Source organism: Accipiter gentilis, chromosome 26 (genome assembly GCF_929443795.1).
Source record: "Accipiter gentilis chromosome 26, bAccGen1.1, whole genome shotgun sequence".
Taxonomy (NCBI): Eukaryota; Metazoa; Chordata; class Aves; order Accipitriformes; family Accipitridae; genus Astur; species Astur gentilis.
Genome location: NC_064905.1, coordinates 23128938 through 23417295, shown reverse-complemented (window position 1 = coordinate 23417295; position 288358 = coordinate 23128938). Strand labels below are relative to the sequence as shown.

At 44.3% G+C, this 288358-nt stretch overlaps 6 protein-coding genes and 3 long non-coding RNA genes across 28 annotated transcripts; 2 read left to right on the top strand and 7 right to left on the bottom strand.

Annotated features, from left to right (window-relative positions):
- The first annotated feature begins 42328 nt into the window (after positions 1–42328).
- On the top strand, positions 42329–49649 carry LOC126050858 (uncharacterized). Of its 3 annotated transcripts, XR_007509674.1 has the most exons (3): positions 42329–42379; positions 43006–43104; positions 48029–48203. It is a non-coding gene; the product is annotated as an uncharacterized LOC126050858 (long non-coding RNA). The 3 variants fall into 3 exon arrangements; XR_007509672.1 differs by lacking the exon at positions 42329–42379 and having other exon boundaries at positions 42801–43104; positions 48029–49649; XR_007509673.1 differs by lacking the exons at positions 42329–42379; positions 43006–43104 and adding an exon at positions 46445–47163.
- LOC126050859 (uncharacterized) lies at positions 42724–47119 on the bottom strand. The gene is made up of 3 exons (XR_007509675.1): positions 47040–47119; positions 44084–44311; positions 42724–42801 (listed from the first exon to the last, which is right to left on the bottom strand). It is a non-coding gene; the product is annotated as an uncharacterized LOC126050859 (long non-coding RNA).
- A 4770-nt stretch (positions 49650–54419) lies between the features above and the next one.
- Positions 54420–60737, bottom strand: LOC126050857 (uncharacterized). Of its 4 annotated transcripts, none has more exons than XM_049829297.1 (4): positions 60136–60737; positions 59748–59806; positions 57122–57220; positions 54420–56454 (listed from the first exon to the last, which is right to left on the bottom strand). In XM_049829297.1, the coding sequence occupies exons 1-4, from the start codon at positions 60507–60509 to the stop codon at positions 56435–56437; spliced, it is 552 nt and encodes a 183-aa protein (XP_049685254.1). In that variant the 5' UTR covers positions 60510–60737; the 3' UTR covers positions 54420–56434. The 4 variants fall into 4 exon arrangements, 3 of the variants coding, with proteins under 3 accessions (XP_049685254.1, XP_049685253.1, XP_049685255.1); XM_049829296.1 differs by having other exon boundaries at positions 54420–55678; XM_049829298.1 differs by having other exon boundaries at positions 54420–54835.
- Positions 60738–66130: 5393 nt separating this feature from the next.
- LOC126050838 (uncharacterized) lies at positions 66131–85085 on the bottom strand. The gene is made up of 3 exons (XR_007509664.1): positions 84376–85085; positions 80351–81899; positions 66131–66220 (listed from the first exon to the last, which is right to left on the bottom strand). It is a non-coding gene; the product is annotated as an uncharacterized LOC126050838 (long non-coding RNA).
- Positions 85086–101479: 16394 nt separating this feature from the next.
- Positions 101480–126286, bottom strand: EGR1 (early growth response 1). 8 transcript variants are annotated; one of them, XM_049829782.1, is made up of 6 exons: positions 125721–126286; positions 117568–117781; positions 115671–115776; positions 114371–114477; positions 112401–112499; positions 101480–103778 (listed from the first exon to the last, which is right to left on the bottom strand). In XM_049829782.1, exons 5-6 carry the CDS (start codon positions 112408–112410, stop codon positions 102481–102483), a joined length of 1308 nt encoding a protein of 435 aa, XP_049685739.1. In that variant the 5' UTR covers positions 112411–112499; positions 114371–114477; positions 115671–115776; positions 117568–117781; positions 125721–126286; the 3' UTR covers positions 101480–102480. The 8 variants fall into 8 exon arrangements, with proteins under 8 accessions (XP_049685739.1, XP_049685736.1, XP_049685742.1 ...); XM_049829779.1 differs by lacking the exon at positions 125721–126286 and adding an exon at positions 122916–123021; XM_049829785.1 differs by lacking the exon at positions 125721–126286 and adding an exon at positions 122916–123021 and having other exon boundaries at positions 114386–114477.
- Positions 126287–145430: 19144 nt separating this feature from the next.
- Positions 145431–163928, bottom strand: REEP2 (receptor accessory protein 2). Of its 4 annotated transcripts, XM_049829792.1 has the most exons (9): positions 160684–160707; positions 160208–160280; positions 156728–156785; positions 154755–154831; positions 153215–153335; positions 152544–152657; positions 152025–152172; positions 151586–151743; positions 145431–149597 (listed from the first exon to the last, which is right to left on the bottom strand). In XM_049829792.1, exons 3-9 carry the CDS (start codon positions 156776–156778, stop codon positions 149523–149525), a joined length of 744 nt encoding a protein of 247 aa, XP_049685749.1. In that variant the 5' UTR covers positions 156779–156785; positions 160208–160280; positions 160684–160707; the 3' UTR covers positions 145431–149522. The 4 variants fall into 4 exon arrangements, with proteins under 4 accessions (XP_049685749.1, XP_049685748.1, XP_049685751.1 ...); XM_049829791.1 differs by lacking the exon at positions 156728–156785 and having other exon boundaries at positions 160684–160766; XM_049829794.1 differs by lacking the exons at positions 156728–156785; positions 160208–160280; positions 160684–160707 and adding an exon at positions 163868–163928.
- Positions 163929–167252: 3324 nt separating this feature from the next.
- On the bottom strand, positions 167253–239054 carry KDM3B (lysine demethylase 3B). 4 transcript variants are annotated; one of them, XM_049829776.1, is made up of 25 exons: positions 238768–238878; positions 222488–222622; positions 215655–215822; positions 213114–213227; positions 212569–212674; positions 210927–211051; positions 209402–209470; positions 207918–208496; positions 204142–205387; positions 203592–203793; positions 202050–202264; positions 200830–200982; positions 198152–198259; positions 194658–194785; positions 193824–194103; positions 192567–192823; positions 189247–189513; positions 181122–181293; positions 177910–178000; positions 177692–177822; positions 172485–172604; positions 171837–171976; positions 171321–171497; positions 170614–170748; positions 167253–168606 (listed from the first exon to the last, which is right to left on the bottom strand). In XM_049829776.1, exons 3-25 carry the CDS (start codon positions 215697–215699, stop codon positions 168526–168528), a joined length of 4941 nt encoding a protein of 1646 aa, XP_049685733.1. In that variant the 5' UTR covers positions 215700–215822; positions 222488–222622; positions 238768–238878; the 3' UTR covers positions 167253–168525. The 4 variants fall into 4 exon arrangements, 3 of the variants coding, with proteins under 3 accessions (XP_049685733.1, XP_049685732.1, XP_049685734.1); XM_049829775.1 differs by lacking the exon at positions 222488–222622 and having other exon boundaries at positions 238768–239054; XM_049829777.1 differs by lacking the exons at positions 213114–213227; positions 215655–215822; positions 222488–222622; positions 238768–238878 and adding an exon at positions 211577–211677 and having other exon boundaries at positions 212569–212666.
- A 2242-nt stretch (positions 239055–241296) lies between these two features.
- On the bottom strand, positions 241297–252916 carry LOC126051067 (C-terminal-binding protein 2). Of its 2 annotated transcripts, XM_049829788.1 has the most exons (10): positions 252657–252916; positions 252378–252452; positions 251550–251704; positions 251313–251457; positions 248606–248812; positions 247775–247989; positions 246870–247000; positions 246564–246691; positions 245886–246006; positions 241297–244816 (listed from the first exon to the last, which is right to left on the bottom strand). In XM_049829788.1, the coding sequence occupies exons 2-10, from the start codon at positions 252424–252426 to the stop codon at positions 244645–244647; spliced, it is 1323 nt and encodes a 440-aa protein (XP_049685745.1). In that variant the 5' UTR covers positions 252427–252452; positions 252657–252916; the 3' UTR covers positions 241297–244644. The 2 variants fall into 2 exon arrangements, with proteins under 2 accessions (XP_049685745.1, XP_049685744.1); XM_049829787.1 differs by having other exon boundaries at positions 252378–252916.
- A 16007-nt stretch (positions 252917–268923) lies between these two features.
- On the top strand, positions 268924–278323 carry GFRA3 (GDNF family receptor alpha 3). The gene is made up of 8 exons (XM_049829789.1): positions 268924–269064; positions 272528–272803; positions 273539–273631; positions 274058–274403; positions 274482–274591; positions 275691–275825; positions 276782–276912; positions 277217–278323. Exons 1-8 carry the CDS (start codon positions 269022–269024, stop codon positions 277349–277351), a joined length of 1269 nt encoding a protein of 422 aa, XP_049685746.1. The 5' UTR covers positions 268924–269021; the 3' UTR covers positions 277352–278323.
- The last annotated feature ends 10035 nt before the right edge of the window (positions 278324–288358 follow it).

Sequence of the window (288358 nt, the reverse complement as noted above, 5' to 3'; positions counted from 1 at the left end):
ATCACAGATTTTGGCTTATCAAGCTTTTCTTACCGTACCAGACAATATGTACAGCCATGCTTTTACCCAGGTGAAACAGGAGAATACAATTTACGACCACCCTGACATGAACGAGGGCATAAAAGAAAACATGTTCAAAATATTCAGCTTTTGAAAATGCTGCTGAAAAGACACGCAAAGCATTGTGTAATTTGCCGAAAAATGCAGACGTCGTTGATATGATAGAATACGTGGATCGATCAGTGGACTCACAGAAAGTAGCCTACGCTGCCACAGCTCTCCAAGGAGCTACAAAGAAACACGAGGCCAGTAAGACACCCTTGGTCAAGTGTTCTAACTGTGGCAAACGTGGACACATTAGGAGCAAATGTACAGGTACTGTTAACAGTAAGTGCTGCAACAAGTGTAAGAAAGATAACCATACCACCAAGAATAGAGGAAGAAGGGAAACTTTACACCGACCGCGGAGACCCCTCGCGCGACGACACGAATGCAAGGGGCTTGAGCTGCCAGCCCTCAGGCAGCCTCGCAACCACCAGATCCGCCACCACAGGAAGCTCCGGAGTGGATGTGGAAACCGCAGTCAACATAAAGGGACCATTGGGGTTTGGACTTAGTGCATTTTTAATGGGGCAATCTTCAACAGTTCTAGAAGGAATTCTGGTGCTCCCAGGGCTTATGGATGCAGATTATTGTGGGACTGTGAAAATTATGATTCATGTTGTAATCCCTCCTGTTTCTATTCCTAAAGGTACCAGAATAGCACAATTAGTTCCATTCAGGTCGTGCGTTCCGAACCCAGGTGAAGTACAACGTGGAGATGGTGGATTCGGCTCCACAGGGAAACCGCAGGTATACTTTGCCATGGACACAACAAGAGGTAAACCAGAAAAGGTAGTGCAATTGGAAGGGCCCGATGGAGTTGTCGTCAAGAAACCGATGACAATCAATACAGGAGCTGATGTTACGATTATTTCACGATGCATTTGGCCTCCATCATGGCCATCGATCAATCCAAATTTTGGTATTGCTGGGATAGGGGGCACACAAGCCACCTTAGTAAGTCAGCTACTGATTACATTTGTGTTCCCCAATGGTGAACACATTACGACGTGTCCGTATGTCATGACTACCCCAACTGAATTGTTTGGCCTCGTAGGCCGTGATTTATTGAGCCAAATGAAGGCAATGTTAGTGACGCATCCTTTTTAGGAGTGGTCACTGAGGGGTAGCCAATCCTGAAAATTAGCTGGAAAACAGATGAGCCTGTTTGGATTGATCAGTAGCCGCTAAATTCTGAAAGGCTGCTAAAAATACAAGGGTTAGTTGAGGACCAATTGAGAGCGGGACATGTTGTTCCTTCTACTAGTCCATGGAATACATCAATATTTACCATTCCCAAGAAAAGTGGGAAATGGAGACTGTTACATGATCTCAGAGCTGTGAATGCGGTGATGGACAGTATGGGAGCCCTGCAGCCAGGTTTGCCTTCTCCAGTTATGCTTCCAGAAGAATGGGATTTGTTAATTAAAAATCTAAAAGATTGCACCCAGATGGCGCTGAACGGTTCGCCTTTTCGGTACCATTGATTAACAAGGCAGAACCCTATAAGAGATACCACTGGGTCGTGTTACTGCAATGAATGCGCAATTCCCCCCACGATGTGTCAGGTGTATGTGGCCTGGGCATCAGAGCCTGTAATAAAGCAGTTTCCTCAGCAACTTGCACAGGATGAAATTTTAACTCAATTGCAGGACATCTTAAGCCATCGCGGAGTAATAATCACTCCTGAAAAGGTGCAAAAGGCAGCACCTTGGAAGTATTTGGGGTGGCACATAGATGCTAGCAATGTTAAACCTCAGAAGGTTCAAATAACATGAGAAATTTCAACGTTACATGATGTCCAGAAGCTTGTGGGAGATATCCAGTGGGTGCGGAATCTTTGCGGTATCACTAATGGCAATATGACCCCTCTGGTAGAACTCTTGGGTATGAGAACACTGTGCAGATGAGAAACGGGAAATGACAGAGCTGACCAATTGGTTGCAGCGCCATGGGAGCCTCCTCCAGGGAATCGTTTTCAACAAAGCACAGCAATCATATGCGTTCTTGCACCAATCCGCTAGGATGTTAGCAAAGCAATTTGACTTACCGCTTACTGATGCCCAAGGTATCTTTAAAGCATGCTCTGATTGTCAAAAGGAGGGGCTCGGCTTGGGCTGTGGGGTTAACCGACAAGGTCTTTTGCCATTGCAGTTGTGGCAAATGGATTTCACCCATGTCACGTGGTTTGGTGCAAAGCGTTCTGTGCATGTGTGTATTGATACCTATCCTGCTGCCATGTGGGCCACAGCCCGAACTGGAGAAAAGGCCTTACATATTGAATGACATCTTCACGCTTCTTTTGCAGTACTGGGTGTGCCTCAAGAAATTAAGACGGACAACGGCCCAGCCTATGGTTCTACACGATTTGCTCAATTTTGTAATTTGTGGGGAATTCACCATGGTACCGGTATTCCACATCTTCCCACAGGACAGGCTATTGTCGAATGGGCCAACCAAACCCTAAAAGAACATGCTGCAAAAACAAAAGGGGGAAACCCAGGGCTTACTCCCAGAGGAACGATTGGCCAAAGCCTTATTTGTGCTAAATTATCTTAGATTGACAGGTGATCACAAAGACCCACCAATGGTAGTGCATCATGTTCTTTTACAGGCAGAAAGGACATGACAAAGTACAGGAATCGTGGTAACGTATAAGGACCCAGAATCCGGGAAATGGTGCGGATCAGCAGAAGTAAAACTTACCGGGAGATCCCGGCTAAGTGGGTCAAGCCATGGCTTCGCATTGACGCTGGACCCGGAATTGTCCCAATGGCAACTGGCACGGCACTGGCAGGTGCTGAAGCCACTGATCCGACAGATTCTAACTAATAGAGTATTACTAGCGGACACTGAGTCCTTCAGACAGGTTTTTAGAACAGCGTGCCTTATTGTATATAGAACTTGCTTTAGGTAAAAAGTGTGTAAAGCATAATTTGATTAAACATAGTGTGATTACGGGAAGACAGTGTGGGGTAAATGTAAAAGTTAGTTAAAGCCAAAATTAGGGGTAAGGTCTATTTCCATTAATAACCTGGGAACGAGGTTGATTGTGTTTCCACAGATACAGGCCCACGACGGACTCCTGTTCGATTTGCACGACCATCATCATCTGGAGCATCATAGATGATGTGGCAATATGAATACTACCTCAGCCGAAAACTAATGTATAGGTCACCTTGGCTAACATAACAGGTCAAGATTCTCTGTGCATTGCAACTGTATCATAAAGCCCACGAACCAATAGACAAGATGGCTATGACTCGTGCAGCGCGCCTGGCCAGCGAGCGCATGTGTCATAGATTGCAACAGAGGCGGACTTTTGGCACTCGCTGGCCACGTGTGCTAAAACCCGTTCCTCTGCAAATGTATAAATACCAGGATTTTCCGAAGAGCATCGGGCTGGTGTACGGTGAGGCCATCGTTGCCTCTGTGGGGATGCCCACGGAAAGCTGGCACCTACTGATTGCTGGCTGAGTTCGTGGAGCAAGATGGCACAAGAATGTATGGATGGTTCATTTTCCTCATAGTCCTCATGGTTTGGGTCATTAGGGGTAACAGGTTGGCTCAAAGAATTATGGGCATTATTGTAGTTACTGTGATTTTAGCTATTGTAATAGTTTTACCTTGTTCAGCTTAAGGAAAATGGCATCCCAAGTTATTAAGCAAGCCTGGATTGCTCAAAAACAAAAAGAGGGAGAAAGATTTAAATGGAGACCTACAGTGGATTCGACCTTGTTGTGGTATTACAAATACAGACTTACAGCCGCTGCTGTTGGAGCGGCGGAGGAATGCACATAAGTCAACTCAATATGAGTGATAGAAGTGATTCAACTTTATTTGCACGGATAGCTCATATTTATACAGTTTGCGATAATTATGCCTACTAGTCCTAATATGATTGGTACATTGCTAATGTTTATTCATTACTAAAACACACCCACTTGTGATTTGCAGCTATGCGTGTTCCGTAACTTTCTCATGGGAACTTCTTCAAAAGTTACTTATGAAGTTATGCCAAGGTCACACCGTCCCTGTCTTTCTCCTGATAACAGCGAGACCAGCTGTTGTTTTTCTCCTGATATCAGCAAAGCCAGCTATTTTCAGCCAAGGCCTAGTCTTGCTGCTCAAACTGACATTCTTTCACACAGAACTCTGCTCGCACAACTTTTCTGTAGACCCATGTCCTTCTTCATCAAGCCAATTCCCAACAGCTTAGTACCATCAAGATACTCTCTGTCATATTTAAACAAGTATTTCGATCCCAAGCCTGCCCCTTGCACAAGGGCCAACTCGGGAACGTAACAATCAACGTCTCACCAATTTGAGCTTCAAAGGTCCTTTTTCTTGTGAAGTCCATTGTCCTTTGGGTGCCTTCTTCACCCTAGCGTGATGGATCCAGGCGTTCCGTTCCTTGATCTTAATCGTGGTGAAGGAGGCAAGTAGTACTTGAAATGGTCCTTCCCACGGCAGCTCCAGAGTTTTTTCTGTAAGAGACTTTATATACACATAATCTCCTGGTTGTATATTATGCACAGGCCCATCCAAACCTCTCCCTCGAGACCCTACCGCATGCTTCCTGATTTTATTAAGTTGCTTACCTAACGCCACCATGTAAGTCATAATTTCATCCCCCGCTTGTACAGACACCCCTCTCTGTATCCCATAGGGTTGTCCATACAGAATTTCAAAGGGGCTCAGTCCTCCTTTCGCCCTTGGTCTCATTCGTATACGCAGAAGGGCTTAAAGGGAGAGACTGAGGCCATGTCAAATTTGCTTCTTGTCCTAATTTCACAATTTGCGGTTTGATTAAGGGGTTCATTTTTTCCACTTGACCGCTCGACTGGGGGTGATATGGAGTATGAAGCTGCCAACCTATACCCAAGTGGCGGCTAATTTGTTGTACTATTTTTGAGACAAAATGTGGTCCTCTGTCAGAGGATACGGTTGCTGGAACCCCAAAACGTGGTATTATCTCTTGTACCGGTATTTTAGTTACCTCCCGAGCTTTAGCCGTTCTTGTTGGGAATGCTTCTGGCCAACCTGAAAAGGTATCAGTTAATACCAATAGATATCGATACCCCCCCTTTTCTTGGAAGGTCTGTAAAATCAATTTGCCATTGTTGTCCAGGCCCATTGCCTTTTTTAATCTGGTCCATTTCCAGCTTGGGGGTGCTCTTAGGATTAGTCTGGAGGCAAAGATCACACTGTCGTGTGATCACGCTGTCTCACCGTGGTGTATAAATTCCTAGCCACAATTTCTCCTATCAAGTGATTATACAGAGCTTCTGTTCCCCAATGTCTTTTCCTATGTTCCTCCCGTATCAAATGCCATACTAAGCAAGAGGGAACGATTAGCTTTCCCTATGGGGTATGAGCCCACCCCTCTTCATTATATGACCCTTCTAAACCTGTAATGAGCTTTTGATCTTCCTTAGTGTATTCTGGCTTACCTTCTAGGGAAATCCGCCTATCAGGAATTAAGGCCCCTTCTGTTTTTACCTGTGTTTTGGCCACTTGTTTTGCCTCTCTGTCCGCCAGCTCATTCCCTTTTTCCAAATCTGAGCTCGCTTTCTGGTGTGCCTTAATATGGAAAATTGCCACTTTCTTAGGGAGCTGGACAGCTTCCAGTAACTTCAGAATTTCTTCTGCGTGTTTGATATTTTTCCCTTGACAACTCACTAGTCCTCTCTCCTTCCAAATTGCTCCATGTGCGTGTACAACTCCAAAGGCATATTTTGAGTCTGTATAAATGTTCACAACTTTGCCCTGGGCCAATTCCAGGGCGCGGGTTAGAGCAATTATTTCTGCCTTCTGTGCGGAGGTGTTCGTGGGCAAAGCCCCCGATTCTATTACCTCTTGGCTGGCGGTGACGGCGTATCCCGCGTGTCGATTACCGTTTAGGACGTAACTGCTTCCGTCTGTGAAGCGAGTTTCCCCGTTTTCCATGGGGCCGTCTTTCAGGTCTGGGTGACTGGCGTATGTTGCTTCGATGGATTCCAAACGGTCACGATGTACCGGCTCTCCTGGGTTCCCGCTGAGAAAAGAAGCTGGGTTGACAATGTTAGCGACTACAATCTCCACGTCATCCTGCTCTACCAATATAGCTTGATATCTCAGGAATCTCTGTGGAGAGAGCCAGTGTCTGCCTTTTGCTTCCGGTACTGCTGATACTGCGTGAGACACCAGAACAGTCATCTTCTGGCCCAGAGTAAACTTTCGGGCTTCCTTTGTATTTAGTATCACAGCCGCAACCGCCTGCAGGCATCCAGGCCAACCTTTTGCAGTCGTGTCTAACTGCTTAGAGAGATAGGCAACTGCCCGTCGAGACGGGCCCAGGTTTTGTGCTAATATTCCCAGGGCAATGCCCTGCTTCTCATGGGAGTAAAGAAGAAACGGCTTACTCGCATCTCAGAGTCCTAAGGCCGGGGCCAACATCAAAGCCTTTTTCAGTAGCTCAAAGGCTCGTTCGGTCTCCTTATTCCACTCAACGTGTTTCTGCTCAGTGGCTGTCAACGCATACAGTGGTTTAACAAGCAATCCATAATTATCGATCCACGATCGGCACCACCCTGTCATTCCCAGAAAAGTCCATAACTCTTCTACTGTCTGAGGTCTCCCAGTTTGACATATTGCCTCTTTACGGGCCTGTCCCGAAGTTCTTTGTCCCACACTAATTTCATAGCCCAAATAATTCACTTTGCCTTGCATTACCTGTGCCTTTTTCTTGGATACCCGGTACCCCTGAAGTCCCAGGAAATTCAACAGACTTGCCACCCACGTCATACAATCTTTCTCTGTTTTGGTGGTGATCGGGATATCATCCACATACTGCAACAGCTTCCCCTCCTCAGACGGGGCTTCCCAGGATTCCAAGTCTTTCGCAAACCAATTGCCAAAAACGGTAGGCCTATTCTTAAATCCTTGTGGCAAGGCCGTCCAAGTGAGCTGGGTCTTTCGACCGCTCTTGGGGTTTTCCCATTCAAATGCAAGTAAGTTTTGCCTGGCTTCATGGAGAGGGAGGCAAACGAAAGCATCCTTCAAATCTAAAACACTAAACCAAGTCAATTCAGGTGTTAGTACGCTTAACAGGGTATATGGGTTGGCCGCTACTGGGTAAAGATATTCAGTTATCTTATTCACCGCCCGTAAGTCTTGGGCCACCCGATATGACCCATCGGGCTTCCGAACAGGTAATATAGGGGGATTGAATTCAGACTCACACTCTTTTAATAGTCTCAACTACAAAAAATTTTCTATCACCGGCCGGATTCCTTCTCTGTCTTCCTTCTTTAGGAGATATTGTTTAATTCTTACCGGCTTTTGGCCTTCCTTGATCCTAACTTCAACAGGTGGAGCACTTTTTGCTCTTCCAGGTGCATCGGTAGGCCATACCCCCAGGTACACTTGCTTTAAGATGTCCTCATTAATGCTTTCTTCTAGGGGGAGACTGGTTAAGGTTAGGCTCAATATTTGAATATTTTGCTGATCTTTTACCTCCAGAGTAATTTCTCCCTTCTTGAACACAATTTTTGCTCCCAATGGTTCCAACAAGTCCCTTCCCAAAAGTGCCTTTGGGGAGTTGGGCATATATAAAAATTTATGAATGCCCCACTGTTTTCCTAATTTATATTCTAAAGGTTTACAAAATTATGCCTTTTCACTTTGGCCAGTCGCTCCTTTCGCCGTGACATAATCATTTCCCAGGGGCATCAAAGCCTGATTCAAAACCGAGTATGTTGCTCCTGTATCTACCAAAAATTCTACCTCTTGGTGTGTTTTCCCTAGCTTAATTATAACCAGTGGATCCGCTAGGGTAGATTCCCCAGGTTCTCGTCAGTCTCCCTTCACAGAGGCTACCGTTCTTCCTGTTTGAGCCCTCTGATGCTCCTTGTTCCTTGGGCATTCCCTTTTCCAATGACTGAATTTCTTACACAAAGCGCATTGATCCTTGCCCAGTCGGGGCAAGTCTCATCTAGGCCCTCTTCCTCTTTCTTCCCGAATAACAGCCATTAATTTCCTTTGCCCTTGCCTATATCCTTCTTCTCTGTTACTAAACACCCTCTGCGCTTTTGTGGTACAGAAGAGAGATGTAGCAAGAAAGGAAAAAAAGGAAGGGAGGGAGAACAAAGGGAGAGAGACACAAAGACTGGAAGAAGAACAAAGGGATGACAGAGGAAAAAAAATAATGATAGGCTACAGGACAGAGATGGAGGAGTTCAACGAAGACACAGGGAGCATGACAGAACGAGAGTGAGAAACAAGGGACGGAACAGGACAGCACTGGAGGAAAAAACAACTGTGATTGACAGGCTGTGAGAGAGATATGGAGGAAGAGAGAAAAGAGAAGGGACAGCTAGCTGGAGAGGGGGATACAGTTAGAAAGGATGGAAGAGGGAAGGGAACAGAGAGAAATACAGAAAAGATGGCAAGAGGAAGCAGGGCAGAGGGACAGCAATAGAAGAAAAGAGGGACAGGGATCTGGACAGATGGAGAAAAAAGCAAGAGGAACAGATACAACATGATACGATGGGACAGGAAATAACACAGAGCAACAGATGATAATAATGACAAGAGATAGAGAGAGACTATGGAAAACACAGGAGGATGGGCAGGGGGGAGAGAGAGATTAGGACCCCTGCAGAGAGAGAGAAGGCATGAATGAAAAGAGTAGGGAGCACCACAAAGGGTCAGAGAAAGAGAAGAACAGGAAGGACAATGGGGACAGTGAGATACCGAATAAACCCCACACACACATATTATAAACATCTTATCCAGTAATCAAGCCCATTTCAGAGTTATACAGTACCTCAGCCACTTTGAGAAAAGTAACACATTGACCGAGCCCTATTCGGCAGCACACAGAACCCGAGCAAATTTCAAACTTACACGATGCCCAAGCCCATTTCGGCGCCACACCGCACCCAAGCCCCTATCACAGTTATGGATCTACAGAACCAATTTCAAAGTTGTGCAATCACTAGAGCCAGGAATGCACCCCCTTTCCATTAACTCATCAGCAACTACATTTACCTCAAGGTATCTACAACTCGCCCTTAGATGCCTAATTCCAACAGACACTTTCACTTACTTCAACAGCTAAGTTTACCTATGGACACATGCTTTGCTCTGCACTTGCCTTTCTGATTGCCATTAGTACTGTGATTCTCACAGCGAGACCTAACCATTTTTGTTCTTAGTGCTTCATTTGGTCCATTACTCATTCCACATACTTTCAGCTATGTCAGTATTTAAAGTCCAATTCTACAACCTTCTTTTTCTACAATATATAGAAAAGACTTTACGGCCTCACTTGTCAAATATTTGACACTATTAGTTCTAGTCCTCTTTTAATCATTATTTTTACAAATACATTTAAACTCCAAAAAATCTAGCATTACCTGAAGAAGAAATGCCGCTATTTAGTACCTGCAGTGCTCTACGGAGTGGTCTTTTCCACATTCCTCGCTCCCATTACATCCGTCGCTGCACATCCAGAAGCTTTACTCCCTGAGGTGACATTACCTGCACGATCCCCGCTCCCGGGCAGCAAACGAGTGAGCTCCGCTCATCTTGACAGACTGTCCACTTCCACACCTCGACACAAAACCAGAAATTCAAAACATATCATTACATCACAAACTACAAACAGCACCCAAATATTTTTTTTTAAAAACCCACCACAGACAAATAGAGTTACACTCACGCACTTCACAACCCTGGCCTACTCCATGCTGGCCATCTAGTCCAACTCCCCCCACCCTTCGCCCACAAAATCCTCAACTGTCTTCCAAAGACCATCCACTGAACAACATATTTCCCTGCGCTGACTGGCAATTACCAGGTTCCAGGGGAGCGCTCCATGGGAACGGCACTCCCAGGAGCCTTGGAAAAAAAAAAAAAATCGCCCTGCCTCTGAAAACCCGAGCCCGAGGCAGACCCCAGTCCAAACATTGGCGATCAACATTGCCTCATGGAGCAGCTGGGACCAGGGAAAAGAAAAAAATTGGGGCAGGGGAGGACACACCAAAAACCAACCCAGATCCCAGCTGGGTTTTTTTATTCTATGTTTTTGGGGTTTTTTCCTAATTCCCTGAAAAAACCATCTCAACTCTACATCCAACCTGAAAGGGAAAAAAAAAAACCCCAAAAAGTCTAAACCACATAACCCTAAACAAGGTTAGACACATTCACAACACACCACTCATTCAGACGACATGCACGCCAGCCCTCACTCTCACCTCATCTATCCTACCGCCCACAGGCCTGGAGAGGCCGTCACCCCGTGCCTGCGGCAGCGGGGGGCCTCAAAAATCGCCCTACCTGCAAAAACCCGGGCCCCAGCCCAACCTCCTTCCAACCAGACTCCCCACAAACTGCCCTTCCGTTACACCAACGTTTCAATACGCACCATCATCTCCACCATCTGTGCATGTTCAACCCGATACTGAGCTTTCACAGCGCCACGTGTCACAGCCCAACCTCCGTAGCAGCCATGTCACCTAAATGCAAGGTTCCTTCAAGCACCTCTCGTGCCCTGTCATCACCTGCAAAAACAACACACAAAGCTTGTCAACAGACACTTCATCCTTGAGAGGAAAGTCAAGTCCTCCACCGCTCCCCTACCCTGCTTCCCACCTATTCCAAAAATAACACATCCTCACAGCCAGTGTCCTCCATGGCACTTGAGAAAAAACAGAGCATCACAAACACAGAGCTCTCCCAAAGTTACCGATCGCTCCAAGACCCGACACGCTGCTACTCAGACCTCAAGGCCTTGACCAGTTCTAGAGACCTGCCACAAAGCATCCGCATAAACAAGATGAACACCATTGCCCAGTTCCTGCCTTACTCAATGCTAGTTCACAGTCCAATTGCGATCCCTTCAACTCTTTGCATGCAAAGAGCCCAAAGACATTAAGCCTTCTATGCTGCCTCTACAATGCCATACAAGACACACACGAACGTAGAGCCATGTAATTCACGTGCAAATATAATGCCATACAAGGCAGTACTCTTACCTCGGTCAAGGCAAAACAACTCAGAGCACTGCCATACCAGACAAAACGGAACAGGGCCAACGCAAGAGACTCTCACGTGACAGTCAATACAAGTACAGACCAAAACAATACAAAACCAATACAGAACCATAGAAGGCAAGGCAGTCTCAGGTGGCAATCCATACGAGTACAGAGCACTGCAATACAAAACACAATGCAGGGCCAGGCAATGCGAGACAGTCTCACATGACAGTCAATACAAATACACAACAAAACACCACAGGGCAAAGGCAAATACAGACCAATACAATGCAAGAAAACTGCAAAACACAGCAAAGCAAAGCAGTCTCATAGAGCCACCGGACGCATCTTCCTTCAGAGTCCACTCACGGACCCACCTCCTTACAGCGCTCTGCTGCCTTTCCCCATCGCTCTGTGGGACGCATCCTGTCCCTCCACATCTGGAAAAAAAAAACACCCCACAAACATATTGAACGAGTCACCTGGATGCAGAGCAAGAGCTTCACAACTCCAGAGGTCTTGATTCCATCTACAAAGTCCATCTGGAGTCCAGCTACAGCCTGTCATTTAAAAAAAAAAAAACAAAACAAAACAAAGAAACAAAAACAACAACAAAAAACCACTCCCCCCCCACGCCCCCACTGTAGGGTTCAATTATATGGAACTTAGTTACTGGACCTGAAAGTAGCTCATGGTTGCAAGAGCGTTCCAGACACCTTTGGAAGGCCCTGAACAGAACAAACAAGAAGACAGAAGAAGAAAGATCCCAATTAGAAAAACACAGGTGCACATTCCACGATAAAGGGAACTTGGCACAACTGACCTCAATTCAGGGGCATATCTCGACCGATTGGACTAAGACAAGTTTTGCATGCTCTAACATCGCCAATTATATCCTGTGTGTATGTGCGTGTACAGAGCGAGTATAACTAACTGTATCTTAGGTTTATACGTGTGGACAGTATCGATGTAACCAATCACCGCTTACGCTTGTGCGCGTGGACACCACATGCTTGCGTGCAGCAGCCAATCAAAGCTTTTAAACAACTTAGAGAATTGTATAAGAATGATCAGCTAAGCTCAATAAAGGGGCGACTTTAATCATCATACGGGTGTTCTATCGTCCGGGCCCCGCATGGAGTAACCCTAAACCCTACACCCCACCAACCAGAAAAAAAAAAAAACAGGGCCAAACTTGGAGCCCATCACGTGCAAGTCTTAACACCTTGGAGAGTCAAATCCGCTTCACTGCCCCTCAACAGCCCCTGCCACACGGCTCCAATCGTCTCCGTGAAACACTATCGGCACGGCTGTCCACGCAGCCCGCTGATGGCTACTCGAGCCCAGATGACTGTACAACCCTCGCCTAAACGGTCTAGGCACATCAACGTTTCACCCGTAGACTCTTATCGCTGTTCCACCTACCCCTGACTCTACATCCCCGGGCAGAGCAGCTCCAAGCCAAGCACACCGTGTGCAGAACGTTACCACGCGGAACGCTACCAACGAGGTGATTCAAAGAGAGAGAAAACTCTCGGCAAGAAGAATGACCCCCAGACGGGAGGTGCCGTCGGGCAAGATGACCTACGGGGCCGCAACCGCGAGGCCAGGAGGCTCCACGGCAGACCCAGAGAAGTCAAACGGAACGGCCCGTTACAAGACAGCACTGTCAAAACCCAGACGACAGATGCGCCAGAAGCCTGGCGTCGAGACCTAAGGATGTCAGGATGCGGGGAAGAAGTCCCAGTCCGAGAAAACGGACGGCTAGAGAGCAGAGCTGCCGATGCAGCCCGAAACAATGCTGCCGTAGAGCACCGACCGGAACCCGCCGAGACCCATCCATGCTTTAGAGCTCCGAGTACAAGAAAAGAAGCACCCGATTGGCACCGGGCCGATGAGCAAGAGCATTCGAAACCCTAGGGACAGCACCCGAAGCGCATGCCTCGCTCCTCCGGCGCAAAGCGCGACAAGGACATCGAGACCCGAGGAAGGTCTAAGCGCACAAGACAGACTACACAAACTACACGCCACCACGGACACGGGCTGGAACTGCCCGGTCCGGCACACACGGGTCTCGTGCTGAAAAGCAACCCGCCCCCTTCGCCTGCGCAAAGGCGACTGCTTTGGGACAGCCCTCTCTCCTGCGCTAACTTTAAAACTCCTCCCTGCAAGTCCCAGCTTTGTCCCTTCCTCCCAGCCTGGTCCCTCAACTTAGCTTTCAGAGGGCCGAGGGTCCAAATCCATCCTCCACAAAACCACACGGGCTAACTGGGATGTGCCTCAAGGGGACACATTGCTCTTCAACATCTGCAATGAAAAAAACACAAACAAATCAGAAAAGGGAGTAAGCATCCCGCTGGCCAACGCCAACTACTTCCCCAACTCCCCCCTCCTCACGAGTGCCACTGTGTTCGCTTCCCCGCCCATTCCAGACTCAGACCCTGCAGCCGTCGTCACTCGTGGTACCTAAGGTACCGAGAGAAACCACGTTAGCGTGGCACTCATGAGAAGCCATCGGTCCCACGCTCCTCCTCGCTAATCCACAGCTCACCTCAAACGCTCATCCAATTCAAAGACAGCCCACACAGCACCTCCACAACAGAAGGTAAACGCTGAACCGAGCAGCCCCATAATACTTTGCTATTCAACACCGACCCGGCCGACGACCGCCTCACCTTCTCGGACCGCTCACCGGCATGCAGCTTTTCGGGAGACCTTATAGCGGACTTCACGGTACGTAAAGGGTGCCTACAAGAAACCTGCAGAGGGACTTTTTACAAGGGTGTACAGCCATAGGACAAGGCGGTAACGGCTTTAGTCCTAAAGAGGGTACATTTCGTTTAGGCGTTAGGAAGACATTTCTCACTAGGGGTGGCGAGGCACTGGAACGCGTTGCCCAGAGAACCTGCGGATGCTCCCTCCCTGGAAGCATTCAAGGCCAAGTCAAATGGGGCTTTCAGCAACCTGGTCTCGCAGAAGGTGTCTCTGGGGGACTTGGAACTAGAGGATCTTTATGGTGCCTTCCAACCCAAACCGTTCTACGACTCTATGACATTCAAATCCAACTGCAAAACTCCTCTGAGAAGGGCTGGTGAACCCTCCTCCCTTTCTCCAGCAGTCCCAAAACTTAAGAAACCCCTTTTCTCCTCCTCAACTGTCAGGAAAGGAACCCCACTGCTTCCTGACACCTCCTGCCCTCAATTTGCAACCCTGAACCCCCTTCAGTGGCTACTCCTCAGGAGCCGCTATTCTGAGCCACATCCCAAATTCTGGGGGCACCTCCTAACCTACAGCTCCCCGGAGACTCCGAGCTCTGCTCCATGCCCACAAAATAAAGTCAAGTCCCAAGGCTTGTAATCTACGAGGGGCCTGCCACCAGCTGCAAAGATTCTTGGGACAACGTGGCATTCCGTGGGCAATGAGGAAAGGCAACGAGGCATCCCAGAACCTGAAGGGCACTGTGCCTCACCGACCCTTCTGCTTTCTTCAGAAATACTAAAACTCCATATACTAATACATACAAGACACTCACCCTAACCCCTGCTAAACAATGTCACCATCAGTCCTGTTAAGAGAGATATCATCAACTTATACAGCACACAGCAGAACTGGTGAAAAAAAACAAGGTTCCATTTTCAAAAAAGTTGGGAATTCCAGGAAAACACAACGCATGAAGAATTAAAAACAAACCAAAACAAACAATGCGTACTATTAAACCATCTTTCTACCCCTGAACACTCAAAACAAAACTCCTGACCTGAAAAAAAAGAAAGGAAAAAAAAAGCAGCTTTATACAAAGGTTACTTTCTACCACGCATGCTGCAGAACTTTGACTGGTCCTGAAGCTCTTACCTCAGGCAGACACCTCTTCCCCAAAGGGCTGAGCCAGCTCAAAAGCTGCAAAGCACTCAAGGAAGAGCTGAGCACCAACACCAGAGAAACCCAGGAGCACAATGAGCTCCCCCAGCAGAGGCTGTGGCTCAAATTCCCCCGAGCCTCCGCCCACCACCCTTAGCACAATCCCCTGGGAAAGGGCAAACCACCAGCAGTTATAAAGTCAGCTGGAGGGGCAGCAGCACTGTTCTCACCTGCCTTAAATTTACAGCAAATGAGACCCTGAACAGAGAAAGTAACCCCCCCAGGAAATGACACTAATTGCGCCTGTGCTACAGCTACAACTATTGCATCGGCAACGTGACCAGCTAAAGAGTTAATCTTAATTTTTCTGAGGTGTAGACAGAAAAAGACACGTGTATCTCTAAACTAGGTAGGAAATTAGCTCATTAAATGCAATAACAATGTAGTTATTAAAATCACATCGGTCAACGGCGAGGCCAGCAGACGCAATGGTAAGTTGGTGGCTAAGCGCTAGATTGAGGCGGACCGGGAGGTTCCCGAGGCCCAGGAGCCCCGGGGAAGAGCAGAGGAACCGTGCAGAGCCGGCAGCTCTCGCAAGAGAGGCTGACGCGGAGTGGGCATTGCCAGGGGCAACCGTGGGAGAGTTAAATGGCCCCGAGGAGCGCCAGCAACCGGGAGCGTAGCAAGCAGGGCACGGTGCATCAGAAAGGTGTGCCGTGGTGCGGCGGTTTGCGTGGCAGTTTGTGCGGGCAGGGCGCAGCCCCCCCCCAATCCCAGCTCAAGCAAGCTACTGAAGCGGTGGGCATCGTCCTCAGGAGGAGACCCCGGTATCACTACCACTGAGGTGAAAGCCATCGCTAGGAAAAACGTGGTGACGCGGGCTGAGCTCCCATGTAAACGTGCAGCTCTCCGGGTATCTGGCTGCGGGGAGTGCCTGAATCTATCACTGATGCCGGAGGCCAGCGGGGACACCTCTTGTGTGAGATGTGACCAGGTAGAGGATCTGCTCAGCCTGGTGGCAGAGCTGAAGGAGGAAGTGGAAAGGTTGAGGAGTATCAGGGAGTGTGAGAGGGAGATAGATTGGTGGACCCACACCCTACCATCCCTGGGGCAGAAGCAGCAGATGGAGGCTCCGCGAGAAGCGGAGGTTCCCCTGCCCCCTCGCCACCAGACAGGAGGGGACCTAAGAGATGCAGGGGAATAGATACAGGTCCCTGCTCGGGGAGGCAGGCGAGTCCCCTCCCGGTCTCCCTCACCTTCCCAGTTGCCCATACGCAACAGGAGCGTGGCTCTGGAACTTGAGGGTCTTCTGGAACAATGAAGATCAGGGTGTAGGCGAAGCCCTATCCAGGGAGGCGCCTAGGCTCAGTCGGGCAGCCCCACGCGTTCCCAAAGCCCCCGAAAAAAAGAAAAAGGAGGGTAATTGTCATAGGCGAGTCCCTTCTGAGGGGGACAGAGGGCCCAATATGCAGTCCTGACCCATCCCACAGGATGAGGAGGAGAGGGAAGGCCGATAAGGCAGATATTGTGCTGAGAGTCTGTAACAGACCGCCTGACCAGGTTGAAGAGACGGATGAATCATTCTGCAAGCAGCTGGCAGGGTACTGGGGCGATTAGTGGAAGGAGCACAGGTAGTGTTTTCCTCAATCCCTTAGTGGCAGGGAAATATACTGAAAGGAACAGGAAACCACACCTGGTGATTACGTGGCTCAGAGGCTGGTGCCATCAGTGGCGTTTGGGGTTTTTTGATCACGGGGAGGTTTACACAGCACCGGGCTTGCTAGCAACAGATGATATCCAGCTATCTCAAAGGGGTAAAAGAATCCTCGCTCGTGAGATGGCGGGGCTCATAGAGAGGGCTTTAAACTAGGGTTGAAGGGGGTAAGGGATAAGACTAGGTGCACCAGAGGTGAGCCTGGGGGCAGCATGTGCCGATGTTAGGGGTGGATTCGATAGCCCAGCTCGAATGCATCTATGCCAACGCACGCAGCACGGGCGATACACGGGAGGAGCTGGAAGCCATCACGCTGCAGGATACATATGACTTACTCCCCATCACGGAAACACAGCGGGATGCCTCCCGTGAGCGGAGTGCTGCAACGGATGGCTACGAGCTCTTCAGAAGGGATCGGCAAGGTAGAAGAGGTGGCGGGGTGGCTGTCTATGTTAGGCAGGGTTTGGACTGTACAGAGCTACCCGAGTGTGATGACAAGGCGGAGTGCTTATGGGTGAGGATGAGAGGGAAGGCCGATAAGGCAGATATTGTGCTGGGAGTCTGTTATAGACTGCCCGACCGGGTCAAAGTGACGGATGAATCGTTCTACAAGCGGCTGGCAGTAGTCTTAGAATCGCGTGCCCTTGTTCTCGTGGGGGACTTCAAGTGTCCAGACGTCTGCTGGAAATATGCCACAGCAGAGAGTAAACAGTCTAGGAGGTTCCTGGAGCATGTGGAAGATAACTTCCCGACACAGGCGGTAGGTGAGCCGACCAGGGGAGGAGCCTTGCTAGATCTATTGTTTACGAACAGGGAAGGACTGGTGGGAGGTGTGATGGTCACAGGCCATCTTGGGCTTAGCGACCGTGAAATGACAGAATTCTCAATTCTTGGTGAGGCAAGGAAGGGGGTTAGCAAAACCAGTGCTCTGGACTTCTAGAGGGCAAACTTTGGCCTCGTTGAGGCACTGGTTGAGAGAGTCCCTTGGGAGACGGTCCTGAAGGGCAAAGGGATCCAGGAAGGACAGATGTTCTTTAAGAAGGAAATCTTAACAGCTCAGGACCAGGCTATTCCCCCGTGCCACAATGTCGAATCGCTAAGGAAAACGACAGGCCTGGCTGAACAGGAGGCTTTTGCTAGGAGTCAGGAAACAAAAGGCGAATCTATCATCTCTGGAAGAAAGGGCGGGCAACCTGGGAGGAGTGCAGGCATCTTGTTAGGTCATAGAGAAAGGAAATTAGAAAGACAAAAGCTCAGCTAGAAGGAAATCTGTCCGCTGTCATAAGAGATGACAAAAAATATTTTTACAAACACATTAATGGTCAAAAGAATCCCAAGGAACATATCTATCCTTTCAGGGATACAGAAGGGAACGTTGCCACCAGAGATGAGGAAAAGGCTGAGATAGTTAGTGCCTTCTTTGCCTTAGTCTTTAAGAGGGAGACCAGTTGTCCTCAGGGTACTCTTGCCTCCTGAGCTGGAAGGTAAAGATGAAGAGCAGAATGTATGCACACACACACACACGCACCCCTTAATCCATTAATCTGGAAGGAAATAGTTAGTGACCTACTACGCTATCCGGATGCTCACAAATCCATGGGACCAGATGGAATCCATCCAAGAGGGCAGAGGGAACTGGCAGAGGTGCTTCGTAAGCTGCTCTCCATCATCTATTGTTGATTCTGGTCAACGGGGGAGGTCCCAGAGGACTGGAGGCTTGCCAGTGTGATGCCCATTTACGAGAAGGGTCGGAAGGAGGATCCGGAGAACTACGGGCCTGTCAGCCTGACCTCAGTACCGGGGAAGATTATGGAACAGTTTGCCTTGAGAGTGCTCACGTGGCAAGTCTGGGACAAGCAGGGGATTGGGCCTGGTCAGCGTGGGTTTATGAAAGACAGGTTCTGCTTGACCAACCCGATCTCCTTCTATGACCAGGTGACCCACCTAGTGGATGAGGGAAAGGCTGTGATTGTTACCTACCTTGACTGCAGCAAGGCCTTTGATACCGTCTCTCATGGCATACTCCTCGAGAAGCTGTCATCTCCTGGCTTAGACAAGCGTAACCTTTGCTGGGTGAAAAACTGGCTGGATTTGATTCCATTGTAGGGAGCAGAACAAAGATGTAGCAAGAAAGGAAAAAAAGGAAGGGAGGGAGAACAAAGGGAGAGAGACACAAAGACTGGAAGAAGGACAAAGGGATGACAGAGGAAAAAAATAGCGATAGGCTGCAGGAGAGAGATGGAGGAGTTCAAAAAAGACACAGGGAGCATGACAGAACGAGAGTGAGAAACAAGGGCCACAGCAGGACAGCGCTGGAGGAAAAAACAACTATGATTGATAGGCTGTCAGAGAGATATGGAGGAAAAGAGAAGGGACAGCTAGCTCGAGAGGGGGATGCAGTTAGAAAGGATAGAAGAGGGAAGGAAACAGAGAAATACAGAAAAGATCACAAGAGGAAGCAGGGCAGAGGGACAGCAATAGAAGAAAAAAGGGAGAGGGATCTGGACAGATGGACAAAAAAGCAGGAGGAATAGATACGACGTGATACGATGGGACAGGAAGTAAGATAGCGTGACAGACGATAATCATGACAAGAGATAGAGAGAGACTATGAAAAGCACAGGAGATTGGAGACAGAAAGAGAAGACATGAATAAAAAGAGTAGGGAGCACCACAAAGGGTCAAGGAAAGAAAAGAACAGGAAGGACAACAGGGACAGTGAAATACAGAATAAAAAAAAACCCCTCACATATTACAGGCATCTTATCCGCTCATCAAGCCCATTTCAGAGTTACACAGTACCTCAGCCCCTTTAAGAAAAGTAACACCGCGCCCGAGCCCATTTCGGCAGCGCACCGCGCCCGAGCCCATTTCGGCGGCGCACCGCGCCCGAGCCCATTTCGGCGGCGCACCGCGCCCGAGCCCATTTCGGCGGCGCACCGCGCCCGAGCCCATTTCGGCGGCGCACCGCGCCCGAGCCCATTTCGGCGGCGCACCGCGCCCGAGCCCATTTCGGCGGCGCACCGCGCCCGAGCCCATTTCGGCGGCGCACCGCGCCCGAGCCCATTTCGGCGCCGCACCGCGCCCGAGCCCATTTCGGCGCCGCACCGCGCCCGAGCCCATTTCGGCGCCGCACCGCGCCCGAGCCCATTTCGGCGCCGCACCGCGCCCGAGCCCATTTCGGCGCCGCACCGCGCCCGAGCCCATTTCGGCGCCGCACCGCGCCCGAGCCCATTTCGGCGCCGCACCGCGCCCGAGCCCATTTCGGCGCCGCACCGCGCCCGAGCCCATTTCGGCGCCGCACCGCGCCCGAGCCCATTTCGGCGCCGCACCGCGCCCGAGCCCATTTCGGCGCCGCACCGCGCCCGAGCCCATTTCACATTTAGGGAGCTACAGCTCCAATTTCAAAGTTGTGCAATCACTAGAGCCAGGAATGCACCCCCTTTCCATTAACCCAGCAGCAGCTACATTTATCTCAAGGTATCTACAACTCGCCCTTGAATGCCTAATTCCAACAGACACTTTCACTCACTTCAACAGCTAAGTTTACCTATGGGCACATGCTTCGCTCTGCACTTGCCTTTGTGATTGCCATTAGTAGGGCGATTCCCACAAGGACACCTAATTACCTGTCTTTCTTTCGTTTTGTTCTTAGTGCTTCATTTGGTCCATTACTCATTCCACATACTTTCAGCTATGTCAGTATTTAAAGTCCAATTCTACAACCTTCTTTTTCTACAATATATAGAAAAGACTTTACGGCCTCACTTGTCAAATATTTGACACTATTAGTTCTAGTCCTCTTTTAATCATTATTTTTACAAATACATTTAAACTCCAAAAAATCTAGCATTACCTGAAGAAGAAATGCCGCTATTTAGTACCTGCAGTGCTCTACGGAGTGGTCTTTTCCACATTCCTCGCTCCCATTACATCCGTCGCTGCACATCCAGAAGCTTTACTCCCTGAGGTGACATTACCTGCACGATCCCCGCTCCCGGGCAGCAAACGAGTGAGCTCCGCTCATCTTGACAGACTGTCCACTTCCACACCTCGACACAAAACCAGAAATTCAAAACATATCATTACATCACAAACTACAAACAGCACCCAAATATTTTTTTTTAAAAACCCACCACAGACAAATAGAGTTACACTCACGCACTTCACAACCCTGGCCTACTCCATGCTGGCCATCTAGTCCAACTCCCCCCACCCTTCGCCCACAAAATCCTCAACTGTCTTCCAAAGACCATCCACTGAACAACATATTTCCCTGCGCTGACTGGCAATTACCAGGTTCCAGGGGAGCGCTCCATGGGAACGGCACTCCCAGGAGCCTTGGAAAAAAAAAAAAAATCGCCCTGCCTCTGAAAACCCGAGCCCGAGGCAGACCCCAGTCCAAACATTGGCGATCAACATTGCCTCATGGAGCAGCTGGGACCAGGGAAAAGAAAAAAATTGGGGCAGGGGAGGACACACCAAAAACCAACCCAGATCCCAGCTGGGTTTTTTTATTCTATGTTTTTGGGGTTTTTTCCTAATTCCCTGAAAAAACCATCTCAACTCTACATCCAACCTGAAAGGGAAAAAAAAAAACCCCAAAAAGTCTAAACCACATAACCCTAAACAAGGTTAGACACATTCACAACACACCACTCATTCAGACGACATGCACGCCAGCCCTCACTCTCACCTCATCTATCCTACCGCCCACAGGCCTGGAGAGGCCGTCACCCCGTGCCTGCGGCAGCGGGGGGCCTCAAAAATCGCCCTACCTGCAAAAACCCGGGCCCCAGCCCAACCTCCTTCCAACCAGACTCCCCACAAACTGCCCTTCCGTTACACCAACGTTTCAATACGCACCATCATCTCCACCATCTGTGCATGTTCAACCCGATACTGAGCTTTCACAGCGCCACGTGTCACAGCCCAACCTCCGTAGCAGCCATGTCACCTAAATGCAAGGTTCCTTCAAGCACCTCTCGTGCCCTGTCATCACCTGCAAAAACAACACACAAAGCTTGTCAACAGACACTTCATCCTTGAGAGGAAAGTCAAGTCCTCCACCGCTCCCCTACCCTGCTTCCCACCTATTCCAAAAATAACACATCCTCACAGCCAGTGTCCTCCATGGCACTTGAGAAAAAACAGAGCATCACAAACACAGAGCTCTCCCAAAGTTACCGATCGCTCCAAGACCCGACACGCTGCTACTCAGACCTCAAGGCCTTGACCAGTTCTAGAGACCTGCCACAAAGCATCCGCATAAACAAGATGAACACCATTGCCCAGTTCCTGCCTTACTCAATGCTAGTTCACAGTCCAATTGCGATCCCTTCAACTCTTTGCATGCAAAGAGCCCAAAGACATTAAGCCTTCTATGCTGCCTCTACAATGCCATACAAGACACACACGAACGTAGAGCCATGTAATTCACGTGCAAATATAATGCCATACAAGGCAGTACTCTTACCTCGGTCAAGGCAAAACAACTCAGAGCACTGCCATACCAGACAAAACGGAACAGGGCCAACGCAAGAGACTCTCACGTGACAGTCAATACAAGTACAGACCAAAACAATACAAAACCAATACAGAACCATAGAAGGCAAGGCAGTCTCAGGTGGCAATCCATACGAGTACAGAGCACTGCAATACAAAACACAATGCAGGGCCAGGCAATGCGAGACAGTCTCACATGACAGTCAATACAAATACACAACAAAACACCACAGGGCAAAGGCAAATACAGACCAATACAATGCAAGAAAACTGCAAAACACAGCAAAGCAAAGCAGTCTCATAGAGCCACCGGACGCATCTTCCTTCAGAGTCCACTCACGGACCCACCTCCTTACAGCGCTCTGCTGCCTTTCCCCATCGCTCTGTGGGACGCATCCTGTCCCTCCACATCTGGAAAAAAAAAACACCCCACAAACATATTGAACGAGTCACCTGGATGCAGAGCAAGAGCTTCACAACTCCAGAGGTCTTGATTCCATCTACAAAGTCCATCTGGAGTCCAGCTACAGCCTGTCATTTAAAAAAAAAAAACAAAACAAAACAAAGAAACAAAAACAACAACAAAAAACCACTCCCCCCCCACGCCCCCACTGTAGGGTTCAATTATATGGAACTTAGTTACTGGACCTGAAAGTAGCTCATGGTTGCAAGAGCGTTCCAGACACCTTTGGAAGGCCCTGAACAGAACAAACAAGAAGACAGAAGAAGAAAGATCCCAATTAGAAAAACACAGGTGCACATTCCACGATAAAGGGAACTTGGCACAACTGACCTCAATTCAGGGGCATATCTCGACCGATTGGACTAAGACAAGTTTTGCATGCTCTAACATCGCCAATTATATCCTGTGTGTATGTGCGTGTACAGAGCGAGTATAACTAACTGTATCTTAGGTTTATACGTGTGGACAGTATCGATGTAACCAATCACCGCTTACGCTTGTGCGCGTGGACACCACATGCTTGCGTGCAGCAGCCAATCAAAGCTTTTAAACAACTTAGAGAATTGTATAAGAATGATCAGCTAAGCTCAATAAAGGGGCGACTTTAATCATCATACGGGTGTTCTATCGTCCGGGCCCCGCATGGAGTAACCCTAAACCCTACACCCCACCAACCAGAAAAAAAAAAAAACAGGGCCAAACTTGGAGCCCATCACGTGCAAGTCTTAACACCTTGGAGAGTCAAATCCGCTTCACTGCCCCTCAACAGCCCCTGCCACACGGCTCCAATCGTCTCCGTGAAACACTATCGGCACGGCTGTCCACGCAGCCCGCTGATGGCTACTCGAGCCCAGATGACTGTACAACCCTCGCCTAAACGGTCTAGGCACATCAACGTTTCACCCGTAGACTCTTATCGCTGTTCCACCTACCCCTGACTCTACATCCCCGGGCAGAGCAGCTCCAAGCCAAGCACACCGTGTGCAGAACGTTACCACGCGGAACGCTACCAACGAGGTGATTCAAAGAGAGAGAAAACTCTCGGCAAGAAGAATGACCCCCAGACGGGAGGTGCCGTCGGGCAAGATGACCTACGGGGCCGCAACCGCGAGGCCAGGAGGCTCCACGGCAGACCCAGAGAAGTCAAACGGAACGGCCCGTTACAAGACAGCACTGTCAAAACCCAGACGACAGATGCGCCAGAAGCCTGGCGTCGAGACCTAAGGATGTCAGGATGCGGGGAAGAAGTCCCAGTCCGAGAAAATGGACGGCTAGAGAGCAGAGCTGCCGATGCAGCCCGAAACAATGCTGCCGTAGAGCACCGACCGGAACCCGCCGAGACCCATCCATGCTTTAGAGCTCCGAGTACAAGAAAAGAAGCACCCGATTGGCACCGGGCCGATGAGCAAGAGCATTCGAAACCCTAGGGACAGCACCCGAAGCGCATGCCTCGCTCCTCCGGCGCAAAGCGCGACAAGGACATCGAGACCCGAGGAAGGTCTAAGCGCACAAGACAGACTACACAAACTACACGCCACCACGGACACGGGCTGGAACTGCCCGGTCCGGCACACACGGGTCTCGTGCTGAAAAGCAACCCGCCCCCTTCGCCTGCGCAAAGGCGACTGCTTTGGGACAGCCCTCTCTCCTGCGCTAACTTTAAAACTCCTCCCTGCAAGTCCCAGCTTTGTCCCTTCCTCCCAGCCTGGTCCCTCAACTTAGCTTTCAGAGGGCCGAGGGTCCAAATCCATCCTCCACAAAACCACACGGGCTAACTGGGATGTGCCTCAAGGGGACACATTGCTCTTCAACATCTGCAAGGAAAAAACACAAACAAATCAGAAAAGGGAGTAAGCATCCCGCTGGCCAACGCCAACTACTTCCCCAACTCCCCCCTCCTCACGAGTGCCACTGTGTTCGCTTCCCCGCCCATTCCAGACTCAGACCCTGCAGCCGTCGTCACTCGTGGTACCTAAGGTACCGAGAGAAACCACGTTAGCGTGGCACTCATGAGAAGCCATCGGTCCCACGCTCCTCCTCGCTAATCCACAGCTCACCTCAAACGCTCATCCAATTCAAAGACAGCCCACACAGCACCTCCACAACAGAAGGTAAACGCTGAACCGAGCAGCCCCATAATACTTTGCTATTCAACACCGACCCGGCCGACGACCGCCTCACCTTCTCGGACCGCTCACCGGCACGCAGCTTTTCGGGAGACCTTATAGCGGACTTCACGGTACGTAAAGGGTGCCTACAAGAAACCTGCAGAGGGACTTTTTACAAGGGTGTACAGCCATAGGACAAGGCGGTAACGGCTTTAGTCCTAAAGAGGGTACATTTCGTTTAGGCGTTAGGAAGACGTTTCTCACTAGGGGTGGCGAGGCACTGGAACGCGTTGCCCAGAGAACCTGCGGATGCTCCCTCCCTGGAAGCATTCAAGGCCAAGTCAAATGGGGCTTTCAGCAACCTGGTCTCGCAGAAGGTGTCTCTGGGGGACTTGGAACTAGAGGATCTTTATGGTGCCTTCCAACCCAAACCGTTCTACGACTCTATGACATTCAAATCCAACTGCAAAACTCCTCTGAGAAGGGCTGGTGAACCCTCCTCCCTTTCTCCAGCAGTCCCAAAACTTAAGAAACCCCTTTTCTCCTCCTCAACTGTCAGGAAAGGAACCCCACTGCTTCCTGACACCTCCTGCCCTCAATTTGCAACCCTGAACCCCCTTCAGTGGCTACTCCTCAGGAGCCACTCTTCTGAGCCACATCCCAAATTCTAGGGGCACCTCCTAAACTACAGCTCCCCAGAGACTCCGAGCTCTGCTCCATGCCCACAAAATAAAGTCAAGTCCCAAGGCTTGTAATCTACGAGGGGCCTGCCACCAGCTGCAAAGATTCTAGGGACAACGTGGCATTCCGTGGGCAATGAGGAAAGGCATCCCAAACCCTGAAGGGCACTGTGCCTCACGGCCCTTCTGCTTTCTTCAGAAATACCAAAACTCCATATACAAATACATACAAGATGCTCACCCTAACCCCTGCTAAACAATATCACCATCGGTCTCGTTAAGAGAGATATCAACAACTTCGCAGAATTGGTGAAAAAAACAACGTTCCTTCTTCAATAAAGTTGGGAATTTGAGGAAAACACAATGAATGAAGAATAAAAAAAAAAAAAAAAAACAAAAACACCACACCAAAAAAAACCCCCAAAAAACAAATCCAATGCATACTATTAAACCATCTTTCTCCCCCTGAACTGATGCAGAGACTGACACTAGGCCTAGTAGATGTAGAAATAGAACGTATGTTTAGACTCAGTGTGTTGCTAAATAAAAGACTCAGGAATTTGTTAGAAGGTTAACAACTGCCTCCGTAAGTTGATTTACGTAGACAAGCCAAGGACATAAAGCACAGGATTCCCGTGTCTGTAATATAAGACAAAATAACATGCCCTCTTTGAAGAGGTATTCTGTTTGATAAGAAAATATGTTGTCTCTTGTGATGACTGAGCCAAAAGCTAGGTGATAAGCAGAGAAGTTGTTTGTGGGGCCCAGAAGGGGATCGTACTGCGCAAACTCATACAACAAAGTCCAAACAGCGGACAAGTGAGGAAGACTATGGAAGACCACCAGAGGACTCCAGAAGACCACCGAAGACCTTCAACACGCATGCGTAAAGGACATTTACATATGCTAATGACTTCTCCGAAAAATCAATGAATATGTATATTATTTCTCAATAATTTTATGAATATGTAAGACATGTATTTAACCTATAGAATTAGTCCCAGCCAGGAAGCACGTTTGGAGGAGCGATGCCCCGTGCTTCCAGCGCTACAATAAAGAATACTTAACTCCATCGCCGAATCCTCATTTCGAGAAACAGAACACTCAAAACAAAATTACTGACCTGAAAAAAAGAAAGTTGGGGGGGGAAAGGCTGCATACAAGTGTGTCGTGGTTTCAGCCCAGCCAGTAACAAAGGACCACGCAGCCGCTCGCTCACTCCTCCTGCCCCCCTCCGGTGGGATAGGGAGGAGACAGAGGGGAGAAAAGGGAAAAAAAAAAATGGAGCCTTGAGGGTTGAGATAAAGGCAGTTTACTGGGACAACACAAAACAAAATTGCAGCAACAACAACAACAACGACGGTACTAACGAAAGACTAAACAAAAAGAGTGATGCACAGTGCAACTGCTCACCACCCGGAACCCGACGCTCCGCCACTTCCCCCACCGAAAGTCGAGCGCTCCACCCGGCCCGCTCCCCATTTCTATACTGAGCATGATGTCACATGGCATGGAATAGCTCCTTGGCTAGTTCAGGTCAGCTGCCCCAGCTATGCCCCCCACATCCCAGGTTCCTGTAAAAATTAACTCTATCCCAGCTGAACCCAGGACAAAGTGTTACTTTCTACCACACATGCTGCTGAACCTTGACTGGTCCTGAAGCTCTTACCTCAGGCAGACACCTCTTCCCAAAGGGCTGAGCCAGCTCAAAAGCTGCAAAGCACTCAAGGAAGAGCTGAGCACCAACACCAGAGAAACCCAGGAGCACAATGAGCTCCCTCAGCAGAGGCTGTGGCTCAATTAGCCCGAGCCTCCGCCCACCACCCTTAGCACAATCCCCTGGGAAAGGGGAAGGGCAAACCACCAGCAGTTATAAAGTCAGCTGGAGGAGCAGCAGCACTGTCCTCACCTGCTTTAAATTTACAGCAAATAAGACCCTGAACAGAGAAAGTAACCCACCCACCCCCCCCAGAAATGACACTACTTGCTCCTGTGCTACAGCTACACCTATTGCATCAGCAATGGGACCAGGTAGGGAATTCAACTTAATTTGTCTGGGGTGTATACAGAAAATGATATATGCCCTTCCAAACTAGGTAGAAAACTAGCTCATTAAATGCAATGACATTGTTGTTATCAAAAATGATGGGCTTCTGTTTCCTATAAAAAAGCCAAAACGCTCTGGGGTTATGCTTCACTTCTAGCAAGGCTGTGCATACCACCTTACTTCTACCAGAACTACCTTCTGGATAGGAATGAATCAAAGAGCAGAATTCGATCCCTTAAGAATTCCATCTCCAAAATATCTCTGGCTGCAAAACAAGTTATTTACTGTGAATAGCCAATGATGCAGAGTCCCCTTGAGTGTGTCTCCAGCTGACTCCCTTAAGAGAGGTACAAGAGCCCCAAATCACAAAAGACACCACAAAAACCCATGTAAATACATGGTGGGGGGACCAGGCAGCAGCCATGCCCCACAAGGACAGGGCAGGGCAGGGGGGCAATGACAGCCCCTGCAGTCATGCAGGAAAGGGTCAGCAGAAGCCACACCCCCACGGTTTGGGGGCGTGGGGGCTGCAGCCACAAATGACACCAAGAAAACATGGAACTTCGGGGATACACAGCCGGTGGGGGGAAGGGGGTGATGCTCTCACCAATCGGCATGGGAGAAAACTCACAGGGATGGTGGGTTAGATGGATAGTTTGCGGTGGTAAGATATGTGCGCAAGAACATGCACAGGCTGGGGGGGTCATGCATGAGGTTTACCTTCACCAGGGGCTCCACCCAGGGAATCCACAGTAGGTAACCGCATCTGGGATAATCTGCAACAGCGGTTCCACTCTGGGTTCTTGGCCCAACACCAGATAATCCACACTGCCTGCCCCATGGAGGGGGTGCTTCCCACAGGATGGGGCATCTGCTGAGCATCACCACACCCTTACGACAACACATCTAAAAAATTAAAATCACAAACTGTATTTCAACATATTAAGAAAATAACACCAAATGAATAGAGGAATTCCAGCAAAGGGAGAGGCTAGCAGGTGCCCTAATTAGGACTCGAGCTAAACAGGCCAGCTCACAATACAACACATCCTTTAGAATGTAGACTGATGAAAACTGGTTTGCTGTTAGATAACTGTTTAAGTGAGATTTGATAAATGATCATATATTAACATTATGGTTGAAACAGTAGACAAAGGGTATCTGGGGACATAATTACAAAACTGTAGTCAAGTGACTAGTAATTATTAATTAATTAATAATTATTAATTATTAATTAATAATTAATAATTAATAATTATTAATTAATTAATTAACTAGTAATTAATTAAACTAGTAATTATTCATAAGTTTTGCAGTTCGTTGCTCTTATGACTAGACGTTCCTGTACACTAAATGAGAACAATGCTGAAATTGACCACATGTGATTGAAACTGCGTTAAGCTTCAAGATCAAAGAACAAGGACAAGAATAAAGACTTCGAGGACAGCCAGCAAGAACTTCAAATGGGTCGGTGGTCGCAAAAGCACCCTTTCGTCTCAAATGGATCCTTCATTGCGTGTGATCGGATGTAGGCAGTGCTATGATAATCGGTTGCCGTCGTTTTTATGTATATATATACTAATCTGATTAATAATCAATTAGTTATTCTATAGAACCTGTTTGTGCTAAAGCTGTGGCACGCACGCCATGTGGAACTATCCCCCGTGCATCCAGCACTGCAATGAAGAATGCCCACTTTCTAAAACTCCAAAACGAGTCTTAGGGAGTTTCTTCGACCAGCTTTTCAGTATCAGAGGTACAAGGGAGGAAAGAAAAAAAAAAAAGGCAGGGGTGTGGGAAAGAGAGGGGACCAGGGGAGGGAGGGGCAGGGAGGGACCAGAACGCTGAAGAGGGGAGACAGGGCCCCGAGGGCCCGGGGCTCACCACAGCTCTTGTTCTTGGCGCTGCCAGGAGAATTTGCCAGTTCAGACACTTCTTTCTGCTCCTCTCCCGCTCCCCTCCTCTGCTGTAACTCCGGTGGCATGGCCGTCCTCCCCCTAGGAGAACACGCGTCTCGTAGGTCTTGCAAGACAAAGCTTCCTATGCACGGAGCCTCGCTCGCTCGCACGCTACGAGGCCGTGCTGCATACGGACCCTGCGGTGCACCTCGGCAAGCCCCAGGGTCTGCTGTAGCCGTCTGCATGTGGCATCAGGGTTGCAGGAGTGACAGCAGCCAGTCAACAGTTGCTGGCAAGAGATTTACAACAAAAAATAACGCCTGGTTCAGGTGACAGCCTGAAGGCAGGCCACAAGAGATCCAAAGCTGCTTCGTGCCAGAGGGGCAGCTCTGTTCGGCAGGAAACACCGCGGCCCAGCGCACCAGATGCGAGCGGCCCACCTGCAAGCGAGCGATACCCCGGCGACCCTGGGGCTCAGTCAGGGTGGGCACCTCCGTGCTATCAGAACGCTGCTCTCCTAATCCTGCACGCACACAAGGCTTCTTGTGCGGGGCTTGTCTCTTATCGAAGAGACGCTGCACGGTGTTACTTAACCATCCTGCCCTCCGGTGTGCAACGTAATTAGACGTTGAGGCAGGGAAAGCAAAGAGGCCTGCTGGGATATTAGATGTCCTCAGCAGAGGACCATAGAGCCCTCGAGGTTCCATCTTTGCTCCCCACAGGAGCGTGGCTCCGCACTCCTTGCCACTCCTGCCAGCAAGCGTCACAATTGCCCTTTGCTGCCTGCAACACGCAGTACCTGCACGGCCCCAGTACTGCCACTTACACAGCGAGAGGTGCTCGCTATAAAGCGGCGATGAAGAACAAGGACGGCCTGGCGAGATGGCAGGAGGAACGTAGAGAGCCTCCAGCATTAGCCAGGCAGGGCTTGCAACTCACCTCGCGTCGTGGTTTAACGCCAGCCAGCAACGAAGGCCCACGCGACCGCTCACTCGCTCCCCTGCCCCCAGCGGGACGGGGGGACAATCGGAAGGGTGAAAGTGAGAAAACTCGTGGCTTGAAACGACAACAGTTTAATCATCATTAAAAAGAAACAACAACAACTTGTACGGAAAAGAAGGAAAAAAAATGACAGAGAACAGGGTGCAGGCAGCACACCAGGGGTCTGGAGCCTGATGGATGATGGGGGGTGGTGGTGTGGAATATGGAGGAGGGAAAGCAGGGAGGCAGGGCAGGAGATAGGAGAGCAGGGGGTGCAGGGGGAAACAACTCGCATGGGTTAAAAACTCATGTGGGTGAAGGGGGTGGGCTGGAGCAGGAGATGGGGGTGTGCATGGGGGAGACACGGACATAGTGGGGAGGGTAGGTGAGGGTACAAAGGTGCATGGGGGGGGGTACTAAAACCAGATGTGCTGCTTCACAGAAATACGGTCCCACCTGAATTCAGTAGGGTTTCTTCTGCTTTTAAACACTAATCAGGCACTTAAAGGCTTCAGTAGACTTGTAAGTCCAAACCTCCGAAAATTTACATAGTCTTATCATTTCTGATATCCATGATATGTGAAAATAAATCTTTCAGTTTAATAGTTGTCACTGAGAAAGATACGTGTTAATCTAAACCACACAAGGGGAACAATATGTTCGCCATGTAGACTTTACTAAGAGGTTGAAATTAACTTCTCAGGATCTTTTAAGCTTCTAAGCATAAAATAAATAGTGTAGCTTACAGATGTGGAAGAGAAATATTTTGGTATCATAACCAAAGTAGTCTTCTCCTCTGTGAACTGCAACACAATCTGTAATATTGCATCAACACTTCAAAACCCACTCTGTTTCTCTTCTATTCTCATCCAATGTTTTGTTTATTTCAAGAAATTCTTTCATTATCTATCCCATAATATGAGCAATAGATTATTATGGAAGAGCTCCTAAGATAAAAAGTTAATGCATTAGACTAGCTGTGATATAAAAATTATTTGAGATACATTTATGTGTGATGTTCTGATGAATTATCTCGTTGTATACAATTGCTAGGACTTCTCTCAGTAGTAAATCACAGGCAACGTGCATGAACACAAGAAACTATTCATGAGGCACATTCATCCTTTATGCAGTTAAATGAAGTTTTTAAATCACAAAAAGATTTGGCTGTTACACGTCTGTGTAAATTACATGATAGTAACCCAAACCACAAGACCATGTTTCTCCTACTTTCCTCTGCTTCAGAAGAATCTCAGCTTGCAAAGCACATCAGTTTTCCGTAACACAGATAACCAGGGTTCACACAGTCAGACTCTTCATTTAGAAGGACACAGAAAGAATCATAAAGAGACCAAGTATCTTTTCCTTAAACATCCTGTTTACAGACAGCTATGTTACCTCCAAGTGCTATGAAAGTTACTTTCTCTAAAACTATCTTCCTTTTAGTTTTCCTTTTTTTTTTTTTTTTTCTCCTGAAAACAATCTTATAGCTTAATCCTTATAGGATTTTTTTCAAGTTTTGTTTTTTTCTAATGAGTATCAACACATGAAAACTCTAAATAGTTTCAGAAAGGTCAGTATTTGCTACAGTTGCACTTGATCCAACATCCCACTTTTTTTTCCAACAAGCAAACGAGTTCAACCAAGTTCCTTTCGAGAGCCATACAGGAGAAAGTACAGGTTCTGCTCTGTCTGCTAACAAGCAGGCGAAGGAGCTGCTACCAATCTGAAAACTATACAGGCTCTGCCGTGCCCATTTTGAACTGGGGAAGAAAAATAGCCCTTCCTGTTTCAATATTTAGGTCCACTTTTTCTCATTTGCAAAGCAGATCCACTGCCTCGGGAGACTGACCAGAATTACCTGGAACAAACATTATTTCTGCCTAGGATCTGTTTGTTAGTTGAGAAAACAGTCACTATGTCTCTGTGATAATATGACACGATTTCATCACTACATTTCTGTCTCAAGGGGCCCAGTTGTATTTTATTTTCTAGTAACACAGTATCTATCCAATTCCTGTCTCTGACTGAAGAAATGAGCAACATGCAATTTCTTCAATGTCTACTTATCACATGAGGAAGTCAACAAACCTCTTTTCACAGTTACAAGCACTTTTCAAAGACGTGACAGTTCGCTCCGGTCATCTGACCCTGAACAAGTTGGAAAATATAAAAGGATCAATAAATGTGAGAAAGACCTTTGATATGAGGGAACCCAGACAAACCGGTGCAGCAGCTTTCTTCCCTATTGATTCGAAGAGAATGCTGTTTGGCTGCTGCTTATAGGGATAATCCACAAATTATTTGCTCCTCTTCTTAGCCAAAGGGCTAAGGCAGCACCATCAGCAACTTCATAATATACCCTGAAACAAGAAGCAGATATTACAGCTCCAAGTCTGAGGAAACAGCATCAATGATTAAGACAGCTCTAACATGGAAGGCCTGGTAAGTGGCAGTGGTATAAGGCACTAGCAATTTATCAGGGCTCTCTTTCAAATACTGGCATTTTCTGTGACTTGGATTTTGCCTATTATTAGGAGATCATTACATCACCTATCACACAAGTGTAGCTTTGTTAACTTTGAAAGAAAAGCTGCTAGACAATATACAACACAAAGTTAGACAAGCTAGGGAAGTACCCCGTGATTTCACAGGCAATCTGGAATTGGGCACCCGACTTGAATTCCTGGCTTTGAAAACCTCTCTCCAAATGAATTACCATCTTTCACTAAGATCCAGCAGCAGTTCTCTCCTGTGCCTCATGCTCTTCTGTAGTCAGCCAAAGCCCACGGAGCTGCACTATAAGCTTGAAGACCAGGATGCCAGCTTCGTGTCCTATTTCTGTCACCTAGTTCTTATGTAACGTTTCTTGCTAATCAAAAGGCCCAGTGACTCCTCGTCACGCATCACACTTGAGGTAGTACATCCAAGCATTATTTCTGCAGCGCTACATTTGCACGGATTAGCTGCTGAACCCTCCAGATGATGTACTGCTTTTCAAGAAGGGTGTAGTATAACTGGTGAGGGTCTAGAGTAAGTCCAAGAGGGTGTTCAACGATGTACAGAAGTCTGACTTCAAAGCATAAATTGAAAAACAGCCACTTAACCTGGAAAGGGCAATACTGAAGAGAAATAACAATGTTTAAACTCTAAAAGGTAGCTATAAGGAAGAACTTTTGTGTGCATCCACTGCACACAGTTACAGAATCATGGGGCTTAAATTACAACCTGAAAAACTTAGGGTATGTGGCAATCTTTGCAACAGTAGTAGTAATTACAGGAAATGTTTAAGAATAAATTAGGCAAGCATTTGTCAAGAATGGTACAGAAAGTTGATCATTCACCTCTAGAATGAGAGCAACGCTAGACTATCTTCAAAGGTTCTTCTTTCCCCACTGCTGTCCCTCTCCGTATTTCTACCCTCAAACACAAGCATCATCCCCAGCTGTGCACTTACAATTATATCTGCATATGCACATGTCTAGAGATGCACATTTATTTCTTCGTTACACACAGCTGAAGGAGAGTACTCATAGGTAAGCCAATTTACATAAACAGCTTTTGAAAGTTAAACACCTCAGCTTCTTGCAAAACGTTAGCCCAACAGAACACCAGGAGCGGTATGTAAATCCTTATTCCAAAACTGCGTTCTCTTAAATCTTATGAAAACCATCTCTAATATAAAGCCTGACTTGTCTATTTTCTGACACTCCCCTTCTCTGTCATCAGGTACTTATTAGATAGTAAAACAACTGACGGGGCAAACACCATAACTAGCACAATAGCTGACTTCCGTAGCAGTTGCATATCATGTCTGAATAAATGTGAGTTTAGTAGGTAGATACACATTCATAAATGCACAAGAACTGAAAGGAGTAATCTGTAACTGGTAGACTAAGAACACTGCAATAGCATGCAATGTAAATCAACATGCACCTACCTATAGGGAAGGGAAGTACAGAAACATTCTTCTGGATTAAAAAAAAATATACACAGCAATGGTAGGAAAAGGTACTTGGAACGTGCCACTTTCAATCCACTGAAACAATGTCTGCAACAGCAGTAAGAACACTGGCAAACTACCTTCTCTCTTCCACAGGGCCTTGAAACCCATACGCATTGTCTGTTGCCAGTTGCCCTTCGGAAACAAAGGCACTGCGATCAGTAGAAGCGCGTAGAACACCAAAAATGAAACTTTTGAATATGTCACATGCAAGATCCTCATTCTCCGTGCAGTCTACAAGGTTACACAATTGTAAAATACTTTGTAAGAATGAGAATCCTGAAGTTTGCCTTGGATTAAAAAAGTTTTAAATTTCACTTTGTTTTGAGGGTTTTTTTCGAAGGGTTTTAGAAATAAAAGCATCTTGGTAAAGTGATTTTCACACACTGCACAGACACAAGCAGTGTTTCTCCCACTGCGAGAAGAGTATAAAAATACTCGTATCTAATATGTTAGACAAGAGTGACCAAGGTCACAGGAGAATCTGTACTTTCCCACTGATTACAAGGAACGGGCCAGCTGCTTTGTGCCCCCTATGCAGCTGGAGCATGGAGTTGCGTGGTAAGTTGTTCTGAGCTATTGCATCTTAATCACATATACATGGAGGAATACCAAGCTGACCGCTTAGGTTTATCAGCCAAAACAGTTTACAGCAACACAATAGTTTAGAGCAATTCAGGAAGTTTAACACTGAATTTAGGTATGTGCTTATATGGTTTGATGAACAGAACTTTTATAAATGAAAGGGAAACAACGGAAGTTATTTATATGTGATTTCAGAGCATACAAAAGGTATAGTCTACAAACCAGGTATCAATTACTAGCAATATTTACCTGTTCAAAGGGCATCATGTAATGTCTTAGACTCAACAAGCATAAACTGACAGACTGTTATGATTTGAAAATTTTAAAAAGTTCTAATAGTGTGCCCAAAACGGAGGTGTCTCAGTGTTCAGGCTAGACTCATTGTCTCCAGTAAATACACGTCTTAATTCTAACACAGGATAAAAACTGATTTATAAATTTCCTCTTTGTCGTGTTTTCAGCCCAGCCGGTAACAAAGGACCACGCAGCCGCTCGCTCACTCCTCCGCCCCCCTCCGGTGGGATGGGGAGGAGACGGAGGAGACAAAAGAAAAAGAAACTGGAACCTCGAGGGTTGAGATAAAGGCAGCTTACTGGGACAAACACAAAGAAATTGCAACAACCACAGCGGCACTAATGAAAAAGTATACAACAAAGAGTGATGAACAGTGCAACTGCTCACCACCCGGGACCCGACACTTCCCCCACCGAAAACATAGAGCACCCCCCGGCCCGCTCCCCATTTCTATACTGAGCATGATGGGACACGGTATGGAATAGCTCCTTGGCTAGTTCAGGTCAGCTGCCCCGGCTATGCCCCCACCTCCCAGGTTCCTGTAAAAATTAACTCTATCCCAGCTGAACCCAGGACACTTGTAAAAACGAAACTGTTCCAATTACCCTGCTCACTCCTATTTAAGATATTAAATAGGGCAAATAAGAAGTAACTTGAACCAATCCCTCCCACCCAGCTATAAACCAGGACCATATACAGCCCTTGCAGACTACACAAGATCCTGTCTTATTCCAGCCATATCATTAGCATAAGCTGTGCAAACCCATGTAAATCAACAGGTTTTTCAGGCATAAAAGCAGACTCCAACAGCAGTTAAGCCACTTCTTACAACTGACAATGTCATACTTCCATCACTGATCATAGCACAAGAACAAAAGAGAATGGGTCTTTATTGTCCTTCATGAACTTGAGGGGCTGCAAGAAACCAGTGAAGTCACAAGCCTGGATTCTGCAACGTCACTATCAGCATAATTTCCAGATCAAAGATCCGGCCTTCTGTTAAGATCATCAAATATAATTTTGAGTTCAGAGGACAAGTCATCACAACACTATGTTAGGTAGAGTATAAAACCTTATCATCAGATTCTCAGCTAGTTTAAGTTAATGTATTCTGTGTGTTCCGCTGAAGTCAATGAAACTAAACACCATCATAGGAAAGAGATATTTCAGCACGCCTCAGACCTGGAAAACTATCTTGACAAATGCCCATATCTTTTAACACAAATTCTCTGCACTGCCCACGATCTCTCAACAGTGAGCAGTAGTAAGACCCTAACATTTACTTGCAACAGATTTCTTGCATAGCATTCATTTTTATTTTAATTTTAAAAGGGGCAACTAATAAATAAGACTTTTGCAGCTACTCACAAAAATAAATAAGCAAAGACATTTGTTCCAAGATTTAAATTACTTGTACAATTTAAAAAACCATCAAAGCTCTGTAAAGTAAAATAGATACATTTCCCTACTAATGTAGGAAACTACAGACAAACTTCAGGAAATGACCAAAGGTGCAGAGGAGAGGCTAATAGGCTAAGGCAGAAAAACAACAACAACAAAAACCCCAGGAGTTCTACAGAAAAATGAGTGAGCAGCCCACAGCACTGGCAGACAACAGATTTTTTTTATCCCCACTTCCTCCACCCCTTCTTCTTCTCCCCCCCAACCCCCCTTTTTTTAAAGGAAATAATTTTTCTATTGTGAAACATACTGTCAGTGATGCAGTTGAAGCCAAAAGTTTAAATGAGTTCAGGAGAGGATTAACCGAATTCTAAGACACGTGCCAACACAACTGCTATAGAAAGCATCTGCATCATGGTGAAATGCAAACAGCTACTCTGAGAACAACACATTATTATTCACTAAATTTGCCTTTGCCTTTTACCCTGTCGTATAGTTACTAATGTTGAAAAGAGTCACTGCTGTGCAAGAAACTAAAACTTACAGCACTTTATGCTCGGAGAGAACTGTGGCCCGTCAGCTCGTGGCTGTGAAGTCTTACAACTTAACACATTGCAGTTGCACACCAAAAAGTTCTGAGGTGGACTGCTGACTGTATTCAATAGTCACAGCTTATGTAGGAGGGTATGATAAACTTTACTTATTTGCCTTTAACCGATGCTCCAAATATGTTAAAGTCATTCTTAAAGTGGGTTACTGGTTTGATTACCCTTCATACAAAATCCTCCTTCAAATGGAGGTTTCTCTTCTGTTCAGATTTAAGGCATGCACAGAAATCACACCTGCATCATCACTGAAATCAGTGCCTATTTTTCAATAAACTTTAGCAGCATCAGAATTCGTCCTCAAGTACCGTTCATAAAGCAAATGCTTCATTCTTCAAAACTTTTTTAAGCAAATGTTAGTAATGCTGTGCCACAGACTCTCACGCCCAGTCACACATGTTCTTCCCGAGACTGTTACGCAGCTTCGTATTTTAAAAATCACCATCCTAACGGCGTACCTGATACCGGTTCTCCCCTTTTTAAAGTCCGATGTTAAGGAAAAGCTGCAAGTCCTACAAAACCAGGCAGACTTGCTTGTTCTTGCCAAAGAGAAAAAGGTTAAGCATTATTAAAAAATAAGACTATTGCCTACCTTTAAGTATCCATAAAGCTATCAACATGAACCGTATGGTGGCTTGTTAGCATCAATATTTGAACACGGGCATGCAAAATGTCCTTCAGTTAAATTCCAAACTCTATGAATTAATTGGTGGGCAATTCCCCAAGGATAAAACATCTATCAAAAGCCAACAGTAAGCCAGAAATCTCTTTCCATTTCATAGGGTAAAAAAAAAAAAAAATACAGTGAATCCTGAAAAAAGAAATCGATATTAGACAGGAAACGCCTATATAGTCATAGGGCAAGTAATAAAACATTTAGTGTTTTGATTTTTTTTTTTATTATTTATGTCATCACAATAGTTAGACAAACATGGAAACATTTGCAACAGCAATACTTGGGTCACTTTAAAATCTTGGTAACACTGAAATACAGGTCAGCAAAAACTAATGATGTGGGGAGGGGACTTTAGGTCTTATTATTTTCATACACATTCTCACACACACACACACACACATCTATATACACACGCACACTCCACAACTCCAAAGAGCTATCTTAACTATGTCTGCAAGTAAACGGAAATAGTAGGCAGAAAGGAACCATATCCATACTAAGAGTTAGCTGTGTCGTAAAACTGAAGATCACTGCAACCAGTGCCATCTTAAAGAAGAAAAAAAACCAAACAAACAAAAAAAAACAACCAAAAAAAATGAAAGGAACCATCACTGCATGTCAAAAGCATGAAGTTATTTTAACCTGGTGACTACTCTGCTCTATACTTTAAGCATCATTAAGTTTTTATGTATTTTTAAGGTCTAAGGTTATTATTTTAAATGACCTACTTGTAGTGGCAGCCCAAGTAGCATTCTGGAGAACACCACAGTGTCCACAACTTCTACAGGTCAGTGCAGTATGATTAAGCACTACATTTCTAGGGGAGGAAAACAAAAAACCACTACCACTCATTTATTCAATTGAAAAGCTTATTAACTGCACTTCCAAAGCAACAGGCTACAGGAACACTGAATGCAAAGTAAACCAGACCCATCTGGAATACTCTGACCTCACAGCTCCAAGTTACACATCTTTCATTTCGTATTTTAACGGATTAACAGCATTTGGATGCACAGAAACTGTCTTTACAGTGATGTCTGCAGACCTCCGAGTCATAAGTTAAAGAAGTCTTCCTAAATTATAACAGTATTAGCACTTCCTCTGAAAGGAGTGAGAAAAACCACAACCAGGGAAGGAGGAAGTGACACAACACCAAGGTTTTTTTTCCCAGAGATAACAAAATCCTGAGAGAACAAGATGCTTGTGCTATCAGAATAAAAATCCCCAAAGAAACAAAAGAGTTTACCTTTCCCTTGGAAAAGTTACCTTTGAGTCAAGATCTGCTCTTTTTCTCTCCCAAGCATGAAATCTCTCTTCAGCTTAAGACTGTCTTCTACTGCAGTAGAAATTTAGTGCACACGCTGGAACCTGTATAGAAACTTATTTAAAAAAAACAAACAATACAATAGTACTACAGTGGCTAGAAATCTTTCACATATTCTGATGAAAAGACTCAACTTATTTCTAGGAAATAAAGTGTCTGGGGCCAAAGCCAACACATAATGTTCATGTAAGGTTAAATTTTTATTATTAGTAGTTTTTTAAATTGATATATTGAAAAAAACTGGAGAAGGAAGCGGGGACAGAAATGAAAAACCACTCAGGGCATCAGTGGTATAGATTGTCACCATGCAATCTAAATATTGTAATTGCAGATCACATAGTCAGAATAAGCCAGTCAAAAGTAGCACACTCCCTGGGAGAGGGGCAGGAGTCTCTTCCCCCTTGTATTTCAAGCCAAGACCCAGCTAGCAGAAGGCAGCTTTTCTGTCAGATAAAGCAAGGCAAAAGGATCATGTACAGCAACTTCCTTGCAGCCTCTTGCTCCTGAGCACCCTTCTTCACCTCTTTCTTTCTTTCTTTCTTCTGGTGATGGGAAGGCAAAGCATGTTCTGTTCCTGTGAGCCCATACTGCTTGCCCCTATAGTCACAGCAGGCACCCGTGATTCCTCTCCGAAGACATTTACGCATAGAAATCAGTTGAGTGGTGTGTTACGGAAACATAAGCTGCAGTGGACGTGATTCTGAATCAGTTATTTTCTTGCCCATCAAGACAAAATAAAACCAGCATTTTCTTACTTTATAGAAATCCTCCTAAAGTAGTAGTTGCCCCCAACAGCTGTCAAGTTTTTGTATCACAGGAGAACAAATACAGCCAAAAGAACATTTTCTCTAAAATGACCACTCCGAACTGCACAAGCAGGCAGGCACAGGCAGCTCCCAATTTAATTAAGCGTATGTATGCAGCACCACTTAGTGGTGCAAGCGGAGTCACCGCTGACAGGAATGAGAAGTCTGAACACCAACCTTCCTGCCCCGGCCCCCTGGACACTGCAGCCTGATCTTGATAAACTGACCTCCTGGATAAAGAAAGCTATCTGGCAACTAAAAAGATCCATTGTACTTTTCTGCTCAGTACACCTAAAGATACAGATTCACCCTCTAAATCTCGGCAATTTCTTGAATACCACCAATACTCACAACAGGTTTCAAATAGCAACGTGGCAGGACAAAGTAATAAATACTTATCCTTAAGTCTGCTAACTTTCTAAACCTTTGCCTAGACCTTAAGGAAATGCAAAAACAAACAAACTACTGGAAAGTTCAACACGCAGTCCACGCAAAGTTAAGGCTATCAAGTAGGAACCTGATTACAAGTATAAATCATGCAACAGCTACTCTATGACATGGATGTCCTGAACAGATCCTCCTCTACAGTTTAAGTCCAAGGTACAAACCCATCAGCACCTCCTTCCCTCTCTGTATCGCTGTGGTTACCTGCTCCGTGCCCAGAGCCAAAAAGAATCCCGACCTTGGAGTTACTGTTCCTTTTATGCCCAGCCCCATACTTCTTTCCCGACGGAGAGGTGATGCACCTGATTTGAGGTGGAGTGCAGACAACCTTCTCATCTAGTGCTGGGCAGTTTATTTGTCCCATAAACAAACACCAGGAAAGAGAATGCACGGTTGGACGGGTGCACTTGAGGTTTTGACCACGCGGTAGCACCGTTAACTACTGAAAGAGCAGGACTCTCTGCCACCCTGTGTCCACGTCACGACTGCCCTCACGTCCCCAGTCTGCACCCAGCTCCTCCAGAGTGTGCAGAGGGGCTTCCAGCCCTGGCTCAGCAGGCGTTCACATAAGATCCCCTAGCCAAGAGGGGGGTGTATGCTCACCTGCCACATCAATACCGTGGGTACATTAAAAGCCACCCCACAACCCTTTCCCCAGAAGTGACTGGGGGAGGCTTTTCAGTCATCTGGCTGTAAACCCCCTCCCCCTCAGGGAGGCCAACATCCAGGCATGCCTTGCTCTAACTCCCCAAATCCACTGCCCTCCGAGGAATAAAAGGTGCCTGGGCCACTACCGCGGCTCTAATCTGCAGATATGCCCAGCTTCCTAGAAGTAGGCTGAGAAAGCCAGCATTAAGGCAGTCCTTCCCACTCCCAGATCCACAAAATCCTCAGAGAAAAGAAGAAAAATAGCCACTTCACCGCAGCAGGAAGTAAATGAACTTGGGGGACACAGGAGGCCAGTTCTCCTGAGGTCAATGGAAAGGAGGGGTAGATGCAACATATCTGAGGATTTTCCATGTGCACAGCTGAAACAGCCATGGCTCAAGCAGGGATGCATCCCATTTATGGCAGTTCCTCCCCACTTCTCATCCCCAAAAGACAAACTCAGGCCTCTGCCTTCTCCGTGGGTAGCTCCCCACTCCCTTCAGCATGGACCTGCGAGGCTCTGGGTTTGTGGAGAACCACAGGTGGGAAACCGAGGCTACTAATGGTGACCACAGAGAACAGACCAGCTCGGAGGGGGCGCGGAGGGCTGATGCACAATTTCTACGTTTGAATTTGTTGGGAACTTGGTGGGAGTCACAGGCTTGCAAACCACAACCCCAGCTATCCAGGAGACGGGTTTATCTAGACCACAAACCTCCGGGGACGGCGCCTGCGCCGGCGAGCGAACGCCAGGCTGCCCCACCCGAAGCACGGCGCATGTGCCCGGGAAGCGCGTCCGCACGGCTGGTCGGGGAGCGGGCGCAGCGGGAAGCCCGCGGAAAACCCGCGAAACCGGCAACGCTCCCGCGTCTGACCTGGTCGGACTCCGGGGGCCACGGGGGCCGCTAGGACTACGCCGCGCCCGAGAGCCACACTGCTGCCCGGCCGCCGACTCCGCAAAAACTACAGCTCCCGGCATGCCCCGGGAGGCAGCCTGCCCTGCTGCCTGACCCCGAGGGGACGCCGCTTCCGTTCCCCCCCACCTCCCCACGCCGGCGCAGCGGCAGTCCCCGCCGAGCCCCCAGCGCCGCTCCGGGTAGCTCCGGCACGGCGCGGCCCCGCTGCCGCTCCGTGCGTCCGACACGGACCCCGCCGTCCTCCTCGGGGCTTTCCCCGGGACCCGCCGGCCGACTGCGCAGCCCCGCCACGGGGCCCGGTGAGCCCCCCCGCGCGCACGTTCTCTCAGCCGCCCTGTCAGCGCCCCCCCACCCCCGCGCGCACGTTCTCTCAGCCGCCCTCTGAGCGCCCCCCCCACCCCCATGCGCACGTTCTCTCAGCTGCCCTGTGAGCACCCAGAGCACCCCCCAGCCTCCACAGAGGCGGCCCCCACCTCCCCCGGGCCACCCCTGCCTCCGACGTTCGCGGTCCGAGGGGCGCCCGGCCCCGCTCACCTTCTCCCTCGGGGCAGCCGCAGCCCGGTCACCGCTCAGCTCCGCTCTGCTCCGCTCCTGCCTGGGCTTCCGGCGGCCCCTCCCCCGGCGGCCCCTCCTCCCCCGGCGGCCCCCTCCTTGCCAGGGAGGGGGCGTCGCCATCAGCCTCACTGCCCGCACCTGCGGCTCCTCCAGCCCCGGCCCGCAGCTGTGGTACCGAAACCCGGAACAAAACCCCTCAAAACCAAGGTGAGGTGAAGCAGCAGGCACTGCCTTGATTGAGTGAAAGATGTCAAGAGTCATCTGATGTGGAAGAGGTGTTAACTGGGGTCAAAATACAGATTTTAATACCCATCTTATTTTAGTTCTAAGACTTGGCGATTGCCAGGTATCATCTTTTCGATTTCCCCAGGTCCACCCGCGAGCGAGGCCACAAGGGAGATTTCTTCCAGAGAGACGATAGAGTTATTAAGTCTAAAGACCACGATTTGCTTTTCTCCTTCATGAAAAGGTGAGTGGATCATATAGCATCACTAGTCACCCAAGCAGTTAACCCTGAACTTTTCACCTGTCCTTTAATGCCGTCAACTCCAAGCTAAATTTTTCCCGTTATTAAGAGGGGACCAAAGATCATGTGAAGTAATATTATCCTTTCTACAAATACACCCCCATCTTAGAGCTTTAGCTACTAGAGAAAGTCTTGGGAGTTTGGGGTCAGAGGAGCTGCAAGTATAAACTTTCATACAGCTCTGTTTAGGACGTGTGATGTTTCTCTGGTTGTCTAAACCAGTCTAAATTTCCACAGATGGTCCCGACTCTGGGTGGCTCTAACAAGGATCCTGGAACTCCAGTAAGTTCTAAACATCGTTTTATATTTTAAACGTGATCCCAAGTTCCTTTTTGCACTTGTCTCTACGGGTTTGGCAGCTGACAGCCCCAAGGGGTGCTTGTACAAGTTTCTCCCGAAGGGCGAGTAAATTAATTCTTTTGTCCGTGAGGTGGATGGTTTGGTAACGTTATAATTCACAACGCTATAATTCCTTCTTTCAAATTAAAAAAAAATAATTGCCTTTTAAATCCATCCAATTTACTCTGCTAAAATGATTCTCGTTGTTCTACCTCTTTTCTCAAGTTTTGGTTAAATTCAATGTTAGTATTCTCCACGGAACTAGATTTTCATCTGACTTTGGAATCAGAAAGGCAGGCTGTTACCGAGGTTAAATTTTGTGTCTTTACAAAACTTTGAATCGGTTACAAAACTAGATTATTTTTTTTTTAATCCAAATTACAAAAACGGTTAGTATCAAGATGAATAGCTCAAACAATAATTGTTTCATTTTGTTTATCTTATGTTTAGAACCCCTCAAAAAAAATACATACACCCTCTAAACACACAAAAAGATTATTGCCCTCGACGATATTCCTAATAGCAACCCCAACATTATAAACTTTACACAACTGTTTTCCCAAATAGATAACGTGAAACTTACTTATAGATTTTCCGTTTTAAAGGGCCAGTTTCTTTAGACTTCCGGTTTCTCGTTGGGTGCTTTCTTTATTCTCGAATAATGAAGCCAAGGTTCTTCTCCCAGACCTTTACTGCTACAAGTGTTGTTAAAATGACTCAACACGGTCCTTTCCACTTCTCGGTGGTTTTATATATATTCAGTCTCCTGGTCGGAAGGGATGCGCTGCTACGTCCAATTCTAAGGGTCCAGCTGTGGAGACATACTGACAAAGTTCTCGAAAAGAATTGCTTAAAGAAATCATAACACCTTTTAAAAACGTATCTCCAAAGGCACTCAAGATACTCAGAACATAGGACTCTTGATACGGTCTTTCATACAACATTTCCTAAAGACTTGACTTTTCTTTCTCTTCTGGCTATACTCTGATTCTTAATAGAGCCATGGGTAACGCTTTAACCCATGTGAGGAGTGAGGTTTCCTGACAAATTTTACTCGACTGTTGCTTAAGGATACAGTTCATTCTCTCTCTCTCTCCCCACACACTTGCTTGTGGTCTATGTGGGGTGTGATAGTCTCAATCCATAGATAATACTTTGCTCAACTTGTCTCATAATCTTTGCTATAAAATGAGGGCCATTGTCAGATGGCATTCTTACAGGCACCCCATATTTTGGTATTATCTCTTTGAGCAAGTCTTTGACTACTTCCCTTGCTTTGTTGGTGCGACAAGGGAGAGCCTTGGGCCACCCAGTAAAGATATCAACTAAAACTAGGATATATCCTTATTTTCAAGGCAATTCTATAAAATCAATTTGCTAATATTCTTCTAAAAAATTTCCTTATTTAATAGTCCCAAAGATAATCTTATTACTGATTCGGGGATAATTTTACATGTACATTTCACGTCCGCTTATAATTGTTTAAACAATCTTTGTCATATTTCACTTTCTGCTTCCCAATATACTTTGTGATGTTCAATGGGGCAATTTCTCTTATTATTGTGGGTGGGACTATTATTCGACCTGTCAGTGTTACAGCCTATCCTGTTTCATTTTGTTAGCCTGCAATCTAATAAATAATTCTTCATCTTTTTCATTATAATTTGGAGTTTCTTTAGGCAATTTTATACCTTTCTCTGGAACTAGTGCTAGGATGCCTTTTTCTGCAGCCTCTTTAGCAGCTTTATCAGCCAGTCGGTTACCTGTGTTAGGACCGGTCTTACCTAACTGGTGTGCTTTACCATGCATTATCGTGACTGCTGTTGGTTTTTTGAATGGTTTCTAACAAATTCAGTATTTGTTCTGCGTGCTGAACGGTGGTTCCTTGTGCAGATAACAGTCCTCTTTCTTCCCGTATCGCTCCATGCGCACGTACTACTCCAAAAGCATACTTTGAGTCTGTCCAAGTGTTGACTCGCTTTCCTTCACTTAGTTCCAGAGCTCGAGTAAGAGCTATCAATTCAGCCTCTTGGGCAGAGATCATCGAAGGCAAAGTTGGCAACGCAATTACCTCCTCAGTAGTTATTGTCTATCTCGAGAAACGTTTTCCTTCACAGATGGAACCGCTTCCGCCGGCATATAGTTCCCAATCTGTTTCTTCTAGTGGCACATCTCAGAGATCCAGTCAGCTGGAGTAAACTCTTTCGACTGCCTGCAAGCAGTCACGTTCCAGTTCTCCTTTAACTCGGTCAGTTGTTGAAAACGCAACAGGGTTAACGGCGGTAGTAGTTTTTAGGTAAACATCATCTTGTTCCAGCAACAACACCACTTGGTATTTCAGCATTCTGCTAGGGGATAACCAGTGCCCCCCTTTCCGTTTTAGCACAACAGTTATCGTATGGGAAACGTACAGTAATCCTTTGTCCTCAGGTGAACTTACGAGCTTCCTGGATCAGTAGCACAGTTGCAGCGACGGCTCTCGGACGACCAAAGCATCCCAGATTCACATTATCTAATCGCTTCGAGAAGTAGGCCACAGCTCGCCCACTTGGCCCTAAATATTGGGCCAGGATACCCAGAGCTCTACCTCTTCTTTCACGAGCAAAAAGTTTCAAGTGTCTTTTGTGAGATCTGGCAGACGCTAGGGCTGGCACCCCTATTACAGCCTGTTTCAATTCTTGGAAAGTAGCTTTCTCGGCATCGGTCCAATCCATTGTTTGAGGTTTTGAGCTGCTCCTATAAAGGTCAGGCCAGCAAGCCACAATTTATAATCTACAGGTGACACCACTCAACCATTCCCAGAAATGCTCGTCATTACTTTTTTTAGTCTTAGGTTCGGGGAGACACGTTGCCTCTTTTCTCTCAGTTCCCAATTGTCTCTGTCCTTTTAGGATTTTAAAATTCAAATAAGTTTCTTCTTTCTGGGTTATTTGGGGTTTTTTGTTTTGACACTCGATATCTACTGATTCCCCAAAAGTTCAAAAAGTTAACAGTTAACTTTGTGCATTGTTCTTCCGTCTCAGCTACAATTAACAGATCATCCATACATTTCAGCAAGATTTCTTGATTATTTTCTTTCTTCCAAATCTCTAATTCTCGTGCCAGTTGATTTCCAAAATTGGTAAGACTATTCTTAAAGCCTTGAGGCAAGACTGTCCACGTATGTTGTGTTTTTCTCCCAGTCTCAGGATTTTCCCATTCCAAAGCAAAAACCTCTTGACTATTGGGATCCAAGGGAATACAGAAAAAGGCATCTTTTCAGTCTAACACTGTGAACCATTCTCGTTTCTCCGTTAGGGTTGTTAACAAAGTATAAGGATTTGCCACTACCGGATGAATATCTTGTACTATTTGATTTATTGCTCTGAGGAGGTCTTGAACTAATCTGTCATCTTTTTCATCAGCCTTTTAACAGGCAAGATCGGGGTGTTATATCTGGATTCACATTCTGTTAACAATTTGTATCTTAAAAATTTTTGTATTACCATTACTAACTCTTTCCGACTTTCTGGTTTTGGGGGGTTTTGTTTCATTCTTACCGGATTCGATCCTGGCTTTAATCAACTCTCACAGGTTCTGCTTTTTGGATTTACCAGGAACTTCCCAGTCCAGACGATTGGAATGACAGCATTATACTTGGACTGGTATAATCTTCTGCTTTCGGTAAACATCCTGTTAACAAGAAAGCCACTGCTTCGATACGTTTAGTTTCTGGAATTAAAATTTTAATCTCTCCATTTTTAAATTTAATTTCTGCCTCTAAGTTCTCAAATAGATCTCTCCTTAACAGGAGTTTAGGAGAATTTGGCACATACAAAAACTGCCGAGTGACCCATTGCTTTCCTAATTTCATTGTTAAAGATTTAAGGAAGGGTCTAGTTTCTCGTTCGCTTGTTGCACCACCACCACCAATTTCTTCAAAACTTAACTCTCCCTCTAAGGTATTTAAAACTGAAAAGGTGACTCTAGTGTCAACTCAAATTCATTTTTCTGTTCTCCCAGTTTAGCTGTAACCAGAGGTTCTGCTGGGAGACTCCCCTCCGGTCCCCGTCAGATACGTTCACTTAAAAAGAACAAATCTATATATGACACTTTATTCCATTTACTCTCTCTCCTACAAAACAACAGTAATTGCAATATAGTATTGTAACTCAAAGTTCTGTTTGTTTACCATTTTTCCTGCAATTCACCCCAATGTGCCAATAAACACCCCAACGGTGATGTTTCTGGTAACTTTTCATCAGCAGTTCTATTTCCTGCACTCTTATTCTTAAACAATTTTGCTAATGCCATTACACTTATATACATTCAAATACTAAATACCAAACAAATGCAAACGACAGCTGTCCCAAATAATACACAAAGTCCAACCCAGCAATAGCTTCCGCTTATGACTTACGGGCAGACGCCTAGGCTTCCACTGCAGACGGGTACCCTCCAAGCCCCAACCCTGGGAAGCTTTCGCCGCGCTTCACGGGCAGGCTTTCCAAACAAATTCCAAAGAAGCAGCGCCTTACCTTTTTTCCAGGGAACGCTGCGAGGAGCTTTGCGTGTCGAGGGTGACGGTTCTCCCCGACAATACCTCGGTGCCGGCCGGAGTTCAATCGACACTCGATCTCGTTCAGTCTCACTCGCAAGGTCCCATCTGGGTCGCCAAAACCATTACCGAAATCCAGAATAAAACTCCTTAACACCAACGTGAAGTTAAGAAGCAGGCACTTTGTTTTTCGCAGCGCTGGGGACACGGGGGATCACTCCTCCAAAGGCGTGTCCCACTTAGTATCAAAATCCGTCAGTTTTTACAGGCTTTTCCCATCAGGTCATTGTTACCTAAGCTCCTTCCGTAAAAACGCATACTATGCTCGTTCTTAAATTTAACCTTTGTAATGATCGGTCCTGTGATTATATAACCTTATCAATATTCTTAGTTAAAACCAATCATTGGTCAGTGACACTTGGCTCTGCTGACTGGCATCTTCGATACTCAAATCAAGATGGGAAGGGTAAGGGGGTTTCCAGGCAGCAAACTGGTGTCCGCGACGGTTTCCTTAGTTTCCTGAAACAGAACGTAGGAAAACCAGTAACTTCCTGGTGAGGTTTCTAGGGTTAGCTGTTTCAAACTTTAACAATATTACGGTTCCTAGCGTCACGCATAACACAGCTCCTAAAGTTTCTATGGCTACGTTTCAAACTTAACAATCCTATACGTTATGCTTCACAATTTTACTTCTTAATCAAACCTAACTCTTCTATGTGATTAAATGTTGATTTCTTTACCAGAATATTTGCAACAGCCGGAGCCCAGCAGGAACAGGGGGGGCACGGCCCGCCCCCCCCCAGCGCCTCACCTCCTCCTCCCCTGGGCTCCCTCACAGCCCCTCGCCCCGTGCAGAGGGAGCGCAAACGCAGCCCGGAGGGCAAAGGGGACGGCCGACCAGCGTCTATTCAGTCAGTCGCACGCCTATCGAGTCCTGCCAGCGAGTCTGCTCCGGGGCTCGGGGCGCCCCCCGGCGCTCCCCCTGCCCCTCGGACACTTCTGATAGCATATTTCCATTACATTCTGTATGGCACGTCTAAATATTTGGATGGTTTTAATACTTTGTACCAGCTGTGGTTTGCTGCTAGGTGACTGTAAAAGTGAGATTTGGTAAATAATTATTAGAAATCTTATACTAACGCTACGACTGAAACAATAGACAAAAGTATAGCCAAGCAATTAACTAGCAGAGGTAGGTACTCCTAAGTTTTGCAGTTCGTTGCTCTTATGACTAGATGTTCCCCTGTAAGCTCAATGGGAACAATGCTGAAACTGACCACGTGATTGAAACTGCGTTAAGCTTCAAGATCAAAGAACAAGGACAAGAATAAAGACTTCGAGGACAGCCAGCAAGAACTTCAAATGGGTCGGTGGTCGCAAAAGCACCCCTTCGTCTCAAATGGATCCTTCATTGCGCGTGATCGGATGTAGGCAGTGCTATGATAATCGGTTGCCGTCGTTTTTATGTATATGTATACTAATCTGATTAATAAGCAATTAGTTATTCTATATAACCTGTTTGTGCTAAAGCTGTGGCACGCACACTAGGTGGAACTATCCCCCGTGCATCCAGCGCTGCAATGAAGAATGCCCGCTTTCTAAAACTCCAAAACGAGTCTTAGGGAGTTTCTTCGACAGGCTTTTCAGTATCAGAGGTACAAGGGAGGAAAGAAAAAAAAAAAAAAAAAAGGCAGGGGTGTGGGAAAGAGAGGGGACCAGGGGAGGGAGGGGCAGGGAGGGACCAGAACGCTGAAGAGGGGAGACAGGGCCCCGAGGGCCCGGGGCTCACCACAGCTCTTGTTCTTGGCGCTGCCAGGAGACTTTGCCAATTCAGCCACTTCTTTCTCCTTCTCTCCTCCCTTCCTCTTCTGTAACTCCAGTCGCTTGGCTGTCCTCCGCATAGTGGAACATGCGAGCCCCTCGCAGCTCTTACAAGATGAGGCCTCCTAGACACGTAGCCTCGCTCCCTCGCTCACTACGTGGCCGTACCGCGCTGCTGGTCACGCATACAGACCCTGGCGGTCTGACCTGCTGTGGACTACGAGGAGGGCTTCTCCCACACCCACAGAGGCAGGGTCTCTCTGGCCTGCAGCGGGAGGCAGCTGCCAGCCAGATGGCTTTCCGTTTCTTCTTCTTTACCTTTCTGTGGCCTCTCCAGCTTCAGCAGCTCCCGTCCACAGCCAGTAAGAGCTCCGCCTGTCCCTCCGTGCTCCCGTGCCGTGAGGAGAGGGAGACCGGGCAGAGACAGCCCACACGAGCCTGAGGCTGCTGCAGTCAACCGCTTCCCCAGGGACGAACGGACAACCGAGCTCACAGCGTGGCCTCTGGCAGAGGGAAAGAGGCAGCAGCGACCGTTATTACCACAGCTCCGCCCTGGCCGGAGCCCCTCCGTCCGCAGGGGCTTCCGCGGACAGACGCCGCTCCTTCCCCGTGCCGCTGCTAACGGCACCCGCGTTAAGGGAGATTCGAGAACACCGGAGGGCCAGCTTGCCGCCCTCACGACAGGGCTCGGAGGCTGCCTGCGGCTGCAGCACAGGCTTCAGGGGAGGGGCTGCAGCTGGGGGCAGCCGCACGGGCCGAGCGGGGCCGGGGGAAGGCGCCGGGGGAAGGCGCCGGGGGAGCTCCGGCGACTCGGGGAGGCGCCCGCTGGCCGCGCCTGGGGGGTGCCCGCCTCCGTCCCCTCTTCCCTTCTGTCGGCTCTCAGGGACCTGCCCGGCGCTGCCCTGGCCCGGCTCGCCTCCGGCGGACCGGGAGCCTGCCGCGGCGGCCGCTTCGCAGCTTCCCGTCCCGCCAGCCCTGGGCCGCCAGCGGGCAGGAGGCACCCGCCGCCGCCGCCCCCGCCGGAGGGGATCGCTCGCCTCACCCGCGGTCCCGGCGCTCGCCCGCTGCCGCCGACACCCGCGCCCTGCGCGCCGCCATGCTGCTCCCGGGGACCGCGCATGCGCGCCGGCCGTACGACGGCGCGCCGGAGGGCTCAGAGCCGGCGCGCGAACGCCGGGCTGCAGTACCGCACTTTGCCCACAAGGCGGCACCAGCGGCGGCGGCGGCGCTGCTGTGCACCTGTGCGGTGCCGGCGCTGCTGTTCCGCGCTTTGCGCGCGGAGCGCCCGCCGACACCGCGCCCGCGGGGCGGCAGCGGCGTTTCCTTACCGGGAGGAAGGAAGCAACGAACGCGGCGGTACTTTCCCCCGGGGACGCACTGCCGGTACCGTCGGACGGCACGTGCAGGACCGGGGCAGCCCCGCGCACTCGCAGCCTCCGAGCTGCAGTACCGAACATTGGCCGCGGGGTGGCAGCGGCCAGGGCATGGCAGAACGCTCATGCGCGACACCCCAGCTGCAGTATCGGACTTTGGTCGTTAGGTGGCGAACGAGAGCGCTGGCTCATGGGGCCGCGACCGCGCATGCGCGGCTCCCGAGCTGCTGCACCGTGGTTTGGTAGCCAGGCAACAGCAGGACTGCCGTAAACCGCGACGCCGCTCATGCGCGGTTTCCGAGGCGCCGTGTCGCGCTTTGGTTGCCAGGCAACAGTGGCTTTCGCCGTACAAGGCGCTGCGCGCATGCGCGGATGCCCAGCTGCCGTAACGCGCTTTGGTTGCCAGGCAACAGCGGGGAGTGTCGTACAAGGCGCAGCGCGCATGCGCGGTTGCCGAGCTGACGTAACTCGTTCTCGTTGCTAGGCGTCAACAGGAGCGCCGTAAACCGCGACGCCGCGCATGCGCAGTTTTCGAGGCGTCGTGTCGCGGTTTGGTTGCCAGGCAACAGCGGCGATCGCCGTACAAGGCGCAGCGAGCATGCGCGGATTCCGAGCTGCCGTAACGCGTTCTGGTTGCCAGACAACAGCGGCGAGCACTGTTCAAAGCGCAGCGCGCATGCGGGGATGCAGAAGTGCCGTAACTCGTTCTGGTTGCTAGGCAACAGCAGCGAGAGCCGTACAAGGCGCAGCGGGCATGCGCGGTTGCCGAGGTGACGTAACTCGTTCTGGTTGCTAGACGACAACAGCAGCGCTGTAAACCGCGACGCCGCGCATGCGCGTTTATCGAGGCGTCGTGTCGCGCTTTGGTTGCCAGGCAACAGCGGCGATCGCCCTACAAGGCGCAGCGCGCATGCGCGAAGTCCGATCTGCCGTAACGCGTTCTGGTTGCTCGGCAACAGCGGCGAGCGCCGTACATGGCGCAGCGCGCATGCGGAGATGCAGAGCTGCCGTAACGCGTTCTGGTTGCTAGGCAACATCAGCGAGAGCCGTACAAGGCGCAGGGCGCATGCGCAGCTTCCGAGCTGACGTTACTCATTCTGGTTGCTAGGCGACAACAGGAGAGCCGTAAACCGCGACGTCGCGCATGCGCGGTTACCAAGGCATCGCGTCGAGCTTTGGTTGCCAGGCAACAGCGGCGTGCAACGTACAAGGGGCAGCGCGCATGCGCGGATGCCGAGTTGCCATAATGTGCTTTAGTTGCCAGGCAACAGCGGCGAGCGCCGTACATGCGCCACTGAGCATGCGTTCCTGTCGCGATGCGTTACCGCATCTTGGTGACCCGTCAACAGCAGGAACCGACCAACACACGCCACCGCGCATGCGCGCCTCCCCAACGCCAGTTCCCACCTTCGGCCACGGGGCAGCAGAATCCGCACCCCCGCAACTATCCTCTTCTGAGCGTCAGCTGCGTGAGGGATGACTGACAGCTCAGCCCAGTAGAGACCAGCTGCAGGCGGCAACTCCTTACTGGGGGCACAGGGCTGATGTCACCCTGCCCTTTCCCCACTCGCAGCCCGGGCAGGCCTCTTCATCGCCTCCCTTCCAAAAAGCACCCGAGGGGCTGGAGCGTTTGCAGCAGTCAAGTGCAAGGAACAGACAATTCAGACGGCCGCTTCTGTCCCTGCCCCCCCCCCCCATTATCTAGAGAGGAGAAGCAGCACAGGGAACCTGCAAATGGGGGGGGGGGGGGGGGGGGGGGGGAAGGGGGGTGTCCCCTGGAGCAAGCCCCAGGGACTGCTGTATCCCTCTGCATGTGGCATCAGGGTTGCGGGAGCAACAGCAGCCAGTCAGCAGACGCTGGCGAGAGATTTACAACAAAAAATAACGCCTGGTTCAGGTGGCAGCCTGAAGGCAGGCCACAAGAGACCCAAAGCTGCTTCGTGCCAGAGGGGCAGCTCTGTTCGGCAGGAAAGGCCGCGGCCCAGCGCACCAGATGCGAGCGGCCCACCTGCAAGCGAGCGATACCCCGGCGACTCTGGGGCTCACTTGGGGTGGGCACACCTCCATGCCATCAGAACGCTGCTGTCGTGGTTTAACCCCAGACAGCAACCAAGCACCATGCAGCCACTCACTCACTCCCCCCCATCCAGTGGGATGGGGGAGGAAATCGGGGGAAAAAAAGTAAAATTCCTGGGTTGAGATAAGAACGGTTTAATAGAACAGAAGAGAAGAAACTAATAATGATAATGATAACACACACTAATAAAATGACAACAGTAGTAATAAAAGGATTGGAATGTACAAATGATGCGCAGGGAAATTGCTCACCACCCGCCGACCGACACCCCGCCAGTTCCCGAGAGGCGATTCCCTTCCCCCCCCACTTCCCAGTTCCTAAACTAGACGGGACATCACATGGTATGGAATACACCGTTGGCCAGTTTGGGTCAGGTGCCCTGGCTGTGTCCTGTGCCAACTTCTTGTGCCCTGGCTGGCCATGAGAAGGTGAAAAATCCTTTACTATAGTCTAAACAATACTGAGCAACAACTGAAAACATCAGTATTATCAACATTCTTCGCATGCTGAACTCAAAACATAGCACTGTACCAGCTACTAGGAAGACAGTTAACTCTATCCCAGCTGAAACCAGGACAGCTTCTCTCCTAATCCTGCACGCACGCAAGGGTCCTTGCGCGGGGCTTGTCTCTTATCGAAGAGACGCTGCACGGTGTTACTTACCGCCCTGCCCTCCGGCGTGCAAAGTAATCAGATGTGAAGCAGGGAAAGCAAAGAGGCCTGTCGGGATATTAGATGTCCTCAGCAGAGGACCAGAGAGCCCTCAAGGTTCCATCTTTGCTCCCTACAGGAGCGTGGCTCCGCACTCCTTGCCGCTCCTGCCAGCAAGCGTCACAATTGCCCTTTGCCGCCTGCAACACGGCCCCAGTACTGCCGCTTACAGAGCGAGAGGCGCTCGCTATAAAGCGGCGATGAAGAACAAGGACGGCCTGGCGAGATGGCAGGAGGAACACAGAGAGCCTCCAGCATTAGCCAGGCAGGGCTTGCAACTCACCTCGTGTCGTGGTTTAACGCCAGCCGGCAACGAAGGCCCACGCGACCGCCCACTCGCTCCCCTGCCCCAGCGGGACAGGGAGACAATCGGAAGGGCAAAAGTGAGAAAACTCGTGGCTTGAAACGAAAACAGTTTAATCATCATTAAAAAGAAACAACAACAACAACAACTTGTAAGGAAAAGAAAAAAAATGACCGAGAACAGGGTGCAGGCAGCACACCAGGGGTCTGGAGCCTGATGGATGATGGGGGCGCAGAGGGGGTGGTGTGGAATATGGAGGAGGGAAAGGAAGCGGGGGGGGGGAGCAGGAGATAGGAGAGCAGGGGGCGCAGGGGGAAACAACTCCCGTGGGTTAGAAACTCGCATGGGTGAAGGGGGCGGGCTGGAGCAGCAGGGGGCATATGGAGGAGAAACACACGCCGGGGAGAGGGTAGGTGAGGGTACAAAGGTGCATGGTGGGACACGGGTGGGGATGACCTACCCCAGGGAGTCCACCCAGGATGATCCACAGCAGGTAACTCACCTGGGATAACCTGCAACAGAGCATCCACACCAGATCATCCACGCTGGGAGGACCCCCAGCAAGGCCCCTCAAACTGCCTGTGCTTCACCCCCAGTCTTCCCCAAACTGGGGAGTTTTTTGCTCTTTCAAAATACTCAGTTTGGGGTGTGTTTCAGTGCTTTTCCACAACATAAAAAGGGGTGATCTTTTGGTTGTCGTTTGTGCATGCAAATGGGGCGGGGGTTTCGCTTTCCAGCTGTGCAAATCCAGGCGGATTTGGCTTTCCCAGGAGTCCCAAATTTGTTTGGTATTTTTCCTTTGCAGACCCAGAATCAGGGGGCTTGGGGTTGTCCTGGTTTCGGCTGGAATAAAGTTAATTTTCTTCTGAGTAGCTGGTACAGGGCCATTTTGGATTTAGGATGAGAATAATGTTGACAACACACTGATGCTGTAGTTGTTGCTAAGCAGTGTTTATACTAAGTCAAGGACCTTCCAGCTTCTCACACCGCCCTGCCAGCAAAGGCTGGGGGTGCACAAGAAGAGTTGCTGAGCTAAAGGAGGATTCCAGGTAAAAAAGGTCAGCTCAAAATACACCACCTCCTCTAAAAGTTAAGAGCGATTTGAACACTTAAAATCAGCATTTAGGCTAATCGATACCATTTTGAACACCTTCTTAGCATACAAGTAAACACTCTTGCCGGTGTTGGAAAACTGTCTCCTCCCTTCCTTACAGCACTGCTGCAGGGAGATAACCCTGGGAGGCTGCGGGACGAGGTCGTACGCAATCAGAATCTACACTTACGGATCCACCACAACAGCTACAGCCCTTGCGCTGCTGCTGCTGCTTTGCATCTTGCTTGTTTGGTGAATAAAGCTGAAAGTGAAGTGGAAAACTTCAAAGAGCAAAATGAAAACTAAAGAATAAATCTCAGTAATTCACTTTACACTAAAAAGGTGTGCCTATGTTTATATACATCCAATGAAAATACTTATACTGTAAAAGTATTTGATTTCCATTTCCCATTACCTGAACTTGCACAGCTCTGAATTCGTACCGTTAAATTATCCCTCTCCAAAGTACACAGTTATAATGGGACTAGGGGGTTTTGTGTGTGTTGCGTAACGCGGAGGGACACCTGGCCAGCTGAGCTGCCCAAGAGAGGCGCTACTGAACTGCCAGGGAAATGCACCATTGAAAGGCAGCCAGCCAGAAAGTACTTCAGAGCACTCTGTCAAAACATCAGGAAAAAAACCCCATAACATTCAGTTGCCTCTCTTTTTAAACATTTAGAAAAATACCTAACTGCTTACATACACCTAACACATCATATACTACAGCTATTTGGCAGTTACAGTTTAAACAGTGCAAGTCAGTTTGTAAAATCCCCAGTGCTGCAATACCTCAGACTACCTAAAAGCATGATTTCCTAATGCTTTTGGCAGTACTGAAGCATGCAGAGCAACACGTTTTCATGTTATCTCGACTGTTACAACTGAGAAACCAAAGACCAGTGATGCCATCAACTTTAGGAAGATGGGCTGTGCTTGGGTCTTTGGACTTCTTTTTTTTTTCTTTTTTTTTAAAGAGAGTGAAAAGTCTTGTTACTGATGACTTCTACTGTCCAGTCAATCACCTCTGAAGGGAAGTTCCTAAAACAAAATTTCTTTGAGTGAGAAAGACTTCCATTTTGGAAAATCTGTTTCCAACTGAAGTCAAAATTACACACTGTAGGTTAAAGGAAAAAATACATTCCTGAAGCAGTAACTCATCAAAAACACCTCAGGGCTCACTGTCACTAGTTACAAGGCTGCTAATGCTTCCTGGGAAAGCCTGGGAAACACACAGACGCGACGCCCATTTGTCCTGTTTTGTCCACGTCTCTTCTTTGACCTTGATTGCTTTTAGTACAGATGCTAATTATCTCCATAACATTTTTGAGTACTACTATAAGATATTTTAAAAAACTCACTGACTGTAAAAGCATAAAGCTTTTATCATGAAAACAAAGTCTGTTTCTTCTGAACACCTGAACTCTTATGAACAGTTTCTTCCCTCTTTTAGTACAAAATTATTTTCACAGTATCATTTACTAGCAAGCACACAGAAACAGAAGATTATGCTTTCAGGAAGAGAAAATAAACTGAGGGAAGTAAGCTTTGTATAGGTGTAACATGCTCCAGAACAGAACTTATTTTTAGTATTTCTGTTAAAATATTTCACGTTAAAAAAAGTAGAAGGAGAGTTGGCACACTCTCAATGTTAAAGTCCATACCGCAAGTACCTTTGCAAAAATGCAGACACACATCATAGGCGTACCTTGTACTTGCAGGCCACTACGGAATCTTTCCCTCTGTCTCGTACCATCACGGCAGAAGAAAGGGCAACCACGGCGAAACAGTGCCAGCTGACATCCAGCTGAGAGAAGAAAAAAAAACAAAAACACATTAGCACAAAGCTGGGTAGGAAGCCAAAGCTGCCTTTTTTTTGTGAAGGTTTGTGAAGACAGTACGACTGAGCGGAGGAAAAAGTATTTTTGCGTCATCTTCGGTACAGTTGTTGACACAGGCCACTAGAGCTTTTGCATCTTTCAGACAACCGTGCCTTTTTTTTTTTTTCTCCTTTCTTTTTTGACTCATTGGCAACTTTACTTTCACTAGAACTCACTTTCCTAGATACACACAGGTGACACACCCAGAGACCTACATACATTTTCTCAAGCTTTAGTACAGCCAAGGCTCCATCAAACCTATACGTCCCAAGTTGAGTATTTTTGCTAAAGAGCACAGCAACACATCTGTCCTTGTGAACTGCCTCGTTGCGAAAAAGGAATCATTTTTTCCAGTCCGTTGCTCCAAACGGGCAAGATCTTTTAAAACCGCAGTTGTGCCACCAAACCCGCTCAGGGTGCCTCCTAGCTTTTGACCGCCCTGAGATTTAACAGGCACACGCTCCATTCCACCTTCCAACAGCAAAAATACGTTAACGCTCTCGGACCCAGAGTGCAACCCTACGGATGTCCACGCGCAGAGCCCGCCATTTTGATGAGGAGCCACCGAGCATCCCTGCGAGCACAGCTGCACGCGCCAGATCAGTTTCACCTGCGCCGCGAGTTACCGGTTTCAGTGAACGTAGTTTCTGACGCTTTACACCGAAAACTGTATCTTGACGCTTCGCCACAGCAGAAACGACCCATCGCTAGGACGCTACAAAAACACAGTAACACCAATTGCAAACCCACAGTAGCAACAGCTCCAGAAATATTTAGACCAGGAACAAGGGAGAAAAATAAAACAGCTTCATCTCACGCACAGGGGAGCGGCAGGCAGAGAAAAGGGTCGGCATTCTGAGCCCTTACAGAAAACGGGCATTCTCCTTCCATTCCTCAGCCCGTCCGTTAAGGTCTAAATGCTGCAACACTACTAAGGCAACGTCGAGAGTAGGGAACAGCAGCCCTGCCACTGGACTTGCCATCAACCCACGCTATTTACGTAGCAGGACGCGGATGCAGAGGGACACGTTTTGCCACACACAACCCTGAACTTCCTGAAAATTTACGTTTACCAAAAAAAGCCATTTGGAACGTATTGCCAAACAACATTTGGCAATAAAGCTTTGATGCGTTTGACACACGCAAATTTTTGGTCACTTGCTATTTGCTTCCTGTTGCTGCTGCTGTTCTTCCTTCAGAAATTCTACCTGTAGCCAAGTTATTCACTACTGGTTCAAGCATTTGACTTCCTGGTATTACCAGCACATTCACAGAGGCAAGTAACTTAACTGCTCTTCTACAATTATCCAAATGACAATTACAGCCATGAAAGAGGAGGAGAGGTCAGGCAGCAGAAGAGCTCTGCAGGGTGGCACCAAGTCAATATTGCACTCTCTAAAAACAAACAACAACACAACAAAACCGTGACCCTGTATCCTCCTTTTTTTTTTTTTCCTTTCAGAGCTCATCCCTGCCTCAGCATTTTGTCTTGTCAGAGCATGAAGCGCAGGTGATCCGTACCCTGATGACCTCTGCGTGTGATGAACGCCTGTTCAGAAATAGTACAGATCTGCAAGACTGGCGTCATTTTTATGGTTTTAATCATCATAACTCAAATTTTATTTCCTCACGCATTTGTGAGGAAACTAATTAACTTTTAGACACTGCCTCTCCTTTTTTTGGGGGGTGGGGGTGGAAATGTGTTAGAGACTGAAAAACGTTACGATTCAGAGCTCCCAACCACGAGGGAGTGGTGGAGAAATCAATGAAAGCAAAGACCAACAGCAGCAACTTCAACTGAAAGTTGGCTTTAATTCCGATCACGTACTTAAGCGACTCTCCAAGTCTATGCCTCGGTCCTAGGAATGACTAGGCCCCTTTTTGGAAGGACAAACTTTTTCACTTAAAAGTCCTAGACTGAAGACTCCGCTGAATGGAATGGGGATTGTGCCACGGGACAACATGCCATCAACACTCTTAATGGGGAAGGGAAAAAAAAAAAAAAAAAACAACAAATAAAAATCAAGTTTAAGTACCAGTTCCCATCATGTTTCACTCATTACATTTCTACTGGCATCTAGGTGCTCAAAAATGAACTACAGGGACACCACATATTCCTAAAAATTCAGTTATACATAAAAAAGTAAAAGGCTATTTCCAACTTGCCCATAAAATCAGCATGAACAGAGAGAAGAGAAACACTCGACCCTGAAGAAGCTAACAGGCAGCTCTGAATTTACCAGACAGGAAATTTCATTCTTTCACCTGAAACAAAAACACATCAAGGGACCAGTTCAGGAACAGGGCACGATCTGTTAACAGCAATTTTTCCATCAGCTTTTCTGCACTAGCAGCAAATTTGCCTTTTCTGTGGGTTTAACGTGGAGCATCTGTAGTGCCCTCGAACTCGCAAGCGTTTCTCTCCGCTCCCCCAGCCCAATACGTGCAATTAACCTGAGCAGCAAGTGGAATTGACCACGCAGGATTTTCTTCGTGTGACACGGAAGGTGACACTGGGAGAAGAGGAGACAAAGAAACGAACCTGCTCGTCACACCCAGCCAACGGTGAAAAGACAGGGGAGATTCTGCCGGAAGGGCTCTGCACCCCAGGAGCTCCTGCTGGCCAGTTTCTCTCCCCTTTGCCCGGTACCGAGGGGACGACGACACCTCGCCCACGCCCCCTTGCAGGGGGGGCTGCCCCAGGAGGGCCAGGGGACCCCCACCTTGCTTCTGCCCACGGGAACGGACCGGGCAAGACTCTCCACGCAGAGAGAGGAGCGTGGCATGGATTGCATCCCCGAGGGAAGAGGCGGGGCTCCCCGCTGGCAGAAGGACAACTCACCTCCCCGCTGCTCGGAGCTGCTTGCTGCGGACAGCCCTGCCTGCGCCCAGCCGCTCTTCGGCCGTGCTGGGAGCGCAGTCCAGCCGACGGACGCTCCAGCGAAAAGATGCTCCAGCTAATCGTGCCTCCTGCTCGTTACAGCCGCAGGTACTTTTGCCTCTGGCTAATGCACGCTCCAGACAGCGGACACCCCACCTCGTTCCAGCTCCTGCTTGCTGTAGTTCTGGCTCGCTGAAGCCCCAGCTCCGCACTGAAGCTCTGGTTGATTTCAGCTTCTTCTCCTTCCAAGCTCCAGCTACGTGCAACAGCCTGGGCTTCCGATAAGGTTGTAAATCAATTGCTGTCAAAACTTGAGCATTAGGATTAAAGATCATAGTTATACGCTGTATAAATATTTATTAGTTTGTGCGATTAATTACTTATTCTAAGCAGCGTAGAAAGAAAAGCTGGCCTCAAAGAGGGCACGTGGGGTCTGAAAAGCGCCTTTCCCCCCACAGACCATTGCAGAATGTTGAGTTCGGCCCGCTGCATGCCGGCCTCCCAAACTTTGGGGTCCGACACCACCAGACCCCCATCTCCGGGGAGGGTCCACGCACCCTGCCCGCCCCCCGCTTCCCCCCGCAGCCCCCAACACCCTCCCACTCGCCTACAAAACCAGCCAAGCCAGCTCCTGCTTTTGGCCCCCACACCAGCTGACTCGGGGCCCATTTGGGAGCCAAAAAACCCGGCTGCTGAGCCTGTTCTCAAGGCCCAAACACGCAGGGCTGGACCTCTGTTTCTGGGCCCAAAGCCGGGCAGCTCGGTCTGTTTCCGAGCCCCCACATCAGCCACGCGGGCCTGTCCTCAAGGCCCAGGAACAGAAAACTTGTTCTCCATTTCCGACCCTGCAGCGCCCACGGGCGACGCCGAGCGTTGCCACCCCACGGCCCTGCACCCCCGGGGCCCCACATGTAGTTTCGGGGAGCGCTCGGGACCTGCGGAGGGCCCGGCCCCACACCTCTGCGGGGCAGCCCCAGCACAGGCAGGGCGCCGCTTCTCGATTGCCGTTTCAGGCTTTACTTCCCCGCCATCAGCAGCACGGCCAGGCCCCCCCACCCCAAACCCCCCAGCCGAAGCGCCCCCGCGGGTAGCCAGGCCCAGCCACCCGGAAAACAAGAAAACCAAAGAGGGAACAAGAGAGAACCGCCCTCACGGCGTGGCCTCTGGCAGAGGGAAAGAGGCAGCAGCGACCGTTATTACCGCAGCAGCCCCTCCGTCCGCAGGGGCTTCCGCGGACGGACGCCGCTCCTTCCCCGCGCCGCTGCTAACGACACCCGCGTTAAGGGAGATTCGAGAACACCGGAGGGCCAGCTTGCCGCCCTCACGACAGGGCTCGGAGGCTGCCTGCGGCTGCAGCACAGGCTTCAGGGGAGGGGCTGCAGCTGGGGGCAGCCGCACGGGCCGAGCGGGGCCGGGGGAAGGCGCCGGGGGAGCTCCGGCGACTCAGGGAGGCGCCCGCTGGCCGCGCCTAGGGGGTGCCCGCCTCCGTCCCCTCTTCCCTTCTGTCGGCTCTCGGGGACCTGCCCGGCGCTGCCCTGGTCCGGCTCGCCTCCGGCGGACCGGGAGCCTGCCGCGGCGGCCGCTTCGCAGCTTCCCGTCCCGCCAGCCCCGGGCGGCCAGCGGGCAGGAGGCACCCGCCGCCCCCGCCGGAGGGGATCGCTCGCCTCACCCGCGGTCCCGGCGCTCGCCCGCTGCCGCCGACACCCGTGCCCTGCGCGCCGCCATGCTGCTCCCGGGGACCGCGCATGCGCGCCGGCCGTACGACGGCGCGCCGGAGGGCTCAGAGCCGGCGCGCGAACGCCGGGCTGCAGTACCGCACTTTGCCCACAAGGCGGCACCAGCGGCGGCGGCGCTGCTGCTGCTGCGCACCTGTGCGGTACCGGCGCTGCTGTTCCGCGCTTTGCGCGCGGAGCGCCCGCCGACACCGCGCCCGCGGGGCGGCAGCGGCGTTTCCTTACCGGGAGGGTGGAAGCAACGAGCGCGGCGGCCCCACCCCGCAAGCACAGCGGCATCGCATTGCCGCTACCGGCGGACGGCAGCGTGGACCGCAGCGGCACCTCCAGTACGCAATTTTGGTCGCCGGGCGGCAGCATCATCCTAACGATCCTCTTCTGAGCGTCAGCTGCATGAGGGATGACTGACAGCTCAGCCCAGTAGAGACCAGCCAAAGACAGTGACGGCTTACTGAGGGTACGATGGACTGTCCAAGAGAGAGGCTGATGGACTGCCAGGGAAACGCGCCATTGGAAGCGACACAGAAATCAAGTATTTCAGAGCACTCCGTCAAAATATTAGGGAAAAACCCCCATACATTCAGTTGCTTCTCTTTTTAACATTTAGAAAAATACATAACTGCTTATGTACACCTAATAAATTAGAGGCTACAGCTATGTGGCAGTTACAGTTTAAACAATGCAAGTCAATTTGTAAATGATGCAATTTTAATTTTTTTTTTTTTTAAGTTCAATTATGATAGAAAAATCAGTGAGAATAGAGATCCCTTATATGGTTTTACTTTGGGGGAAAAAAAAACCCTAGGGCTGCAATACCTCAGACTACCAAAAAGGACCAGCAGATTTGCTTATGCTTTCAACTGTACTGAAGCATGCAGAGGAACACATCTTCATGGTATCTCAACTGTTACAACTGAGAACCCAAAGACCAGTGATGCCATCAACTTCAGGAAGATGGGCTGTGCTTGGGCCTTGGAAAGAAATTGACCTTTTTTTTTTTTCCCTAAAGAAAGTGAAAAATCTTGTTGCTGATGACTTCTACTGTCAAGTTGATCATCTAGGAAGATCCACTCTGATGGAAAGTTCATAAAATGCAACTTCTTCAAATGAGAAAGATTTACATTTTGGAAAGTGTCTTTCCAACTGAAGTCAAAATTATACACTGTAGGGCAGTGGTCCCTGATACCTCAACTTAGCTTCCAGAGGGCTGGCGGCCTGAATCCATCCTCAACAAAAACCACATCTGCTAACCAGGATATTCCTGCAGTTGCCAGGTTCCTCTTCATCACAAACAAAAAAACAGTGCCAGAAATAAGCATCATGTTGGTCAACACAGACCTCTTCCAGAACACTTTCCTCCTCAAAAGGAACATGGCTTTCCATGCACCTGCTCCGTACTGATTCCTGTGTCAGATGCTGCAGCTGTCATTACTTGTGGCACCTAAGATACCAAAAGACAGAAAGCAAGCATTGCACTTGCAAGAAATCACCAGCCCCATGCTCGTCCTTGATACTACCTAGCTCACCTCATCCAATTCCAAAGCTGGCCTGCATGGCACCTGCAAAACCAAAGAGAAACATTTAACTGAGTTGCCACTGATTCTCTGCTCTTAGATGCCACCCAGGCTGACAACCACCTCTCCTGAGACTGCTCACTGGCGTGCAACTTTGCCCCTCTGAGCTTGCTTGCAGTACCTGAAAAAAACAAAGCAAAGACATATGCTGAGATACTGCCCAAAACTGCAACCTGCATGCACCAATTCCCATCTCCCATTCCTTTACCTTGGCCACTCGCCCATCCAGCCTCTGCCGTTCACAGGTTGCCACATTGAGGGTTGGGTACCACATGTAAAACAACGAGGGATACTTCTAACTTCACCAACAATACGACACCTGAAAAATAACTGCTGCTTCAGCCCACTCGTCATTGCTCACCTTGCCCAAGTCACCTCCAGTGCCGATATCCTGCTTCACTCATTGCTTCACACCTTCAAAATAAAAACCCCAAAACGTATGTTAGTCATACAGCCACCAGTAGCACCTTCCCCCCAACATGACGTGCCAACCCACCTTCTTACAGCGCTCCACTCACCTCTGCTCCGTTGCCCTTTGGCACACAGCTTGTCCCTCTGCATCTGCAAAAGCAATATCAAACAAGTAACCCATATGCAGAGCAATAGCTTAACAAAGCCAGAGGCTTTGTTTCCATTTAGGAATGACATCTAGATTCCCTGCCCAGCACACACTTGCATTTTGCATAAAGGACTGCAGACCCTCTCTCTGCCCAAACATGTCCTATCCTGAGCTGCCCTCTCCACTATGTTGAATTTAAAACCCCTCCCTGCAACCCAACACAAAGATAGCATCAGCCCCTCAAGGTAGCTTTCAGAGGGCTGGGGGTCAGAATCTATCCTTGACAAGGACCACCTAGGCTAACTAGGATGTCGCTGTGATCCAGCCCGGTTCCTCATCATCTGCAAACAGAGTGCCATCGGGCAGTTTCATGCCAGTCAATGCTGATCTCTTCTGCAATGATAATCTTCTCAAAAGCACCGTGGTGTTCCACTCACTTGTTCCCAGTCTAATACTGGAAGATGTAGCCAGCATCACCTGTAGTACCTAGAAAACCAGACAGACAGTGACCATTGTGCCTGGAAGCAGTTTGGTGTCACACCTTGCCTAACACACTCAGGGACAGACACCCTGCTATGCATATGATTTCATGGGTTGTTTTGCACCTTTAAAACACAGTGTTAACAGGTCACATAGGCACCAAGAGCAGAACTGTTCCCTCTATTATCGCATGCTGAGTGCTCCGTCTTGCTCCCTGCTGTGCATCTGCAGCAACAAAATAAAATCAAAGTGAACCAGATGCTGACAAATACCCTAACAAACAGTAAACCATCCCCATTCTGACTGCTTCATTCCACTAACCTTGCCCATCTCTGCTTCGTGCTCCAATCTGCCATGCTGAGTCAGTTATGTCAGCAAGTTCAAGAAAAACAGTACTACCCTCAAGAAGTATATGCCCATTCCTCTTCTTTCCCCCACCCCAATAGCCACATCCCAGACTCATCCTTTCCCCCAGCAGGCTAACACAGCTCTGCTCTCCTCCCGCGCTGCATCTCCAGGGTCAGTAGCTGCATCAGGTGCCCACTTGTGTAGTTGGTCCATCTGATGTCTCAGGAACTGTAACCGTCAATGCCAGGCCTGTCTCAGAAAATGCAGAGGCACACAGATGTTATATACTACTTTCCAAAAAAGAGAGCCCACCATGCAAAACAGACTAACAAATCCTTTTGACTGACTTACATACTTAGGCAACACAGTGACCCCAAAAGCACAAAATGCAAGCAATCAGCCTCACCCCCCCATCACAGCCTGCAACACTATCTGTTCATCTTCGCTGTTGTGCCTTGCTTAACTGTCCTGCTTAGCCTAGACCTATTACCTGAACTGCAAGAATGAGTCAAACCACTCACTGACACACAAATATTACAGTTACTGCCAGATGACTCAAATAGAGACTGATAGAGCTCAAAAACTCAGCCCCACAAATGTCAAAAGAGGTACAGGTAGCGAACGACCATAGCTGTTGTAACAACAGACTTTTCCTTTACGGATAAATAACTCTTAAATGACTATGTGACCTGCAGCATGGAGAACCCCTCAGTAGACAGCATGCTCGAATGAGAGCACTGACATAAACAGGGCTTGACACTGGGCTGCTGGAATCCACTCACATACAGAATGCTACTATTAGATAGTGCTATGTTGAAAGTCTTAAGCCAAAACTGGGTAGTAGTTACAGGAGACCTGACTGCAGACAGATGCTAAATATGACTTGATGGTACCAAAATCTAATGGAGATGCCTCAGATACAAATGCTTCATGAGAGCTGCTTCTTACCAAAATATAAGCTCAATGAGGAAAAGCCAAAGGTGATGCAGACAGAGCTATTAAAATCTCAGTACAGAAGTATGCATTACTTGACATGGCAGGATGGTTCTACCAGGTTGTTCCAACCCAAGCACCAGGTTCTAATGCCTGTCCAGTGGTGTCCGCAATATCCTTCACAGCCTCAAATGTAATAGACAGCTCCCCCCATCTGGGACCATGTTTTGCACATCTGAGCCGTGCCCTCCCACACACCTGCTGTGACCATGCCCCCCTGTGATAAAAATCAAATAGAACAATTAAGGACTCTGCTTCATCAACTTGGCCTCCAAAAGAAGCTTTCTTCCTCTGCTGACAGTCAACGCTGATATCCTCATGCTGTTCCTTGAATGTGGACTTGCCCTTAGGTGCCTGTACTGCCAAAGGAAGAGAAAATGATTATGCTCTGATAACCTGCTCCATCCTCCTGTTGTTCTTCAAGAAATCTAAAACAAAGCTACCATCCTGACCGCTACGTAACAGAAGAAGCTTGTGCAGGAGATGACTGAGCCCATCCCTGTAAATGGAAAACCTGCTACGGCCCTGCTTTGCCTTTCAGCGAAGGCACCCACCGTCAGGGTGCCCTGAACCCCTTCATGAGTTGCTAGAAAAGTCAGATACACTTAGTTCAAAACATCTGGCAAATAAGATATGACCTGAAATCGTGTGTACCCCACCTTATCCCAGAAACAGACAGCTAGCTTCCTCCCACACAAAACTCACCTCTGACAAATACACAAAACAGAACAACATTACACCAACCAGAGCAAAATCCTTAACCTCTGACACACTCTGAAAGGGATTAGTGCACCCACATAATATATATTCACACAATCAACCCATGTACCAGACTTCCTCAGGGTAAGCCCTGCAAAGACGAAAGGAAGCCTGACAGTACCTCCCTGGATGCCCCAGCACTCCAAGCACACCGCTCCCCTCTCTGCCGCTCCCATCAGGGGAAAACACTGGTGAGGATATTTGGCAAAAAAGGAGGAAAGAGAGCCATGGGGACCTGGATGTCAAAAGACGACCTGACTTTACCTGCAGGAATAAACAAAAGAAACCCTCCAAAAAAAAAAAAATTCTAACCAAAAACCAGAAAATATGAAAAACCCAGAAAGCTGAAAAAGACAGGATACTGTACCATGCAGCAACCGACACTGCTCGATGAATGAAGCTGCGAGAATGAGAGGTCTGCTGCAAAAGCAGTATGAGAACCTCAAGCTCACTTACCTACGAAGCCCCTTAGGGAATTACAGTGGCAGTTGGCCAATGGAAAAAACATGGCGGCACGACATGGTGACTCAAAGATTTAAAATGGACACCTTACGACTACAAAAACTGGTGCTTAAAACACAATAGATAAACAAGAAAAAGAGAACATAACTGCCATGACTCACACTAAAGCAAATCTCATCAGACACTTAAGGAAAAAGGCAAAACTGGAATAATAGAGAAAGCTTGCATGCACAGGACTGCAGTAAAAGACAGACCCCTGGCTGGAGATTGTTACGAGCATAAACAATACACATCCTCTTCTCCGAGAAATTCCAGGGAAGTCAGTAACACAAACCTGTGCAGGAAATAAGTGCCTAGTCAATGCCTGTAAGTAACAATGACTCTGACATCTGGATGGACAGTGAAGGGATAGACGGAAAAATTGCCAATTAATTCATTCCCTGATGTGAAAGGCATGGATGAGTGGAGACCTGAGTTCTGGAGGGTATATTTTAATGTACCTTAATGTACCTAATGCTTTCCAAGATGAGACTCATCTGACATTCAGCCCTGCATACTGAGATGAAGAGGCTCAGATGGTTTATGCTGCATCTCTTGCAACTTTGTCACACGTCCTGTCAGCTGCAGAGAGACTAAAACAGAACACACCTCATCGACACCCAAATCCAACTGCAAAACCACCTGAGAAAGACTGATGAAACCTCCTACCTTTCCCAACAATCCCCTGGTCCCTAAACCATAGAAAGCCCTTCTCTTCTCCTGAACTATTAGGGAAGGAACCCCATTCCCTCCTGACAGCTCCTTCCCTATATTTGCACCCCTGAACCCCCTGCATCAGCTGCTCCTCAGAAGCTCTCTTCTGAGCCATGCCCTAATCCTGTGGCACCTCCTATCTTCTGTCTTCCCACATGTCCCAGTTTCAGCTGGGATAGAGTTAATTGTCTTCCTAGTAGCTGGTATAGTGCTATGTTTTTGAGTTAGGTATGAGAAGAACATTGATAACACACTGATGTTTTCAGTTGTTGCTAAGTAATGTTTAGTCTAAAGTGAAGGATTTTTCAGCTTCTGATGCCCAGCCAACAAGAAGGCTGGAAGGGCACAAGAAGTTGGAAGGGGACACAGCCAGGACAGCTGACCCAAACTGGCCAGAGGGGTATTCCTTACCGTGTGACATCACGCCCAGTATATAAACTGGGGGGAGCTGGCCTGGGGGCGGGGATTGCTGCTTGGGAACTAACTGGGCATTGGTCAGTGAGCAATTGCATTGTGCATCACTTGTATATTCCAATCCTTTTATTGTTACTATTGTCATTTTATTAGTGTTATCATTATTAGTTTCTTCTTTTGTGTTCTATTAAACCGTTCTTATCTCAACCCACAAGTTTTACTTCTTTTCCTGATTCTCTCCCCATCCCACTAGGGGGGAGGGGGGGTAAGAAGTGAGTGAGCTGCTGCATGGTGCTTAGTTGCTGGCTAGGGTTAAACCACAACACCACAGACTCCAGGCTCTGCTACATGCCCACAAAAGAAGTGAAGTCCTGACACTTATAACCTGAGGGGCCTGCCACAAGCTGCAAAGTTTCTAGGGACAACATGGCACTCTGCAGGCAACTGGGAAAGGTGATGAGCCATCCCATACCCTGAAAGACACTATGCATTATGTCCCTGCTGCTTTCTTGAGAAATGCTAAAACTCCATATACAGATGCATACAAGATGCTCAGCTTAACCTCTGCTATATAATAATCTCACCATCAGTCCTATTAAGAGAAATTATATCAGCAATTTACACAGTACACCGCCAAACTGGTGGGGGAAAAAAAAAGTTCCATCTTCAAAAAAGTCAGGAATTCCAGGAAAATGGAATGCACCTAGAATAAAACAAAACAAAACAAACAAACAAACAAAAACCCAAACCACACTACCACACTATTAAACCATCTTGCCAACCCTGAACACTCAAAAAAAAATTACTGACCTGGGGGGGGAAGGAAAAAAAAAAAAAAAAAAAAAACACACACAAAAAACTGCATACAAGCATACTTTCTACTGTGCATGCTGCTGAACCTTGACTGGTCCTGAAGCTCTTATCTCAGGCAGACACCTCTGCTTTCCTAAATGTCAAAACACTTCTGCCCAAACAGCTGAGCCAACTCAGAAGCTGCAAAGGCATGAAGGAATAGAGGAGCACTGACATGTCAGAAGCCCAGCAGCACCATGAGCTCCCTGAGGAGAGGCTGTGGCTCATATACCCACTGGGCCCCTGCCCACTACCCTTCCCACAATCACCTGGAAAAGGGGAGCAGCAAACCACCACAAGGGATAACAGCAGACACAGGAGCAGCCGTGAGTTTTCTCACCTGCCTCCAATTTACAGCAAGCAAAGCCCTGAACAGAGAAAGCGACCCTTACTGGAAATAACAATACCTGCTCTTGTACCACAGCTATATCTATTGCATCAGCAATGTGACCGGGTAGGGAATTAAACTCAATTGTTCTGGGGTGCCGATCAAAAAAAGATATATATCCTACTAAGCTAAGTAAGAAAGTAGTTCATGAAATGCAGTAACAATACTATTATCAAAAATCATGTGCATTACTTTCCTATACAAAAACCAAAATGCTCTGGGGTTATGCTTCATTTCTAGCAAGCCCGTGCATACCACCTAACTCCTACCAGAACTACCTTCTAGATAGGACTGAATCACAATGCAAAATTAGATCCCTTAAGAATTCCATCTCCAAAATATCTCTGGTCGCAAAATAAATTATTTACTGTGAATCGCCAATGAGTCAGAGTCACCCTGACTATGTCTCCAACTGACTCTCTTAACAGAACTAGATGAGTCCCGAAGGACAGAGAAGACCAAAAAAACATGGAAAAACAAGAAGTGTATCAGAAACTGTATGAAGCAGCCTGATTAACACCTAAGCAGCTAGAGCAAAAATAAATTGCAAAACACAACATAAACCACCACAGGAGATGTGTCGATAAAAACAGATGAAGGCTATCACCTCCTCTGAAAACCCAAGAGGAGACCTAAGCTGACAATAGACATCTCTGGGGTACCAGATAACAAATAGAAACATAACGTAAGATAAAAAATAAAAAGACTGCTCTGGAGCACAAAGATGGCTTCGGAAAAGGTTCTGACAGAACAAGAGGCATTGTCACAGGGATTAGAGAGGTCCTGAAGGGGCCAGAGAGACCAAAGAAGTTGTGGGGGTGCAAGGAGCTCACAAAGGGAATTGAACAAAGTACAGATGCTCTCAGGGGACCAGTGACCAAATGGAGGTGCACCAAACAGATGAGAGGACAGAAAGACCAATATATGTGGACTCAGTTTCTGAGGGGAAGAGAGAGGCGCAAAGTGCCCTCCTGAGCTAAAACAGGACTCTAGGGCATAGGGGATGTCTTGCGAGAGCTCGGCAAAGAGAGCAGAGGAGTCCTGTGGGGGCCTGAGAGACCAAAGCAGCCTCAGAGGTAACAGTGAGGAGCTCTGAAGAGGATTTCAACAAAGTACAGATGTTGTTGTACAGAGGGCTGGGAGCTGGATGAAAGCATTCTAAACGGCAAAGAGTAAGATAAGAAAGAGCACTCTGAGGAACACAAGAAAAAAAAATTTACAGGGAGCTAAAGTGCTACAAGAGTGCTGTGGAGTACAAGAAAGGACTCAGAAGACATTGTTATAGAGAGTAGAGGAATTAAGAGGTGCCAGGGTAAGAAAAGAACTCTTGGAAACACAGTGAGGGCCTTGGAGTCTCAGGAGGGCATCTAGGCAAACTACAGGTGATTGAGTGAGAGAGGAACCGAACAGAGACACCCTCAATGGCAGAGAGAAAGATAAAGCTGTGCAACAAATTAAAATGGAGGGTCTGATGGAACAAGAGAGATAGAAAGGGAGATAAAGTGCCACAAGATGCTGTGCAGATCGAGGAAGGTCTCAGGAGGCATCATGACCATGAGGAGAGGGGTGTTGAGCAGGGCTGATGGACAACAGAAGGCTTGGAGACAACAAGGAGGAACTCGGGTGATGGTCTGAGCAGAGTATACAGATGGTCTTGGGTGGCTGGGGTCTGAACATGGGAATCCTAGGTAGTGCAGAGGAACAAACGAGTTCTGTGGCTTAAAGACAGCCCCACCTAAAGTGCTACAAGACGGACGCTGAGCACAAAAAAGGTCTCGGGAAGCATCGTGACTGGGAGAAGAAATGTCCTGAGGGAGTCAGAGAGATAGAAAAAGGATTGGGGACACAACAATTAAATCCAGAGGGGATCTGAACCAAGTAAACATGTCATCAGAGGGCCAGGGAATGAACAGAGTTATGGCTAGAGGGAAGAGAGGACAGAATGACTGGGCTGGGTCACAGATATGGACTCAGGAAAGTCCTCTGAGGGAACAAGAGGGATGCGAGGTCCTCTACAAAACTAAAAGTGTGCTAAGGGCAACCTTGAAGACATCAATAGGCATTGTGACACCGTTAGAGGGATCCTGATTGGGCCAAAGACACCAAAGAAGGCTCAGGGACACAAGGAGAAAATCTGGAGGGGATTTGAACAGAGTACAGATGTCCTCAGGAGGCCAGGGACCAAACAGAGGCACCCTAGATGGCAGAGAGGACTTTAAGAGCACTCTGAGGCACAAACCAACCCAAGGATGTGTTTCTGAGGAAATGAGAGAGGATCAAAGTCTGCTACAGAGCTAAACCAGGGCTGTGGCACATAAAGAAGGTCTCAGGATGCATGGGAACTGGGAGCAGGGGAGACATGAATGCCTTGGAGGGATAAGAGAGATTGAAAGGGAGGTAAAGTGCTACCAAAATGCTGTGGAGCACAAGGAAGGTCTTGGGAGGTACCCTAGATGGCATAGAGAAGAAAAAAAAATGCTCATTTTTTGGGAAGGGAGATCTTAGGAAAGGTGTGATTGCAACAAAATGAGCCGAAAGGGGGCTTACAGAGCTAAAAGTGTGCTGCAGGGAAAAATCTAAGACCTCGGGAGACATTGTGACAGTAGCAAAGGGCTTCTGAGAGGGACAGACAAAAGAAGGCTTGAGGGCATGATGAAGAAGTCCAGAAGGGATTTGATGTCCTCAGGAGACCAGGGACTGAATAGAGGTATCCTAGCTAGCATAGAGGACAACATGAGCGTTCTGGAGATGAAAGATGGTATTAGGAAAGGTTCTCGGAGGGAGAAGGGTGCAAAGTGTGCTGCAGAGCCAAAAGAAGGCTGTGGGGCATGAGGATGGCAGGAGAAGGGTGCTGAGAGTGAAAGAGAAACAGAAGGCAGCTCTGGGACACAATGCAAAACTCAGGAAGGTGCCCCAGAAATGTACAGATGTCCTCAGGGGATGAGCGACTGAATGGAGACATCCTAGACAGCAGTGAATAAGGTAAGAGTGCTCTGAGGTGGAGAAAGCCCAAGGAAGGGTTATCTGAATAAGGGAGACACAAAGAGGGCTGCAGAGCTCAAAGGGTGCCACCGGGCACCATGCCAGTCTTCTTCGGCAGTGTTGTGACAGGAATGAGAGGGCTCCGGGCATGGGGGACGTGGATATAGAGACAAACAGGGTTGCTGACACAACGAGGTACTCTGGAACGGATCTGAACAGAGTACAATGTCCTCAGGAGACCGAACAGAGGCATCTTACATGGCAGAGGGGAAGGTAAGAGTGCTCTGGGGCACGATCAAAGCCTGAGGAAGGGTTGTCTTTGAATAAGAAAGGTACAGTGCCTGGTGCAGAACTAAAGGATGGCCATGGAACACAAGGACGCTCGCAGAAAGCACGGTGACAGACATAGAAGGGTGCTGAGGTGGCCAGAGAGACAGAAGAAGGCTCGAGGGCACAAAGGTACTCGGGAGAGGATTTGAACAGAGTACAGATGTCATGAGGGAGACACTGACCCACTGGAGGCAAGCGAGACAGAGGAGAGGACAAAAAGACTGCTCCGAGGAAGAGGAGATGTTCTGACAAACTGAGAGGGGTGCAAAAGACCCTCCAGAGATAAAAGCATGCTGAGGAGACCCTCTAAAGCCTTGGGATGAGCTGAGAGAAAAGGAAAAAAATTCAGACACAAAGAAAATGTAAAAAGCAACAGGGTATGTGACAAACAAGAAAGAATTAAAAAACAGGATAGAGAGCTTGATAAAAGTAGACATAGAAAGAAATTTAAAAAGCAAAAGGGTACAAGGCACAGGAGAAGAATTAAATAGGGGCAGAAAACTAGATAAAAGTAAACAGACAAAAATTTAAAAATTAAGGCATTAATGAGGAAAAAATTAAAAAACAGGGACAACAAAAACTGAGACATAAATAAAATTTCAAAATTTGGAGTACCCAACATACAAGAAAAAAATTAAGAAATAGGGACAGGAACTAGTTAAAAGCAGATGTAGGAAAAAAAATAAAAAGCAACAAGATTAAGGAAATACAGGAAAAAAAAATTAAAAAACAGGAACAGCAAACTAAAACAAAGACATAGAAACAAAGTTTAAGAAGTGACAGGGTACAGCACAGACCAGAATGAAATAAGAAATAAAGACAGTGAACTGGAGAAAACTAGATATAGGAAAAAAATTTCAAAGCAACATGGCACAGGACAGACAGGAATTAATAAAAAATAGGGTTAGACATATTGATAAAAGTAGACATAAAAAGATAAAAGCAATGCAGACTAAAGAAATAAAGGAAAAATTAAAGAATATTGACAGCAAATTAAAACAGAAACAGAAAATAATTAAAAAGCAATGGCACAAAGACAAGAAAAAAATTTTAAAAAGGATACAGTGAATGGGCTAAAAGTAGAAAAGTTTAATAGCAACAGCAATTGATGAAATAAGGACAAAAAATTAAGAAATAGCAATGGCAAACTAAAATGGAGACCTAGAAAGAAAATTTAATAAGTGATGGCACTAAGGAAAGACAAGATATAATTTAGAAAAAACAGCAGAGGGAATAAAACTAGGCATAAAGAGAACATTTTAAAAGCCATAGGCATTAGGGAAATAAAGGGAAAGATTCTAAAACAGGGACAGCAAGCCAAAACAGAGATGTGGAAAGAAAATTTTAAAAGTGACAGAACCAAGGAAAAACAAGAAATAATTAAAGGAAAGCAAAATAATAACAGTGAATGGGATAAAAGTATACAGAATTTTAAAAGCGATGGAGATTAAGGAAATAAGGAAAAGAAAATAGCAACAGCAAGCTAAAACAGCTAAACATAGAAAAAATTAAAAAGCAATGGCACTAAGGAAAAACAATGAAAAAAATTAAAAATAATAAAAGCAAACGAGATAAAAGTAGAAAATTTTAAAAGCCAAGGGATTAAGAGAGGAAAGAACTAAAAAATAGCAACAGTAAAATAAAAAGAAGACGTAGAAAGAAAATTTAAAAGCAATGGCACTAAGGAAAAACAAGAAATCATTTTTAAAAGCCAGTGAAAGCACTAAAAGTAGCATAGAAAGAACAACTCAAATGCAATAGGCATTAGGGAAATAAGGGCGGGGGGGGGATAGCAACAGCAAACTAAAACTGAGACGTAGAAAGAAAATTTTAAAAGCGTCAGCACTAAGGAAAGACAAGATATAATTTAAAAAAAAAACAGCAAACAAGATAAAAGTAGGCATAGAAAGAACATTTAACAAGTGATGGGGATTAGGGAAATACATGAAGAAAAAAAAATTAAAAATAGGCACAGCAAACTAAACAGACACAGACTTAGGAAACTTAAAAAGAGAAAGGGTACCAGACAGAAAATAAAAGATTAAAAAATAGGGAGAGCAAACTAGATAAAAGTAGACATAAAAGCAAAGTTTTAAAAGCCACGGGATTAAGAGGAAAGAACTAAAAAATACCAACAGCAAACTAAAACGCAGGCATAGACAGAAAATGTAAAAAGCAATGGCACTCAGGAAAGACAAGAAATAATTTTAAAAAGACATCGAAGGGAAATAAGTAGGCATGGAAACAACATTTTAAAAGTGATTGGCATTAAGGAAATAAGGGGAAAAATAAAAAATAGGGACAGTGAACTCAGAGATGCAGAAAAAAATTTAAGAGCAACAGCACTAAGGAATGACAATAATAAAGAGAAAAGAGCAAAATAACAACAGCAAATGGGATAAAAGTAGACAGAAACTTTTAAAAGCAGTGGGGATTAATGAAATAAGGAAAATATTAAAAAATAGTAACAGTGAACTATACCATAGAAAGAAAGTTTTAAAAAGCAACATTGCTAAGGAAGGACAAGAAATAATTTTTAAAAGACAGCAGAGGGAATAAAAGTAGGCATAGAAAGAACATTTTAGAAGCAACGGGGATTAGGGAAGTAAAGGAAAAAAAATTAAAAATAGAGACAGTGAACTAAAACAGTGGCATAGGAAGTAAATTTTTAAAGCTACATGGTACATGACAGGAAATAATTAAAAATGAGGGATAGGGAGCTTGATAAAAGTAGACATAGAAGGAAAATTTAAAACGTGACAAGGTACAGGATAGACAGGAAAGAAAAATAGGGACAGCAAACTAGATAAAAGAAGACATAGAAACAAAATTTGAAAAGCCAAGGGATTAAGAGAGGAAAGAATTAAAAAATAGTGACAGCAAACCATACATATGAAAACATAGACAGAAAATATAAAGGCAACAGCACTAAAGGAAGACAAGAAGTCAATAAAAAATAAAGACAGTGTACTGGATAAGAGTAGACATAGCAAGAACATTTCAAAAGTGACAGGGATTAAGAGAGGTATGGTGGTTTGACCCTGGCTGGATGCCAGGTGCCCACCAAGCCACTCTATCACTTTCCCTCCTCAGCTGGACAGGGGAGAGAAAAACATAACGAAAGGCTCGTAGTTCAAGGTAAGCACAGAGAGATTCCTCAGCAATTACCATCATGGGCAAAAGCAGGCTTGACTCAGGGAAATTAATTTCTTGCCAATCAAAAGTCAGAGCAGGGTAATAAGAAATAAAACCAAATCTCAAAACACCTTCCCCTCACCCTTCCCTTCTTCCTGGGCTCAATTCCACTACTGATTTTCTCTACCTCCTCCCCTCTGAGCAGCACAGGGAGGCAGAGAATGGGGGTTGTGGTCATTTCATCACACATTGTCTCTGCTGCTCCTTTCTCCTCACCCTCTTCCCCTGCTCCAGCATGGGGTCCCTCCCACAGGAGACAGTCCTCCACAAACTACTCCAGTGTGGGTCCCTTTCAGGGGCTGCAGTCCTTCAGGCACAGACTGCTCCAGTGTGGGTCCCCCCCACGGGGTCACAAGTCCTGCCAGCAAACCCACTCCGGCATGGGTTCCTCTCTCCAGGGGTCCACAGGTCCTGCCAGGAGCCTGCTCCAGCACAGGCTTCCCACAAGGTCACAGCCTTCTTCAGGCATCCACCTGCTCTGGTGTGGGGTCCTCCCCGGGCTGCAGGTGGATATCTGCTCCACCATGGACCTCCATGGGCTGCAGGGGGACAGCCTGCCTCGCCATGGTCTTCCCCACGGGTGCAAGGGAATCTCTGCTCCAACGCCTGGAGCACCTCCTCCTCCTCCTTCTTCTTCACGGACCTTGGTGTCTGCAGGGCTGTTTCTCTTACATGGTCTCACTCCTCTCTCTCCAGCTACAGATTCTGTGCCCCAGCAACTTTTTTTCCTTCTTAAATATGTTATCTCAGAGGCGCTACCACCGTCGCTGATGGGCTCAGCCTTGTCCAGCGGTGGGTCCATCTTGGAGCCATCTGGCACTGGCTCTATCAGGCTGGACATAGGGGAAGCTTCTGGCATCTTCTCACAGAAGTCACTCCTGTAGACCCCTGCTACCAAAACCTTGCCACACAAACCCAATACACTGGCATGGACTGAATGCACAAGGGATATGATTCACTCTGTAGCTTGATTTGTGAAGCCTATCTTCCTACCTCTCTGGCCTGTGAGGCCTCTCCAAGCTATCATTCCCACAATATTTCTGATACTTGGAACGAAACCACCATACTTCCCTACTAAATTAACCTCAGACCACCCTCTCCCCTCCATTCCCATTTAACTGTGAATCAGTTAAATCACCCATCACCCGCTTCAGCCTGATCAACGAAACTTGCAGCCTCCCATCTAAATGTTTTCTAAGAGGCGAGATGCAGCCTGTGTTCAGCTGGGGATGGGGGAACTGTGACATTGACAGCTAGGTGTGTTATGCTGTATTTCTTAAGACTTCATTGTCCCTCTCTTCAGCTGCAGTATGACAAGAACCAAAGGCGTCTCATTGTGACCCAGACTGGAGGGCAAAACAAACCTAAATATAACTGATGAACCCATCTCCATTTCCCAGCTATCCCACAGTACCAAGAAGTAGGAAACCCCTTGACTTTTCATGGGCTGTCAGAGATGGATTCACACTCCTTCCCAACAGTTCCTGTTGTTTAGCTGCTCCCTCTCCTCCCACAACCTGCTCTTTAGGAGCTGCTCTTCTGCGCCATACCCCTGTACCCTGTCTCTCACAGACACACACCATCTTCTCTCATCACACCCCCCCCAGGTTCTGCTACATGATGACATAGTAGATTAATTCTACACAGTTGTAATCTAAAAGCAGCCCTCTATAGCTCCCCAAGGCTCTAGGGACAACAAAGTACCCTGCAAGCAACCCAGAAACATGCTGAGCCATTCTGCACCCTGAAAAAGGCAACTCCTCATGCACCAGCCATTTGCTTGGGATGAGAAGGAACTTCGGGTGCAGAAGTAGGGATCACGCTCATCCTGACCCCTACTATGTCCCCTTACTATCAGTCCTACAACATGCACTGGGTTTGGCTGGGGCAGAGTTAATTTTCTTCATAGTAGCTAGTATGGGGCTGTGTTTTGGATTTGTGCTGAAAACAGTGTTGATAATACAGAGATGTTTTCGTTACTGCTGAGCAGTGCTTACAGAGAGTCAAGGCCTTTTCTGCTCCTCATACCACCCCACCAGTGAGCAGGCTGGGGGTGCACAAGAAGCTGGGAGGGGACAGAGCTGGGACAGCTGACCCCAGCTGACCAAAGGGCTATTCCAGACCATACAACATGATGCTCAGCATGTAAAGGTGGGGGAAGAAGGAGGAAGGGGGGGAAGGTTAGGAGTGATGGCATTTGTCTTCCCAAGTCACCATTACATGTGATGGAGCCCTGCTTTCCTGGAGATGGCTGAACACCTGCCTGCCGATGGGAAGTGGTGACTGAATTCCTTGTTTTGCTTTGCTTGTGCGTGCAGCTTTTGCTTTACCTATTAAACTGTCTTTATCTCAACCCAAGAGCTTTCTCACTTTTACTTTTCTGATTCTCTTCCCCATCCTACCAGGGGGAGCAAGTGAGTGGTTGTGGTGCTTAGTTGCTGGCTGGGGTTAAACCATGACACAACAGAAGGTGATGTCTCCAGCTTTCATCATTTCTGACAGAGAAGGTGAGGAAGCAAGGTTCCTTCCACATCATACTTTATAGTCCCATGTAACCTGAACTACGTTTAACAAAACTGGAGCTACAGACTTAAAAGCCATCTCCCACACAAGAATACCCCATTTAGAGTTACTAACCTGAGTTAGGACTGCATGCTATAGTCAAGCTTTCTGCAATGCATGTTGCTCAGCTTCAACTCATCCTGTGGCTTTTATCTCAAATGGTGAACGTTGCTTCTCTGAGCTTAGAAGCACATCTTCCCAGACATCTGGCTAATTTGAGAACTGCTCTTCACCAAAGCAAATCCAGGCTACTAATCCCAAAGGAGACCACAAACAGAGTGAGCTCCATAGGTAGAGTGCTGCAGTTGATACATGCCCTAAGGCCTGCCCCCCACTCTACCCACAATCCCCTGAGAAAGGGGACGGGTAAGCCAGCAGAAGGCATAAAAAGAGCCAGCTGGGGAGAAGCAAGTCTGTAACTTTGGCTTAGGTTTGCAGAGCACAGAAAAGAGAAAGGGATTGTTACTACAGAAGATCATATAATGGTTTGGTTTGGAAGGGACCTTTATAGGTCATCTAGTCCAACCCCCCTGCACTGAGCAGGGACATCTTCAACTAGATCAGGTTGCTCAGAGCCCCATCCAACCCGACCTGGAATGTTTCCAGGGAGAGGACATCTACCACCTCTTTGGGCAACCTGTTCCAGTGTTTCACCCCCCTCATAGCAAAAAAATTTCTTCCTTACATCCAGTCTGAACCTACCTTCTTTTACTTTAAAACCATTACCCCTTGTCCTATCACTATAGGCCCTATTAAAAAGTCTGTCCCCATCTTTCTTATAAGCCCCCTTTAAATATTGAAATGCCACAATAAGTTAGCCCTCTGCTCTGTTATTACAACAGAGGCAATCTGAGCAGGTAGGTAATTAAGCTACTTTTAACTCTAACAAGCAGAAACCTTTGTTTTAAGCTGTAGAAATTACTTGAGGTCACTGTAAGTTAGATGCAGAGCAGCTGATGAAAGTCTGAAATGGTATCAGCAGGAGAAGTATGATGCTTTCATTTTCTTTCTAACTTGTTAGAAAGAGAATGCTATGCTATTGCCCTTCATTTCTAACTAGCCCTCGCAGGTTACCAAAATTCTATGGCTTTTACTCAGGTTAGCAGCCTGTTGCAAGCAGGGTCCCCCAGGAATTGATACTGGGTCCCACGCTGTTCAGTATCTTCATAAATGTCACAGCTTCAGCCCAGCCAGTAACAAAGCACCACAAAGCCGCTCACTTGCTCGCTCCTCCCCGCCAGCCACGGTGGGATGAGGAGAAAATATAAAGAAAGGCTCATGGGTCAAGACAAGGACAGGGAGGGATCACTCCCCACTTATGGTCACGGGCTAAAGACAGGCTCAACTTGGGGAAGAAACAAAATCAATTTAATTTACTGCAAATCAAACCAAAACAAGGATAATGAGAAGTAAAACCAAACCTGAGAACACCTTCGCCCCAGCCCTCCCTCCTTCCCGCCTCAAATCCACTCCCGGTTCTCTCCACCTTCTCCCCCCGGCGGCACAGGGGAGGTATTCTGAGCAGACTACAGATGACCTAGCAGAGGTGAGAGGGCCAACAGAGGGGTCCCACAGGGGGTTGTCACGGGTGAATTATTAAGAGAAGTCATTGTTGTGGGGGTAACAAAAAGGTTTTATTAAAGTGTGATTAAGCAATGATTAAATGCTAATCAAATGGTGATTAATCAATAATTAAGCAGTGGTCAAACACTCTACTACTTACTACACTCCTAACAATTAAGCTATAGCTTGTATACAGTGTGCTTTAGATCTAATATAAAATGTCACTTACCTCACTGTAGATAACAGATGCCAGGTAAGGGATCTCATGACCTCGAGGAGTAACCTTGAAAGGCATCCCTACTCAAAGGGCGATCACCACTGTGCAGCCTCCTGCCGTACAGGAGAGCTCAACGGGCCCTGGGGGCCTGCAGATATTTATAGTGTAAAGTAATTAAATTGTAGTCAAATTTCCTTTTGGCATACATGCAGGTCTGCAGCCATAGCAGTTTTAGTTTCATCAAGTCCTAACTCAGGATGGTACTGTTTGCTACCAGTAAGAAATCCCTTAAGTTCCTGAGAAGATGTGGCTTAGCACAATTTCTCAAGGTTTGCACAGCGGGGCAGTCAGGCTTATTTGCCAGTGATGCCTGAACTGAAGTACTGGTAACTCAGTCAGAGTGGGTGGTTTTGCTTTGTTGTTGTCCTTTTTGTGATAAGGCTTGTAAGGCTTCATTTTCAGTAGCTTGTGAAGCAGCATCAAGTTCATTCTGATGGAGGAAGGCAGAAGGTCAGCGCATAATTCTCTTTTAACAATGCATATGAGGTCACTGGGCCTGTAGAATTAAAGTCACATCCAGTAGTGTTTACAAAGTTACAAACACATACATTTGATTGATTGGATACATTATTGGTAAAATTTCCATCAATAATTAAGTTTTCACAAAGTGTTCTTACACAGACACATCCCTTCCCTATATAAACTACCACAGAGTCAGTTGCTTCTTCAGGGTAGATTTCAAAATGACGGATACTTTGTTCGGAATCTAAGCAAATATCTTGGGCCTTTATAGCATTAGCTGAGACATGGACAGTCCTACCCTTTTTAGGGACCATGACAGGTTAAATATGACTTGTTGCTGTACTGTACATTTAATAGCATAAGGTCCAGTCATGAAAATTTGTGGAGATAGCCACATAACAGTTTTACTGGGGGTTTCAGAGGCAGTGAAATGCATTGTGGCAGCTAAGGTAGTATGGGGATAGGTATTAGGATAAATGTCAAGGCTAGTCTCCGTTTACCACTACTGGTCCACCACAGACACACTACCTCTCTCAGCAATTTGTCAGGGGTAAAGTCCATTACACGTATTGGGTGCTGCCAACAGCATAGTTCTAATTTTTGTTTCTGGCTGATTCATCATTTTAACAGTCAGAAGGGTGTTTCTGTTTGTGTAATTTAACACATCACATCTAATAGAGAAGTCTCTACCTTGTGGAATAATAAAGTGCCATCTTCCTTTACCCCCTTTCAATTTTTTGCTCCCTACTGTATTGTTTGCTAGCGATTGTTACTGTTAAATTTTGTGTCTAGTTTCCTGCTATTCCTGTACTTCCATTGGTTTTAAACATGCATGATGCAGAAAGTACTACAGTTACCATACTGATTAGCACAAATAAAAGCAGTGAGGGCCTCCACCCCATGCATCAGGCTTGTCTAGGTGTAAACTAGATCTGGTTCATGCTGGCGATGAATACTCCCCTCAAGAAGAACGAACATTCCTCCGATGATCAATCTGATCTCCAAGGGAGGCATTCTGGTGTTGTCCTAGGTGTTGTTCCTGAAAGAAAAGATAATACAGGTCCAGTGGGGAGGTTTCCAGACTGGTTACCTCTTCCAGTTAGTAGCTAGGATATATCCACCTAGCGCTAATGTGATGTTTATCTTCACTGAGCTATAGGGGGTGAATGGTTATAGCTCTGAGGAAGCCTATTAAAAGTAAATTGTATCCCATCCCAGGTAAAAGCAAATTTTCTTTTATCTTCCTCCTACAGTGGCACCATAAAGAACATATCTTTTATATCTAGTACCGCCATCGAGGGGTGAGCGGCAGCCTGGAGGGTGGTGGTTAATGTCGCAATGTTCTGGATGGCGGCTCTAAGAGGGGTGGTGTTTGCATTTCACTTCTATAGTCTTCTATCATTAGGCTCCACCTCCCATCTCGTTGTTTTAACTGGCCACACCAGGGAATTATATGGGGAGTACATTCAGGAGATAATGTGGCTTTTTCGTAGGTCAGCTATGACCTCTGCAATACCCATCCAGGCAGCAGCTGAGATAGGATACTGAGGAACCTTAGTTATTTTTAAGTCAGGCAGGGTGGGTGCAGCTCACAGTAAGCGAACTATGCCAGTTAACTGACGCCTATGGGTAGCTGCTAATTTTGGCTCAGCTAACCAAGGACGCTTCAGGCGGACAAAAGACCAAACACTACTGTCCAGCAATTTCCAGACTTGTCCTTGTAATATATCAAAGCCTAACCCTTTCTTTCCCTGAAACTACTGCTAATTGGTGTCTTGATATCCTTTCCTCCCCTAGCAATAACAAATTTACTTCAGCTACTACAGGGCACATTTTACTTTTGCAGGTAAATCCAGTTGTTTTAATCCTTCTTTGACTGGGCTTACCTTAAGTTCTTTGGGCATCCAAACTTAAGATTATTGAAATTTGAGCTCCTGTGTCAATTAAACATTTTACTGTCTTTGGGGGCTGACATAAATGACGGACATAAATGTGAAGGCCGTCTGTGTTATCCCATCGATAAGCTTCAACCCTCTGGACAGGCAGCTCAAGTTGCCATGTGGGACTCACTCGTTTTCTGGCTTCAAGAATTGCAGTTCCTCCCCAAGGAGTCTAAAGGAGTTATTTGCAGGGTCTTTGGGGGCAGATGGTTGTTTGGTTTGTTCCAGATTCCCCATGACCCGTTGTTTTTGAAAAGCCTGCATCAGACTTAGCCCCAGCCAGTTGGCCTTGTACAGCTACCAGAGGCATGCCTAGCACTAAGGCTTTCCGCCACAGTTCATTACACCTTTTTGGGGGGTCTGCTGCCTCACCAGGGGGTTTAGGAGATTAGCGAAAACCTTGGAGGTTCTGGGCAACCTGTTTTACTTGCCGGATCTGTCTGCTTCAGCTCGGGATTGCCCTGCAGGCGTCGGTTTGTCCCACCCCATCTCTCAACCATGACTGACAGTGCCGCACATCAACCTCTACCCAGGTCAGGATGCACCGAAGGTGGGGTTGGCCATCCTGACCCTCCTGAGCATTATGTTCTACATTTGGTCTTATTTTGTCCCTTTTTGCAATAAGGTGCGGTTTTAAAACAGCACGGGCTCCAGCTCCCCTTAGAAGTGAGATAAGACATCCGGCAAAACAACACGTCCGCTCGGAAGCGGAGTGCCCGAAGACTACGGTTTCCAGCATGCATGGCAAACCAACATGGCCACCCGGCAGCCCAGTGACGGAAAACCTCAACCCCCGGCAAGCCCAGCGAAACAAGAGGGCCTTACGGAAACTCGGTGCCGGAAGACTACAGGTCCCGGCACACCCCGCGGAGGAAGACGGTCGTCCGGGACCTCCGTACCAGCAAACTATAGCTCCCAGAACGCCCCGTGGATACCTCCGCCCGGAAGCCGAGAGCCAGACGGCTTCACCTCCCAGCAAGCTGTGGGCCGCAGCCTTCTTTGAGCACTAACCCTATGGGGACGCCGTCCTCCACCCGCGCCCAAACGAGACCTGCAAGTCTCCGCCGAGCCCTGACCTCAGCCCCGGGAACCCCAGCGCTGGCCCAGGGATCCCCCGCAATTGGCCCCCGTCCGGCTCCGACACTGCCGCAGCCGGCGGACACGCTCACCCGCTACGCGTCCGGCACCGCCCTCCGCTCTGGCACAGTCCCAGCCTAAGGCAGTCCCCACCGCACACGCTCCGGAAACTGCTTAGGGCTGCCTTTTCCTAGGGATCCCCCCTCCCCGCGGTATGTCCACGACTTGACCCGGGTTGCTCCGCAGCACTGCTACGGCCCCTCGGCAACCTCCACCCACACCCAGACCCACTCCGGCCGCTCCCGACACCCGGGAAGCCCCGGACGCCTGGGAGCAGCCTCCGCGCTGCCCCTGCGCACCATCTTCCCCCCCCCAGGGCCCCAAGCCACCCTCCAAGCAGGCGCTGCTCCCCTCTCCTCAAGCACCATCCCGGTGGGATGCCCCTGCATGTGCAGGGCCTGCAGCCCTGAGCCCACACCTCCACCAGCCCCTGCTCACCTTCTCCGTGGTTCCAGGCAGAGTCTCAATCCTGGCTAGTGATGCTCAGAAGAGGAGGAGGCTCCATTGTCCCAGACTTCCTGCAGCACAGGCCCAGCCAGCAGCCACTCTGTGAGCAGCTTAGCCTTCCAGCCTCAGCCACAACCCCTCCCACCTGCCCCAACACCCACAGCTGTAGCCCATGGGGATTACAGGCTGTCCTGGTTTCAGCTGGGATAGAGTTAACTGTCTTCCTAGTAGCTGGTACGGTGCTATGTTTTGAGTTCAGTATGCGAAGAATGTTGATAACATTGATGTTTTCAGTTGTTGCTAAGTAGTGTTTAGACTAAAGTCAAGGATTTTTCAGCTTCTCATGCCCAGCCAGTGAGAAAGCTGGAGGGGCACAAGAAGTTGGCACAGGACACAGCCAGGGCAGCTGACACAAACTGGCCAAAGGGGTATTCCATACCATGCAACGTCCCATCTAGTATAGGAACTGGGGGTGGGGGCAGGGAATCGTCACTTGGGGTCTAGCTGGGTGTCAATCGGTGGATTGCACTGCACATCATTTGTACATTCCAATTCTTTTATTATTGCTGTTGTAATTTTATTAGTGTTACATTATTAGTTTCTTCTTTTCTGTTCTATTAAACCGTTCTTATCTCAACCCAAGGGTTTTGCTGCTTTTCCTGATTTTCTCCCCCATCCCACGGGGGGGGGGGGGGGGGGGGGGGGGGGGGCGGGTGGAGTGAGTGAGCAGCTGCGTGGTGCTTAGTTGCTGGCTGGGGTTAAACCACAACACAGGGCCACTGCCGTCAGCCCCACTGGGGACAGCTGGGGCTACCTAGGTAACAGAGGTGTGCTCCAGCTCCTGAGAGCAACTCGCTGAACACAAAAAGGAAAGTCCTTGGATGCACACAAAGGAGAAAGAGATAGTATTAAAAGTGACAAGAGAACAAATGGAGAGGTCTGCTGAGCAACAAAAGGGAAAAAAAGAAAAACACTAGGGGATGACAGGGAAACAGAGGACTCTGGGGGCACAGAAAGGTAAAGGGGGTGGCCTGGGGCACACCAAAAGGAAAACAGTGACCCTGGAGCACACCAAAAAGCACCTAGAAAACTCCTGGGACAGGGGAGAAAGCTAACCAGAAAACTTTGTGGCATACTGCAAGACAAAAGCCACGACCCAGGGGCATGCAGAAAGGCAGGGAGAGGCCTTGGAAGCAACCCAAAATGCAAATTGAGAGCTTCAGAGGGCACATCCAGTGAGGACTCTGGGGAACACCAAAAAGGCCATAAGGCATGCTTCAGGGATCAATGTGGCTGATGGGAAGCTGAGTGCAGGCACACTATGTCCCTGTGAAAACCCTATGTCTCAGCCCCACCAATGTAGGCCTCAGCCCCAGGCACATTAAGGACATCTCCGGTTGCCACAGGCAAACTCCAGAGCAGCCTGCAGACCTCACACAGGCCTGGTGGGGTCCTGGCTACCCAATGGGAAATGCTACCAAGAGCCGAGTGTTCATGGCAATGCAAAGGAAACCCCCCACAACTGCATGAATGGCACTGGGGTTCTCTGGGAACCCCCAGGGACCTCAAAAGGGTCTAAGAGACCTAGGCACCATCCCCCACCGTTTCAGACCCAGTGGGTAACCTCTTTCTCTCAGGAACTGTCTTCTGGCACTTTCAAGTCTGAAGGGACTGCAGGAACCACAACCAAGAGTGCAAAGAATAAAGCAATTGTTTAGTATTTAATGCACATAAAAAAACACCTGGGAGTAAGTCTACCGTGAGACTCAGTGCCAATACATCCCCCTCTTCTCTTGCAACACCTTAAGAGTCATTACCAGACCAGCATTCATTAGCCCAGTGGGCAAGGGTCCAACTCCTGCTGCTGCCCTTGAAGCAGCACGTCACTAAGCAGCTGCCAGCCTCCCTCTGCTTTTTCCTTCAGGGATAGGATTCAGATCTTTTGAGAGGAAAAATCTTGCTCTTGCATGTCTGTGCTTCTGCCCCACCCCTAAGGCTAGAGCCCTGCAAGAAACACAGATCTTAAGTCACCCGCCACCTCAGCAGTCTAACTGAAAAGGTCGCACTTCCACTGTATCAGACAGACCTCAGATCTGAACACACAGGTGAATGCTCAGTGTCAAAGGGAGAGGTTACTGCAGTGATCCTAACCAGGGGACTACTGTATACTGAGGAATCAGTGGTCCATAGAACAATTAATGTGAGAAGACACAGGCCTGACACTGTGCAATGCTGCAAATAGAGCTTAGTCTTCAAAAGCCTCTGTTGTGCTGCATATATCCCTTGTTCACAGGATAACCTCACCCAGCTAATCGTAACAAAGGAGCCTGTAGACATCTCCTGCTACTGGCAATTACATATCCTTGTCTCCATCATAAAGTGAAGGAACAGGTTCTCAAGTGAACATCCTTTTGTTTGACAGCAGAAATGAAGAATGGTATTATTTTGTTCTAAGAAAAATGCTGTAAGAGCTCAAAAGACCAAGTTGTCAGTGGAACCTCTCCACAGGTGGGAATTGCACTACATGCTGTGCCCTAATCGGAGGTCCCTGTGACCTCACAACTTGGGGTTCCCAGCATCTGAAGGACGTAAGATTATCTATACAAGCTTCTTCTTCCTTCTGGTGTTAGCTTCAATAAATGGAATTTTAATCAATACATTACATGGGTTTCTTTGTGATTCCTGTAAGAAAGGCACTCAGACTATGTCCAGTGCACTACAGTTTCAAACCCCGAAGAAGGGTTTCCAGTGTACTGTTTAGAGCTTAGAGTTTATTATCTAAGGATTTAGACCTTTCCATTTAACAGTAAGTCATCAACCCTGAACCCCAGAGTGGTAAACTGTAAACCTTGGAACCCAAGTGGTCATTGGGGATTTGAAGTCTACAGATGAGGTTAGATTTTAAATCCTGTGCCCTGATCAGTAAATGAAGAAACTGCAAACCCTGACTGGTAAATAAGTCCAATAAAATAAAGTCATAAACCACAGCTCCTGAGTGAGAAACCCTCAAGAACAAACTCCAAACAATAAACCATAAGTGAAAAATACTGAACCTTCAGTTTTTAACACAGTTGAAAGCACAATAAGTAGAACCCATTTATGGATCCAAAGCTACATCATTAGTGCCAGTACTAAGGCACAGTCAAAACCCACTGCAAGGTCCTGGGCTAGCTTTCCCACCAGATCTATCTGCATTCCTCATCCTTAACCGCACAGGGGTCTTATTCTCACCCTTGATCCTCTGGGGGCCTCTGGAGTACCCAGCGCTCCACTCCCTTACCTTGACCCACCTCCAGCACATACCCCCACATACATCTTGGTGTTCTGATTTTGGACAGTACTCAAGCTTACCAACTTCCTGGCACCCTCTCTCTCTCTCAAAGTCATTGATCCCACCGCTGGTCCCCTGCCCTGGTAAGCAAGGTCAGATGTTTTTCTTCCACTCAGAAATGACTGTCCAGTGTTACGTGGCCAACCCATCTGTGAGAACACACACATGCAAGGCACACCCTAAGACATCCTGCTGTACAAAAGGGACTGCTGAAATGTTGCACCTCACTAAGAATGTCACCGAAACTTTTCTAACGAGGCAATGGTTTTATAGAGATACTACATATAACACATTAAACAAGAGAGACAGCCATCCCGACAGAGCACTTGAAACAAAAAGTGTCCTCCTCATGCCAAACTGTGTCAACATTAGAAACTTACTGCCCCACCTTTCTCTGTACTCCTATAGCAGCATTAGGTGGCTCAGTAGAGGTTATTTTTGTACACGCATGTCAGGACATTCAAAACTGCTGTATTTGTCAGGGTACCATTAACTTACAAGCACTGTTGTGTGCACATATGCTGGATCGCTAAGCATACAGAGAAAACTCCCAGGTGCTCTGAATGCAGGAAGGTAGGGACAGACCTGCCACCAGGCACCATACATTCACTCCATGTTTTATTTGTTTGAAAAAGGCACTCACAAGTGTTAACTCATTGTTTAGAACCACTTCCTAAGAGGAAAGAAATTATTAAAAATTTGTATGCTAATTATGCTTTGAAGAATGAAACTGATGGAGAAATATGCATAGAAGAATTCAACTTGGGAAGAATTAATACTTAGTCAAGACAAATATCATTACAAAATGAACATCAGAAAATAATTTTTAAGCGTTCATTTCCTTTTCTCCTCCCTGGATTCAAAGCTTCTCATTACAACCACAAGGTTTAATACTCCTGAGTCTGTTTGGGAATGTATTCCTAGAAGGTCCATAACTGGCTGGGGGGCAGCATCAAGGTAAAAGAAAAGTTCATGTTAAAATGTATATACTTCTTTGAATTTTGAAGCAGTGGCATTTATATGTTAGTTTATCAAATTGACACAACACATGATGACAAAAACTGGAATTAAAAAAAGCTTACTTCCCTTTTGATTAAGGCAGAAGACAGAAAATGACCTTCAGTTTAAGGCAGTAATCAAGCTTTCTTTTAAAAAAAATAAAAATACTAGCTGTTACTTCCTTTATCCCTAGCCTTAGCCCCTAGCCTTTATGACTCTCACCTATTACTGTCAATAGGTGTTTGGCTCTCCTAACTGCAATAATACAAGTATTTGTAATTAGAAAAATATATATATATATTTCTTTCTAAAATCTTGCCTACAGAAACTCTTCATAATGAAACAAAGAACCCCCAGTATATGAAGGGATTGAAAGCAGCCCTGCAGAGAAGGACTTGGGGGTACCAGTGGATGAAAAACTGGACATGAGCTGGCAACGGGCACTTGCAGCCCTGAAAGCCAACCGTATCCTGGGCTGCATCAAAAGCAGCATGGCCAGCAGGTTGAGGGAGGGGATTCTGCCCCTCTACTCCACTTTGGTGAGACCCCACCTCCAGTACTGCACCCAGCTCTGGAATCCTCAGCACAGGAAAGACCTTGACCTGTGTCCTGGTTTCGGCTGGGAGAGTTAATTGTCTTCCTAATAGCTGGTACAGTGCTATGTTTTGGGTTCAGTATGAGAAGAATGTTGATAACACTGATGTTTTCAGTTGCTGCTAAGTAGTGTTTAGAGCAAGTCAAGGATTTTCCAGCTTCTAATGCCCAGCCAGCAAGAAGGCTGGAGGGGCACAAGAAGTTGGGAGGGGACACAGCCATGGCAGCTGACCCAAACTGGCCAAAGGGGTATTCCATACCATGTGACATCGTGCCCAGTATATAAACTGGGGGGAGTGGGACTGGGGGGAATCACTGCTTGGGAACTAACTGGGCATCAGTCAGCAAGTTGTAAGCAATTGCATTGTGCATCACTTGTATATTCCTATCCTTCTGTTATTATTTTTGTCATTTTATTGTTATCATTATCGTTATTAGTTTCTTCCTTTCTGTTCTATTCAACTGTTCTTATCTCAACCCACAAGTTTTACTTTTTTTTTTTTTCTTTTTCTCATTTTCTCCACCATCCCACTGGGTGGGCCGGGAGTAAGTGAGCGGCTGCATGGTGCTTAGTTGCTGGCTGGGGTTAAAACACAACAACCTGTTGGAGTGGGTCCAGAGGAGGGCCACAAAAAGCCTTCAGAGGGAGGAGCACCTCTCCTGTGAGGAAAGGCCGAGAGAGTTGGGGTTGTTCAGCCTGGAGAAGAGAAGGCTCTGGGGAGACCTTATTGCAGCCTTTCAGTACTTAAAAGGGGCTTAAAAGAAAGATGGGGACAAACTCTTTAATAGGGCCTGTTGTGATGGGACAAGGGTAATGGTCTTACAGTAAAAGAGGGCAGATTCAGTCTAGATGTAAGGAAGAATTTTTTTACGATGAGGGTGGTAAAACACTGGACCAGGCTGCCCAGAGAGGTGGTAGATGCCCCATCCCTTGAAATATTCAAGGTCAGGTTGGACGGAGCTCTGAGCAACCTGATCTAGTTGAAGATGTCCCTGCTCATTGCAGGGGGGTTGGACTACATGACCTGTAAAGGCCCCTTCCAACCCAAACTATTCTATGATTGTTGACAGCAGACCAAACAGTCAAGAGCCACCAAATGATGCTGATATGTTTTCAAGAGGCATCACCCGAGTTCTTCAGCATTTGAAAAACAGAAATTGTTTTCGTCCTTCCCCAGCCATGCTGGGGATTTGTCAGTGAAAATAGTGGGATGAAAATTTACTGCCTGTACCTAAATTTTTTTTTTTTTAAATAGTGTTTCCATACAATACCTTGCACAGTGATGTTCTGTGTCACAGTTAGGATTTCCATATACCATAGCACTACCAATGCTTCTAAGCACAATCAGGACTCTATACAGAGCTGTTATCTCTTCAAGAGGTGTCCCCTTCATAGACTACCATCTGCAAAATTACAGTAAAACAGTTTGTTTTGAAGCCTTCTCCCCACTCCCCGCCTTCCTCTTTAACTATGCTGCACTCCTACTGCAGGAGGACTTGTAGCACCACTGTGAGCAATATTAGCTCCTCCATTTGGAAGTCTTACAAGGCCCTAAAGCACCATAGCTGGCTTGAAGAAGAAAAATGGAAATACAAAACTTTGAGTTACTACATCAATTTACTATAAATTAGTGAAAACACAAACTTTAAAAACACAAATATCATCTATGAATGTGAAACAATGCAGAACTTCAAATAAAAATCTGATTTACAAAAAAAAAAATCCTGGTCTTTTTACTAATTTTCACCTGGTAGAAAATCTTTCATCATTCTATGCCAAGCTATGGTTATGTATATATGCAGTTCAACATGGAGAAAAGCTTCTGTGAATGCTCTCATGTTTTCTCCACTGCATGGTAAGCACACACTTAACACACAGGCTACTAGATCTCAGTGCAAGACAAAAAAAATTAAAGAAAAATCTGAAGTTTTAATTCCTTTCTTTTCCATTTTCTAGGATTAAAATTCATAGCTTTCAGCTAGAAATCAAGACCCTCAATACAATTTTTCTCCACAAAAACCGGACTTAAAATTATTTAGCCTCGCCCATGCATAGTAAGTACAGGCTTATATTGTTCACCACACAGCAATTCTGCCTGAAACAGACCTAGTTATTAGTTTACCCATCGCGAATGTTTTAAACATCTAGCAGAAGGAATTCAGAGAAATCCAAGGTAAATTCTTAAGTGCCATGGATGTAATTCATACCCTAAAATGACAGCAGCACTATTTTCACTTTCTAACAGGTTAGGTGGTATACAAGCCTTATGCAGGCTTCTCCTCCTCTACGCCAGAATGGATTCCATCCTTCAGGATAAGCTTTCATTACAGGACAGCTAGAACATCTGGAAACACACCACAGAAAGTTGTAGCAAATGTGGTATGATCATACAGTGTTTCATGTCTGGAGTAATTTAAAAGCAGGGTGGATGGGGGGATGACACCATCTGCAATCATAGTTTTGTTTAACTCGCACACTCTTTTTTCCAGTTTTGTCCTTCAAACGGCACTTAGAAACCTAGCTAAGGCTTAGATTCTCACCCTTCAGAAACTGTGTGGGAATTCAGCAGCCAATTTTCCATTCTGCTTCCAAATACACAGAGATAGCCAGGTCTGTTCACGTATCCTCACTGCTGCCAGAAGGCAGACTCTGCAGCTTGGCTAGTACTCCTTAAAACAAGAAGCTCAAAGTGTGGAGTTTACACGGTGCCTCGCAGAGTATTCTTGGCTCTTCTGGCTGTTGCCAACTGACAGCAGGAATGAACCATAAAAAGCAGAGTCAGAAAATAAAAGTTATAAACTTCTAGGTATAAGTCATGCTCTTTATGTTATGCTCCAAAGATATGCATTCCAGCATTTTGTCTCCAGGCACCCTGAACTAGAAAACAAAACAGCTTTGTACTCCTTGCCATCTCAGGGAGGAATTGGGAAGGAGGAAGAAAAACACACACACAGATGGAGGTAGGGGGGAACCTACACCCAAACCAACCCAAAAAACAACCAAGAACCTTAGTCTCAGATTGCTAAAGGAAAGCAAAGGAACCCAAACTGCATAACTAGACATGATTTTTTTCATACTCAAGACTAGACCTACTGTTACAAGGTCACTTAAGCTTTATTAACAGACATATTTCCAAGTAAGAACATCCAAGCTGGTTTTGTTTCTAAAGGTGGCAGCATACAGACAGGAGCATCTCAAGCTTATTAGCTCTGCTATCTCTGAGAAAGCCAAACAGCTCGGTTACACAAGTATGACACAAGCTGCTCTCTCTAAACTTGAAAAATGATCAGAACTCTCTAAAGCCTGCACAAAAGAACCTTGAGCATAATTCTTTCATGTCCTACCCCTTGGCTATGCCAGTCCTCAAAAGCAATTGTAAACTACAATTTTAAGCCTCTACTCGAGGAAATAATAAGCATAATAGCTGTAGTGTGGTACCAGGGGACTGGACAGTACCATACAGAACATGAATTTTTATAAAGGTTTCAGGAAGCTTCAGGTTTATAAATCCTATATCCATTCCAGGCATGCTAGTAATAGACTCCTAGTAGAAGCTAGCTAGAAGAATTAGTGGATACATGAATAAGTACTAATGTAGATAAAACATCAGCACGGTTTTCGTAAAGGAAACTCATGACTGACAAATCCTTTAGAATTATTTGGGACGATCCATGAGCACATGAACACGAGACATTCACCCGATGGCAAACGGTATTTGGATTCTCAGCAACTGTTCCGGACAGACCCTCGCCAAAGGCTCTCCAGCGGTGTTGCGTGGGACAACAGGAACAGTTCTCCTGCTGCCACGACCCGGGCTGGACAGACCAGGGAGGAGTGGTGTCGAGTTCGCAATTCCCTCGGGCTAGATTAAGGTGAAGCGACACCAAATGATCAGTTCAACCCTTTATTGATGGCAGAAGCGGCCCGAATGGGGGAGGTGTCACGGCAGCTGGCAGGGTCTCTCACAACAGGAATGGAATGGGCACGGAACTGCCTCAGTGACCCGCGGTAACCATCCACATCGGCTCAGGCAAGACAGCGAGGGGAGCCCTCCCGCTGGGTCAGGGGGTTCAGAGCGGGCCCCCTTGCCTCGTACGCTCCCTCTCCGAGAGGAGCCCGGGGGCGGCTGGATCCCCTCCTACTCCCAGACTTGGTCAGCGGTTGGTGTCTAAAGGGAGGAGGCGTGGGAATTACGGAAAAGGAGAGAGAAAGAGGAAAAGAGAAGAGAAAGGTTTCACCGCTCCTGGCTCCAGCGTTGCTCCGGCCGGCCCAAAGGCCCGCTTCCGGCGGGCGCGCGCGCCTGAGGCTTCCGTTCGCGCTCTTTTATCACATCCCGGCCACGCCTTCGGACGGGTGCTCGCACTCATGAGGCTGATGAGGTGCCACGCGCGGTTTGTGCTTTCGGAACCCTCGGGAAATGGGTCGGTGGGCCTGGGGTCATTAGGAGAGCCGCTCCTCCCGGCCTGCAGGCGTGACCCTTGTTTGTCCTCCGGCCGCAGAGGCGGAGCCGCCCCGCGCCGCCCTTCGGAGCGCTGAGCCCCGCGGCGCGGCCCGGCCGCTTCTTGCCGGTGTCCCGGGCTGGCCGGTGCCGATCCGCTTCTCGCCTGTGTTTCGTCGGTACGCAGACCTTGCCCCGCCTCAGCGTTTGAGACGTTAACTCTTTCGGTCCCTCACGCCCCGCAGAGAAGTAACTCGTTAAAAGGCTGAAAGAACAGCAATAAACGGCCACGTCATGGTCGGGCAAAAACTGCCAGCAGGCTCGTGTGGAGATCTCCGCCTAGCCCTGGGAAACCATCCTTACAAAGGATTGGAAAAAGTCAGGCGAACAGCGAGGCGACAGGGGTTTCTAACAATGTCCTTCTTCCGTGTAGGTAAAAAAACCAAATGTCCCTGTAGAGTTGCTGTAGGGGCTAATAACTTTGTGGCAACAGACAGTAAAGCTGCAGATGAGTTTCAGTGTGGATAATGCAAAAAAAACCCAAACGGGCACAGGGGATGGGGGTTCCAAGTTTGAACATTATACACTGTATGATGGTCTCCAAGAGAACTGTTATGATCCAGAAAAGATCTTGATAATTAATAGGTTTAAAAGCTCATTGCTCAAAAGCCAGATAGAAGGTTTGGAAATATGGAAATACTTGGAAAAGAAGAGAAAATGTAGGCGGGGAAAAAAAAAAATTTACATCACTATTAATCCACGTTGTTCCTCCATCTTGAATAGGGTGTATGGTGCAGGCGTCTACCTCTCAGAAACAAGAAAGCGGTATGACAAAAGGTAAGTAAAAGGATGAGATGAGATACAGATCACCTGCTGTACAAAACAGACTCTGCTTCCTCAACCAGAAAGACAACAAACTGGGAAAGGAGCAACAGAGTTCTGCAGCTATCATGGAAGTGATATTATTCACCATCTTCTTTAACAGAAGTCTTAAGAGGCATCAAATGAAGTTGTGAAGTAGCAAGTTTAAACACACACACACACCCCCCTTAATGCAGCACCTGGGTATGCTAAAATTCACTTTTCCATCAGATGTTGTGGATCCTAAAACTTTGTATAGCTTAATAAATCACTTCGACAAAGTTAGATTAAATGTGCAAAGACACGGGCTATAACTCATGAAGGTTGTCACCCACAGGTCACAATCACCAGAAGAATATTCCAGGGGTACCTCAGACAATGGGCCAGAGACTGAACTTCTTCTCCTTGAGTATGACAGTTGCTTTAACAGAGGTCATCAATGTTTCTTTGCTTATTAACCATTGTATTATAATATAGGCATGCTTCTTAAAAAAAGATCATCTTGTGTTCACTTAATGACCCCAGAGATCTCTGGCATATTACAACCACAGTTACAAACACCTCACGTGGCCTGGTTTTGTCCACAAAAGGCCCTCCTTGTCTTTGAGGAAAAATGAGAGATGTATGGACATCTTCCGCCATTAAATTCAATGCCTCACAGCTGCTTTCCAGTTCATTTGAATGCACCTGGAGTTTCTTATAACTCCCAAGGTTATTTACACAAATGTTAAGATGTTAAGAATCATGGTTGAGACGTTTAATCACAAGTATCTTGAGATCAGAACGCTGCTGCTGTACATTTCCTTCACCTTCGTGTCAGATTTGCAACTATGTGTAAAGATATTTTGAAGTCCAGTTCTCCAGCTAATTAGGCAGAAACCTCTTAGTGTTCTAAGAACCACTGTTGACATTTTGTTCTGGGAAATTTGTAATAAGATTTCCTCATTGAGTCTGTCCATTTCCTTATGCTCCAGTGTTGAGTATTCCAAAACATAGTCAAAATTGTTAAAAGTGGTAAAACTAAACTCATTCACTCCAGAGCATTCATTTTCCAGGACTTTATCACACTTCTTTGACTGATGATTAGGTTTTACTAAGGTGTGTCTACATCATTTTGAGGGTTCCCCAAGGCTGCTGTGACTAGAATTGCTATATATGCAGACAAACCTGGAAGCATAGCTCCAGTTCACACTCTCAGCCCACAGAATGCCACATGTCAGAAGGCACCAGGCAGCTCAGGGACTTAGCACACAGCTGGACACATTCAGGTGCCAGATAACCTGAGGGCTCCCGGCAGCTGTGCAGTCAAAGGACTGCAGCAATTGGGATAAACACATGTGAGATGTTCATTATGTAACATTTCAAAAGCTTCTCAAGCCATCCCCAACTTAACTTGTCAGATTGAAGAGGAGCCACAGCCAGATAACAAGTAATGCTCAGTCCGATTAAAAGTTTTAACTGCACCTTCAGAAGAGGCTGAATGCATTCACCACCTTTTAAAGATCAAGTCCAACTACTGTCTCCCTGTCGCTCCAACTCTGATGGTCACAAGTCTATTTGTGATCAACAGTTTTATTGTTACAGGGGAAGCCCACTACCACAGTAATCGGGACAAGAGAATTCAGGTCATATGACTCAGGTCAAGCTTACAGAGCACACTGGACAGCAGAACTTTGAACTATCGATATTTTTACTGGTAGTGTCAATGTGTATCATCATTTGTGTTTGGAGATACAAAAAAGTAGCATGAAAAGCTCACAAAACAAAAAGATAAGCCTACATGCTTATTGAAGAAAAAAAAAGTTCCAGAAGCACACTTTAATAATGCTTTTTGTAGTTAAGGAAGTGAAACGTGCATGTTGAAAATACTTCTGCCTAACCACCCATCATTTTATTTTCATTATGGCAGTGCCAAAGAATGATCAGAAATTAAAGCCCCAGATTGCTAGATACTACATATAAGCATCAGCCTCTGTTAAGAGGAGAGAGTTTCATTAATCAAGTCAAGACCATAAATCATTAATAAAGTCTATCAGTGAAGGCTGGATTTTTGAAAAGAAAGTCACTTTGATTATAGCAGAACAACTTAACTATTTAAAAAGTTCTTCTTCTTTAGCTATAGCTCATATTTCATCCTAGAGTCTAGATGCACTTTAAAACATGTAACCTTCCTTCTAGGTCTAACTAGTACTTATTAGGGCTACATTCAGATAATGTACACAGGTAAAAACATAGAATGTTTAGCTCAAGAATCACACAGCCAAGCCCTCTTCATAAGTCTATTATCTCCACTCATAACTCTTGAGAATTCTATAGTCTACTGGGCCACAAATAGAGAAATTTGGAAGGGAACAGCCACTTACACCAAAAAGTCAACAAATCACCTAGCCCTAGTTAACAGTTTGCTTTAGAAGGGGCCGAAGATATTCTCCATGAGCCAGTCTTCAACTACACCGCCCAGCTTTAGTCAAGCTTGACAGTGGTCAAGGTGTGCTTGTGGGCAGCTCCTCTAAGGGCATCTACTGCAGCTCAGATCACCTTCAGTCCCCAGCTACCAGTTTAGAGTCTACAACATTATTTTTCTTGGGGTTACTTGAGGTCTTGCTCAGGTGCACAAAATCAGTCCCTGCAGTCCAGACTTGTACCAGTGAAAGCCCCAGACAAAAGAAAGACCCAAGATCACACAGCTCTTCACTCCACAGTCTCTGCCTACAGCTCTCAATTCTTCTTGTTAAGTCTCATCTCTTCAGTCAGCCAGGGCCCATGACCTACTTGGCAAGAGCAATTCACAGTCGCAGCAGAAATGGCTTTAACAGTTGCATTTTGTTTTATATGGATTCGCCAGTAGCATTTCCAGAACACAGAAGGACACAATGCAACAGGCCACACACATACCACAGGGGATACTGGGCTCTTCAAGCACAGCCAAGCTAGTTTTTATCTCCTTATTTCTAAGGGGGAAGAAAAATGAAGAATCAGTTTGTCTAGTGGAGTTAAAGCACAACACAGCCCCCTAGGCGAGGGCTATCCACACCTCCCCACGTGAGCAGCAGCTTATGGAAAGGCTCTACAGAGGAAAAGCCTGGCTGGACAAGGCCGCTAGCCTTTTCCGTGCTCCTCAGCTTAAACCGCATCTGACCTATTTCGGAGCCCTGCAGACAGAGCGACTCGGTCCCCGGGAACGAAACGGCAACAGCGGCCAGCAGCGAGGAATCCCGACGGCCCTCCGGCGCCCCCGGGAAGGAGCCCAGGCACCCCGACGGCAGCGCCCAGGCCGGGGGCGGGGGGGGGGGGGGGCTGCCCGGGGCCGCACCGCCAGCGGCCGACCGAAAGGCCCCGGGCTCGCCGCTCGGCCCTAGGCAGAGCGGAGGCTGCGCTCACCCGCAGCCGCCAGCCGGGCGGCCGGCTGCCCCGGGGCCCGCGCCCGGCCCCAGCCAGAGGCCCCCGCCGAGGACCTCCGGGGGGGGGGGGCGGCTCCGCGGCGCAGCCCCGCGACCGCGCGAGCAGGAAACGCCTTTTTTGGGCCTCGGAAGTGCCATAAAAGGCGCGGAGGAAACGCCAAATATGGTCGGCGTGGTTCCGGCCACCGCGGGAGCGGCGTTTCCGCTCGGCCTTGGCCGCCCCGTGGCCGCGTGACGAGGCCCCGCCCGCCGGCGCGCTCCCGGCGCTGGCGCGGTGCCGCGCGGCCCCGCGGGCGCGGCGCGCGCGGGCGCGGCGTGTCCCCGCCGTGCCCCCGCCGCGTCCCCGCCGCGTCCCCCGAGAGCCGCTGGGCTCCCGCCAACGGTGACGCGCGAGCCTGTCCTGCCGCTGGCGGTCGGGGCCGAACTCGGCTGCACAGCGCGGACAGCTGAGGTCCGGCTCGGGCAAATGGGCTTCTGCCGCGGACTGGAAAAGCGGGAGGCCTCCGCTTCCTCCGCCCCCGCTGCGCTTCCTGCGCGGCTGCGGGACTGTATTACGCGGAAGGCGAGGGGTTTCTCCGGACGGTGGCAACACCTGCGGTTTCCCTGGGAACGGCCTCCTGGGGACCAACTTATCCTCCCGACTGGGCTAGGAGCAAACTTTTCAAGAATCTGAAACCCCTTCTTCTTCAGACCAACAGCAAATGAAAAGGTCTCACAGAAAACGTATGGTCAATGCTTTCTCAGCCCTGAAGGCTGCTTTCATTTTGTGGGACGAAGGCCGTGAAGAGAGCGGGAGCAAGAGACCCCATGCATTTTCTCTCCTTTATGTTATAAACAGGGACGGCGAATGCAAAGCACAAGTCACTGCAACCGAGACCAAATGCCAAAGCTTAAATTAGGAGCGCTTCCTAGGAAGTTACGCCAAAGAGTATCTGCATGAAAGTGGCCCTGGCTGGCATATGTCAATAGTTTTTACAAGTTTGGGGTTTGTTTTTTTCCTAAACCAGAGGCTCCATGGTACTGTGGAGCTTCCTGCAATGAGATGCAATTCAGACAAGTGACACCCCACCCCACCCCCACCCCCAGCTGGAAGTGTCATTTGCCATCTTGTAGGCTGTTACTGGCAAGCTGCAGTGCACAGGTACTGAGTCCTTCCCTCAGAACTCTGCTGACTTGCGCTACTCAGCTATACTCTCAGGGTATTACCAAAACGCTATTTTGAGTCAGGGTTAACATGGGGCCAACAGTCACCCTACATACCTGGTTCAGTGCCTCTGAACATCCCTGCAGTTGGACGCTGCTACCTGTGGAGTGCCTGCGACAGATGCCCACAGCTGTGGGAGGCCAGAATTCTTCCATTTAAAAGGAGGCTGCAGCACCCTCATAAGAAGACCTAAGGAGGTCACCAGGGAGCGGGGGTAGAGGGTTAGGGTGGGTTTCTGGAGGCCTCCACAAGTTGAAAGGACCTACCGTCACAAAGTGGAAAAAGCATGGGGCAAGTAGGAGCAGCGTTTCTTTGAGCTAGAGGGGCCTTGCAGATCCCATTGTCTCCCTTGCACTGCTGCCTCCGCACCCACAGGCCAGTCTTGTGTGCGGAGGTGGCTAGCCAGATATCAGAGACATGCCCTACTGCTAGAAAGGGTGCTCTGGCTTTCATTGCTGTATAGCCCTGCAACACTGCCTAACTCGGTCCTCTTTGCACGCGATTCACCGGAGCACTTATCTTCTTTGCTGCTTCTCTAGGCGTGGCAGTTAAGATCCCTGCTCATTTCCGAACAAAGTGCTCTGGAGAACCTGGGGCACCCTCAGGCTCATCAAGCCTCGCTTGAGAGCCCACTTGGTCAGTTTTTAGCACAATCACAATTCCAGAAGGCTAGATCAGGAGTTAGCAGAGATGCCCCATGCCTGTTAGTGTTTGAGGCATTTGGACAGTGCTCTTAATAACACACTTAAACTTTTGGTCAGCCCTGAAGTGGTCAGGCAGTTGGACTAGATGATAGTCATAGGCCCTAGGTCCCTTCCAGCTGAACTATTCTAACTGTCTGAACAGAGCAATGCCTACAGATCAGAAGGGGCTTGGGCTGACTCCAGCTGTTTATTTTGCTGTTGACTTTGGGAACTGGAGGTGGGAAAAAAATGTTGTGGTTAGCTTTACATAATGTTATTTGCTTCCTTCTTTGAAGCATCACATTTGAAGGCCCTTCCTCGTTGTCTCATCTCCCATAAGTGGATTTCTGTGGCTTCTGACATGGGTTACATGCTCAGACAGTGTGAAGCCACATATTCAGCTTGCCTACTCAATCTGCCTTGGCTGGAGGCCGGAGCCCCTTGGGTTGAAAAGAGCTAGTGATTTTCTCTGAAAAGGCCCAGCTGCAAAGTCCCTGTTAGCAGCTTGCAGACCGCACCCAGCACTGCAGGCAGAAACCAGCACAGAGACAAAGCAGCACAGGCCGTTCCCCCCGCAGCTTGTCCCAACCCGCTGAGGACAGTCCCGCCTGAGAGAGGACAGACTGGGATTTACCAATTGCTCAGCTCTTAAGTATCTTCCAGAATTGCTGCCGTTTGCTGGGGTGGGCTGCATCCACAAGAAGACGGACTAGTCCGGGGCATCAGCATGTTGCCCTGCCTAGTCAGTAGGGTCGCTTTTGGCAAGCAGTAGGATGTGCTGTGTCAGACACAGACTGCTTGCCAGTTTACACTCTGCCGGGTGCATTCATCAAGGCCTATATCTGCATCCCAGCTCCTCACAACCCTAAACGTTAGTGAGTTGTAGAGAGCCCACCTGAAAGGACTGACACCAGAACCCTCCTCTGTACCTGCACCACCAGTTCTCATGGATGCAAACTCCTCTGAATTTGCTCTGCAGAGACTTCACATATCCCCTGAAATGTGTGTCAAACCACGATGTAAGGAAGTGCTTTCCTCCCATAAATGCTGAAACGTGTACTAAAAGCTATCAGGCCCACACACTTACTTATATGCCCTTTGTTGTGCCAAGGAGGAACTTAAGTCAGCCCTCAGCTGAGCAGGGCTACCTTCTGTCAACCAGCCATTTGGACTGAGCTTATTCTATTTCCAGCCTAGAAACTGCTCTATTATCTTGCCATCCAGTAAGATTTCTGACTACCTATAAACACACAGTTGAGATTCTAATTTTCAAACCTCATTTTCAGCCCTGGAGAATTGTTTTTCTTTCTAAGACTAGCTCGCATGCTTCTGGAGAAGCCAGAAAATGGGAATCATGGTGACTTCAAAAGAGCAGGTGGTGCACCTAATGCAAGGATGTGCGTGCTCCATCCATGCCTTTGTGAGCAGCTGGACTTAAGAGTGATTGGTTTCCCCTCCTTTCTTTAAGCAGGTAGTTCTCCAGGAGACAAGCAGTACTTTTTAATTCCCAGCCTCTCAAGGAGTCAGGGTTGCTGCAGCACAGTCTTCCTATGTAGCAACTTAAAGGAAAATGTGGAAGTCCGCACAATTTGATATTTTATTTATTTTTTTCTGAAGGGTATTGTACACCAAATATCCCATTGGCAGGAAAGCGCATTCGATGTGTTTAGAAGCCAAACAGTCACTTTCATTTTAACAAACACAATTACAAAGTAAAAATAAACCACAAAATAATGAACCGCATGTTCATAACATACAAAAATTGCTGCCTACTCAGTAGGTAACTACAACATTCCAACTCCTGAATATATATATATATATATAAATTTACATTTTTGTAACAAAAATAGATTTTGAGAGGTGTGGGGTTTTCTTTTTTTTTTTTTTTGCTTACATTCCATCCCCCAGCGCTTTCTCGTGCTCCCCTCCCCACCCATTCCCTGCTCTCCCTTACATTCTTTGAGTAACATCCCTTTCACTTTAAGGCAAGATGCAAAGCATCCATTCACACAAATGCATGACGTCAGCAAGGCTTCACAAAAAGGCACCAAGACTTGTAACTTTAAAAACAAAACTTCTGCCACATGAGTGTCTCATCAGGTGATATTTACATAGCATCACTCTAACATGCTCAAATACAGTAAGTGCTTCCCAAAGAAGTTTGAAACTCATTACAGCATTGTCACTGAAGTAGAATTAACATTTACAAAATATGGCCCTGCAAACTCCAAATAATACAATGTGGATATGCAAAGATTTTTCACATCAATAGTACCTAAAGGAAAGCAAAACCATGGCACATGTACAATTTACATCAGCTACATACTTAATCAAAAGTCCTTTCTTCCTAATAAAAGACTATTGTTTACGGGGAAAATTATACTGAACTTATATCCACAGTCCATGCAAATTAAGTCAGTCATTCAACAGAGGTGGAAAACTTAAACGGCAGTTGTTTCAGGCAGCTGAAGTTTAAAGAAAAGTTAAATAGCCTTGCAACGTGTGGTGTTGGGGGAGTAAGTGGAGACTCCATGTCTGATAATACCAGTGGAAAAGGTGAATTCTCCTGTTCCAGACGGTAATCTCAGCAAATCTCAATTGTCCTTGGAGAAAAGGCTGACGTCATGTCTGAAAGTGCTGAGGTCACCTGTGAGCTGAAATTGTTGGTGACCCCTGGAGATGAGAAGGAGGTGGCCACTTGGGTCTGAAAAGTGGCAGTGCCAGAGGAGTAAGTGGTTGCTATAGAAGGAGATGGGAATGTGGTGTGTGCAGGGGAGGGATAGGAAGAGGGAGCAGGGGAGGAATACACTGTGCGCACTGGTGAGGGGTAAGTGGTGGCAATGGAGGAAGGATAGGATGTAGTCACAGAGGATGAGTAGGCAGGAACTGGGGAAGCCGTTGAGACCGGAGCTGCCTTTTCCACTTTCTTGTCCTTCTGCCTAAGGTGGATTTTAGTGTGTCTCTTCCTCTCATCACTTCTAGCAAACTTTCTGCCACAAATGTCACAGGCAAATGGCTTCTCTCCTGTGTGTGTGCGGATGTGCGTAGTCAAGTGGTCGCTCCTGCTGAAGTTCCGCATGCAAATGCGGCACTGGAATGGTTTCTGTCCCGTGTGGATGCGGATGTGCCGCGTTAGCTCATCAGACCGTGAAAACCTCCGGTCACAGGACTCCACCGGGCAGGCATAGGGCCGCTCATGAGGAGGGGTCTTGCTGGGACGGTTTGGGTATTTCCTCATCCTGCTGGGCTTGATCAGCTGGGACTGATAGTTAGTGTTGAGGGTCTTCAACTCTTGGGAGCCAGTCTGAGTAGCAAATGCCTTAATAGTGGACAGCGGCGTGAGGGAAGGCTGCTGTGCTCTAGTCTCAAGGGTTGGGAAGGGCTTCTGATCAGCTGGAACGAGACTGAGCTCACCCTGTTGCTGAGGGAACAGGTAATCCGGGATCATTGGCACCTGAAAGTTGGTTTTAGCAGCCGGATAAGCTGGAGGTGGATACTGGATGGGGGGTCCAGAAGGGTTGGGAAAGGACTGGGTCTGCGGTTCAGGGAAAATGTCAGAGCTGGAATTGGGAAAAGTTGGTGCAGCCGAATAGATTGGGCTGTTCTCGCTGGCTTGGACAGAACAGCTCAGAGGGGGGCTCTGCGAGGAGGACGATGGTGACGATGAAGAAGGCGTAGAGGTGGGAGGTGCATTAGCCATGCCCACCAGCCCGCTGACGAGGCTGAAGAGGGGCTCTGGCCATAAGGTGTTGCTACTGTTGGGGGCCGGCTCGAGGGAGAAGCGCCCCGTGTAGGTTATCGGTGGCAGTCGCGTCGTTTGGTTGGGATAGCTGGTTTCTGGCAGGGTTTTCTCGTTGTTCAGGGAGATCTCGGGGAAAGTGTCTGAAAAGAGAGGAATCGCAATTACTTCCAGCAGCCGCCGCAGCTGCTGCCCGTGCTTCGCGAGCCATCCCCACAGAGCGCAGCCCCAGATCCTCGCTTCTGGTTAATTAATAATTGAGCGTAACATATTGCAGCGCCGCTGGCAGGTCTCCAGCAGCAGCGAGCCCGGAGCCGCTGACGCACACAGGAGAATCCCCCCGCGCAGCCGCCGGGACGGGGCCGCCGCCGCCGCAGCGCGGAGCCCCCGCAGGCGCCGCTGCCCCCGCGGCGGACCGGGACTCCCCGCCCCCCCGGGCGAGGCCGGCGCGCTTACCTGCCGCGAGGTGCTCGAAGTGCTGCTCCCCGGGCTCCCCGGCGGCGCCGAAGCCCGCGCTCTCGGGCGCCCCGGGGGGGGCGAGGAACTGCGGGCCCCCGCCGCCCAGCAGCATCATCTCCTCCAGCTTGGGGTAGTGAGTGTCCATGGCGGGGGGCGAGTGCGGGAAGGCGCCGAAGGGGTCGGACATCTGCAGCGGGGGCAGGAGCTGCATCTCCGCCTTGGCCGCGGCCATGAGGGCGCCGGGCTCGGGCTCTGACGGCTGGTGGCGCTGCCGCCGCGGGCCCGGCGGACGGCCCGGCTGCGGCGAGGCGGCCGTCGCCTGCTGCGTGCCCTGCGCCGCGGTCGCCCCGGCGCTGCCCGCTGGAAGTGCTCGGCTCCCCCGCCCGCCCGCCCGGGGCTCCCCCCGGCTCTGCCCGCTGGAAGCACTCGGCTCCCCGCCCGCCCCGGAGCCGCCTCTATATATCGGGTCCCACCGGCCGCAGCCCGCCCCGGCCCTGACGTACATGGCCATATATGGCAAGCAGGAAGCCCTAATATGGATGCGGGCCGGAGGACCCCGCCTGGCGTCAGCGCCTGGCACCGGGGAAAGCCGGGCCGTGGGGGCCCCCGCCCGCCCCGGGCTGGGAGCCCCGCGCCCGTTGCGGGCCTGTCCCCCTGCCGTGGGCAGCGCCGCCGCAGCGCCGCCGCAGCGCCGCCAGCCCCGGGGCGCGGGGTCCCTGGCCCCCCCCCGCCCCGGCCAGCCCGCCGGAAGCCCGCGCCGCACATTCCATATTAGGGAACAACCTTATAAGTCGCGGTTCCGGCGGAGGCTTCCCGCTCCTTATATGGCGATTCCGGCCCCGGGTGGGGGGGGCGCGGGGAGCCCGGGCGCGAGAGCCAGGTTGCCGCCGGGCCGCGCGCCCGCCCCCGGGCCGCGGGAGCGCGCGGAGGCCCCGGGAGCGCGGGGCTGCTGCCCGGGCCGGCGGCACGGGGGTTCTCGGGGAAGCGCCCGGCAGACCCCGGCACCGCCGCCGCCGCCGCGGTCTCGCGGGCAGAGCGCCCACCCCCGCGCCCCCGCCCCTATTTGCTCGGCTCCACTACTCGCCTCCCCCCGTCTCCGCGGAGGGGCCGCGCGCCGGCGGCTCACGGTCAGCGGCGCCGCGCGCTCGGCAGCCGCGCTGCGGAGGAGTTTCCCGGGCGCTGGCAGCGCGCCCCGGGCGGGGGCTGCCTGCTCCCGGAAAAGGGGAATCTCGGGGACTCCGGAGGGCTGCCCTGCTCCGCCCGCTCCCGCCGAGAGCGGAGGAGCCCTGCCCGCAGCGGCAGACCGGGGCAGACCCGGCTCCGCGCGCCTCCCCCACGCAGCGGAGAACGGGGGCGCTGCTAAAACCAGAGCCCCGGGTACCGCACAGCCGCAGCCGCCGTCGCCTTGGGCGCGACCGACAGCGACGGCGCTCGGGACGCGGCTCTCGCAGCCTCGGGGCTGTCCCTTGGCGCAGCCGCAAGCTGCTCCCAGCACCGGCCCCGCACGGAGGGGCCGGGAGCCCCGGCGCCCCGCCCGAGGCGGCACGCACGGTGCGGAGCCGCGGGAGAGCGCTCCCCGGGCCAGGGGGAGCCTCCCGCGCTATAAATAGGCGCTCGACGCGGCCGCCGCCCCGCCCGCCCGGGCGGCCCCGCTGCCGGCGCGCCGCGGCGCGGGGCTCCCCTGGCTGCGGGCCAGACGGCACCGGCGACGCAGTGCGGCCGCAGTGCGCGTGCGCGGCCGCCGCGGCGAGGGCTTCCCCGCAGTGCGCGGGGCTCCGTGGGCGGCGCCGGGAGCAGCAGTTGCGGGCTGCGCCGCGCCGGCGGGGGCTCCGGCGGGGGCCCTGCGGCCCCGACCCGCCTGAGCCGGGCCTGCAGCCCCGCGGGGCCACGGCCATCCCTGCTCGGCTGCGGCGCGGAGCTTGCCGGGGTGCCGACTCGCCGGCGGCGGCTGCCTGCTCCGCCGCGGACGGCGCTCCCTTCGCCGCCGAGATGGAGGGGGAGGGCAGGCGCCTTTGCCGCCAGCGACGGCGCGGCCTCCTGCCGGCCCCGCTCGCTCGGGGCATCGCCCGGGCCGGGGCGCGCCGCCCCGTCTGCAGCCTCCGCGGCCGGCCGCGGGGCTAGCCTTTCCCCACGGAAGTCCCGGCCGCACACGCCGGGTGGGTGCCAGGCAGTTCTCTTCTGCCGTGGGAAGGCGGTTGTATACATCACGGGGCCGGTCCCTGCCGCCCTTGTGGTTTATATCCAAGTCGCGAGCAACGGCAGGGCGCTGTCTGCCCACTTTGACGGACGATTCAAAGCTGTCGGGTCCTGCTTTAACTGAGGTGCTGCGATATTTAGGGCCGTGTCTTGTCAGTAACGCCGTGCACTGCCTCCCGCACCGATGCATTTCCACCCTCAAATCAGTTATGGCTTGCAGCCACACAATGCCTCCAGCAAAAACGTAGAAAGCTTCCACTTGTCTGCAGCCTGTATTACCCAATGGCAGCTAATACGTGTCTGCTCTTTGGTACTTACTCTTTATGGAGAGCAATCATACTGGTTTTCAAATGTCAGTGCGCTAGGCCACAGCTCTGTTTTGAAAATGTGATTCGGTGCTTTTCCTTCTTAAACAAATTTAAGTAACTGGTGCAGGTTTTGAGAAGTCCCATACATACTGATTACAACTAGTCTCTGATTTCCACCAGCCTGTCACTGTTTAGAGCCCTGTTAGAAAGGGCAGAGTAGCAGAACATGACTTTTTCTACAAACACTGTAGTTTGATTTGGTTCCAGGGCATCTCACTGACATTGCAGAAGCCATTGCATCCTCTTTTCCCTCTTTTCTTTTTCCCCTTCTCTTTCAAGACCAGGAGAAACTTTATTTCAACTACTGCCTGATTACCAGGCAGTACCTGATTACACCCTGCATATGTTAGGCCCGATATTCCTTTTTAACTGAAGTACATAATTCAGAAAATCTTCCCCCCCCAGATCTTAGATCACGAAGAGGTGGAAAATCTATTGCTTGCTTTCTTTTCAGTTACCTTAATTTTTAACAATGTAATTCTAATATAACAATTCATATAAGAGAAAGCAAAGAGACCTGCTTCAGAGTTGCAGACAGAGCAGTGTAACTGGCTTGAGCTGCACATAAATTATAGTAATAAAGACTGTTTTGCACCATGTCCTCCACCATTTTGGTGAGGCATCCTGGCTTCACTGAAGTACTGGAGAGGCAGTGGCTGACTTACAACCTGGATGCTGAGCTAGGAAATTTCCTGTTGTCATTCATGCACTGGGCCAATGTCTGCTAGTTTTCCAAACTCATGTTCTGTGTTCCACTTTCTCTTTCTGAACAGAATATTAGGTCTACAGGAACTACATTAGAAGGGTTAGACTTTTACAACTGAAAACCAAAATCTGTTTAGTTCGTCCAGCCAGATATTTGTTAGACTGAGGGATGTTGTGGTCAGACTGGAAGTTGTGAATGAAAGCTTTTGTAGTAAGTGGAGCTTCTAGCTATTAGAATAAGATAATATCTGCATTTTGTTTTCTAGGTAGCATAATTTGAATGTCCAAAGAATTTGCTACTATAGATCAGTATTTTTTAAAAAGCATATTTCAAAATGGCAGTATTTTAATAAATTTATTTGAAAGTTTAATAATATTGGTTGTGATTGTCTAATGAATAAAGACACGGGATACTCTGGGTCTCCTTGACAGTCCATCATCATCAAATGTACTTGTCTCAATAAATTTCAGTGAAAGGAATGCTATTCTAAGGAGACACAGAGTGAAGAATGCTGTGGGGTAAGGGAAAGAGAGAATGAGGTATTAAGCTCCATGAATAAACCACCCATCTCCAGTTACCAGCAAATGCCAGTCTCTACTTCGAGTTTACAGAACATTACAAAAAATCTACACTAGTAGATTTCTTTTTTTTTTTTTTAATTTGATGTTGTAATACTAGTGTTCTTTTCTATTTTCTGATGCACAGGTTATTTTGTTCAGCAGCATTGTTCTGCACTTAAACAAGAAGTTATTGATAATATAGTTACATGAATACTGCTGTGCAGTGGCATCAGCAAATTTGAGATTAAAATTCCCCAGTTAAAATTTATTGAAAGGCTCGATTTTTTTTCTACATATTTGTTCAAACACTTCTTTCTTTTCCTCTAGAATGTATCAAATCAGTATATACATTAGCCAATTGTTTTAAGATTCTTGCATACAAGTTACTTGTGAGAGTTTGATTAAAAATACCTATAATAGATGTGTTCTGGCACCTCTCCTGCCTCCTAATAGCCTAGAAACCACTATATCATGCTTTGAGAAACAACTTCAACCTGCTTATTTGCAAATTCACAGCAAACATACTTGCTTTTATGCCTTTTCTGCATTGTATTAATAATTTATTAGCTTCAGCTAGTGATGGACCCATACCATGATTAGGATGTCTTTTGCATTGGTGTATTTAAATGTGTCTTCCTAAATCGCCCTCCAGCCACAGAGTTTTTTTGTCTAGTTGTAATTTTTTTTCTTTGAACAGAAATGTGTTGGTAGGATTTTACTCCCCCCCCCCCCCCTTCTTTTCTTTTTTTATTGTTATTCTTAATAGTTATTTCATTTAATTTCTTAAGTGGGATGAGCTTTTAGCCACAGTAGTCCTTTCATATAATTGAATAGTTTTTTGCTGTCTGGTAGCCATTTTTGAAACAACTTTTCATTTTCATTCACTTTTCTTTGTCTAAAATTTGACTTCCCCTTAAATTTTACAAACTATTTTCTTCAGTGCCAGGAAATCATTCCTATTTTTTGAGGCTACAGTTATGTTGCTGAATAGATCTGATTTCTGCTTGCTCATAGCAACTGTAATCAGATCATGATCCCTTAAGTAACCACAGAAGTCCAGCTCCTGCAGGTAAATTATTGTCTCCCCTTGGCACAGCAAGGCCATTCACCTATGGAGCACATTGATTGTCTTTTATCTTAAAAAAAAAAAAAAACAAAAAGAAAAACAAAACAAAACAAAAAACAACAACAAAAAACCAACCAACTCAAACCCAGTTACACCTTTAAATTTTAGTAGTTTTAAGTACTGGCAGCATGAGACTTCCTGAATTGGGCTCAATGATAATACCAGATGGGGATTTAACAGAGAGACCAAACGAGCTGTGACCTTTCTGTCTACAAGTGCTACCTCAAGCAAAATGCCCATTGCAATATCATGCATAGCACCTACATGGCTGCACAGTCCCATGTTCAGATCTGAGCTGTACCTGTCCATGATTACACAAATTTCCATTTGCTACAGGCATGAGATTAAAGAACAATTTATTCCTTTTTTTTTTATTTGATATAGTTTCCTGTAGTAGATCTTGCATACTGTTGTTAAGTTGCCCTAGTCTTTGCTGTGTACCACACTAATCCATAAGCATTCAAGATCATTCACATCAGTTACCAGTCATGCTACAGCAAGTAATCGGTAGCACTTATTTTCTTTGATAGGCTGAACATTTTGGGATCCAGCTCTTGTATCTACATTGCTCTTCCTGAATGAGTGATACCTGTGAGCTTAGCCTTCCTAAGACATGGGAAGAATATTTCCATTAAAAGTGGTATACAGAACTGAAATTAGGAAGAAAATTACAGTTCAGTAGATAGGTGTGCTTAGCGAGTTCTGTTATTAAGAATTTTCAACATTGGTTCATCTTGTGCCTGACTGAGGGGAAAAAAGAAAAACAAAAAAAAGCTTGTTTGTTTATTCTACTCTAAGGTGAACAGGAAGTGCACGGAGGGGGAGTCACATGATCTGGGTTTATCTGGCTGAAAATTAAGACATCTTGAGTAAGTCAGTATTTGAGGTTTTCACTGTTGTCAATGGAGCAAGGCAGGACCTGCAGAAGCCAATTCATCCTACCTCATTGTCCTGGTTTTGGCTGGGATAATTTTCTTCCTAGTAGCTGGTATGTTTTGGGTTCAGTATAGGAAGAATGTTGATAACAGACTGTTTTCAGTTGTTGCTAAGTAATGTTTAGACTAAGTCAAGGATTTTCCAGCTTCTCATGCCCAGCCAGCAAGATGGCTGGAGGGGGCAAAAGAAGTTGGGAGGGGACACAGCTGGGAAAGCTGACCCAAACAGGCCAATGTGTTATTCCATACCATGTGATGTCATGCCCAGTATATAAACTGGGGGGAGTTGCCTGGGGAGACAGCTCAGGAACTAACTGGCCACCAGTTGGCGGGTGGTGAGCAATTGCATTGTGCACCACTTGTTTAGTATATTCCAATCCTTTTATTATTATTATTATTGTCACTTTATTGTTGTTATTATCATTATTATTTTCTTCCTTTCTATCTTATTAAACTGTTCTTACCTCAACCCATGAGTTTAACCTTTCTTTTTTTTCTTCCTCATTCTCTCCGCCATCCCACTGGGTGGGGGGGAGTGAGTGACTGGCTGTGTGGTGCTTAGTTACCAGCTGGGGTTAAACCATGACACTCATTTATATACCTGCCCTGAATGAGCTGGATCCCTCCCTGTAAACATGTCTCACAGAAGACTACAGAAAGATTCTGCATAATTTTTTCTGCAGCCATAGGTAATCTTTTTGACAGTAGAAAATTAGCCGGGATGAATCCTGGGTTTTGATTTGCTTTCTTGCTTGCTTAGCAGAAGCTGATACGAACTATTTTATATTCATCTCCAGTGTAACTTCCAATATTTAAATTTTTTAACTGTTTTTTTTTTCATTAAAACTGATTTGTTGTGTTATTGTGCTAATAAAAGCATCGTGGTGCCTTTACAACATAGGTTTCCACACAATTACAGCTTTGTCTCTCAGTTATTTTTCATTAAGTGCTGCTTTCATGAGTGCAGCTTACTTCCAGGTCTTGCCAACCTGTACTGTGACTAAAAGTAAAGTGGCCACTGTTACTATTGGCACTGGGTATAACCGAGTCCAACTGTGAATGCAAGGAAAGTTAACCAGCTTTCCTATCTTTGTTATTTGTCTAGTGTTCTAATATAAATTTTGTTTTGATTAGATGCACTTTTGACTTTATCCACAAACATAGTTTCCTTGTGTCTGGAATGCCCATTGACTTTTGGCAAAATTCAGTCATTTTCTTTCAAAGACGTTGGTTTTGCCTGAATGTGTAATAATAACAGCAGCAATCACCATTTCTCTAGGTCTCTCACTAGTTGTTCAAATACATGTCTTTTTGATTGTCTTTATCGCAAACCTCCGGTTACCTCATTCTGTTCCCTCCTCTATTTCCCCTGGATACTGTTTTTAATACTCCAGACTGTAAAGCAAGTTTACATAGATGTCCCTTTACAAAGTTTTATTATTCTCGAATTTCGCCGTTCTCTATTTATTATGTTCTATTATTCTATAAGCCTGAAGAGTTAGAAACAAGAGGGGATATTCCAGCTTTTTGAAGAAATGCTGTACAGTTGCTTCTTCCCTCTCACCCACCAGAACCAAGCCATCTGTTTTAAAAAGCTGTGATATTTTTATGTATCATTCTGCAGGACATTCTGCAGCTATTTTAAACTTATTTATCATTAATTTTGCTTCCTGTGCATTTACATTCATTACAATAGAAGTCTATGACTTTTAGATGGGGGTACAGAGGGAATGGATACAGACGCGCTCATAATTTAAAGTGAACAAGCACTTAAATTTAAGCAGCCTTTTCAGTCCCATGAGGAGCGAGAAACAGATTCTTATCAGCACTGTCCGAGTGTGCAGCTTTGCTCTAACGGCTGAGATAGACGTCCCCGCGTCTGCTGCAAAACTCTGGCCCCGTTCCGGGACACGACCCACCGCCCTGTGCCTCCCCCGCCCCGCTCCAGCTGGATCCCGCCCGCCGTTTGCAGCGGTGCGCTCTGACCGCCAGAGGGAACTCTTCCCGGGACCGCGGCGGGAGGAGCGGGGCACGGCCTGCCGAAACGGGCCGGGCTGTGCAGGAGTCGGGTTGCTTGTTTGTGGTTTTTCGTGATCTCGGGCATTAGAGATGAGCAGAAAGGTGACGTCACCGATTTGCCTCAGAAATCTAAGGCAGCTGAGGGTTTTCCCCTCAGGCTTTCATGCTCTGATTTAAGCAAATCCTTCAAAAACAGTTCATTTGGGATGCATGACTTAATAGACTTCAAAAGCCTGTAAAGGTTGTGTCATTGCAAAAAAAAAAAAAAAAAAAAGTTGCTATAGCTACTCAGAGTATTCCAACATTTCTCCTAGTGCCTAAGAGTACCTCTGCTCTGGTGACCTCCCATCTCCAGTTTAGATAATTTGGCTGCGGTTGCTAAGAGACAATGCTTACCTTGGTTCATGTTAGTCCTGTGACAAATCGTATTAGGTATCCTGTGGTATCAGGATGAGTAAGCCGATTAACCATATACAAGGCTGTCCTCTGCTGTCCCTGCAGAATTATTATATGAGAAATATTAGAAAGGTAGAGGTAAGTAGTAGAAGAAAGGCAAAGCAGATGACAATTGTAAGCATTCAACAGGTGTTATCAATGAACAAAGACAACAGATGCCTCTACAGTGCTGGGATGTCACTGCTACTGTGACACAAGCACTCATTTTCCTCCTTCAGTAGTAATAATTTCACATGTTCACATTCTTCCTCTACACAAAAATTGCTGATGCTGTCTACTGTATGTGTATGCACCTTTAGAAATGAAGGGTTGTTTAAGATGCCAGGCAGACTCAGTGTACTAAAGCTAAGGAAGGCTTCTGACATTAGATGAATATTTAATTGGGGGGGGGGAGGGGATGTAAATTATAAGCAGATACTGTCTTGCCAAAGAAGACCGAGGCCTGGCAAGACCGTCAACATCTGTACCATAGCACCCTAGATGAACATATATGTGGAATTACTATTCACATGAAAGAAAAGACCAGAGGGATTTTATTACTCAGTAGGATTATAAACAACTTCCATTCAGAGATATTACAGTTACTTTCTGAACAAATCCTGGCTCTGTAGTTTGACTTAGTGGGAAAAAAAAAAAAAAGGGCAAAAATTAAAAAAACCAAAAAACCAACATTGATTTCAAAGCCAGATTGGATAGACTGTTATGATTCAGTAATCAGATGCTCTGCATACCAGTGGCCAGAGATCTTTATCCAGGACTTACATAAGAAATAGAGGAATATGAGCTGCACTATAAAGATTAACTGAATGCAATGTAAGTGATGTAAAAAAACACTGGACTTATTCTGTGGAAGCAAGGGAACAAGAAAACAAGAAAAAGCATTGGTGCCTTTTCTTGAGATTTGTTGTCTGCATCAGGATATCAGCTAGTATAGTTAATATCAAGGCATGTGAACCTTAAATCCCTCATAGCTTTAATGGCAGAGGAGACTAATTTTCAGGAAGACCAATAGAGAAGTCGTCCTACTTTGAATCTGAGCTATTCTAGATTAGCTCAGTTAAATGGATTGTCTAGGTTAATGTACCCCAGCACTTTGTCATTAACTACTACTGCCCAGATGAAACTGTAGCATCTGATATAGGCCTTGTATTGTGTAGGGGAAGCTGGGCTGGTGTTAGTGACAGAAATAAAAATGTTGTGAAAGAGCAATTTCCTTGTATGTTCATAGCACAGTACTAGAACAGTCCATGAAACTAGATAGAACTGACCTTGCGTCACACACAACACAAAATTTTATTGTCTATTATGCCCACAATCTTTTTTGGCAGAAACATATTCAGCATTGTGGAGCTGCCACATACCCCTTTAGACATCCTGTTCCTGTGACCAAAAGACTATCTCCAAGCTATCAAGACAGCAGATACCTGCACGGCCATATCCCACCTTCTTTCCACCCAGGTGCTTAACATCACACAGCCCACTACTTCATTGGCAATGAATCTTTCATATGGTGCCTGTGTACTTAGAAGAGCGGCCTGATGTGGATGGCAGAGCTCACACTGAGCTCGGTTAACTCAAATCTGATGCAGCATCTCTGTCCATACATGTCTTGTTTGCTTGTACATGCCCCAATAACCCCTTCTGACTTCAGCAGTGCAACTCTATCTTGCTACTCTGGCTCAGGTGTTTTGGCAGGAGATATTGATTGACTCTTCAGAGGTCCTCCCCATGCTCCTGAAAGATATGCCATCCTGGCACATGCTTGTAGGCAGGGGCCCAAACTATCCATAGGCCCTATAAACCCTTGGAGAATGGTAATTCTCCCTTTCCAGAATAACTTGGATACACTGTGCCACACTCCTGTGTTTACATAGGAGGTTGTCTTGTCTCTTTCTAAGTTTCAAACTTACTCATAGCATCTTCACCTTGCTGAAGGCTGGCAGCCAGCAGTACCGATCAAGGCACAAGTGTTGGGAACAGCCAGGATATAGGACTCTCCCTCAGATGATGCTGTAGACTCCAAAAATAAAAATCCTAAGCAATTTAAGATCTGGTAGTGTTTCAACACATGTAACAGAACAAACTATTGGACAGACTCAGCCTGCTAAGACATCTGGATCCTTAACAGCACATTTCACACTTTTATGTAGATACATAGTCTAGATTAATTGCTTTGTAGAGCGTTTCCTGCAAACGAACTGTCTATGGATTGTAAAATCACAGAGCAGAGTTTAACCAGTGATTTAAATGCATACTCCCAACAGACAAAGGAATGAGGGATGTGGGTGGAATGTGGTATCCCTGTGACTTAGCAAATCAGTGACTTTAGCAAAAGGGATAGAATCAAGGGATACAAGACAGGGGAGAACCAAGTATGGGTTGGGACAGCAAGTGGGAAGTATCTTGTCATGGAAGAAAAAACAATAGTGATGATGCCTAATATGTTTCTAGGGCTCCACAAAATGTTTGCCTTCCAAATATAAACACTGTACCATTTTGAAAGTGCTCCCATTGCATATGGTCTGTCTAGTGGGGCAGGAGGTATGGACTGTGTAATAAGCCATCTACAAATGCCTGGGAAATTGGTGATTCTTAGAAACCATATGCATGCTCCTGTGCTATGATCAGGTGGCTGCTGTTCCACCTAAACTGCCTCACCTAATTTTCCATGGAGTAGAGCAAGATAGGCTGTAAATACATTAAGAAAGAAAATGAGCCCCAGATAAAGCCATTCTGCATGCCTTATGTACTTTGACAATGATCTGGAAGTCCTCTGCCCATCTGTGTCAGTTCTTGGTGGCTTCCCACTGCTTCTGGCAACACGTGTGTGTGAGTGAAAAATAAGGGAAGAATGCTTAGCAGCCTTCCAGAGGCATTTTCTATAAGAAAAGGGTGAACACCTGTGCAGTGAAGCAAGGGGCAATAGGCCTACCAAGATTCTTCTGGAGGACAAAGAGAGCCAAGTGTTTCTGGCAGCAGCGTAACCTCATTCACACTGATGTTGGCCACAATCACTGGCACAAGGAACCTCTCTTACAATTTACTTTTTTTTAAAACCAGGTTTTGTTTATGAAAAAACTAATCTGAATAGGAGACTACTCACTCTGAGCTATTTATTGGAACCTTGAGACCAGAGGGAAAGTCTGGAACAAGGAAGAGTTACCTGTGGAGGAAGAGGACCAGGTTAGAGAACACTTAAACTGGACATACCTATAGCCTGATGGGCTGCACCTGTGAGTACTGAGGGAGCTGGCTGATGTCACTGTGAGGCCACTCTTGATTATCTTTCAAAGGTCACGGCAATCAGGAGAGGTTTCTGAAAAATGGAAGAGAGCAAACATCACTTCTATTTTCAAGAAGGGCAAGAAGAAAGAGCTGGGAAGCTACAGGCAAGTCAGCTTCACCTCAGTCCCTGAAAAAGCGATGGTGACAATCTTCTTGGAAAGCATTTTCAATCACATGAAGGAACAGAAGGTAATTGGGAGTTGTCTGTGTGGATTTATGAAGGGGAAATGATGCTGAACCAACCTGCTAGCCTTTTCATAATGAGGTAACTAGCTTGATGGCTGAGGGGAGAGCAGTTGATGTTGTTTACCTTGACTTCAGTAAGGTAACCTCTTCATTAATAACCTAGACTGCACCCTCAGCAAGTTTACAGATGATACAAAACTAGGAGAAAGGGCTGATACACCAGATGGTTGTGCTGCTATTCAGATGGACCTGGACAGGCTGGAGAATGCACCAAGAAGAATCTCGTGATGTTCAGCAAGGGAAAATGTAAAGTCCTGCACCTCAGGAGGAGTAACAGCCTACAGCAGTACATGCTGGGGGGCGACTGGCTGGAAAGTGGCTTTGCCTGGAAGTCACCCTGGGGTCCCAGTGGACAAGGAGGTGAGCCAAGAATGCATCCTCATGACAAAGAAGGACAGTGGCATCCTGGGCGGCATTAGGAAGAGCACTGTCAGCAGGTCAAGGGAAGTGATCCTTCCCCTCTACTTGGCATTGGTAGAGACCACATCTGGAGTACTGCGTCCAGTTCTGGGTTCCCCGGTACAAGAAAGGTGTGGACTTACTAGAGCAAGTCCAGTGAAGGGCCACAAAGATGATTAAGGGACTGGAACATGTTTTGTGTGAAGAGAGGCTGAGGGTGCTGGGACTGTTCATCCTAGAGAAGAGAAAGCTTGGGAGAGTGTGGGGAGGAAATCTTATTAATGGTGTAAATACCTGTTGAAATGCAATGAGGAAGAGGGAGCCAGACTCTTCTCAGCAGTGCCCACTGACAGGACAAGACACAATGGGCACAAATTAAAACCCATGAAGTTCAATGTGAACACAAGAAAACACTTGTTTTTAGTATGAGGGTGGTCAACCATGAATTGGTTGCCCAGAGAGTTTGTGGAGTTCCCCCATAGTCCAGCTGGACATGGTCCTGGGCAACATGCTGTGGCTGATCCTGCTTGAGCAGGGCAGGGGATCTGGACTAGATGATCTCAGGAGGTCCCTTCCAACCTAAGCAATGTGTGATTCTGTAAATATTGACTGTTCTTACAATGAAACTTGCCACAGAACCAGTAGGTATGATGCTTGTATGATTAAAATAGAATCTGTGCCCAGTGATACCGGATCTGAATGTGCTCCTACTTGTCCAGAGTCAACAATGTATATCACAGTGGTTCTCTGCCTCTCTACAGGTTCAGAATAAGTACATAAATCTCCCTAAGATTACTTCTGAACATCTGCTTCTGCTTGCTACTAGTGCTGCTTTTATAGGCTAAGCAAGCAAGGCACCTATATGTACAAAAGAAAACCTGTTCAGCTATATATGTAAATGCAGTTGAGATTATTGCAATTTTTTTCTTACAAAATTTGCTCTTTGCAACAATTCCCCCCCCCCCCCCCCCCCCGATTTTGTCACTACCAAAAATAAATATTGTGGTTCCTCATTGTATCTCAGCCAGTATGGCACAGGAAAAATTTATGTCACATTTTTTTGTAAGTTAGAAGGACATAAGGTTCTGCATGCTCAGCCCAACAGACAGAACATAAGATGAAAAGCATCACAATAGATCCCTATAGAAACAAGGCTTTTGTTAGCCTTTTTTCTTACTTGTGCTCTTGTTTGGTCCTCTTACAAGTCATTTCAAGCCTTGTTTCCAGCAGAAATCTAATAGTTCTTTCCTTCTCAAGGTGCCGTATATGAAGTCAGGTACAGAGGCACTGGGAACAGAAGGGCTGCAAGCACTTTCTTGGATGGCTGTGACCCTGGAGTTCCCAAACATGATATTCCTGACAACTCTTTGGTAGCATCCAGGCCCCAAATGCTGCTTGGAAATAAACAATTATTGAAGTGTAGAAACACCTTCTGGGGAGTTGGCAAGAGATGAAGTGAAGAACTCTAAGCTGAAAGAAAAGCTTTGTGTAGGGATAAGGGGATGTGAGGGGATGTGTCAACAAAAGGAGTAGAGGAGATGCCTGCCGAGACACCCAATATAGCTGACCAGAGCAGGAGGCAGCCATCGAAGGACAAGTGCTCTTCAAAGTATGCAAGAGTGAGGAGCTAGCTGTGGTATCTCAGCCTTCAGCAGCACCAAAACACACAACACACACCCTGGTATGTACAGGAGATAGCCAGAAACTCACTGACAGCCTATTTTGCTATGCCACTAAACTATACTGTGGCATTGCAATGACAGTACTGAAAGTCTGTTTTTCCCTCCTTCACTTACTAATCAATGGGGTTGTGCTCACTAATGTACACAGCAGTCCCTGAAAGTGTGTGACTGAACAGATATAGGTTTGCAAAGTTACAGTGTCACAGACAGAGAGACACATGCTATCCAGTTCAGCAATGAACACACATCCTCAGCATGCCCTCAAGTGACATACTAGTACCGAGAGCTGCTGCAACACTTACTGTTGGAGCAGTGCCTGCTAACTCTGCTGCACTGTATCCTGAATGTTTCCCAGTCTATAAATTGTAGCCAGGGCAGTTACAGTTGCTTCTCCTGTTAAGTTACCTGTTTTAGGATCTTCTTTTTGCACGTTTATTTATCTTTTTTTTTTTCTCTTTCCTTTTTTGGGCAAGTGATATTTGAACAAAATCCACCTCATACTAGGCAATTATAAGCAAACATGCATGTTTAGGGAGATATTTTACTAACCTTCAATGATGAATTGGTTTATGGCCCGGTGTAGAAGTTGGAGTGGTTTTCCAGATTAGAGGAGGGAGAAAAAAAATAAAAATTAATCTCCTGATACTCATAGCTACTAATAGTTGCTTTAAAAATATTTAGAAAAGAGTGGGAAGCCCCAGAGAAAACATTAGTTTCATCTCGCTTCTTATCTGGCTGAGTCAGAGCATCTTAAATGATAAAGAAGTAAGCTCAATCGTGTACAGTTAAATTCTAGGCCATGCTCCTGAGCTAAAGGTCAGAAGGTTCACTCTATGGTCACCTTGTCTTACACTACTCAACCCTCCCCTTTCTGCTCATAATAACGAAAGGCAAAGAATATCACTCAGCAAGGTCAGCTGTGAAGCCCACAAAGGCCATTCAGACAACAGCATACATTTCAGAAGAATAGCATTTCCCAAGTTCAAGACTTCTAATGCTGGAGAGTACATCTCTTCTCTAAACAAACAGTCTCAATATTTAAAAATTTTCAGTGCTTCAGTAGCCTAAACTGTTCTAGAGTCAGCTTTCAACTAATCAGTATAATTTCATCTTTTGCTGGAGTAATAAACCATCTGCTTCTAAAGTCCTCTTTCCTTTAGAAGTGCCTTGGAGATGGTTTTCAAACCAACCCTTAGCTGTAACTACATAAGCATCTTACAATATAAAAGGTTATCTTGTCTTTGAATCAATCTTGCAGCTTTTCTCCATGTCCTTTCCAACTTTTTCACACCCATTTTGAAGATTGGAGCTTAAAAATCAACACACAATCCCACAGCAAGCTCATTAATTCTATATACAGAATTAATTCCACCTCCTTGTTTATTTTTTTTCTAGTCCCCTGCTTAAAGAACTAAGTAATACATTTGTTTCCATAATGACAGCATTGGCTAGTCAACTGATGCCTATTTTAAACATGTCCTTCCCCAGTAGTGCAGCTGCCACTAATACCAAACAGGGTAAGGTTTAGACAATTTTTCCTAAGCAAGTTATTTTGAAAATGCCACGAGGCATTTCGTTCAGTTGGGTGATTTATTCAGCCTCAATTTGCTGCTTTGACAGGTCAGCACTGCATTATTAAGTTAAACTGCACTTTTTATTTGTAAACTGAAATATTTTTAAACTTGGGAAACTCACTCTTTAGTTAATTTACTTAAACCATACTAAGTTCCAAATCCATAAAATATTAGTTTATGAAAAATCTTATTTTGCACTGGTCATGGTGGAGGAACTTAAAGATTTTACAGTTAAACAAGTAGAACTGGTATTATGATTTGAATAAATGAAACACAACTATATGAGCTTTTATGAAACTTCAGGCACAAAGAACTCCTCTTAAGACATTTTAAGTTACTGAAAGTAAGCTACTCTTAACTTCCTCTTAAAATGTTTTAAGTTACTGAAAATAAAATCTAGGATATTTTCTCTGCAGGCCTCTTAGTAGTATCATTAATACAATGACTCAATGGTCACTAGACACTGTTGGTAATTTCTTAGTTGCATGTTTCTCAGAGCAGAAACTATCTTTCAGCCACTGCAGACAACCTCATGGTTACATAGTTGCTGTTACTGTTATACTGATGAACAACAATAAAATAAAGTGCTGGGTAGTAACAGTTTCTGATAAATATGTAGGAATCTGGTCATCCCAAGAATGACCTTTATCACTTCCCTCTCAACGCAGTTCCTTCACATTAACAGTTCCATTCAATAGCTGAATATCTTGTTTTAAGATATGAAGAAACTCTTTTGTGTTCAAAGGCTTCTAGATACTAGTCTAGTACAAATAAATGAGATAACGAGGATGATTTTTAAAATTCCTTCTGAATAGTCAGCTTTTGGAGCAAGTGGGGTAGACCACAGCAGAATGTTTGAAGTGCTAATAAGTATTTTACATTTGCAACTTTGCCTCATGACGACTGCATTTCTCTCCCTGCCCCTCCTGCCCTTTGAGATACCTAGTCAATGCAACTTAAAGGTCCTTTCCAGGAGTTACTTGCAAAAGGTGTTGCTTTCATCTGACTTAACATGAAGCTAACAAGCTCAATAAAGACCCTGAAATGACTAGAAGCAAGCAGTAAGCTAAGGCCACTCTCCAAAAAGAGCTACGGTCAAACAGCTTTATAGATCTCTCTACTAGGTAGATGGGAAAAATGGTGATCCTTCAGATTAAGACTGTGATCAAAACATAATAGTCTAATCACCTATTAAAAATGGGTTGCTGTGGAAAAAAACCAGGCACAAATATTTCACAAAATGATTAGACAAACAAGAAAATGTGGCCTTACTTATTCATAAATTCAACTGTTAGCAGCAAAGGTGAAGATAATTGTTTTGTCTGCTGGTTATGACTGAAATTTTAACAACTTTATGAATAGTGGAGTACGAAACAGTTTCATGTGCTGCTAGGTGCGGGTGCTGCCTCTTGTGAGTGGGCTGAATTGTCCCCAGTGAAACCTATCTGTCATTGTGAGCAAGGCCCTGATGAACTGTTCAGATTATACACCTAGATTGCATCTGTCCAAAGGTAGATGAGCTTAATCCTATCCTATTTACATTGTTATGTAGCCAAGCACTGTTATAAGCCTACCTAATTAAATATTCTTTTCAAAAATCCTGCCTTGTGTTGCCACATTTGGAAAGTGGGATCTCAATACAGCAGTATCCTTGGATGCGAGTGATTTTAGGTATAAGATTACTCATACTGGGTTTTTTTGCATTCTGTCATCTTCAGGACACAGGGTAATAATGTATCAATTCACATGCTCAAACTGAAGTATATACTTGAGCACTTTTCTAAATTACAGCCGGTATGAGGCAAGTTTGCAGCATTTATTTTTAAATAACATAACAAAAAGGCAAAGGGGAGTTGCACGAGGACAATTACTGTCTGTCATGCAAATGCTGAAGTACTGTAACTCAGCCAAGACACAAAGCTGTAAAACAGAAGGCCTCACTACTTATATTGCTTAAGAAAGACTTAAGACCCTACTTTACTTGGTGGTTTTAACTAAGTGCTCTCTGTGAACTGTTTCTCTTTTGCACAAGTGTCTCTGGGAAATAGCAGCACATGGGCAATAGGAATCTTTACCCTGAAGTGAAAGGGACAACAAAAGAAGAGCATGCCTAATCTTATTCTTCCACGGGCTTCAGGAGTCCAGTCGGCAATTTTAGTGATTTGACAATGCAGTTTTAAATGACATTTCCTACTTCCTGTAGCACAAACACTGCTACAAGTTGTGTTTATTTAAAAGATATCACAAGAACACAGAAGCAAACCAGCCTGACAGCAAAAAAGCTTGGGAGTTAGACAGCAAAACAGTAGGAATTCATAATGGAAATATCTATGAGCTCTTAACTATAATGCTTTCTGCTTAACCTGCAAGCAGAAAAGCATTATAATTAAGAGCTCATTCAATGCAGAATACTACCCCTCTTCCTATGATAGTTCACTAATAGAACAAAGACAATCCGCTGCTATGTACTCAGGATGTTATAGCAAGGATGGCAGCTTATTGTTCTGATGATTTGTTTGCAATTCTCAAAGCCCATGGTTGTTTTTTTTCCCCCACTCTCACTGCAGTGCCGGATAGGAAGTAGCTTGAAAAAATGATTGTGTTATTACAGCAGTCTATCTCATATTCTCTCCAGCCTGTAACAAGAATTCAGGAGGTGGGAGTTTCTTCTTGGGTGACACTGGCTGATAACCAAATCATAGTATTGAATGGAGATGCTACCTTCTTCTGCAGATGCAATTAATTGCCTTCTACCTCACAACAGCAACAGCCCCAGCCACAGACAGTACCCTCCCATGTGCACTTGTGTTTGAAAATGGTCTCTTGCTTGTACTTGTGCACAGGTATCTTTTCTTTTTCATTAGTCAGCTTCCTATCTCATGCTAGCCCATGCTCAAGCGATGTCAGTGTAATCATGCACATACGTACATACACCACAGTATATCACTATATATATATATTTTAATTAACTAAACATTGCCAAAACACATGAACAATTCAAAGGCAGATGTCTAACCTACTCAGTCTGCAGTGGCAAAGGGCAGCAGAAAACTGCAGGACACCGTGCAGTGACCGCAATAGCCACAGTCAATAGCCACTCTGGCAAATAAAGCGGGCCAAGGGCCCTCTTCACTCTGGAGAGCAAATGGCATGGCACTTGGTATGCATAAATGCTCCTTCCACCTCCACCCTCTGTTCTCCAGCTAAAGGAAAACAAGATGGATTTGTCCAGACTGTTACAGAGACCAGTCCCTGGTTGCTTGACTCACCTGAACGGTGCCTGGGCCCACAGGAACACTCTGAGGAGCAAGCTAACAACTCTGAAGTGTGGACAGCCACAGAGCTGTGCCAAGTGCATGACCCAGCTAATAATTGTCTTAACCATACTGGAGTACTATGTCTTTTTTGTAATATCTAAAAAGTGACAAAAAAGAATAAACTTTAATCCATTTAAAGTTCCTAGATGCATTTCCTAAGAGATTAAGTCTGCCACTCAGAGAACAGTCACTTTCAATTCCTAAAAATAACTTTTTTCTTCATTTTTGGCTCTTCCCCAAATAAATATGGTTTTTACTTTGCTGTGTTTGCCTATGGAGCTGGTCAGGATGTATAAATACCATTTTAAATAAGTCAGTATGAGACATTAATGGGAGTTTAAATTAAGATCAATAAGAATATATGTTTTATGGATTTCTTGAGTAGGAGCAACAGGTCACAAATCAAGTATTGAAGACTGTATTGTTCAGAAACGTTCCCACTTATACTGCCTTTCTTTGTGGATGTTCTCAGTGTTCGTTGTGTATTTGATGGACTGGTACATGGAGTAAATAAGGTGGTGCGTTTTCCCAAACTTGTCTTCTACACGATTTAAAAATACAGTGCTAGATACTATTTTGAATCAAAAGGGATATAAAAATGCACATAATCACCAAATATCTTTCTTCCTCTTACTTATCTTGCATGTTTTTAATGAAAGTCCACCACCTATCACTATGTCTGGCAGTTAACTTGAGTAAGAACTATAGTTTGGCTTTTTTTCATTATATTTTTAATTGGCAGATGTAACACTTTTTTCTCCATTTTGCTTTCATGAGTGCTAATATACACGTTGCTGCAATCACCTGGATGAACAACAGCTATGTTGAAACCACCCTGCACTAGAATAGGTACTCTGCTCCTACTATGTCCTTGGTTATAAATCTGTCCTTCCAGAGGCCTTGCTGTCATCCTCAGTGATTGTCAGAAGCTCAACAGCCTTTTTCCTCCCCTGGTTTTAATATACTTTGTTTTATTCCAAATTGTAGCTTAAAACTGTGTAAATCCCTTGCATTTCTTGTATACAATTTTCTACGTAAGTGGATAGTATTCTTTTTTCTCCACCCAGTCCTCAAATGTCCATCTGCCTCCTTTCCTTTAAAAACACAAGATTAGAGAGTGCTGGGGGAGCAGGAGCAGGGAGAGATAGAAAGAGAGAACCCTCCTTAGGAAGCAAGCTGCAGTGAAACTAAGCTTGCATTTCCTGTGAGTGTCAGTGCTGCTTCTGGCTCAGTATCCATGGAAACCTGATTTCCCATCCTGCTGCAGGAATTCATTGAAGATCCCAACCCACTTGCTCGGGAAATCACTACGATATTAATTCACATCAGGCTATCAGGCTCACTTTACTACCTCAGATACTCTTTTCGTTACTTTTTATCAGAACAAAAGATTGAATTAGCTTTCACCAACTTGACAAAAAAAGGCCACGTAAATCTTTGCCTCCTCATAACTAGGGCACAGCACATAGAGGCTACATCTTGGAAAACAGTGATTTCAAATGGAGCTTGGCCAAAACGTCAATAACAGGAGACAGCACACAGTTGGGAGTGCTCTATGCAAATCTCCTTTCCTGTGTCATATACTCAGTCCTGTTTTTCACCAATGCCACCAGCTGCATTATCTTGGGGGCTGGAAATCACTGTCCACCTGTCAGTATCAGAACATACCTTCTTCTTCCACAGTTCATTCTGTCCTAGGATATAGCATGCAAAGCTTCACAGAGAATAAGCCAAAAGGGACTTTTGCTAGGGAATATTGTTTCCAGACTTCTCTTTGAAGGCTTTTCATTAATTACAAACATAAGCATGTCAAGTTCCCACAGGGTCTGCTCCTGGATCACCCATCTCTGGGTACCTACCTTTGAACTTTCTTTCCTCTTGCTTTTATTTCCTGCTTAATTGCCTACTTGCTGTCCCCATTCACTTTATTTCTCCCTGACCTCCAAATCATCTTATCTATTCTGCACCTTTTCTGCTTGGATATTAATTTTCTCCATTTTCATCTTTCTGATACTTTGTATTTAGCAGCTGGTCCTTTTGTAACCATGACAACTAGATCATGATGTCAGCAAAGGGTTTCACTACTATCTGAGGAGGTGGATGTCATTAAATGCCAGGGATGCTGCTTGAGCTGATGTTTAGTGTCCTGTACCCAAGGCAGGAGTTTTGTTCGGAGTCTTCTATATTTTGTCTGTGAGCCAGGAAAGGCCATTTTCTTATGTTAGCTGGTATCCTTCAGACAACTGTCCTTCTCCACCTCTAGTTTGTGCTATTGAGATATAGTTCCTCCCACAGAAGTGGACTGTTCAAGGAGCATTATTGCAGGAAAGATGGCAGGGATGTTATCATAGACTGATCATACAGTCCTTAGGTTAGGTCCAAGAAGTTATGCTGTGTTGCTCTGTTACATCTCAAACACCAACACTTTATGAGAAGAAACTGATTGGTCTCAAGATGCAATCCCAGGTGCTGCAAAAGCTGCATATACTTGCTACAGAACAGTTTTTGATTCATGGAAAAAGCTAAGCAGCACTGTTTTCTCTGACTGGTAAATACAGGAAGGGGAAAAGTGAAAGTAACATTTTGAACTGACTTAGTGGCAACTCAATACACATTAGACAAATATGTAGGAGGATGAAGAAATACCATAGACCAGTAAAAGACTGTACTGGAGTAAAAGGACACCAGTATTCTTAAGGAAAATAATTTTAACTTCTAGCTGGATTTACAAATTACACATGTCATGTTGTTACTCACCACCAAGACCGAGAATCCCATCTGTGATTAATCACTCCTCAGTCTCAGGCTGCAATTTCCCAGCATCAGACTCTTTAGGCATCTAGGTGTTCAAATGCTATCAGAGATAAGAATTAGCCAAATGTAGACTTTCAGGGAGAAAAGAAATTAGTAGGCAAGCACCTACTTCCCACCAATAGCAAAGCTAGACCTCCTCTGTGTCCCTCTTCTCCCACTGTAAAAACACCAACTCACTTGTACTTCCTTCCTCTTTCTCATCACATCAATAAAGGCCATCAGGTGCTATGAATCTAAAGTCCTGGGATAAAGGAACACCTCAGTGAAAACACCTGCTTTATGTTCAGCTGCAGGAAGAATACCAGTTATTTTACTCTAAGTGCAGACAGAAACCATAACAAAAATAATACAAATTCATTATACAATCTCGTCTGTCTTTCTTCACTCAGTTCAGGCTACTTAGACTTCAAAAAGGAGCTTAAAAAAAGAAGGTGAAGCTAGTAAATACAATTTGATGTGAGCTTAGAATGAAAGGGCAAACACAATGAAGCAACAAGGCAGCAAGTCCAGAACAAATAAGCAAAAGTACTGTGTAGTAATACACAATGGAACTCAACGCTGGATGATGCTGTATGGGCCATAAATATGAACAATTACAAATAGACTACATAAACTAATGAAGGACAGATCTGTTGGTGGCTATTAAACATAATGTCAAGAAGCAGCCACTGGCTCAGGAATCACCTAATGGTATATTGGACAGTGGGGGGCAGGAGAAAAAAAACATAAAAAAAATCACTCTGTGCTTGCTTTGTTTGTTATATATTATCAGCACCCACTATTGGAAACACACAGCCGATAATTAGATGTGTTAAGGAGACCTGATCTGTCAGTTTTTCTAAAGGCAAAGCTCAATAAAGTACAGAAAAATTCTCAAGAACTTCAAAACTCTTGCTTCTACAAAAGGAGCGATTAAGATTCAACACAACTATTCAAAAAAAGGGGGGGAGGGGCTAAATATATAATTTCTCAGAATATAAGAGTAGGAACACCACACAACAAAAAGGAAATACATTTTTGCACAGTACCTAACCCATGGAACTGTCTTGAAATACCATGGAGACATACATTCAGCAAATGCAGAAAACACTGGGCACTATGTCTGGTTAACGTTTCAACCTGGATTTATTCTAAAGAGAGACTCTTCCCTCTCCCACCAGCACTGCTCCCTCATAGCATAATCCAAGTTAAATCTTGGCAACTAGTAAAGAGAAACACCATTAACCAAGTCAAGGCAGTTAACGTTCCTTGCAATCATCTACTTCTGAATCACTCAGTACCATCAGAGATATGAACCTGGGTTGACTAGACCACATATCTGATGTAATTCAGGAGTTGTCCCCTGCATTTTTTGAGGGAAGGGTTTAAAGTTTGCCGTAGGAACAACAGGAAGTGTAAATTCTGTGTATTTCAGATCAAAGGGTCACTTAATCACTCATTTTTATATGAGGGCCTAGAGAAGAAGGAAAAATGACAATCCTGTTCCATTATGACAGAGATTTCAAACCAATATCTTCAAATCTGAAATGCAAATGAGAAACTCTCATTGCTACTACATACTACACATAGCATTCTGTTTGGCTTGTTTCCCACAAGCAGTTACAGTTCCTGTACATAAATTAGGTATTGCCAACCCCCCTCATTTCTACATTCATTTGCCTTTCTTTGCTGTCCTTCAGAAAACAAAATTTAGTGTTTCTCAAAAAGGTATGCGCTAGTTCAATTTCAGGTGCTCTATTTACCTGTATTTATCTAGTAGGTCAGATAATGTTATCAGTGAAGTTCCTTCTGGCCTTCAGATCTTTTATAAACAGTCTTTATGCTTCAACCTGCCTCCTCCTGGTTTGCCTCTTTAGGCTTTCATTGTTTGATTCTCTACAACCTTTTAGCAGCTTCCACCACTAGCCAGACATAGTGGTCAATAATTTGCTTTTGCTTGGAAGTGTTTTGGTGTAGCAAGGTGTAATGTAGCAGTTCTATGAAAGCTATTTAAGGTTTTCTCTGTATCACTGCAGACAGCTTCCCCCACCCCAACTTGTTTTTCTCTATATTTACAATGTTGTAGGTGAAAATGGCATTTGCTATACCAAAGGGAGCAATGTCTGAAAAGGGACAGGAGAACCAATGATTCCTCAGCCACTAATCTAGCAGCTAAAACCTAAGTCTCAATGTTATTAAATCTCATTTTTTTCCCCTCACTTTAGCAAATGAAATGTTATTTTGGCAGGCATTTCTTCATCTCATATTCATCCTCCTTTTCTGAAGGATCAAACACCTACTCTTTTCAGTATTTTGCATGGGTTTCAAAAAGACTCTTTGGGAAAGAATCTTGGAACCCAAGATGATTCAGAATCTCCCAAAAGCAGCAAGAAGAGTGCTACCAATTTTATTCTTCTGGTAAACAGGTTTTCTCCACTACAGAAGTGCACAAAAGTCACTGATGTGACAAAAATCACATTTTTCCAGTCTATGAAGCACAATATCTCTGTTTCTGCTTTTATGGCTTTCAAGGGAAATCAGAGTTTAATGCATTGGAGAGGGGGAAGGAGAGAAGAACATGGGGAATTATTTTCTGGGAATAGAAGTTTCTGCTAACGCAGGGAATGGTGCAACCCTTTAGACAAGGAAATCCAGAACATGTCAGCTCTAGTTTCTTGTAATAGTTTTGTTAGGGATAATACCAGTAATCCAATTAAGCTTGTCAAATTTGGAATAGGTCCTCAGATTTCCTTTATAAATAAGGCTAAGATACGATGAGTGTTTCAGAATGTATGTTCTAGTATTTTCCTTCATTAAACTGAAACGTTTACTCCAATACACCCTTTCACAAAATGAACGGTGATTGTAAAAAAAAAAAAAACAACAAACCAACCCCCACCCCCACCCCGAAAATCAGCAGCTTCCATTTCAGCTTTCTGGTGGAGAAAAATATTTAAACTACAGGGTTTAGAAGATATAGAGGTGCATCAATACTCATCAACTAAAACTGTGGAAATACAGCACATTTCTCCCCCCTACTACAGTGAAGCAGCCAGGCCCCTGCCTTGCCCTTTCAGTTCCTTCTATACTGCTGTTATTTTTAGTTTGGCAAAGTTTTGCCTAGTGAAGATTCAGTTGTTCTATATAAAAGAGAACAATGGAGTAGAAGAATACAATTAACAAAAACAATGCCACAAGTTCATGGGCAACAGAAACATTTTCCTGTCTTCCAGGAATATTTAAAAATACCTTTAGCAATGGTTTCATACATTTAATTACATGAGACATTTAACTGACATTTATTTTCCATTTTTTTCTTGCACATCTTTAAAATATACCTGTCCTTGCATATTTGCACTTGGCAATGTAAACACTTGGTCAGTTAGCTCTAGCTCACTTCTCAGATCCAAAAAACAGGTAACTACTTTCAAGCACAGCTGCTTTGAGTTAGATTTGAACCTGCAGCAGTACTAAATGTTATTGCTAGTTTCCAGAGGCAATCAGTACCTTCTGATTCTAGCATAGTCTAAATTCTCCAGATATTTTACTTTATAAAAAATTAACTTACTAAATATTCCCAAAAGCTGTTTCTTGCTAATCAGGTATGCTTCACTTTACATTCAGTATAGCTGAATGAAATTATTTCTAAGGGATTAGCATATAAGCTTTCATATAAGCTTTCTTGTCTCTTCAGAAAGCAACATATTACTCTTGGATAGCACATGACTTTTAAATTCATCTGTTAACTGCTTTGGGTAACCTTCAGAGAAGAACAGATGCAACATCTGTCTCCAATATATAATAATGTGACTATTGTTGCCTACTGCTAAGTTTATAAGATGTACAGAAAAAGTTCATATCCATACTTCTCAGTAACTTAGAGAATTTCTTATATTACCCAGTGCTTTATTAGATTGATATGATCTTGCAGTTAAAAAATGGACATATTCTCTATTTCACATTATATACACAAATCACAGTATGGACAAATGGATTGATTATATTTGCCCTGGGAATTCCAAATTAATTTTGTTGTTGACACACACTCAAAACACCAAATAAACAGACTTATTTTCTTAGTAGAAAGAGATTATTGTATTTGTTTATATTCAAAGAGCTAGAGCCTACACTTAGAGTCACTGTAAAAAGAAAATTAGATTTGAACACTTTTATGCTGTAAGAAAAATATAAATTAAACCTAATTACTAACAAAAAAGGGCCATTTTCCCAGTATGCAGGAAAAGAGATGGGGAAAAGAAATTCTTCTTTCTCTTACCTTTGGGTCTTGTTCAAGCTTACATTTGACATCAGAGTTTCCCAGGTTTCCAGTAAGCCACACATAAATATAAACAGAGCAGGTTTGCACTTTTTTCAAGTCCTACATGGCAAGTTACCTGGAAAAAAAGGTAACTAGAAGGTCTCTTGTATCAATGTATATTCTTCCTTTGACTCAGCTTCAGTTCTTCCACAATTAAAGGACCAAGCCAAAACCAGACAATCCAGAGACCCAGACATCAAAGCAACAATGAAATTCTAGCTATGCAGCTTGGAAGTTTAATTTCTGACTGAAGCTAGATTTGGGGTTTTTTTGTAAATAAGCCCCAGGTAATCTTGTCCTTGTCCATGGCAACTGCAAAGCTGGTGAAAGGAAGATTCAAGGCACTTTGCCATTATGGAATAGTCTGCTACAGTAGTCTTTCTCATGCTTTTGATAAGCAAGTTGGTGTCATCTGAGGCGAGAATAATTCATAGCATATTACACTGTAGCTGTATCTACACCATATCAAAACTATCTTGAATACTTGCCCTGAGATTTCCCATTCACCTTAGTTAACACTGTGCTCTTTCTGGTTCCTGGGTGGCCATGGGATAGAAAACATTATTCTGCTCTCTCCAATAAACAGTCTTCAGGAAACAGCCATTCTGCTCTTACTGGTGGTGACCTCACAATTTTACTGCACTTGCTCTTGCTTGATACCTTTGACACCGTCCCCCAGAATATTCTTGCAGCTAAATTGGAGAGATATGGTTTTGATGGATGGACTATTCAATGGATAAAGAACTGGCTAGATGGCCTCGTCCAAAGAGTTACAGTCAACAGCTCTATGCCCAAATGGACATCGTTAATAACCAGTGCCCCTTGGGGTCCATACTGGGACAGGTACTCTTCAGTTTCTTTATTAATAATATAGACAGTGGAATCAAGTGCACCCTCAGCAGGTTTGCAGATGACACCAAGCTGAGTTGTGTCTAGCAGTTGATATGCTGGAGGGAAGGGATGCCATCTAGCAGGACCTCAACACGCCTAAGGAGTGGGCCCACATGAACCTCATGATGTTCAACAAGGCCAAGTGCAAGGTCCCACACCTGGGTTGGGACAACCCTTAATATCAATACAGGCCAGGGAGAGAATGGACTGAAAGCAGTCCTGCGGAAAAGGACTTGGGAATACTGGTAGATGAAAAGTTAGATATGAACCAGCAATGTGCACCTGCAGCCCAGAAAGCCATATCGTATCCTGGGCTGCATAAAAAGAAGCGTGGCCAACAGGTCGAGAGAGGCGATTCTTCCCCTCTGCTCTACCCCACCTGGCATCCTGCATCCAGCTCCGGGGTGCCCAGAACAAGACAGACATGGACCTGTTGGAACAGGTCCAGAGGAGGGCCATGAAAATGATGAGAGGCCTCTCTCCTATGGCACCTCTCCTACAAAGAAAGGCTAAGACAGTTGGGGTTGTTCAGCCTGGAGAAGAGAAGGCTCTGGGGAGACCTTATTGTGGCCTTTCAATATAAAAAGGGGGATCATAAGAAAGACTTTTTACCAGGGCCTGTAGTGACAGGAAAAGGGGCAGCGGTTTTAAACTGAAAGAGGGTAGGTTTAGACTAGACATAAGGAAGAAATTTTTTACGATGAAGGTGGTGAGACACTGGAACAGGTTGCCCAGAGGAGTTGTGGATGCCCCCTTGCTGGAAGTGTTCAAGGTCAGGTTGGATGGGGCTTTGAGCAACGTGGTCTGGTGAAAGATGTCCCTGCCCATGGCAGAGGGGTTGGACTAGGTGATTGTCGTGGTTTAAACCCAGCTGGTAACAAAGCACCACGCAGCTTTTTGCTTGCTCACTGCCCCCCCCCCCCCCCCCCCCCGCCATGGTAGAATGAGGAGAAAATATAAAGAAACGCTCATGGGTCAAGACAAGGACAGGGAGGGATCACTCCCCACTTATGGTCACGGGCAGAAGACAGGCTCAACTTGGGGAAGAAACAAAATCAATTTAATTCGCAACCAATCAAACCAAACCAAGGCTGTGAGGAAGTAACCCCCGACCCGAGAGCAGCTTCCCCCCAGCCCTCCCGCCTCAGCCCCGCTCCCGCTTCTCTCCACCTCCTCCCCGCGGTGGCGCAGGGGGACAGGGAATGGCGGTTGGGGTCAGCTCACCACACGTTGTCTCTGCCGCTTCTTCCTCCTCAGGGGGAGGACTCCTCACTCGTCCCCTGCTCCGCCGAGGGGTCCGTCCCTCCCGCGGGAGGCAGCCCTTCCCCAACTTCTCCAGCGCGGGTCCTTTCTGCGGGCCGATCTTCAGTCACAGACTGCTCCAGCGCGGGCTTTCCCGGGGAGGCCCGGCCATCGTGGGGGGCCTCCCGGGCATCTTGGGGGGCCTCCCCTCCTCCGGCGCACCTCCTCCCCTCCTTCTTCACCAGCCTCGGTATCGGCACGGGGGTTTCACATTCCCATCTCCTCCCACACTGCAGGTTTCCCCTTAAATCTGTTCTCCCGCAGGTGTTACCACTGTCGCTGAGGGGCTTGGCCTGGGCCAGAGGAGGGTCCGACTTGGAGCTGGGGAAGCTTCCAGCAGCTTCTCACAGGAGCCAACCCCGGCAGCCCTGTCCCCCACCACCAAAAAAAAACAGTGCCACACAAACCCATAACAATGATCTTTAAATGCCCCTTCCAACCTAAATCCCTCTATGAGAAGTGCTTTGGGGCAAATGTTGGGTTATGCATTTGTAGAGTACAAATATGCAGTTATGCATCTGTAGAGTACTAAATGCGCATTGCACCTGGTCTATGGCCTTGTCAGGGCAACGCTGGTTCTAGAATTCTTGCAATTTGCAGGTGGGTGGGGAAGGAAAGTAAGACCACTCGTTGTTTCCTGGGATTTTTTTGCTTTATCATTTACCATAATCCTTTAACTTTGAAATATCATGTATGTTATTAAAAAAAAAAAAATCAAGTATTTTAATTGAAATCTGATAAACCCTTTAATTTTAGATGTGTTGCAGCAATGAATTCCACAAGTTAGCAATTATAACGTTAAAAACTCCCATGTATTAGAGACAAACCTTAGGTTGTTGCAATGAAAGGAGCTAAATTCACTTTTTCTTATTCCCAGAGTATGCCCAGGGAATTAATTTTCATATTATATAAGGGTTTAACAATACCACCTCTTGTACTTTTTAAGTAGTAGAACAGGAGAAAATACAATGTGGCTGTATTGCACTCACTCTGTTAACCTTCCTATTTGCATTTCCTGACTTTTCTTTTTAGATATTCAACTTCAATGGTACCTGAACAGGAGATTTTTGCATTGGATTAAAACAAATTTTAAATACTTTGAAAAATAAATGTTACAGACATTTTAGCTAGCTAATCTTCTGCCCTACCTCTCAGCAGGTTATTGTTCCTGAATGTGTATTATTTACCTTTTGTTTATTTCTCAAAGTTCATCTGTGCCAAAAATTCCAAAATAAAGCACAAGTCTTGTTTCAAAGAAAATCTGACGGCAAAAAAGGACGTTAGAATATTAAAAGATAAACCAATGCTTTAGTATACAGTAAGTTAAAAATCACCATCTCCTGAGAAGAAAAGTCTTATAGTAGTTAGAATTGTGGTAGACTCACAGGGTTTACTAAGTCCAGCTTGTAAAAGCTGAGGAAGGAAGTGTGATTGTAATAAAACTAAACCACAATACAAACACGTCACTAGAGGCAAGGTTCCCCTTCACCTCATGACTGAAACAGCCCAAGTCTGTACTGTATCGTTATCTTGATCTTGGGTTTGCTTAAACTGTTCTATTACTGAATGCTAGGAGTTTTTATCCCAAGTTGAGCAAGAACTCTAAAACCAACCTGACTGAAAGCTCATTGCTGCTTCCTCATTAATATGCCAGAAGGTCTGTATGACATTTCTATGGAATGTCTCCATGCTCTTGGGACTGATGATTCAGTGCAGAGCTGCTTGGAATATCTGCAAAACTTCAACCCTCCTCACTTCTCAAATGGCTTCCTTTTACCAGCCTGTCAAGCTAAAATAAAAATAATTGCTTTGTGTGCAATAACAAGGGGAAGGATGGGAATTTCACAGCACAATGTCTTAGGCAGCTCACTAGAAAGAGGAAGCTGCATTTTCAAGAGCAGCATGAAATGTAATCTCCCATGTTTAATTCTTTTTTCTGCAGTTAGAAAAAGAAATAATGCCAAATTTTAAGGTGCATAGTGAGTAACACTCAAGCTCAAGGAGTATACAGTTAAGATGTCTGTAAGGTCAATTTGATGAGTTTTGTTCCTTGCTTGTCATAGTTCCATGAAAGAGATCAAGGAGAAAGCTGTGCTTAGAACAGGGCTAGTAACTGGCAAAACAGACACGTGAAAGAACTGGAAGTCTCAAAACAAGTATAAAACCACAGACTGATTTTGGTTTTCACAACGCTGCAGAGTTTAGAGACTAACCTCACCACAAATTAAACGGTATTCAATGGAAAAGACCCCTTTCAAGAAAATTAATGCTTCATCATACCTCTCAAAATCCAGCAACTGTCCCCACAGGCCTACAGACAGGAAGGTACCAATCTGTGTCCTGTGTTTGATTCTGCTACAAGTCATTCTTTTATTCACAGTAAAATAGAACAGGGACAAAACCAAAAGAAATCATGGGATCCACTGGTAAGTAGCAGTCAAGGACCTTACAAACATTCTTCCCATATGAGATATTTCTTTGTAAAAATACTTTCATAAATATGTTTATATGTTTAAAATAACTAGAGTGGGGGGATTCAAAGCCCTCTGCATTCAATACAGGCAAATAAGAACAAATTGACAGAATTTACTGCATGAGAGAGGCCAGTAGTACACTCAAAGACACCGAGGAAGACATGGTATTGACTTTTAAGCTTTAGTCACATAATAAGCACCAACTACATGAAAGAATTATTTCTGGGAATGCTGGGATAAATGCATTGTATGCATATTATATATGACATGAAATTATATACTTTAAGCTCCCTCACAGGCAATTTCAGAAGGAAAGGAACAGAACAATTTCATTAAGAACTTTTACCACATTTAATTATATATCCAGATTTTTAATTTTCTGAGATAACAATTATGTTGAGAAAGACCTACAAAAGTAACAGAAATGTGGAAAAGGAACTGAGCAGAATACTTTAAAACCTGATATGCTTCAGAGTCATTAGCAAATATTACATTAAATCCACAACTAATGCAAGTTAGGATGTATTGTAAAAGCTGTTGAACATAGATATAAAAACCAAAGGAATCTACAATATCTACCAGTTAAATTCCTTTTGATTGCAGGGGTACAGGATGGCATCATCAGAAGGTTTAAAGAAAAATCATGGCAATAAAAGGATAAAAAAAAAAAAAGGGAAAATGGAAAAAATGCAACCTGAAAGGACTGTCTTCCAAGAAGAAATAAGGTCTTTAATCACCTGGAAAGAACTCTAGAAAACAAGATGTATTGAGCAGTAAGAAATCATTGGATCAATATTTGATATATATTGTGGCAGCAAGAAAAGATCACTGTATGTGATTTTCATTTGCATAACCTCACATGCGGGGAGAAGGTTATTCTACTTTTAAGGAGTCTACGTTCATTACCAAACGCTTCTGCACAAAAAAGGATTCAGGCAAAATGCACAAAATTCAAATCAGAGTGTATTTTGTATGACAACATTTAAAGGTTTAGGTTTGTAAAGTTTAGTAAAATACCATCGTCTATGTCCACAAACCTATCTGAGATGCATGCACTATAGGAATGACAATGTCAAATTAGGATTAAAGGGATAACTTAACTGAACAATGTATTCAATTACTTCTTTCTTCTATTTTGAGTAGTACTAAAGAGGCCAGGATTTTCCAGACTTCATAGTTCTAATTGTTTATGTTTAACACCTTCCTTCGAGCAACTTTTTCAGCTGGGTGTTTTCTTCTACCACAAATCTGTACATCTGTGTAGTGACTTCATTCAACCAATGAATGTTCCTTTTGGTCAGTGGCTTTGTTGTACCTACATGCTGATTGGTAAGGTCTTCTTTCCCTGCTTCTGTCTTTTGCTTTCTTGTTGCATGGAAATTTACCATAAATCCTGGCACATGAGTTAGCTCACTTTCTGAAAAGAATCCAAATTACTTTGGTGGGACTGTTTCTCCAATTTTGCTGCTAGAACATATAATTAATGAATTCTGTAAAAATCAGTTAAGGTTATGACTGCTTTTTTTCCAAGCTGAGTATGTCAGCATTTGCAGTGTCTTTTACTATGATGATGGCAGAAGCTCCATAGCAACAGCATGTTTGCATTCCTACTGGAACCACATTACTCCTGTATTGTCTATCAAGAAAACTGTTTTGGTATGTATAATCACAGTTATTTAGCTTGCGTGCTGAATAATTTATTCTGATTAAGAGAATAAAGTTTTAACTAAAAAGCCGTGTTTATTTGTCCAAAGTTAGCACAGGTTTTACTGCTCCAGCTTTCTTGGAGTTTAGAGTGACAATATTTCTTTGGTGCTAAGGAACTGGAAGCATTGGCTTCCTTCACCTGCAAATCACTAATATACAAACACATGCAAAAGCTGTTGGAGGGTTTAAACAGACATTCCCCGAAATAATTCTTCATTTCTCTTGTAGAATCTCTGATCCTTTTTTGTTACACATACCCATTTCAAAAGGGTCTTCACCCACTTAACACTGTCTGAGAAAAGCTTTTCATAAAGTGCACACAAGCAAATCAAAACAGATTAGATAAAAAGCAGCCAAATGGCTGGGCACAGTTATATGAAATTAAAAAAATTAATAAACATTTTTAAGGCTAAAACCAGAACACCATGGATATACCATTGCACCCCTGATACTACCACTTATAGCCAGTAGACTAAGAGGCTCTAAAATGAAACTCATGTGTTTCACTGATCATCACTGTAGCATGGTCCATCAGGAAGAACGTGAGGCCTGGTTAACCATGTCAAACCAAAAGCAGAAGCACAAATAAATTATACTCAAGACACTTCATTGCTTTGTATCCTTGTTTTCATTTTGATCCCTGTCTTATGTAGACAAGTGACATGTATGATTTAGAAAAAATTCTAATGGTTTCTATATGCTAGGAAGAACACAAACAGTTTCCCCTCCAACCAGTAGGAAAAAAGTGTGCCAGCTCAGGACAGGTAATTGTACTCTCATTCCATAGGAAGTCAGCCTGATGAGAATTGCACAGATCTACTGAATGCACAGAATGGTTCCAAAGCCTCACAGTTATCCACATTACTAAATAATGACAGCTCTAGTGAGTCAACATCCTAAACCAGGATGAATGTTCCTGACCAGATAATAATGAATTAATAATAGTGACTTCAGCAAGGCCTTTGACACTGTCTCTCATGGCATACTCCTTGAGAAACTGGCGTCTTGTGGCCTGGATAAGTGTACTCTTCACTGGGTGAAAAACTGGCTGGATGGCCAAGCCCAGAGAGTTGTGGTGAATGGGGTGAAACCCAGTTGGCGGCGGGTCACAAGTGGTGTTCCCCAGGGCTCGGTGTTGGGCCCGGTTCTGTTTAATATCTTTATCGATGATTTGGATGAGGGGATTGAGTGCAGCCTCAGCAAGTTTGCAGATGACACCAAGTTGGGAGGCAGGGTCGATCTGCTTGAGGGTAGGGAGGCTCTACAAAGAGATCTGGACAGGCTGGATCAATGGGCTGAGGCCAACTATGTGAAGTTCAACAAGGCCAAGTGCCATGCAGCACTACAGGCTTGGGGAAGAGTGGCTGGAAAGCTGCACGGCAGAGAAGAACCTGCGGGTGCTGGTTGACAGCTGGCTGAATATGATCCAGCAGTGTGCCCAGGTGGCCAAGAAGGCCAACGGCATCCTGGCTTGTATCAGAAATAGTGTGGCCAGCAGGAGCAGGGAGGTGGTTGTTCCCCTGTACTCGGCACTGGTGAGGCAGCACGAGTACTGTGTTCAGTTTTGGGCCCCTCACAAGAAAGACATTGAGTTGCTGGAGCATGTTCAGAGGAGGGCAACCACGTTGATGAGGGGCCTGGAGCACAAGTCTTATGAGGAGCGGCTGAGGGAACTGGGGCTGTTTAGTCTAGAAAAGAGGAGGCTGGGGGGAGACCTTATAGCTCTCTACAACTACCTGAAAGGGGGTTGTAGTGAGGTGGGTGTTGGTCTCTTCTGTCAGGTGGCTGGAGATAGGACAAGAGGAAATGACCTCAAGTTGAGGCAAGGGAGATTTAGATTAGCTATTAGGAAAAAAATTTTTACTGAGAGGGTTGTCAAACATTGGAATGGGCGCCCAGGGAAGTGGTTGAGCCACCATCCCTGGAGGTATTAAAAAAGCGAGTGGATGGGATACTTCAGTACATGGTTTAGTGGGCGTGGTTGATGGTTGGACTCGATCTTGAAGGTCTTTTCCAACCTAAATGGTTCTATGATTCTATAATCTCTAGGATCCAAAAGGATTATCTCCATCGCTGTGCTAGCAGACTAAGCTGCTTGCCAATCATCTCTAACCTATTACCCACAACTCACAAATTCAGCGGTACTTCACACTCAAGCTTGCTAGCCCAGGAGGAGAAGAGGTTGAAATTCCAGAGTTGCTAGTGTTCTAACAAACAAGCAAACTCAAAGTCCAAACCTGTGCAACTTATTAACTGCTCCTGTAATCATTCTGCATAGGTCAAGTGCTGTTGTACCATATTTGAGTGTACAGCGAATACATGAATATACACTTGTCCTCTCGGAAAAGTGGGGTTATGAAATGTCACAGACATATACAGAGAGCAAAATAACCACACAATATTTTTTGCATATGCGTAGAAATACAGACAAACACCTTCTATTTACTACATAAACATTTCAGCTTCTGATTGCTGGGGTTGGGAATGTCAACTCTGAGCTAGCTGAAACAGAAGCAGCAGCAAATCTGCCTCCTTCATGAGGACATCCATGGAGGCGGAAGGCTGGCAGGTTTGACATTCATAGCATTGGTAGAAAAAACTGACAGCAAGGGTGGGGGGTGAAGAGAAAGGCTCCACCTACACAACAGTCCCATAGGAAAACTATACTGTGGGGGGGGGGGGGGGGGGGGGGGCAAAGTTAGGCTGAATTTCCAAGTCAGAAAGGATTACAACACATTCAAAAACAGAGACTAAGTCCATTACCGCTGTTAAGTTCCAGATGGAGACCACAGTCCATCAGCTTGAGACCTCAGTACTATCCAAAACACCAAGTAGAAAGATGCCAGTAGAACCCTGCTAGCTGAATTCCTCTCATCTCAGTCACTACAACTGCTAGCACTGCTACCCACCTTACTCACTAGCAGGGCCTGTGAAGGACCAATTGTTGACGATAGCCACAGGGAATTCTTCTCACAGCACATTTTTTTCTCGTAATTTCACACACCCTCTGTGCCTGTTGTCTGCACCACAGGCTTTTCAGTAAGTGAGTTCTTGCTACCTGTCCTGCAAGACTGCAATTATTTCCTCACCAATCTAATATTTCATGCCTTGGTATAGTAGCTATGTATTGACTAAACATTCACGCTTCTGCACGTGTACCCAGAAACAGATATTCACAATTCTCTACCTTTGCACATATAAATTCTTTCCACCCTCTGTCCTCCCCAGAAGTTATTTGCAGTTGCCATTTAAGTGGGTCTCCTAGATGCATAACAGGAATAGAATTTGATTCTACAGTGATCTGTACCTGCAGGAGTGAAAAGGCCACTTAATACACTAGTGATATGAATGCAAGTTCTCAGTTAACAGCTGAGAAGTGGACACAATCTAATTGAGAGGCAACATCTACGCGAGGAAACAAAGTCAGGACAAACCCAATTCTCAAAACTTGCCTTGATTTTTACATGGCAGAAATAGCAGGACTCTGTATGAATTTTCATATCTTTATTCAACAATGGAGAGGTGGGAAAGGCAGAAGACTAAACGCTTAAGAAAGACATGGAGGTAAATTAAAACTATTTAGGAGCACAGCTTGAGAAGATAACAAAACAGCAGACTTGTAAAGAAAAGCATTCATAGGCATCCATAATAAGAAACTGGTGTGAGGAAACTTATGTAAACTCAATATCAAAGAACAAAAAGCCATACCTGCAACTCATAAACCTATTCTAATGACACATGGAGATTTCAATTCAAATTATTCAAGACATTTATCTGTCAAAATAAACTGGAAGTAAAAAGTGAATAAAGAACTTCCAGAACGTCTCTTCCCTACCCACATCAATAACTAAGCCTCTATCAAAGCAACTTTTGTCTAGAGGTGCCACCATATACTTATGCTCAGTTATGCTTGGGGCACCACTTACAAGAGAGACCTACATAAAACAGTAGCAATATGTAATATTAAAAATTTAGTCCTTGGATGATGCTTTTTTGTCTTGGCAGCTACTACGATCTTCAGCAAGTTGATACAGCCTGAACAGACACAGCATAATAAGCTTTTCCAAACACTCTTTAACCCCAAAAGAAGAGCTGTATTTACAAGTTCATGACCCTTACGCCTCAGAGAGGAACTTGGCCAGGAAAGCTGCTTCTAGCAGAAATGTCAAAATAACCGAGAAGGGAAATAAGGATTAGCTGCCACACTGTGGAATGCAAGCACATCTGCATCGATAAAGCCTTCTGTACCGTATTCTGGGGAGAAATGGAAGAAAAACAATGGGTCCTAACAAGAACAAAAGAGCAAGATATCAAAGAGATAATACACGATTTTCTTTAATGGTCTTCACAAAAAAGAATGTAAAGGGATACCTAGAAAAAGTCTGGCTAACAAAGCAAGCATAACACAAGATTAGGATGCCTTAGGGTTTCCTACATTTAAGTCATTATACTGCAGCAAGTGACCATACTTTTAATGACTCTACAAAAAAGTAGTGAAAAAATTCAAACTCCCTTTCCCCTGCAAAACCCCCAGTAACCCAGTCATTTAACATCACCGTGCTTCAGAGCATGGGTAAAAAGGTGACAGTGTCAGGAACAGGCTTTTCCAATGTGTGTGTTAATTCCAGACTGCTCACCGGTCCTCCGATAAGACTTAGCAGTATCAGAGACAAGGAGACTGGACTAGCTGAACCAATTCAGTTTGAGCTGGCTGTTGCTCTGTTTTCCCTTTTCTGAGGTAACAGCCTTTGAGCACCACAGTGGCTCCACTGATCAGTTACTATATTCCTGTGGCAAATACAGAATGGTCACAACAGCTGGCTTTTACAAAAACTAGCTTTTAAATGCAGTTTAGATTACATTTAATTCAAGATATTCATTGCCCCAAATTAGCAAATGATAGCAGCAATGCTGTAATTTCCATTAAGTTGCTAGATTCCCCAGTAGGGCCTAGGAAAAAGAGAAAGCTTGGAAAACTCTGTGATTTGGCTTTGGCTAAACTTACATTCAGCACATTTCCTTATAAAACTGACACTGAGTGTTGCTAGTAGAACGCCTTTACATTAGCTCTACGCTGGCAGAGATAGCCATTCACTAAATACAAGGCTTAGTCATGAGAGCTATTCCTACCACCCTCTATTATGTATTAATTTCTTATAAATGTAACTCTTTAAATCATTATTGTTTCCTATAATGCAATAAAAGTTCTTGGGGTCTCAACTATGCCAGGGAAATCCACAACTTACAGCTGAAATTTAGCACCTGCCTGAAAGCACTATGTTGTTTATTTAACTCTGATCATATGATGGAAAAATAAAACAGAAACATACAATTTTTTTTTATTTTTAAATTTTTTTTTAAGAAGTCTGACAATAAAGAATCCCTAGCCCTATTCTAAATTCTATTTCTCTTTCCTACAGTGACCTCCTGGTATGTCCTGGACCTTTCTTCAGTCTGTAAGTCTCCATCTATGATGTTGCAGATAAAAGACCTCCTCTTTCTCAACGTCAGAAAGAATCTCAGACTGTCTCATTATGTTCCTATTAGGATTTCCATATACGTTGAGATGCAAGGTTAGATAGTCTATATACATACCTCTTGCTGCTTCCTGCACAGCCTTCTGGTATATCAGGCACTCCTCCCAGTTTTGTTATCAGCAAACTTGCTGAGGGTATACTCTCTGCCCCATCACCCAGATCATTAATGAAGATGTCAAACAGGAATAGACCCAGTATTGAGCCCTGGGGTATGCTGCTAGCTGCTGGCCTCCAGTCAAAACTCCTGGGACTGATCACCACTCTCTGGGCCTGGCTGTTCAGCCAGTTTTTTTATCCACCTCACTGTCTGCTCATCCAGCCCATACTTCATCAGCTTTTCTATAAAAATCTTATGTGAGACAATGTCAAAATCCCTTGTACCCATATGATCTTGTATAGTTAAGAAATAAAAAAGTCAGTATTTTTTCCTGAAATGCCTGCACCATTAAAAAAGAACAAACCTGTCTGTTCTTCAGAATGCTAACTCTCTGTTGCCATGGTCACAAATTACCATAGTAACCATTAGATACATCTGTATTTTTAGATTAAAGTTGCTTCTATTTTCACAGAATATAGATCCAATTGAAAGAAACTACTCATTCTTACCAGGAAATACTACAAAATTCAGAGTATAAATTAGGGCAACACTACTGAATACACAAACACACAGAAAACTAGTTAATTGCAAAAGGGGGAGGGAATAAATCACAAACATTGCCATTTACAGAGCCGCTTCCTGCAGCTAGAAAATGGTTTGAATGGACAACAAAAAGATCTGAGGACAGTTATTCTCTAACACTATTGTCTCAGCAAGCCTCACGGCAAAGTGGCTCAATTAGAAAGCCTGGCAAGCTTAAATAGCCTTCCTAGTCAGGGGTTAACTGCAGTATTACTTCATATTTTTCCATTAGAGCCCCAGTTTGTTCCCCTCCTCCGTCCCTCCCCCCCTTCCTAAACAGGACCTTCACTCTGATACATAGGAAATATCGACGTTCAACCTGTCATAATTCAACTGTTATCAGCAAGTCTCTGCACTCTCATTTTCAGTGATAGTACGTTATGCTTATACCCTCTGGTGGACAAAAAGCAATTCACAACCCTCCCCGTGCCTTACTGCCTTTAGATCAGCACCGTGCTAACAGGAACTTTGTCATGAAAACGCTGAATCAAAACCAAGCATCGCTACATAGTCTCTAATTTCTGCACTTCAAGGAAGGTCCTTCAGTCATCCTTACCTGGCTAGATCTGTCTCAGCTTCTCCATTTTCTTACTGGGCTTTCATTCAACCAACACTGTCTCATACATAGCTCAGCATGCCTGAATTTAGACATGAATGCATGGTCACATTTGAGAAATAATCTAACAGAAGAGTCAAAAGTGAGGAGTCCATCAACTCAGTGCTTTCACAAAAAGGCAGCAGCATGAATACAAAAGGTTTGTATTCAACACTAGGTTTGATGATCAGAATAATTTACCTCCTGATTTTATAGTCACCAAAAATTTTCAACTTGCTTTCTTCTTCACAAGTTGCTAAGCATTACTTATGATAAAAAAAAATTAGTTCCCTTATAAGTAAAAATTTTATATGTTTGCGACCCAGCCTGACCCTCCTCCCTAAACTGACTGAAACAAAGAACATGACTGAATTCCCCATCTTTGGTAAGTCAGCGTAGCAATGCATTTCTACTGCTGCCACAAATCTTTTAGACAGTCTCAGACAGTTATATATTACAGAAGACTTAAACTCTTCCCCCTTTAGAGTTCACCCACTTTTGCAGCCTTCCCACAAATGTTACTTCTAATGTTATTTGGCTAAATGCAGAGAGAATGCTCTTGTCCAAAGGGTCTGCAGTAAGCATATTTCAGCCAGAAGCCAGTACAAGAAAAGGGAAATACATCAAACTATGCTACCGGCAATAGATGCTCAGATTCCACCTGGGAATCCAGCCTTGGGCCTTGTTGTACAAGTCACTGTATGATTCTAGGTCATAGGATTAAATAATGGAAAAAGGCTAAATTTCAGCTCTAAAAGACAGTATTTTTCATATCTCCGGAGTCAGCAAAATGGAAGTAGTCCCTTGCTTAATAAGATAAAACATAAGAAACATAACCAGGTCACGAAGACACAGGAGCTAAGAAACAGAGCAAGGAAGCAACGCTTTCCTTGCAAGGTGTTTACAGGAAGGTTTTAGGCAAAGCAGCAGCACAGACCTAAACTCACCTGCAAAATTGCAGAAAAAACTGGCTAATTTGCCACTGTTTCTTTTCACTTCATATTATTTTGATTCCAGCTCTCATCAGAAATAGAGGACTGGCAATTCTGACATTGAATTTTGGGATTCTACAGATAGCTGTTCATATGAGCAGAGCAAAGTCCAGCATTTGGTTCATCCCACCATGTAGGCTTTGTGAGGGGGTGGTAATTTCCCAGATGAATGTATCCTCTGGAGCTCCCTGATGGTGCTTGCTCAGCATAACACATCTACTAGAAAGTGATGCAAGATACTTGATATTTTTCTGGCCCTCCCTGCAGATCAGCTACCTGCTGAGGTAAAATTCAAACTTGATTGTTCTGAAGTGATGAAAGGTTCAAGAATCTCAATGCATGTAGCTCAAGCTCAGATTAGGAAGGTAGCACACAGAGGGAGAGGTGCTGTAAGAGAGAAATCAAGCTCTAATCTGTTTAGAGTTTAAGTATTGCGTGAGGATCAGAAAGCCGGCAGTATTTCCTGGACAACTCTGTACTGTACACAGGCCATTTTCCACTCTACTTCTATCTCACAAGACAGGTTCTTAGCTGCTATGCAGGTTTATTGTCTTCATTTACTGTTCAAAGCAACTGTTCTCACAAGTTACTCTGCACACCTCTTAAGATCTCTTCTGAAGGCTCTAGGCTTCTTAACAATACCTTTAAGTAACATAAGACTGAGTTATGTTTATAGTGTCTTGTAATAGTGCCAAATTCCAGATGAAAGGTGACCAGGAATCTTTTCTCCTCAGTAACGCTAAAGTACATCCCCATATGTCATATGCATTTCTGCACATACCAGCTCTTAAATGTTAAATTCAGTAGCCCCCAGCCCACAAACAGTATACAGGAACTCCTGGGCAACTGGCTCCAGGTGGCCCTGCTTGAGCAGGGAGCTTGAACTAGATGACCTCCAAAGGTCCCTTCCAACTCCAATGACTCTGATTCTATGAGCTCACATAGCTTCAGAATACTTTGTTGGTTTTCCATGTTATCTGACTTTATAGGGCAACTCAGAAAGCAGCACCACAAGATGCTTCAGCCAGCCGGCACATTACAAATTCTTAGTGGGTAAGAAAAGCTATAGTACTGACCAGTTACACAGAAAGATGTGATTCAGCATCTCCCCAGCAAGTAGCAGAGTAATGTGATAATACATTGTCCCTGTCAGAAAGAAGGGTATTCCCCCTGCCCCCCCCCCCCCCCCCCCCCAGATTTCTCTCTTCGGCAGTAAGCCACACTTTCCAGCATTATATGCAAATTTGGAAGACACGATAGGAAAACTCAGCTCAATTCAACAGCTGCTCTCAAGCATATAATGACACTTCACAGTTAACATGCAAGCCTCCTTGATACAATGCTATGTGCAGATCAGAGAACCAGCAGAGTATTCCATAGTTATCCCACTTTCCTCCTAAGGCACTGTATTTCCTGCTGATTAAGATGGTAAAGGATAAATAACAATTTCTGGAAAGTTTGGGTTCTCTAGAAATCTTGCTTTTCAAGGCAGAAATGACTTGGCCTTATATTGTGAGAGAGTCATACTTCCAAGGAGAATGTATAAAAGAGAAAGCCCAGCACTGCAGACAGACAATAAATAAAACTCAATTCACTAAAATGGGGGAACGTGTAGCTTCCCCAGAACAAGATTTGCAATTTTAAGAACACCAGCATCCCTCTCTCTAATACACTCTCTACCTACCAAGGAAGTTAATCTAGTCTAAAAGAAATCAGTCCCCCATACTCAGAAATGTAAGGCTGGAGAACCAGAAACTCAATTAAGAACAGTAAGAAATTAAGATGTTTAGTTGAAGTCTAAGGTTTAAAACCTGATAGTAGTCTCCCCTATATTCTCCTATTTCTTACCCACCATGGAAGGTAAGACAAGCAAGAAAATGTTTTTCCCTTTTATGCACCAAATCATGAAGTTTTTCAGAAGGGAAACCACATTTCACTATTTTCTTTTCCAACAGCAGAACACTGACCCATAGCATTATAAAGCGTGGAGGTACAGTATTTCTTTCCAAAAGGCAGTCATGGCTTCACTTTGTATCTCATGGTACAGCTATTTTAGGATAACATTTAGGCACACAAAGTTTGACACACACGTACCACTCCCCACCCAACTTCAGGTATCATTTTTTCTTACTGCTCTTCCCTCTGTGCCCAGGCATATTAGGAAAGGGGTATAAACTCTTATTGAACACAATGGGTTCTACTGCTAGGTGAAGATTTAACCATTTGCTTAATTGCACAATGAAGCCCAGGGATGATACTGAAGAGAAACTACATTCCAGAATTTCCTGGTGAAAACACTGAACAACAGCTGATAAAAGCATTTTATCAAAACAGCACATTCAGCGTTCTCATTAACAAGAGAATTTCTATGCAAGACCATGCCATCCAATGCAGTATAACTAGAAACTCACTAAGAGGTCACGTGGGTGGTGGCAGATCTGCAGAGGTTTTTGATCAAGCAGAGCACAACCTAGCAGTCACATTTGTACTGGAAGAAGAAAATAGTGTCCATGCTAAGACATTGTTCTTGCTCTGGGTAAGTTCTGCTGCTTGACATCATCAGCTTCATATCACACACTAGATAATAGTCCCCAACTCTACTCCAGACTCTCTCCTACAATCAGAAGTCATTTCACTCCCCTGTACAACAAAACTCAGAGTAAGACTGACCCGTACTTACCCAACAGGCTAATGACATCAAGCATCAATGCTAAGTAAAAGATACTTAGCACAGGACCTAGCTCAGGAAGACAAAGGTAAATCCAAATGCCAAAACTGAGTCTTCAGAAATTCTTCCTGTGCTTCAAAGCAGGAAGAGTTACTACAAATGACCTGATTCTAGAAAACATTCTGGAAACACTGTATGAAAACCGAGTAATCCAAGACTATCAATGCATGCACAAGGAAAGGGCATGATGATCAGCATTAAGGGGAGACTAACCAATCCTTGGCTTCCAAATCAAGTCCCCTCACAATGATTTACATAAATAATTTGCTATGGAAATTTTTAGTTAAAAAAAAAAAGTCAAGAACTGTGGTCATAGAGATACTTGGTATATAGTGAATAATGGTTCTGTCTTGTTCAATACAGTAAAAACTAGGACAGCAATTCCTCACAACTGATCTTCCACATAATCAGTAAAGATTTTTATCCCTCATATGGAGAGAGGAATTTCCTTTGGAAACAGAAAGAATTCCTGCTTCAGGACATGCCTTTGCATGTACTAGTGAGACATGTATACAGTGTTTGCTAACAAACTAAAAAGAACAAAATACTTGGGTTTTTTTCTGAAACTCAAAGACAAATCAAGGATTTTCTACTGGCTTCTGGATAAGGCCTTGTGGATAATTTAGGACAAGTATTTCAGACAAGACACAAGTTTTTGACATTGTCTGTCAAGACTTCAGTTTTTAAAAGCTACAAATAAAAGTAAAACCAACTTAATTGGTTTCCTAAAATAACTAGTCAGTTCATAACAATTTGCCACCAACACAATGGGAAAGAGAAAAATTCAGTCCTAAACTTCAACTTTACAAACATTTGAAGGGATAGTCTTTAGGACAGAAATACTTGTGGAATGTTACTTGCAGAAGTGCTTCCATACATTGTCAACAGCAAAATACTGGGCTCTGTGAAGAATCCACCTGCAATTTCAGAAATGTGACAGCAAAAGACGTGGGCAAACATAAATGCCTCCACCTTGAGCTAAGAATGGTCTTCAGTAAGGAAGGAGGAGCCAGGTTCCTTTGATAACTAGTTTCAGTAAAGATTAAGACCATCAAGCATTCATTCAGACAACCATGTCTATAATGGTGCTCCCCCCATTGTAGGTCTCAGCAACAGGAACCCTACTCATCTCAAATTCCCATTGACTCTGTTGGTATGTGTACGGGGGATCTCCCCCAACAATGTTCAACAGATGAGAATCCAGTATGGCTTGGCATGATGCAAATTTTCTCTGCAGCACTGCAATTCCACTCCCACAATACATATTCTACATTCAATATAGTTCTGTCTCAAATGTGTTACATATTGCTCAAGTCTGACACTGATAAACATGGCACATGGCCAGACAGAAAATTTGTGCAAGGGCTCCAGTAGGATAAAGCAAGAGGACTGATTAATCACAGTATTGTGCCCTAGTCCCTGCTTTTTATCCCCCACAAATGGAATCCTGGAATTAGCAAAATTCATACTTCAGCTATGTATCAGTTCTCATGCCCTGCGGATTGGATATCCTAAAGCTGAGAGATAAGGGCTTCTGAAATTCTCAAGTATGCCCACAGACTACTGAGCCAGATTCTCCCCAGTCACCTGCTAGAATGAAAGAATTTGTCCATAATAACAAGCACCAGGATGACATAGAATTCAACCACTAAATAGCAAACCAACAGCCTCCCTGCCAAGCTTTCCCACTGCATGGGACTTGCCTCACTCTGATACTCTCACAGGAATCAAAGTTAACAACAGAACCCAAAACAAAATTCAAGCAGCTTCAAAAAGAGGCAAAATCTTATGGATGCTCAACTTTCCTTCTCAATAGTTAACTTTTACAGATACCTGTGTCTACTCCATCACATGAGCATATAACAGCACATTTTCTTCACTACTCAGTTTTTCAATTATCTCCCTTCACCTTCCAGAAAAAAATAAAATAAAACCCCAATCTCTTCATCTTCCAGTACTAGTAATGGGAATCTAGCATACTCCTCCTCCCATAAGCTAGTCCTCTATGTTCAAAAGCACTCAGCATACATCATTTCAGTCACGTTCTCAAAGGGAACGGACATGACAGGTATGGTACATTCTTAAGGAAGATGAATCATGGTGGGCACTTCTTAACAACACACAGCTGCAGAAGAATACCCAGAGCAAGATAAGACTTTTTAGGGAGCCACCCACCCCCGTGGAACTCCAGTGTCTAATATTTTTCCAGCTTCAGTGCAATGGATGTCTCTAACCCTAGTTAGTTTTTCCAGCAAAGATTCTCCCCAACTAGGGTTATACAGTGGGAATTCCAAAGCAACAGGCTATGTACAGACAAATCAGCATTCCCTCCAACAGAGAAATGAAAGGGAGAAAATTCCTGAGGATGTGTATCCTCTACGCCGTTTTCTGAATCCCAGCCTCCCCCTTGCCTTGGAATGAGCTCTACAAAGCAGTATCTGTTATGTACATGAATCTCAACTCCCTTCCTTTGGGGAGTTTCCCCTCAAAAGGGACAGGTAAATCCCAGGACAGAGACAGGTGCTGGGGAGGGGGAGGTCTCCTTAGGATGACTCGCCAGAAGCAAGAGAGCCTGCAGCTTTCTTCTTAGGGCGTGCTTTCACACTTCTTACTGGAAGCTGAGAAAGAAAGAGAGGAATCTTAGATTAGTTTACTTTAACACCTAAATGTCTAACAGAAAGATACAAAAATGCAGAGTGAAAATAGGACAAAACAACTACAACACAATGACCCTATTCAAGTCATCTGTTGTTTCAAAAAGGCTATTTAACCATTCCATTTGGTTTTGGTTAGTAAACAAATCACTCTGAGCATATCCATCAAATAGTAACCAGGAGAAGACATTCTAAAACAGGACAAGTGTGATAATAAAATCGAAGTCAGCTGTCTCGACAAAAGATTAGACATAGCGGTATTTCAAAGTGGTAACATTCACATAACACTTCACTGCTAGAACTTTTCTGCTTCTTGACTGCCATCCCAAATGCTGTTCTCTGAAAGATGTAGAAACATCTTGAACTAGTTTGCACACTTTACTCCAGTGTCCTTCCTTCTAGATATTGGCAAGAAGAGTACATTTATGATCTACGATGCATTCAGGCCTTCTGGGCAATCTCGGGGATCTCAGTCAAAGACCTCCTACAGTTTCTACATCTGAACGAAAGATCCAAACAGACTGAGCATAAAAACCAATATGCCTGCAAAGGGTTTTATCAGAATTTCTGTATTTACAATAAACAGTATAGAAGAGTCATTACTGTCTTTTCACAGGTTCACTTTAAAAATTCTTCACTAGGAAGATTAGAATCAAATTTTGTTCCTCTTGTTTCCCTGCTCCTGTCTAATATACTAGAGAAGAAAGCAGAGGTATCAACTCAGAAGTAAGCCTTGGGAATTTAAAATAGATCCAGGCTGATTTAAAATGCATCTTTAGACATACATGTCCATCCTTGGAGGTATTCAAAAGCAATCTGGACATGGGCTTGGGAAACTGGCTCTAGTTGGCCTTGCTTGAGCAGTGGGGTTGGACCAGATGCTCTCCAGAGGTCCCCTCCAACCTCAACTATTCCGTGATTCTGTTACAAAGAGTACTTAGTCACATGCAAAGGTGTCCTGCACACTGTAAAATCAGGTTAACAGTAGGACTTAAAATTAAGCAATTACTTTCCATCAAATTATTTAATATTTAGCCTGAAAAGCTCGACAATGTGAGCCACTCATATAGCACTCTATCTTAAATAAAAATAAAAAATAAAATTAGGAGTCTGAGTTGAATCAAGCAAATAGGACCTCAACTTCACAAAAAGAGAGAAGCATTTTATCACATATAAATCAAGCCACAAGAAACATTCAAGTAAGAGTCAAAACCTGGAAAGTGGCATCTCAAAGCGCACATTCTACAAAACACATCAATGGCTGAAAACAAGATTGTTAAGCTAAAATGGCTTTTGGACACAACTCCATTTATTTTCGTGTATGGTTTGTTTTAATAATAAGAATACAGGCAACTCATGTCCCATCTGAATGGCTGTAAATATCCTAGATCATCACATGGACATATGGAGAGGACAGCTCAACAATGACTAGTTACCCAAACTTTGAGACAAAACCCTGGGGTGGGGGAGTGCAGGGGGGATGGGGAGTCGTGTGTGTGTAATTATGTTTTCGCCATATCTAATATGCAGAAGTCCAGGAAAGCCTACAAAGGTACAGAACTGTTGCATTTTAGATGAGGAGAAAGTGGCTGTCCTAGGGATAAACGTCACAGTAGTATTATATATTCAGACTGTAACAGACAGGAGAGAGGATACAGTCAACAAAACACATTAAAAATATCTAATGCCCCACCCTTCAACAGAAAACCTGAATGAAAGCAAAGCTGGGTCCTGGCTTATGACAAAGGCTTACAGGCATGATAAAAATCCAAAAGCTAGACACTAGTATAGCAAGTAGACAGCAAGTCCTCTGATGTAGGACTCAACTAGCAAAGACTTAGTCCAACAACGTTTATAGAAACAGCTTTTAAATGCACCAAGACTATGAAGCCAGAGCCTTCCAACAAAGCTTACAAATCAATGTGCTGGAAATAATTTACACACCAGCTCACCTCAGCTTTCATCATCTTCTTAGGAGTTTTGAGACTTTGGGTACGTTTAGGAAGTTTGTCTCCTGCATCTTCATCTGATGGGTCTGTTCTAGTCTCCGACGGGGTTCCGTTAGACCTTTGTGCCACACTGCTTTCCTCTCCTGAGGAGTAACAGGAAGCTAAGGAGTAAGAGAAAAAGTTTTAGCAAATACTTTTGAAAAATCACGAAGTCTAAAATGGCCCATCCTGAAGGACCACAGGAAAGGGAGATGTCAACAATCCTTCAGAAGAATAATCCAAAAAGTACAGAGATGTATTAGTAGATGGGAAGGGACTATGGAAGACAACGCAACTTCTCCCAGATGATTTGAAATCTTGTAGTCCTTCTGAGACCCAATGCATGAAAAGTCCAGGGAACCCCTCCTCCCTCACACAACAGCCCAGCGGCAGTGTTCTATACCCGAATCCTCGATGGTTTCAAGAAGACTTCCACCAGAGGGGTGCAGCTGTGGCTCCTGGCTTCGCATATGCACGGTATCTTCATCCCGGATCAGAGTGAGATCCTGCATGCTGAAACTTCGCAGCTTCTCAGACAAAACTCCCTGGCCCTAAGAGGACATAAAAATTAGGGTCAAGGGCACTTAGCCTTCACCAAGATCATCTCACATGGGATCATTCAGAAGAAGAGGAAAGGTGCCCTATTCCCCACTAGGGTACTCTGAAGAAAAACAGAGAAGGGAAAAAGAGAAGTATGCTCCCAAGACCAACAGGGAAGAGGTTAAAGCAAAACCCATTCCACTCTCCCTCCACTTTTCATAAAACAAAGGATGGGATTAACTGCAAGGCAAACTGGAGGAAAGGAAAAGTAGATTGGTGCCCACAACTACCAGCATCCCTAACAGACCCACAGCACTAATTGCTGGCACACAAAACTAAACTGCTAGGGAATTCCTGAATGTTACAGAAGGTGTTGCATTACCTTTGCAGCTGCAGTAACTGCTGCATTGGCAGCAAGGTTTAACCCTCTCTTGCCAACTCGCATCATGGTTTCATAGCTCTTGTCACGAGCCTGAGTAATGTATTCATCAATTTCCTAGGAAGGCAATGTGGAACATGGCATTTAGCTCCTCATTACAAACATGATCAAAGTCTCCCCACCATCACCCCTAAAACCCCAAAGCTCATCTGGATGCTTTTTTTTCAGGCTTCCAGAGTCAGCTGTCATTGATCATGTAACTGCAGTTTCTCTGCTACTTACAGAAAGCTTGCAAATGCAACCTTTACTTGAAGTATGCTATTACAAGTTGTAACAACTGAAACAAAGCTGTTGCTTATACTGACAATGTGAAAAAACAGCATAGCTACAGAACATGCTGCTCCTATCATGATTCAAAGAGCTTAACTACTGACAGTGACTATAAGGGCTCATGACACTGGGTTAGCCAAACATGCTTTCTAAGCATTAGGCAAACTACTGGCTACATTACAATCTTCTGTAAGCTGCCATCGTTGTCAGAGACAGAATCATTCTACATCCACTAATGTCAGCACAAGCATGATTCACACGTTTCAGTTTTTATTGTGGCATAACTGAATCAGAAGTCAGTCAGCTCCCAGATAGATCAGTATCTTCTAACAACAAGTAAGTACCTTCTCCTTATTGGAGAGCGTTGGGTGCACAAACTTCCTGTAGAGGACACTGGAGCCCTTGGTGTAAGGGGAGAGCAGCCAAATCACAAATGCGATTTTCAGCTCGAAATAAAAGGGAAACCTGAGAGAAAGAGGGAAGAAAAAAAAAGAGAGAGAGAGAGAAAGATGGAGAACTGGAATCAAGATCAGCACAGAGACAGATGGAGATAACTGGTAGAGAGCAGCATAGGCAGAAGGAGCAAAGGCAAGATAAAGGCTCAGAAACAAAAGAATCAATATATCAGGTCAGAATAGTAGAACCCTCTTTGGAATCCTAGGACATACCTTCTTCGAGTCTCATTTAGTCTTTCATCCATAGCCGTGAAAACTCCATAAACAGGGCATCTCTCAGCCCTGCAAACACACCAAATTACAATCTGATAGCTACTCTCATCATTCTGAAGTTTGTTTAGAGAGTATCCACTGGATGTTAATATTGTATTAGTTTCCCTCTCATTTTCCAAAGTTTTCAACTACGTATCTGAATAGATCTCAAGTTCCTGCTAAGGCTGATGGCTCAGTTTCTGAAACTTCCAGTAGGTACTCCTCAGATAAGACACAAAAGGAGGATCAGTGTAAATGAAAAAGAGCAGGCAGCATGTAAGTCTTTCACCTCTAACCCTTACCCAGTAAAGTCTCTGGGAAGATACAGTAGCAGAGATTGAAACAAGTGAATGCAAACTTCTACTGTGTCTATTAGTAGTAAGAGAGTTCTGTTTTCAGTGGTCCATTTCAAGTATGTGAACAAGTGAAAGCTCTTATACTTTTTAGATCTTTGTCTGCTTTTCAAAGTTTCTGCAGGAAGAAGCAAAACTGCTGAGTACTTTTGTAAGGCACGTGTGGCCGTTTCATGTTTCTTTAAAAGATGCAACTCTTGACTAGTATTCTTTCAGAGATGTATGCAAAGCTCAAACACTAAACCAATGAGGAAACTGAAGATACACTGTTCCAAAGGTTCAGCTGAAGACACATAACAATGATTTGTCCTTTTTGGAGGCCTCCATGTTGCCAAGCACGACACACAGCACTGAAAGGATTAAGAGCCTGCTTCCCTGACTCCACTCCACCCCACCCCACTAGTGGAAGAATTTAATCATGCAAAACACCACTCGGAGCACAGACATGCATCTGATCTGCTCCTCCACACAACAGGTTCGCAAAGCAAAACAGGTCCCTTCCTTCTACAATTTTTTTTTAAAGTGTCTTTTAGACCACCATTTCTCAAACTTGACCAGTTCACATCAACAGCTTCTCGAAAATATTTTGTTATGAATTAATGAAGATCCTCTTACAGATACTGCGTATTTATCGTAACTGTTCGCAAGTATAGAAGATGAAACAGTTAAGACAACAGCTACTACCCGCAATATCTACAAACCTGCGGACTCTTCATAGGGATTGAAAACTCCTAAAGGAGAGACAGTTTATTCTTAGCATCCTAACACTACACCTTTAAAAAACAAACAACCAACAAAAAACCCCATGCCACCAAAGAACTCACCAAGAAAGAACAATGTCTGTGAGAGTTTCTGCAGTGGTGAAGAAGGCAAACACAATCCAGTACATCATCCACTTCACCTGAAAAAGAGCAGTGACTCAATAAACATCCATCAGAACCCAGAAAAAAGCCAAATGTCTTCTCAGTAAAAATGACTCATCATCTCCACACATCAAGATCAATTCAACAAGAAGGCATATATAATCAGTAATGGAGAGAGTCACATACCAAATGGTACATTATAGTTTGGGAAAACACGTAGGATTAATGTGCTCTAAATAGATAAATGCATACAGATACACTGATGAACACACGCCCTGTAGCAATATCATGATGCAACAGTGTTAAAGTCCCAAATAAGCTATCTAAAAAGAGTAAGCAGTTCACTTTGAGAAGTTATAGTCTTTCATATATCATAATTATTGTAATACATACATATATACACACATATGCAAAAGTTCAGTTTCAACTGTAGCCCTATATTTTCTTGATTTAAAGGTTTTGGGGGGGAAGAAAAAACCCCACCAAACCAACAGATATAGTATTTTGCTTTAACTCACTAATAAGCATTCTTTCCCTTAATCATTACTCCCAGAAATTACATGAGCATTTCTCTTTTATTTTTAAATAAAGGCCCAGTAAGAGATGTAAGAAAGCAAAGAATATGATGCATCAACCTTATCTTCTTGTTTAAGGCCTTGAGTATAGTTTACAAAGTGTACTTTGCACTATTATGGCACATCTGTATGCCTATCGTCTACCTCCCTGCTTCCTCACAACTTTTTCTGGAGCAGTAGGTATTTCTTTCAAGGCAAACATAAAAAAATTTCCCCCTAACCACACACACAGTCACACTCTGCTGTTTTAGTAACAAGTCTCTCAGCTAGAGGCCAATTATTCCTAAAGAAGAATCAGCTGAATTATAAAAACTGCTACCCAAAAGTTTCCAATAGCAGAAGAGTCAATATCTTGTAAGGGAAATTACCAGTTTTCTATGCTTTTAAGAAGTAAAAATAAATGTAAGTAGCAGATAAATAGAAAGAAGAGGTCACCTTTGCTAAAAGCAACTTAACACTGTTAGTGTCATCAAGAATGGGAAAGAACTAAACTGAATCAAGGAAATTCCACATATTAAATCCACACATTAATCCACGTATTAAAATTACACGAACAGTTTAGTGACAGTCTTTGTTACAGCAAATGAAGTTATAAAAGCATATATTTCCCCAAACTTGCATGCTTTGGAAAATTTGGTGATCTCTTCTTGAAAGACCCTCCAAAACTTTCTAAAAACCCAATAAAATTATGCTGCCTCTAAGACAGTGGATGGTTTTGAAGATAGGGGTTAGTAGCCCAAATTACTTCCACTCTATTGTGCAATTTTTTCACAACAGAAATTAGGAAAGGTTGTATTTTATAGCGCTCTCCTGCCTTTTTTTTTTTTTTTTTTTTCTTCCCCTTGTATCACCAGTTTGGACAGGACCAGGAGTCATTCACTCGACTTGTAAAGCAACTCTATGAAATGAATGGTTAACTCTTCAATGCAGTGACATAAATCAGCTCTTGTATGAAAAAGTGTGTGAATAATGACAGATCAAAGGTGGGAAACAGAAATCCCAATGAGTGAGAGATTTCAGAGAAGCTACGTACCAGTAAATCTTACTTCAGTATTAGGCAAAATGAAGGCAATAATAATAAAAGCAATTAGCAGATACACAGATATATATATAACGTAATGAGGAATATGCTTTTTGCAGAAAAAAATTCATCTCACAAATGTAGCAGAATTCTTAGGTTTCCATAAGGTCAGGGTGTATGGAGTTTCAACAAAGTTTTCAACAAGCCTAAATAAACACTCAAAGAAACAAAACTGTCAAGGATAAAAAGGAAGGGACTTTTGAGGATTAACAATTGGTTAAGAGAGAGGAAACAAAGGATAAAAATAAATGGCCATTTTTCACAATGAGGAAAGTTACCAGTGGAATCCCACAGGAATCAGTGTTGAGATCTGTGCTGCTCATCTTCATGAAAGATCTGGAAAAGGTTGCGAATAACAAGATGACAAAATGTGCAGAAGATACTTTTCTATTCAGGGGATTATATATGAGTTCATTAAAGAATTCAGGAAGGGATCTATACTGATTGATCTCCGGTCGACATTTTGTCGCTACCTGTCATTAAATACGAAGTAATGAACTTACAGTATCTGCTTTTTCTTAGTGAAAACTAAGCGGTTACATAAATTAGCTCATGCCACTCAGGAGTGCTCGCTGTAGACAGCCTGATGAAACCATAAGCTCAGTGCTCATTAGAATTTTTCATTCTGCTAACAGAATGCTCAGGAGTATTAGAAAAGGAAGTGAGAAGAACAGAAAACATTGCTTTGTTACTGTTTAAATGAACTGCGTGTTCACATCTTTCCTACTGGACATAGGTCTCTTGCCCTCTGTTTCTTCCTGCCACCCTTCACCCTACGCTCCACAGCTAAAGACAAAAAGAAATACAGCTCTTAAATAAACTAGAAGGATCTAACTTCTAGCTCTAGAAGTCCCTGAAGTGCAGATGACCAGAAACTGGAAGAGCAGAAAGCAGAGGGGAAGAATCACTGATTTTTTTTTCTTATGATGTTTGTAATCCACAGATTACAAGCATATATTTCCCCAAACTTGCATGCTTTGGAAAATTTGGTGATCTCTTCTTGAAAGACCCTCCAAAACTTTCTAAAAACCCAATAAAATTATGCTGCCTCTAAGACAGTGGATAGTCAACACTGATTCCTGTTTGTAATCCACAGATTACAAACACCTTCAAAAACTGAGGGTCAAACCAGGCTGGTTTTTTTTTTCCCAATTCATTCAAAAGGAGTCAGGTCTCTGCTGCTCAGGCTGATGACCACCAGCTTCAGCTAACTGTACATATGTAGTCTCCCCAAGTCGCACCAAGAACCTAAGTAAATTCAGTAAATGCAAAAGCATAGTCGGAATGTAGATTTGATCAAAGCTGAAGATGACACATAAAAGGAACTAAATTACTTTTAAAACAGTCTGAGCTACTAGAAGCAGTTTGTCACAGCTGCTCAAGGACTTACCATAAGTTTATATCATGGTAGGGTACAAGAGCAAGTTTGCACTGTACTCTGATGCAATGGATGGGCTGCTTGGGGTAGCTTGGTCTGTGTCAACTCAATCTTCAATACACCACACTCTCTAGCACAGATACACCTACAAGATCTGTCTCCCCCACCCATGCTGGTTCTTAAGCGCTATGAGCAACCAGTAGTACATAGACACAGCAGGCTTTGAAGATGTGCAGCACAGCATTCAAGTTTCCCACTGACTTTTCACAGGAAGAACAGTTTGAACAGATATTGGTCCCCTTTCCTGTGTTTAACAAAATTTTCCCTGTCTTTCCACTTATGCTGAGAAGGAAAAAGCCCTGCAAAGATCAGTGAATTAGGCAGATGGCAGCCCAACACCTAAATGCTTATTTCTGATGTAGTCCTCTCAAGGAGAAATAATTTATATATAAGATGAGTTTTAACAGTTCAAATACATTTTCTTGAACCAACTCCAGTATTTTCACTGAAAATAACAACAAGAGAAAATTTTCTGCTGCAGCAATCTAGAACTACCTACTTCAAGAAAACTGTATCAATGAAGCATTAAACAAAACCCAAAAATGAATGCCGTACTTTTCCACATCAGCCCTAGTGGGGCTTACAACCAGGTGATTAGTTGATACTATTGCTAAGACAACTTTATGATAGTCAAACACTGTATCTCATTTCTTTTTCACCATCAGATTAGGGAAGTCTTACAGCAATTTAGGTAACACCTACCAAAAGAAAATCAGATCAATACAACATTCAAATGCCATGTTTCCTTGCAGAATGTATGTACCTCAACAGTTACCCTACCCACAGAAATAAGCAGGTTTTTACTGTAAAGAATGCCTGCAAATTCAAAGGCTCCATATTCACCGGGTCTTTTGAGCTCCAGAACAAGCATGGTACAGGCTGTTTTAAAAAAAGGAGTTTGGTTCCGCACCCCCCCCCCCCCCCCCCCAACTTCTCAACAAAACAATTTAAAACTCTGAAATCTGAGTCTATCTTAAAGTTAACACAGATTCTGTAACTGGAACAATCATTCCGTGACAGACACTCATGAGCCAGAATAAAATTCTGGGTAAAAAAAAATATACACATTTCGTGCAACAAATGAAGGTCACAGGCAACTGGAAGGAAAGAGGAGAGGAAGACCAGACAAGACAATAGTGATACAATACTACTTCACACATAACTTCAAAGATAACTATGAAGTCACAGGATCATGCAATTATTCAGATAGTTTCTTTCATGCTTTCTTTTCAGTTTCTAATGTCATTACTGATAAATGTCAAAATTTAGTAAGCCTCATTGTATTTCTGACTACATCTCTAATACTCAGTCAAAACACTGTATCATTTATCAATGCCTCCTGAACATTCACATTTTGACTTCTTTGCTGAGACCAGTATTAAAAAAACCAACCAAAACACCTCAGCCAGGTATTGTGGTCTGTAAAGCTGTCCACTACGAGTGAGACTCTCACCTCAGCTAGCACTTCCTTCAAAAACCAGTGGGCTGAATTTTAAGCCAACATGTAGGAAAGGTCTAGGCAATTCTAGAGAACTGAGGCAGCATGAGACAAAAAAGGGCTATATCCTGCAATATTTATTGTTGACGTGTCATTTTGTAAGGAACAAACGGAGCCAGCTAGATGAAGAGTCTCAGACTGCACCACAAAGCAATATTGACAAATTATACCTCTTCACCCGTATTACCTTTCTCCATCAGGTTATTCCTTGCACTAGATAAATGGAAACTCATCCCCCCACCCAAGCCAAACAGCTCTTGTCTCCACTGAGCAACTTGGAACAGCCCTTCTGCAAGATGACCACACGTCACATCACTAAAAAGCATTCTGTATTTTAAATACAGTAACTGTAAGGGTGGCATAGACAGAGAAGGGGAAACGATTCCAGAAAGAAAGGAGGATGAAGCCTTGACCAAACTGATGGCAAACAAGGTTGACAGGAAGCCACAAACCAAGCAAGATTACTCAGCTTTTTGGAAGAAAACAAAAGTAGTACTGAAAAAGCAGTAAAAGGACACAGAGTAAGGATAAAGTTAGAGGAAAGAACTTGTCCTGCACTTTCAGATGCTTCCAGGCTGCAGTATCTCCCCCACTCAGCATCTCCTGAGAAAAAACAGCCCACGTTTACGGCTTGAAACCTCCCACTTTAATCAGCGCCTTTCCTCGGCAACTTCTCCAGGGACCGCCGGGGCTGCTGCTGCTCAGCCGGCCGGGCCGACCCGACGCCCCCGCCGAGCCGGAGAGCCCTCGCCTCGGGGACGACCTGGGGGCTTGCGAGGGACAGGGGCGGGGGCTGCGCCGGCGCGGCGAACCCGAACTCACATATTCCTTCACGTTTTTCGTCTTCACGGCCTTGTAGGAGGAGTACGCGGGGTAGAGCGTGCCAAAGATCAGCCTGCGAGAAGAACATACCCCTCAGCGCTTCGCGCCGTCCCGCACCGCCAGCTCCCTCAGCCCGCCGCCGCGGGGAGCGCCCCGGAGGCTCCCGGCGGGACGCCGGTCGCCCGCGACGGCCCCACAGGCGGGGCTCGGCCGCCCCCCACCCGCGGCACCGCCCTTGGGCCGCGGCAGCCTGCGCGGGCCCGCCGGTCCGCGGCCACCGCCGCCTGCGCGACAGCCCTCCCCCCCCCCCCCCCCCCCTCCGTTCACGGGGCGCTGGGTCCCGCGGGGCACGACCGGCGGCACCACTGCAGCCCCGCTCCGGGCGGCGGCCGCCACTTCCCCCCGGGCGCTCCTGCCGGGGCCGGGCCCTGCGCGGCGGCCTGCGCATCCCTCCGCCCCGGCCGCCCCACACTCACACCACGAGGCGGGAGATGATCCAGGAGACCATGGCGGCGCCGGGCGGGCTCGGGCGGCGGCCGGGGAGTCGGCAGCGGCGGGAGGCGGCTCTTAAAGGGCAGGTTCCTGCAGCAAGCGCAGCCCCGCCCCGGGTGCTTGAAGGGGAGGAGCCGACGCGTCGGAGGCAGAGGGCCGCAGCGCGCCCCCAGCATCCCGCCCCGCGCCGCTGCGGAGCCCCCGGCGGTTCGCGCCGCCGCGGAGCCCCCGGCGGTTCGCGCCGCCCGTCCCACAGAGTGCAAGCGCCCGGCGGCGGCGGCGGGGCGGGCCCCGCCAGAGCCCGCAGCGAGGCGGGGCTCCCGCCAGCGGCCGAGGGGAGCGGTGCGCCCCGGGGAGGGGGCCCTGCCGCCCCCCCCCCCCCCCGCCCCGGGGAGAGGAGGGAGAGGCGACTTACTGGGGAGCAACGTGCGCAATGCAAGAAGGTGACAGAAGAGCAAGTGCGCGGCGGAGAGCACGGGTACCTCGGAAGACGGCGTGAGAGAGGGCGCGGAAGCAGCCATCTTCCGTGAAGTTGCCTCCTCGAGGGAGATCGCGACAACAGCGGTTAAATGCTGCGGACAGACAGATTCGTTAAGGTTAAAAGCGTTTCGAAGTCCCACGGCTCCCCGTTGCACCCCAAAGCGGATGTAAAACAACACTAACTCGCTGATGCCGAGGTCGGGGTTATCAAGCCAAAGGGATAAAGGCTGGTGGTTGTAGTTTCCAGGATAATTCAGGGTTGCCCAGTGCTCTTGTTGTTCCAGAGTTCAGGGGAGAGGCCGAGGACTGCTTAACTACACCGAGAAGGCTGAACGGGGGGGGGGGGGGGGGGAAACAACATCATCATCCTTGTTGTAGGGTGGGAATGTGTATGCTTTAAGCATACCAGAGTACCAGAAATTGTTGTTTTAACAAGGCACCGAGGAACAGTGTTAAAAGAATCCTCTTCCTCGGTCAATGGCAGAGTTAATTAGTGGGCCCCTTTTGCCACCCCACCCCCGCCCCCCCCCCCCCAGCCTGTATGTACATTACAGTCAGGATTGATCAGGCCCAGTACACAGATCCCTGAATCACACTAAGATGACCATTACATAACCCATTTTTTAATTAAAAAAAAAATTGCTAGAAAACTATTGTTGTTCTTCAGCTAACAAAAAAAAAAACCAAACAAAAAACAAACCCTGAAGGAAGACACTATGGCAAAGTCTCATTACTTGCCAAACAGCCTTTATGAAAAGGAAAAGAGACCAAAGAAAGAGCAAAAACAAAGAGCTGCTGGGGAAGAATTTTCTCATGAATGCATGAACTTTAGTATAATGAGCAGTGATGAAAAATACAAACCATTAGCAACTTTCCATCACACGTAAGAGTTGAAGACACAAACATCTCTACAGACAGTGACAAAGAACATTTTGTCATAGCCTGCTTTTGGATATGAATGGCCACAAAATAATTGCATAAGGGACTGCACAGTTTACACCATTGATGGCATAACTGACCTACAAACAGGGTAAAAGGAATCTGCTCTGACACATCCAAGTAACACCAACACACACAACCTTCACCCAAACAATTCTATTTCTAACCACACCAGTTTCATACCAGAGACCAGCATGACAACAGCTCTGGTACCTGAATAATGTGCTCACACTCAGGTGAGTGAAAGATGCAAACAGAAGAGAGAAAATTCAGAGACCCGAGTGCTAAGTAACTGCAGCATGGGTAAGTGGCACCTAAATAAAATGTGCCTTAGTGTTTTAAACTGTTTAATGTGCCAAGGGGCAGTATGAAGATTTACAGAGCATCAGAAATAGTGGTAAGAACAGAATATGAACATCAACATTAGTAGAGCTGGTGGTCTTGTGAATGTCTTAAGTGGCAGCTCAGTGTTAAGTAGCACATTGCGCTTTAGAGCAACTTCAGGAAAGGTATTTTAAGCCAGCAATTTACAGTCAGGAATAAGGAGCTCATTTCTTTCCATATCATAAAGAAGAATGATAAATTAATTCATTAACTTACCTTCCCACAAGGAGTAACTACTGATACCGAAGGGCTATTTTTGGAACAAAAGTCAGCTGCAGGTCACATTAAGATAAAAGGATTTATTAGTAGTATTCTTTTTATTAAGTTATTAGTAATATTGTATAGTGCTGTGTAATTAAGATCTTAAGACCTACACAGGAAAGCAATTTATTGATTATTTTCAAATTAAGGTTGTATATTTTTCTAGCAGATATGCTACTGCTGAAATAACTCATGACAAAGTTGAGTTCTACAAGTGGTTAAAAAATAGGTGACCAAGTATCTATCAATCTATTACAGCCTAAACAATAAGACATAGGAATCAAACCAACTGTTCCTTCAGTAGAGCTGCTTAAGTAAAGCTACATTTAGAACAATGCCAGGTCAGATCCAGAGATCCCGCTGAAGCTGAGGTTCAGGCAGGAGCTGCTGTAATGAAGAGGAACAGCAATTAGTCAGGGCTCAAGAACACAAGAGTGCCTCTGGAAAAGTTTAGCAGAACAAATAAGGGTCTTAGGAAGAAAGATTAACTGGAAGAACGCAATGGGAACCCTTTCTCTGAAGCTTGAAGGTGCAGATTGTAATGGAAGAACATCAAACACTGAAAGAGATAAGGAAAACACAGAAGAAGTGCAAGCTGACAGTATAAACTGACATTGTGGGAGGTAAAGCCCTAGAATTGGAAATTATTCTGGGAACGTTTCCCTTCATTACCTGTTTTGCCCTGTGACTGAAAGCTGTTTAGTTAGAAGAGACCTTCCTAGGGGAAGCAGCTGTGTTTTGTTATATCTAGCTCTTGAAATTCACTTTATCATTTTTGTATTAGCTTATATATAGGCAGAGAGATAAAATAAAAAGCTCTTGTAAGGCAGGGGGATGAGGGAGATAAGAGAGAAAAGTAAGATGAGTTCTGCCTGGTTATTTTTCAAATGCCTGGTAGGATCATGCAGCTCTTTTTCAAAAGGTTGAGAATAGGGATCTTAAAGACACTGCCCATTTAAGAGGAAAGGAAGCTGTGAGCCGATTTCAGATTCTGAGATGCCTTGGGAGAGAGTGACCCCCCCAAGCAGGTTTATGCATCCTGGATAAACAGCGGTTAAGTTTGGGAAAACACTGAAGTTGAAATCAGAAGATAAGATTACTTACCAGTAACCAGAGCCTGTAAGATACATTGTCCACAGATACTTCCATGCTACACTTCACTCATGCTGTGTAGTTTCACACTCCTTTTCCACCAAAGCAATGCTTTTAAGATATGCTTGCTGCATGAATAAGCCACTACAATGGGTCATACAGCTCAACCAATGCCTCTTAACTGCAGAAGCTCACAGAGCTATTAAAGGGCTATCAGAAATGAGGAAGGAGAAGGAAGTACATAGGAGCAATAATTTTAAAGAATATCCATGCCTGGTAACTTCTTTCATCTTGTTTGTATTTCAGGTAAATTCAAGTTACTGCTTGACATCTAACTCCTCTGGCTCCAATTCTGATTCCACATCCTCAGGTTCTACAAGAGGTCATCTCAGAATCTTTCAGAGGAACAACAAATGGATTACAACATTTGATGTATTATGTACTTAATTTTTCCCATATTTATGTTGCCTGGTACAGTTCCCTCAGAGTACAGTTTATAAACAGAGAAAAGATTTAAGTGTTGTAAAATTAACCCTTGCAGACTGTTACATTTTTAATCAATATCAAGAAAAGGAAGGAGTTGTTGGGTTGAAAAGAAGTGAATTCTTCCTCTTCATCTGAGATTGAGATAAAAGGATGAATGTGTCCTGTGTATCAATTTGAAGGCTCTGTGAAACTGCTGAATGACAGTACTGAGTATGGCCTTGCATGGTTGAGCACACACCAAGCTTCAGTATTGTGAATGCAATCCAAATTCACTTGGGCAGGCCAACAGCCATGTAATTCTGAATTCCTACTTCCACTTGTCTATAGGTCCACAGGACATTGGCTAAAAGACAGTCAGAGCTTAAAGCCAATTAAAAAACGGTGCCTGCCCACTATCTTGTGCAGCTCCATTTAGTAATTGCAAGATAGCATTCAGTAGAACAAATATCATGACTGCAACAAACTAAATTTTAAGACACGCAACTCAAGCTTTTATTTTCCCTCTGCTCAAAAATTTCTGATTTATGTCCCCTTTAATCTGCTTACATTCCAGGTAACATATCAGTTGTCCCCTAAAATTTGTAACCAGAAAATACTGTGATAAAAAACTACTGATAGTACATCTTAAAACAATTTTATCACCACTTTGGCTGGCTACTTTTGCTATAAGCTCTATATGAAGCGTGATAGAACTACTGGTGGGTACTGGAGGGTGAGTGCTTATATTGACCCTTCACACAAACCCTGTTAAGGGAGAATTCTAATACATGCCCTTGAAAGCACCCTAACCATACATGTATAAATATATGTGACAGGCCCCAGATTAGCTGTCACTACTCAGGAAAGATAGTACAGTCATTACTACTGGAAATCTCAATGCTCAGCACTAGTAAGAAATGTGGCAACAAGAATGTTTCAGAAATTAATAATGAACACCATTATCTCACCACAGAAATGCACAGTGAACAAACTTTAAAACCCTGCACGTAGCTTGAATCATCTTCCCTCCAAAATGGGGTAGTTGAACAAAAAGGAGGCACAAGAAAGTCAACAAGAACAATCGGAGGCACTGAGCAGGTTCTATGCAAAGATTCTACATTCCAAAACTGTTCATCTTGGAAGACAGACGCATCAGGGGAGTGAAATAGCATATAAGAGAACTATGAAGCTATGAAAAGGTCAAAGGGGTAAACAGAGGACAGACAGTTCTTGGGAAAACAGGCTCTGCAGCCCAGTTAAATTACTAAGCTAACAAAAGTACATACTTTCAAACAAAGCATAATTAAATCTTGCAACTCTGTCAAAGGATGAAGTAGAAGTTCTAAATAGTTACTTTGGCATCAACATAATAGACTTGCAGTGAGCTTCACAGTCTAATTACAAGTACCATAAAATATCCCTGACCATCTAAGGCTATAGAAGAGAGCAGAAGCTAAGCATGCTTGAAAGTAAACAAGCCCAAAACAAATACCTGCAGTTGTCTGGGTTTTATATATATACATATATAAACTGTAATATATATAATGTATAATATATACATCCATAAATATATGACTGTTATATATAATCTACATATATTTCTATATCTGAGTAGTATTACTAAGAACCTATGTTTGCAGATACACGAAAATTCTATTTCAGAAGTTCTGAACTTGCTGTACAGTAACAGCTAAGTTTTAATTAGTTGAACAGAAGTCTGAGAGCTGACAATTAATCAATTAATTAATTGAGCTTTTAATCAACTGAAGACCTTCTCCTGGTGAAAAACAAGCAAAAATTGGTAAGTGGATTCTGAATCTACATAAATGCAAATTCGTGCCCCATATAAAAAAAAAAAATTACCTTCTTGGAAAAACTTGCCAAAAGAAGTGGTAGTCTCCATCTCCTGACACATATAATCCAGACAAAGGATAAAAGTTTTCAAATGAAAGTTACTGGAACTTATTTGCCAGATCAATTGACAAATTCTTCCTGTCCTCATCTGGTCTAAAATATGGATTGCTACATATTTCTTAATTTTAATCTGTAATTTTTGTGCTAATAATTCCTCTAATTTTGGCTGAATATTACCTTAGGTTGATTGTACTCTGTGGTTAATAAAAGAGGAAATTCAAGAGACAGAAACAATGTTTGATAGACTCAAACCAAACAAAGGTTCAGCATGAGATGCAGAACTCTTAGCCAAAGCTACTGAATTACACATAGCCAAGTCTTTGTCTTTTTGATCTTTATCTAATTGCCGATACAAACACACACACAAATGAGGGAAACATCTCAGCTATAATTAACCAGTCAGAATGGGTTGTACAAACAGAGTACAACAGAAGCACACAAGAAATTCTGCACAATAGGAATGTGGTGATGTTGAATGGTTCATGGGTCTGGGATAATCCTTTTCATCTGTAGCGGACTGAATTAGCCCATATTCACAGGATAGCTGCAAGGGTATGAAGGCAGCAAAAGCCCAGGAGTGAACTACTTGCACCCAGTAACCAACCTCAGAAGCTGCCAGCATGCTGCATATCAGTGAACAGAACTGCTGCTGCCATGCCATCACAACCTCCAAGGTCAGAAACCAGGGAACCTTTACCACCCCATCCATATCTCCAGTGGAGAAGGCAGCTCTGAACCCCAACCTGTTAGGAAGATAGTGAGAGTAGGGAGCACAGCACAAGATATTGTTTATGACAAAATAGATCCTCTACCCAAACTATGTCCGAGAATCAAGAATCTGCAGGTAGCTTGGTATGCTCCCAGCACATACTTAGGATGCCAGGCGTAAAACCCCCAAGCCTTCCGGTCAGACACAGGGCAAGAAATTAACAGGTAGCCTACACTACCAGAGGCAGAAGCTGAGACAAACTCAAAGCAGAAGATCAGTGTACAAGTCTGAAAGAAACTGCCCAGGCTGTTACAGTAAATGACTTTTATTTTTTAAAAAATGAAATAACCGTGAACATATTAACAGGCCTGCAGGTGGCACTACAGTACAGCTGGATATAAGGTAGATACATTTCCCCATGTACCCGGACAATGAAATCCATTGCATCAATGCTGACATTAGTAAATTCTGAATACAGTTCTATCAAGCAGGAACATTTTACTTAAAATAGTTCTGGACAAAGTTGACACTGAAAGTTAACTTTTCCTTCACGTTGGAAAGGATAGATGTTTTCAGTTAGCACTGGTATTGGGTGAACTATTGCCTGCAGTCACCAGTGCAGGGAGAGATGTACAACATCTCCACATGAGAACAGAGTTTATACTCCTTTTTACTTCTCATTCTGAGGAAGCAGGGTGGCATAGGGAGAGGGAGGGGAAGATGGGTGAGGAATATGGGCAAGGGAGGTGGGGTGTCAATTTCTATTCACTCTCCTTTGGCTGTTTTTGTGCTATTTTGGACTGCTTTCTAAAAATCACTTCTTGATTTTATTGAAAGGAAGACTAAATGTAATGCGCCTTTCCTTGAAAATCCAGGAACAGTTGTGGTACTTCAAAAATACTAAAAATATCTACTTTCATGAAATATTAACTGTGTCACTACAAACCTAGTTTTTCACTAAATACACAATTCTCCTATTTCTGGAGTCTCCTGGGGGGAAAAAAAAGTGGGTTCTCCCTTTATTTCTGCAACTCTACAGTGTATAGAGAAACGGCTACAAGAAGGGGAGTGCAGAGAATAGCTTTATTCTTTTCCTTGGCCTGTATCTCTCATGGGAAGTTTGCTTAAATTTCTGCAGTTGGGCTACTGTTGGTCACACGCCTTCAGCAGCTATCAACTAAGTCTGCAGTAGGACAACCCACCTCCTGCACATTCCTTCTAACTTCGTGGAGACTAACTAGGCATGAGGAAAAAAAAAACATCCACACTCTTTATACCATTTCTAATCATAATATGCAGGAACACCAAGTGGTTTCCATGTTCTTCCAATTTGCAAAAGGCCACAGGAAAGGGACATGGCACCTTCCGTTAGAATCTGGAATTCTGCCTGTAACAGTACGACCTTCCATTAGACCTTCAGTGTTGAGGCAGCGTAGGAAACAGTGGCTGAAGAGTGTGTGTAATACTGACCACACCAGCTCTTAGTGAGAAGCCTCTGCTCCTGCAGAGGCAGTCATGTGCAGTCCCTGTATATACTGTGAGCAAAAGGCTTACTTCACAGGGCATTTGGAATTAGCAATTCCTATGATCTAGCTAGTTTGGATTCATGAGCTTTCAGTGTGCCAACAGCATCTTTCACTGCATGGTAGATAATGTTCTTCACCTGTAACAGGAAAAAAATAATTAAATTCTACAGACTAACAAGCAGAGTCTTACATACCTATGCAATCAACTTTGACAGCTGAATTTGTAATAGTCAGCAAGTATACACAAAGTATATACTATCACTGCTTCAGGATATCAACAGCACAAATTTTAATTGTCACGATTAGACAACAAATATTTAGACACCTGCACTGATACATTAACTCATTTTCTGGTCATCCAGCAGCATATATTTATTCATGTTATTTTAAGATAAAGTCTCTCTTTTGTGAGAGCTAGGAGGAAGTATACTATGAAGTCACACACATGAGTTTATTTTGAAAAAGTCCTTGTGAGCCAAGTCACTTACAGATTCACATGAATCAAACGCAAGAGGAGCAAGAAAATCATATGGTTTAACCCTATGTAAATTAAGATGATACAACAAACCATCCTGTTGTCTTTGTATGGAGACTAGAAATTCTTCTAACTTGCGCATCTTCCAGAAAGGCAACCAAGATCAGAAATGAAAAATCCACTAGTACTCACAGCAATCTGTTCCACACTTAGCTATTTAATAAAAGCTCTATCTTGTTTCTGATTTTTCTGATCTAAGTTTATTTGAATTCAGTTTCTAGGTACTGAACGGAACAGTTTCACCTCTAAGTGAGCAGCTTAATTGCACTTGTTCGACTAACTGCCAAGCATCACAGTTTTTCCCTGATGCACGTATGGTCTCAGTCTTCTGTATCATTTATGCGGCAGTTACTGTCTCTGTGTATGTTTTTAAATACAAATATATATAAATAGACGATGTTTATATAAAAATACACCTGAAAAATGACACAGAAAAATGCTCAAATTTGGCTGTGAGGCACAAATACAACCAGTATTCCTTTTCACAGGAGTCTTGAGTTCCACTTTGCCAGCAGTTACTTTTTTTTTTAAATAATAAGCATTATTCATTTGCAACCTATTCATTTGCAGAAACACCTCCATATCTGTATCACTACAGCTGAAGAGGTACAGTGTTAGAAGCTGGATCCCCACAATGAGAGTTGATCCTACTTCTGCTTTCCTTTAAAATCCTGTACAAATCCATATAGAAATTGATAGCAATTTTTCATGGCATTGTTACAGAGAATTAACATGATAAGTTCTGACATTGTTGGGTGACATACTGGAGAATGGCTCTATATTGAGTACTCACTTTTGCAAGAACAGCCATTCTGCAGATCTCCGCCCTCCTTCATTTTACATGCATGAGATTACTAATACACAAAAAATGCTGACAACAAAATTTGCAAACTAAACAGATACTAACTCTTCAGAAGCATCCATAGGTGAAATCAAAAAAGGTCTCCTACAGTCTTCTTGCTGTAGAACTTACTGTCTTATACACCATGTACTACTTCAGCGCATAATATGTTCTGTGCATTAGTTATTAGTTTAAGCAGTCACACTTCAAAGCAAGCAACATTTAATTTAGTCCTGTTTGGGACTAATTTAGAAACATAGAATCATTTAGGTTGGAAAAGACCTTTAAGATTGAGTCCACTGTAAACCTAATATTGCCAAGTCCACCACTAAACCATATCCCTGATTTAAATAAGCAAGCCTTCACTTTCAGAGCAATTTTCCTTTAGCCAATGAAGAAACAAATATAAGTGTCCTTGGTCAAATAAACATATCTTTTCAGAACAAAGCACTGCTTTTAATAGTTGGGGTTTTTTTCTGCTACACTTCACCGTCATTCAGGATTCAGCTATTTAAAAACTTACTAATACTGACACATGTACTAGTGGGAAAGTTCTCTGGAAACCCAAAAGTTCATTACTAGTTTTTATTTACGTAATACTGTAGACATAGGTGCATTAATTATTATTAAAATACTTGTAAAATTAGAACCTCCAAAGATGTGGAAAGTTGTTACTTTTTCTTAAATCACTAGCCACACGTTTCTAGTACTCAACAAAGCTGGCAAAACACAGGATATATTTAGTGACTACTGTCATAAAATGGTTACCTGCAGTTTATCCTCATGGTTTGTATGAGTATTAGACAGGTGCCTGAACTCCTGGGTCAGTCGGAAGCAGTGCTTCACATGTTCTGGAGATACAAAATCTTCTGCCACTTTAATGCAGCTGTACAAATTATGGACCTAAAAAAACCCCGTATCAAGTGATAGATACATGGAGATTGAATGAACAATACACCCCACCCCCCCCCCACCCCCCCCCCAAACCCCACCAGCATATATGTTAGGTTCTTCCACATTTACTTCTCAGAAACAGGAACTGAAGCCTATTTGATCTCACGCAGAATTGTGTCTAATAGTAAAACCAGAACAAAATACATGACATCTCACATGTTCCCTGTTCTCCCACAGACACTGGTGTTCCCCAAAGCAAGTTCTCTACTGTTCTCCACACTTTTTTGGAATAATGTTCCCTTGGCTGAAGTTTCACTACACAGACATGTTTTTCCAGCATTCATCCTTTTTTTTTCCCCCTCTTAATTCCATCACAGCACTGTACACATCGTTCAGGTATTTATATCATTTTTACTAACATAATGACTAAGATCCAATTCAAATAGTTCCTTAAGAACTGCATATGTAGAAAAAGGAACATAAGTCAGCAATATTAACTAACAGTTATTTTGAAGTCGCAGTTCTGTTGTGCCTCAAATTCAATTTTATTTGTCAATACAGCCTGGAGTTGGCAAACTTACCTGATGGGGAGCACCTGCAGGAATGAAGACAGCATCTCCAAGGAACTGCACTATTGCCCAGCCTTGTACACCGTACTCATCATAGAGTCGCTTACGTAAGGTCTGGTCCAAGTACCAACTTTGGTCATGAATGGGGTCATGATCTGGGGGATTTTCTTGGCCTTGTTCTTCTCCAACCTAGGGCCAAGATATGGGGTAGGGGTGAACCATGACACAGCACCTTGATATTGCTGACTCACAAAAAGCTCTGTACCAAAAAACATAACAAACAAACTATTTCAAGGTAGGACATTACTTTCATTAAGCTCATTTAGGTCTTACCAAGTGACACGTGCATTAGTACGAAGATTCTAGACCAGGCTGAAAACCTGGGAACACAATAACTATTAACATCCTCAAAGACAGCATCAGAATACCTATACGATTGATGTTGATAGCAATTTGTATCATTCAGCTGCTGTAAGTAAGCTAGTCAAGGAATCCTGTAGGCTCAAGCCTCCTTTGTAACCAACATACCTTCCGGAGAAGTTCCCGTATCTTTTCAGCATCCTTAGCAGCATAGATGTGCCACAATGCTCCAGGTTTCTCTCTTCCCTCATGGATTCGCTGCTTTGTTACATCATCAGCATCTCCCTCATCAATTGTTTTCAGAACCTCTGAAAGGGGAATCCACATAAAAGTGATATGATTTCAAAGCTTCTGATTTTTGACATATAGAAGAGGAAGGAGCATTTTGAACTGCTAAATTCAGTCACACTGCTACCGCAACGGCTACATCATATAGTGCCCTTTCTAAGCACATCAAGCTTCATCTTAACAAAATTCAGGAAATGTGTCAATTGACAGCTAATCCCAAATCTCAGTCATGAATTCAAACTGAATTAACTACAATTATTTAAATACAATGAGAAGAAAGAATAATTTATCACCTCTTCTCCTCCTTTCTTCAGGGAGATACCTAATTTCTAGCAAAACTCTGCTGCTTCCACAACTGGGAACCAATGAAGCATTATTGCACTTATTAAATATGTGCTGCAGACATAGCAAACTGCCTGGGTTTTATCTCATAGATACGACAAGCTTAAACAACAGAAGGTACAGTCTTTTTTCTCGCACACACAATTGATTTTTAATGGACAGAAAACAGCTTTCCTCAAACATTACCATCATCATGGGTCCCTTCCCCAATGGGAATCCCAACATACACCATGACATTAACAGCGTCCGACACATCCAAGTGCAGGTTTGTGGTACCAACTCGTCTGTCTTCTGCAGTAATTAAGCCTATAATGGAGTGTAAAATCAAAACAAGTTCTTTTTAAGCTCTTATAAAAATAACCTGCCTGAAAGATCTTTCTAGAATGCTAACTTTACACAGCAATGAGAGCAGAAACCAATGTCAAGGGACAACTGAAGTAGTTATTTTCATGTCATGTATGGCCTAAGTAAAAAGTTTCCTGGTAACTAGTATTTTTATTTTACAAGAAATAGAAGCAGCGAATATAGTTCACCCAAGTCATGAGAAAACAAGCATTTTAAAAACAAAGCCTGAACTTGTACGTTACAGAGGGTCATTTATAGTCTGTAGTAGGGAACTTGGCTTTCGTAACACAAAGTTAGTAGGCATTCTTCAGCACTGTTTTCCTTTGCTTGGAGGTACAAGAGATTAGATGTAAGGAAGTTCTTTACTGTGAGGGTGGTGAGACACTGGAACAGGTTGCCCGGAGAGGTTGTGGATGCCCCATCCCTGGAAGTGTTCAAGGCCAGGTTGGATGGGACTTTAAGCAACCTGGTCTGGTGAAAGATGTCCCTGCCTATGGCAGGGGGGTTGGAACTACATAATCTTTAAGGTCCCTTCTAACCCAAACCATTCTATGATTCTAAGAGTAACACCAACTGCTGTAAGTGGCATTAGCATCACACTGTGTGCAGCAAGTCATTGGACTGTTACAAGTATAAGCCTCCAACAGTTTGTTATTTTCTCAGCTGTAAAATTAGTATGATCAGCTGAATTCACAGCAGTTGTAGTCCAACTCATCACTAACAATTCAGATTAAAGTTCAGTAAGGAAGAACACCTGCAGACTCTCAAGTGCTTATACCTTTATATATTGGATGATCTTATACCTCTCAAGTGGCTATGAGTAACAGATTTCAAATGTTTGTTGCTTAATGCCTTCACCTTCTCGTATAAGACATTCTTCTCTCTTCCTCTGACCCTTCAATAGCACTCTCTCTCTCTCTCTCTCTCTCTCTCTACTTTTGCTTTACCATCTCCTCTAGCAGGTAACATGGAGAAAAAATTTAAAAAATTAAAAAAAATATCTTTGTATCAGCAAACACTAATGTCAGTATGACCAGAGACTACTAGTTATATTTTAGGATCACCATTGTATTTATCCCTTTTCTATTTAAAATATGAGCTTCTGGGGACATGAACTCAACTCACTGTACAGTACGTATCATAACAGACCAGAAACAGCAGTTAATTTAGACAGTTTGTAACTTTAAAATGCTAAGCACATGAAAGACTTTACTTCACTATTGAGAACTTTTTTCCCCCCACAGACGCGGAAAAAAGTGCCATATATTTACAACAAAAATACATTTAATGCACTAGAAACATTACTCTTTTTCACTATTGTCCTGGTTTCGGCTGGGATAGAGTTAATTTTCTTTCTAGTAGCTGGTATGGTACAGTGTTATGTTTTCGATTCAGTATGAAAAGAATGTTGATGACACACTGATGTTTTCAATTGTTGCTAAGTAGTGTTTAGTCTAAAGTGAAGGATTTTTCAGCTTTTCATGCCCAGCCAGCAAGAAGGCTGGAGGAACACAAGAAGCTGGGAGGGGACACAGCCAGGCCCACTGACCCAAACTGCCCAAAAGGGTATTCCTTACCATATTACATCATGCCCAGTATATTAAACAGGGGGAATTGGCCTGGACAGGACATTGCTGCTCAGGAACTAACTGGGCATCAGTCAGCAGGTGGTGAGCATCACTTGTTTTGTATAGTCCAACCCTTTTGTTATTATTATTGTAATTTTATTGTTATTATCATCATTATTAGTTTCTTCCGTTCTGTCTTTTTAAACTGTTCTTATCTCAACCAACGAGTTTTACCTTTTTCCTTCCGGTTTTCTCCCCCATCCCACTGGGGTGGGGGGGGTGGGGGGGCAAGTTAGCGGCTGCGTGGTGCTTAGTTGCTGGCTGGGGTTAAACCACAACAACAATAGACAGAACTACTGTTTTTATATCTAGGTCCACCCTTTGTCTGTAAAGCAGCTAAAAGCAAAAAGATACAAAACTGTTTTTGAAGACGGACCTAGCTAATTTTTTTCTTTTAACTTGAAAGTAAACAAAGTGTAACACCTTCTCTCTTTGGACCGAGACCTATAAATCTAAGAAGGATCAAATAGTAGAGGGTTACATTCTACACCAAAAAAATACTGTCAACTCTCCCTCCACAAACTCTGATACAAAAGAAAAGAAAAAAATTTGACATTTAAGATAAATTCAACAAAATGAATCCATTCCTTCCAATACTAGCAACTAGCAATACACAAAGACAAATTAGCCATGACTGATTACCTTGCTACTTGCTGCACTCATATATATATATTGCTTGATTACATTATAAGCTCTTTGGTATACACAGCCTTCTTAACTTACATGTCAAGTAATATGCAAACCAAAACACTGAACACCATTAAATACTGAATAAGCTGAATTTTCCTAAGTTCACAAACCCCTCTTTTTTTTAACTCTTACTTGTGATGTCACACTGCTAAAAACAAAACAAAACAAAAAAACCCCCGAATAACTTCACAAACACTTTCTCAGAACCGCAATATGTTGGGTTTACAGCTTAAGTCTAATCCACACTTGGTTACTGAGCTAAAACATTTTTTTAAAAAAAGATGAAACAATGAAAAATCTTTCATGTCCTCGTGTGAGCTTTTACTACAGGTATATCAATAATTGGAATGCAAACCCCTAAAAAACCCTGCACCCCTGTCTCATCAACGTTCAAAGAGAACTACAGAAGTTGCATTAAGTTAAGTTTGCTTCAACATACTTGCTTTGCAAGATGACTCCAACTTTTTCCTTATCAGTATCACCTAACATTTTTCAGTATATACAAAGCACAACTACTTTAAATGTTATTTATCTTACTCTAAAGCTGCAAAAGTACATACTTCCAAATCAATCAGTTATTTAAAAGTATCCTGGAACTTTAACAATCATTTGCTTTAATTTAGAAGTCTCCAAAACACGCTTTTGGCTGCAACCTCATGTGGTGGTGCATTCCGCCCCCCCCACTCTGGGCCGATCTACAAACTCCGGAGGTCTCACTAGGCCTTAGTGTAAGTGTAATGAGTTGGGCAGTTAAGCATCCCTTGACCATACCGGGAACTCTTGCATGGCTAAGACAGGGAGCTGCACTGACTGTACCAAGGACTCTTGTTGCCTGGCAGAGGTGGGGGACAGGAATACAGATAGTCATTTCCTGACAACCTTGGGACACATCTCAGTTCTCTCCTGACAACCTTGGAGCATCCCATATGTGATCCTAAGTCATTCTCTTACAGTCTTGGAACATCCGTAGCTTGAGTGAAATGGTACCAGTGCTACTGGAATCCCAGTAATTTGCTGATGACTAAAGCCAATCATCTCACAAACCTATGAACAGTGGTACCAAGTGAGACCCTTTGAGCTCTCCTGGGCTGCAGCAAGCTGCGACCAGCATCTCCCTCTGAATGGGACGCCTCTCAGAGCTCGCAAACTCTTCAGTTTGTGAAGATTGAAGGTCTGTCGCTGAAAGCCGACAAGACTTGGGCTGATACTCCCTGCTCCTTGAGGCTCAACCCTTTGCCCATTAAGAAAGATGCTGAAGCATTTGATGTGAATATTTTCACTGACCTCGAGGGGAATTTTGAACAGGTATACCTCTGACTTGTGTACCTGTATATCTCTTAGTGTCTTCATGCATGTGTGTGTGTACTAAGCTGAATGTTCTATAGCAAGTATATTACAAATATTGCTTTTCAAATCTATATGTAAATCACTGTTGTAAACTTTATTCAAACTGAATGAATCTCAGGCTGCTATTATACTCATAATCCCTTTAGACATAAACTGTTGCACAACTCTGGGACTAGGAGCTGATCCAGCCGCACCTATGCTCCATCAGTAGTTTAGAAAGCAAGGGGTTCTTCTCTGAACCTTCTGACTCAACGGGAAGGTTTCCTTACCCTTTTGTATCCCTTTTATTAGACATAAACCACCGCCCATGTCTGGGACCAGGAGTGGATCCAGTTGCACCTAAGCTCCATGAGGAATTTAGAAAGCAAAGAGGTCTTCTCTGAACCTTATAACTCAACAGGAGGGTCTCCCCTACCTTTTTACATTCCTGATCTCTGTACCAATAATGATAAATCAATTCTAACCTGATTTTCCTTTGTATGTTTTTCAATCTTTTGTGTCATCGGTCTCTGTATACATAACTTTAGTTTGATTCTAACTTGATTTTCCTGTGTACGTTTCATCCATGTATTAAGTCATAGAGTGAACCTTGCCATTGAATTTTGTGAAGTCACACTTTGATAAATTCCTATTAAATCATTTTTGCTAATAAGCTTGAAGATGATTAAGTGGTCCAATCCACTTCATTTCATGACACCTCAAAGTCAGTACATTACAGAACTGAAATAATTCAAGTTGATACGACATGCATTAATTGTTCATATATCCTCCACACTCTGCTATATTGATAATCATTTGAAAGTTTAATGCTTCACAGCCCCATGCAGGGTACATGTTCAGACAAAGGCTTCCTCCATTTGTATGCTGTTTACCTACTATGTAATTACAGTCTTAAGAGGACAAAACTATCCAATTCGGGTAGCTGACATGGTTACAAGTTTTCTCTTGCATGTTGTCAGTTGTCTGTGTTGATAGACACGGGTTAAGAAAATGACAACCCTTGTTGGAAACATGAATGCACAGATCAAAGTACCCAGAAGTTGGCTAATTTTCCTCTCAAATGCTCTCAAAAAGATATTAATTTCTCCTTGAACCCTGTATTGGTGTTGTGCTTATTATGTGTGTTAAATAATAATTATTTGCAAGCTTGACTTACCATATGTACATCTCTTGGAAACCACAATGCAAAAAAGGGCACACCTGACAGAAAGGACTAGCACAGAAATAGATCACAGGACCCATTAAAAAAAATATTACAGTGTGCTCTAGGATAAGCTCTGAGTTTTGATTAATGCTACACCCTTGCATACGCCCTAAGTATAATTAAAGATTATAATAAAGAGTCAAAAAAAAGTCAACATCTGCAGAACTATTCTCACATACCATAGGCATTGTACATTTTGGGACCCAAGTCAGGACGGACAAAGTAGCTTGGCAGCCTAGAAGCCAAATTCAGTCTGCCATCCCTCTTGGTATATTCAGGAAGAGGGAGATTTTCCATTAAGTCCTCAAACCTAGAAATCAAAAAGAGAACAAAGGCATGTTTTCCTCCTGCAGTGCCTACAGGACTGCTGTAGGCATTGTTACTAAGGTTTACTTACCGCGTAGGCATCATATCTCTAAAGTCCTCCCCTGGAGGCCAATCCTTTAACTTTAGTACCATTGGCTGACCATCATCTGACCTGAGCCGTTCTGCAAGAAACAAATGAAGATTTCTTCATGCAGTATCTTTTTACCACAGCTCATTACCTTGTTTAAGCTCTAAGTCTTTTGTACCAAGACATCTTACATTGCACAGCAGAACTGATCCTGATTTTTCTTTGGACTTCCAAGCATTATCATAGTTTGACCAAACAACAGTTTAACAATTAGATATATAGCATTACCTACAGAAGTTTGACAGATCTTGCACAGCTGCTAAGTTTTAGAATAGCTTTTATTCAATTTCAAAAACAAGCCTTTCCAAAGCATTCCCTTACTACTGTTACCAAAGTCTAAAGGAGTTTTATCTTTCAAGAGGAGTGGTGCTTCTATAAAATTAAAGGTATTGGATCATGCTCTGAAATCAACCCTAACCTCAGTATAAAGCAAGAAACCACAGTACAGCACACTCAAAAAAGCTAAATGGCAGGTGGTTACTGAGGAAGACAGCCTTTAGTTTTTTAAATTCTTATTTGCTGGAGTCACAAATTAGCGGGGTGCCCGATTCAAACATTTGTTTTTCACTTCAAGCGTTGTATGTGAATCCTGACTGGTAACAGAGAAAGCTGGTAGCACAGAAAGATGACATTACGTACGCAATAGTGGGTGTACGATACAACAGCACTAACCACATCAACTGCTGGTTTGCATCAAGATGTTACAATGGCTAAAAGAGTATATCTGGAAGTGGTACGTGGAACAGCTTAGAAGACTCAGCATAACATTTAGAGAGAAACAAAGTTCACTGTTCTGCCAGATTCTTCACAACTCTTCATGAAGCCATCAGTTGGAAAACAGGGTGTACTGCAGTCTGACACCTTCATATCCCCTTTTCCCCAGAAAGTAACATCCTTAACCACTTCCTACTTTACCAAGGATTGTCAGCCAAACATAAAGCAACTGATCTTACCCAGACCTAGCAGAACTGCTGACAGCATCAAAAGAGAAAGCATACCTAAGAAACTAGGACTTGGAGACCTGTGAATCACATCTGTCTTATATGTCAACAGGCTACAGAAGACATATAAAAAAAATATTTTATTGAAATTAAAAGGAATTAAGAACTGCAGATATGTAAACCAAAGTAACCGATTTAAAGAAAAAAAATTTTGATGAGCTACAGATTTTAGAGAGGCAAGTGAACTGAAAAGCTCAAGGACTTGAATTTAAAGACCTTTCAAAACTTCCCGTATACAAGATTTTGAACTCATCAAGGATCTTTGTTCCAAACAAGAAGAAACTTGTAGGAAGGCTATTCAGAAAGGACAGAATGAAGAACTACCTGGAGGAAAACATATGGATCTGACAAATTACACAAAACTGGACAAAACCCAGAAAACATCTGATCAGCAAAGAAAAGCAGGTTTAAGAAGTATCAAACCAGAAAGTTAGACCTGCCAAAAGTCCACTCAGAACTCAAAGATATTAAAAGTGAACAGCACAAGATTAAAATTAACTAAAGTATCATCTAGATTAATTAAGGTATTATCTCAATACCACCTTCAAATTCAGTGGCTGTTCTACATCTCTTAAATAACTTAATGCAAGTGGCAGGGACCAGCCACACATTTGAGAAATATAGAATTCATGTAATGCAGAGAAGTCAGAGTCATTATATAAGTCACAATTTTCATATGAGTTAGTGTGTGAAATCCTGGACTACTAGCAAATAATACTCTTCTAAATTGGGGACTGCACATGGCTGAAAAAAACCACTATATAAAATGTATTTAAAAGAAACTAGCAAAACCGATTGTATTTTCCAACCTAGATCACTAACATTTCTCATATAAAGTGTGGTGAAGGCATTGTCTAAAAGAAAGGCAGCAGCTTATTTTGCTGAAAGGAATGTATCTGCCTGGAGACAAACTACAAATAACATTTCTCAAAGATACCTTGACCCATACAAATTTACTATTTTCATGAATGACGCTAGCACAAAGTGAAGAGTTTGTGAGGTTTCCCAATTAACATTAACACACAGAAAGACCACACCATTATATCCTTCTAGGCCATTTATTTCTGAGTAATAACAGAAATAGTATGAAATTTAACAGTACAAAATACAAAACTCTGTATTTTGAACCATATAAAAACCAAGTCAAAAGTTGGGAGCTCTGATTGGAAAATGACTAGGGAAGGGAATATTCTTGGTCTATAAATCTCTCATTTAGTTCACTGTTGAACAAATATTCCATTACATCATCCAATAGTTCACCATTTCTGCTATGTGCACATAGCAATAAATACAGAAAGCGTTTTATACACAACGCTAAAATCAGCAACATTGCAATGAACCGTTACAAATCTTAACACCTGTAAATATAAGACCATGCTGGTCTAGGTATATACAATCTAAAATAGAGCACTCTGCTTTTCAGAAGCTCCTTAATCTGACCAGTTATATCCCCAGGAATTTTAACTGGTTAGCTTCCACATCCACACTTGACGGAAAGTTTTCTCAAAGAACTCAAGCATTAAGTAATGTGTTATCACATGAGGTACGCATACAGCGTTGCTATTCATAATACGTATGAACTTGCATTTGTACTTGCAGATGATCTACTATAAAAATAATTTGCAATGTCAAGTTTACTTAGTTGATGTATTCTACCAAGTCTGAGTTTTAGCATCAAAAGCCTCAGTCTAGTTTAGCTCTGCAGGTTCCCTTTAGTTTTACAATAAAACTTGAGGTTGGAAGGAGAATAAGGGTAGTCATATTACTTACTGTCTTAATAACAGCGACTGATGATTAATTTCACTGAGGAAAACTAAAAAAAAAAAACCAAACCAAAAAAAACCACTAAAAAAAAGAAAAGCAGTTTCCCATGAAATGGATCATCTTTTGATACATCAAAGTAACACACACCAACATATTGTTGTATAAATGAAGTTTTCTTGGGCAGCCCTACCCTGATCTTCACCAATAAAGTATTTTCTAGGGTGCACTACATCTAAGGAGCAATGGCTTCTTTGGATAAGACTGATAGCTATTGGGATTTTTTTTTTAATTATTATTTTTATTTTTTTGAGAAAATAGGTGGAAAAGGAGGAGTTGAAGGTAGCAAGACAGACTGCTCAGTTAAACTAGTCAGCCATAGATATTACTTACTAGATATTATCTCAAAGCCATCCCAGAAGTCACGCACTTTCACGTCTGAAATTATGGCACAGTTCCTGCAGTTCACCAAATCTACATCTTGATCTCCAAATTCCAGGCTGAAAGCTTCTGGTTTCCAAAGCTCTGACTTCAACTTCTTATGGACACCAGATACCAGCACGGGCTGAGAATACAAAGATGAATGCTTACTCCACCATAACCAAATTTCTTACACATGCAGCCAAACTTTCTTAAGAGCTGAGACTCCTGGCTACCATCGTACAAAAGACACCATAAATCTATTTTCATCCATGTCTGGTTTTTGTGCATCAAACAAATAACCAGAGTCAAAGCAAACTTCAGTTCCAGGCCATGTGCAGTTGCCTTAGCAGTGGTATTGTATTAGACTTACTAAGGCAAGTATTTTAGGTCTACACAGCAAGGTGTTGGCAGCAGGGGCGGGCTCTGTGAGATGAGGCTGGGAGCCACCCCATGCTGGACACAGATGGTTCCACCTGGCTCCAACAGACCCATCATTGGCCAAAGCTGAGCCCATAAATGATGCTGGTGGCACCTCTGTCATAAAAAAAGGGTAAAAAAATGCTCCGCAGCTGCTGGGGGAGGGGAGGAAGTGAGAGAAGTAACTCTGCAGACACCAAGGTCAGTGAAGGAGGAAGGGGTGAAGTTGCTCCAGAGATTCCCCTGCAGCCCTTGGAAGAGACCATGGTGAGGCAGGTTGCCCCCTTGCAGCCTGTGGAGGACTACAGTGGAACAGATATCCACATTGCAGCCCATGGAGGACCCCACACTGCAGCAGAGGGAGATGTCCTGAAGGAAGCTACAGCCCATGGAGACCCCATGCTGGAGCAGGCTCCTGGCAGGAGCTGTGGCCCTTGGAGAGAAGCCCATGCAGGAGCAAGTTTTCTGGCAGAAACTGTGGCCCATTGGGGACCCACACTGGAGTAGTCCATTCCTGAAGGACTGCAGCCCATGGAGAGGGCCCATGCTGGAGCAGTTTGTGAAGGATGGTATCCTGTAGGAGGGACTCCACACTGGAGCAGGGTAAAAGTATAAGGAAGAAGGAGCAGCAGAGATGAAGTGTTATGAACTGACCGCAACCCCCATTATTCTCCATCCCCACTGTGCTGCTCTGAGGGGTGAGAAGGTAGAAGAGTCAGGGATAAAGGAGTAAAGTTCAGCCTTTGGGATGAAGGAGTGGGTGGCGGTAAAGTGTTTTTAGCTTTGTTCCCCACCATCCTACTCTATTTTTAATTGGCAATGAATTAAATTACTTTTTCACAACTTGCATCTGTTTTGCCTCTGACAGCAATTGCTAAGTGATTTCCCTGTCTTTAACTTGACCCACAAAATTTTTCACCTTACTTTCTCCCCCTGTCCCATTGAGAAGGGGGAGTGAGAGAGCAGCTGGGCGGGGTCTGGCAGTCAGCCAAGGTCAATCCACCTGTGGAAGTACAGTGGGTGTTGAGTCCCACCACCTCTCCTTTTTTTTTAAGCACAAATGCAACTATCACTAGAAACAGCACTTGTAGTAAAGCCTTCTCATATGAAATGTTCATATTTTGATATGGATTTTTTAACTATTTAACTCATTCTTTATGTATAATCATGGATCATCAGTAATTCCCTAGTATAAAACCAAGTAGCAGAAAAGTAGCTGTTCACTTGCAAAAGGGGTTTTAAGATGTATAGGCTAACCAAGTATATACATTCCACACTGAGATTTGAGAGGCCTCTCCCCATAAACGTTCAAGGCATTTGCTAAACTAACAATACTAGGAAAGGGTATACCAGACAATCCTTCTAACACTGGCCAAGACCTCCTCATTTCCTCTCACCCTGCAATCTCTCTAGAGAGAGTTATAAGACTTGTGAGAAAAGGAAGAGTATGAAGTGAACTTGCATGGGGACTACCCCACTTGAAGAACTCTAGGTTTAGTAACTGCTACCTATGTTCAAATGACAGTTCACATGTCTATGCAAGTTTGAATCAATTCCAAGCTGTGTCCTATACATTCACTATGATCTGAAGGTAGATCTTGGGTTTGTTCACGTGAAGAGCTCAGTTCAACCCTGAGGAGCACAGATGCCCCTAGATGTTCTCCTACTATCAGCGTGTAAGGAAAAGATACCTACAGAGCTATAGACAAACAACTCCAAAGTTATGTTGCTTAAAAACACTCCAGTAACAAACCACCGCTTCACCTGGATTGCCCAATAGCCTCTAACAGGACCAGTATCCATTTTAGCCCCTAAGTGAGGACAACTATTCATTCAGAAATGAATGAAGGAATAAATAAATTAAAAAAACACAACAGAAAACCCCAACTTTGGGGATAACAGAAATGGCTTTGGTTTTCAAATATAACACAGGATAGCCCTTAAGTTCTAGAACGCAGCAATGAAACCTCAACTCCAGAAGACTGAAGTTTAAGAAAACAAAAAGGGGTTGTTACTTTACTCCTGTCAACTTCACAGAAAAAAAAAAAAGGGCAAAAAAACCCCACAAAACCACAGAAACATTTAGGTTGGAAGGGATCACCCTCACACTAAAAAGAGTGTTTTCTTGTGTTCACATTGAACTTCATGGGTTTTAATTTGTGTCCATTGTGTCTTGTTCTGTCAGCGGGCACTGCTGAGAAGAGTCTGGCTCCTTCTTCCTCATTGCATTTCAACAGGTATTTACACCATTAATAAGATTTCCTCCCCACACTCTCTCCCAAGCCTTCTCTTCTCTAGGATGAACAGTCCCAGCACCCTCAGCCTCTCTTCACACAAAACATGTTCCAGTCCCTTAATCATCTTTGTGGCCCTTCACTGGACTTGCTCTAGTAAGTCCACACCTTTCTTGTACCGGGGAACCCAGAACTGGATGCAGTACTCCAGGTGTGGCCTCTACCAATGCCAAGTAGAGGGGAAGGATCACTTCCCTTGACCTGCTGACAGTGCTCTTCCTAATGCCGCCCAGGATGCCACTGTCCTTCTTTGTCATGAGGATGCATTCTTGGCTCACCTCCTTGTCCACCGGGACCCCAGGGTGACTTCCAGGCAAAGCCACTTTCCAGCCAGTTGCCCCCCAGCATGTACTGCTGTAGGCTGTTACTCCTCCTGAGGTGCAGGACTTTACATTTTCCCTTGCTGAACATCACGAGATTCTTCTTGGTGCATTCTCCAGCCTGTCCAGGTCCCTCTGAAGAGCAGCACAACCATCTGGTGTATCAGCCCTTTCTCCTAGTTTTGTATCATCTGTAAACTTGCTGAGGGTCTATGAACTCTGTCCCATCTAGGTCATTAATGAGGATGTTAGATAGTACTCAACCCAATACTGACCCCTAAGGTACAACACTAGTCACTGCAATCACAACCCTCTGAACATGGCGTTTCAGTCAGTTTTAAATCCACAACACTGTCCACTTATCTAGTCTGTACTTCAACAGTTTGTCTGATGACATTATGATAGTGTCAGAAGCCTTATTAAAGTTAAGATAAAAAACATCAAGCGCTCTCCCCTCACCCACCAAGCCAGTTGTCTCATCGCAGAAGGCTACGAGGCAGGTTAAGCATGATTCAACCAGCATTCCTGAGCCCCTCTTCAGGACCATATCCCATGGGATTCTTCCAAGCAGATATCTGAAAAGGTGGAAGTCTGCTCTCCTGAAGCCCAAGCTTGTGGCCTTGCTTTTTGGCTTTGCTTCCTCCTCTCAGGATCCTGAAGCAAACCCCACCATCTGATAGTCCCTGCAGCCAAAGCTGCCCCTTACCTACACATCAACAACCAGTTCTTCTTTGTAGGTAAGCATGAGGTTCAGCAGAGCACCCTTCCCTAGTTGGCTCCTTGATCAACTGTGTCAGGATGTTGTCATCAACACACTCCAGAAAACTTGAGGAGTGCTTGTGACCTGTTGTATTGTTCCCCCAGCAGATAATCAGGGTGGCCCCATAAGGCCCAGGAAATGTTAACATAGGGCTTCCTCCAGTTTTCTGAAGACGACCTTATCACTTTTTCTTGATTAGGTGGTCTGTAGCAGATACTAGCCACAAAGTTGCCCATGTTAGTTTGCTCACTAATCCTGGCCCATAAAACTCTCAAACAACTCATCATCCGTTACTCTGCAGCTTCATGCATGCCAGCTGCTCCCTCACATAAACAGCAATGCTCCCTCCTCACCTTCCTGGCCTGTCATTCCTGAACAGCCTGCACCTAACCCTAGCCATACTACAGTTGCATGAGCTATCTCACCACTTCTCTGTCATACTAATGAGATTGTGGCCATGTAACTGCACACTAATTACTCCTGTTTGTTCCTCGTGCTGTATGCGTTAGTATACAGGTACTTCAGAAAGACACCTAGTCACGCTGATTTCCCAGAAACACTCTGAGCGCTTTCCTCACAATACTGTGATGTACACAGTTCCTTACTTTTGTGCATATGCTTGATGTGGACATCTTTCATCCCTGTTTTCTTGAGTATGAGATTTCTCCTGTTCATGTCACCCCATGTTGCTTGCTTGCCAACCCAAATCAACTAACTCCTTTCTTGATCACTGCTCATACTCTCTGAACCTTGTCATTCCTGGCTTACAGCTCTCCTAATCGGGTTGGCCAGCCTGTTGGCAAAGGTGCTTTTGCCCCACTTAAATGGATCCCATCTCTTCCAAGCAGTCCTCAATCCTCGAAGAGGTTCCCGTAACCATAAAACCCAGAACCCTGCTGTCAAAACCAGCTGAGCAAAAAATGGTTGACATGCAGGATCAGTCCAACCCTGTACCCCTCACCGGCAGGATTAAGAAAACCACCTGGGCTCCATGACCTTGACCATTAGTCGCAGAGCCATACAGTCATTCTTGATACTGTCCAGGTCTCCACAGTAGTTTTGTTTGTGCCAATACAGAACAGCAGCAGAGAGTAAACGTCTGAGGGACAGAGAAGTTTTAGCAGTCTTTCCACTATGTCCCAGTGTGAGGCCTTGACAAGCAGCAAACCTCCCTAAGATAACAGAGTAGATACACTGATCCTAAGTTTAAATATATTCCCTGTTCCCAGGAGGAATTGTAACATTAAGGCAATGGAATGGTTTTAATCATATTCTAAAAAAACCTAGGGATAATGGATGAGGAGTAAAATAACAGTACCTTTAACAGGATGGGCAGAAACTGCTGCCAGGTAGACTTTAAGCTGATGGATAAAGTAGTCATCTTCAGTCCAGGAAAATAATGACAAATTTTGATCCCTGCTGTATACTCACTTGACCACTTGAACATAGCAATTAAAAAAAAAATCTACTTAAACTAGTAGAACCCTTCCAGTTATTAAGCAGAGAATTTCTCATGGAAGAAAGAAAATATTCTCTCTAGTGAAGAACACAGCTAGATAAAAGGATAGAGGACTTGGTTGGCATGCATCTCCTGCAGATCTGCTCTCAGACTACAGGGAGAAAAACAAATAAAACCTTTCAACTCTGCCCCAAATCTTTAGTATCTCGAGAACACCTAGCATGAAAATTCAGAAAAGAACAGGTTGCTATAGGACGAGAATCCTGACAGTATCCCCAGAAGAGCAATGACCATGTTCAAGAGAGCAAAATACCCTTGAACAGCTTAAGAAAGAAATAATCCTATGCCCTCTCAGCGACTTCTGGGATAAGACAGAGTTTAACTTATTTCTGACAATTTCTAAGACAAAGTTGAAAAATGTTGCTCTTTCTGCACAACACAGAGTGCCATTCATTATCCAGCCATTAAGGGAAAAGAATTTTCTCTTTTAATGATTTGGGATGCTACCATGGCTAAGATAGTCATGTGGCTCAAATCTAGTGTCTAGCGTGCATTTATTGTCCTAGGGAGGGTAACTAAGAGGTTTTTTCCAACTAACCTTTTCCAGCCCACAAAATTGGAAGGGGAAGATAATTTGGGGAATGGTGGTGGAAGTAATGTTCTTTGACTTCACTTTTAAAGGTGCAGCTGGGATGTACAGGAGGATGTCAGCCAAGGGAGAACTGTGACAGAACAGTTTGTGGAGAGAATCTCTGCTTGAAGAACTTCTGTTTAGAATAGCCTTGTCAAGACAGCAATGCCTGCCTGGGTCACCTGCTCTCTCTTGTGCAGGAATGAGAGGTTCAGTTAGATCACTTTCCACATTTTAGCAGGGAACTTAAGCGAGTGCAAGACCGCTGGAGAATCCTCGAATACGCAAGGGACTTGCCTAATCTGTTACTATACAAGGGGTCCTCTGAATGATAAAGTCATCCAAAAGCATCCATAGCACATCTTGGGGCAAAGCCTAAAATAGAGAGTCACAAATAGAACATGAGCATGACAGTTGTAGCCAAAGCCTCAGAATGTCACCAACTTGGAAGGCAATGCACACTGCAAGCTACGCATCTGACAGAAGATTGGTAATCACATCTCTAGACTCCATAAGGAGCCTCTCAGGATTCATTAAGAGTCAAGAACGCCACAGCCACGTGCAACATCTTGCACCTGGTGATTAACCAGTCTCATTTGCAAAGAAACTGACAAGCGCATCTTTTATAAGCATTCCCAAAGTATTTAGGATCCTCCTCAGAGAGACAGTATTATTTGCTGACAGAGAGGGTTAAGAAAATTATCAGAGTATACCGACCAGAAACTAAGGAGCTCTTTGCCAAATGAGGCAGATGACTGACACCACAGGACTGCAAAATAATGATCTGAAATCCTTCATAAATCAGAAAGATGCAACAGGTTCAAAAGAGAGATGAGACCCCTGGGCACTCCAAAAAAATAATCAGGACAAGAAGATAACTGCAATTAGAGGGAAAGCTAGCAATACCAGCAGCAAGCTAAGTTTCTAGTCAGAGAAGCGAGGGTGTGCTGCACAGTAGACTCTTGCACCTATTAGGAGCTGGCTAGGGGAGTCAGAAACAGGAAGTGGTAACTCTGTGGTTGGTGGTGCCACAGTCATCTCTGCAGTTCTCATGACTACATGCTAGTTATGCTTCTGCCCAAGGGACCCAGAAAACGTGCAGTCCCATGGGATACGCTAAACTTAATTGAGAAGTACTCTACTTCCAGCAGGAATGGAGTCTGAGTGCCAAAAGAAGAACATGCAGCCTGATCTGTTCCTCCATCAGCACTCAGCAGTCCAAACATCTTGTGAGCAACCACAAATAAGTATGCAATGTAAGTGCCAAGAGCATTAGACCATTAACAATGGAACAGCTGACAACAAGAACTTCTCCAGAAAAGACGATGAGGGACATAACTGTCTCAGCATTCAATTCCGAGTAGTCAGGGAAGGTAACTGTGTCAGAGGTAGCTGCAGAACCAAGTGCCAAGAACGCAGTTTGAACACTGATGAACATCGTATGTTGTTAAGAGCTATGAGTGCACCTTCTCTGCAGCACAGCTACTCATCCATTTTTTAAGATTCAACTTGTCTGACCAGGCCAATCTTAATGACTTCCTGGAGAAGTCTAAGCTGTAGCACTACGGATTGAGATCTGAAGAAGTGGCTATGCTGGCAGCAGGTCTAAGGTCCAGTCTCTTGATGGAAGGTCTAATTGGTTGATGACCCCTCAGACAATCCAGGAGAATGCTCAATACACGAGATGCTGAGTTAAAAACAATACTTCTGTTCACACAGGCTGTAGGCTCAGGGCAAGACACTGCATCAAGGACACCCAAAATTTCAGCAGAAATTACTGTGTGCAGCACTTCTATTTTTGTAAATGCTGCAGCTGGAAGGAATGGACCTTTCCCTGAGGCTATAAAGCACCGGGTATGGGGTAGATGCTAGGATGCATGCAGGAAATCATAATGGATTCACTACTGGGCTGTAGTAGAGCAGGTTTGGCACAAACCACACCACAACTAAAAAGGGTGTCACCGCAAACACTCTCATACTAGTAAGCTGAGAAAAACTCATTGTGCAAGAGCACAGGTGCTCAAGTCAGTGCAGCATGGAGTGGACAGGGCTGCTGTGTCCCCTGTTTATAGCACTACAGCTGAAATCTTCATTCATCATATTCACTCAGGAGCAACTGGCCAATGTTTGAATGGACTTGTCATTAACCAAGGTACAGGTTAAAATTCTAGGAAACTTATAAGCAGTAAGGGTTGGCTATTTGTCATCACCCACCTGGCCTTGTTTCCAGCACTCCCTGAAGATTTTCCAGTTGTTTTTGTTGCTAGGATCATGAAGGCAAAGGAGTCTACCATCACACAGCCAAGAGTGGGAAGTGTGTGGATCCAGCACATTTAAGCCCATTACCATTTCCTTCACCTCTCTCTGTGTGTCAGCTAAATTACTAGCTCGTTTTGCAGCGTCAGACGTCTTCTTATTTTCCACCACAGAAGCAATGATATGGTCTAAGAAGTTAGGCAGGCTGGCTTTACCTTTGGCCCCCTAGAAGATGTAAATCCAGAGGTCAGTTTAGTCTTGCAACAGCATACATATTAATCCATGTCTGCTCTCATTCAGATCTTAGCCACAGACATCTTGCTATCAGAAAAACATGCAACAGTAAACAAATCAGCTCAGAGACAGGCATGTATCCAGTAAGAACAGCTATGGCCCTGTTTTCTAATAATAAAGCTTAAAATAACCTGCTACAGGCTATCTAGAAAAATATTACAGCAAACAATCATGGAATAGAAAATTTAAGTGATCTAAACTCTGCTACTTTAATGGTAAAAGTGGTACATATTTTTCCTAACTTCATTAATATCTCAACTGTATTTCCCCATTTTCCTCATTCCATTACTAAGAAAGTGAATTCAATCCTGGCACAGGTAAGCTGACAAATACAGGAACATTAAATAAACACTGACAGAGAGGAGAAAGTGCTTCCTGTATGTATAATGTTAATAGAACCATTAGTAGACAGCCTCTCTGGCTGTAGCATCCATGCTCCTCAAGGGATGTTTAAAACTCCTCAAGGGATGTTTAAAATTCAGAAGATATTAATGACACAATCTTAAATTGTGTTCTTAACTTAAAAAAAAAATAAATCCTGCCTATAGGCCTTACCTATAGCAAGATACTTCAGAAACTAAATGTATTTCATATATTCAACAGAAGATAAACACTAACTGGATCGTTATTCACAAGACATCTATGGGAGGGAGCAGGGGTGTGACAGATTTCTGGCAGCAAAGAGCTTCTTGTTCTAACCAAAAAAACCCAACCAACCCCACCCCCCCAAGAAAACTACCTCAAAACCAGGGACTGGAAGCTGAGTGAACAGTAACAGCTAAAAAATATTACTGGAACAATTTTGCCATCTTCTTTAAAACTAAAGTTCGATAGACAGAAAATTTACCATATGCAGAGGTATCAATGTAAAACATAACACTACTCATAACTGAAGATGTTCACTCAGTAAAAAATATCCATGGAATTATAGAAGAGTCTAGGTCAAAAAGAAGACATAGAGATCATTTGATATAACTTTCTGTTGAAATCAGGTTAAGTTACCCTGGGCTGGGTCAAGCTAAATCTTAACTTCTCAGGGAAGGAGATTACATCACTCCTCTGGGCAGCCTATTCCACCGCTTGAACGTAAAGTGAGAATTTTTTCTCATATCCAGATAGAATTTCTCCTGAAGCAACTTGTGTCCATTGCCTCTTACCATGCATCCTTGTGAATGGAGTACCTCCATATTCTCTATGACTACCTTTTAGATACGGTAATATTGATCAGATCCCCAAAGCATTCTCCTCTCTAGGATGAAGAGAACCAGTTTCTTCAACCTTTCTTCATGTGTCAAGCTCTCCAATGTTTTAATCATTCTTCATGGCCCTTCACTGGACCTCCAATTCTTCAGTGTTATTCTTCAACTGGGGAGACCAAAACTGGAAACAGTGTTCCAGGTGTGGCCTAGTAAGTGCTGAGTAGAATAATCAAATTCCTTGGTGTTCTCCAGCTGTATATGCTTCCTGATGCAGCTCAGGACAGTTTGCATTCACAGCTGCAAGGGCACAATGCTGACTCATGTTCAGCATGCCCTAGGGCCCTGGGCTCCTTTCAGAAGGGTTACACCCCTGCTAGTCAGACCCCAGCCTGTACACTGCTGCTTGGGATTATATTAGTTTTCTACAGCCTGTCTTATGCAAGTAAGACCAGATCATAACATCATCCACTTATGATGGTCTTAAAAATGTACCTTTACGCTGACTCTCTAGAGGCCATGAAACAGATAATATGCAGTTTAACTACTACAGTCAATGCTAACTACTCTTCACAATGGAATGGCAACGTTCCAGAAACACCAAGATGATTGTCTTCATAAGCAGCAGTCTATTATTCCTAGCAATTTGACTGGCACAACTGCTGTTTCTCAGGTACATTTTGTTCATATACATTCTATATGAAGCATCCAGGCATTCAAGTGGAGGATTGGACCAGAGTTCCCCACAAGTCCTTTCAAATCTAAATTACTCCGTGAAGACCAGAAGCCAAGAAAGTGAAAAAAGACATTACACAATAGATCTTATTCAATGTTGTCAGAGAATGCAGTGTTGCAGCAACAAGGATACAAGTTGAGACAGGCCCTCTGAAGTCTTGAAGGAATAACTTGCTTTAAAACAAGTGATCACAATTTCTTTGCCTGTACTCAGTGATGAGAGGAGATGGGGGGGTGGAAGCATTATTGGATTCACATTCCTGTAGCAGTGACATATTTTCCCATATAGCCATACAGTTCCCTCTACCAAAACCAAACAACGTGAACTGTTATTCCATCCTTCCAGCCTGATATGGAGGAAAAAAAAAATTCTGCTATGAGACATGCCATTTCATCATCTTCCTCATTCTATCTGCCTAAGCTTTTAGAGAAAGTATTCTCCAAGAAGAGCTAAGCCTTGATAAATTCCACAGAATCTATCCTTCTCTTAAACTAAATGCTTTTAACATTTAATTCAAATACTATTGATTTGTTCAGGTTTTTTTAAGGTTATTTCCTCCAAAACAGATTAAAGAGAAACAAAGTATGCTTATTGCAGAATAAGCATCCAGAAATAGCAACTACACCCTAAATTCATATTCTATCCTAAATGCGTTTCAAGTACACCTAAGTTGTTTTAAGAAACTGGTTTGCTCATAGGTTTTTGTCTTTGTCTGTGGTATGCTCTTGCAATAATTTGAGATGAAGAATTTAAAGTGAGCTTTTGTAGCGGTGCTGATAATCAATTAAACAGTTTAAAGGCTATATTTAACTCACTCTCTCGGTCTCTTGCAAGCAATAGCTTCTCCACAACAGTAGTAAATCAAACGACAAACTACCAATTAGCATCAAAATTCTCTAAAACTTTGTGGGGTGGTGAGTTTTGGTGAGATATTGCATTTGTTTCAACATTTAAGCATAAGATACTATATCAAAATTTAGATGAAAACTGTTAGATCATCGTGAAGTTCTTCCCTAGAACAGATATCACTGAAGGAATAAAAAATTATTTACCGTAGAAGCTGCAGAAAAGACCGGAGGAAAGGGGATTCCTGTGTCTAATGGGACCTGAGGAAGTTTTCCTGGCCCTGTGTGCAGCAGATCTCTGAGGCTGGAGCCTTCAGCCTTGTTGCTAGATGTCACTGGGCCCAACAAGAGGCTATTAAACAGCTTCGGGGTTAGTGGGGAAACCTTTGTACTGGTGTTGAAGGAATCCAATCCAAAGGGTGAATGGGATTCTTTATTAAGCACTGACCTCAGTGATCCTGATTCTGCAAGATAAATATCAACATTGGGTAAAAAAAAAAGGGAAAAAAGAAAAGAGAAAAGGCAAAGTTTAAATGATCACAAAGTTCTCTGAAATTATTTGCTCTTGCATTAAATAGGATATTGACAAAATCTTGTGGTAAAGGTAAATTATCACTGCAACAGTGAATGAGGCACCTCAAAGATAATCAAAGACACCATATACTTCAGATAGGCTTTACCCTTTGTACGCCAGTCTAAGGTTTTGAACAGCAGAGTAGATCTGATCTGAAAGTGCTTGTAATACGCCCAATTAAGAAACATTTCCTTGACTTTCCAAATTAATTATATTTCCAAATAACGAAATATTTCAAATTTTAATTGTAGTCGAAATATTACAGTCACTAAACCCTGTAAAAGTAGCGAAAGAGTCATCAACATTTAACATTGTCATATAAAGTGGTTCTTGCTAGATATATGGACAGGAATAAATCCTCTGTTAGTCATGCTACACCTGACAACTGGGACATGCATTCTGTAAACAGTTATTTCATATTGAGAATCACACTCAAACTACTGAGTATTAAAGAAGTTCTAAGCTTTCATCTGACCCTCCAAGTGGACTCTCCTCTCTCAAATCCTTGGAAGTGCACTATTCACATAGCACACAAAACAGCTTTATTTACTTCAATAGTTATAAAGTGACAAAGCTGCATCTGAAATTAATTACTACCATTTTACATCAGGATACCAGCTGCTTATTACTTAGAAAATAAATAAATGAACTGGCACTGAAATAAACTGGGAGTGACAAGACAGTATTTTTATCTTCAGCTGTATCATCATCTTTCCAGCTTTAAGTATTCCTAAGCCTGTAAAAGAAAACTGGTTCTAAGAGGCAAAGGAAGAAAAATTACCACGTTCTTTTCTATTTAGGGCTAGGCACTCTCACAAAGAATAGCAACCAAGCACTAGGTTATCATTTATCTTTTAATTCCAACCCCAGAGGGCATGTCTTCTGCTTACCTTTCGTTTCTTCTTTTGCTTTTTGCGTTGCTAAATCTGCAAGCCAGTGTAAGGCTGACGATGGAGCTGTTTCTGGACAAAGTGGTCTGTTAGTCTTTATTTCACTGGTGTTATTGGTTGGTAACATCTCTGTTTTTGCAGATTCTTCTATCCTACTATCAGTTGCTTCAGATTTTGGAACAGTGTCCATTTCTAGTTGCCCCATTCCTGCTGTCCCTGCTCCAGTGGAAAAGGTGCTCTCGTTTCCAGAGACTGATGCACTAGGATTTACAGTCGGAAGCTAAAACAAAAATGTAAACAACTGCTAAATGTTGAATAAAGAGAAGAGTTCAACTTGGGAGACATTTTAGTTATCCAATGCATTGGGTTTTGTTTGGTTTTGTTTGTTCATTTGCTTTAAGCGCACAGTACAGTTCCTTTACGCTTAACACAAACCCAAACTTTTCTACTTCTTTTTTTACAGGAGGCCTTTTTGTGTGAACAGTAACAGAACTGCTCTACAGTCAGCGTAACATTCAGGAACCTTAACAAAATAAATACACATGTTGCAAGCTACTCATAGTGGTTTGTTTTAAGATACAGCATCAACATGAATGGCTTCCTACCCAGCTTCTACATAAAAGTATTAGCCCAAATATCCACTTGGTAAATAACAGTTGCAGCACACATCCTTGAAAATGTCCCAGAAGATTTTTGCTAAGCTAAAACACTCAGAATACATATAGAGAAAATAAAGTTTGTGTTTCACAATAGATTAGTCTAAAGGATCTAATGTTTTAATAGATCTTAAAAATGTAATGTCAAACAAGGTAATTTCAGCCTCAGATTACATACCTGTGATATTCCATTAGTGACAGCTGGTCTCAACACTGATTTGTTCTGCCGGTTAATACATGGACAATTGGCTTTAATACCCCATTTGCCTCGTGCTGCATGAACCATATCTCCAATATTGTAAAGCGCTTGAAATAAAGTTAAAATCTTTTAATATCACATGTAAAGAAATCTAAAAACAAGGCCTTAACTATAATATATATTCAGAGGGGGTGGGGTTTTTTTTAGTATTACTGCTAAGTATCTTTAGGATCACATGCTATAATAAGACACTCGTCTCTTAATAGTGTGGAGAACTGTGTTAACACTAGGCTCACGATGTCACTGAGAGGCTGTCAAGCCTGGCAAATCCTACAGGTTATCATCTGCTCCTCCTATTCCATGTAGGATCCAATGATACTGCAATGAGACAACTTCAAACCATCAAGAGAGACTATATAACCCTTGGAGCAATGTTAAAAGGATCTGGAGCACAGGTAGCGTTCTCCTCTATCCTCTCAGTAGAGGAAGAAGGTAATGAATTGAACAGGTGAATGCCTGGCTCCATGGCCAGTGCCATACTCAAGATTTTGGCTTCTATGATCACAGATCTACCCTTGAGAAGACAGGTCTCTTGGGAGCTGATGGGATTCACCTGCCCAAGCAGGGCCAGAGAGTCTTTGCCAACAAGTCAGCCAGACTTACATGGAGAGATTTAAACTAGATTTAGTGGGGAAAGGGGATGGAGATTTGAGCAACAGAGAAAAGCCAGGGGCTGCTGATGTATTAGGAACCAACAGGGAAACACCTATGAAATGCCTTAAAGGAATTTGGGCACATTCCTCTCAAGAGGTTACAAGGTTGATAGGCCAGCTGAAGTGCCTCTATGTACCAATGCATTCAGCATGGGTAACTATAGCAGGAGCAGCTGGAAGTCATTGTGCAAGTAAAAAGCTACAATTGGATGAAACGCACAACTGGAGCACTGTGGGGGGTTGCTCTCTGCGTAAAAGAATGGGTTGACTGCACAGAGCTGTCCTTGAAATAACAGTGATGAACAGGTTGAGAGCTTATGGGTAAAAACTAGGGGCCAAGTCAACAAAAGAAACCTCACTGGTGGTGTTTACTACAGGCCACCCAACCAAGGGAAGCCTGTTGACAAAGTGTTCTTACTTCAGCTACAGGAAGCATCATGCTCACAGGCTCTGAACTTGATGGGGAAATTCAATCACCTTGACACCTGCTGGATAAGCAGCAGAGCAAGCTGTAAACAGTCAAGGAGACTTTTGGAGTGTGTTGAGGATAATTTCTTAATCCAGGAGACAGATAGCCTGACCAGAGATGCATTACTGGACATGTTGCTCACCAACACAGAACTAATCTGAGATGTCAAGATCGGTGGCAGGCTGGGCTGCAGTGGTTGTGCCCTGTACAAATTCACAATCTTGAGGGATATGAGCCAGGTGAAGAGTAGAGTTCAGGACACTGAATTTTAGGAGAGCAAACTTTCAGTTGCTTAAGGAATTAGTCTACGGCCCCCCTGCCCCAGGAAACTGCCCTCAAGGACAAAAGGAGCCAGAGAGAGCTTGCAGGTCTTTAAGAACATTTTTCTAAGAGTGCAAGAGCTCTTAATTCCCACATGTAAAGAGTCAAGCAAGGAAGGCAGGAGAACAGCATGGGTCAGTAAGGACCTCCTGGTCAAATTAAAATGTGCAGTCAGGTACAGTCCCCAGTAACTGGAAAAAGGGAAACATCACACCCAGTTTCAAAAAGGGTAAAAAAGGAGGACCCTGGGAACTACTGACCAGTCAGCCTCACCACAGTGCCCAGTAACATCATGGAGCAGATTCTCCTGGAAGACACATTGAAACATACGGAAGACAGGGAGGTGATTAGAGACAGCCAACACAGCTTCACCAAGGGCAAATTATGCCTGACTAATCTAGTGGCCTTCTTCAGTGGAGAGACTACATCACTGGACACAGGAAGAACCACAGATGTCATCTACCTAGACTTCTGTAAGGCCTTCAATACAGTCCCCCAGAACATTCTTGTAGCTAAATTGGAGAGATATGGTTTTGATGGATGGACTATTCAATGGATAAAGAACTGGCTAGATGGCCTCGTCCAAAGAGTTACAGTCAACAGCTCTATGCCCAAATGGACATCGTTAATAACCAGTGCCCCTTGGGGTCCATACTGGGACAGGTACTCTTCAGTTTCTTTATTAATAACATAGACAGTGGAATCAAGTGCACCCTCAGCAGGTTTGCAGATGACACCAAGCTGAGTTGTGTCTAGCAGTTGATATGCTGGAGGGAAGGGATGCCATCTAGCAGGACCTCAACACGCCTAAGGAGTGGGCCCACATGAACCTCATGATGTTCAACAAGGCCAAGTGCAAGGTCCCACACCTGGGTTGGGACAACCCTTAATATCAATACAGGCCAGGGAGAGAATGGACTGAAAGCAGTCCTGCGGAAAAGGACTTGGGAATACTGGTAGATGAAAAGTTAGATATGAACCAGCAATGTGCACCTGCAGCCCAGAAAGCCATATCGTATCCTGGGCTGCATAAAAAGAAGCGTGGCCAACAGGTCGAGAGAGGCGATTCTTCCCCTCTGCTCTACCCCACCTGGCATCCTGCATCCAGCTCCGGGGTGCCCAGAACAAGACAGACATGGACCTGTTGGAACAGGTCCAGAGAAGGGCCATGAAAATGATGAGAGGCCTCTCTCCTATGGCACCTCTCCTACAAAGAAAGGCTAAGACAGTTGGGGTTGTTCAGCCTGGAGAAGAGAAGGCTCTGGGGAGACCTTATTGTGGCCTTTCAATATAAAAAGGGGGATCATAAGAAAGACTTTTTACCAGGGCCTGTAGTGACAGGAAAAGGGGCAGCGGTTTTAAACTGAAAAAGGGTAGGTTTAGACTGGACATAAGGAAGAAATTTTTTACGATGAAGGTGGTGAGACACTGGAACAGGTTGCCCAGAGGAGTTGTGGATGCCCCCTTGCTGGAAGAGTTCAAGGTCAGGTTGGATGGGGCTTTGAGCAACGTGGTCTGGTGAAAGATGTCCCTGCCCATGGCAGGGGGGTTCAGCTAGATGATCTTTAAAGGTCCCTTCCAACCCAAACCTTTCTATGATTCTATAATTTTTAGGACTAGTTATGTAAACAGTCAAGTAAATTGTCAGTACTATTTACTTTCCCTCCCCCCAACAGAAAAGATGATGATCTTTCTTGCAAGTTCACCAAATTTACCGATACAACTAAAAACAGCTGAGCACAAGAAGTCACAGCTAGTATTAGGAGGCTGTTCACTTCAAACCCACAGCTTGATCTTCCCTGGATTACCTTCCCTTCAAACTTTCCGCTACAGCAAGTGAAAGGCTCCTCTAAATCCACGCTAGAAAAGGTACCAGCTAGAACACTGACCATCTTAGTATTTTCTTCCACTTGCTTGCCCAGAATTGAGACAAAACTTGGAATTTTTTCCTTTCCGGTTTCAAGCATTACCTGTACCAGGAATGATCTGTGTCGGCATAAGATTCTCTGGTTCATGAGATTGACCCTTTGCACACTTCAGCCACGAGAAGACTTCCTCATCACCAATCTCCTCTGTCTCTGGAATAAAGACAAAAAAAGTAAAGTTTTGTACAAAAGTCACTACAACTTTAGAATACAGAATATTGCTGCATCAACATTGTTTCTTTACAGCGCAGGAGGCTAACCTGCAGATGATCTCAGAAATAAACTATAAATACAGACCATCAGAACAGGATCTACAGCAACTTTTTTGCTTCTTTGGATTATAAAACTACCACAGTCATTTTCCCTTCATCTCTAGCAGCTTGTTATTTTCAGTCACCTAAAAATCTTGGCTTCTAGACTCAATTTTTCTTCAATTTTTAATTATCATACTCTTGTCCTCATTATGCTTTCTTAAGTTACAGGGCAATTCTAGCTTCTCTTGTCATCATCTCCCAAGCTTTTTCAGCAAAAAGTGTCTGCAGATCAGTTCCAGGAAGAGGAAACTAAGCTCTCCTGTCAGCATATCTACTTAAAAAGCTAGCAAGTAGCAGACTAATAGTTTGAAAAGTAGTCTGACAAATTTATAATTCTTTAGATTTTAAGCCAAGTTGGGCCTACAAATACGTAGCCGCATAAACTGCATGCCATTCTCTTCCTTTAAAAAGGTTGGGGGGGGGGAGTTGAGTGGGGTAGAATACAAGAAGGATCATATAAAACTTCATTTCAGAGTCATTTAGACCTGGTATAGGTTGTTTTTACGGCACAAAGTTCAGAAGCCTCTTGAGGCAAGTAATTGTATTTAAGTAATACCTTGGTTCTACACTTTGGTCCATTCCAAAGTTTCAGACTTGATTAATAAATCAGAATTACAATACTGTTTTCAGGAAGGCATCATTGACAGACAACACACGTGTGCACACGCACACACACCCCCCCCGCTATCATTAGACATTGTAAAATATCAATCTTTTCATTGTTGACCTCCCTCTGTACACCACTGAGTAAAAAAATTCTCCTATGCCCAGGACACCTCTTCATTTTCACCTGGCATGGGTAAGGTTATCATATTTATTTCCTTGATGTGAGAAGAAAAGGGGTTAAGCAACTATTGCCCTTAAATCGTGGACATCTTTATAGCACATTCTGTCAGTGATATATTCAGTCCCAAATGCTTTTTCCAAGCATGTACAGTGCCAGATACGAGAAACTCTATTCTACTTACTTTCAACTATTTCTGCTGTACCCTGGTTAACCACACCTTAAAGATTGTTATGCTCCCTTCTGGTGTCTTCTGGCAGTAATTTCATATGCTTCATTATTATACTGGGTCTGGCTGGGATGGAGTTACTTTTATTCATAGCAGCCTGTGTGGTGCTGTGTTTTAGACTTGTGACCAAAACAAAGCTGATAACACACTAGTATTTTAGTTGTTGCTGAACAGTTTTTGCACAGTGTCCAGGTCTTCTCTGTTTCTCACTCTACCCACCCCCCTTCCCAAGTGAATAGAATTGGGGGTGCACAAGAGGTTGGGACAGAACACCACCAGGCAGACAAACCAAACTAAGCACAGGGATGTTCATGCCATACAATGTTACACTCAGCAATAAAAAAAGAGATGAGGGAGTTAAGGGGGTTAGCCATGCTTTTGCTTGGGAAACTGCTGGGCAACAAACGGTCTGCCTTTGGGAGGTGGTGAGTGATTGCCTTTGCATCACTTCCTTTGTTCTCTTTTCTTTTTCTATTTCTTCTTTGTTTATTAAGCTATTTTTATTGTGACCCACAGGTTTTTCTTCTTTTACTCTTCCTCTTTCCTCAGTCCCAGTGCCATGGGGGAGTGAGCAAGTGGCTGCTTGGTGCTTAGCTGCCTACTGCGGCTAACCCACAACAACGATATAAAAATAGGGGACTTCACATTTTAAAAAACCCATTGCTTTTATAATCCATTCAGTGTTCTCTGGCACCTTTACCCATAATGAACAGACAGCAGTACTCACAGTTATTACCATACAGCATTTTGTACATCTGCTCCATATAATAACGTAACTGTCACTAATAGCCTTACACTTATTAAGATTGTCCATTGTCAGCACTCACGCTACCAAAGTGGTCTCAATAGAGTAAAATACACAAAAAAGCAACCAGGTATTCACTTTTGTAAACACAGTGTGCCTCTATTTGTTAGAAGCTGGACTTACTGAACTTCTTCCTGAATTACAAACCTTAGTGCATCAAGGAATCAAAAAAGGAAGAAAAGTTTCCAATCTAACTCCTTGTTACAGAAAGGAGTTCTCTGCAACATCTGCTTACTAGTTCATCTTGTGATAGTTCCAAACTGTTAAAGTATTACTTAATTTTTCTTTTATACTCTAAGGAAAAGATGGAACTATACAGTAGTCTGTCTCAGTACACAGCCTATGCCTGCTGATTTTGTAATTTTAATAACCAAATTCTAACCAAACAGATAAAACACAGGTATCTAAGGAAACGAAGAATGGAACAGCAGCATGCAAGACAGTAGTGCCAAAGTTCTAAACCTCCAGCCTCCCAAGCTGATACTCATTAACTCTCCCACAAAACCTTCAGCAACTTCCCAGAAACTATCAGCACTGAAAGCCAACCAGTTTGAAGATTACAGTGGAGGAAAAAAAAAATCCAGTACTCACCGCTACGTGGACGATTCTTCCTCAGCCGGTAACAGTCCAGACAGACCCCAAAACCACACTTGCGACAAACCCAATGAATATTGAAGAGTGTTGTCTCACATACATCACACATTTCCCTCACGCCACGTACTGCTCGCTTCCATGCCACTTTCTCTATAGGGAGAAGGAACATTGGGAATTACTGCTTTGACATTTTGCATTACTCCCACCTAACTGCAGAGTATCACAGTAACATTGATAAAGAAACAATTCACGGAAACATGACTTGAGGGCAGAGCATAGAAACACATACTGTTTACATCTACAGACACATTCTTTGAGTTGCTAGTCTTGTGACACTATTAAAATCCCCACTTCTAAGAGCGGGTAAGGTCAAGTCCCAAAATGCACACACTACAAGGAAATGGAGCACCTTACAGAGTTCTATAGTACCTGAATTGCAAGGAGCACTTCTAGAACTTACAGCAAAATTACAAAATTTCTGTGAGTTTTATGAACAAATAACATGAACTTATAAAACTATAAAGAACGCGTATTTAGTTTTACTAATTGGAGGCCAGTCAACTCTTCAGATTATAAACCAACACTGGCTGAGGAAAGGGAAGTCCTCTCCAAATGGCTGCCCTTGTACATTCCAGAAGCTAAAGAGAAAAAAATCAGATAGAGCTATCCATGTGATAGGCTGAACTGGATACCTTTAGATAATTTTTTCTAGACGCACTCCCCTTCTAGGGGCAATGCTGGCAACTAGTTGCTCAGCTGAGTCCTTGCAGGCTGAACGCAGGTACTACTCCCTCCCTAGAAAACCCTGAGCTTTTATGTGATGCCCCTAGAGTATAACAGGATAGGAACATGTAAGAAAAGCTGCTCATTAAAGCATAGCTGGTAAGCATGATAAGTGTTCTGGACTTATTTCTATACTCTTAGGAGCACAAGTCAGGTGATTTCTGCATATATTTATTGAAAAATAATTTAACAATGTCTGGGAAAGTTATCATTAGCTTTCTTGGTAGTAATGTTGCACGGATCCAAAAGAAAAATCCCAAATGCTGGTCCCACAATTACACACCCCCCAAAGAAGTGAATATAGCCTTCTCTTTGGAAAAAAAGGAGAAGCATTTTAACAAGAAATTATATTACACTTTCAACTCTATTCCACTGCATTGTACACACATTACACAGAGAAGATGGACAAAAAACACGTCAAAAGCCCAGCTTACGATGTGGCTCCACCATCATCATTGCCTCCTTCTCTGACATAACAAGCTGGCAGAATTGGTCCCCCACATTGGCAAGGATATATTTGGAAGTTTCCAGATCGATCCCCTCTGCAGGGGCGGAGGAAGGAATCCATAGGCTCATGGCATCAGGGTCACTCTGTTGTGGGTTCAAGAAACCCTCTACTCGTAGAATACCTTTCCGGGTAAATATCAGCCTGCCGAAAACAGGATGGAGTAATTGAGAAGCTGTTCAACCACCTTTAACTTATAATGCCATACACTATGTCAGAATATAAACCCAGAAAGGGGAAAAATAGGCTTGAGCTGGAGTGCTATATTCTACAGCCAGTACAATTATTATGCAAATCCAGATAACACAGAGAATAAGATACACAAGGGCAATGGCCACAAAACCCACTGGAATGAATCCCCAGGTCCCACAAACATTGGTAGGAAATTCCACATACAGGAAATTGCTACAGCTTGTTAAGTCATATTTCTCTATACCATTAATAGAAAGAGGTGACAAAATTTGGGCTGCTGCATGATGCTGCTTGTAAAAATTCTGCACGTTTCTCATTCTCTACTTGAATTCAGGAGGAAGTTATTTCCCAACTTTTGCAAAACCAATATTTCATTTCTGGCTAGGGCCACTAGCACTTGGCAACTGTTCTAACAGTTCATATTTCAAGACATACAAAAATCCTTATCATACCTACTATGCTTGCCACTGCTCTCCACAGAGATAAGTCACTACTGTTTTATCAGTAGCTGTTGACCCTCCTAGTCTTTGTGTGGTAAAAGGAGTAACAACGTAAGTTACAGAACCCTGAATGTCTCCTGCCAATATTAAAGGTAACTTCATTTTCAAGCAAAAACAATCTTGTCTTTAACCTCAAAGCTAAATTAATTTTTAACAAGTTCAGGAAAAGAAGCAGCTATAATCCTTACTGGATGGGTGGCACATACTAAAAATTCACTTCATCCTTTATATGCCAGAAAGTGAACAAACGTCTTTTTGGAAAAAGATGCACAGCACTTGCTCAAACAGGCAGTTAAGGAAGATGAAGACAAGTATGACAGGTCAAGGAACAGTAAAATGTGTATGCAACAGAAAGAAAACACAGGCAGTGTTCTACTCCTAAAAATCAGTTCTGTACTCAACAAAACCTAGTCAAACATTAGCCTCATGCTGGCACTGTTTAGTTACTTGTTGACCAAATTAAATTTTTTTTCTCTGTTCTGAACTCCTTATGAATGAGGGAGAGAACAGCAGTAAAATTCTACCCAATAAAGCAAACTCGATCTCCTGAGGTGGGACCTGGAGGCTCACTTAGTATCATATAGCTGTATCTTCCAACAGCAGCTCTTCCTACCCCAGTGAGGGAAATCCAATCAGGTGATGCAGGGAAATGCAAGACGACAATCAAAATCTTCATTATTGTACCCAGGCACATTAAATAAGTAAAACATAATTACTTTTTGCTTGGACATGGTCCAACCACTGCACATAGACTACATATGAAGGAAGAATTTGAGCACCTTCGGAAATGGAAGAAGCGACATGCCACAGTTGAGTCATCCTGCTCTTGCTCCTTAAATTTGCGGTACCGCTCCAGACGGCACTCCCGGCACTTGTGCAGATGTGGAGCTACATTGATGCAAGAGCCATCCTGGAGAAAAGGCTCACCTGACTGCTTCAACTTCCTCACCTTACTCATATCTTTCAGCACAGACTGGCCAACTGGGTGAGGCAAAGTAGAAGTGAAAATCCATTAGCTAACAGCAACAGCAAAACATATTTTCAGAGATCTGTATGGTCATACCCATGCAAAACCAGTAAGACTGTTCCAAGTCTGCAGCATATCACACTTTTCTCCTGACAAATATATGCTTAAACATTTCTCAAAGTGAACATCTTAATTCACATACAAGAATCATTAAGGTTGAGCCTTGTAAATATCCTGTGTGCTGCCTGCTGAGCATAAATGAGGTTTACACCTGTGGTTAGTTCACATAGTTCATCACACAGGAGATATCCCAGTATCCCACCTCCTTGTGCTTCCAAGACAACATGCATTCAAGTCATCACCTTTTAGGGGAGCTGTGCGAGGCCGGCCCTTTGGGGCTTGCTTCCCTTTTCCTTTCCCCAGCAGCAATTCAGCATTGCGCTCTGCATTGGGACCTAGCTTTGCCATCAAGTGGTCTGGGATTCCCTTCATACAAGCCTTGGCCTGCAACTGGTCTTCAGAGTCACTCAAATCTGACAGGTCACTATTGGTGCTGGAGTCTGAGTCTTGTTTGGAAGTCAAGCTCCGCTCATCTAGAGAGAACCTTTTCACAGCTTCAAAAGGGGCTTTGTTCTCCTGTGGAAACTCTGCCTGTGAAGAGAAAAAGCTAGGTGGATGTCTGCCAAACACATTAGAGAAAGTTTTCAGAAGAGGATTGTCCTGCTGCCCAGGCCCAACAGCTGGTTTTTCTTCTGTTGGGCTGGAGGAAAGCGTGGGCATCTCAATAGGCTGTGTCAGGTTGCTGGTTGGCGAGCTGGAACGGCCATTCCCTACAGTGGAAGGGCTCTGAACACCAGCAGCAACTGTTGAACCAGGAGCACTGGAGATCATCTTTGAGGAGTCAGTTGTTATAAACAAGGTTTTCTTCTTAGCTAGAGAAGAGTCTGTAGAGGTGAGCGATTCTGGCCAGCCAGAAGAGGCCTTATGACCCACAGGTGTAGAGGGAGTAGAAACCCCTGTCTGAGATGAAGATGCAAAGCCACTAAAAGGACTAAGTTCTGCTTTCTCAGCAAATGCCAGGAAAGGGTTTGAGGGTTCCTCTCTTGATAGCTTTGGGGGCTGTAAAAATAGGTTTTCATGACTATCTGGGGGACGAGTATTCAACAGACTTCGTGAAAAGGCTGGCGTAAGGGTAGGCATAGATTCCACAGGCAGCTTCCGCTCCACAGAACTGCCAGACTGGGGTCCTGGTTTAGTGTCCGCTGAAAGAATTTTACCTTTACAGATCCCAGTACCCACACTCTCTGTACACTGCTTGAATGAGTCCCGACTAGAGGCATCTTCAGTCAAGCTCTCTGAAATGACCGTGAAGTAGTTACTGGAAGGTAGATTTTGGGACATGCATTGAAAAAACAAGTTCTTGGACAGATCAGAATCTTTCTGAGCCTCTTGCCCAGTACTACAGCCAAAAGAAAATCCAGAAGGCTTGCTTTCTGGAGTCACCACTCCATTTGATTGGCTCCTTCCACCCCCAAATATCAAGGACTGGGAAGCACTTGGGATAGAGACTCCAAATCCAGAAGAAGACAAAAGTGAATTTCGGGAACTCTGAAACAAAATTAAAAGCATTAGCCTATTAAAGCATTCTTGTTTGATTCAGCAATACCTTGGTTCATCTAATTGCACAATTAGCAATCTACTATTAGAAACTTCCAGAAGAATTATTTACAATGAAGAAGTTTCTTTAAAGATTCTGCTAGACTAATTTTTCCTACCTACAAGCTATTGAAACTAATGAGCTAATGGTGCCCATTACATACTAAAGACACATGGAGAAAATGAACACTTAATGTCTTATCATGCTTTAGAACAAAAGTGAGACACAAGACAAAGTGAACTGATTCAAAGAAAAGCAACTTATTTAAACTGCTGATTGTTTTAATTCAAGTCAGCAAGAAGGGAACCTTAATTGAAACTGCTTTTCAATAAGCTCCCATCTTTCACCCTCCCCCAAGATCACCCTGATAAGCTTCTCCTACTTAACCAGCACCCTTGAAATAATTAACTTAGTTTGCAAAGTTAATTAAACAAAGAAAGCCCTCTAGCAGTTAGCGAACAAACTGTTCCTGGTCACAGCAAGCCACATCTGCTGACAGGTAGATAGATGCCTGTGATGTAGTGCCTTGCAGGGGATTACTCAGCAAATGTTAAGCACAAAGGGCTTAATTTTTATGATCTTCAAATACTGGAAAGCCTTCTGACTTGCAGATTTCTACTAGACCCGTAACTGTGACATGGAATATTCACTTGCTCTCTTCTCAAATCACACTTATTCCAATTTTCCAATTCTCACAGTCCTACTGTAACTGATTATATTCTACGACTAATTCATCAGTTCTATTCCTTTTCTTTGACTTTCCACTTAGAAATCTTCTCATGAGGAATACTCATGATTAGTAAAATTTTATTCCAAGGCCATGTTAAATACAACCACAGCTTCTATGCAACACATCCTACTGGTCATTAGTGTCACACATTAGTGTCAACCTCCAGCTGTAATAACTTTAACAACATATTAATGTCCCCCATGACAGTTCTTCCAGATATTAGAATTTCAGGTATTTCTTTTTAGAGCCAAAATAATTTTCACAAACCAAGTTCTAACAGTTTTTAAAAGTATATTAATATGAATGCAAACCAAGCTCATTAAGTAATCTCAAGGACCAAATCACACTATGATAAATGGATAGTCCAAAGCAACAACAAGTGAACTATCTCCAACACTCTTAGTGATTTATGTCAGGTTCCCTCCCTCAAGGAAAATATAATTTGAAATGGACTAGTGGTTTGCCTGCAAATTCTGAACCCAGATTATTAATGATTTAAAACAAGTGATTTGGAGTTGGGGAGAGGGAGGGAAGTAGAGGCGGTACCAAAATTTCTCAGTACAATTAAAGTTCTTCCCTAATATCATTGATGAAAGATACAATTTCTACCATTCACCTACACAATTTGTAGCTGCTCCCAATTCTGAACTTTTTTCTTTTTTTTTTTTTTTTCCTTTTTTTGGGGGGTTGGGAGGGGCAGGGGTGTGCGGGGCAGGGTGGTGGAGTGGAAGAGAGAGCAGGTTATATTATAACAATTTAATTACATAACACTCCTGTCTTCTAAAATTCTATTTCTCTTTTACATGTTACCATCTAGGAATCCTTATCCCAAGGCAAACAACTCACCTTTCCCCCATTTCATTAGCTAATATAAAAGACAGGGATGAAAGCAATCCATCTAACCTCCTGGCAATCACCTTGGACTTTCTAATGTGTCTCCCATTTTCTTCACTTTTTTATACAGTAGACTATGAGTTTCTTAATTTTTGCTGTACTTACTGAAGTGGGGTTTTATTTTTATAAGCCTTCATCTGATTACTTAAAAAGTCCTTTATTTTGTTTTTAACAGGGTTTCCCTTCTACTTTTTCACTTTTCCCCTTGAAAACAAAGGCATAACTAAAAGGTCTTCAAGCTGCTTCCAGACTGAGCTCTTCACTAAAATTTCCTCTAAGGGTACCCAGCTCAAATGTTTTAATTATTTATTTGTTTTCAGCCCTAGATAGTACGTGATGCAACTGGCTCATTTTTCTACTATGGAGATATCATAGCTGTAACAGACAAGTTGGGCATCTATAAAAGGTCCTCTAAACGCAGCCTCATTGTTTTTCAGGGTTTTTTTTGTTTGTTTGTTTGTTTTTTTATTTTCTCCCTCAAGTAACTTAAGTGTTCAACTCAGTGCACATTTGTTCATATAAAGGTAAGAGATATTAAGTAGGTTATCTTCCATATGACACAACAAAATCATATTAAGTGCAGTGCTTAAAGTGACTTTAAGGCTGCATTTCTGAGATTAAGGATCAATAAAGGCAAGAGTGCTAAAAAGTTGTCTCTTACAAATCCTCCACCAAATATCTTAATTTTCTTTTGAGTTCTTAGATCAGATAACAGAAAGGTTTCCTTTGGGAAGGGAGGGATTCATCAGAGAAGAAGTTTTCTCAATTCCACGGACACACTTTGTAACAGGAATATGTTGCAGAACATCTGTTGCAAATATGTGTGTCTTGAATATGCTGGATCATGAGCTACTCACCTCTCCCTGGGCTTGTGATCGGCCTGCTTTCAGTTTCTCCTGTCCAGTAACAGCTGGCAAACTGGTATCAGAAATTCTCACAGTTGTTGGCGTCAAAGCAGTTGTAGTAACTGCAGTTGCAGAAGTCACCGTGCCTTGGCCAACCTGTTCCAGTGATTTTCCTGCCTCTTTACATCCAGATCCAACTAGTAATGCTTGTCCAGCCACAGAGGGAAATGGAGCAAAGGGCAATGGTGTGTCACCACCAACTGGCTCATCTTGGACAACTAGTGTTCGGCCATTCTCTTTGGTGTAAGTGGCAAAGCGAATATTGCGATTAATCTGAGGAACGAATGAAGGCAACTGTTTGGCCCTTGGATCCAGTCCAGTTTCGCTATTGGAGCCTCCTTTCCAAGAACCTCTGCTTGCCTCGCCTCCATCACTACCATTGCTATCCACCTCGCCCCTCTCCTTTAGCTTCTTTGTTGCAGGATCACACCCAGAATCTGAAGCATTTTTCCTTCTCCGTCCATCCTTCCCCTCCAAACTTTCTTTCTTCTTTTTCCCTTTAGATGATTTAGCTGCTTTTGGGCCCCCTCCCTATAATAGACAAAACCAGCAATCACTAAACAGATCAGGATACCTGTTAACATTCTTCTGTTAGAACAGAATACATTACACTGTTCTTAAGCTTAGGAACATTTAATCACAAACTGAGACATCTAAGGAAAGATACTATGTGAACACAGAACACAAGCATAAGTGCAGCCTTGTATTTTTTGTACTAGAATAGGATCTTCACAATAAGATTTTTAGCTGAGCTACTTTGCTGTAGCACATACCACATCATGGCAGATTTTAGGAAACATGCAACATGACCATACTCTGACATAGTTCTTGCTAACGTATGAAAACTATCTGCACACTCCTTTTTGCTGCAAGTCTAATCCCCACAGTTCTTTTGAAGGGCACACTTTTTGTCTGCTTCTCAAAGCCTACAACATTTAACTACAGGAGATACCTTGCCCTTTAGCCTAGGGTAAAAAAAACAAGTTCAAATGTTATCAAGAAACCTCTCAACTGAAGCAATGCAATGCCACAAGCATGCAAGCCTGCTTCAGAGAAGCCAGATGGTAATTTTTAGAAATGCCTAAAAAGGTCCGTGAAGAAGCACAAAGTGATCCCGTTAGAAAAAGGCAGTGAGCAGAGAGACATTCTTTATCAGAGCACTACCCCTTAAAATGGAGCACAACCACCATGATTATTGACCACCACCCCCCAAGATCCACAATGAACTTAGTAAAAGAGGCCCGAATGAAGAGATTGTTTAAAGAAACCTATGACTATCTCTCAAAGTGGTAAAGCAAATTTTCCTCTTCCAATTACATTATCAAAAGCCCACAGTGAACACAGCATCAGTTCTCAGTTGTCTCCATATTTTAGATAATTTGCATGTAAATATGAAGTTTCACACTGTATATACAAGACCTTAACTGTTGTAGTACCTCACTTGGAGAAGTGTTATCCATCACCACATGAATTAGTCGAGGATCCACCGACTTTATTTCACCACTCTAATTTTTATGCACATTGATATCGAGGACATAGGAGGAAGAAAAGAGGAGATTAGTTTTTTAATTCAGATTATATAGTATCAACATAAGAGACCTTAAACACAGGGTTACTCTATGGCCCCTCTCCCATTTGCCTCTTCTTTCTGTCCCACTTCCTTAGTAATACTATATACAGCCTTCTACTTCTACTACTTTACCTTCTATCCTTTTGCTCCCTCTCTATTTCAAAAACTTACAGATTTGATTCCTACCACTCTTTCCTTGTATATTTGCTCTACTGAGCATCTCTAGAGGCATTCATTGCCTTAAACACAGCTCTTCTTAAATTTGATTTAGTTCTAGCCTTCTGCACATTCACTCTGCTAGATGTAGAAAAGACTACTGGAAAGAAGCACATCAGTTGATGCTGACTACCCTCATCAGCGCCTCCCCAAAAGGACCAATGAATACCCAATCTCTGTAACTGTGCTTAGAGGTTACCTTTTTATTTCACAGTAGATACACAGTAAGTTGAGTGCTTCCTGGCATGTATCTGCTGAAAGCATATACTCCACAATTTCAATGTCTCTCTAAAGTACTATACTTATTTACTATATACAGCATACTTTTTTCTGTGCACCAGCAATAGATTTAGTAGTCAGAGCACAGGATTACTGCATGTGTACATAGGACTTACTGGGCACGTTCAGTGCATTCATTCTGCACATGTATTTTACTGCACATCAAAAATACCACAGGGGCGGAGGGGCGTGGGACACGGCATGGGACCCGAAAACATGACAAAAGTGCTACTGCTACAGTAATTTACACACAGCACCACAGACCTGTTCCTAGTTGCTCCTGAAGGAGGAAGCCATTAGGAACAGGCTGCTGTTAAGACCGAATTACCTGTCGGACTGCACAGAAACATATAATACAAACCAGGTAAGTCTAGCAGTGCACAGATTTTCTGTACTGCTTACACCACTTACTAGGTTTACTGATAGGAACAGGGGAAAAATAAACAGCCTAAGCTAAAATACATCAACAGTTCTGTTTAAACTAAGACTTCATCTTCTATGCTACACTTGTTTCAAACCACTTGTACAGCCTGTCAGATAGAAGCTGAGAGAAGGCATAGGAAGACTACAGCATAATAGACCAAGGTAGCTTTCTGTACATCAGCATGCTCTCCCATCCAGAAAACCACTTCCAATATTTTTTCACATAGCGCTCATTTCCAAAGAAATTCTTATAGCTTCTTTTATAGAAGTGGTCTGTGTATCATCATTTATTGTGGAAAGTCATCATAACAAAAAAAAAAAAATATTCTGCAAATCGCAACGTGGATAATTTTTATTTGCTTTAAAAAATGAGTAAAGAACCAAAAGCACAAGTTTTGGTAAAGCTGTGATTCTCCACGAGATGTTGAGGAATGCTGTTTTAGGAACACCAAAGCAGTGCTTCATATTTTTACCTCAGTCACAGACACTTCCATAAGACGAGTTATTGGGTCTTGATGGCTCACAACACCAGAGAGCCAGCTATTTTCATCCTCTGGTTGGTAAACCTTGACTCTTTGGCCTTGGACACTGTAAGGACCTGGAAAAGAAGGACTTTGAGTACATTTTCCAGACAAGCTTTGTGTCATACTAGTTAAGAGTCATACAATGAAAGAGTTCTGTGCACATAATTAAGGCTTGAAGTGTCATCTTTCAGGTGGAAAAAAATTAAAACACTAGGGCTTCTGCTGCAAATCCTGCATAAGCCAAATATTCTATTGTAAAAAGTCAATAAGCCCTTATTGCCGTAACTCAAAGTTACTGTAAAGACAAAATTAATACAGTTTAGAAGTAAAAAAAAAAGTGAAAGATCAAAATAAACTCACTCCTTTGACAAAATCAAGCTAGACGGGGGGGAGGTCCTTGCTAACTAAACTATTTTGCTTTCTCACCTACAGGTCAGTAATTATGAAGCATCAATCCAGTGGACAGACATAGCATTCTGACTCAGTCCAGATGCATCAAATCCCAGTATAAACCGCATGCATTTCAGAATAGAAACATATATTTGTAACTGTGGAAAATTTAATATAATTGCACAAATATCCGATGTCTCTAAACCAACCAGTCTTAGTTCTTTGACACGGGTAATGGATCATCTACAGAAAGGTTTCCTCCGACCCTGCCCTCACTCTCCACATCAGCATGCAGAGCTTTCCTCCCACCCTAAGTCCAGACAAAAAAAACTTTGTTAATATTAGATCATCAAAATCCACATGATCCAACAGCCTATATCTGATAAACCCAGAACTAGGCATTTCAGAAGGCGGCTCCAAACTGGACAATTCTGAGGCTACTTGCTCACGTAAGAAGTATTGTCCTCATAGCATTTTTATCAACAAACATTTTATTTAACCAAAAGGCACCAAATACCCATTAAGAATTACATCGTCCTTCAAATGTAAGCCTACCCCTAGGGTGGCCACCTGGCCCATGAACCCAAACTCTGAATAGAAAATCATTTTAGCCCTCAAACTAGAAGACCCCAATCTGACAACAAAAGCTGCAATCAGGCTAACCCTAACACACAATCCAGACAACAGTTAAGGTATTAACTCTCTGCTGAGCAGTCACAGCCAGACCATATTTTCAACTTAAACAATTCATGTTTTAATTATCAAAATGCCAAAATTTGAATTTGACATAACAAATGAATTTTTTTTAAAGATCAACAACTACAGAATAACTTCACTTCTAAATTTCCAGTATTATAGAACAGAACCACAGAACAGGACCAAAACTTTAAAAATACAAACCTAAAACTTAAAATAAAGGAACTTGTAAATACACGGATGTTATCAATTCTATGTTAATCCTACTTCAACTACATCTTCAGTGATCATTCACAGTATGTATTTCTGGTTTTATCCCAGCAACTGCTTACCTGTATCTGTGACAAAACAATGCTTCTTTGTAAAGAACGTGCAAAACAATACAGAAAATTGACCTTCCAAATCAAACAGTAACAGATACTATTACTATTCTCCTTCACAAATCCCACCATAGTCTACCTGTTCCACAACAAAGTAGCTCTGAGACAGAAAAACACAGTCTCACCTCTGCTAAATATCTCCTGAAGCTTCTGGTCATTGATCAATGCATTGACAGATTCTCTTAGTGAAGGCTGTTCCTGCAGAATCTGATTTTGACTCTCTGTTCCCATCTGCCAACAAGAAACAGTTTTAACATAAAAGTCTAGTCTTTCAATGCAATAGAATCATTAGTTTTCAAGGGACAGCTCTCTCTGAGACTGACAAACCAAAAAAAGAGTAAAATTAATAAAAATATTGCTGAACATGCCAGGAGGAAAATAAGGACTAACTATGCAAAAGCTGTTGCAAAACTTCCACTGCAACTATTAGCTACGCAATGCTTGACAGCTAGCTCTCTAACTGACCAATACAGAGAGGAATTAGGACTTTCTGAATGCAGATGGAGATTAGGTAAGCACCTGGAAAAACAGGGAAACAAACACAAATACATGACAGGACAGTGAAAGGAGGAAGACAAGAATATCTAAGTGGAACAGTAAAAAAAAAAATTAAACTGATAAGCACAGCATGAAGTTAAATTTGCACTTTAACTGAGCACAGTTCAAATACCTGAAACAAACGTAATCCACTGGCATCAGACAGGAAACGTAAATGTCTGTCCAGAAGAAACTCCACTGGGACCACAGAGCCTAAACCCAGCTTATCTACTAGAGGAGTGAAGGTCTGTGATGAACAACAAAAAACAAAGGTTATAAAAATGACTGAGCACACATACGGGCCAACAATAGTTGTTTTCACATGCTATTTTAAGTATCACAAAGACTTAAAAGTTTCATTTCTCAACTTGCACCATCCAGTGCCTGAGTTTTAATGCAAATTATCACTCACTATGCCTAAGCCAATAATTCCTGCAAGTGTGGCATATTACAAGAAAGAACTACAGAAAATTGGCTCCACTTCTTCATTAGAACTTAAAGCAGAACTGAAAACACCTTTTGTGGTATTTGTTTTTTCACAGGTAAGCATCTTCCGATGCTCACATTAAAAAAAAGCTTTAGTTAATGGTGCAAACTATCCTACGCATTTTGGGTACAGCCTCTTGAAAGCAGCATTTTTATTCCCGTATAGAAGTCGGGTGTAAGTAATTTATAGGCATATTATTAAAGGGGAGCTTTTTTTGCTAGCACTTTGTGCAAAACTGAAGTTCATAGCAGGTATACTATTGACATTCAAGCTGCAGGACAAATCGCTAAAAATACCTAGCAGAAACAGAACGATAAGCCTTATAACATAACTTGCTGATGGAAGAGGAAGTTTCCAACCATTGGAGTCTCTGAAATGTGTCATCTATCTCATGCTCACACTTACATGATTTTAACACACAAGTATTCATGACATTTTTCCCTTAACAGTTCTCATTAAGTTTGTTCACACTCCATTCTCCTGCACACAACAGTATAATATAAAATTTATTTTCTCAGTTTATGTAAAACTATTTCTTAAAAGTGAACAGGCTACAAGAAAGAGACAATGAAGGATGAATACGTATTCGTAAGTCATACATCTCAAAAAAACCCAAAAAAAAACCCCCAAAACCCACAACCCCAAAACCCATCCCCCCCAAAAAATTCACCTTATAATGCTAAGTAGTTGGCTTCCCAGAATTGTCTACATTGCACATAGCTACTCTGGTGCTTTGGCTAACTCCAGTCTGTATTCCTATGCAGTTATTTGGGTAGGCCTCTAGTACTTACTGAAACCTTGAGTGCTCACGCAGCTGTCCAGAGTACATGGGATGGAAACATTTTTTTCAGCAAGTCTACAAATACAGCTCGAGTTATACTGGAAATACTCTAACAGGTTCTGACACAACTCATTACACAATTTGTTTGCAGACTATGGTAATACCCCCAAATCACACCCCCAAATCACTCAGATATCAAGTTATTAGGGAATCATCTGAAAGAAACTGATCCTGTATAAACACAGTTTCCCAGATGAAATTTAAGTGGAGTTCACTCTTGGAGACAAGTTGGATGTACACTGAAAGGAAAATTCTGCCTATTGAAAAAACACTATATACAAAATCTCTGCTGTAAAGGCCTTGTTTTCTTCTGCCTTAAGACAAATGCAATAAAGAAACCCTCAGAGAAAGATGCAGTGCTGAACTTGTTGCTTTGAGCCCAAGTGTCCATTTAAAACACTAAATTCAAATTCTACCAAGGCACAAGGTCCTTGAATTGAAAAGACATTTCAACATGCCCATGCACAAAATGTAGTATTAAAAAGCAGAAAGTAGGATTCCAAGCAGTCCAAGAACTGCAGGAGAAAAAAAAAGAGCAAAATAATAAAAACTAAACAGCATGAATAGGATTCTCACATATAATGATCTTTCCTTTTCAGAACCCACTAACAGAAGAAAGAAGGATGCAAGGAATGCTCTTCACTGTATACTACTCATCAGGATGTTTGCAAAAAGGGTATATTCAGATATGCTAGCTAAAACATATTGGCTTTGGTCTCAAGTGTCATGACATGTAACTGCCACATAAACAGCAATAGGGATAACCACTTCAAGAAACAGGAGAAAATTTTCCATGTCATGTTAGTTAATGCTGACAACACCACTGAAATCAAATTTTTAGTTTAGATTAGGAGTGGCCAACTTATGGTTTATAGTCAGGCATAGCCCATAGCCTATTTTCTTCCCCAAAGTGCCTTCAGGGACACCTACTAAAATTATGCAGCAACCTTTAGCATACAGAGCTCTAGAGAGTCCATAGTAAGACTAAAAGGCTTATTCTCACAATCCAGAAAAGCCTAACACACTCAAAGTTCTAAAATAGGGATAAACAATCTTTTCAGATATGTACCACACTTCTTCAGAGACCCACAATATCTCATTTCCATGAGGTATCGACTTTCTTTCTGGGGCAGAACTGGAAGCATCCTGCCTCTCAGATGCCTTTGCAAAAGCACTATAATCCCCAGTTAACTGCTCTCCTATTCACCATTTAAAAAAATAAATCCATCCCCAAGCAATTTTTGATACTTGCAAAATGGTGCCCTGTACAATATCCAAGCCCTGTGTTTCACAGTAGAGTTGATGCAAACCTCTGAGGGTGTGAAAGCTTTTGGCCAAATACTCACCAGTGCAGGCCACTGTGCCAGTGAGACTCGAGTCCCCTGAAGCATAACTGGATCATTTCGAGGTGCCCAAACCAATGATCCTTCCAGCAACAACACTATAACTTCTTCAGCATGGACTTTCACCCAGGCATGTTGCTTCCAGTTACAGCCATCGAATTCCACAAAGATCTGATTAAAAAAAATATATAGAAGGTATTTCAGCTCTTTTCAGACACTGAATAGAAAAAAAATATAGATTCCTACAGTCCCTATGGATAAGGAGAGAGTAGCTTTAGTCAGAAAAATCAGGATAAGTATTGTAATGATAATACTGAGAACATCACATCTATATAGCTATCAAACGTTACAAAAGAAAAGGGAATCAAGTTCACAGCAATTTATCCCCAAACACACATCACTGGCTCCAAATGCTGCGTTTAAAATGCAAAATTAAAGATGTGAAAATTGTTCATTCCAAAATACAGCTGATGACCCAATGCAAGCCTCTTTCACATTGTGATTTTTTTAGAGAATTTAGACACTCTTACTTGGCACTTTAACAGACAGCCTGCATCAGTATGGTTAAATGACATTCACAGAATTAAATCCTTTAGCCAGGAAAGTTTGTGTTTGTGAAATCAATTCTAAATCAGAAGTTCTGTGTTGCGTTGTACATTATTAAACTCCCTGAACCAAATGCAAATATTGTGGATGGCATGGGATTATCCAGAAATACCTACTCACCAGATTTTTCATTACCTTATTTACAAGTGTGACAATATAAACCACACTACCATTCTAAATCACTGTTCTGAGATATCACCCTCTTTTTTCCTAGCACAAAGGACAAATGCTAAAGCCATATGAAATTACATGGCAAGGATGCTAAGAACAGGAACGCAGGTTACAAGTCTCATTCCATGTCCTAACAACTAGGGCTATTAAATGTTAAGACACAGTCACATTCCAATCTTTCATCTACAGAACTTACATACGACACAAATATAATCAAATATGTCAGATGAACAGCAAGAAATTCCTAATCAGTTAAGAAACACCTTAAGCTAGACAGTCAAAACAGAGTTTTGTAATAATTACAAGATCACTGTGGGTAACAGGGCACTAACCAGAGACAGACAGCTCTCTGCTTTACCAGTAATCCTTATTAAAAGAGATATTAACAGAGCACTCACACTCCTCCCACCAGACTCAAAAGCTCAAACTCCAAGGGGAGAGGGAGCGAATATGAAGCAATTCTCCTGATGAACTCTTGAACTCCATTGCTGCTTAAGCTGCCCTACAGAGAAAGACAACTGGATCTTTCAATATATCCTTCCTTCAAATCACCAGATTTCAGCAATATAGTGCAAAAATTGGACTGAACACCTTTTTTGTTTCAGTGGGCCTGTACCTTTCTTAATATTACATTTGCACTACTTTGGCAGTACTGTTGTCCCACAACTGGGGTTCATTTACCCAGTGTGCAAGCCAATAACACATGGAGTAGAGGTATTTTCAATCTAATTTCACTGATGCACATGAACAGGTGCCTGTCTCAAGATAGCACACCCTTACCTCAAAAAAATCCAACTAATACATATTCATTGTTATTTTCCTTAATGATTGGTCCTTTCTTCTTCACCCCTCATGCAAATTAGTGCACAAACTCTGTCTTCATCCTTCATTGTCTTCTTTTGAGTAGGTGGTCAATGAGTTCAGTAGTCACGATCTACCTCTGTAGGAATTACCTTTTACCTACTACTTCCCTAATCTTGGCAGTTCCAAGCGGTTCTTCAAGGTTTATTGGCCAGACCACAATCCATTACCTCTTCTGACAAACACCCTACTTATTTACAAAGCCCCATTGTCTAGTAGTTAGTTCCTAAACCCTAAATCATGTCTAGTTACTGTTTCCCTATTTTAAATATTAACTGATGGGGGCTGTATACAGGACTTTAGCAGCTTCCTCGTTATTTCAATCGTATTATACATATTAATTTATAACAGTAGCATATGAAACAGATAGGACTATCATGCAAGAATAACAAAAAGGAATTATTTGTTTATATGCACAGTATTAGTGAGGTAATCATCTTATGATTCTCTTATCATAAAGGTTATATGAAAAAATGTTGTCAAAAAGAACTAACAGAATAATGCTGACTTTGGAATATATGCCTTTTTGCAAGATATTTAAGAATTTGATGAAAACGAGAGGAAATTTTATAAGCAGCTATGCAGACAGGACCTCTCACTAGCATGTCCCCTTGAACTAATTGGCAAGGATCATTAAAGGTAGACAAATTCAAACAAGCAATAAACTGCAGCTTATCACTCTGTCCCAGATAAATAAGGATACCTATTAGGTTTATTTTTAATTTATTACTTCACAAAAGACTTAAGTCAATTTACCTTATGACACACATGAAGTAAGACTATAAGAAAATTTCTTCCATTCTTAACCTGTAAGACACCTCACATTTCTATGATCATTGTAAACTGATGAAGTGGAATAGCTGTACTTTTAGCTGCAAATTTAACACATTACTCCCCAGTTAAAAAAAAAAAAGAAAAAAAAACACCACAAAAAAACTACAAGAAATAGCCTGCAATGAACTTCAAGATGGATGTTCCATGTTTAAGAGGCTGGTTTGGGTTTCTGTGGCAGGGTTTTGGTAGCAGGGGAAGGCTCCAGGGGTGGCTCCTGTGAGAAGCTGCTAGAAGCTTCCCCGGCTCCAAGTCAGACCCACTGCTGGCCAAGGCCGAGCCCCTCAGCAATGGTGGTAGCGCCTCTGGGAGAACCTGCAGTGAGTACTGGGATTGAAATGTGAGAGAAACTCCTGTGCAGATACCAAGGTCAGCGAAGAAGGAGGGGAGTGGGGGAGCAGATGCCCACCTGCAGCCTGTGGAGGAACCCGCACCGGAGCAGTTAGAGGCCCCCCAAGATGGCCGGGGCTCCCCGGGAAAGCCCGCGCTGGAGCAGTCTGTGACTGAAGGACTGCAGCCTGTGGGAAGGGCCCATGCTGGAGAAGTTCACGGAGAACTGTCTCCTGTGGAGGAGCCCATGCCGGAGCAGAGGATGAGTGAGGAGTCCTCCTCCTGAGAGGGAAGGAACGGCAGAGACAAGGTGGGATGAACGGACCCCAACCCCCATTCCGTGTCCCCTTGCGCCACCGGGGAGAGAAGGTGGAGAGAAACCGGGAGTGGGGCTGAGGCGGGAAAGCGGGAGGGCTGGGGGGAAGCTGTTCTCAGGTTGGGTTTTACTTCCTAATATCCTTGTTTTGGTTTGATTGGTAGTCAATTAAATTGATTTTGTTTCTTCCCCAAGTTGAGCCTGTCTTCTGCCCGTGACCATAAGTGGGGAATGATCCCTCCCTGTCCTTCTCTTGATCCACAAGCCTGCCTTTATATTTTCTCCTCTTCATCCCACCAGGGCTGGGGCGGGGTGGGGGGGAGGAGTGAGCGAACAGCTTCATGGTGCTTTGTTGCTGGCTGGGCTTAAACCATGACAGAGGCTCACTAAGTATTCTGAAAAATAACTGTGTACCCATCATATACAAAGCAGTAGCAATGCCATCTCTAACATCCTAGAAGACATTACAGCAGGACCCCTCTCAATCATCTACCAAAGGTCTTTGTAGTCTGGGGAGGTCCCCACTGACTGACGGGAAGCTAGGCGACATTATTCCAGTTTACAAGGGCATGAGGGAAGACCCAGGGAACTACAGACCTGAAAGTCTAACCTCAGTACCTGGAAAAATTATGAAAATCATACAGGGTGCTGTTGAAAGACATTAAAAGGACAATGCAATCATCGGGCACAGCCAACATGGGTTCACACAGAGAAAATCCTGTTTAGCTAATTTAATCTCCTTCTGTGACAAGAGCACCCACCTGGTAGATGAAGGAAAGGCGGTGGACTTTTTCTGGATTTTAGTAAGGCTTTAGATACTGTCCCTCACAGCATCTTTCTGGACAAGTAGTCCAACTGCAATATAAGCAGGTTCACAGTACACTGGGTGAAGAACTGGCTGGACGGCAGGGCTCAAAGGGTTGTAGTGAATGGGGCTACATCTGGCTGGTGACCAGTCACCAGCAGTGCTCCTCAGGGCTCAATCCTAGGGCCAGTACTGTTCCATATTTTTACCAATGATCTGGATGCAGGAGATGAATGCAGCATTAGCAAGTTTGCTGATGACACCAAACTGGCAGGTGCTGCTGACTCTCTCAAGGGATGAGAGGCCTTGCACAGGGATCTAGATAGACTGGAGCACTGGGCAATCATCAAGGGCATGAAATGTAACAAGAACAAATACTGGATTCTGCACCGGGGATGGAGTAATGCCAGACAAACTGGGAGAGGAGTAGCTGGAGAGCAGCCCTGCAGAAAGGGGTCTGGGGTGCTGGTTGGCAGCAGGCTCCGTAGGAGCCAGCAGCGTGCCCTGGCACCCAAGAGGACAAACTGCATCTGGGGGGGGGGACATCAAACACGGCATGACCAGCTGGTCAAGAGAGGGGACTGTCCCGCTGTATTCAGCGTTGGTGCAGCCTCACCTCAAGTACTGTGTGCAGTGCTAGGGCCCTCAATTTGAGAAGAATGTGGAGGCCCTCGAATGTGTCCAGAGGAGGGCAACCAAGCTGGTGACAGGGCTGGAAGGCACGCCCTCTGAGGAGCAGCCGAGGACTCTGGGTTTGTCTCGTTTGGAGAAAAGGAGGCTGAGGGGCGACCGCATCGCCCTCTACAGCTTCCTGAGGAGGGGACGTGGAGAGGGAGGTGCTGATCTCTTCTCCCTGGGATCCTGGGACGGGACGCATGGGAATGGTTCAAAGGTGCATCAGGGGAGGTTCAGACTGGACATTAGGAAGCATTTCTTTAGAAAGAAGGTGGTCAAACACTGGAACAGACTTCCTAAAGAGGTGGTCGATGCTCCATGCCTGTCAGTGTTTAAGAGGCATTTGGACAGCACCCTTAATAACATGCTTTAACTTTTGGTCAGCCCTGAAGTGGTCAGGCAGTTGGACTAGATGATCATTGTAGGTCCCTTCCAACTGAACTATTCCATTCCATCACTTTCTTTTCCATCAGAAAACAGACCTTATATTTTTCTTTTCTAAAACTCCAGACTCACAAACTGGGTCAAAAGAAAAGACTGACAACATTATCATATTAAGATCATCTCTCTGCCCTGCAAAACAGATAAGTCATGGCAAGTGTTTTTTCCACATGCTTTACGTTCAATATTCAGTTTTCTTCCATCTTCGTATAATCAACGTAACCAATGGAGTCCTGCCAAACTTTGACTTATAACGATTAAGAAAGGTATTACTAACTCTAAGTCAATACCCAACAGAGTTATTTTCCTACATACAGATATGCAGGGCAGTTGTTCCAGATCCATGCAACAACACACGATATTGTCAGTAGCTTCCAACAGATCACACAGCAACAAAAAGGATGAAAGACTCAATATAAACAGCCTATGTTCTCAGTTAATGTTTCCAGAATCTGCAATAGAAATCACTTTGTGTACTGAGTGTGCAAGAAGCAGAAGCTGACTTGCACAGCACACTGAGTGTTTGTGCATATACCACTTTGTATTACTACAGAAAATAAACTACAGCATATTCATGAACTGATGCCCAATATGCTTAGATTCTATGAGAAAAAACGCTAAGGAAATCCTGAAAGAGATGCCTAAAGCAAGGAAGGTAAGGACAGATGAGACAGACTTGAGCAGTAATAAACATATTTCCTTTTGATTTTTAAAGTGGTAAACAGAAATATTCTACCTTTGTTGAAAAACACAGAAGCCTTAAGCAAAGCAGCTGCATTATAACTGAGAAGTTCTGGGGTTTTTCTCAGCTTAATTTGAAAATTGTGTAGTTCTGAGTCAAGAGGGAAACACCTGTATGCTAAAGCACTGGCTACATCAGAATAAATTATCTCTCAAATGTATCAATGGCCCTACAATTCACAGGGTCACATCTACCAACAATATCTTCTGCTAACCCTCTTAACTCTGCTCATAATCAGTTTAGACAAGCCATTGATAAGAACAGCAATGGTGCTTTGTTAATACCAATGCTTTTAAACAGTGGTATTGATGACAGCAACTAGATATGCAATTAGTGCGGGTATGTCTGTATCACATAAAATAATGCTGCTTAGACAAAAAAATGTACCTGCAGGATTTCCCAAGTTCTCCTATGGGGAAAAACACTTTCCCTAAGCAATATCTAACTGCAAACAATAAAGAGTTTTATGTTTTGGTGGTCTGGGGTTTGTTTGGTTTTTTTTACATCTACAAAACCTGCTTTTTCCAACATAAAAAACAGAGGGTGCATGCACACCTGTAATTCTCCCCACCCCCCTTTTTTTTTGGCCAGTCCCAATAAAAAGTGATACTAGAAAGCAAGAGCTGTTGCTCTACTTTATTTGATATAGAGACAGCCTGAAGCAGTTTTTCCAGAAGACACATTCTTGTCTAGCTACTACTGTCATATTCAGGCCTTAATACACTATAGAGAACTACAGTCTGGTTCAAATGGAATCGCCCCTAAAGTCTTCCAACATCCGTTCCACTATAAAAGCAGCAACAACAGGAAGACCATAGCATTGATAAGACAGATGTGATAAAAAATACCAATATGTGACATGCAGGCTTTAAGCGTGATTTATTATAGAAAAAATACTGCAGCTTATTGCTTTAGAATTTGCACAAAGGTCTAATGTAGATGCCATCTATGAAAAACATAAAAACTTTACATTTTAGGATTTCAGATATTATAAAAAGCAGAAGATGGCAGAAAAATCCAAGTTCAAAAATATTCCTTAAAATGGTCTTAAATTTTACCTAGTTTTGAAAGGAAGGATGGTCCATCAGTTGCTAGAGAGTAGGCAGAGACCCACGTTCAATTCCCTGCTTCATCAGAGGCTTCCTGCATGACCTTGGTCAAGCCATTTAGTCTCATTGGCTGAGTTTCCCCATCTGTAAATTGGAATAATAGTACTTATGCCCAGAAAGGAGGCACTGGTAGGAAACTGTTGCAGACTACCAAGTAAAACTGGGTAACAAGTTGCTCCATGACCTCTTCCTCATGATGTAGAAAGAACTACATTGTCAACATGTGGGACAGGAAAGAAGGGAAGGTAGATACTGAGATTTCAACTTGAGAGAGACACCCAAGATCTCATGCAGCTAGTACCACCATTAAATGAGATTTTAAAAAACTAAGCTACAGTAGTTTTCTAATGCAATCAAAGTATTATTTTGGAATCCATCAAATGAGACAAAGATGATGTACACACCAATGCTTAGAAAACTTTTAGCTTCCAATCCAGTAATCATGCTTCAAACTATTTCTTATAAGCAAAGGCAAAAAAAAAATCCAATCTGCAATATATATACACATACTAGGTGTTTTAATGCAGCTGATTCCCAAAGCCAGGAAAATTAGGGAAAAAAGCTAAGGAGAAAAATCCTCCTCTGAAGTAATTTGTATCAAGCCAGACAAAAAGTAGATTTCATCACAGAACCAAGAAACCACAGTCATTAGACAGAACAATTATGCTTAAAGGCTGATACTGATTAAGACACTATATATTTAGAGAAGACACTAAATATATGACTAGAATTAGAAAATATACATAGTTTTTCTATTTCCTTGGCACTTTCCTATGCTTATAACTCAATGATAATTAAGCAAAACAATCAAAACCACTTTTGACAGGATCTAGGGCAGAAATAGTATTAAAAAGCAGGAGCTAGGGAAATTGTAACTCTACTAAAGCCATTACCTTATGGGGTAGCAAGCTGCTAATAAATGGCCACGAATATTTATTGTAAGTGTTTCTGTTTTGCAACTGAGGATGAGCACTGGTATCATGAGTCAGCACTTAATTGTGCACAGTAATCTACAACAGTACTTAATTTATAGTAAAGATGAACATGTTTACAAATCAATGGGTTCCAGGTAACAGTAACTTTTTTTTTGCAGGAGCTTAACAAAATACCTGCCTTCATATACTTTAGACTTTTTTAAAACCCTTTCTTTCAACAATTTCAACAGTTAAGGAGCCAGTTATAAAAAAGGACGAGGAATTAGGAATACGATTACTAGCCTCAGTGCAGTTCTGGCCAACATAGACAGGACAGCATGAAAATCAAAACAAAACTACAAAAATTATAGGTCTATCGATTCTGATTTGATAAAAATATTATTTTGTTGAATAATCAAACTTTTGCTTTTTTTGTTACTTCTGTAAAATATTAGTGTCACATTGTACTAAATACTACTAAATACATACAAGAGTATGAGTTAAGCACATAAAAACCATAAACCTAATGGATCTCTAACACTGAAAAGGAGTACTTCATGTGAGTTTCAAGAAACATTTGTATTTGGTCCAATGATACTTAGTTTTGATGCATTGATGACCAGGAAACACATTAACAATGATAAAGCTGGCAGCTGATTTAAAAATTTCCAAAGGAAACAACAAGGATGATGGTACAGTCCTACCTCACTTTTTCTGGTAGGCTGATGGAATCACAAAATACATTTCTAGCACTGCCAGTCTGAAATTAGTGGCCTATTTCTTTGTTAGAAGATGTTGGATATATACTTAGAACAAAGCATTGCATCCTGAGAAGCAATGCATCTGGAGTATTCAACAGATGTGAGCAATTCACTTTTTTTTTAAATTAACAGTTTTTTTGATAAATACAGTTTTTATAATCTTCAGTTGCATGCAACACAAATAACAACTTTGCCTTACTTTAATATTCAAGCTTTCCCAGAAAAAGATGAAAATGCTTTGCTAATCCATTGCTACAAAGAATGAATAGTAACTTTCCCATACAAAAGTCACTTAAAAACATTCACAGGTAGATACAGATTAAAGGCCCTGTCACTCTCTCTTTGAAGAAGGATTAGTGGGTCTTCCAAGTAGAGAAATACAGGTGCCTCACCTTGAATTTAGGCTTTGGAACACTTTTATATAACATTTCACATCAGGAAAAGATAGCCTATATGCTGAGCACAAACCCCAACTATTCTCTGATAAAATGGGAGCATCTGACTGTGGGTCTTCATAGGAATCTGTTCTAGTTTCAAAAATGAAAGTGGTTGAGAACAGTCACTGAATGTCATAACTGACACCAGGATTGCAAAATTCAGCAGAAAGATCACATGTTGGAAAGCTCCGCAAGCACACTTGAAGACAGAATTCAAAATTATCTTGATAAACTTGAGAAACTGCCTCAGATCAGAACACAACACAATCACGAAAATAAGCACAAGGTGCTAAACAAAGGCAGAAACTACCAGTGACAGGACAAGTATCAGTTTTATAGAAAAAAAGGTGAGCATATTATAATGGATGATGAGGTGGTATATGTTCAGCTATCTCATGCTGTTTCAAAAAAAGAACAGACATGCACATGAACAGGTGTGGAGTGCACAATACACCTGAAGTGATTGTCTCTACTCAGCCTCAGTAAGTCCTCTGCTAAAATACTTATGACCAGTTCAGGTCAGAACAACAGGAGACAGCAGAAGAAAGCAAACAAGAACAATAAAAGGTCTAGAAAATGCAGACTTCGGAGTGGTCAAATTAGGTTTCTTTATCAAGAAAAAAGATGACTGAAAGGCGAATTAATAACCTGTTCCTCATGAAAGGCCTGCCGAAAAGAGAATAAATAATTGTATTTGGGATTAAGATTCAACTAGAAATACTTAGGTAAGAAAATTTCCTTGAATGACAGAATGCAAGAACAGAAGCAATGAAGAGACTATGCAGGGACACTGTAAAGACCTCTATATGGTAGAGATGGAAAAGAGGCTAGAGAAGCATGTCAGGAATGGCACTAGTACAATTAATGATGGTTTGATGCAACAGGATGGAATGACAACAGAGAGACATGGAGGTGGGAGACAGGTGATCACATACAAATGAGAGTAAAAAGCAACAGAACACAATATGACATGGAGAATCAAATCAATGTTGGACACCTTTCTGGAACACTCTTTATACAAGTAAGTTGTTGGGGCCAATACAGAAATAACTAGTTGTATAGCCATTTCAAACAACTACTGAATGAAAGCAGCTTCCTAGAATTTAAATCTCTCTTGGACGGTGTTATGATTATTACATCTGAAGTCTGAGCAATGGTCTGACATCACAGTAATAAATGGCAAACTCTACAGTAAAATTTAGATCTTAAAGTACCCAAATATAGCATATCTGAAGTATATGTTTGTTTAGTCGGTTCATTTGACACTACAACAATGATTAAGTTTCCCTTTCCGTGTTTTTTTTTTTTGGTTTTTTTTGTTTTGTTTTTTCACTTTAATAAAAACCAGAATTATAGGGGGAATCAGGAGCAATTGCAAAACAAGAATGCCATAGTTAAATTCTGTAATGAATTCCCCATTCTGTACCAACTTCAGTGCATGGTCATTTTAGAGCCTGCTGCAACTGCCACAGTCCTGTTGTAACACAAATGAGCAACACTCATCGAGCTCTGTACAATCTGCCCTGTCAGTGCCTCCGTGACACAGACACAGTCCACAACCCTAATTACCACAGGTATGAATGTGAGAGCAATATAGTTTGGCCTTGTGGTGGTGCATTCCTTCCCCTCTCTGGGCCCATCTACGAACTCGGGAAGTCTTGCTAGGCCTTAGCATAACTGTAATGAGTTGGGCAGTTAAGCGTCCCTTGACCGTACCAGACGCTCTTGCATGGCTAAGACAGGGAGTCAGTCGCGCTGACCATTCCAAGGACTCGGGCTGCCTGGCAGAGGTGGGGGATGGGAGTAGAGATAATTAGTTCTCTCCTAACAACCTTGAGACATATCCCAGCCCTCTCCTGACAACCTTGGAGCATCCCATATCTGAATCTTAAGTAATTTTCTGACAGCCCTGGAGCCTTCCTTATCTGAATCGTAACTCATGCATAACAGTACAGTGCTACTGGAATCCCAGAAATTTGCTGATGACTAAAGCCAATCATCTCACAAACCTATAAACAGTAGTACCAAGTGAGACCCTTTGAGCTCTCCTGGGCTGCAGCGGGCTGTGACCAGCATCTCCCTCTGAATGGGACACCCCTCAGAGCTCAAAAACTCTTCAGTTTGTGAAAATTGGAGGTCTGCCACTGAAAGCCAACAAGACTTGGGCTGATACGCTCTGCTCCTTGAGGCTCAACCCTTCACCCATTGAGAAGGATGCTGAAGCATTTGGTGTGAATATTTTCACTGACCGAGGGGAATTTTTAACAGGTATACCTCTTTTACTCACTTATGTGTATCTCTTAGTGTCTTTGTGGATATGTGTGTACTGACCTGAATGTTCTATAGCAAGTATATTACAAATATTGCTTTTTAAATATATATTTAAATTACTGTCATGAACTGTATTTGACTGTGAATGAATCTCAGGCTGCTATTATACTCATAATCCTTTTAGATACAAACCGTTGCACAAGTCTGGGACCAGGAGTTGATCCAAACACACCTAGACTCCGACAGGAGTTCAGAAAGCAAGGGGTTGTTCTTTGCACCTCATGACTCAATGGGAGGGTCTCCCCTGCCTTTTTACATTCCCATAAAATATGTACAAATCACGAAAAATCAATTCTAACTCGATTTTCCTTTGTATGTTTCTCTTTTACCCTATTGTGTCTTCAATCTCTGTATACATATTTTAGCTTGATTCTAACTTCATTTTCCTTTACGCATTTCATTCATGCATTAAGTAATAGGGTGAATCTCACCACCGAATTCTGTGAAGTCACACTTTTATATAAATTCCTACTAAATAATTTTTGCTAATACTACTGCAGGTCATTCTTTAAGCAGTCCAAAACACTCAATTTCGCAACAGGCCTCAATCCATGCTACCTAATCCTTGTAACAAGACACTACTTAAAACCGATGCACAATTTTCTTTACAACACAAGGTGAAGTACAAGCAGATTTACACCGAACCTGGAACTTCAAAGACTCCACTTAATACAATCCAAATGCAAAAGGCAGATTGAGGGTGGCCTCAATACTCCTGCCCCCTCCCTTTGAGATTTGGCCACTATGCAAACCAGATCATTAGTCAAAGCACAGTAGTTGCCCAAAATTCAAAATTTAAAAAGTCTTGAAGTAGCACAGAGCTTTATTCTCCTGATTCACAGCAAGTAACAAATATGTGCATTTATAATTCTGTATGCAAAGTATCTTTAAGATGTTACTTTCAAAACAGCACTTTGAGAAAATGCTGTAGGTTCTTTGTAGTCAGTTTATGTAGTTAATGTGCTTTAGAAATTGAGGCAGGCAAAAACCCTTAGATCAGATAAAATGAAGATCAAATCACACTCCAGCAGCTTGCTGTTAGTGAAAGCGCCAGGACACTCACTGCCTCACCACTGTCACTACATAGTCCCATTGCTTCCCCATGAACAAGCAACCCAGCTGACTCCATGGTGTGTACATTTAGGGAACATGTGGCCTAGAAACTAAGCACACACAAGGAATTATTAGTTTCCTGCAATCTTTCTCCATGCTGTTCGCTTAAGTGTCCAATGAAGCATCATGCATAAGAGATAGGAAGGGCAATTGCCTTTTTTTTTTTTTTTTTTTTTTGATAGTAGCTAGCTACTATATTGACTTGGTAACATCAGACCAAACTCTTCCACTGAAGAGGTCATCGACAAGTTTTTTCTTACACATTAAGAGCAGGAACATAAAGTACCGGACTACTGTCTCTCCTACATGCTGTAGCACTGCTTTTTTCCCACTTTAGCCACTAAAACTCATGACAACTGTCAAGCAGCTAAACACTTCCAGATATGAGCTGATTTGGACAGTTTTGGTTTATGTCAAACAAGGAAATGACTGTGCCAGGTACCTCTCTTGGATAACAAATGCTATCCAAGTCAAATTTGGGATCTAACAGTAACCTCGTAGTCCTGTGGCTGCATGGTCAACGAGTCTATCAAGCCAACCGAATCAAAAACTACAACGCCATGCACATTAGACACAGTACCACTTTATGCAAGCCGTATCTCAAGTCAGTTATGTAACATCCATCGCACTCTGAAATGAATCCAGTAATTGTGGTGTATTTTACAGCAGGCAGAGCCAAGTATGTTAATCACTACGTTTTGCTTTTTAAGAGGAACTTTATTTCAGAAAATGTTTGCATTCCTACAGAAACTTCCTGCCATCGGAGACCTCCTTGCTGCACAGTCAGACAGACTGCCTTTTGAAGCAGCACCAGCCCATTTTGTACACCAAGAACTCATTCACCACTCCCCAGGCCTATCCTCAAAATGTGACACCTTTTTTCCTTAATTTATACTAAAATTAATAGTTCTGAATATTCTCTGCTATTAGTAACTTGAAATACTCTAGCTATTGGAAAGTGCAAGTTTCATAGAATATATTTGTTTTGGAAACATACATATTTTTATCAAATACTGTGCTTTTTGTTGCCGTTTCTTCTAAAATGCTTCTTCACCTGATGTCTGCCTGCATCTCAATCAAAGTATCATAAAAACCAACTTCGGTGAAATAATAGCAAGACAATCGTTTTTGACTATTTTTTCTTTCTGCAGCTATTTGGACTGCAAAGAGATCTTCTGTTTAAGTCCAAGTAAGCTGTTCCTAATCCCAAGTATTCTACAACCCAAGTATCAGCAAGAAAAGGATGAGAACCTCCAGTTCAGAACTCTGAAGGAAAAGCAACACCTTAAATTGCAGGTTTGATACTCAGACTTTTTAAAAAATTTAAAATTGGTACCTGTATACTGGCAAGTGGCAAATACACCTGTATTTAAAAATAAGAAAAAAAGAACCTGGTAACTATTAGTTACTATTAGTCTATTAAGACAATACCAGTAGTTTGCCAAATATTAGAATAAGTTTCAGGTGAGGCCTGGGGAAGGAGTCTGCAAAAAGAAAAGAATGGCAATAAATGGAAAGAGTTAAAAGTGAAAGAAAGTTTTAACTACATAGCTTACATATGATATGAAGGACTTTCTCGTACTGTATCCAACCTGAACTTGAGCATCCAAAGCATCAAATGGCACTGCACTGAAAATGAAGAAGGCTGGGACTTACAAGAGTCTGCTGGGAATGGTAAAAGCAGGATAAAAATTATTAGTTTTAAAATGGCAAGTACTGGAGCAGTTGAATTATTATTGCAACATAATTAATAATGTCACTGATAAAGCTTGTATAAAAAGTACCAAATTTCTTTAGACACATTCCTGGCCTCAAGTCTAATGGTACCTTATGCAGACCAGAGAGGAATCTGAGGAGGTTTTGGAAGTTCTTACAATCACAGCCTCTGAAAATTGGCTATTTGATTGCTAATTTTGGTTTGCCTCACTCTTTTTCCTTTGCTTTCCAAGTTTGGCATCTTCCTTGAAAAAACATTAGTGATAAAGTAGTAGTACATCTCATTTTTGCTGAGTTTTATAGATTAAATTGGATAAAGTAAAAATTTATTTTAGGTTATTAGATGATAGACCACATGACAACAGTTTAAAAAAAAAACAGTCTCAAAGAAAAGCTTTAACCTGGAGCTTAATGCCACATTCTCAGCAATCTGAAAATAAGAAACGAAAGCTATTCTTCTCAAGTAGGAAATTATGCCATTCTTTAGAAGAATGTCTAAGAAACTGTCAGCCTCTCTCCAGAATCACCCACCTCAATGTCATTTAGTGTACTAAGCAAGTCTAAAAAATGAAACTCGTCTCTGAATGCAGTTATTAATGTCAAAATGAACAAGTGGACATCAACAAAACCATGGTTTTTTTGGAGGAAATTCAGAAAGATGGCAAAAGGTCTGCTAAGCATGCAAAAACTGCAAAGAAAACTTGACTATACAAGAAAACCTTGCCATCTTTCTTTGTGTTTTGCAAACAGAGCATCGCTATCTGGTGTAGGTAACATACTAAAAAGGGACTCCCAACAGTGAGTACTGACTGGCAACAAGGCAGTCGCTACCAAGCAGCAATACCTCAGAAGAGCATGATTAGTCAGTCAATGATAACAAGACAGAAGTAGTAAGATTTCTTCCAACTACAGATATGCTCGCAAGAGGAACAGTTTCAAAATAAAACATACTTAGAAACTACAGAAGAAAATAAATCTGCCACTGATAGAGCATCTAATCAAAAGGAGGTATAGCACAAATTATTAGATGCAGACACCAGCAGCTTCACAGGGAAAGCATGAAGCATTGTGCAAGTAACTTAAGTCACAAGCACAGTGACCTCAGGACAATAACTATGTGGAGGTAAAACTGAGTTTTGTTTTGGTTCTGTAATCAGCAGTTGAAACTGAAAGCATTAAGACTACTTAGAGAGCACTCTAACACTATCGGGAGAAGTTACTGTATGAGCAAATGTATTTTATGACCACATTAAAAAGCTATTCAACAAACGCAAACATGGTACACAAACTCCCATTACACTGGCTAAGTCTTCCTGGAAAGACATTTCTCCAAACGTTTCTATAAGAACATGATGTGGCTATATAGAAATATTTTTGAAGCCACCATCAGCTTGGAAGTTGGTTAAAAAAATGGGAGCTCTGTAAAAACCTCAAGCATATGGTGGCAACATGGAAAAGTCAAAATATGTGCATGGAAAAACCCTAGAAATGCGAACAATCGCAAGACAGACCTTGAAGGAAAAAAAGAATGGTCAGTCTAATTAACAATCAAGGAATTCACTGAAGCACAGAACAAGATCAGCCAAAAGAAAACAGCTACTCAGCACACCGAGCTCACCCAAGAAATATGTATATACACACTACATGCAGAAGATTGCTTTCCTACAGAAAAAAAAATTTAATGCCTTGTACCTTAAGTTAAAACTACAAAACAGATTTCTTGAAGTAGTTTCTCGATCAAAACACTAGCCTACCTTTTTCATCCAAAATGTTTAGAAAATGACTGCCGTCAGAGCAACGTAACACAATAACTCAAGACAAAACCCCCAAACAAGTTTGTCATAATCACTTGCATTTCAAGCAGACGTTGCTCCATACGCACAAGTCCATGTGTTTTCACCTCCTACGAAATAACCAGTCTTCCATTCCAAACCTGACAGAAAAAAAGGATGCAACTACTACTATTCCACAGGAATTTCTGCATGAGGCAGTGCCCTGCAGTCACACATAGAAGCATGAACAAACAAAAGAAACCTTTCAAATTTCTAGTATCCCCACCGATACCTCCACTGAAAACTGAGAAAACATTGTAGTATGGACATTACAGAAACCTGACTTTCTGCAATCATTTGAATGACAAAATGATCTCCCAGCTGCCAACCTGTAGCTCAAAAACCTTATCAGTTACAGTGCTGAACTACTGTCATTGCAAATGCATGATCCAGTCTTTCATTTTTATTTGAAGTGTGACACATACACGCCTTAGAGAAAAACATACCAACAAATGTGTCAAGACAGGGACCTAAATTATATGTACTAGAATTCAACTTGCTAAATTTTACTCTATTTGCACAGCTCTTACTGAGCCTACTGCTTTCTGTAGCCATAACTAAAAATTCAGCTAAATGAAGTGACTACATATTCACCAAACAGATCATAAAACATATGGTTTCTACTTTCTCAGCTTATGGCATTTTATTTGGTAAAAAGCAAGCCCTGTACATACCATGTCAACGCTGTCCACCCAAGAAAATAAACAGCCAAAGGAAAAATATGCTATGTTTTGACAATAACGGGGAGGGGGGGAGGGAATGTAAGGTCTTGCCAAAGTATATTTTATTTTTCTTGCCATTTTTCTTGTTTCTGTTGTTGCACTTCAACACTACAAAACAATATTCAAAAGGGTCAAAACAAATAATTTTGATGAAATTTCTAAATCTCTTCTGCCTGTACTTGAAATGTTCAAATTCTTCAAAGGCAGAGAGTTTGATCTGCAAATGCAAACACTTACAAGGAGCTTCCTGCAGTCAGACTTTGCCAGCACACAGTAACTTTCCAGCTTTCACTTGCAGAAGCTGGATCTGAATACCCCTATTAATTTAACGTGCAAGAACACTACAATTTTTCTTATCACTTATATCAGTATAAATAAAACTTGTAGATGCAATTACCTCTAAATATAAAGATGATGGGTTAACTCTAGTAAGAAATTCCTTGAATATACATTTTAAGCAGTAAGCCTATTTGAGCAGCAATTTTCCAAAGTCAAGTAACCATGGTTCACTAAGTCTGAACTAGGGAATCTGAAATCTTTGATTCTGCTGCAACAAACACCACACAGAATGAGGAAGAGACTGACGCTCCAAAGTCAATCCAGTATTTATACATCAGTAAGCTCTACAGAGCACCCACTATCAGATGAGCAAAAACTTATTTTATAGCCTGTCATGGAAGCCAGCAATTAAGTACCATGCAGCCACTTGCTCACTCCTCCCCCTCCCAGTGGGAGGAGGAGGACAATTGGGGGAAAAAACCCTAAAACTCATGGGTTGAGAGAACAGTTTAATAACTAAAATAAAATATAACAATAATAATAATAATTGTAATGAAAAGGAATACAACAAAAAGAGAGAAATTGGATGCAAAAAAAGACAAGTGATGCACAATGCAATTGTTCACCACCTGCTGAGCGATGCCTGAGCAGCGATCTGCCCTTCCCAGCCAACTCCCCCCAGTTTATATACTGAGCATGACATTCCATGGTATGGAATATCCATACCAAACTTTGGCTAGTTTGGGTCAGCTGTCCTGGCCACACTCCCTCCCAGCTTCTTGTGCACCTGCTTGCTGGCAGAGCATGGGAAACTGAAAAATCTTTAACTTAGGATGAGCACTACTTTGCAACAACTAAAACATCAGTGTGCTGCCAACTTTGTTCTCACACTAAATCCAAAACATAATGTACCAGCTACCAGGAAGAAAATTAACTCTATCCCAGCCAAAACCAGGACGTAGCCCTTCACTGATGCAAATATATAGCAGTTACGCTGTGTGTGATTTTACAGCTAAGCATAATTTCAGAAAACTCCCACCTGGCAGCCTACTGGTGGAAAGCTTAGCAATTTAGATGCCCCTCCCACAGCTGCATAGGGACATCCACATCTGACCAGTGCAAGGCTGGACAGGGAGGGACTAGGTCAACCCTTTGACCTTGTTTGGTACAGCTGTTCTTTCACTGACACAAATGTAAAATACTCAGACTGCTGTATTAAAGGCAGCATTTCTCTGTCTTAGAAGCTTACCTTCTCAATCTAGAGGTTCCATATTTCTACCTAGACTTGCCCAAACGTATTTATTTTGTGCAAGTCCAATAAGTTTAAAATGTATTGAAATTACTGCAAACATGCAGATCATCATGGCATGTGTTCAATAGTAGGACACTTCCTAAAATATCAGAAACACTGCATAAATGCCATGTAGGCACAGTGAACATTCAAAGTGGGCACTTCGATAATCCCCAGGAATAAAGCAGTTCAACAAACTCCTGCATGTGTACAGCAATTGCTACCAGGTGTCAACAAATTACAACAGGTATCCTCAAATAAGGAAAAGGGCGGGGGGGAGGGAGGGGGAAGAGACAGGAACTTGGAGTGTCTTGGTTAACAGAAACATGGAAGACAGCAAGGTGAAAAGGTACCCAATGGACATGGAATCAGTGTTGTGTAAGGACAGCTCTGCAAAGGGTTTAACCAAATGCGTGCAGGCTAGTAAGCCTCTCTGGTACACTGCCACACCAATTCTGTTACTGTTACTTCTCCAGAGCCTGTATTTTGGAGGAACATCCCTTCACCTCCCAGTCCCATGGCCAGCTCTAGTAACACCACTGCCCAGATCAGTCCTACCAATTCCTTCCACAGCCACCACCTGTCCTGCCCCTTACTATTCAGTGAGCACGACACAGGGACACTAGAGATGGCACAAGACTGGGAAGGCTCATTAGATTGAGTCTCCACCCCATTCCTCATCTATAACTTGATAACCACTTCAGCTCTGCCAAGATCCTTCTGAGAATTTTGCAAGTCGCACTGAGTTTCCCCTACTGCAGTTACACTGCCAAAGAAGCCAAGACTTTTTTGTAAAAAAAAAAAATCTTGTAAACTTATACTTACATAAGCTACAAATGCAGAGGTATTCCATCCCCCTCACGTGCATAAGAAGTGCATAAGAAGCATTCATAGTACTTTGTACTTAGGCCACCAACAAAGCATCACAGATTAAGTGGAGAAAACGTATATCCACTACTTTTGCAGTCAGCTCTCCTTCAAAGAACCGTATTTTACTTGCAAAGCAAAGAAAATTTTATTTGAAAAAAAAGTTCAACATCCTGTTTGTTCTTAAACATCTCTTTTACAACACGAAGCATTAAAGATATGCCTACCGGTCTTGCCAACATCCATCCAGCCCAGTATCCTGCCTTCAACAGCAGCAATAGGAGACATTACTTAGGGAGTGAGACAAAGCCTAGAGCACATTCTGTGGTCCATTCCCCTCATATATTCTTTCAATACACAAACACATGCAAGTGTCTTACTGACAGGAGGAATGCTCCAGGAACATGACCACTTGTGCAGGACAGAAGGAAACGAAGACAAGTACAGTGGCACAGAAAGCAATCTGAATATCCTGGACTCACACAACCCCAGCTGGTTGTGAACTGTCGCACCACTTCCACGGAGTCCCAGTTTCAACTCCCTATCCGAAACCTCCTCTTTCCATATCTATTGCAGCTTGAAAGCCTCTACAAAGTCCCCATTCAGTCCCAGTGAGAGAGAGAACTGAAATTCTGCAGCAGACATATACACAGCTAGCGAGAACCTCCACACACCCTATCCCAAACAGACAGTATACGGACATCTTCCCACATTCTTCCCTACTGTCAAGATGACTTCCAAGCAGCGTCTGAAAACTGCTTGAGAGCACATATGTCTAAATCCAGTCTTGTAGGGTTCCAGTGTCCCTCATCTATGACATACAGTCTCCAGACAGGAAGATATTCTTTTCCAATGTGACCTAGTTAGAAAAACTAGCTGAAATACCCTGATATTTATGGTTAACTCAAACAGTTCTTACACTTGCAAAGTAAATTAAGCTTATCCCACAGTTCAGACCATTTCTAAATATCAACTTTATTCAACGAAATCCCTTATCAACAAGATACTTTAGATTACTATGTGTTTTCATTAGGCTGTATAACCTACATATCATGAACAAGTGAAAGTGTCTTCAGAATACATTCAGTTGTATGTGCAGATTACTGTAGGAAAGATAAAAACTGAGGCATAAAAACTCTTGTGAGACATAACTTGCTATCCATAAAGAGGTAAAAAAACCAAACCACCAAGCCACCCTTTCTCTGCTACCTATCATAAGAAGCATATATGGATTATTCCAAAACAGTCCTACTCAAAACACCTTGTGTTCTAGGACTCCCAACTTCCACAGTATTTGTATAGCTTGTCTGTGCATTAAAATAGTCATCTCACACACTTTTGTTTTCCACATAAGCAAAAGCAGTACCATCCTGCATATGACACATTGAGCTACTTTGGCATTAACATGTAACGTGTCCTTGTACAATATTAGGACAATACTGAGCTAAAGCTTGACAGGTCTTTTATGATTCTGTCCTAACAGACATCTTGAGAAAAATGGCAAAATCTGTTTCTAGTTAGAAAAGGCAAAGCTGTTTTCTAATAGCAGCAAAGTTTTCCCTCAGGATTTCTTCTTGGTGCTCTGAAGATGGCACAACTAGGATTGACATATTTATTTTTTTTGTGGACTAACCATAATTAGATTGTTCCACATTTTATCAAAGTAAGATTATTTAAGAGCTACTTTCTATAGCCAAATTTATACAGAGAAAAAAAGCAAAACCTTTTCAGAGGCCTTACCCCACCAGAAAAAGTAATAGTTTCCTAAAATGCCAATATTAAAAAAAAAGAAAGAAGTTATTTCAGCTACTTTCTGAAAGGCTTTAAGTTCTATACTTCTTGTCTCTTCCTGAGTTTTCTGCCTTGGAAAGGTGTAGATATTCAACTGCGGTTTTGTATTTCTAAAAGCCCTATGCCAGACTATGGGCTAGTAAGTGAAACCATCCTTACAGGATATCACAAAAAAGCACAGACTTAAGTAACCCAAATAGCAGAATAGATTTTTTTTCCTAGCCTTTTTCAGACCTAATCCACATTATTACTTTAATATGAGTATCTCCTGAACTGTGGTTGACTGCTTGGTACGAACTTGTCACTTCTTCTGGCAGGATGAGTTTAAAAAGACAACTTATTTTTCTGATAGTATATTGTTATCATTGTCAAAGCAGCATTCATTATGCATGGAAGGTTCCATGACAACACTAAATATCCTACACTACAGAACTCTGAAAAATGTGCCTTGAGTATTTTTACACAGTTGACATCTAAGAGTTCTTGTACAGACCTGGAGAATAAATATACTGTTTAGAGACAGCTGCATCACTGAAACTTTGCTAAGTGGAAGGTTATTGATGAAAGGAACTAGGGCGAGAACTGCAGTGCTGAACAAAGGCAATGAACTCACACACCAAAAAAATCCTATTCTTCCCATGCTATCAAGCACAGAAGATGATTTTTGCTTTGTTAGGGTAGTCTAACAGGCATCACATGGTTGGGAGAGCAATGACTAACCAGAAAACAAGTGACTACCTTTTATTGGACAGAGATTCACACACACACACAAAAAAAGAAGCAACACTCCATCAGTCCTTCCACCAAAATAGTAATAAGATCAGGTACACCAAAATTCATACATCATACTCATATTTGGGATGGATGATTCCATAATGCAAGAGTACTGATGATACACACGTCAAATGCAGTGTGCTACAGGAGTAGCACTCCCAAACAGGTCTTAGATAGCCCCAATAGCTCTTCATGTTTCAGATAAGTCTCAAACACTTGTCCTGTTTTCCTTTTGAAGATCCCCTTTCTGCATAGGGTGGTTGTTTGGTTTTTTTTTTTCCCCTCTTCCTTAAATAAGGGAGGAGCTAGAGCACATCACCACAGCTTTCAACTGCAGACATAGGGTGCCAGGCCACCCGGGCTTGCAAAGCTAAAACCAGCATACTACTTCCTACTGATAGCCCTAGCTGAAGTTCTAAAACAAGGCCAAAGAAAGCAGCGTTATTGTAGGAAGACAAGGAAACTTCTCAAAGTTGGAGCTGTGCAAAGAAGCCCAAAGAACTCATTGGAATAACAACAAATTAATAAAAAGCTAATCATAAAGAGAACTAATAAAACTTCACAAACACAGAACCTCATTCCCCCTACCGTGGGTCATTTTAACAGCCACAGCCTGCAGAAGCGCACCATCAGTTCTGCAAAGCATGCCATCGCTTACAGCGAGTACTTGCAGAGCTGACACGTGCAAAGAGAAACAGCACAGATATCTTTTAAGATCTCCACCCAAGCATCTCACTGAGCTATACCAGAAATAAACCAAACAAATGCTAAAGAGTGTTTGAACACACTACCTGAAGCAAAAATTCCTACAGCTGAAAACAAAATCCGAGGCAGTAGGAAATCGATAATCCCCGCTCAAAATTGCGCCTTCAAACAAGGGGCATCATTCAGGCTGATGAAGACTACTTAACGCCTTCCCGGAAAAAAGAACCCCAACACTTGGAAGTTACATACAGACTTATCAGCATCAGGAAGCACAAACGGCCCAGACGCGTTTGTTTCACACCTAAGTTACTGCCAACCACCGCAGCCGAGCCTGCCGGACACCCTCCGCCCCGAGGAGGCCCAGGCCCCGGCAGCTCACAGGGCCGCTCCGCCGCCGCACTCGCCGCAGGCCGGGCCCGCCACTCCCCAGCCCGGAGCGCGCCCCGGCAGGCCCAGCGGGGAGCGGCGGGCGGCGGCCCCTCGCCTGCACCGCAGCCCTGCCCGGCAGCGGCCCGCGCCCGTGGCGGGAGGCCGCAGCCCACGCGGGCAGCCCGACCCGCGGCGTCCCCGCCCGCGGCTCCCGGTCGCACCAGCCCGCCTGCCTCCCTCCCTCCCTCCCTCCCTCCCTGCCCCCCCCCCCCCCCCCCCCCGCGCCCCCCCCCCCCCCCCCCCCCCCCCCCGCCGCCGGGGCCTCACCGCCAGGTCCTGGGGCACGGCTCCGCTCATGGCCCGCACCGTGCCGCTCCGCCAGGCCCGGGAGGGCAGCGCAGGCCCCGGCTCCGGCCCCACCGCCTCGCCCTCGCCCGGCCCCGCCGCCAGCAGCAGCAGGAGCCGCTTCCCCACGGGGGAGGCCGCCGCGTCCGCCATCCCCGACGGGCAGGAGCCGCCGCCGCCGTCGGCCCGAGCCCCCTCGGTCACCGCCGCCCCGAGACACCGAGCAAGCGACCGCCCCGCGCTGGGCCTCCGAGCGCCGCCCGCCCCGATCCCGGCATGCACCTCGCTCGCACGGCCTCCCCCCCTTCCTCTGCCCCACAATGCCCCGCGCCGCCCCTCCCGGGGCGGCCGGGAGAGGAGGGGGGCGGTGCCAGAGCGCCGGGGGCCTGTGGCCGCCGGCCCGCGGAGGGGCGGCGGAGGCCGAGGGGCCACCGGCGGGGACGGGCCCCGCGGCGGGGCAGGGGAGCCGGTTGGCGGGGAGGAGGCGTAGCGGAAGGCCTTCCCGCGGCAGGGCCCCTCGTTAACCCCAAGTGCAAGATGTGAAATTGTCACAGAAATTAGGGCGGTTTTACCTGAATTGCGAGGTAGACTCACGCAAAAACCAGTAACGGTGACATCTTGGGATGTGGGATCCGAGTTGCGGTTCAGATTGGCATGAGGACATGCTGTTGGACCCAAATAACAGCAGCGCGTCACGGGTCTAGGTGCTTTGCTTTTCAGTGGGGCAGATTTTGAAAAGGCATTTATTGAGGGGGTGATTAAGATACAAAGTCATGGTGTGAGTGATTAGCTGATACATTTGAACACTTCTCACGTAGATTAATGCAATGCCCTAAACCTGCTTCTGTTCAACGTACTTGAACAACCACAAAATACTTCAGAATCCTACACTGCTAGAGAAATGACACGCAACTTCACATCTCTTTCTGCTTGTGCAGTAAAGACCCAGTAGCACCAATAGAAACTGGAATGAGGAGCAGATGCTATACTCCATACCACAACAAGGATATTCTTGTGGAAATAAGTTGTCCTCTTCTTGCGCATGTACCGTTTCCTCACTCTGGGAGAGTCGCATCTGGCACTGGATTAGGACCAGCAAAGGCAAGTTGCTTGCTTTCACTTCCATTTACTCAAATTGTTGTGCCAGGTTGTTTCAAGTAGATAACAACATCTCATCTTTGCTAGTTTCTGGTTATAGGGGTGCGATTTGCTGTACTGGGAAATTGGTAAGGCGATGCCCAGTAGCAGTTTGTATGATGTGCCTGTCCTCAGAAGCATGTTTCATCATTTCATCCCATTATCCGTACTCTTTATGGTATGATTTTAGTCCTGATGTGGCACGAAGATAAAATACTGAACAGATTCTAGGGCAGATTATTACATCAAGAGATAGTTGAAAAGACTTTTTTTTGGAAGCAGGGTCTGCCTTTGGTTGCCTTTTGAACAACTACATAGAACAAACAGTGGCATCAGAAGTCTGCTCTATCTTCCTCTGCTGTACAGCATCTGTGAGTTTGGATTTAGTACACACCACTAGCTTTCCTAACTCACCTCCCCCCCTCCTCCTTTTCTTTTTAAAGTACAGGAGCCAATACCTACATGAAAGATTACTGAAGGGTAGCAGAGCCATTATGTCCTGCGTCTAAGTGATTGCCATGGTAAATCCAAGATTAGCACTAAATTCTTTGAAGACCAGGCTTTGCTCTCGTGTCTTCAGTTTCTTTACTGAAACAGTAAGATCAGCTATGTATTAGAAATAGTACCACCATGTGTAAATTCCAAGTGGTCCTGTGTCCCCTTCCCATTCCACCAGCTCCAAGACTGAAATTGCCATGCTAAAGCAGGCCAGAATTTCCCATATCCCATCTCCTGAGCATGGTGCTGGATATTCCAGAGGCACACAACACCAGCTAGACAAATAGTGATATGATCCACCAAGAACAGGAAGGGGTTTCCTAACTTTCATTAATGATCAATACAGGGAGCACAGGCCATAAAACATGAACTAACTTCAATTTATGAAATACCTAACCACTTTTCTATGCTAATCCTGTTGCACCAACTTTTATTGTATGTTAGAAAAATTAGTTTCATGGGCTAATTTAGTGTATTAATTTCAAATACTATTTTACTGTAAAGGGGTGGAGGCAGCTATTGCTGTTTAGAGATATAAACTACACATTTAAAAGGCTGCAAAACCAGTTACCACAATTTCAACTTGTGAGAAGTCACCTAAGCAACCACCAGGCTACATCCAAAGCTGTGCCTCAACCACTGAAGATGGCTTCTTCTCCAGTCTGCCACCTTCACAACCTTGATTGATGGTCAATGCTCCAAAATCCAAAGAAAGTCATTTGCCAGAGTGGCTGATCCAGGGAGTGATTGTGTGGAAGATCCAACTTACCCAATTTGAGAAAAGCAGGACTGATGCAGACGCTCGCCTGGACACGCTTTCAACCCTCCCCTTCAATATTGTATCCAAGGCCACCCCTTCCATAGACAGCAGCCATATGCTTTGGAGAACTTTATTAAAATATATCCAAGAAGTAATCAAACATTTTCTAATGAGTCAGGAGAGAACTGAAGTGAGAAAAACACCTGTACAGATGACAGTGGTGTAAGTGTCTGTTTACATGCTTTATTTCAACGTTTCACAGTTTAGTCATTGTCTACAAAAATATATTTCTGAAACTCTGAGTCCTCTATAAAAAAAGCTGGTCAGCAGCAGTGACCCTGACAAACAGAATGTACCTTGGGACAGTGTGAGCACCTCCTGTAAGCACATTAGTGCAGCTAGGGCACTCCTGCCTCACCCTGGGAGACTTCTGTTCTTTGGGATTAAAGCTCTGCGCTAGCTCTGAAGGAAGGCATTCAAAAAAAAAAAAAAAATCCTTCCACTTCTGCATACTGCACTAGACTTGGGAGGGGGAGCTGCAAGTCAGTGTGTCACACAGGAGAGAGTGCTAACAAAGGACCTGGCACTCAGGGGATGGAGAAGACCACAGGGTACTTTAGTACTGGTAAATTTTCCTTTGGGCTATCTGTTCAGAACAGCCTTTGTCTGGTGATAATAGGTTCAGTCTACAAGCAGAGGTGCAAATGGCATACAAGCAGAGTAATCCTATAAGCACAAAGAGAGTTCTTCTTTGAGGTCATGATAAGGGTTCTGTTCATTTTTACCTCAACATTTTCTGCTGTGGCTTTAATCAAGAGGAACATTGCCTTCATATCCAATCACAAGCCTACATAGTGTTGGATAGAACACAGCCACTATCAATGCTGTCAGCTTCTACTTCTTAGTACCCATAACTGGAAATATTTCTTATATCAATTAATTCCTATGCTTACACTAGTCACCAGTGTACCTAGGCACCCAAAATAAGAATTAAGAAACTCAAATGTCCCTCAAATGAGATCTTTCCACTCTTCCTCTGCTCAGTTATTTGACTGGTTTATAGCGATACTTAAGAAGAAAAAAAATTGCTGCCTCTTTTAAAAAAATAAATCTATCTTACATTGTGCTCTAGAAGAGACAAGGTCAATGTACTCTGATCCTCTGTATTCACAAAGCTCCTAACTAGAAGCCCCTTACCACAAAATAATCTCAGACTTGAACCTCTAAGCAGGGCAGGAATTTTCAGCAGCAAATAAGGAAGGAGTAGCTACTGACAGACTACTTCCCATATGTGGTAATAGACAGATGAGCGCTCAGTCCCTGAAAATTTTTCCCCATCTGCCTGACAGAACAGCTTTCTGAGCTAGTAGATTGTAAAACTTAGATTTCTTAGAGATTAGAGAACTCGGGAAAGAGCTGCTGGTTTTTTTAGGTACGGCTGCAATCAACATGCTTCTGAGCTCTAGGCTTCTGTTCAGAAAAAGTTCTCCTGTAACTTGTGCCTACCACCAGTCCCAGTCTGACCTACTAAACCTGAGCAGCCAAGGAGGTATATGAATTTTAAGTAGAATCAGCATCATCCACGAAAACAAAAGCCAAGAACCTTCACCAAGACAAATACCTTATCAAAAAAGACACTCAGCACTAGAGAACTAATATCATCTCACTAATGCTAAACAGTTAAAGTGTAAAATCTGTAAGAAAACAGCTGAAGTTTACTTCTTGCCTATTTTCCTTTCTTGAATTGCTGGGGGGGGGGGGGGGGGGGCAGGTAGAGGAGAAAGGAATGAGTCACATCGCTGTATCAGTAGTAAGCCATCATATGAAGGCAGTATTGGAGAAAAAATTAAAACCAGGAAAAAAATCTGAAAACTTAGTGACTCCAAAAGCTTTCCTCAGCTTCCCAAACTGTAAACAGCCTAAACAGAGGATTTTGTCCAGGCGTATTTCCAGTCTGCTCCCAGTTGTTCAGCTTCCAGCCACAGACACACAACAGAGTGAATAATCAAGGGAGGCAGACAAACCCATGCATAGGATATGCCTCCCATATAGCACCTACTTTCATATACCCACACAACATGAACAAATCAATCAGGAATTGGTACATCTTGTGCATGTAAAGGCTTTAACTAAAGTGTAACAAGTTGAAATTAAAGGAAGATTTGGAATTAAGAAAAATCTCCTGTGGAACCTGTTTTGCTGAAGACTCCATACCCCTCAAAGAAGCAATTCATATTCAATCACTTGGGAAATGGGAAAAGACTTGAGCACAACAATCCTGCCTTGGATTCAGATGACAAGCTAAGAGTGCTCTTTCTCCTTTAGTATCACAAAGCTTATTCATGTAAAAAAAACACTGTCTTGCCCTGCCCACTATTGGAGATGCAGTATATGCTAGCAAAGCTGATGTAATTTGGTCAACTGTTAAAAGCTGCCTTCTCCATCACCATAGAGACAAGTGGTATGTTACTTCTAGCTGATGCAGTTACGCAAAAAAAAAAAAACCCAAACCCCAAAACAAACCTACAGCACAAAGCTTAGAATTCTAACGACAGATACCTTGTGGATAAACACTGCCATTAGACTGAGGTACATGTGTGTGTGAAGAACCAGCAACTGCAGCTGCGAGTTATTGCTACTTGCTGTCTCCCAGTGCAAGTTTTTTCCCATTTCTGCATTCTCTTGCCTTCTCTGAGTTACACAGACTCCAGGGTGAACTATTCTGAAGCCTCACAAACACAGTGGCCACCAGAACACATTTGATGACATTTTAATCCCTTCCAAAGTATTTACAAGGCTGGTTTTGAGACTGTTACTTTTAACTTCAGGCCTAGTACTGCATAGACAAAATTTTGTATGGTCAAGAATTAGCAATGCCTGTGCTATGTCTGTTCTCACAGGAAACCTTAATTAAAACAAGCAAAGTAATACACAGAGCTGAGCCCAGGCCGCATTCTACCAAGGGCATAATAAAGACAATAGTCACAACTTCTCCAATTCACTAGTATTTTTCTAGTATTCTCATGACTACACTGAGAGGTTCAGCCAAATTAAATTTAAGCTACAAGTCACAACTGAAAAGTGTGCACTGAAGTCTGGTGTTAGGAACACTGAGGGCCATCCCTGATCAGGCAGCTCCACTTCTGTTTTCAAGCGCACAAGGACAATTCCCCATCACAGACAACCAAGGCAGATATATGGGAAAACTCATTCATTAAACCAAGTATTTCCGAGGGGAGGCAAGGTCACTGCTGCACTGCCCCAGAGAAGGAGAAAGATTCACTGAGAGATTAAAACTAAAGGGTTACAAAATAAAGGCAAGAGCTAAAGTTTGCCGGTAATGAAACGCATTCTCCCATCCTGTACGAACAGGAAACAGTCTCTGTAGGGTGTTAAAGAAGGTCCTAGGAGGAGATAGCCTCCTGCTTTTTTCTGCTGCCAGAGAAGAGGAGAGGAAGATGCTGCTATTGGTCAGCAGGTATCTCTCTGTCTGCATCCAGTTTGCTCGTCTCTCCTGGGGAAGGGGTACGCGGTGCAGAGTGAGAAACAGGAGGGATCCCGTGAGCTACAATCCCTTCCACTACTGGTGGTTCTGGTAGCCCAGGGGCGGGTACTCCCACTACTCCCGGAGGAAACCTAAAACCAATAGAAACATAGAAATTACAAGCTTGTCCAACAGAGTTACGGATGGGGAAAGAAGCCATGCCCCCAGGCACCTGCTGAATACAAATCTCTCTTTTTATCAGAAATGCTCCAAGATAGAACACAGGGAAAGTATCCAGAGCTGAAGAGTAGCAGTTACATCCCAATACGAAATGACACCTGTTCTCAGACAGGCAGAGATAGTCTCAGGTCACATAGTGAGCATTGGGAAAACAGGTACAACGTTCATCTCCAGTGGACAACAGTGTGAGGCACTCTGTAAAGGTACCCTGAAGGGCTGCAAATTCCCTCCCCATCAGCAGGAGGAGTACAAGTTGTCAGTTATTCTTCACTGGGTTCTAAGATAGAAAAAGTAAGGAACTAAACTAATAAACCAGCTAGACCCAAGATAAAAAACAGGAGAGCGATCTCATGAATTGCTAATGAACTACTCTACCATTACTTCCATTCTGCCTCCCTGGGCCCTCTCCATAAATATATCTTAGCCTCTATAGATCTCGCAGAGAAGGGAATATATTTCCTACTTTGCAGACAGGAGAAAAACAGAAGGGAAGCAACCTGCCCAATCATTTGGCAGGTCTGTAACACAAACTGAAATACACCCTATCTAGGCCACTACCCAAATCCACTGGAGAATGTCTCTTTACTAGTCCATATTTAGGGTACAGATAAGAACCGTGCTTTGTTTATAAAGCCCTAATGATATGCACAACTTCTAAATGTTAAGATCCAGACCTCTTTTCAGGCACCCAGTAGGCTTTCTTATATCAAGACACCTCTACGGCAGGTCTTGCAAGGATTTGGAAAAATTAACCACTATGCAGCTGCAAATAAAAATGACCAAGTTAATGTTAAATCCTAGTACAGCTTCAGAAGTGCTGCTGTTAAGTTTCTGGAAAGAGCTCATATACAGAGTATATAGGAACAGAAACACACCTGCTTGCGAGTATAAGCAGCTCTCGAATCCAAAGAGGGATGTTGGCCTACTTCAGTAGGAAGATATGCTTGGAAGCAGTCAGCTTGAACAACCTGCATATCTCACCTGTAAGCTGCAGCTCCATTGAGTTCTGGGTGGACAGTTGCAGGATCAATACTGGACCACTGAGCTGCTAACAGCAAGTACTCCTTATTAACACAGTTCCTCAAAGCATCAGGTATGTGACCTGCAAGAGCACCAAGAATGACAAAAAAACCAGACACAAATAGGAGAGGCTCATTCCCTGAAGCATTTACAAAGGAAAGTAGAAAGGAAATGTGCAACATCTTTTCCATCTACCTCCACAGGATAACACTGGGCAGGGAAGGCTCTCCTCTGAACAACTGGTCTCTGGAAAAGACAAGAAACTGATCCTTCCTTCCCACTCCTGTGATCTTGTGGAAATGCTTGGCCACAACTGCAATGCCAAGCCACACCTTTCCCAAGACACAATATGCACTACTCCAGAAAAAAGGTGTACAGTATAACTGTCAAAGGAATTATTGCAAAGGATGTGGAAGATGTACTAGGTACAAGGCTTTACCACAGAGGGAAAGTGCCACTCCAGCATTAGGTACAAGATTCTCAGAAGGCAAAGACACAATTATCAACTTAGGCTCCAGTTCCAGAAACCAGTTACAGAGTCTAAGTTTTCAGAACAATCAGCATAATCCTTGCAGTGAACTAACAAAAGAATACTAATTCAGCAGCAGCTAATTCAGAGCACACAGTCCTCCTCATTACCTGTAATAGCTCTGCGGATCTCTTTAGCTGCATCTTCTCTGGATTCAATGGAAGCCTGCTCACTGTACCAGGCAGTGTGAGGGGTGCAGATCACATTGGGTGCATCTTTTAAGGGCCCCTGAGCAAAGCTGGGGGGGGGAGGGAGAGGGAGAGGGAGAGAGAGAGAAGAGTGGTTTGTCTCCAGAAGCGATAACCCCATGTGTCCCCTCGGGTACCACTGTAACTCAAATTTAACAAAAAACCCGAAAGAATCATCCAGCACAGGTGAGTCACAGGATAGCAGCAAGCATGCAGTTGCAACATTACCTAAAAGGCTCAGACTCATGCACGTCCAATGCTGTTCCTCTGATTCTCCCCTCTTTCAAGGCTTGCGCTAAGGCTTTCTCATCTACCAGCCCTCCCCGGGCTGTGTTCACTAAGAAGCAGCCTTGGCGCATCTGGAAGAAGAAAAACATTAAGTGGGTTGAGAATGAGACTTTTCATGGAAGCTAAGCGAATCTTGGGAAGTCTACTGGAAATGAGCAGGAGCCTGCAGTGATTAGATGAGGCCTGGACGAACTAGGAGTGCTCTCACTGCAAAGCTAACCACAGGGGAAATGCCTGCAAGCAATGCTTGAGAAATTTGCTTTAAAAATGAACAAACAAAACCACAAGACAACAAGGGCAAAAGTGGAACTCTCAAGTTCTGCACTCCATATTCATCCTACTACATTAAAAAAGAAAGAGGACATGAATCAAGTATCCAGCTATACAAAACTGGACTACAACGTCCAGAAGTCTCTCATGAAAGCACTGAAAAGCATTCACAGTCTAGTGGAGTAAAGCCCGAGACTGACTTTGCAGTGGGCTTGGGCAGAGAGGCTTTGGCAGAGCTGTGTAAAGACACTTACACAGTCCCAGCCACACCACATCTAGCTCTAACCAGCAGAGTCAATGCATTTTAAAGGTAACTTGAAATTAATGAATCACCAAAAACATTCCTTCTAAATGAAATTACTTGGCAAAAAGAGCCAATCCTATTCTTAACATGAAATTCTATACAGCACAAAGCACAGGCACCCGGATCCACACGCTCCCAGCCTCCAAAGGCAGCAGGAGGCACACGACAGAGGCAGCAGGATTCACACGCTCTCAGCCTCTGTGAAAGCAGCAGTTTCTGTTTGCATTCATTTCCACAGTTCTCTGTGGGGGAAATCAAGCTCCTGCTGCACCTGTTTAATAGTGAAGTCATTGATGAGGTGATGGTTATGTTCATTCAGGCTGCAGTGCAATGTGATGCAATCGCTGTGCATTAGTAGATCCTGCAGGGTTCCTACTCGTTGTAAACCCAAGGATCGCTCCACTCCATCCGGCAGATAGGGATCATAGAAAATCACGTTGAAGCCAAAGGACTTGGCTCGCAGAGCCACTGCCTGTCCAACTCGGCCTTCACAAAAGAAAACCCACAATCATCAAGGAAAGGTAAAACAAACTTTAAAGACAAGATACTGGGGTAGACTGGGAGCCTACACTGGAGTCTACTGCCAGGGCCCAAGGTACTGCAGCCCTGGAAACCCCTAGGATTGCCACAGGGATCCAGAGGAGGCTATTCAGTGCTGATCCCATGTGGCTAATTCTAGTCCTTCCCCATGCAATAGCCAGAGCTTAGCCTAGAAGGAGCTCTGTTTTTCAGATCAAATCTGGACCCTGAGTCAGAGGCAGTAGTAATCTGATTACAAGAACTTGGAGAAGGAATTGGTAGCTTTCAAGTGGCTTTGTTACTGATACAGAGCCTAGCACACAGGGAAACAGTCACCGAGAAGAGCTGTCTGAATGTTCCAATTCTTCTAGCCATTTGAATATGAAAAAAATCCCCAATCCCATGACATACACCCAACTCTTGAAGATATCCAGCATCACAGAATAGGACACTAGCATTCCTTATGAGTCAGTGTGTTTCACAATGAACAGCTGTAAAATTATCACTTTTTTCAGTCTGTAACTATTAGGTTCCCAAAAACTTTCACAGTTCACTTTTCGATCTAACAGTTCCCATCACTTACCTAGTCCAATGATGCCCAAAGTCTCCCCACGGATACGCACAGCGCCTCCAGCCACCTCTCGAATCTGTTCTACACTTGAGGCTCGATTCCCTTCCCGCATAGCCTGATGCAGCCAAGTAACACGGCGATAGAGGTTCAAGATGTGGCAGAGGGTGGAGTCAGCAGTCTCCTCTACTGAGGAGGAAGGGATGTTGCAAACGGCAATGCCTACAAAGCCATAGAGGTCATATAAGATTTTTAGCATCACAACACTAAACCAACATAGAGCTCTTCAGGCATAAGTGCTGAAAGATAATGCAGTGCTCCGGAACTACTGCCAAGAAACACAGGATTCATTTCAGAAGCTCATTCTACAGCAACATAGATGCGACCAGCCAGCTTTTTAACCCCAAGGAAACACCCTTCCTTCCTTAAAAATATTAATTTGATTGACACGCTTGCCAGAAAAAAAGCCCCATAGGCTGAAATGAGAAAACTAGGTCATACAAGTGATGCAAGAAACTGTTTTAGAAGATCTGCAGCCAAAAGGATGCACTCATTCCAGAGATACTCCTGACAGATTAACTGGCAGACTGTAGAAGAATTAAGACAGATGGTTGAGCTCTTTCATGCCTCACAGTCCAGATGCTCACTGCAAGCATCAGCTTCCCTAGGAGCAACAATAAGTAACTAACTCATTAAATGCAGAGAGAAGCCACAGGAGTCTCTCTAAATCCATTTTAAGTTACGCTTAAAAATAACAATACATAACACTCCCACTCTAGAATAACATACAGCCACCAGGGACCATAAAGCCCATGGCTAGAGCTATCAGGTAAATTACTAATGCAAACAGAGTTAAAGGCCTGGAAGCACAAATTACTGTCAGGAAAGGGAAAGGTGATGGAACACTGTAGCAAAATCTGGTCATTTCTGAGCAGTCTGTTTAAAAAAACAAACCAAAACCAAAAAAACCCGAAAGGGCGGGGGGGCTGGCAACATACCACTTCACTGCTGCTATCCTTGATTCAACAAACCAGCCAAGACATAAAAATAACTAGACAAAAAAATGGTCTCTTCCCAAGCATAACCCTAGCCACTTGCCAAACCAAGGAAACTATTCCTCCTCAAAAGTCCGCTGCCTATCTAAAAACTAGGAATAAAATCTAGGCAGTGGATGAAGGCACATAAAATTCAGCAATGCATCACTCTTTTGTAAGCCTGTTACAGAGGAGACATTTGACTAAACTCAGAACATGCCCTCCCAAGGGAACTAGGAGAGCAATGGCCACAGGCAATCCCCGATATCTGACTCATTTTCTCTATCAAATCCTTTGCAACTGTGCCATAATGCCACAGAGATGACTTGGAGGACATGAGAAGGGGAAATAGGGAGACCTAACTTTTAATCTCCCTGGTTACCATCTCATTCAACTTCAGACAAGCCACAAGTATTCATCTCTTACACAGCTAGAAACAAATTTCTGTTTACATGCAATATTATGCCTAAATGTAAGAAAATGCAAATATACACAACAGTCCTTTGGTCCGATTTGAAGAATCGGAACACACAAGGAACAGGATCTTACCTCAGAATGCATTAGAGTCTGGCTAAGAATGAAAATAGTCATTATTTGTCCATAAAAAAAGCAAATATGTCCACGCATAAAGGTCATCATACTATTTCTCCAAAGCAAAAGTGGCAACCAGCAGCCTGATGGTGAAGGAACTTTGACCCATTTCTCCTTGGGTTAATGAGTGTGGAGCGGGGAGAAAGGGAAAGCTTTGAACCTGAATGAATCAAAGATATGGATGGTGACTTTAAATAGTGAACCCTAAGACTAGATTAGGTTCCAAACTCAGCCCAAAAATATAATGGCTGGATGAGAGCCAAAGACCTTGCCAGGAACTCCAGAGACTATCCAGGTGAATCATTCAGATGAGAAGACCCTTTAGACCTAATTCAAGCACTACACAAATATGCACTCTTCATTTATTTGCAATTCATCTCTTCTTACAGATCTGGAAATCGTAATGACTATTTCAGTAAGTACCTGCATTTCATTTAAGCTTAATCTGATCTGTGTTACATTAAGGAAGATCTCAACTCACTGACACAAACCTACAAAAGAAGGGCCAGGGTACTTAGACGATCTACCTCACCTAGGAGACTACAAGGTCCAAAAGTGCCACTGCCATACGTTTAGTAGATAGCAGCTTTTTGTCACCTGATCCAGACACTCTTCACATGCCTAGAGCTCTAGAGGGATCAGTAATGAAGTGTTGAATCAGAACCTACCTGCTTATAAAAAATTATCAGGAAAACTCATTTATCAAGCATTTACAGTGAGTTTATCCTGCATCAGCATTTGCAGGATGCTTTCAAGACTGAATAAATCAGAGTTTGCTCAATTCTTTCCTCACAAACAACCCAAAGCCGCCTCACCAAAAGTTACCTAGACACCGTATTCAGGTTTCTGAATCCCAAATGACAGCAGAAACACTAACATCCATGGCAGAGCAATCTGAGAACTGAGAATCTTTCCTTCAGGCCACCTACCAACTCTGATATTGGTCAGCTTCCTAAAGATGCCCAATACTAAGCAGCTCCAAATCTTTTTACGTAAAGGGTTTTAAACACACTCAGCTATAAAACAGAAAACCATGTGCAGTGTTCTACTTCACATTCAGTTCTGATCGCGACAGAGCCCTAATGGTGTCGTCATACCTAATTCTGCAGCGGATTTGATGTCAACATTGTCATAGCCACTGCCAATACGCACAATGACCCTGAGGGCTTTGAATTTCTCCAGATCCTGGCGAGAAAGGGTAATGGTGTGATACATCAGAGCTCCGACTGCCTCATTCAGCACCTACAACAAAAACCAGTCCAAATCAATCTCTGCTTTGGTTACTCTAAGAGGCAGAGCTCTTCATCTGAACACTTGCACATTTTCTTGCCCACCTTTTCATGGATTTCCTGAGTTGACTGAGCATCACAAAATGCCACTGTGGCAACATCTTTCAAGATGGGCATCTCCACAGTGCAATCTCGTCCATCCAGGAGTGCAACCAGTGGCCGTGCTGGCATTGGCCCGTTCACAATAGGAGGCCGTATACCTATTAAGAAAGTCAGCAGGAACGATTACATGAGAGACAAGAATTCTGGAACCCTCATTTGCTAGTCCAACAAGTCACTAGTTCTGTTAGAATTCTGTAGTATTTCAGAACGGATTAGTCAAAGCCAAAGAAATAAAGAAGGAACACAGGGAGATGAAGCTAGAAAAACAAACCCCTCTGCCACCACTGTATAAAGAAAAACAAAGCATGTTTCATCATCAATGAGATAATAGAGGTAGTCTACTCAGGAGCACTCTAAGCTCCTGAAACTAGTTCTAAAGCCTCTTCAGGCCTACTCCCCGTTAACCTGCGCACCCCTCCTGCCGCAGCACGCCAAGACACTAAGCCTGCTTCCTCCTGGAGCGAGCAGAAGAACGTGTAGGTTCACGAGACCTCTGACAGTCCTTGGCAGCCGCCCCTTTCCCGGCGGACGAGGCACTGACGCCCCCCCCCCCCCGGCCCCCGCAGCAGGGCCGCAGGCAGCGTGTGGCAGGAGGGCTGGGCGGAAGCCCGCCCGCAGGCAGCCGGGACCGGACAGGCTGCCGGCAGCTCTGCCCGCCGGCGGCCGGAGGGGCACCCCGGCTGCCCCGGGAGAGCAGCGGCCGGGCCCGGCTCCGCTCCCCTCCCCCGCCGCCGCCGCCGCCCTGCCGGGGGGCGCCCAGCCCCGCCTCACCTTCGCAGATCCGGTCCAGCCGCTGCCGCTTCACTTTGTGCCGGTCCATGGGCCGCCCCGCGCCGCCCCTCAGCGCTGCGGAGGGACACCCCGTCACTCGCCGCCGTCGGCTCCCGCCGCCCGCGCAGACGCGCCCGCCGCCGGCTGCCGGGAGGAAGCGGAAGGGCCGGGCCGCAGCCCCGCGCCGAGCGGCCCAGCCGCCACAGAGGCGCCGCAGCTCGGGGCGCCGCTCGCTTCCGCTTCCGGCCCGCGCCCGCCGCCGCCGCCCGCCCCACAAACCTTTGCGGTGAGACGGCGAGCGAGGCCCAGCGGCGGCGGGACGGGGGCGAGCCGGGCGCCGCCGCCGCTCCGCGGCCTCTACGGTCCTCCCGCGGGCCGCCGGGTCCTAGCTGTCCTTGGTCATAGCCGGCTCTGGGCCGTCCGGGTCCTGCGGCAGCGCCGCGGGCTGCCGGCCCGGCCGGGGACCCGCCGTCCTCCCGCCGTCCCACCGGGCGACGAGGGAGCGCCGAGCAGGGCCGAGCGCCGCGGCCACTCCGCCCGCCCCCCGCGCCGGGCGGGCCCTGCGCGGCGTCCGCGGCACCGCCCGCGGGGAGGGGCTGCGCGGCCCGGGCCCGCCCCGCGTTCAGGCCCGGAGAGGGCGGCCGGCCGGCCCCGGTGGGACCTCCGTGCTGGGTAGGGAGAGGACTATGGCTGCCGGGAGACGCCGCTCCGAGCCCCGGCTGCGCGGGAAACGGGTTGCGGTGGTCTTCACCCGCCGAGATCCTTACGGCCAACCGGAGCGCTCACAGGAGCGGGAGAAACTACGTGGCTTCGGCAACGACCAACCCGGCAGGCGCCGGAGACGTGGCGCCTATCCTGCTCTGTGCTGGGGGCGTCTTTTTCTCTGCCTCTGTCGTGCTTTTAGAGGCAGGAGGCCAAGCCCTTCACCTGGGAAAAAGGCGAGCGCAGCTAGACTACCCTGTTGCTTCTGCCCCTTTAGCCCTCCACCGCCACCTCACGTGAGTCATCGTGTACAAGTGGAGCGGGGGCCTGTGGCGTGTGCTCTTGGGTGCCCATCAAGGTCGCTGGTATCTCGGCACTTCTGGTGTGGAGGCACATAAACTTTCTTGGAAGGGCAAGAATGAAAAGCAACAACGAGAAGCAGCAGTCCAGTCTGTGAAGATCTGAGATGTCTCCAGTTCTCAGAAACTTGATGACAGGCAATTCCCAGCATAGGCCCAGGCTAAAGAAAGGGGGACTGTTCATTACCGCCTTGTGCGTGCAGAAAAGAGACACTTGGACAAAGCTGAGAAGATGGGCTTTTTGGGCCTGGCTCAGCTCTGCCTCTGCAGCACCTCTTGGAAAGGGGAACTAAAGTCTTATCCAAAGTGAAAGAGTCCTCAGCAGATGCTTGAGATGCAGGTTTGCCATTCGGAGAGCACCGTCTTGGTTGCAGGGAGTTGACTGGGAAGGGTGGTGACAAAAGCCTGCGTTGCCTGGAAGGTGGATCCTGGGATATAGCTTCAGGTCTTCCCAGGAAGCAGGTGGATCCTGGGATATAGGTTCAGGTCTTCCCAGGAAGCTCGCTCTGCGCGGGACGAAACAGGGAGCCATTCAAGACAGCTAAACTTCTGTCTTGCCACCTTTGCAGCCATATCTCCCACACTTGTCCCATTGTCCTGTGAGTGGATCAGCACTACAGTACCCTCTCCAGCATCTCTGCATCCCATCTAGTAATATCCTGTACTTAACGTTGTCAGTAAGTGCATCATGCTGACTGCCTTTCTTGGAGGAAGGTTTGACCCCAAGTGAGTGCAGACTGACATCACAGTCCAGCTCCCTTAGCTTGTCACCACAATTGCTCACGCTTCATGTAGAAATGAGCTGCACAGTATCAGAAAGCAGGCTAATTTTCTAGCTCACCAGCTACCCCCACAACCATCTCCATTACTACTGTTACCCAATGCCCACAAAGAGCCGGAGATGGTTATTTCTAGACATAGGTCCCAGAAGCTGTCTTGCTTGCACAGATTGCCCTAAACAGAGACTGTTTCTTTCTGACCAAGCAAGAAAGGATGCAATCATTGTGAGATAGGTGGGGCAGCAAAGGACATTATACAAATGGAGCAAGCCTCAGGAGGTGGGACAAAGCAAGGGAGGACACAGGGAGGGCATAGACAGGACAAGCCTTCCTCACTCCAGCCCACATTCTGGATGCCCCAGACTTACTGGCTTTTCCCTTAGCAGAGCATTAATATATGCCAGTTAGACTTTGGAGGTGAAAGAGGAGATGTGATCACCTCCTTCACTACCCTTTTTCCTCAAAAAAAACACCTGTGCACAAAGAACTTTACTAAGTCTGTACGCAAGTCTGAATGCACCAAACCGAAGTGCAGCAGATGCCACAGTCAGTGCCCAGCTCCCAGAATTCACAAGCGCTTGCTGCTGCACCATCAGTTCTTAAAGAAGCCTATTTCAGCAACATACTGAAAAGCTGATGGTCTCAGTTGCCTGCTAACATCACCAAACCCTCAGCTGAACAAATGCAGGCAAGCTGCAGTTCTGGGTATGGGTGACAGAGATGAGGGCATAGGACATGCATGCCTGTGCTGTGGAAAGACAGGAGCGACCTTAAAGAACTGTCACATAGCAAATAATCCAGCTGCTAATTTTGATGCCACAGAGAAGGCCAAATCATGTATGGTGGGGCAAGGAGAGTTAAGACTAGACATACGGTGAAACAGTCTGGGGACAAGAGAAACGAGGAAAGTCTCAATCTTGTGCTTCCTAGAGCCAGAGAAGTGTCTCAGCATTTCTCTCTACTCCATAAACTTAGACACCCACTTTGCAAACTGACCTCTGATCAAATCCATTCCATGTTTGTATTGACCTCATTTCTGATAACTATTTAAACCAGTTAAAAAAAAAACCAACAAACAAACCACAAACAAACCAACAACAACAACAAAGCCCACCAGAAAAGAGTTGGGGGTGGGAAGAGACCGATGTGGGTACAACAGGTAAAATCCATCCAGAAAAATTAACAGTTCCAAGTTGGAGGATCTGCCATCACAGGCCACATCTGGGTGATCAGGGAAAGGCTGTGGAGGGAAACAGAATCACCACATCTCAGGAAGGACCAAAACCCTTGCACCAACCCACATAGTAGTGATGGCCAGCTCCGGAAACCCTAAGCAGTGAAGCATGCCACAAAGATGGTCACCATAGTCCCCTGTGGAAGAGCAGATTTCTGCTCCACTTAGTACTTGCTCAAGTCAGTCTTCTAACTAGAAAGCAAGCCTCTAGTCTACAAGTAGTCTTCTAGTCAGTAAACCAACTCCTGTCCAACAAGCAAGCTTTTTCCCTCTCCCGTGACCTCCATGATGGAACTGGGGAAGAAAATTAAAATGGATGACTACCAGTATATCATGTATATCCATCATTCATTTGCCGCCTCCACTCTGGGAGCTGCCACTCCAACTTCTTCTGCCTGTAGAAACAGTACAGCAAAACAGCCTATTTTATACCTTCCTCCCACATCATCTCCTAATGCCCAGGGACCCATCTTGACATGTCATGACTGTACCTTCCACAGATACCAGATCATATACCTTTCCTCATTAAAGCACAGCAAGCACAAGCAAGAGTAAATTCAGAAAATGAGAACATTTAAATCCACAGAATCAGCATGGTCAGTACTGAGTAAAGTGTCTGCTCCTGCCTCCCTTGCAGCTCTTACTGTTTACTGTGTTCCCTGGAAACTCCATGGAGTCTTTGGGAGAGTCTGATCAAAAGAGGCACATCCCTTGCTGTGCCTGACCACAATGTAAGACAACATACAAATTTGCTGACTACAGCCAGGTTCAACACAAGATCCAGCTTTGCCTCTCTAAAAGCCTCAAAATCATGAGTTGTTTTTGCCCTCCTTCCCAGCCAATGTAGAGAAAAATCTTAATTAACTAAACGGATCCTGTACCACATCCTAGAGTCTGCTAATTTTAGGATAAGACCAGGTGAGGAAGAAAAAATTACTCACACTGAGAATCCACTACATAAATTAGGACAAGCACAGGGGAAGTAACATCACTAAGCAAGTGCTGCACAGTTTATTGAAGAACAAATTCAAACCATTTATTATACAAACATTCCCGGTACCTGATCTGAAGTCCATACAATTGCTCTACTTTCACATGGCCCTTTTCTTCCATAGCTCCCAAATTCCATTCAGATATACCACTGTATGTTTAACAAATCTGTGTGCCTTTCAAATGCATTGGGGTTTGGTGAGCAAAAGGCAACGTGGTGATAATGGGAACTGTGAGCTGGTGACTAGGGCAGTTAAACAATAACAAGGTAAGAATGTTGGCAAAGATACAGACCACAAAAGCGTAGAAAATGCTTAGAAAAATGCGATATTTTCAGGCTCACTGGGTCTGATGACCCTTAAATATCTCAGGGTATTTCATGAACTGGTTGAAATAATGACAGATTCGTGAAGGGTGAGTCAGATACCAGGAGCGTGAAAGAGGCCAAAAGCTGCCTATGTGGAAAGAAACAAGAAGATAGGCTAAGAATTATGAACCAATGGATTTGCCTGTAATTTTAAAAATAATGATGTGGTGCATGTAAATTGTTTGTAGAAATCAGTAACACTACTACTCATCTCCAACAGAGTTTGTCAAGAATTAATCTATTTTCTCTTTCACAGTAACAGCCCTCATAGATAAGGGAGAAGCAGAAAAGATCACCTGTCTTGACTCTAGCAAGCCTTCTGAAGCTGCTTTGTGTGATATCGAAGTCAAGCTAGGGAATCATGATATAAACTACTATAAAGGTCTTTGTAATTAATACTACTCAGCAGCAAGCTGCTGGGTATCATTATGTACCCTGTCTTTTAGGCTTCCCAAGGCATCTGCTGCTGAACATTGTCCATAAGGATGAACTACAGTCAATGCTTAAAACATAAGCTATCCAGAGATGTTGGGAGCACACATAAACTAGGGAGAATTCAAATAAGAGCATATGTTAAACAAACAAAAACAATAAAGGAAAGTGCTGAGAATGAAAACTATTTTACAGGTGCCTTCAGAACAGCATCCTGGTTAGAAAGATTTTCTTTTGACCCAGGATGGTTGTTTTTATACAGAGTATCTCATGTTGACTGTCGTGGTTTAACCCCAGCCAGCAACTAAGCACCACGCAGCTGCTCACTCACACACCCCCCACCAGTGGGATGGGGGAGAAAATCAGGAAAAGAAGCAAAACTCATGGGTTGAGATAAGAACAGTTTAATAGAACAGAAAAGAAGAAACTAATAATGATAACACTAACAAAATGACAGCAACAATAATAAAAGTATTGGAATGTACAAATGATGTGCATTGCAATTGCTCACTACCCGCTGATCGACGCCCAGCTAGTCCCCAAGCGGTGATTTCCCCCCCTCACTCCCCAGTTCCTATACTAGACGGGACATTGCATGGTATGGAATACCCTCTTGGCCAGTTTGTGTCAGCTGCCCTGGCTGTGTCCTGTGCCAACTTCTTGTGCCCCTCCAGCTTTCTCACTGGCTGGGCATGAGAAGCTGAAAAATCCTTGACTTTAGTCTAAACACTACTTAGCAACAACTGAAAACATCAGTGTTAACATTCTTGCATACTGAACTCAAAACATAGCACTGTACCAGCTACTAGGAAGACAGTTAACTCTATCCCAGCTGAAACCAGGACATAGACAACAGTGGAACTTCTGGCTTCCTTGGGAGAGGATAGTCCCAATGACCTCTACCTGTTCCCTCTGGCTCTATTTCTCTACAAGTACAGATCCTGACCCAGATACCATTAAGTCAGTGGGCAGAGGTTTGCTACCTCCAGCAATTTCTGAAGGCTCCATAGCAGATAAATGATGACAGAAGAACCATTCTTCCCCCTCATCCCTCCCACAAATGTCCGTTTGCCAACGATGCAGAAAGCAAGCACAAGCATAGGTGTTAAGCTATCCAATCACCTTCTGTAAGTGCATATGCACATTCACAACACTACAGAAGGCATTGAGAATGAGGAAAGCTGTGGAACAGCTCTGTACAAAAAGCAGTGAAATAGATGAAGACAGTTAATTAAGTGTGGAAAAGACAGTGAGGCAGGGTAGACAGAGTTCTATAGACTCTTGAATTGTTCGGAAAGAGCGAATGAAGAATGAGTATGAGTATGAAATGGAACTGGCAGGTTCCAAACAAGTGTGGAGCGAATACTTAGATTCTCCCACCAATTAGCTAAACAGTGGAACTCATCGCTAGGGATGCGACAAGTTTACAATGATCAAAAAAACAATCGAAACCACCCCACCCACCCATCATTTTCACAAAAGCCCACTCAGGACTGCCGAACACCTCCAATTTGGGGAATCCATGAGCGGCAGATCACTGGAAACCAGGATCGCTGCTGGAAAGCCTTCCAGTCAGGTTTCCTTTGATTCCTCAGGCACCAGTTCCTGGTCACCATCAGAATACAGAGACTGACTTGTTCTGACTCGAGGGGACGAAGGGCATTTCAGTGTAAAGCAACAACTCTAACCGCTTACAGGTGAGAGAGAGTACTTGGAGCCACCACCACGATTTAGTAACTCGGATACAAACCAAACCGCTACGTTAACTTTCTGGTCGTTCACGGCCGTCCTACGCCCGGTTCGGGACCGCGGCCCGTGCCGACGGGACCGCGCCGGCAGGCAGAAACCGAAGCCGGGCTAAGCGGAGGGTCAGAGGAGAGCGGCCCGCTGCTCCCGGCCGCCCGCCCCCCCCTGCCGCGGGGAGCAGAGAAGCGGCGCGACCGCCGGCCCGCCGGGCAGAGGAGGGGCCGGGGCCGCGAGGTTAGTAAGATGAGGTTAGTAGACAGCTTTCTATAAGGGAGGGCTACTCAAATTCTCCCTTTTGGCTGTTTTTATGGCCTTTCTGCCACACCAGTGGTTTGGCATGGGTTCTGAGGTTGTCTGTAATAAGAAAGAAAACTATCAAGGTAAAGAAACTGTGAGGCTAATTGAGAGTTAATCTTCATACACAGTGAGCTTGTGTGTTCTGCTTTACAGCCAAGTTACCTGTCACCACAGAGCTCCTGACAATTAAAAAAGGCATGAAATGGGGGTGATGACAGTAGAGTTAAAAAAGCAAATACTGCTTTTCTGTTAGAATTGTTAGGTGCCAGAGTAAAATGAATTGCAGTCTACCATGTATGCTTTAACTTTCTCCTGCCCTATGAAGTAATACTTTTGAAGGCTATGATTCTCAGAAGATGCATCCATATTCATTTATCAGCTCTTATCTAACAAAACCCACCCGAGAGGAAGACAGCCTGAAGATCATGCTCTCTAGGAAAAGAGCGTCACCTTTTCTGCACATCCTCTGGAGATGGTAGAAGTAAACACAGCACTGTCCCTAGCAGTTTTCTAGGCACCACTCTGTGCACGCTTGGCTATAAGGGCCAGGGCCCTGCCGTGCACCCAGCGGGGCTCTGTCCAGGACTTCTGGGCATGGTGTGAGGACGGGACCCACGAGGTGGCACTCCTGCAGCACCACCAGGGTCCACAGCCACAGTCTGGCCAGCCAACTGCTCTTCCAGCACACCTCACTCCTAGGAAAAGGGGACTAGGACAGGCCTCTCCCGAGAGATGGCACAAACAGAAACTGCAGAGCCCTGGAGAATATCTAATGTTCCTGAGTCTTCTTAGGCCTGCATGAGGGGATTTTTTTTCGCCCCAGGGCATTAGGTGGGCTACAGACTCCAGTACAGTAGCCCCTGTGTATGTGTGTTCATCAAGAAGTGATGGTGCTGTACTCCTTTGTGTTACTCCCAGTTATCCTGCCTCCCCAACCACGTAACCTACGACTGAGCAGGGCCCTGGGAATCTAGCTAGAACACGTTCTGTTTTATTACAAATGATCTAGATCGTTGGGGTAAAAGGGATGCATGGATGGTGCCCTAGCTATTGGCACAGCTTCCCTTCAGCATGAGTCAGTTAAAATAAAAAAAAACAACACCACAACAGTATCTATATGGTGCTACTAATAAAATAAAATAAAATAAAAAATCAGACAGCTTTACCTATTTGGCTTGCACGCAAAAATCTCAGAGGCAGGCCTCACCTTCTCACGTATTAGCCAAACAGCCTTAGTGTTCTGGAGCACAATTGTGTATGGCATGTGGAGTCTCCTTTTATATTTATGCTGACTGATCTTCACCTCTGTATAAAAACCTCAGTTAAAACCTCTCTGAGCGCAGTGAGGTATCCTCCTGGACTGCCAACAGCATCTTCATGATAGCTCTTAAGGCAAGTACTTTGTTGGATGCTTAAAAAGAACAGAAGGGATAGAAGGGAAGAGAGTTTTTTTTCTGAGAACAGACAAAGAAATTGGAAATCCTAGAAACCTTGTTGCCAGGGGCAGAACTAGTAGAGAAAGCCTTGTCCATCTGGACACAGCAGCTCTATGCTGTGGTACAAAGTCCTGCCATGTGGGAGCGGCTCGTACCTGGGTCTTTCCTGGTAGTCTCTAAAGCACCTAATGCTGCTGATAAGATGCAAAGTAAACAGCCCCTGTGTTGGTGCCCTGCCATGTGCCCATCTCTTTTACAACCAAAGAGGAGAAAATGTACAGGAGTGATTAAAATAAAAACCTACTGCAAGCACCTGGAGCCTGCTGCCTCCGGTTCTGTCTTCCACAGCACTGAAAGGTAGTGAAGGTGGCAGCAGGGTAGGACCACTGATTTTTGCTGCCTAATGTGCCTTGAAATCCCCTCTCCTGGCTTGAATGAATGGAAACCCAGTCCATTTCACTGCAGAAGGCAGCTGTAGGGCTGCTACTGAATCAAGGGGAAATAATCTAATACAGTTCTGTAATTTGATTACTCTCATACCTGTTTAAGTACCTTGCCAACCTACAGGAACAGTAAAATCTTGTTTTCGGTTCCATTATTTTTCTTTCTGTTATCATGTACTACATGCCTCTGAACAGCTGCTACCCCTAAGGCCTGGGTCTGTCTTGCCACTGCCAGATCCACTGTCCTGCATGCTAATTTAGCTTCACTTAAGGAGAGAGCAAGTAGCTGCTCTGACAATATGCATCAAGGATATACCAGGATCAGAACAACGGGCTCACAGCGCATCACTGAATTTTGTCTTTGAATCAAAATCTAGTGTAATGCATTATTAAAGCTACTTACCTTTTCTATGTTCTTGTCTCTGAAAAAAATTTAGATTTAAGGTAGTAGAACAATGCTGTTCTAAGTAGCTCCTCCTTTCTTCTCTTGGAGAAGTATTTTGACTTTCCTTTTACAAATAATTTTTCTTCTGAGCTGCTCATGACTTGGATTGCTTCTGAATCTGTCATCCAAGCATGCGCACACTAACCATTGCCTTGACTAGTTGGTGAGAATGCATTTACAAGGTCTCTAATCCAAAACCTGTGTGCTAGGCAGTACTACCACCAACACAAGAGTAAGTCAGCTGTGGCTTTTTCTACAAGTTTGGATACGGACTCCAACACATCTCTGGATAACCTGTTCTAGCACTGCACCAACTTGTTAGTGAAAAAGTTTTTCATAGTATCCAGCCTGAAAAACCCAAACTAGAATTTGTGGCCATCATCACTTCATATATCACCTACCACTGCCAACATGAGTTTGGGTTTGTCACCTTTGCAACTCACCTTCAAGTAGCTGTAGGCTGATAATAGATCACCTCTGAAACTCCTCTTTGCCAAGCAAAGAAGCCCAGCTCTGTTAATCTCTTTGTAGTTCTCATGCTACCATCTTGGCAGCCCTCCACCGGACCCTGTCTAGTTCCTCCACATCCCTCTTGAACTTCAGGGGTAGGGAACTGTGCACAGCAGTCCAGGTGTGGCCACACCACTGCTAAGTAGACAGGAACAACTTCCTGCAGTCTCTGGCCATGTTCTTCTTAATACAGTGTGGTGTGTGGATTACCTTATTCAGGATCAGAACTTACTGGTACCCATGGCAACTTCCAGGTCCTTTCAGTGGGGCTGCTCCTCAGCCAATCAGTCCCCAGCCAGAACAGATGCATGGGGTCACTGCCTTGTTACAGAACTCCACTCTCCTTCCTAAACTTCACGAGCTGCCTCTTGACCCAGTCCTCTCATTTCTCAAAGTCCCTCTGGATTGAAGCTCTGTTGTTCAGCATGTCAATTGCTCACCCTAAATTGTTGTCATCGTAAATTTACTAGTTCCTTTTTCCTGTAGGATGACTTACAGACAGTTATTCTCACCAAAGATACAGTCTATCCATTAAGCTATATGATTTTGTACCTATCCAGACACTTAAATGTCTCCGATCTTCCTGCTGTGAACCATGCTGAGGCTAAAATACAAGAGCAGCTTTGAATGCTTTATTCATAGGAACAAAAGAATAAAACTATCTGAGCCAGGAAGTGGCCAAATACCACAGGTAGTGAAGCAGAAAACTATGGGTAGCTGCTATGGATGTCAAACCCCTGAACCTTCTTTGGCAATGAACAGCCAGAGTTGTTTAGGGCACTAGCACTCATGCTAAGAAGTGAAATAGGTTTTTATTTGGTTTTCTATGAATGTAGACATTAACTTCTGCTGGGCTGTTGTCAAACCCCTGAACCTTCTTTGGCAATGAACAGCCAGAGCTGTTTAGGGCACTAGCACTCATACTAAGAAGTGAAATAGGTTTTTATTTGGTTTTCTATGAATGTAGACATTAACTTCTGCTGGGCTGTTTGCATTAGGTTAATATTTCTGTAGTGTACAGGTGTTAATATGAGTGTGAGTGTCTTCTGTCTGTCTCTAGCCCTATAAAGAGCAGAGTGTGGCGCTGTAAATATTAGCCCAGGCAGAGAAGTGTTTGCACAGCCCTCCTCTGTGCTGCCTCCTGCAATAGTACTCTTATAGTACTCCTTACAAATGACACAGGCTTAGCTGTCAGAGCATCAGCATCTGCAGTAACATGCCCTGGTTTTGACTTAGAGAAGGGTTGTAGGGATCAAATCCTGAAAAAAGCAGCAGAATCACCAGTGTGCTATAACCTTCATAACATCAGTATTACACAAAATAAGGTACAACTAAGTAAATCAGCACATACTGCAAGCAAAATACTTGCTTGGTCAAACCCACTCTTTGTTGGCTGTGGCAGTCACAGATATAGAGAAGAAATGCCTAGCAGATCACTGAAACTGCTACTTTCTTTAATACCATGATACACAGTCATTTCAGAGGGAAACTAATGATTTGTTCATTTGTTCATTTGTTCATGTTTGCTCTCGTCTTGTTCAAAAGGGCTCCCCAGTAATGGAAAAGACTGTGCCTTGCTCTTGATTTGAACAGAAGAGGAAACTGAAACTATCCTCCTGCAGATACTGTAGGGATCTTCCTGCCATCAGAGAGAGGAATAACTAATGAGGAAACAGCACCAGGACGGTGAATGGATTTCTTGTTTCACAGAGGATCCTGTGTGCACCTCACACACACAACATAGATGTGGCCTGCCATGTGTCCAAATCTGCTGAATGAGTTCTTAATGTGTTAGAGGAAAAACTTTCATGCACTGTATCAAGTCCTTCACAGCCTGAAAGCAATACGAAGAAGATGGACTACCATGCCTTCAATGAATTTCAAGAACATGAAGTCTGGTGCTAATACTTTCCATTAGAGGCAGTTGGATTGTAATCTGCACTGCAAGGACCAGAGGATCCAGACTCATGAATGATAGAACAAACATGAAAAGCAAAGCAGGGCAGTATTCCAGGGCGGTGAGGTGGTGCGGTGAGGGGAGGAACTGTACAAAGCTATACTGGTCGTGCTGCCAGTAATGTACCGGGAGGGAAAGAGAGTTCCTACGACAGCTGTAAAAGCAGTTGCTCTCTTTTGCTGATGATTCTCAGTGTAACAGTCAAAACCACACAATCTCCATGAGGATGAAATAATGATGAAACAGGCAATGCAAACCTGATGCCTGATCACCTTGCATACAGCTGTCCTCTTCGGTCTCAGTGCACATCGGGCACAGCAGCATTTACCTCCAAAAACAAAAGCAGAGGAAGATGGTTCACTCCGGAGTCAGAGCACAAGTTCTATCTTAATAGGAAACAGTAAAAAGGAACTGCAGCTCTGTAATAACATCGGCTCTGGTTCTGCAAAGTAACCGTTTGATACTTGACCATGACAGACTACTGAATGTTTCCCTCAGCTCCTTTGAACTAACAGCCCATCACTCATATATGTTGCAGGGATGACACCCTCCAACCAGTTGGTGAGGAGCAAACTCTCTTTAGATGCTAGGAAAAGAGTGTGATCTCATGGATGTGACTGCATAGCTCTGGACTCAAAGAATTTGCATGCAAACTGACTTCCTTGCTGAGTTTGGGCAACTCTGTGCCTCCATGTGTAAATGGTAACAGTTCTCACAAGCTTGTGTTTGAGTGAGTTTAAGTACTTAAGTGATGATATACTACCCCCCCGGTACTGCTTAGCCTTATGAATAGAATGGTGCTTACTGCAGTAGCTGTTGACAAGTTGCTATGGGCAAATCTGCTAGGACAAGAAGGAAAGGAATGAGGTGTCCAATTTTTGCATGTGTTTAATCCTTGTGCAATCTTGATGCACAAGGTTAACACTTCCGTTTGGGGTAAAACAAAATACTGGCAAAGATCTGACAAGAATTTACTTACTAAGAGCCTTAGTCACATATCTATTTTGTAGAATCATGGAATTGTTTAGGTTGGAAAAGACCTTTAAGATCATCAAGTCCAACTGTATACTTAACACTGCCAAGTCCACCACCAAACCATGTCCCTAAGTGCCACACCTACACATCTTTTAAATACCTCCAGGGATGGTGACTCAACCACTACCCTGGGCAGCGTGTTCCAGCTCTTGACAACCCTTTGGGTGAAGAAATTTCTCCTAATACCCAATCTAAACCTCCCCTGGCACAACTTGAGGCCATTTCCTCTCATCCTATCGCTTGATGCTTGGGAGAAGAGACCAACCCCCATCTCGCTACAACCTCCTTTCAGGTAGTCGTAGAGAGTGACGAGGTCTCCCTTAGCCTCCTTTTCTCCAGACTAAACAACCCCAGTTCCCTCAGTCGCTCCTCATAAGACTTGTGCTCTAGATGCTTCACTGGCTTCATTGTCCTTCTCTGGACAGGCTCCAGCACCCCAATGTCTTTCTTGTAGTGAGGGGCCCAAAACTGAATACAATACTCAAGGTGCAGCCTCACCAGTGCCGAGTACAGGGGGATGATCCCTGCCCTAGTCCTGCTGGCACATGATTTCTGACACAGGCCAGGATGCTGTTGGCCTTCTTGGCCACCTGGGCACACTGCCAGCTCATATTGAGCCAGCTGTTGACCAACACCTCCAGGTCCTTTTCCACTGGGCAGCTTTCCTTCCAGCCACTCTTCCCCAAGCCTGTAGCACTGCATGGGATTGTTTTGACCCAAGTGCAGGACCTGACACCGAGCCTTGCTGAACCTCATACAATTGGCCTCAGCCCATCGATCCAGCCTGTTCAGATCCCTCCGTAGAGCCTTCCTGCCCTCCGGCAGATCAACACTCCTGCCCAACTTGATGTCGTCTGTCTTCACAGGACCTGCTGACATCACTAATCCCAAATCAGTCAGGACCTATATGAACCTGCAAAAAGCGACAAAGATAACATAAACCATGGAACTGGTGCTAAAAGCTGAGGAAATCAGATCAGAGTTGATCACTGTTTCTGCAGCTGTTTGAGAAGGTCAAAGGCCTGGACCTTGCACAGAATTAGAGATACTGATTCCTGAGATAGTACACATTACACTGGTAGATGACCCCCACAGGTCAGAGCTGGCCTATACAATTTCAAATGGAAAGACTGACGAAAGCTCTGGTCATGAGAGACTGGTAATTATCCAACTCTCTGAGACCTGTAATGAGGTTACAGTGCTGCTCTGCATGTGTGTGGGGAGAGAGGAATAACCAAATAACCTTGTATGTCATAGGTCCCAGGCAAAGATACATGTAAGAAAGCAAAAATTGAGAAAGGGACCATTCCACTGCAGTCATAGGCTGTGCTGACTAATGAAGTGTAGTGAATTGGCCAACCCTTGACCAGACATTAAGTTAGGGTTCTTCTACTTGGCCACTTGCCAAGGCAACCTGAAAACACTGCTACAGCATTCAGCTTTAACATGGAAAGAAGAATTTTCCCATTCATTTTTCATCTGCTGCAGAGCATAATTCAAAGCTGAGTTAATGAATCATTTCAGTGGGCTTTGGGTGAAGATTTATAATCATAGAATCAGAAAAACAGTCTGGAAAGGAACTTGAAAGATCCTCTAAACTATTCTCTCGTACCAAGCTGGACTGACCTGCCTAGAGCTGGTCATATGATCATATGACCAGTACGTATGATCTCTTCTTTTTCCTCCCTCCCCGCAAAAGCTGTTATGCTGTTGTAGAAGAAATTGTATTGGTCCTTGACAAATCCATCTAGGGGACAAATAGCAAGCCTGTTACTTTCCACACGCTAACAGATTGTTTATGCATTCCAGAATTTTCCTAGAGCTTGAAGTTAAGATTAGTTGTTTGCATTCTTTCCTTTCTCAAGGCACACACTCTGTTTCCTCTTCTCTAGGCTTTTCTCCTGCGAGATGATGGCTATCAGTTCACTGAGTTTACTGAAATCTGTCTTTGCTTAAGGGAAGCATAAAACCAGCAAAACAGAAACAACAGCCTAAGGATCACAGACTGACAACCACTACCATCCAAATTGCCCTTTACATTAATATTCTCAAAAAGCTATACCTGTCAGCTACAATCAAGTCTAGCAGAGCTTCCCCTCCTGTGGTTGTCATCACCTTCCGTACCAAGAAAGTAACATGTTTCACCAACTTCTGTACCACCAGTACTCCTGTAAGGAGGGATGGCTGGGCAGCTATAATCTCCCACTGCTGCGCACTGGATGATTCTGCTCAGGTTTACTGCCAGGCAGCCTGGAATATAAACGGTAGTGCCCAGTTTTCTTCCTTTTTAACAATCACTCAAATTGCTTAGAAAGATCCTCCTTCAGTCTCAAAGCAAGTATACAAATCCATGACATAGAAGGCAACATCTCTTCTTCTTCTCCTGCCTCTTATTCCTCACAAGTTTCACACTACTGTATTAATAGGCCAGCCACGGTAATCATACAAACCGGTCTCTTCTATGGAACAGTTATAATTTGGATGATGGTTAAAAACTTTCAGATCCACTTGTTTATTCTTATCATTTCTCACAAAAACATAAAGAAGGTCACAGGACCAAGCCAGTTGTTTTTTTGCATTGTCATTATAAATAAACCACTTTGCTCCAATTTTTTTTTTTCAGTTTAACTACTCCGTTTCCTCCTCCTGAATGATAACTGCAAAGAATTCACTACAAAGTTAAAAAGACTCCGTCCCATCTACCATTTTCCTTAAGCTCCTCCAACTATTAGACTTTGATCAGACTTAGGGCCATGGTGAGAATGATTTTTCTCTCCTCCTCAAGCCTGAAGTAAGAGCCTCCAGTGTCTGCGGACAACTTGTTCACATTCAGAAGAATTCCCTCACAGCAGCTCCCTGCAGTAAGCAGAAGGACTAATCTTTTTCAAACCTGAGAAGAGGAGGGCACCACTGCATTGGATTGTGAATACTTAATTTGTTTGCACAGTTATTACCCTTTCTGTTGGGCTTCTTGGGCAGATGGGGTGGGTCTCTCTACTTGCACAAACAACTGACCTACAAAAGGTTTGCCTCATTTTCATATACTAATGTTTGACGCACACGTGCTAGGTTGTTACTTTTTTTGCATTCGTTAATTTGACCTTAGGATGCAAACTAAAAAGAAGGATCTGTTCAAGAAGAAGCACGGCTGCCTAAACGCCTGGTAGGCTCTCAGAAATGCTGTCCGTAGTGTGGATACAAAGAGCTCCATCAAGGCAGAGCCAGCAACAGGTTAAGATACTGAAATAAGACCCTTCAGAACAAAGCCAATAGGAAGAAGCCAGCAGCTCAGTCATCCCTCCCGCAGACCAAAGCAGCACCAAGGGCATTTATTCAGAAGCCGGTCAGCATCCGTCCCCTCCAAGAACAGTCCCTCTTTTTAAGGGTTACTTTCTTTCACCCAAGTACGCCCCCGAGCGTGCCCCTCACTGAGCCACCACAGCTTTGCTCTCAGCGCCAGGAGGCACGGCGGGCCAGCAACCAACCAACCAAGCAACCGCCTTCCACGACCCCTCTCCAAAGCGCCCCTTCCGAAGCGTCCCCGCAGGTCTCGCCTGGGAAGCGCGTCCCGGCACGGCGGGACCCAGCAGCTCCCCCGGACGCTCTGGGGGCGGCCGCAGCGGGCTGCCCCGCAGCCCTACCCCCGGCCCGACGGCCTCACACCCTCTCCGCCCGCCGCCGCGACCCCCGCGGGCGGACGGGCGGAGCGCTCGGCGGGCAGAGCCGCCCCCCCGCCGGCGCCGGGCCGGGCCGCGGGGCGGCGCTCGCCGCCCGCACCTCGACGGGGCGGGCCGGCCGGTGCCGCGCCGGGCCGGGGCGGGGCGGCGGCCGCTGACACGCCGGCGGGCTGCGCGCAGCATGTGAGCTGCGGCCCCAGAGCGGGGAGCGACTGACCGACCGCCGGGCTCCAGTATGGGGCTCGCCCTGCTCCTGGGGCTGCTCCTCTCCCGAGCCGGTAACAGCGCCCGGAGCGCGGGGCGGCGGACGGGGCGGGCGCCGGGCTCGGGGCGGGCTGGGGAGCGCGGCGTGTCCCCCGTCGCTCTCCCGGCGGGCGGCGAGCGCGACCCGCGCCGGCGCCCCGAGGGGCAGCTGCGGGCGGCAGAGGCGGCTCCGGGGTCGCGGGCTGGCGCTCCCCGCTGCTGGCGCCACCCCCCCGTGCCCGGTGCTGGGCCGGCCCTCGGCGCGGCCCGAGCTCGGGGCTCCCGGCCACCGACTCCGGCAGGCGCCCCGCCTCCCCCCCCCCCCGGGGAGGAACCCGCTTTCAGAGCAAGGGAGGGCGTGCTGCTACTGCTGCGAGCTGAAAGGCGAGTTGCCGGCGTGGTTGTGACCAGGGCGGAGGGACGCGCTGGGGAGGGGGAACGGGTGTCCTGGAGGCAAGGCTGGAGGAGGCGACGAGGTCGCCTTTTGCTCCTCTCGCTCGCAGCAGAGAGGGGCAGATGCCGGGAGCTGATGCCTCAGCGCGGCACAAAAGGCACAAAGCGGGCACCTGCGCTAGCTGGACCTGCCTTAACGGATCCTTGCTGTACGTCTCTCGTCCTGACTTTGCCGAGAGCTTTTTTTGGTACCTACCCTCCCGGCGTTCCCCCTCTGAAATGCTTCGGGCTGATAGTAGCCTGAGGTGAGGCTCAGTTTGCAAAGACCAGTCCCAGGAGCTCTGGCATAGGTGCAGCTGTTTGCTCCGCTACTGCCAAGTCACAAGAGCCAAGGATAGAAATTACTCCTCTTTCCAGTTCATCTCTTGTGCAGTCTTCATGGCTGATGTGACTAGAAATACAGAAATTACAAAACCGCTTAGAAGCATTCCTACGCCCCGGCTGTGGGATGTCAGTGCTTCACGCTTAGAAAATGCTGCAGCTGCTGAATATCACAATGACTGCTACAAAGATGGGCCCTTGCCCTGAAACCTCAGTTGCACTTGCAGCCACATGTTTACGATAGCTTTTCCACAATTTTCCATGTCCAAATACTAATGCTTCTTTGATAACTGTGCTTAATAAAAAAAAAAGGTTTCCCTTCTGCAGTCATCTTCTCTTTCAATAGTGTGGTGCACCAGAAGCATCAAAATAATACATACATATATGATGGGACATGGAGTGAAAAGGTAGAAATAAAGGGATATTGTATTATCTATCCCTTTTTCTAAGGTATAAATAATCATAGTCTGTGAATTGATAATTACCTTTTAACTTTTTTTTTTTTTTTTTTTTTTTTTTAAAACTACAGAAGGGACTCCCACACACATGCATCATTAACGTGTTCTGCAACCTAGACCACAGGTCTAGGAAAGAATTAGCTCTCATTCTTTCATGTTCTTATCTGGAATATTAAGAGCTTTTAAAAAATGAAACAACGTGTCAAGTATTAGGGCTTAATACAATGCATAGTTATTTAAAGAGGAGGAATGTTTTAAATTTGAGGTTTACAGCAGCTTTACCCGAAGCATCTGGTACAGGCCTGTGGCAGAAACACAGTCCATCCACTTAGACCCAGCTCTGCTCTACCCTGGCAATTACTGTATCACTTTACATTTTTTAAAATGTCACTTCACGCTCAGGTGCTTGCTGAGCAAGATTCTGAAGGCTAGTAAAGTGCATCCTGTCCTTTTATGAACTTCCTACAACAGCTGCTGCAAGCCACTGTTGGTGATGGGATACTGGGGGAGATGGTACTTTGGTCTGACCTGGTGGGGTAGATCAGTTTGCTCAGTTTAGGGTTCCAAAAGCTACTGGAGAGAACAGACCGATTCGCTATTGGGAATTTGCACTGATTCCAACCTTACAGGATACAATCACACTTGGAATGTTCATTAAGGTTGTGCCTAGGTGTGATGCCTAAAAAACCTACTGTGCTGCGTACAAAGCATTTCTGATGAGAGATTTGTTTTTCAGGGAGCTTACAGAGTCATATAGTCTCTACATAACAGCCAGATGAACAACAAAGTACCATAAGTTGCTAGAAAAGCAAAGAAATTTGTACAAGTGCGACAGAGACACCTGGATAGTATTACTGGGCTATAGGGAAAATAGAAAGTTTGAGAAGCAGACTAGCATAAAATTATGCAGCCTACTGCTTACAGCAAATAAAACTGATGAAGCTAGCATAAGTGAAGGAAGTGAGAGAACAAATTAGGTGGTGAAGATGGTATACCAGGTAATATGAGCTGTACCAAGATTTTTTCTAATCTGTAGTGAAGGCTGACTGAAATAGTACTAGTGCACCTGCTGAACAAGAGAATGATAGTAAGATCATGTACCCATAGAACATTAAAAGGTAGATGTAAGGCTCATCATAGTCATTTCCTAATACCAGCCAAGCAATATTGTCCTGGAGGGAAGAAACATAGTAGCCTATATATAAATTTGATTAGCAAACAGTCTTGTTCCAGGTCTTCATTGTTATTGTACTGTAAATGCAGATTCATATACTACAGAAATGAAGAAAGATTATGGACTGAATTCACCTACCTGTGACAACATAATGCTAGGTATCACCCCAGTATTACCGTTAGGTGACAACAGTCCATATAAAAAGTTTAAAAAGCTGGGGAAAAAAAAGTCTACTTTTAAAGATTATATTGTTAAATTGGGACTAATACTTCCACATAAGGTAGTGCGTGTGCGTGTGTGTGTGTATATAGCCAATGCATGTGTTATGCAAATAATATGTGTACAGAGAGATACAGTCAGAGTTCACAATCAACCAACAGATGAAAGCTGGCATGCCAAGCCTGCATCCCAGCGTTTTTGGCAGGGATTTCAGGGACTGGGTTCTATGTACTTAAGCTGACTGCATATCAGCATTTCTATATGAAGCTACTTGCATCTTATGTTAAGGATTTATTCTATTATGCAAAAAAATATGCATTCTTATTCTTAAGTTTCCAAGCCCAGTGAAGTAGTTGTTCTTATACCCTACAGATGGCTTTCTCAGTACATCTCTTAATGACCAATATATACTTTAGCAATGGCAGCAGCACTGACTCACAGCACACGGTATGGTGTTACTATGAGCTTATTGCACTGCGGTTTTCCTTACCCAGATAGAAGAGCTTCTTCAAAGCAGCCTCAGCAACCCCAAGGTTTCCACAGGGATTTACTACTCCATAAAATACAAAGCCATCTCTGATCCTGGCCAAGTTGAAAGAGTTAAGGGTGATTAAAAAAGGTTTTATTAAACAAAATTATTTTTGAGACTTTTCTTTAACATTTTGTTCCCTCTTTCATACATTAATACTCATCCTTTTGTTTCTAAATGGAGACAGCTCTTGTTCCTTACTACTCCATGTGAAAGACCCCAACCAGTTCTGCCTCTTGAGAGGAGTCCTTACTGAATATAGGATGCCTACAGAACAAGGACAAGGTGCTTGTGTGGCATTCATCATGATTGTGATCCTGACAGTCTTTTCCCTACTTGACCAGGAGACCTCCTGGCTCTGCCGAGGAGTGACTGCATAGCAGCAGAACAGTTGTGCCTCTCGGACTCTACCTGCAATGCCACCTACAGGATCCTGGAAAACTGTGCCCTGGCTAAGACTCGCTTCGTTCCACTGGATCACGATAGCAGGGTCAGATGTCTGAATGCAGAGCTAGACCTCGGAAACAGCTCTTTGCTGCACTGCAAGTGTCACCGGCGCATGAAGAGACAGGAGCACTGCTTACGTGTTTTCTGGACCGTTCATGGCAGCGTGACAGATGGTGAGGTGAAATAATAGGAATTTACAAGGTACTAGTAAGGCTCACCCCTGCCCCCCGTCTGAAAACAACTGTGAAAGGCCACTTCCCAACACTGCAGATGCCACTTTGGAATCACATCTCCTAGTAAAAAGAATTCATTACTGCTCTGTTTGATAAGCAGAGAAAGCTGATCTGGTCTGGGACCAGCTCTTCAAATACACCAGGGACCCTAGTAGAAAAAGATAGCTACTCTGAGGCAGTAAGATTTCATGCTGTGAGGGGAGGCTCCTGTGAAAGTCACCTCAAAATCGTCACATCTGTCCATCACTGAAAACAGACGTGCGATTGTGGCACACACTGTAATGGCATCCTTGAGCATGCTGCTTCTTTCCAGCTTTAGTGGGATGCTTCTACCTGGCCTCCCACTAAAGACCCCCTGTGCTGCACATCTCCTCACTAGTACTGAGGCTGAAAAAAACCCAAATGGCAACATAGACCAAATTCCAGCGGGAGCAAATCTGATGACAAAATGTAATGCTGTTGTTACACAGTAATACTTTTGCATCTCCAGCAGAACCATTCTTTGGCATTTAGCTTTGAGCAAGACAGAGCATCTCTGAACTCCAGCCTGAGGAAACAGCCAGGCACAAATAAGAGAAATCAATTAAGAAGGAGGAAAAAAAAAAAAAAAAAAAAAAAAAAAGCTGGTCAGAAAGCATTTCTCCCACTGCATAAAACATCTTGTATCTTGCCTAGGTTATTTCAATTTGGAGACCTCTCCCTATGAGAATCCAGCAAATGAAGAACACTGGAAGACAGATTATAATAAACTGGCAGCTCTGTTATCAGGTAAGGATTGTAATGGTTACATGATATAATGCTGCCCTTTATCATCTTTTCAAGGGCTGAAAATTATTAAGAACAATTTGGGGTAATGGCCCCTTTAATCAAGAGGAACACCTGCTCTGTATACTTGCCTAAATTTGTCCCCCCTACCAAGTGTAAATATAGCCACAGATCCAGGCCCATGAAACAGGGAATAACCCATAATGATGCATTCTCTGAAACAAACACCCTAACTTGAACCAATAAAAAAATATGATTTTGTAACTAGTGTAACTGCAGTGTCATACTACAGGCACACAGCAGGACTAATTTGCTTTGTTCTTTTTGATGTTCCCAATCTGGCCATCAAGTAAGGGCTACTTCTATTTCCACAGAGAATCTCTTCTGGAGACTTGCTTCATTGTTCCTCGGTTTCTTTTGGCTTTATAGGCTCACAGTTAGCAGGAGATGCAACAAATCCATGCCTGAAAGCAACTCATGTCTGTAACCTGAGCAAGAAGTGTGTTCGTCTGCGCACAGACTATGCCTCGATCTGCACCAAGGGAGCAGGAAGTGAGGACATGTGTGACCGTCGCAAATGCCACAGAGGGCTAAGGAATTTCTTTGAGAAAGTCCCTGAGGATTTCACCAAAAGGATCCTATTCTGTCCATGTCAAGATGAACTTTGTGGAGAACGACGCCGGAAAACTATTGTTCCTGATTGTTCCTTCCAGTATAACACCAAACCCAATTGCCTCTGGCTTCTGGACTCCTGCTTAGAAGACCATATCTGCAAGTAGGTCCAGCAGCAGCGGTCATTATCCAAGAGAAGACAACAGCATAGACACTGATGGTCTCATTTTCCTTCCTACAGATCCAGACTGGCTGACTTCCAACAAAATTGTCAACCTGCAGACATGTCTCCAGATGGTTGCTCTCAGCACAACCATGCTGCATGCCTGCAGGCTTACATGGGGATGATTGGTAAGTGATATCCACAGGAATGTACAGGGTGGATGCTTTCAGGCCACAAACTTGCAGGCACACTCTGATGCTGTGAAGCACCATCTTGCTCTCCTGCAGGAGTTAGAGCTTAGTGTACCAATGAATATGCCTTAGCCTAATTGATACTAGTGCTCTCTCTTGCTTCTGAGGTAAATGCAGCCCAAAGAGAGCTCTTCCATGGCATTTATCACTCTACTCTGTCCTATCCTCTGCTGTCAAATCAGCAGCACTTGCCTGAGATTTTTTGAACACCTGTTTGCATCATCAGCTGGTGCAAAGCGCTCTAAATGCCTGACCGACAGGGCTCAGGGCCTGTATGAGCTCAGTCATTCCTACTGCAGGAGTTACATCCCATCACAGCAGTGATCAAACACAACATTGCCTCACTGCCTGACTTTTAGACTCCTGATGGTTTGTTAGTGTTGTACACCACACTATCTTCTCACAGCCAGCCAGAACATGGCACCACCAGCTGTTAGAAGGAAGGTTGTCCTTGGTTTTAGGCATTCACTGCCAACCTGCTAATACTTTTTCAGAGTGGCTCAAAAGAGGAGCTGTAAAGAGCAGCAATATCTCAGAAGCTGTAAATCTGGACTATACCTTCTGGTTTTCCAGATGACTTTGCTGTTTTTATGCTACATGAACTCTGGCTGAATGGCACACTACAGGTGTGCAGCATTTTTTTGGCAAAAGGCATTTGACCACACAATGTTGCCAGCTACACAAGCAGTAAGAGTGCCTTTTGCTGCCCTATATCAGTACCACAGTTAAGTCCCTGCAGATGCTTCACATCCTTCAATCTAATGCTTGCACCAGCTTCAGTTATCAGCATACCTCACCATCAGATTGCCTGAGTCAGGGTAGCAATGTCCACACTTTCTCACAGCCCAGCAGACTTCATGCAGCTTCACCAGACCTGGATCACCTCACAGGGGCTCCTGACCTGTCCTAAGTACCATGCATATCACAATGGAAGGCTTCTGCCTCCAGGGCAGCATTCCCTTTAGTGTAATAGGACTTGTGATGCTTTCATTTGGTGAAGTAAATCCTGATTCCGCTTTCTGGGGGTTTGGGACAGGCACGCCCATGACACCCAACTATGTCAGTAACTCCAGTGTGGAGGTCTCCCTGTGGTGTACATGTGAAAGCAGCGGCAACCAGAAGGAGAAGTGTGACCAGATACTCAGCATGTTTGAGAGCAACAAATGCCTTGGTAAGCATCAGTCATATCACAGAAACAGCTGAGCAGAGGGAAATTAAAATCCTGTTGATTTCAAGATCCTATGATGCATTGCTCTTGCGTATAGTTCTGTCTTCTGCAGCATCTCTATGATCTCCTGTCCAACCTATGGGACCAGCCTGGATCTGCTCTCAGAAGTGTTTCTGTACCTTTTGGCAACACTTCTGTTCATCTCAAACACCATGAAGCTATTTCCAAACAGCATTCAAATGAAGGAGTTGCAAAGAAATCACAAAGGGAGGTCAGACATGCTGTATCCATACGTTGCTGAGTAACCACAATAGTGCACCAGGATTATGGGGTTTGGGTTCCCCTCCTTTCCTATGCTCGCCTTTGGCCCACACTTACTTGGTCAAGATAAGTAGCTCCTGACACAACCCCTGTTATTAGATTCAGCAGCACAGAAGTTACAAAAATCCTGTTACATGCAACTATGTAATCCTAAGTCTGTATTTCTTTTATATCCCTAGCATTTTAGCAACAGACCTTAATAAGATTTAAATATTTTATGTTTGTAAAAGCTTCCAAAGGATAAAGAAACCAGCATCATTAGATAAATTATTAATATTTAAACCTAGCTCCTGCTGTATAGAAAAGCCTTACACCCGGAACTATAGATACACCTACAACCTCAACATCCCATCTGAGATACTACATACCTGCCCCTTACAAAATAGACAGCTGAGAAAGTCCCAAAGGGACCCAAAGGTCCTCAAGTACAGTGAAAATTGGCTTTGCAGTCTGCTGAACCTCACAAGTAAACACATAAACAGGCCATTCACTGAACAAAGAATATGTATTTTCTAAATCGATGCCACACAGCTTGTGAGTGCATTCCCTAAAATAGCTTCCCTAGACTTCTGTTCACTAGACTCCAAGGTGTGCACAAGAAAAGCAAAATAAAACTCTTGCTTTACTTCTCTTTGCAGAAAATACCATTTGGTCTCAAATGCACCTGAAGCAGACAGCTCTAGAAAGACAGGAAGACTTACTGTACTCATCTCCCCTAAGCTTCCAAGGAGACAGTGCCAGCACATCTCTTGCTTCAGAAATGTCCCAGGTATGCATTGCTTTGTTGCCTTCACAAAGCAACAAGTCAAGTGGCCTAGAGACAGTAGTTGAAAAACATTGGATCTGGAAATGTGTGATTTTGGACATCAAAGTGAGGGATGCTACATGCATGCAGAACCCTGGACCACTTTGAGCTATTCCTTCCACAGACAAGCAGAAATAGGAGGCCATGCTGCCTGGCCATAGGAGTTTCCTATAGTCTCACATTAGTGCTCAGAACTGGAGGCTCTGCAGCCAGACATTTGAGCATAAATATGTCTAACTGGGATTCATTCCTCTTCTTCATTTCCTAGGTGGCTGAAGGGAAGACACAGCGAGAGATCTCTGAACACAGCAGTATGCCTATGGCTTCCTCTGTGTATTCTGGAGCTGCTGTTTCTTGGCCGTCTCTGTCTCTGCTCCTGCCCCTGTTGCTGAGCCCATGTTAACTTGCCATAAATGGCATTTTTTCTTCTCATATTATTAATCTTATTCCATATCCAGGCACCTCGCACTACTGATTTACCTTTGGGAAACAGGCGGCTTCCAGAGAAGAGGAATGGAATAGCCTTAACCCAGAACAGCAGTCACTGAAAACCTCCCCCCAACTTGCACCCCACTTTTCCCCAATCAGTTTGCACTGAGCTCTGCAGATGTGGTGCCCACCATTGCTTCTGCCATGTTAGCACTTTGAGTAACAGTCAGGTGAATATTCCAGTGCAATATTTTAAAACAAAGGTCTGAGTTCTGTCGGAACTTGTGCAGCGTTCAGTTTCTGACTGCAGGGAGGATCCTGACACAGCGTGTCCTACCATCCCACCTTCTGGAGCTCTTCCTCAGGCATACAATTATTGAATGGTTTGGGTTGGAAGGGAGCTTTAAAGATTATCTAGTCCAACCCCCCTACCATGGGCAGGGACATCTTTCACCAGACCAGGTTGCTCAAAGCCCCATCCAACCTGACCTTGAACACTTCCAGCAAGGGGGCATCCACAACTCCTCTGGGCAACCTGTTCCAGTGTCTCACCACCCTCATCGTAAAAAATTTCTTCCTTATGTCCAGTCTAAACCTACCCTCTTTCAGTTTAAAACCGCTGCCCCTTTTCCTGTCACTACAGGCCCTGGTAAAAATTCTTTCTTATGATCCCCCTTTTTATATTGAAAGGCCACAATAAGGTCTCCCCAGAGCCTTCTCTGCTCCAGGCCAAACAACTCCAACTGTCTCAGCCTTTCTTCATAGGAGAGGTGTTCCAACCCTCTCATCGTTTTCATGGCCCTCCTCTGGACCTGCTCCAACAGGTCCATGTCTGTCTTGTCCTGGGCACCCTGGAGCTGGATGCAGGATGCCAAGTGGGGTAGAGCAGAGGGGAAGAATTGCCTCTCTCAACCTGCTGGCCACGCTTCTTTTTTTATGCAGCCCAGGATACGATATGGCTTTCTGGGCTGCAGGTGCACATTGCTGGCCCACGTCCAATTTTTCATCTACCAGTATCCCCAACTCCTTTTCTGCAGGGCTATTCTCAATCCATTCATCCCTCAGTCTGTATTGATATTAGGGATTGTCCCAGGCCAGGTGCAGGACCCTGCACTTGCCCTTGTTGAACATCATGAGGTTCATGTGGGCCCACTCCTTAGGCCTGTCAAAGCATAGAGTACAGCATACTATCCTAAAGAGTAGAAGTCCACACTCCAGGGTGGGTTGCAAGTAAAGCTCAATAAACATACACATAAAGTCCCTGGTAAACACCAGTTCTGGATTACTGTCAGTTCCCTTTTCAAATCCATTCTTTTAAGTATATGAAAAATACCATCCCAGATCAAGGACACTGTACTACAGTTTATATTCTTGCTCCTTTCTGTTTTGCCCCTTGCAATATATATATCATCCATTATCATGGCTAGCAACAGACTTCAGTTTTGCAGGTTCGGATGGATGGATTTCTGTGCTCAATCCCAGTAAATTCAGTCTAATCTAGCAAAGAAGGACCTTGCCTGGCTTCAGGAGGAACCTTCTTAGTAACGCTTAGAGAATGTATATAGCTCATTGAAGCTGTATTGACCACAAAACCCCTGGGACATTCAGTTGCAAAAATCTCTGGGAGCCGCAACTACCTTGAACCCCTCCACATATTCAAGTTGTCATTGTCCCCTTCCACACTGCTTGCCCAATCTCCTCCTCCTCTGCCAAGCTCTATGTCATGATCTGTTTACTGAGTGTAAATGTGTGCACTGTGTAACTGCTGTTATTTTGTACTGCATTTGCCTGTTAAAATGTGGTGTTAAGTGAATATTGATTTCTGAGCATAGGTTAATAGTCCACAATCAATTGTGTGCAAGAGTTGCCTCATCAGCCAACCTACACTTTCAGGATAGCTTGAAACTCAGCTCAAAGCAGCTCCTCCATGCACACATATAAGCGCCCCTTGCGCATCCTATGAGATACAACAGATCTGAACAATATTATACATAGCCAAACACTCTTACAATCCTGAATAGATACAGAGCAGGTGGGTATTTCTTTTTACCTTGTGCTTTATCTGTTGGCAGGGAAGTACCAGCTAGGTAATATGCTGCAGTTCCCAATCACTATTGGACACCTTACATTGTCACATGTGTCAGAGTAGTTGTCCTTCTGCAGTGGTAATATTTCCATTTCAACTTCCATCCTTCTCTTTACTTCCTAGGCAGGTAGGGCAAGGAAATCACTGCATGGAGCAGAACCATCTCCTCTGTCACACAGAGAAGCAACATCTTATTTCCATGCAGTAGGAACAAGTATTATGTCTTCTTAATAGAGAGGAATATGAATGCTGGTATTTCTGATTACCTACTGAAATATCGCTATTTGGATCAAGAGACAGCACTGTTGCCACATGTTTGCTACCATTCTTTAATGAAAACAGAGAACAGAGTCCATGTTAACATATTCTAATATCTGCATTAGACCATCCTCTGTATGGTGGGACTAGAATCATGTCAAGACTCTTGACTGTAGTGTAATAGCATCTGTCATGTCCAGCGTTTAGTGGAGAGTGACAGGGAAGAAGAAAATGTTGTTATTTTTTCCAATATTCCACGAATCAGTGAGGATATTTGTGAGAATAATGGAGTAGATTTCCCTGAGCTGTCTGTACCACACACACGGTGTACTGCATTAATCTTCCCCTCATCTGCACTGTGATCTTTCCTCTTTCCCCACTGTAGTGCTCTAAGACAGGTTGATATGGAAAAAGGTATTAGCATTTTGTTGTTCACATTAAGGGCACTATGGACCTTTAGCCCCTTACACCTACTAAGAAAGTTATTGATTGCAATTGCAGCCTCCTGTCATGTCCTGGATTACATAGGAAAACCCTTGACACTCAGCCAAATCCTGCTCTAGACTGAAATTAAAGCAAAACATGTCAGTCTGGTTTTTTCTCCAAGTGTCCTATGTCCCTTTTGCCTGTACATATGCACCTTTGTATACATGGCTGCCTCTTAGGCTTATTCATCAATAACTGCAAACAAAATTCACCTGTAAATACACCTGCATTCACGGGTACTCACGCTGCTATGAGTACAAACCCATTTTCACTTAGACTTCTCTAACACCTGACCTCCAAATATCAGTTATTCAACTACACAGCATACATGCATGCACAAGTACAACTACTACTAGAAATATCATGCTAATATCAGTATCGGTTCAGTTCTCTTAGCACCACTGATGTTCAAAGACTGGCACAGTTACCTAAACCTATTCAGAATAGTTCTTACTAACCATACTACAGGACAATTTACAAAAACCTTTCAGCTTCTATTCCCCAGAAACTGCAATACAACATCCCGTGAGTACCTTTGGTCTAAATATAAAAATAATCTAATAAAAATTCTCTATCCCAACAGTCTTGACATTGAGCTCTCAGCAAGCATATATAAAGAGGGAACCTTCTAATTGTTGTAATGTAGATTATTTTTTAAAGTGTAAAATAATGCCAAATCTCACTAATAAAATTTATCTTGCAACTCTAGAAGTCTCCTGCCTTCCTTCGCATTTAATAGAAGTTACACTCCTTGTATCCTACTGCTGGAGTCATTGTGGGAAAGAAATTTAAAGAATAGAGTTAGACAGTATCTCTTACAAAGCAATCTTAACAACAACTTTTACAGACATCACTGACTGCCACGTACTTCAGACATGGCTTCTAGAACTCTGACATAGCTGTAGATCCCTTAACATGGTCTAATGTAGCATTTACAAAGAGCATTCATACAGTCCTCCAGGAGTGAGCTCAGTCACTGTGTTAGGCAAATTGTTTCTTTGACAAGTGGGAGAAGCAATACACATTTCTTGCCCAAGGTCATAAGCAAGGTGATGCCAGAGATAAGCCTTGAATTTGGAAGTCCAAAATTATCACATCCTTGCCTTATTAAAATCATTCCCACTGCCTCCATTCAGTAAGAATCAAGTGACTACAGATGACTACAGTTTTCTTTTTAAAGGGGGGGGTGGTACAATACATAACACAGATGAGGAAAAGCTAGGCTTTACTTCAAACAGTAATTCCTGGCCACAGATCCCTGGCATGCCTCTTAAAATTTGCTGACAATAAAAGGTATCTTCAAGTTGACAACACTACAAGTTCAGCACCTATAAAGAATGAAAGTATTTTCTTCTATACATCCTAGAAATCACAAGTCACTATTTGCTAAAACGGTAGGCAGCTTTACACAAGAACAAGAAGGAAAACTTTCAAAGTAATCTTGCAGGTGTCCATGAACAGACAAAGTTTTGGGGGACAACAGTGGAGAAGCAGGAAGCCAACCAGCACTGCTGAGCTCAAAAGGATCATTCAGCACTGCTATGGAATCAAAACCAGCCGCTATGCTACAGTTGCTTCCTCTATCAAAACAGATACTGGTAAATATGATCAGAGGCTCATCGCTTCTACCTCAGGGATTTTGTGGCTGAACCTTTTTTTCAGATGAGGGAGGGTGGGTTGAGGCTAAGCTTGGTTTAGTCTCTAATGGAAGCTCTTCTTATAGGTGATTAGCTCTCCTCCAGGAAGTGACTTGGTGTTTGGGTTTCTTGCAAACCCCAGGGTTAGCAGAGGTCAGGGGATGCAGCACTTTCTCCAAGTGCCTTCATGAAAATAGCCCCACATACGTTCCATTTACAGCTGATCACCTCCATTATCCCCAGGCTAGGAGGAGATGATCAGCAATTGTTAAGTGCTTGAATCAGACTAATAGCTCACTGCTAATTCCCCCAGTAATGTGAATCTAAATTCCTGGTAAACAAACTGACTGCTTTTCACACACAGGGATGAATGCCAAAAGCCTAATATTAGAGCTCTGGAGCTAAAGCTTTTAGAGCAATCCTGTCCACTCAAAGAAGGTTAATGACATTATATTATGTACTAAATAATTAGAAAATGAAGGCCCACTTGGAATCAATGGGTTACTGTCTAATTAAGATGAAAAAGGGGCTCTACCCTGTTTTAAACAAGTTTATACTAAAATGGTATACCAGATAAATGGCACTGATAACTATGTATTTACCTCTGGGCAGAACAAGGCAGCCATTAAGCTAGCACAAAATAATTGTGTGATTTTTGGCTCATCTTTCTTCTTATTGGTCCCACCTGTCTTCCTGTAAGTCATGAGATTCAGTTGTTCTTCCCTCCCACCATCAGATGACAAAACTTATTAAGCAACATTCAAATAGCTTGTCCTGATGGAGAGAAAATCGTCTTTGCCTTTGTTTTATTGGGTGGCCAGAATCACAGAGTTCACACCACGAGATGCCTGAAGAGCTAAGAGATGTAGACTGGAGCCTCTACAAACACTTTGCAAGAAGAATTGCTAGTGAGCTTGAGAACACGGGAGAAGATTAGTTATCTCTGTGTGTAGATAAAAGACTGAGAAACATTCTACTGATTATCTGACTGAATTAAAATTAATTAGTAAATTAGTCTTCGACTGAATTATATCTCAGCAACCTCTGATCAAAGTAAAGAGCAAAATTATAGAAAAGCACTAAACAGAGTTAGAGTAACTGGAACTATGTTTCTAACAATTTTTATTCCATTTTCATTACACAACACACGCACACATACTCTGTTGCATATATCACCCCCTTTAAGATAGTGCAAGAACAGAAGACTTCCATGAGACTTCAGTTTGCTTTCTCCTGCCACAGCCATCGAGGATTCCACATTCACATCCAAAATTAAATTAAAGATTTTGATCTTTACATTCCCATCTTCCTCCTTCCAGTATACTGCTCCAGTAAGGAAAACAGAAGTGTCTTCCTATAACGATGCTTCTTGTTCTAAACTGTGTCCATTCCTACTCCTAATTTCTTGGCATTTGGTCAGGGAGGAATATTACATGGAAACATCTGCATTGCAACACATACAGAGAGCCAAAATTAAAATTTTGTTATACAGTGACATATTCAGCAAGAAAAAGCTGCAAGCTGTTTTATAATGCTGGAATTGCTGTTGCAGATAAATTCCCCTGGCATCCACAAGTGACTAATTTAAACTCCACTGAAATAAAAACATTTATTCCATTATTGCGAGACACATAAATTGTAACACATTTGCTCTCAGAAAAAAAACAAGTATTATGTGACAGATTATATATATGAACTTGTGACTGTGATAACAGGAGGTTCCTAGCAGTCTTAAGTCCCTAAACCAAATGGAAACTTTTCAAAACTGTTTTCTGCAATATTTGTCCTATTTTAGTTATTCTGGATTTGTTCTTATAATATTGGGCATTCCAATGGACTACAGAAAGGGTGATTCACCCCCGGATTTCTTTTAAAACATCTAGCACTCAACAGTTGTAAGCAGAACATTATAAAATGTGTTTTCTCCTAAGAAAAGGACACTATTAAAACCAAGCTGACTTCAAACCTGCATGCCAGTTTAGAATCCCACATCAGAATCCCACATCAGAGATTTCACCATGGGCTCTTCAAAAAAGTGCCAACGACTTTCAAGAACTGTGGGGTATCACTTATAATTCAGTGCTTCCTTTTACCTAGGACTGCAGGAAAATGGCACATGAGTCAGAATAATGGCAAATGTTTCTTCATAATGGGGCATGTTAATATTCCAGATCATGCATGCCAGATAATTCTGTTCTCTGTGCACCTGTTATTGCTGTAGTCTCTTATGTGCTTGCAGATTCATGCACAACTCGCTCAAGGAATGTTTTAATAAAGGGGGAGTAAAGTGCCACTGTACTCTTCTCCCTTCCACTTTTTTTCCACCAGTCCAGCACTTAAATTACTTTTCCTTCTATTTAAGTTTGCCCATTAGATACTGTCATTACAGGTCACTGAGCCCCACTGCAAGGAATTGAAATTTCTTTAACCATCTACACACAGTTACTTGTTCTGCAGCTTTCCAGACCAGCAGCTTTTTTTTTTTCCTCTCCCTAAAGAATCTTTTGATTAACTGAAGTCAATTTTGCTAAGTGCTAGTGGCTCTCAGAAGCTTGTTGTGTCAGTGATCCCCTGGGCTCCATTATGTTTGCAGGGCTATAAAACAGGAATTGCTCAGTCTTTTTGTAGAAATGTGAGATTAGCAGCTAATTCTTCCAGCCTCAAGCTCTCTGGATTTCACTCCCAAAATTTCAAATCAAAGCACGTGCATCTTTTATGACAGTTCTAGCAGAAATTATTTAAGAGATTTCCCATCTTTTTTCTCAATTTCAGTCCAGCCTTGTGCAAAATTTTTAATGCAGAAGTAGTCCTGGTCCTCAAAACACACTATACTGATTGCTATTCTACATCCAACTTGGAGTTGCAGTAGTATCACATCAGAAGCACATTTGTATGTAAATGAAACTGCAAATCACAGTGCAAATGCAAGTTTTATATATATATTTTCAACACAGAAAGACCCTTAAGCAGAGAGAGATTATGATTTATGAAGGAATTTACCAAAAAGTTGGGAGTAAAATCTCCTTGGCTTCAGGATTCAGTATACTGGTCTGCCCCGTATCAGCCAGGAACACAAAGATGGAAACCCCAACTCAGACACTTTCTCTGGCCTGTTCCATTTGCTATTTAATACTGATGTCCAATTTGCTTTTTCTCTTCACCCCCAAATAGAACAGTTAATAAGAGAAAGGCAAAGGAGACTTACTGAGGCTTTGCTATTTGGAGACCCCAGAGCTGGGACCAAAAGAATAACATTCAAACCCAAAATCTTAAGATGGATATTTCTCTTCTAACCACTACTATTGCTCACTGAGCAGAAGTCTCTATTGTCTTGGCCATAGTGATACCTGGATCTTTTAAAGTGGTTATAAGCAATATAGAGTCCCATAAGCATAAGTATTCCAATCATTCCTTCTTGTATGTATCCTCTAACATCTGCCAACACCAAAGTTCATCTGTAATCATGTTGCCTACTCCTTCAGCTTCATTAAATCCCTTTGATGACCATGGATCTCAAGCACTCTATCTAATTTTGGGTATTGCTCATGTCCTTGCCCTTTATGTTTCTTTTAAAATTGCTGATTGAGTCCTAAAAGGTGGGTTTCTCATCTTAACCTTTTGTCACACTGAAAAATTGTTTACTATTCCTCTATTTTCTGGGTTATTTCCTCATTCCTCTGTTTGCCGCTCACAGCTACTGGCTGGAAAGAAACCAGATCATGCAAAAGCAATGCCATGCCCTACCAGAATACATCATCATTGCTACTACCACATGGACAGACTTTCTATTAACAGAAGGTGACAACACTAATGACACATGCAAGTCTCTGGCAAATCAAAAGTGATGGATCAAGAATTCAGTCAGGACTCGTTGCATTGCTTCAAGTAAAATTAATTACTCAATATATGCCTAAGAGCATAACTAGGAATCAATAGGACTTAAAAAAGAGGCGTAGGCCAGGTGTTAAGCACACTTTCCTGAGCTCTACTTGCCAGTGAAATAGAACCATCAGTCTAGGAAATTCACTTCTGCCCTCTTTCACCAATACTTAGGCACGTATTTCGTTATTAGTATAATTTAAAAGCCGTCCTAGTTAACACCTGCAGACTGAATAACAACCAGAAATTTCATTGTGTATTTGTCAGCACTGAAGCAATGTTCCATTAATGCCTCAAGGGAAAAAAAAGTGCCTCCTCTTGGAAAAGAAAATGCCTGGTTTCTAATCAAAGAATTCCAGTTCTCAGACAAGATGGCGATCTTCAGATCCTCAGATACTCAGGAAGTACAAGCCACTCAACTTCTGTTGAGTTTTTTCTGGCAGACAAGAAAAACTTCCAGCACTGAAGTTGGAATGCGGTGTTGTTACATCCAGTAATTCTCAGTCTGTGTAAAGTGAAAATACAATAGCAAGACTGATGCATTACATCCTACTTAACGTGAATTTTCTTGGGTTTACATTATCAGTATACTGAACTTCAGGTACTGATTTTATTTTTGCTCTAGTAACTTTTGTGAAAGGCTATGCACTGCATGCAGTAAGGTAGTTAATTAAAGAAGAGGAAGTAAAGAGAAAGGAGGGGAGAAGTTTGGAATCTGTAGAGTACTGAGAGAGAGAAAAGTTATTACTTTCATCATCTCATTACTTCTCTAAGTATGTCCTGAGATACACGCTAGGGAAATAATAATATTAAAATTATTTTGTTAGTTCTTATCAAATATGCTACAATAAGGAAAAAATAAATTCTGTTGCTGAGAATAAATACTTAAATTACCAAAAGCTGTACATTTTCATAGCAGAAACTGGAATGAGAACATCATTTTAGTATAACTAAACCAGCACTAGAATTATTTTGTTACACACGGATTAGAGTAAGAATTTTTTTTTATCATTATATGACTAGAATAACATGGGAAACAACTTGCTTCCTAAGCAAAAGAACGAATGCAACCTGGTTTCACAGATCTATTGTCAACTTCAAAGTAACAGTATATATACTGTTACAAACACCCCACAATAAGCCTGTATTCCTAACAATATCCCCATCAGGCAAGAAATGGAAAATGCTGTAAACCCATTCAGGATTATATACATGCTGACCATTAAGTGACATAAGCACAGGCTGACTGAAGAAGCTGGTAGCTGCTAGGTGAGTTCTGTCAGATTTTTCCCTCTCAGCACTAATTTTCATCTCTCCTCATAGCTACTAGCTCCAGAAGAGCAGACACAGAAATCTTGAAACAGTTACTAGCTTTCATAATTGGCTGAACAGCCTCCAAATGAACACTGGAAATGCAATCATACATGCTTCTATTTCTTAGGAGATGGTCTAACCCCACAAACAACATAGAAAAACAAGTGGCTCAAATAGTATTGATAGAAAAAAACCAGCAACATTTTATACACAGAACAAGAGAAAACAGCTTACTGCAGTGCCTATCACTGAGTATGAAGTTTCTACAGAGATAAAAATGTAACGGAATCCTGACTCCACATCATCTTTATTAAATGAGACTCACAACCTTCTCCCAAAGCAAAGATGTAAACGCACACATCGCAACAGCACACATAACAAAACAAAATAGCTGCTTGTGATGAACTTCTGCAAACTAGTGGCTTTAACTAATTAAGTGCTGTAAAAACAATTTTGCACTAAAAACATGCATTTTATTTTTCAGATGCTGAAATCAGAATTTCCCAATCTGAGAACTGGCAGTTTGTAGATTTGGTAACATGGTTTCATAAGCAGATTACCCCTTCCAATCTAGCAATGTTTTTATTTTGATTTAGTCATTTACAGCTGATGGTTGCTTCATGACCTAAGACATACAAAATCACCCATTTATCCTCAGGTCTTCATACCCCATCTTTACCTAAATTTACACCTTTCTTGGCAGCCTCAAATCAGTCAAAGGGGCAAATAATCCATTGAGAAGGACTAGAAAAGCATCGAGTCAGTGAACCAGCTTTGGCTAGGCTCATCAGCAACATAAGCCCTGAACACACAGGCAGGAGTGTAGACAGCAGAAAGACAAACTTGCTTTACAAGCTATTTAAAAGAAAAGTCAATCCTTTAGATGATCTATTCTGCACAGACTGAGCTAATCTGGACAAAATCTAACAGAAAAGGAGGACACATTTCATAACACAAACAAGTGGACAGCTTCAAGCAGGGGGCTCTTGTTCAGCCTAATGCAGATGTCAGTTAATTAGAGTAGAAGGTTATATCATTAGCAGCCAAATCGATATAAAAGGAATTAAGAGCTCGGCCAGCAAGCTCCCCTGCTTTCCAGCACAGCACCCGGGGCTGTATTTAGCTAAAATTCAATACACATTAGCGGACAATCAATGTAGTCTTGTATGCGGATGTCTTCTTGAAATACTTTAATTGGACTTTCTAGTGTTATCAGTGCTAAACAAGATGTCAGATTAACGTAGAAGCCTTCCCAAATGGGACTAGCAGCCCACAGTCTGAAGAAGCCGCATTTACTTCTATTAAAACCTCACTGGCTTTC

Coding starts and splice junctions, on each gene's coding strand:
- REEP2 (XM_049829791.1), bottom strand. CDS start 160,715: ATGGTCTCCTGGATCATCTCCCGCCTCGTGGT. Junction 154,832..160,207: donor CGAAAAACGTGAAGGAATAT/GTGAGTTCGGGT, acceptor GCTCTTTTTCAG/GTGAAGTGGATGATGTACTG. Junction 151,744..152,024: donor TGAAACCATCGAGGATTCGG/GTATAGAACACT, acceptor CTTACTCCTTAG/CTTCCTGTTACTCCTCAGGA.
- GFRA3 (XM_049829789.1), top strand. CDS start 269,022: ATGGGGCTCGCCCTGCTCCTGGGGCTGCTCCTCTCCCGAGCCG. Junction 274,404..274,481: donor TTAGAAGACCATATCTGCAA/GTAGGTCCAGCA, acceptor TCCTTCCTACAG/ATCCAGACTGGCTGACTTCC. Junction 276,913..277,216: donor TTGCTTCAGAAATGTCCCAG/GTATGCATTGCT, acceptor TTCATTTCCTAG/GTGGCTGAAGGGAAGACACA.
- EGR1 (XM_049829778.1), bottom strand. CDS start 104,326: ATGGCCGCGGCCAAGGCGGAGATGCAGCTCCTGCCCCCGCTGCAGATG. Junction 103,779..104,091: donor CTTCGAGCACCTCGCGGCAG/GTAAGCGCGCCG, acceptor CTCTCTTTTCAG/ACACTTTCCCCGAGATCTCC.
- LOC126050857 (XM_049829296.1), bottom strand. CDS start 60,509: ATGATCTTTAATCCTAATGCTCAAGTTTTGACAGCAATTGATTTACAA. Junction 59,807..60,135: donor CAGCTCCGAGCAGCGGGGAG/GTGAGTTGTCCT, acceptor CTCTTCTCCCAG/TGTCACCTTCCGTGTCACAC. Junction 57,221..59,747: donor CAATTCCACTTGCTGCTCAG/GTTAATTGCACG, acceptor TTCTTCTCTCAG/CTGGATGTCAGCTGGCACTG.
- LOC126051067 (XM_049829787.1), bottom strand. CDS start 252,426: ATGGACCGGCACAAAGTGAAGCGGCAGCGGCTGGACCGGATCTGCGAA. Junction 248,813..251,312: donor CAAATCCGCTGCAGAATTAG/GTATGACGACAC, acceptor ATGGCTTTGTAG/GCATTGCCGTTTGCAACATC. Junction 247,001..247,774: donor ATGACTTCACTATTAAACAG/GTGCAGCAGGAG, acceptor TTCTTCTTCCAG/ATGCGCCAAGGCTGCTTCTT.
- KDM3B (XM_049829775.1), bottom strand. CDS start 238,938: ATGGCGGACGCGGCGGCCTCCCCCGTGGGGAAGCGGCTCCTGCTGCTG. Junction 213,228..215,654: donor TGGCACAGTGGCCTGCACTG/GTGAGTATTTGG, acceptor TGTTCATCACAG/ACCTTCACTCCTCTAGTAGA. Junction 168,607..170,613: donor ACCATGAGGATAAACTGCAG/GTAACCATTTTA, acceptor TTCCTGTTACAG/GTGAAGAACATTATCTACCA.